Here is a 288,358-nt window from a genome sequence, read left to right as displayed (position 1 = left end):
TCTTGAAAAGGGCTGTTGAACAATAATTTAGAGTGACATTAAAAACGTATGTATTCATATTTTTATCTTACTCCAAAGTACAGAAAAATTTTCTTAGAATAATTTACTAAAGTGAAGCAAACTACCCAGAAATATTGTTTGCATTCAGAAAATTTTAAAAATGTGGCATTACTACATAGTTCCTCAACTTACAATGCTTTGACTTACAAGTTTTCACCTTTACAACGGTGTGAAAGCAATATGCATTCAGTAGAAATGGGTATGATGCTCTTGCACTATTGGACAGCTTGCAGCCAGCTATAATTCCTAGTCAGCTGCATCATCACAAGGGCAAACAACCCATACTCTACAGTGTACTGTGTTGTCAGATGATTTTGCCCAAACATAGGCTAATGTAAGTGTTCTAAACCATTTAAGGCAGGCAAGGCTAAGCTATGATGTTCAGTAAGTTAATTGTATTAAATGCATTTGAACTTATGGTATTATACATATATATGTATATATATATATGGGAGTTTATTAATGTTTATATATATTTTTTATTGCATTTTAGGTTCTGGGGTACATGTAAAGAACTGACGCATAGGTACCTACATGGCAATGTGGTTTGCTGCCTCCATCCCCATCACCTATTTCTGGCATTTCTCCCATGTTATCACTCCCCAACTCCCTAACCACCAATGTCCTTCCCCTAGTTCCCCCCAACAGACCTCAGTGTGTGATGCTCCCCTCCCTGTGTCCATGTGTTCTCATTGTTCAACACCCACCTCTGAGTGAGAACATGCGGTGTTTGATTTTCCATTCTTGTATCAGTTTGTTGAGAATGATGGTTTCCAGGTTTATCCACGTCCCTACAAAGGGCACAAACTCATCATTTTTGATGGCTGCATAGTATTCCATGTTGTATATGTGCCACATTTTCCCTGTCCAGTCTATCACTGATGGGCATTTGGGTTGGTTCCAGGTCTTTGATACTGTAAACAGTGCTGCAATGAACATTTGTGTGTATGTGTCCTTATAGCAGAATGATTTATAATTCTTTGGATATATACCCAGTAATGGAATTAATTGCTGAGTCAAATGGAATTTCTATCTCTAGGTTCTGAAGGAATCGCCACACTGTCTTCCACAATGGTTGAACTAATTTACACTCCCACCAACAGTGTAAAAGTGTTCCTATTGATCCACATCCTCTCTAGCATCTGTTGTCTCCGGTCATTACAGAAATGCAAATCAAAATTACATTGAGATAACATCTCACGCCAGTTAGAATGGTGATCATTAACTTATAGTATTTTTAACTTGTGATGGGTTTATCTGTACATAACCCTATCATAAATTGAGGAATAGCTATATAAATATTGAGAGATGATCTAGAGACTCTCCACCCACCCCACCCCCAGGCATGATGTCTGATGACAACTTAAACTGCCATGTGACAAGGGCTTTAGGTCTAGGGAAATGAAGGATATTACTTATTTTACTGTTAAACCTTTACATTGTGTAAGCCTGGAAAAATATGTACTTTATGCAAGAATGACCTTAGAAGAGGGATAACCTTCCTTGTATCTTCTGAACATTTTACCCAAATGCAAAGATTGGAGGGATAGTGATAGATATAAACTTCTCTGTGTAAGGAATAAATTACATGAGGCAAGTTAAATAATGTATAAATGTGGTTGCTACAAATGAAGGCAAGGTTATGCCTATTCTAACAATTTTCCAATAGATTTATAGGGAAAGAAAACTTTATCCATAAGAAAAATAGAAAAGAACAAAACTGTCATAATATATTTTTAATCTCAGAGAATTGATTGTACTGAAGAAAGTTATCTGAAGAGGTACATAACAGAATTGTTGAAGCTGGGAATTATTCCCACATCTGTCAGTCCCTGACTAAATCATTTAAATTTTCAAGCCAGATTTTATGCCTAAAAAGTGAGCATTAATTAGAAAAACCAACGTTATTGCAAAGCCAGATGAATAACTTATGCCTAGCATAGATCTGCTAAAGTAATTTCAACCATGTGTTGGGGTATCAGTAAATGACTTAAATCAGAAGGCAAAGCAAAGTTGACCTTCATAGCTTCAGAGGGATTTAATGAGTTTAAGATTCTTTCTTTTGAATTAAGAGATGCTACAGGCTTTTTTTCACTGATAGGTAAGAAAGATATTGTCTGTGATAGAATTCTTGTATTAAAGAGGTTAAATAACATCTGAATTACTTGTGTATTGTCTTAAGCATTACCAAAGTTGCTGGTAGTTTTGAATATCAAGTTTCTTGTATGTTTCAGATGCCTTAAAATATATTTGGGTTGCGGAATGGCGAAGGGAAAAGTAGAACCCCTTTAAAGTTAAATAAAAATAAAATCCCTTCAAAGGTACTGGTTAACAGAGGTTAATATACAGTTTAAGCTAGGGGTCCCTAACCCCTAGTCTGCAGACTCATATTGATCGTAGTTGGTTAGGAACCGGGCTGCACAGCAGGAAGGGAGCAGCAAGCCAGCTTTACTGACTGAGCTCCGCCTCCTGTCAGATCAGACACCGCATTAGATTCTCATAGGAGTCCCGACCCTACTGTGAACTGCACATGCCGGGGATCTAGGTTGTGCGCTCCTTATGAATCTAGTGCCTGATGATCTGAGGTGGATCAGTGTCATCCTAAGACCATCCCTCATCCCCCAACCCCTAAATCCATGGAAAACCTGTTTTCCACGAAACTGGTCCCTGGAGCCAAAATGGTTGTGGACCACTGGTTTAAGTCCTCAGATAGTCAAAATAACTGAAAAATATAAAAAATCTACCTTACATACCCAGTGAAGTAATTTTGTAATATTTTTGATCATATAAACAGTCTTTGACCCAGGAATTGGTAATGAGAATTGGTATGAGTGACTGCTTTTAGTCAGTTCTCATGGTTATTATTATGCTTTACAGCTGTACCCAAATACAGTGTGCATTCCTAAGATCTGCAGTTTGAGGAATTTCATTCATCCAGGGATGATTAGATTATATCGGGTTCATGCTAATCAAATTCACAAGATACTGTTTTCATGAACAAGAACATCAACTTCTTCATTTATAACTTTCTCATTTCTAGCCTGAGTGGAGAATACTTACCCCTTAAATGTTGATGTTCTATGATTCTAAATGCTTCTATCAAATAAAAAAAAAAAAAAGATTTTTACTAACCCTTCTTATTCAACATAGTTGAAAAACTTCTAAAGAAAATATGAGGGAAAGAAAGCAACAATATGTATTTTTAATCCACCTGAACCAAACGAATTTTATTCTAGGAATGTAATCAAGATTCCATAATAGGAAATATTTTTCTATTTAGAGAAAATTATTTATATTTCTTAATGTAAATAAGTCACTTAAAACATCACGATCATCTCAATAGATGCCAAAAAGACATTTAATAAAATCAAAGTCATTCCTAATATATTCTCTGCAAGAATAGAAGTAAACAGTCACCTTCTTAACATGGTAAAGGGTACTTATTTTGAATCCCCAGTAAATAACATATTTTAAAGTAAAATCTAAAAGGTATATTTATTAAGAGTAGACATAATACTACCATACCATTATTACTTAATATTGCATAGGAAGTTCTGGTCAGTGCAATAAAGATGAACCAAAAATTAACTTTTATTATTTTCTTTTTTTTTATGTTTGTACATTCATTTATTCATTTCCTACCAAACTTTATGAAGTGACATTTTTTAGAATATAGTCTTCAAAGAGCTTACAATTTAGTTAAATGAATCTTTTTTTAAAAAATTTATTTATTTATTTTTTCAAATTATATTCTTAGATATCAAGAAATCCCATTAGAATCTCCAAAACCCATTAGAATTTCTATGATTTTTATAAAAACACTAAGTCCAGGAAAAATGTATATACAAAGGCTTATGGGAAAAAAATAACCTAAGCTATTAATAATAACTAAAGAGTCATTAAGAGTTAGAGTATTGAAAGGGAGAAAAATGGGGCTGAAGTAGATGTGGAAAATTCCTTAGCAAAGACCTAAGGGCTAGAGGAAGCACTTCCTTGATATTGCCAAGTGAAGGAAATTCAATATGCCTGTTAATTTGTATAAGATTTGATACAATTCCAGACAAAACTTTAGTGGGATATTTTGGAACTGCACTAGTTATTTTAAAGTTTGTTCTGGATAAGGAAATTGCTACTATTATGAAAAGTGAGGTAAAAAATAAGTTTGAGAACTGAGTGTATAATATGATCCAATTTGTGAAAATAGAGGAGGAGAATAAACATTATATGTGTTTTTATTTATAGTGTGTGCATATGTGTGTGTGTTTGTACATATACACATACATACAGTTTCTGGAAAAATACAACAAAATGTTAACAGTGGTCCCCAACAAGCAGAACTGAGAGTTTAAAGGGACATAGGGGAAGCTATTTTCTTTGTGCTTTATCCCCTTTATATTATTTACACTGTTTCTATGACCACGTTATACTGTTATAATTTTTTTAGTTTCTTTATATTGATGTTTTAAGACATAGGCAATCAATGAATAATCCTCACTAGAAATATTTCTATAAGGAAAGCAACAAAATAATATCTTATCAGACGGTATTCAAAAATATTTACTAGATATTAAAGCACATTTTAACAGTGCAGTTATAAATACCTTTATACTTTTTGGTGCATGATAGCCCTGAAATAAACTTGAATATAATATGAATCCAATGTACATAAAAGGCATATAATCAATGGAAAAAGACAGAGTTATTCAATAAATTATGTTAGAGCAATTGTTTAGCAATTTGGGGGTGGAAATCCTGTAGATTCTCACTTCACATCAAGCATCAAAATAAATTTCAGGGCCGGGCGTGGTGGCTCAAGCCTGTAATCCCAGCATTTTGGGAGGCCGAGGCGGGTGGATCACGAGGTCGAGAGATCGAGACCATCCTGGTCAACATGGTGAAACCCCATCTCTACTAAAAATACAAAAAATTAGCTGGGCATGGTGGTGCGTGCCTGTAATCCCAGCTACTCAGGAGGCTGAGGCTGGAGAATTGCCTGAGCCCAGGAGGCGGAGGTTGCGGTGAGCCGAGATCACGCCGTTGCACTCCAGCCTGGGTAACAAGAGCGAAACTCTGTCTCAAAAAAGTAAAACAAAATAAAATAAATAAATAAATAAATACATTTCAGATGGTTTGAGTTAAATGTCTAAAAACAAATCAAAACATAGGAAAAGGAAAAGTTAGTATTTGTCAAATTTTTAGAAGAAGGCAGCCAAAAAGTAATGAAAAAAGTAAATAAATATTTAACCTTGTGAATGTCAAAAACTTCTGTTTACCCTCCCTCCAAAAAAACCCACAGTTAAAATTAAGAGACAAACATAAGCCTGGAAGAAAAAAAAATCACAATTAGTTTGGTAATTTTGATATAAATTTGGTAAAATACTAAGACTTAAATTGATATACAAAGGAATGAATTCACAGAAAAGAAAACGTGTCTCCAGCAAATATGGGGAATGTTCTTCCTCATAGTAATCAGAAAACTTTAAATTAAGACAACTTTCTGTTTTTCACTTATGAATTAGACAGATTTTTAACAATTGATAATGTGGTTTCTAATATTATTAATGAGACTTCATTTATTGCCAGTGGAAATAAATCAATACAAATCTTTTAGAAGACATTTTGGCAATGAGTCAAATGCCCTAAAAATGTTTATGTCTCTTGACCTAGTAATTACACTTCTTTTTTTTTTTCTTTTCTAATGAGAGTCAGGGTCTTGCTATGTGACCCTGGCTGCCATTTGAACTATTGACCTCAAGTGATCGTCTTGCCTCAGCCTCCCACAGTGTTAGGTTACAGGCATGAGCCACAATGCCCATCCTAATTTCCTTGAATATATCCTAAAGAAGTAATCCTAAATATTTTATTAAAACTTTGCTCATAAAACTTAATCAAAACGTTCTTTCAAAGGGTGTTCAGCAATCAGAAACTGGCTAAGTAAACTATGATATTATCTGGAAAGAATATTATATTACCATTTTATCAAGTGTATGTGATCACATGTACAAATGTCTGTGTTATATAATATTAAGTAAAAATAAGGAATATAAATTATATTATTAAATAATAGTATTACTATTATTATTGTATTAAATAAGGAAATATATAGGAATAAGACTGGAAGGAAACATAATTGTTGACTAGTTCTGCAGATGAATCGAACTCATTTCTCTCTCCAAACGTGCCTCTTTACAAGTATTTCCAGTTCTACTTGATGGCCCTACTATCCACTATACATCCTACATTGCTGTAGCTGTTTCGCTTTCTAAATATATCCTATTTTTTCCCCACCTCTATCCTCACTGCCAATGGCTTGACCTTTTTCCCAAGTTCTGATCTTCTCCCACAGGACTTAAGCAGTGCCCGCCTTTGGTCTCTCTGTTTTGACTATTGTTGGTTATTGATTTCCAGCTAATTTTACTGTGGCAAGAAAGTATTCTCTGTATGATTTTAATCATGTTAGATTTGTTGAGACTTGCTCAGTTTTGTATAACATTCTATGTGTGATTGAAAATATTGTGCATATTCAGCAATAATCTTTTATTTAGGTCAAGCTTGCTCATTGTATTCAAGTCTACTGTATATTCATGGATTATTTTGTATTCTTTTATATACATTTTTGAGAAGTGCATTAAAATGTTCCATTTTGCTTTTAGATTTAATGAAATTTTGCTTTACACAGTGTGAGACTATGTTATTGGCATTATATGAATTTAAAGTGCTTGTATCTTCCTGGTCAACTTTCTCATAATGAAATGTTCCCCTTTATCTTTAATAGTGCTTTCTGCCTTTGCATTTATTTCTTTGAGATTAATATAGTTACAGCTACTCACTTTTTGGGGAGGAATTTAATATTTGTATGGTATTTTTAATAATTCTTTTGAGTCTTATTGTTTAAATGTGTTTTATGTAAACACCAAATAGTAGTTACATTTTGTTATTTTACCCAGCCCAAATCTATGTCTTTTACCTACAGCATTGTGTATTAAATCTATTATGTTATTTGTGATTTCTACTTTTTCCATCTTTTCTATGTTTCTTTTTCTCTCCTTTCTTGCCTTCTTTTTGACCACTTAAAAACAATCTTTTTAAGTCATTTCTTTTCTAGTTTGGAAGTTATCCACTAGGTTCCTCTTTTCTTAGTGTCGATACTAGAAATTTAATAATTTATAACTTACTTTTCAAAGTGTAGAGTTAATCAGTACCTTTACATTCCTCCAGAATAACCTAAGTTTCTTAGAACACAAGATAATTTTCTCTTATATGTTATTAAATATTTTAATTCTGTATTATAACTTTCTTTACCTCACATTATTTTATCTCTTTTAAATCATTATTCATTTAAATTTATCCACATATATGCAGTCTTTTTGCTCTTTACGCCTTTTCGTATCTCACACCTTCTGTGAGATTACTTTCCTTTGCCTGCAGTACATCCTCTAAAATTTTCATGAGTGTGGGAGTGCAAGTTGCACTCTTGATTTTCATGTCTCTGATTGTTTTTACTTTACCTTCACTCTCAAAAATGTTTTCTCTTGGTACGAAGAATTCCAGTTTGGCAGTTATTGCCTTTAAGAAAAGGAAAGATGTCTTTTGGCTTCCATAGTTACTCTTGAAAAATCAGTCATAAGCATAACAGTTGTGCTTTTGAATGTGATATTTTACATCTGGCTCCCTTTAAGATGTTATCTTTGGTGTTCTGCATTTTCACTGTGATGTACCTAGATGGTGATTTCTTTTTATTTGTCCAATTTGTTCTATTTAAATCTGGGAATTGTTGTCTTTCATGAGTTACGGAAAATTCTTAGCCATGTTTTTTTCAAATACTGTATTGCCTCTGTTTATTCTTTCTTTTCTTTCCTTCTGGGATTCTGATACATGTATATTAGAATGTTTTTAAAATTTTCTTTCACATTTTATGTCCTTTTTCTTTTTGACACAGAGTCTTGCTTTATCACCCAGTGTGAAGTGCAGTGACATGATCTTGGCTCACTGCAAACTCTGCCTCCCGGGTTCAAGTGATTCTCCTATCTCAGCCTTCCAAGTAGTTGAGATTACAGGGGCCCACAACCATGCCTGGCTAATTTTTGTATTTTTAGTAGAGATGGGGTTTCACCATGTTGATTAGGCTGGTCTTGAACTCCTGACCTCAGGTGATCTGCCTGCCTTGGCCTACTAAACTGCTGGGATTACAGACATAAACCACAGTGCCTGGCCGTCTTTTTGTTTTATATGATGTGTTCTGGATAATTTTGCTTATATTTTTATTTATTCTTTCTTCAGCTGGCTCTAATCTGTCGATAAACATATCCATTACATTTTAAATTGTGGTTATTATGTATTTTATTTTTTAATTCTGTAAGTTTCTAATTGGTCATTTGGGGTCTGATTTTTAACCTTTCTCTGCAGAAAGTTTCTATTTCTCTTGTATTTCTTTTAACATGGTAGGCATAGAGGGTTTTCAGATTTGCATCTGATGATTCTTACTTCTGAATACTTTGTGCATCTATTTCTTCTGTTGTTTCTGCTGGTTTCATTCATTCTGCCTTGTGTTTTTCCACACTTGCAATTTTGGCAGTGTATGGCTCATGTTTGCGGCAATTATTTGTGGGGATTCTTTTAGACCTATAATGTATATGTTTCCTATTGCTGCTGTAACAAATGACCACAAACTTAATGGGTTAAAACAATATATGTATATCCTGCTACAGGCCTGAAGTCTGCAATCACGATTTCTGCCAGGCTACATTCTTTCTGGAGACTCTAGGGGAGAATCTATTTCCTTTTTTCAGCTTCTAGAGGCTGCCTGTATTCTTTGGCCCCTTTCTCACATCATTCAAGCTCTGCTTCCACCATCATGTCTCTTACTTCTGATTCTGATTTTCCCTCTTATAAGGTCCCTTGTGATGACTCTGGGCTCACCTAGGTAATCAGAGATAATCTCTACATCTCAAGATCCTTAACTTGAATTACATCTGGGTACACACCTTAGACCCAAATTACAATTTAATTTGAGAAAATCTTCTATTGAACTCTCTCTTTCCATTTGGGATTTGACTTCTATCTCCACCACCCTGCAAGTTTGCCAAAAGGGAATTCAAGTTGTGCAGAAAGGACAGAGCCTTCAGGCCTAAAGTGGCTTTGGTGTTAATGGCTTTTATTCTTTGAATTTCAGGCTTCCCTTGAATTTTGGCCTGCTAGTTCCTTAAAATCTTTTCAATTCTTCAGTACTCTTAAGGAAATTAAAACATATTTTATTGATTATTTTTTGATGTTTTCAGTATGAGCATTAGTTTAAATAAATTGCCTGCCATGGCACAAAGTAAAATCCCCAAATTCTTTATAATGAATACATATTACTTGGGCACCATAAAAAATTATAGGTGAAACCTCAGTATGCTTGGAGAACAAACTAAGTGACAAGGTAGCACTTGATTATTACCACAAAATGGAAATGGTAGCAATTAGTTTCCATGAGTTCAGAAGGAAATAAAATCACCATGGATTGAAATAGTTAGAAGAATTGAATGGCAGAAGTACAGTTTAAAGTGCAAGATGGGCCTTTGAATTTTTATATAATAGATTAAAAAATATTTGATTAATTTTTATGACTTTGCCTTTATTCAGCTTCTGATGAAATCTGTGTGTCTGAAAACTATTTTGAGATATGAAGCTGTGGAGTTTCCATCTCTGTATTTTCCCTCTCCTGTGATCATTGCCTTGGAGGAGTTGTGCAGATGAACAAAAAGCAGAAATACTCCACAATTCTTGGTTGTTGCATTCCAAAAGGGTAAGCCCTCAGGAAAACTGAAAGGGGAGGTTAAAAGAAAGGGAGACGTTTCCTAGGCATAAATGGCATGTTTCAAAAGAAACATGAAAGTACAAAGATCTACCTCAGACTAAAATAGCAACTTCTTGGACTGAGGATAGGAGATAAAAATGAATTTTGTGGTGTCCAGAGATGAGGCACTGGCACATTAGCTACTGCCACTAGGGTGACAGCAGAGAGAAAGAGAGCAGAGAAAAATGATTCTTGGAGCATTTAGGCAGACAGGACACAGGCAGTCTGAAAAAGATCCCCGGAGCTACTAAACTGGCATAAAAGCAACAGAGCACATCTAGAATTGTAGAGACCATTGGCTATAGGACAACAGACTTCAGTGAGAAATGTTTAAATTCCCTTTCTTACCCTCGTACTGTGTAAAATACTGAAATTATAGTACAACCCAGGAAGAAGGATATCCCCAAGAATGGCAGAGATCAATTTTCCTGTCAGCCCAGTGCAGTGGAGGCTCAGGATTGTAAAGTTGAATTGTAGAAAAATAAAGTGGTATGTCTTAGCCAAACTTGTGACTGATGTTCAAATTACCGTATTTTCAGTTCTCACATTTTCTCCAAGTAGCATCCAAGTGCTTACTAGAAATTTCTAGTTGGGTTTTGCATGTAATTTGTCATATTTATAACTATATTTTAGTAATATTTCTACTGAGGCAGAGGCAGATGAGACAATTATTTCTATATTCTCCTTCCTGTAGTTGGGGGAGAAACTCAGGGATAGGGAAAAACCAATTTGAACAGAGTGGTTTTTATTGCTACTTGATGTCAGAATGCTTTGTAATATAGCATAGGACATGGAGGATGGTCTATATTTGACATAATGGCCCAAGTTTGCAACAAATGAAATCAAAGTTATGTCAATACAAGAAATACAAATCTTTTTATACATAGATTATGTTAAAGAAAGTTAAACTTCAAGTTGGATGGGTGCTGTATAATAATTACTTAAATAGAAGCCATAACTAGAGTAGAAACTTTCTACCATCATTCTTTTCCCTACTTTTCTTTCTTTTCTTTTTTTTGAGACTGAGTTTCCCTCTTGTTACCCAGGCTGGAGTGCAATGGCGCGATCTCGACTCACCGCAACCTCCGCCTCCTGGGTTCAGGTAATTCTCCTGCCTCAGCCTCCTTAGTAGCTGGGATTACAGGCACACACCACCATGCCCAGCTAATTTTTTTTGTATTTTTAGTAGAGATGGGGTTTCGCCATGTTGACCTGGATGGTCTCGATCTCTTGACCTCATGATCCACCCGCCTCGGCCTCCCAAAGTGTTGGGATTACAGGCGTGAGCCATCGTGCCTGGCTCTTTTCCCTACTTTTCATGGGATCTGACATTTAACCCGACTTGCATGCTAACATCTAAGCCTGACGTGGTTTCAGGAATGTTGGCAGAAGACACAAGGCTCCTGGGTGAAAAGCAAAGAACTTAAAAAAAGTTTTAAAATTTATATATTTTAATGAACAAGTGAAATATATGTATATATACTTGTGGTATATAACATGATGTTTTAATATCTGTATATATCATATAATGGCAAATAAAGCTATTTAACATATGTAGTATCTTATATACTTATTTTTTGTGGTGAGTACACTTCAAATATACTCTCTTAGCAATTTTCAATTACACGATATATTGTTATTAACTGTAGTCATCATAATGAACAATAGATATCTTAAACTTATTCTTCCTAACTGAAATTTTTTGTCTTTTGACCAATGTCTCCTCAATCTATATAACCCCCTCAGCCTCAGGTAGTGACTGTTTTCTCTGTTTCTGTAAGTTTGACTTCCAAAAGTTCTACATATAAATGAGATCATATGGTATTTTTTCTTCTGTGCTTGGCTTATTTCACTCGATTATGTCCTCTGGGGCCATCCATGGTGTCACATGTGACAGGGTTTCCTTCCTTTTTAAGACTGAATAGTATTCCATTATGTATGTATATGTTTTCTTTATCTATTCATTCATTGATAAACACAGGTAGATTCAGTATCTTAGCGAGTGTGAATAATGTTGCAGCATGAACATGACAGTGCAAATATCTTTTTGACATGTTGATTTCATATTCTTTGGATATATACACAGTAGTCAGATTGCTGGATTATATGATAGTTGAATTTTTAATTTTTAATTTTTTGAGCACTATTCATACTATTTTCCATAATGGCTATTTTTCATAATCTCACCAACAGTGACAGTGTACAAGGGTTTTCTTTTCTACATGTTCTTGCCCATGCTTATCTTTTGTCTTTTTTTGGTAATAATCATTGTAATAGGTGTGAGGTAATATCTCATTGTGCTTTTAATTTGCGTTTCCTTGATGATTTTTTTTACTAGCTTTCTTTTTACTACTTTTCACAAGAATTTTCTTTACTAACTAGCTTTATACTTTTATATGTTTTTTGTGTTACTAATAAGCAGATTTTTCTTTCAGTTTGAAGAACTCTCTTTAGCATTTCTTAAAAGACAGGTCTGGGGGTGATAAACTCAGGCGTTTTATTTGTCTGGGTAAGTCTTTATCTCTGCTTTATTGTGGAAGGATACCTCTACCAGATGTAGGATTTTTGGTTGGCAGGTTTTTTTTTCCTTCAGCGCTTTGAATATATTATCTCACTCTCTCTTGGCCTGTAAGGTTTCTGCTGAGATACCCATTGCTAGACTTTTCAGAAATCCCTTAAATATAATTTGCTTCTTTTCTCTTGCTGCTTTCAGGATCCTTTCTTTGTCTTCGATTTTTGGCAGTTTGATTATAATGTCTTGGTGTAGTCTTGTTTGTATTGAATCTGATTGGAGACTTTTAACTTTTCTATACCTGCATATGTATATATTCAGCCAGATTTGGAAAGCTTTCCGTTCTTTTTTTTTTCTTTTTTTTAAAATTGTACTTTGGGCTCTGGGGTACATGTTCACATCCTGCATCCTGCAGGACTGTTGCATAGGTATACATGTCACCGTGGTTTGCTGTCTCCATCCCCCCCATCGCCTACATCAGTCATTTCTCCAGGTGTTATCCCTCCTCCACCTCCCACCCCACGCTGTCCCTCCCGTTTCCTTCCCTCCAACCCCCCACTTACCCCAGTGAGTGTTGTTCCCTTCCCTGTGCCCAAGTGTTCTCATTGTTCATCGCCCACCTGTGAGTGAAAACATGTGGTGTTTGGTTTTCTGTTCTTGTGTCAGTTTGCTGAGAATGATGGTTTCCAGGTTCATCCATGTCCCTACAAAGGACGTGAACTTATTCTTTTTTACGGCTGCACAGTATTCCATGGTGTATATGTGCCACATTTTCTTTGTCCAGTCTATCATCGATGGGCATTTGGGTTGGTTCCAGGTCTTTGCTATTGTAAACAGTGCTGCGATAAATATTTGTGTGCATGTGTCCTTGTAATAGAATGATTTATAATCCTTTGGATATATACCCAGTAATGGGATTGCTGGGTTAAATGGAATTTCTATTTCTAGGTACTGGAGGAATCGTCACACTGTCTTCCACAATGGTTGAACTAATTTCCACTCCCACCAACAGTGTAAAAGTGTTCCTTTTCCTCCACATCGTCTCCAGCATCTGTTGTCTTCAGATTTTTTGATGATTGTCATTCTAACTGGTGTGAGATGGTATCTCAATGTGGTTTTGATTTGTGTTTCTCTAATGACCAGTGATGATGAGCATCTTTGTCATATGTTTGTTGGCTGCACGAACGTCTTCTTTTGTAAAGTGTCTTTATGGATTTGCGTATTCTGGATAGTTCATAAAAATGGAATTATATAGAGCCCTTTGTGTCTGGAGTCTTTAACCTAGCTTAATATTTCCAAGTTCATCTGTGTTGCAGTTTGTACTGATACATTTATTTTTATAGCCTAGTAATATTTCATTAACTGGTTATATCACATTTTGTTTAACCATTCATTAGTTGTTGGGCAATTGAGTTGTCTCTACATTTTAGCTATTATGACTAATGCTACTGTGAACATCTGTGCAAGTTTGTCCATGTACATATTTTCAGTTTTCATCAGTATATATCTAGGAGTGAAAATGATGGGTCTTTAGGTAACCACATTTAACTTTTGACGAACTGCCAAACTGTTTTCCAAAGCCGCTGCACTATTTTACATTTCAATAGCAGTGTATGAGGTTTCCAATTTCTTCATATCCTTGCCAATACTCATTATTTCCATCTTATTTATTATAATCATACTATTGGGTGTAAAATGGGTATCTCATTGTCTTCAGTTTGCATTTTCTGATGACTAATGGCGCTGAACATTTTTTCATATGCTTATTGACTATTTGTCTTCTTTGGAGAAATGTCTATTCAAATCCTTTGCCCATTCTTTAATTGAATGATTTGTCTTTTTATTGTTGAGTTGTAAGGGTGCTTTATTCTGGGTATTAGACCTTTATCAGATATATAATTTGCAAATGTTTTTTTTTTTTCATTCTGTGGTTTGTCTTTTCACTTTATTGATGATGTCCTTTGAAACATGAAAGCTTTTAATTTAATTTTGATAATGTCCAGCTTATTTTCTTCTTTTGTTGCATGTACTTTTGATATCATATCTAAGAGATCATTCCTGGAAGATTTTTACTCCTGTTTTATTCTAATTGTTTTATAGTTTTAGCTCTTGCCTTTAGGCTTATGATTCATTTTGAATTAATTTTTGTATAGTGTATGAGGAAAGGGTCCAACTTTATTTTTTGTATAAGGGCATCCAGTGGTCCCAGGACCATTCATTGAAATGATTACCTTTCCCATTGAATTATATTACAGCGTTGCTGAAAATCAGTTGACCATAAATAGAAGAACTTTTTTCCCCTGTATTCCCAATTCTTTACCATTGACCTATATATTTAATCTTATGCCAGTACTGCACTGTCATTAGTGTAGTTTTGTAGTAGGTTTTGAAATCAGAAACTGTAAGTCTTTAAACTTTGTTGTTTTTCAAGATTATTTTGGTTATTCTGAATTCCTTGTATTGCCATGTAAATTTTATGATAAGCTTGTCAATCTATGTAAAACATGCTAGCTGGAATTCCGATAGAAATTGTTTTGAATCTGCAGATCATTTAGGGGAGTATTACCATCCTAACAATATTAGGACTTTCACTATGAAGCATGATATTAGCTGTGGGTTTTTCATGGATGGTCTTTTGTTAGGTTGAGGAAATTCCCTTCTATTCCTAATTTGCTGAGTTTTTATTAAGAAAGGATGTTAGAAATTGTCAATTTGTTTCTGTATTTATTTAGATGATCATGTGGGTTTTGTTTTTTAAAATTCTATTGGTATTATATTAGTTGATTTTCAGATGTTTAACTGAATTTCTGTTCTTAAAATAAATTCCAGCTGGTCATGGTGTAAAACACTGGATATTTTATATGACTGGACGTGGCTTGCTAGTATTTTATTGATGGTTTTAACATCTACATTCATAAGGATATTGGTCTGTAGATTTTTTTCTCTTGTGAAGTCTTTGGTTTTGGTATGATGGTAACGAATGAATTGGGAAGTATTCTATTTTTTAATGGAAGATTGGTGTTAATTCTTCTTTAAAAGTTGAGTGGAATTTATTGATAAATCATCTGGGCCTGGGATTTTTGTAGGAAATGTTTAATTATTATTACAAATTCAATATCTTTAATTGTAATGGATCTATTCAGATTTTCCATTTATTCTCAAGTCAGTTTGACTAGTTTGTCTTTCTAGGAATAACACACATTTCATCTAGACTACCGAGTTCATTGGCAAACAATTACTCATTCCCTTACAGTCCTTTTAGTTTCTGTAAGGTAGGTAGATCCCCACCCCCTGCTTTATTCTTAATGATAGAATTTAAGTCTTCCCTTCTCTTTTCCTTTTCAGTCTAGCTAAAGATTTATCAGTTTTGTGAATCATATCAAAGAACCAACTTCTAGCATTATGGAGTTTCTCTATTGTTTTTCTAGTTTCTGTTTTATTTATTTCTACTTTAATCTTTGTTATTTTCTTTCTCCTACTTGCTTTGAATTTAGTTTACTCTTCTTTTTCTAGTTTATTAAGGCAGACATTTAGGCTTTCTACTTGAGATCTTTCTTCTTTTTAAATATAGGTCTTTAGAGCTAGAAATTCCTTGTGTTCCATATATTGTACTTTCATTGTTATTCATCTTAAAGTATTTCCTAATTTCCCTTGTGATTTCATATTTAACCAATTGATTACTTGGGATTATGTCATTCAATTTCTACATATCTGAGAATTTTCCAGATTTTCTTCTCTTATTGATTTTTAAATTTTATTCCATTTTTGTTGGAGGAAAAAATTATTGAGGCTTGTTTTATGGCCTAACCTATGATGTTTTCTGGAGAATATATCATGGGCACTTGAAAAGAATGTGTACATTGCTCTTTGAGGTGGAGTGTTCACAGATGTCTATTAGGTCTAGCTAGTTTATAGCATTTTTCAAATCTGCTTTTTTGTCGATAGTCTATTGATTTTATCCATTATTAAAACTGGGTTAATGAAATCTCTATTATCGTTGAATTGTCTTAGGCCTTCTTCAATTCTCTCAATTTTTGGTTCATGTATTTTGGAACTCTGTTGTTAAGTGCATATATATTTGTAATAGTTTTGTGTTTGTTGAATAGACCCATTTATTTATGTTCCTAATATGTTGATCATTTTATTATTAGAAAAGTCCTCTGGTAACACTTTTTGTTTTAAAGTCTATTTCATCTGATATCAATATAGCTGTTCCCATTCTCTTTTGTTTACTGTTTGTGTGCTATATGTTTTTCCATCTTTTTCTTTCAACCAATTTGCGCATTTGAATCTAAAGTGCATTATACTGTAGACAGCATATAGTTGGTTCATGTTTTTGTTTATTGTACAGTTATTGGCCTTTTAATTGGAGTGTTTTGTCTACTAAATTTGATTCATGTTTAGTTTATATTTGATAAAATTACTAATGAGGTAGAATTTATGTCTGCTATTTTCTATTTGTTTTCTTTATTATTATTATTATCATACTTTAAGTTCTGGGGTACATGTGCACAATGTGTAGGTTTACATTCACCTAGCCAACAAACATATGAAAAAAAGCTCATCATCACTGGTCATCAGAGAAATGCAAATCAAAACTACATTGAGATACCATCTCATGCCAGTTAGAATGGCCATCATTAAAAAAATCAGGAGACAACAGAGGCTGGAGAGGATGTGGAGAAATAGAAACACTTTTACACTGTTGGTGGGAGGGTAAATTAGTTCAACCATTGTGGAAGACAGTGTGGCGATTCCTCAAGGATCTAGGAATAGAAATTCCATTTGACCCAGCAATCCCATTACTGAGTATATATCCAAAGGATTATAAATCATTGTATTATAAAGACACATGTACACATATGTTTCTATTTGTTTTCTATATGTCTTACATCTTTTTTGTTTATTTATTCCTTTATTACTTCTTTCTTCTGTGTTAAATACGTATTTTTTTCTTTTCTTTTCTTTTCTTTTTTTTTTTTTTTTTGAGCCAGGATCTCACTCTGTCACCCAGGCTGGAGTGCAGTGGCACAATGTCCCTGCAACCTCTGCCTCCTGGGTTCTACCAATTCTTCTGCAACAGCCTCCCGAGTAGCTAGGAATACAGGCATATGCCACCACGCCCTGCTAATTTTTGTATTTTTGGTAGAGATGGGGTTTCACCATATTGGCCAGGCTGGTCTTGAATCTTGACCTCATGATCCATCCACCTTGGCCTCCCAAAGTGCTGGGATTACAGGCATGAGCCACCACATCCAGACAATAAATATTTTCTAGTATATAATTTTAATTCTCTTGTTGTTTCTTTCAATTTATTTTTTTGAGAAATACTCCTAGTGGTTTCCTTGGAGATTGCAATTAACATCTTAACATTAGCAATCAAGTTCAGATTAATCCCATTGTAATTTTAATAATATATAAAAATTTGCTCTGATATAGCTCCATTTCTTCCCCTTCTTTTGTGCTGTTATAGTCACACATGTCAGTATGTTATAAACCCATCAATGCAGTTTTAGAATGAATAATTTATGCAATTGCTGAGAGACTACTCAACAAATGAGATTAAAGAACGCTACACTATTACAACCTTAATAACATAACATGCCCAAATCCATACTGTATTAAAGGCCTTCAATATCTCCGTTTGCCTAGGTTTAGAACATAAAAAGAAAATTATTTAATTGCTTAAAGTAGTATTTAAAAGTCATCGCTCAGAGATGAAATTTTAAAAATGTGTATCATCAATCTGTATCACCCTATTATCACTATAAATTTGAGAATTTCTTAGGTCATAGGGCAGGACCTACCACTTTGTGATGGCCACAATAAACCCTTTCAAAACTTCTTGACCATTTTGAATTTCTAAGATAAAAGTTCTCATTACTAAGATTGTATTACTAAGTGGTTCAGATATCAAAGTAAGGGTTTTTAATAATAATACTTTTCACAATACACAAGCAGAAGACTCTTACCAACTGTGTCAACAAAACAAGAAATACAGCTACGTAAGACAATTCACAGATTATAAGGAACATTTCAACAACTTCTGATGCTCTGATTGCAGATTTCAGAACACAGAGTACAAAGTATGCAAACATTTCAATCACACATTATTCTTCTTTCCATAATAAAAAGGTACTCTTTCAAGATTTTTGGATTTGCTTTTGTTGTTCCTCAGGTTTTAATGTTGATTTCATTTTTAATGTTGAAACCTCTTTTTCTTCCCATTGAACTATTTCCCTTTTTCAAGATCCAACTTGTCTGGGTCCAGCAGAAACCTAGGAAAATGGTAGCACCAAGTAAGAAAGTCAGCAGGGAAGACCAAAGTCAAAATTGATCCTAAGCTCAATTTCCAGCATGAGGAGGCAGAAGCCCAGTTTATGTGAGCCAGTGTTGTGGCCAAGAAAATACTATTGTAAATCCTATCTTTCAGATGGGAGAAGTTAGAAAATAAGTATTAAAGTCAGAGGTCAGAAGACTGGAAAATGGGTAGGTTCAATGCAAACCATAGGTTTGTTGAATATGAGGTAGGCAGTCCATGTCAAAACATGGTGTATAATGTAGAAACAGGATCACCTATTTAAGGAGGTATATCAGGCTGTTTAAGGAGGTATATCAGGCTGAACAGAGCCAAAACTTTTTCTGCTGTGCCCTCGCTAAAACCTTTTGTCATATTCTTGTAATTAACTACTCTCCCCTGAGCCTTCACAGGTATTTTTATTGTAATGCCTTTTTAACTCTAATTTTATTCTGCCTAATATTAGGTAGTATTTAGGTACTCATTTCCACTCCAATGTAATTATTCTCTAAAAAGTAATCAGAGTATATTCTCTCTGAACTGTAAGCTTCTCTAGGGCAATAGTTTTTGCTATACCTCTATATTCACTCCGCTGCTGTAATGAAATACCATAGATGGCATAGCTTAAGCAACAAAAATTAATTTTCTCACAGTTCTGGAGGATGGAAGGTCTAAGATTAAGGTTCTAGTCAATTTAGTTTCTGGTAAGGGCTCTCTTCCTGACTTGCAGAAGGCTTCCTTTTTCCTATGTCCTTACGTGACCTTTCTTCTGTGTGTGTGTGGAGGGAGGGAGGGAGGAGGAGGAGGAGAGAGAGAGAGAGAGAGAGAGAGAGAGAGAGAGCCAGCCTGTTCATGAGAGAGAGTGCTCACCCTAGTGTTGTTTCTCCTAAGGACACTATTCCTGTCAGATCAGGGTCCAATCCTTATGACCTCATTTAATTTCAGTTACCACCTTATAGGCTGTATCTCAGAATATAGCCACACTGAGAGTTAGGGTGTCAACACATGAATTCAGAGGTATGGGACACAAGCATTCAGTCCATAGTAACCCATAACATTTAACACATGGCTTGTACATAGTCCTCAAACAAATTAAAGAAAGACTAAAATTACATGCCATTCAAGAACACCCATAGGACAGCCATCTCAGAACTACCATGGCAATTTGTCTGTTGGCATTGGATATATATTGGTTGTTTTCTTCACAGTGAAAGAGTAAAAGGCAGAGAGAATTCATTCATGGTGAGAGCCAAGAATTCTCATGCTCAGAAAAATATACCTTTGGGAATCACCACTCCGTGAGGTAAGGTCCCATTTTGGTATGCTCATTGTGGTCACCTTAGGACTTCAACCTGTCTGAACTTATCTGGGGAAGCTGTAGAATGAGACTATAAGAGATCTATTTGCTGGGTGAAAGAATGATGCTTCAGAGTCAAAATGAGGGAAAACCTCAAGATGAGAAAATTCCCAACGTTCAGTTTTCCATTGTGCTGGACTCTTTCCATTTGTCCTTTCTCTCCACCCTTCTCTACCCTGTTTTTCCCCTCAACAAGGCTGACTTATCTGGGCTGCATCAATGGGCTTACTTGCTCTTTGGCTTTTACCTGAAGACAGTCACCTAAAGCCAAGCTCTATGAGAGGTAAAGTAGCTAAAAATTGGTCTAATTTCCAAATGGATATAGATAAAGAAAGCCAGAAAGGCCTGAAACTGAATTGAGGTGGAGGCCAAGGAATCTGTCATTGGGCAAAGACCATCAAAATAGAGGAGAGATTCCCAAGCCAACATGCATAAGACTACGGTAGTTTTTCTTCTTGTTTTAAAGACAGGAGTATCACTCTATTGCCCAAGCTGGATTACAGCAGTGTGATCATAGCTCACTGCAGCCTTGAACTCCTGGGCTCAAGTGATCTTCCTGAGTAGCTAGCTAGGACTATAGGCACATGATTTTTTGTAGAGATAGGTCTTGCTATGTTGCTCAGGCTGGTCTTGAACTCCTGGCCTTAAGCAGTCTTTCTGCCTTGGCCTCCCAAAGTGGTAGAATTACAGGCATGACCCACCATTTCTGGCAAGCAGTTTTAAATGTAATTTGCACCTTGATTGGTGTGGGTCTCTAATAACTTTTATAGAAGCAAGAGAAAAGCAGACCCAAAGCTCTGGGTTCTTACCAATAAGAATTCAGATGGCAAAAACATATCCAAGTATTTAAAGAATCACTCTGTTGCAAAGAACAGAAATTGCTGCAGTCCGGCCTAAGCCCTTAGAAATAATTAGATTTCTGTATTAACTCATGAAGACAAAGTCATAGATGTAAGGGAAGAACAATTGTTTTATTTGGATCTGGATGCTGTGTGGTGTGACACATACCAAAATTACTTTTCTGAAGTGAAATACAAAAAATTTTATATTGTGGGGTAAAATATGTTGAATTTTAACTTCTAGTGATATTACTTAAGATATTATAGGAACCATTAAGTAAAGAGTATAATCATTCTTCAGGGCTGTCACAACTGTATAAATGCAGCTCACATGTGATTAAATAGTAAACCTTATAAGTGGCTATTGTTGAGCTGGCCCTGGAGCTCATACTGAAATATCATATCATAATTATTATAATTTTGTCCAATAACAGGACCTGTTTTCAATTCAGACCACAATCATAAAGTGATTCTTTTGGTTTAGGGAAATATTGCATAGAATACGTTGTATAGAAATATTGTATAGAACATGCTGTATATAACTAAGGTAGAGCTGCCAGATATTATATGGTAACCCCATTTGGACCTTCAACCTCACACTAGCATCCCCCAGCCCATGCCATGTTCTGCTATGCTTAATAGGGGCATGTGGCCTACATTTGGATACCAGGATCTTCTCGTGTTCCAGAAAGAGGGATGCCAAAAGGACAGGAGTCCTGTAGGAAGAACTTCAGTGCTCAAGAGAGAGAAGAGGGCAAGAAAGCCAGTGGAACCTAGCTCAGTTTTTCATTTGTTTCTGCATGAGTGAGAAAGATAATACGCAAGAGACAGCTAGGATAAGCCTTGTGGGTATAAGTAGGAAGAATTCATGCTGTACCCATGTACGTGGTATTCAGTGCATCATGATCCCATCCAGGAATGCAAATGGTTCACAGAGACGCCTGGAATGTGAGCAATTAGCCTTTTCTAACAGGAAGGAAGGAGTTGGGAGAAGAGAAGGGAAGCTTCCCTGAAAGGCCTTCTTTCAGGCTGCTCAAAGTATGAAATCAATGTTTTATTTTTTTATTGACTTCTTGTCTTAGGTATTGTCCTGAATGAACATATAGTGTTCCTCCTTCTCAGGAATTTGTCACGTAAACTTAAGTTTCGTAAACACAGATACCTTCCTAGAAATACAAAGTAAAATCATAGAGCTATAAGGAACCGTAGATAGCATCTAATGAAATCCAAAGTTCTGTTTATGTCCTGAGATAAGGAACCTCAGGCCTAGAGAAGTTATATCATGGTCACAGGGGCATTTAAATACTTAATGGCAGGAGCAAGTATGGGGCTTATGGTAGCAAAAACAGAACTGACTACTGTTAGTATTTTATTACTTCTAAGAACCATATAAACCAATCTCATCCTAGCTCACCTGACACACAAATGCAGTACCCAGAAGGAATAAACTAAACCAAAAGTCAAAAGCCACAAGAATGTCCTCAAATGACATTGCAAAACCAGCACCTAGTTTCTTACTCATGACATGTCTCCCTTATCTTTGCCCCAAATGTCATTCTACTTACATGGTGGTAAAACTGCAAAAGTGTCTCTCTGTTATCATAACAAGCATAGAATCACCACAGACTTCTGAAACATACGACATGCCTAGACAGGAATAACCTGTGTTAAGAAAGCATTTTGTTAACAGTGCTGATTATCTGATTTTCTCCACTCTGGGTTTTGGAATTATTATTGTAAAACTCATGTAGGGTCCACCAAACCTGCTTAAGGCTTATTCAACTCAAGATTTTGTGAAACTGATAGATTTGTTGAGAACAACAAAACACACCTTGGAATAAGAACTACTGGCCCATTTAATAAATTTTTTCATGCATGCTAGTACTGAAAAGATAATAATAGTTTTTAACTATTGGTCAGAAGAGAGTTCTTAACTGCTGATCCAATCTGCATGCCTTTCCAGCATCTCCTTCCTGCTTGACAATGTTTCTTTTCTGGGATGTTACCTTCTAGTTTCATATTTGTCCTTAGTCTCTATATTTGTGAAAATTCAAGTTCCATCCTAAGAACCCTCTATATAGGTGTGTTGTTTCCACTCTGAGAAGCATTGCAAAATGCTGGCTGCCAATTTTACTACTCCATGGTATAAATTACTTTGGTTCCTTTCTTTGATGCTCTACCATTCACCTTGTCTGTCTGACTTTTGGTGGTTCCATATTCCCTCCAGAGCTGTAGGGAAAGGGAGACTATGCTTGCTGTATATAATTAGGGTAGCCATATGATATATCATCAAAATGGGTATACTTTGAGAGTGAAAAATGTGCTATGATAATTACACCTTATATCTACCATTGTCCTGGCAAACCTGGCCATACGGTCATACTAGACTAATACTAAAGCGCGTCTTTGTTTTCCTTTGCCCCTTTGGACACACATATCCCTCAGGAATATTGTGAAGAGTGGCTGGAACTAGGAAATAAAGAGACCTCCAAGGTGAATGCAGAGCTAGAATCTGGTATAGTTCCACTACATTATATGAGACAAGGCCTAAGCAAAGTTATGAATCATCAAATGTTGTTGGAGCCACTTTGCAATCATAGCCTGCCAGATTTGTTAACTTGCAGTTTTGATGCTACAGTTGCAGGTACAGGGGCTAACCTGCGAGCTTTCTTGTTATTCCTACTTTTAATTCCTACTGTGGGAAACTCAATGCCACTATGTAATTCGTGGGTCAGAGTTTCTAGCAGACGTGAGTGATTAGTGGGTGTGATATGATACAATAAGGCCACAGTAACCAGGCTGGAAGTTGGACTCTAACTTTTAAACCCTCTTGTCCCGGGTCACACGCAAACCTAGATGTGGCAAACCAAAGAACCAAGGCCAGAGCACGGAACACTCAGGTTAAAAAGCAACCAGTTCCTGAGTCAGGGAGCAGACTCAGAAGGCAGGGTTCAAATGGGAGGAGAGTGGGAGTTGCACGAACTGCATAGAAAAATAGCATTTTGCAGACATCATTATAATAACTTTCAGCAATTCGGTGACAGTTATTCAGGGCTCAAAAGGATCTTTGGACTTTGGTAAGTCCAAAGGAAATACTGCAATTAATATTAAGGCAGTCATACATAAAGGTAATTTATGAGGGACAGGAACAGATATTGGGAAGGGATTTAGCAGAAGCCCGAAGGAACATATAGTGCTCCTCCTTCTCAGGAGAGGAGGAATCTGAGCCAAGCCAGACCAACGTGGAAATTATTCTAACCACTCCAGCTGAGCTTTTGCCCTGGGAATCTATATCACATTCTCAGTAAAGCTTCTATTTTGTTTACTAAATATATCTATGCTCAAGTTAATATTCTTTCAGCCATGCTCAACTAATTGTTTTGCTATCTTCAAGTTCTGATTTGAATGACTCCTGCAGATATTATTAGGACTAGCTAGACTTCAGATAATGGTTAGAGTAAAAATACTAGGGTCTAAAAACAGTAGAGGTGGAGAACACATAAGTAGTTGCCAGGGGTTGGGAGTGGGTGGGGAAGGGATTGACTATAAACTGGCTGCATGAGGGAGTTTTGGGGAGTGATGACACCACTTTATATCTTGATTGTAGGAGTAGATAAATGACTCTAGTCATATGTCAGAATTCATAGAGGTATACGCCACAAACAGTAAATTTTACTGTATGTAAATTTAAAAATAAATCAAAATTTTTTAGAAAAAGCACCCAGGGCCTGAATGGGCAAACTCAGACGAGGATTCTCTTGTCCCTACTCTCCATGCCCTTCTCCTGCTGTTGCCATTCTACGCGGTGTCTTTGCCAAGTTTATATCCTTTCTGATGAATACAAAGATGTATTTATCTTTCCATGTATAAGCCTGTTGGAGGCCCAAGGACACAGCAAGGAATGGAACATGAACGTATGTAACACACAGCATAATAAAGTTCCCTTGTGATGCTGTAAGTAGATCTCAGTACTGACATTTCTCTGTGTTCAGGCTAATAGTACAAGAAAGTGGATTGGTATGTAGGCAGAGGAAGGTGACATATGAACAGAGACCTGAATGAAAGAAGGGAGGGAACCATGTCCAACTCTGAAGAGTGTTCCAGTACAAGGGAAAAGCAAGCACAAAAGGAGTGGGCATGCACTTCAGGTTTGAGGATCAACAAGAATACTAGTGTGGATAGAGAAGAGTAGGGAAGAAGTGGGGAGTGACCATATTGTGTCAGCTTTGATAGGCCTTAGTAAGAAGTGCGTTTTATTTTAAGTGTGGCAGGAGGCCAATGAGAGTAAGCAGGGGAATTATCCAGTCAGCTTTGCATTTTTAAAGACTTACTCTGGCTCTTATATGGGGAAGAGACATTAGGGGGCAATGACGGAATTAAGAAAACCATCCTGGTCTTGCAGAAATGGTCTTGGAAGGGTTTTAGTGGAAGGAGTGTGTGAAAGGGAAGTTTTTTTCTACTGCCCAGCTAGAATCATGTCTCATCATTGCAATAATATTCTTAATATGAACTTAGGATTCCTTACCTCTTGGGTCTTAAGGAGATGTTGTAGTACATGTAGAAATGCTGCTAGGCAACTTGAAGGTGAGCTGAAGTTGGAGACTAGGAATTTTTAGTGGCTCCAAGGCACAGACTATGTGCTTTTTCTCTATCAATGCTCAGGAACCCAGGTGTATGAATGGAGAAAGCAGATGGTTTTATTAATCCAGAGTCAAAGTTTTGCCAGATATGTGTGAGGAGTGAACAGAAGGGCCAAATTATATTACTGTAATTCACACAAAGGAGTTAATATTTTAATATAGTGCATAATCACATTACATTACAAAAAAAATCACATGATGAACAGAAGATGGTGAGAATGATGCTTAGAGGATAGTAAGAAGAATGGTAAAAAGAGAATGGGATGAAGATAGTAAAGAGAGGAGGGGAAGAAGGAGGGGGAAAAGAATATCGCAGAGGACTTCCTAACAAAAACAAAGAATGGAAGCACAGTAATGGCAGTACATTGAGCTCCATAGAGACAGTGCTGGGGCGAGTGAGAGCTGAATGGGCACTGGATGACGCTGCCTCATTGAGAGGAAATAACTAACCATGGGCAAAGGAGGTCCTAAGAAGCAGAGAGTCAAAATGTTCTCGCAGGCAGTCTTTGTGCACACTTGTTGGGAGGAGCACCCAGATTCTTCAGTCAACTTCTCAGAGTTCTCTAAGAAGTGCTCAGAGAAGTGGAAGATCATGTCTACTAAAGAGAAAGGAAAATGTGAAGACATGGCAAAGGTGGATATGAAAAAGTAATGAAAACCTATATTTCCTAAAGGGGAAACAAAAAAGTTCAAGGAACTCATTCTATTAGAGAGGTCTCCTTTGGCTTTTTTCTTGTTCTGTTCTGAATATCGCCCAAGAGTCAAAAGAGAACATCCCAGCCTATCTATTGGTGATAAGGCAAAGAAACTGGGAGAGATGTGGAATAACACTTCTGCAAATGACAAGCAGCCTTATGAAAAAAGGCTGTAAAGCTGAAAGGAAAATATATAAAGGGTATTGCTACATACGGAGCTAAAGGAAAACCCGATGCAGCAAAAAAATTGAGAGATGTCGGCCGGGCGCGGTGGCTCAAGCCTGTAATCCCAGCACTTTGGGAGGCTGAGGCGGGTGGATCACGAGGTCAAGAGATCGAGACCATCCCGGTCAACATAGTGAAACCCCGTCTCTACTAAAAATACAAAAAATTAGCTGGGCATGGTGGCTCATGCCTGTAATCCCAGCTACTCAGGAGGCTGAGGCAGGAGAATTGCCTGAACCCAGGAGGCGGAGGTTGCGGTGAGCCGAGATCGCGCCATTGCACTCCAGCCTGGGTAACAAGAGCGAAACTCCCTCTCAAAAAAAAAAAAAAAAAAAAAATTGAGAGATGTCAAGGCTGAAAAAGTGAGAAAAAGGAGGAAGATGAAGTGTAGGAGGAGGATAAAGCAGGAGGAGGAAAAGGAGGGGACGGAGGAGGAGGAGACAGTAGTAATAGTTGGTTCTAGCGTTTTTTTTTTTCTTGTCTGCAAAGCATTTAACTCTCCTATACACAACTCACTCCTTTTAAAGAAAATAATTGAAAAGTCTCTGTAAGATTTGTTTTTAAACTGTACAATTGTTCTTTTTTTTATAGTTAACTCACTCGTGGATGTGTCTTTAGATAGCACACCCTGGTGGTATTTTCCATAGCCACTAACCTTGCCTGGTACAGTATGGGGGTTGTAAATTGGCATAGAAACCTAAACCAGGTTCTTATTGGCACACAGCACAAATTATTCCTATATGGACATGGTAGTTTTTCCCTCTACAGCTGTCTTGTATACAAAATAATTGTTCTCTTTATTTTTTGGATTATACTTTAAGTTCTGGGGTACATGTGCAGATGGTGCAGTGTTGGCGACCATTGGGACAGGTAGGCACGTCTGCCAGGGGTCTCTTGACCTGCAAGAGGGTCCCAAAACCTGGAAGAGAGCTTGCGCTTGAAGAAATAAAGAGAGACAGAAAGTAAGGGGGTCTGGAGGGCTGGATAGGCCGTACCTAAACAGTGAATTTTATTTTTCAAAGGCCAGGAATAAATACACTCTCTTTGCTCTGGTTTATGTCATTGCAAGAGGAAATGCAAATCTATACCTTACATGGCCTATACAATAGAGAAGTCAGATACACAATCAGGGGTTGCAAGAGGAAATGCAAATTTATACCTTACATGGCCTATACAATAGAGAAGTCAGATACACGATCAGTGGTTGTAAAAAGTAACAGAATTTCCTGTGATCACAAAGCTTGTTTACATCCAGACATTATTCCTCATGGCTGCAGGTATTTCTGGTTTGATCTTGTTTTAGAACTGAGATGTGAAAAGGTTTTCTGATTTTACTTGTCAGAATATCTTTTAACCAGATTCTCCTTTGTCTGCTTCTGACTCAACTTATCTCAACTCCCCCATTCAGGAGTCTCTGAGTCAGGGATCAAAGCCATCCTGTATGGTGGCATTTGCTTTGCAAATATCCCCACAGTTAAACCATCATCTAGGGTACAAGGCAGTCATGCAAGTAAAGAAAAGGTTAAAGGTTAAAGCTATTCTTAAAGAAAGAGTCATAAAGATTAAAAGCAGAAACTGGTTGCTGGTAGGGAGTCACTCGGTCTAGCAGTACTGCATAGTTTTAGGCCCAAACGATATCGTGGTTGATATTAGAAACTGATCATCCATCTTTCAGTCCCTTCTTTCTGATAGCTCTACTGCCTCCAGTAGGAAACTGTGTTTGGGATCAAACTCACCATATAGTGAGACCCACGCCTTTTGGGGGTCTCACACGGGAATGTTTCCCACAGTGCAGGTTTGTTACATAGATATACAGGTGCCATGGTGGTTTGCTGCATCCATCCCCCTGTCATGTACATTAAGTATTTCTCCTAATGTTATCCCTCCCTATTCCCCCATCCCGTTATCCCTCCCGTAGGCACCCTCAGCCCCCAACAAGCCTCAGTGTGTAATGTTCCCCTCCCTGTGTCCATGTGTTCTCATGGTTCGACTCCCACTTATGAGCGAAAACATGCAGTGTTTGGTTTTCTGTTCTTGTGTCAGTTTGCTGATAATGATGGCTTCCAGCTTCATCCATGTCCCTGCAAAGAACGTGAATTCTTTCTTTTTTATGGCTGCATAGTATTCCATGGTATATATGTGCCACATTTTCTTTATCCAGTCTATTTTTGATGGGCATTTGGGTTGGTTCCAAATCTTTGTTATTGTAAACATTGCCAAGATAAACATATGTGTACCTGTGTCATTATAATATAATGTTTTATAATCCTTTGGGTATATACCCAGTAATGGAATTGCTGGGTCAAATGATATTTCTAGTTCTAGATCCTTGAGGAATTGCTACACTGTCTTCCACAATGGTTGAACTAATTTATACTCCCTCCAACAGTGGAAAAGCATTCCTATTTCTCCACATCCTCTCCAGCATCTGTTGTCTCCTGGTTTTTAATGATCGCCATTCTAACTGGCATGAGATGATATCTCAATGTGGCTTTGATTTGCATTTCTCTAATGACCAGTGCGACGAGCTTCTTTTCGTGTTTGTTGGCTGCATGAATGTCTGCTTTTGAGAATTATTTGTTGATATGCTTTGCCCACTTTTTTATGTTTTCTTTTTTTTTTTTTCTTGAAACTTTGTTTAAGTTCTTTGTAGATTCGTGTTTTTAGCCCTTTGTCAGATGGGTAGATTGCAAATTTTTTTCCATTCTGTTGGTTGCTGGTTCACTCTAACAATAGTTTCTTTTGCTATGTAGAAGCTCTTAAGTTTAATTAGATCCTATTTGTCTATTTTAGCTTTTGTTGCCATTGCTTTTTGTGTGTTTGTCATGAAGTCCTTGCCTATGCCTATGTCCTGGATGGTATTGGCTAGGTTTTCCTCTAGGGTGCTACGTCTTAAGTTTAAATCTTTAATCCATTTGGAGCTAATTTTGTATAAGGTGTCAGGATGGGGTCCAGTTTCAGCTTTCTGCATATGGCTAGCCAGTTTTCCCAATACCAGTTATTTCATAGGAAATCTTTCCCCATTGCTTGTTTGTGTTAGCTTTGTCAAAAATCAGATGATTGTAGATGTGTGGTGTGACTTCTGAGGTTTCTGTTCTGTTCCATTGGTCTATATTTCTTTTTTCTTACCAGTACCATGCTGTTTTAATTACTGTAGCCTTGTAGTATAGTTTCAGGTCAGGAAGCATGATGCCTCCAGCTTTTTAAAAATTTTATTTGTTTGATTTTTTGCTTAGGATTTTCTTGGCTATGCAGGCTTTCTTTTGGTTCCATATGAAGTTTAAGGTGGTTTTTGCAATTCTGTGAAGAAAGTCAATGGTAGCTTGATGGGGATAGCTTGAATCTATAAATTACTTTGGCAGTATGGCAATTTTCATGATATTGTTTCTTCCTAACCATGAGCGTGTAATGTTTTTCCATCTGTTTGTGTCCTCTCTGATTTCCTTGAGGAGCAGTTTGTAGTTCTCCTTGAAGAGGCCCTTCACATCCTTTATTACTTGTATTCCTAGGTATTTTATTCTCTTTGTAAGCAATTGTGAATGGGAGTTTGCTCATGATTTGGCTCTCTGTTTGTCTGTTATTGATGTGTAGGAATGCATGTGATTTTTCACATTGATTTTGTATGCTGAGACTTTGCTGAAGTTGCTTATAAGTGTAAGGAGATTTTGGGCTGAGACGATGGGATGATGGGGTCTTCTAAATATACTACAAATAGAGTCAATTTGACTTCCTCTTTTCCTAATTGAATACCCTTTATTTCTTTTTCTTGCCTGATTGCTGTGGCCAGAATTTCCAATACTATGTTGAATAGGAAAGGTGAGAGAGGGCATGCTTGTCTTGTGCCTGATTTCAAAGGGAATGCTTCCAGTTTTTGCCCATTCAGTATGATATTGGCTGTGGGTTTGTCATAAATAGCTTTTATTATTTTGAGATAGGTTCCATCAATACCTAGTTTATTGAGCTTTTTTAGCATAAAGGGCTGTTGAATTTTTTTGAAGGCCGTCTCTGCTTCTATTGAGATGATCATGTGGTTTTTGTCTTTGGTTGTGTTTATGTGGTGGATTACGTTTATAGACTTGTGTATGTTGAACCAGCCTTGCATCCCTGGGTTGAAACTTACTTGATCGTGATGGATAAGCTTTTTGATGTGCTGTTGCAATCAGTTTGCCAGTATTATTATTAAAGATTTTTGCATTTATGCTTATCATGGAGATTGGCCTGAAGTTTTCTTTTTTTGTTGAGTCTCTGCCAGGTTTGGTGTCAGGATAACGTTGGTCTCATAAAATGATTTGGGAAGGATTCCTTCTTTTTGGATTGTTTGGAATAGTTTCAGAATGATTGGTACCATCTCCTCTTGCACATCTGGTAGAATTTGGCTGTGAACCCGTCTGGACCTGGACTTTTTTTGGTTGGTATGCTGTTAATTGCTGCCTCAACTTCAGCCCTTATTATTGGTCTATTCGGGGTTTCAACTTCTTTCTGGTTTAGTTTTGGTAGGGTACAAATGTTCATGAATTTATCCATTTCTTCCAGGTTTACTGGTTTATGTGCATAGAGCTATTTGTAGTAATCTTTGATGTTAGTTTGCATTTCTGTGGGATCAGTGGTGATATCTCCTTTATCATTTTTTATTGCATCTATTTGATTCTTCTCTCTTTTCTTTTTGGCTAGCAGTCTATTTTGCTGATCTTTTTGAAAAACGAGCTTGTGGATTTTTTGATTTTTTGAAGGGATTTTTTGTGTCTCTATCTCCTTCATTTCTGCTCTGATCTTTGTTATTTCTCATCTCCTCCTAGTTTTTGAGTTTTTTTTTTTATTATATTGCTCCTCTAGCTCTTTCAGTTTTGCCAATGGAGTGTCAATTTTAGATCTTTTCTCATTTATCGTGTGGGCATTTATTGCTATAAATTTCCCTCTAGACACTGCTTTAAATGTGTCCCAGAGATTCTGGTATGTTGTGTCCTCATTCTCCTTGGTTTTGAAGAACATCTTTATTTCTGCCTTCGTTTCATTGTTTGTCCAGTGAATATTCAGGAGCCAGTGCAGTTTCCATGAAGTTTTGTGGTTTTGAGTTAGTTTCTTAATCCTGAGTTCTAATTTGATTGCACTGTGGTCTGAGAGACTGTTTGTTATGATTTCCATTTTTTTTTTTTTTTTTTTTTTTTTTTTTTTTTTTTTTTTTTTTTTTGCATTTGCTGAGGAGTGATTTACTTCCAATTATGTGGTCAATTTTAGAGTAGGTGCCATGCAGTGTTGAGAAGAATGTATGTTTTGTGGCTGTGGGATGGAGAGTTCTGTAGATGTCTATTAGGTCTGCTTGTTCCAGTTCTGCATTCAAGTCCTGTGTATCCTTGCTGATTTTCTGTCTCATTGATCTGTCTAATGTTGACAGTGGAGTGTTAAAGTCTCCCACTATTATTGTGCAGGAGTCTAAGCCTCTTTGTAGGTCATTAAGAACTTGCTTTATGTATCTGGGCACTCCTGTATTGGGTGCATATATATTTAGGATAGTTAGCTCTTCTTGTGTTGATCCTTTCACCATTATGTAGTGTTCTTCTTTGTCTCTTCTGATCTTTGTTGGTTTAAAGTTGATTTTATCACATACTAAAATTCCAACCCCTGTTTTTTTTTTTTTTTTTTTTCTTTTTCTTTTGAGACGGAGTTTCACTCTTGTTACCCAGGCTGGAGTGCAATGGCGCGATCTCGGCTCACCGCAACCTCCGCCTCCTGGGCTCAGGCAATTCTCCTGCCTCAGCCTCCTAAGTAGCTGGGATTACAGGCACGCACCACCATGCCCAGCTAGTTTTTTGTATTTTTAGTAGAGACGGGGTTTCACCATGTTGATCAGGATGGTCTCGATCTCTCGACCTCGTGATCCACCCGCCTCGGCCTCCCAAAGTGCTGGGATTACAGGCTTGAGCCACCACGCCCGGCTGTTTTTTTTGTTTGTTTGTTTTTTGTTTTGTTGCTCTCCATTTGCTTGGTAGATCTTCTTCCATCCCTTTATTTTGAGTCTATGTGTGTCTTTGTGTGTCAGATGGGTCTCCTGAATACAGCATACCAATGGGTTTTGACTTTTTATCCAGTTTGCAAGTCTGTATCTTTTGATTGGGGCATTTAGGTCATTTATATTTAATATTAATATTGTTATGTGTGAATTTGATCTTCCCATTTTGTTACTGGTTGTTTGTTTTGCCCATTGGTCAATGATGCAGTTTCTTCATTGCATCATTGGTCTTTACCATTTGGTTCATTTTTGCTGGTACTGGATGTTCTTTTCCTGTGTTTAATGCTTCCTTCAGGAGCTCTTGTAGGGCAGGTCTGGTTGCAACAAAATCAGTAATTGCTTGTCCGTAAAGGATTTTATTTCTCCTTCACTTATGAATCTTAGTTTGGCTGGATATAAGATTCTGGGTTGAAATTTCTTTTCTTTAAGGATGTTGAATATTGGTCCCTGCTCTCTTATGGCTTTGTAGGGTTTCTGCCAAGAGACCCACTGTGAATCTGATGGATTTTCCTTTGTGGGTGACCCAAACTTTCTCTCTGGCTGCCCTTAGCATTTTTTCCTTCATTTCAACCCTGGTGAATCTGATGTTTAAGTGCCTTGGGGTTGCTCGTCTTGAGGAGTATTTCTGTGGTGTTTTTTGTATTTCCTGTATTTGAATGTTGGCCTGCTTTGCTAGGTTGGGGAAGTTCTCCTGGATATTATTTTGAAGAGTGTTTTCCAGCTTGGATTCATTTTCCCCATCCCCTTCAGGCACACCAGATCAAATGTAGATTAGGTCTTTTCACGTAATCTCATATTTCTTGGAGGCTTTGTTCATTTCTTTTCACTTTTTTCTCTTTTTTTGCCTTCTCTTTTTATTTCGTTGAGTTGATCTTTGATCTCTGATAAACTTTCTTCTGCTTGATCGATTTGGCTATTGAAACTCGTGTATGCTTCACGAAGTTCTCATGCTGTGTTTTTCAGTTCCATCAAATTGTTTATGTTCTTCTCTAGGCTGGTTATTCTAGTTAGCATTTCATCTAATCTTTTTCCAAGGTTTTTAGTTTCTTTGCATTGTGTTAAAACATATTCTTTTAGCTCAGAGAAGTTTGTTATTACCAATCTTCTGAAGCCTGCTTCTGTCAGCTCATCAAAATCGTTTTTTGACCTGTTTTGTTGCCATGCTGGTGAGTTGCTGTGATCTCTCTGGGGAGGAGAAGAGTCCTGGACTTTGATGTTTTTATCCTTTTTGTGCTGGTTTCTCCCATCTTCTCTGAGTGGACATCCTTTCTCTTGAAGCTGTGGTTATTTCTACTGCATGAGGCTTTTTTTTTTTTTTTAAATGCAGGTGTCAGTGTGCCACTTAAGAGAGTCTATCTGTTGTCTGCCTGTGGAGGTATTACTGGCCTGCCTTGTTCTCAGCCAGGTTGTTGTTTATTCTTCGCCTGGTTTCCACCCTTGTGGGGTTAGCCTGCCTTCCCAATGGCAGGCTCTTTCCCTCTCCTGAGCCCGCTGTTCCTGGGTGGGGGATGTGTTAACTGTGAAACTCTCCCAAGAGAGGGACTCTGGTTGCTGGATCTTGTTGGGGAGGGGCCTGTCTTGTTGTATCCTCCTTCCTGCTTTCAACTCTCCCATCTGTGGGGTGGAAAGTTCCTTTTTGCGAGCTTTCTTGGTATTAGTCCAAATCTCCACCCTGGTCTCTGCTAACAAGGCACCAGTCTGGCCGCGGCTGCTGGCCTGGGCTGTCACCAGGTCTGCGACTCCAGGAGGTTCTCAGCAAGGTGGAATTTTCCTTGTCTGTGTGCTGCCAAAGTCTCAGAGTGAATTGCTGTATCTGATTCAGAGAACCAAGGAGGTGATGCTCCCCCGATCCTCCATGCGTGATACACTTTCCAGGTGGGCCAGTGCCTCGTCTTGCCTCAGCTGGATGCCTTTGGGCTGCTTTCACTGCCTTTTTTTGGGGTTAATCCTGCTGTTCAACCAGTCACTTTAAAACAAAACCGGTACCTCGCTCAGAGATGCAGATATCACTCTGTTTCTGTCTCACTTGGTGGTAGCTCCATTCTGGAGAAGCTTCCTTTCAGCTATCTTCCTCAGCCTTTTTTCTGTTTTCAAAGGTAAAATATGTATCATCCTCAGTGTACCACTAACTACAATACTCATATTTCTTTACATGCATACTTGAATTATATGGCAAACTTTATTGTTTTATGCCTATAAATGAATTTATATGTGTAGATTTTGTCCAATTCCTACTTACTATAATCTTCACTACTCTCACATATAAAAGACACTACACTAAGAATTACATTACTCGTATTCTGCATGTTTATGCTGCTGTGAAACTAGGAGAAGCCAGCTTCAACCATCATTAGAATGATTGTCTCCAAAGCCTACTTCCAGTTTGTCCTCTCTCCTGATGTGCATATACATGCATTTCATGGCCTGCTAGCAATTTTATCTGATGTCAATTATATGAATCAGATTTAACAGATCCAAAATTAACCTTATTCTTCCTGCCTATAACTTTGTTTTTGTCTCACATTTATTTCCTCTTTTGGTGAATAGCACCAACATCAGTACTGACTTTAAAATTTGAAACCAGGTGTCATTAGATTTAATGGATTCTACTTTTTACCTGTTCTTCATTCTCACCCTTCTCTTTATAATTTTTGTTTTAGCCTTTATTCAGGACTTCAGCATTTCCCCCTAACTAACTCTGTGTGATCCAGTTCATCAGTGTCCATTAGTGCCATCTTTGTTGTTTTTTGTTTTGTTTCTTCCTCTCATCCTTGATACAGAACTCAGAGCCTCTCTCAGATTTTTATCTTTTAACCTACTCCACAAAAATGTTCTATCAAATAAACACTTTCATGATTAGTGTTTATTTTATTTTAGATTTTGGAGTGATGGGGAGGTATCACCTTGTGCAGGTAAGAGCTCAGCAGTTGAAAATGCATGGAGGAGAGAGAGAATGCAGAGTATTTAAGAGTTTTATTTTGTTCTCTGTTCTGAACTTTACTCAGTTTCTTCCCTATAGCCATGTTCTTTTCCAAATTTTGGCCAGTTTGAACTCCTCTTTTTTTTTTTTTTTTTTTTAATTCAAGAGAAGTACATCTATAGTCAACTTTCAGAGTGAAGTGTGGGCTGACTCAATGAGCCCAAAGGCACAGTCTCCCCTCTCAAAAATGGCTTACAGAGTATTTTCTCAACAAAAGCAGGCCTGTCCCAAATGGATTATCGTAACAGCTGCCAGAGTAATAATCTAGCCTCTATCTCCAGTTTGACCTCCTCTCATCCATTTTCTATATTGCCCACAAGGTGTGCTGTCACACCAAACTGATCTTGATCACTAACCTATTTAAAAGTCAATATTACCCATTACTTTCATTACAAAATCTGATTTTGTTACCAGAGCTTACTAAGTTATCGAGCTTCAATACTCACCACTTTTTCTAACCAAACTTGACTTCCAGCAAATATTTATTGAAGATTTACTGTAGACCCTAGGATTCTAGTAACAAATATGAGCCATGCAGTATGCAGTCTAATGGAGGATTCTATTTTTTTAAAAAAATGTTAATGAAGAAAAGAGCAGCATGCAGGACATACAATTCTGGTTGTAAGAAAAGACATCCTAGGGAAGTGACATTTTTCCATGAAGGAGAAGTGGATATGGGTAAAGTGGCATGGTGCCAGAGATGGTTTAGAAACTTGGAACCCTTAGGGGGAAGTGTGACACGTCTCAGGACTTCACAGAAGCCCAACATTTCTTGGCAAAGTAGGGCATCAGTGGCATCAGATGAATGACTTGCATGCACCACATTCTTTCTTATCTATGAAATACCTCAAGTGCTGATTTCTTATCCTGAAATGATCTCTCTTCATTTATAGTTACATCACTATTCAACTAACAAAATAAATCTGAAACTCACTGATTTATTTGAAGAATTAATATCTTTCCATGAGAAAAAAAGTATAATACTAGGCCATGATGATCAGGGCTAAAATAATGTATTCTATTTAAGGGAAAGAAATATTTCCATGGACTACATTAGGTGGGACAGGCCTTAAAAGAGGTTGGGCCCAAGCGGCACGGTAGGTGGGGATCAGACACTAATGCAGGCAGGAGGCAGCTGAGCGACTAGGTTTCCATTATGGAAGAATCTATCCCTAAAGTCTTCAATAGACTAATCTTTTCTTTGCTTGCTGGACTGAATTAGAAATGCAATTTGGGTTCACAGGAATGATTTTGGGGATAGCCTCCAAAATATCTTCTTGCACAGTACAGATGTTCTAAACCTTTTACTTTTGTTCTATGCAACTTGAAGTATTTTATGTGACTCTCAAGGTATTTTCTATTACCATTATTTTTCTTTTCCTGAGCTTATAACCTATGAAGCAATTGATATAGACCCAGCAGTACTGAATTATATCTTCCTAGGAATGTTTTATTATTTTATTTTATTGTTTTAGAGACAAGATCTTTCTTTGTCACCTAGGCTGGGTGGAATATAGTGGCACGATCATAGCTCACTGCAGCCTTGAGCTCCTGAGCTCAAGTAATCAAACCCACCTCAGCCTCCTGAGTAGCTGGAACTACAGTAGCATGCCACTATGCCTGGCTAATTTTTTTGCTTTTTGTAGAGGCAGTGTCTTGGTTTGTTGCCCAGGCTGGTCTTGAACTCCTGGTCTCAAGGAATCCTCCTGTCTCAGCCTCTCAAAATACTGGGGTTACAGGTATGAGCCACTGCTTACAGCCCTTAGGAATATTTTTAATTTCTCTGTAAATATATTTCTATTTTGTCTGTCTACCTAAATAAAAGAGAGAGACTGTCTAAAAGCCAATGATACTTATTTAGGAATGGACACTCATATGGGAAGCATATGCCATAGTAAACTATGTGTGTATTCAGGGAGGCAAAGAAAGGCAATGGCTTTTAAAGGAAAAAACTAGGAGGATTACATAATTGTTTTGAGATAATTATCCTTGGCTACAAGACTCAATAACAAACATGGCTCAAGTCAAAGGCTGGACAGGCAGTTGGTGGGCAAATGTTCTTGTAGAATTTTTTGTGTGTGGGGGTGGGGTAGGTGTTGTACAGGGTTGTGGGTTTTTCATTTTTTTTGGTGATAGCTGTTTTTATTAGCTATTTGTGCATGAGAACCCTTCTGTCATGACTTTCCCCAGCTCAGTTTATCAAGGTTTTTAACACAAGTGACTCATTTTTATTTTGAGTTTAAATATTTTAAATTTCTCCGTGAATCTCTTTCTATTCTTTCTGAGCTTCAAAAAGTCTTAAATATTCACTTTAAGCTTATAACAAGACAAGGGCTTAAAATGTAAGTTTTTAAAAGAAGGCACTTGCCCTATTCTCAGAGCTTTAACTTTAAGAGACAATTTAGCTTTGAGGGTTTTCTTCTGACTAGAAACAAAAATGATAGTAGGGTCGGAAAAGATAACAGTGCAAGGTAATGAATGCACAAGGGATGAGGAAGACAAACGGTGGCATAAAGGACATTAGTTAGATGTAAGTGGTGTTTTGGGAGGATCTGAAGGAGATAGTTTAACATTTTTCAACTTAGCCAAGGAATCCTTTAAGAAAATAATTTTAGAATCACAGTTTCTTTTTGTGGCCTCGTCAACCAAGAAAATCTAGACAGCTGAATACTTGGAATTTTCCTCTCTGTTCTTGTTTTAAGTAACTTTTCACACAAACAATTTTATTCATATCAAAAAATTCCCCAAAGTTGCTTATATTGTCTTTTTTAGCTCAGCTTGCCGTAACAAAATGCATAGACTAAGTGGCTTAAGCAATAAATATTTATTTTCTCACAATTCTGAAGACTAGAATTTTAAGATCAAGGTGCCAGTATGGTCCATTGCTGCTAAAGGCTGTCTTCCCAGGTTGTAGATGACCACCTTTTTTGCTGTGTCTTCATATGGTGGGGGAAAGAAAGAACAATCTCTCTGGTGTCTGTTTTTTAAGGGCACTCATAATTCCATCATGAAAGCCCCACCTTTGTGACTTTGTCTACACCTAATTATCTTCCAAGGGCCCTGTATCTAAATACCATCACATTGGGGGTTAACATTTCAACATAAGAATTCGGGAGTGGTGACACGATTCTGTCTATAATGATGATCTGTGTTGCTACTATGCTATTTAGAATGATAGCACTTGAATTAGACCTATAGAGTGAATGTACTGCATGTAAGACACAAACCTGGGAGGGAGTGCCTCGCATCTGTGCTCCTGAACATAATAGTTGGGTGTGTCTAATAGAAGACACAAGAAATAATCTCTGATGAATAAATGATTATAGATGAGATACATCTAGAATTAAACTGTTCTGAACAAGGCAAGACAAGCTGAGGAAAGTCCTCATAAATTTTGTCCCTGCGTCTTAGTTCTTAAGAGTATTTACATCAGTGATTGTCAGCCTTCATCTATATTTATATTTGATTCAAATATCACTTCCGGGCAGCAAAGCACACTGCCATGTGTGTACCTATGCAACAATCTTGCGTGTTCATCACATGTACCCCAAAACCTAAAATGCAATAAAAAAAAAGAAAGAAAAAAAAGAAAAAAAAAAAAAACAAATATCACTTCCGGCACTATCTGGCAAATTTTTATTGGCAAATTTTTTCCTTACATTGTCTATTTTTATAAAGTGTCATGTAAGTTCATCATGGAGAGACAAGGAATCAATGCAACTGCACACTATGATTTATGTGCTTGAACTAAATAACTAATGCCTAGTTATCAATAATTGGCAGAATTTGAAGGAAGTGTTGTGTACGTGTCACTCATCTTAATGTACCTCTTTTATTTACATAGTGATTTGTGTACTGAAGCTCTAGTAAAGAGGCTTGTACTTTATACAATTACTCACAGTTGATATACCATGCGAACTGAAATTTGAACCCTGTTCTTGGCAAGTGACTGGTGTTATTTAACTAAACCATGTAACTGAAAATTTTGCATATTAGAACCGTGTAAAATGAGGACTGAGTATACATTACATATATTCAATTGCATTCATTATCAGGAATATATAAATTGAAGCTACAATGCTATACCACTATGCAGTTAAAGCAATGGCTTTGGTAGGCAGAATTCTAAGATGGCACATGAATCCAGACCTTAATTCTCTTTACTGGGATGATGATAGGGCATCACTACTATGATTATTATTTGGCAAAAGGGATTTTGCAGGTGTAATTAAGGCTACTAAAAAGTTGACTTTAAGTTGATCAAGAAGGAGATAATCCGGGTAGGCCTAACTTAATCACATGGGCCATTTAAAAGCAGAGAGAGAATTGTTTATTCTACTTAGTAGCAGCAGAAGAAATCAGAGATATTTAATGCATGTGAGGGCTTCAACATGAAGGATGTTCCCCATTGTGTCAATGGATGGGCCATAGGCCATGAACATGTGAGTAGCCCTAGAAGCTCAGAGTGGTCCCTAGACACAACAGCTAGCAAGGTAAAAGGAGACTTGAATCCTGCTACTGGAAAAAAGTAAATTTCATTAACATGAGTAGGTCTGGAAGTGGATTCTTCCCACAGAGACACTAGATAAGAGGCCTGCATGGCTGACACCTTGATTTTGGCTTTGTAAGATGCTAATCAGGGAATCCAGTTGAGCCCATCTGAACTTCTGATCTATAGTACTATGAAATGATAAACGGATGTTGTTATAAGCTGCTAAGTTTGTGTTAGTTTGTTAGCTGCAATAGAAAATTAATGCAATATTTTGAAAATTTTAATTAAAAAACTGACAAAACCAAGTGTTGGTGTGGATGTGAAACAACTGAAACTCTTTCTCCATTGTTGGTAATGCAAATTAATACAGGTAGTTCTGAATCATATTTGGCAGTAGCTATTAAAGCAGAACATAAAACATTGGCTATATCCAAGAAATGATTACAGCTTCTTATTTTTCCAATATAAATATTTTTGAGCACTCTTTTCAAAAAGCACAAGAATGTTCATAGATAATTAAATAGCCCCAAACTGAAAATAACCCATGTTCATTATTAATGAAATGTATAAATAGTGGTATATTCATCTAGTGGAAAGCCACACAGCTATGAGAATGAACCAGCTACTGCTAGACACAGATGAATATTATAAGCACACATTAAATTTAATAAATCCACATAAAAGAATATGCTAGGCCAGGTGTGGTGGCTGAACCCTGCAATCCCAGCACTTTGGGAGGCTGAGGTGGGTGGATCATGAGGTCAAGAGATGAAGACCATCCTGGTCAACATGGTGAAACTCTATCTCCACTAAAAACACAAAAATTAGCTGGGCATGTTGGTGCTCACCTGTAGTCCCAATTACCTGGGAGGCTGAGGCAGGAGAATCACTTGAACCAGGGAGGTGGAGGTTGCTGTGAGCTGAGATTGCGCCATGGCACTCTAGCCTGGGCACCAGAGAGAGACTCTATCTCAGAAAAAAGAAAAAGAAAAAGAATATGCTCACAGAAGAAAATGATCCCATTTGCATAAAGGTCAGAAATAGGCAAAACTTATTTATGGTTATATAAGTGATGATAATGGTTAAGTTCAGAGGCTACAGAAGTGTTTGGGAAGGGGTATCACAGGAGGATTCAGAGTGATGGTGATGTACTGTTTATTGATCTTGCAGTTGACTTAGGTGTGGTCATGTTGCAAAGATCCATGTAACTGTATATGTATAACATGCACTTTTCATTCTTTGACGAAAAACTTTTTTAGAAAAGGACTATAAACTATTGGCAATACCTTTTCCACCCTGGGCTTTAAACAAGAAAAATTTCCCAAGGTTATATAGCTAGTGAGTAAAAAGACTTAGAGCAAAAATATTTAAGGATAATTTAATAATTAATGTTTCAGTAGAATTAGACCTTTTATTAGACTAAATATAGAAAGGGAAAAAAGGATAAGTGAGAATAGTTCATGAATAATTTTGACATTTACAATTCTTTATTTTTTTTGAACAGTTTGCTGGGAGGATTCATACCACTCTGTCACCTCATGAACTGCTGAGGTTCTTACTCCTATGAAACCAACAAGAGAAATGAAGAAAAGAGAAGAACCAAAATTCCCTGAGCCCTCTAAACAGTGAGTTCATTTAATTTTTCAAGGCCTTGTAAAATCAATTAGATAACGAATCAGAAAATGGGATTTATAATAAATGAGTTAATATTAGTGTAAAGAAATAAGAAATTTTGTACGTTAAAAAATGTATTTGATATTGTCTTAATGAATAATTTCTGTGTCTCCTAACTCCATGTGTTTGAACCACGTGTCTTTTGTTGCCTTATCTTAAGGACATGGGCAAGTAGGCTGATTTACTTTATTTCCCTACTTCATGGTTGTGAATATACTGTTCTTTGGATTGCTTACTATACAGCTGTAGTCTTTAATGATATAAAACAAAATCAGGCTGGGCGCGGTGGCTCAAGCCTGTAATCCCAGCATTTTGGGAGGCCGAGGTGAGTGGATCACGAGGTCAAGAGATCGAGACCATCCTGGTCAACATGGTGAAACCCTGTCTCTACTAAAAATACAAAAAATTAGCTGGGCATGGTGGTGCGTGCCTATAATCCCAACTACTCAGGAGGCTGAGGCAGGAGAATTGCCTGAACCCAGGAGGCGGAGGTTGCGGTGAGCCGAGATCGTGCCATTGCACTCCAGCCTGGGTAACAAGAGCGAAACTACGTCTCAAAAAAAAAAAAAAAAAAAAAATCAGTTTTTAATATAAAGTTTTTAGGTTAAAGTTGGTTTGCATTTTTGTAAAGAATGTAAGTTCTTATTTAAAATATTTTTATTAAATTAAAACAAATTTTAACTTTATGCTATTTAGTGTTTCTATACTTTTCCATTTAAACAGTTCAATTTTTAATTTAAATTTGATCTTCTATTACATAAATGATAAACTTGTACCCTTATAATGACCAAAAAGACTTAAGTTCATGATGATAAATGCAACATTATATGGATGTAAAATATTAAATAAATGGGGATTATTTCTACTCATACATTAAATACATGAAAAGGAAAAACCTTCTGAGTACTTTTCAGTGAGAAATAGTATCATGCCTCCTTTAAGGTTTGAGCTTAGTGATTAGGTGATATAAGGTGCTGCCAAGGATTTTAGGCTGACCACCACAGGAGTGAGGAGGAGGGTATCTTGATATACCTACTACTTTTCTCTGTTGGATCGCACTGTGTTATAGTTATTTGCTTCTTGTATGTCTTCCTACTGGTAATAAGCCTTTAAAGCAAAACTGTATTTGATACTGTTTGTGAATAGAGCAGTGTATATTTTTAATTGCATGAAGATGGTATTAATATTCTCATAATTGAGGGAAGAAATACTGACCAATTTAGAAAATGACGATTGTAATTCCATTTTAATATAATCTAAAAGTGAGATAATTTAACTGTTCTTCATGTAGTCTTAATTTTTAAGTTCCAAAAGCTATTTTTATCTAATAGAAAATTGCATCACATGTTTGCCAATTGAATTATATTAGAAAGCTCAAATGTGTTTTCCTGCAAAATACACACACACACTCTCTCTGTCTCTGTCTGTCTCTCTCTGTCTCTCTCTGTCATGCACACACACACACACACACACACACACACACACACTTTTCCTTATCTCTTAATTAAGGTGATATCATCACCCTCATTGTTAGTATTATGTGAAATGATACTGAGAAAGGACCTGAAATCTAATAATCCATAAAGTTCTAGTTTTGCTGCTCCTTTCATAGCTTTAGCTATCAACATTATGGGTGACTTATGGTTATGTATTATTTTCAGGAAGGCTCTTCTGAATTCAAATCTAGTATTGAAAATTGTTGATCAGTTTTGTTTAACTAGGCATTCTACCAAAGTGTCATGCAGGTTGAATATCCCTTATCCAAAATGCTTGGGACTAGGAGTGTTTTAGATTTCAGATTTTTTTCAATTTTGCAATATTTGTATTATATTGGTTAAGCATCCCAAATCCAGAAATCTGAAATTTGAAATGAAACAATGAGCATTTCCTTTGATCATCAAGTTAAGACTCAAAAAGTTTCAGATATTGGAACATTTGGATTTTGGATTTTCAGGTTTGCAATGTTCAATCTGTAGGAAATGTGTCTGAAACCAAATTAATAATCTCCTCTAAATGCTCCTTAAATTCTCAAGTTGTTCCATATTTAATTAAAGCTACCATCGTTTTTCTTTTCTTAAAATCTTGATATGTTTTCTTACATCTCATATTCAATCAGTTATCAGTTACTTGATTAATGTCTCCATTATATTTTCTTCTTATTTCAGCTGACCTAGAAGGTATATATATACTATATTTTAAATTTCTCCTAAAATATGCCTTTAGTTGTGATCTTAATTATGCCACCTATCAAATGGAAATTGTTTATGTCCTATACCTCACACTATTATTTTGAGAATTAAATGATAGGTGTGAATATATGGCAAGAACACAGTATAAACGCAAAGGCAGTGATTAACTCAAGGCTCTTGTTTGCCAGTGAGAGAGGCCAAATGCTAACTTGTTTCAGAAGAAAGAATCAAGAGTGGTGATGGTTACTGGTTCATGTAATTTAAAAAGTACATAGGTAGCAATTTGTTCAAGTACACTTTTGGTTCTCAAATGATATCATCAAAGGTAACTCTATTTACATCTTTTTGCTTGGCTCTTCTGTCTGAGGTTTTTATATTCTTGGAGGTTCCTCTAGTGGTGATATTGTGCCTTTAGCAGCAACTGGGATTGATTTTCATTTTCTTCACAAATCCAGTGGAAGGAGATAATTTCTCATTCTCTTTAATCAAAACAAAAAACTCCACATTTGAGTGTCATTGGATTGGCTTTGACTAGCTTAGCTTGTTTGAGACAGTAATTCTGAGGCAATCGCTATATCCAAAAGCATTTGATGGTGATTAATTAGATGATTTGTTGATGTTGCATGACAAGCCCTGGAACACAGAATGAAATGGAGATGGAAAGATGATTCCACAATTAACATATTGGTGATAGTGATAAAAGAAGGCAGAGATAGATGAGTTGTCAAAATAATGAATGCTCAATATAGGTAATAATATTATCATCATTAATTTTAAAAGTCAGAATTCTTTATTATATTGAAATCATAAACACTGAAATACTAAAATATAATGTATCATTATTTTTTATTTTAAATGATTTTTTATCTACCAAATTTTGTTTTTTGTTGTTTGATCTGGCTGTGCTGTTGTACCCCAGCAAGTCAAGTTGAATGTGCCACACTCTGGCGCATTCAACTTGAATTATGAGTCCTTTATTGAATTATGAGTCCTTTATTAAGCTGGCGACTGAGAGGTGGCTAACACCCAAAATTCTCTTGGCACCTAAGAAAAACTTAGATGACCTTTTATACCCTAGTTTTGAAGGAAAAGGGGAACCTAGCTGAAGCAAATTTTTCAGAAAAGCAGAGTAAGCAAAAAGTTAAAAGACAAACTGGTACATGAGAAATAAAACAGTGCCAGGTGTGAGGGGTAAAGCTGTCATGAAAGACATACCACTTATAGATAATGGGGGCTCTGGGGGCTCGACAGCACCTGCATCCCCAGTCCCTGCTGGTACCACTTAACTTGGCCTCTTATCAACACATGCATTCCTGGAGGTGCCCAGTGTCAGCCTGCCCCAGCTACATACTATAGTTACAAACTTAATGGTGGGAAAATAACTAAAATGAAGAAGCTAAGATGGAGTCTGTCTGGCTCAAGAAGCTAACATAAAGTCTGAACAGCTTTTAGTCTGAAAAAGAGAGTTAGTTTTAGCTGGCAAAAAGCAGGTTATTACATTCTCCGCTTGTGTTTTTGGGGATTCAAATGATTGATTCCTCAGTTATAGTGAGGGAGTTATACTGGGTTCTAAGATACATAAGTTTGACAGAAGCTATGCACCATTTTACAAAATTAATAAACCAATTTAATAGACAGGGCCCAAAAGTTAACCTCAACAAGAGGAGGAGAAGAGGTCCTGCTAATCCAATTATTAAAGTAATTAGCTAGGGATTCCACATGACCAAAAAAGGACAGAAAATCTCATAGCTATCCTGGCAGGCGGTGTCAGGGTTGTCTCCAGGACAAAGGTAGAAATTTACTTGTTGGAGCCCCTTTTCTGCACCCCGTGAGCTGCTGCATCCACTTTCACTTCCGGTGTGTCCGAACCCTGCAGCAAGGTCAACGAGTCCCTCTCCTGCTCACAGGGGCAAACTTCACTGGTCTTTGAGGGAACAGCTGGGCTTGGGAACAAAACACATGAATTGATTGAAAAAGAAACTTCATTGGAGGTACTTTCTTTCCAGATGGTGTTCGCAAGTACTTGGACTGTTGTACAGGAGCGGGCAGAGGGCTGAATGACTGGAAACAGACAAGAAAAGCAGGCAAAAAGAACTAGTCTGATGCCTGCACCTGACTTAGGTGCAGTTTTAAGGGACCTTACTGGGGCTTGGTGGCCAATGTTTCTTGCTGTGTCCTCTTGGCCTTCTTGATGTGGGAGTGACTAATCCAAGCAGGAATACTGTCTACCTTTAGGGCCATGGAGGTAGTAAGGTTGACAGTGTCAGGTCCTTTCCAAGCAGGAATGAGACCTTCCTTCTGGAACTTTTTGACATATGACCCGGATGGAAAGGGTGGCAGGGTCCTGTCAGATCAGGAGTTGGATTAGGGTGTGCTTTCTGGACAGGTGGCTGGATAGTATCTTGAACCTGTTGGAGAGACTGCAAGTACTGTAACAAGTTAGCTTGGCATATCTTTGCTATCTGGGTGTCCCTCAGTTTAGGCAAAACAGATGGAGCTGTCCTATACATGATATCAAAAGGAGAGAATCCTGCCTTGTAAGGGGTGTATTCGACCCTAAGAAGGGCTAACAGAAGGAATCTTATGCAATTTTCACCAGTCTCCAGGATTAATTTGGTTAAGAGTACTTTTTAAGGTATGATTCATGCATTCTACCTGTCCAGAGCTCTGGGGTTGGTAGGCACAATGGAGTTTCCACTGAATACTTAATGCCTTGCTGACTGACTGAGCTATGGATGAGGTGAAGGCTGGCCCATTATCAGACCCTACGGCAACAGGTAATCCATAGCAAGGGATAATTTCATTGAGAAAGAACTTTACTGCCATAGTGGCACATTTCGTTCTTAGTGGCAAAAGCCTCAGTCCATCTGGAAAATGTGTCTACCAACACCAGGAGGTACTTATATACCATGCCAGGGTATGAAGTGTGGCTTCACTTCAGTACAGTCAACTTCCCACCTCTCTCCTGGGCTACATCCTCAGAGACGTTGACCCAATCCAGGCTTTAGGCCTTGCCTGGCATTCACCTGTGCACAAGCCGTGCATCGGGAGGCCACTTGGCTAGTTAAGTCCTGGACGTGTGAGATTTTAAAGTGGTTTCTCAAAAGTTGGGCCAACTTTGTTTCTCCCAAGTGGGTGGAAGAGTGGAGATGTCTGATTAGGGCCTCTTTGAGGGCCCAGGGCAGGAAGATTCTCGAGTCTGGAAGGATCCACCATCCATCCTGATTTTCACAGGCTTGCAGATCTGATACCTGCTTTTCTTCCTCAGAAGAGTATGCTGGGTGATCGGGTAAATCAGATTGTGGAAAAGAGATGGCTGGGAGCAGAGTTAGTGGAGTTAACAGGGAGAGCAGCAGCCTTATTGGTGGCACAGTCTGCCTTTTGATTTCCCCTTGCAAGAGCAGTATTTTCCTTCTGATGTCCTTTGCAATGAATTACAGCCACCTGTAGAGGGAGCCAGACAGCCTTGAGCAGGGCTAAATCTCTTCCTTGTTTTTGACAGTTTTTCCTGCTGAGGTGAGTAGCCCCTGCTCTTGATAGATGGCCCCATGAACATGTAGAGCAGCAAAAGCCTATCTGCTCTCAGTGTATATGTTAACACGTTTGTCCTTACCCCATCGGAGGGCTTGAGTAAGGGCAATTAATTCAGCCTTCTGTGCATAGGTACCAGCTGGCAATGCCTAGGCCCACGGTACATCAGTCTCTGTGGTAATGGGCGCACCAGCTTTTGGTACTCCCTCCTCAAGGAAACTGCTACCCTCTGTAAACACGGTGGCATCTGCCTTTTCCAAAGGAGTGTCCTGGAGGTCAGGTCTACCTGTCTCCAGTTTCTAGTAATTCCTGGCAGTCATGGATAGGGGTGGTGAAGTCTGGATCAGGGAGCAGAGTAGCTGGATTTAAACACCTCATGGGGGAGAAAGTTAAGTGAGGTTGATCTAACAGCAAACTCTGATACTGCAGGATGTGTGCATTAGACATCCATTTGCCTGGAGCACCTCATAGCAGAGTTTCTACGGCATGTGGTGATGTAAGGGTATGGCCCAGAGTGAGCTTATCAGCCTCATGAACTAGGTTTGCTACTGCTGCAACTGCTTGCTGATAATTTGGTCACCCAGAGGCCACAGAGTCCAGTCTTTTAGACAAATATGCCACTGGGTGTTTCCATGGCCTCAAGGTTTGAATGAGCACCCCTTTAGCTACTCCCTGATTTTCATGGACAAACAAGTGAAATGGTTTTGAGAGGTTTGGAAGGGCTAAAGCAGGTGCCTCAGTCAGTGTCTTCTTTAAGTTTTAGAAGGTCTGCTCTTCTATATCAGTACAAACTAAAGGGCCATTTCTTCCTCTAGTGGTGTACAGAGGCTTGGCAATTTCTGCAAACATGGGTATCCACAGGTGACAGTATCCCACAGCCCCCAATAATTCATGTACCTGTTTCTTGATGGTGGGGTGGAGATTTGTAAGATGGCCTTCTTTTGAGCACTGACGAGTACTCTTTTTCTTTGGTTTAGTTCATATCCCAAGTAAGAGACCCTGGAAAGACAAAGCCGGACCTTTTTGGCTGAGACCTGATACCCAAGCTCCTGAAGGAGATAAAGCACATCCTTAGTATGTTGCAGACAGCTTTCAGCAGTTTCAGTAGCCAGTAATAAGTCATGTACGTATTGGAGTGGGGTACAGTTGGGATGGCTGGTGCAGAATGCCACCAGATCCTACTGAAGGGCTTCCCCAAAAAGAGTTGGAGAATTTTTAAAACCCTGGGGCAACTGAGTCCAAGTTGATTGGGTTGTGTCTCCTGAACCAGGGTCTGTCCATTCAAAAGCAAAAATGAGTTGGCTCTTAGGAGCCAAAGGAATGGCAAAGAAAGCATCTATTAAGTCCAGGACAGTGTATATGGTATGTTCTGATGGGAGCAAGCTGAGCAGTGTATAGGGATTAGGGACAGTTGGATGGACTGTGACTGTCCATTTGTTAACTTCCTGAAAGTCCTGTACAGGCTGGTAATCATTTGTTCTGGGTTTCTGAACTGGCAGAAATGGAGTTTTCCAAGCAGACTGACAAGGTGTAAGTATATTGGTTCATAATAGGTGTTGAATGTGGGGGCTGATTCCCTCTCTAGCCTGCCGACTCATAGGAAATTGTTTGACCCAAATAGGCAGAGCATCAGCCAGGAGTTCTACAACCACTAGTGGATAGTGTTTTGCCAGTCCTTGGGGATTTCAATCTGTCCAAACCTGGGAAAAAAGAGCTTGCAGATCCAGTAGGAGAGGGTTAATTTGGTTTTCTCTTGGGGGTGAAGATGAAACTAAAAGATATTCCTCTGACAGAGGAATGGTCAGCAGGAGCTGAGCAGGATGGGGCTCTGTGCCTCCTAACTTGAGATGAGTTTGTTGAGCTGAGAAGGAGATGGATGTCTACAGCTTGTGGAGCAGGTCGTGCCCAAGAAGGGAGAAAGGGCACTCTGGAGCTACTAGAAATGAATGGATTACTCTCTTTTGACTTAAGTTTACTTCATGTGAGTGGGTGACAGGATATTCCTGAATAGCTCCAGTAGCCCCCTGTACAGCCATTCTCTTGATAGAAACACTGCCCAAGGGTGTCTATAATATAGAATGTTCAGCCCCCATGTCGATTAAAAAGCATACAGACTGTCCCCCCACAGTAGCAGTAACCATGGGCTCCCAGGGGCCAAGTGAAAAGGAGCCCTGGTCTCATGAATTATCAGATTCCTCCACTGTGAGGATGGTGAGGACCCTTTTTCATTCTGGTTTCTTTTTTGGCTTTAAAGTGCACTGGTTCTTCCAGTGTCCAGTCTGTCTATAGAAAGCCTACTAGTTCCTTCATGGGGGAGCCTGCTTACCTTTCTGGCTTTTCTGGTGGGAGTCCGGGGTCCTCTGGGTGGTGCTCTTTTGGTTTCCTGGAGGGCAGCCACTGTAATTTTTGCTCGTCTTTTCCCAGCCCTGTTGGCTGCCCTGTCAACGGCTTGAGCTGTCTGCTTTTCTTTTTCAGCTTCTTGATGGTCAAAAACCTTCTGGGCTACTTCTAAAAGTTGAGTAATGTTCATTCCAGCAAAACCCTCCAATGTTTGTAACTTGCTTTGAATGTCAGGAGCTGCCTGGGCCACAAGTGCCAAATTTATGGCACGGCTATTTTCAGGAGCCGCCAGATCAAACGGGGTGTAAATTCAGTAGGGCTCCTGGAGGCACTCTAAGAATGCTCTGGGTGACTTATCAGCCCTATGAACAACTTCAGTGGTTTTAGACAGGTTCATAGGTTTCCTGACAGCTCCTTTAATACCTGAAAGGAGATACCGGTGGAAATCTTCCAAAGCCCTCCCTCTCCCTGAGGTGTTAGGGTCCCACTCAGGTTGGGTAGAAGGAAAAACCTCCTCAAGGAGGGCCAGGGCTTCCTCCTTAAGCTTCCCTTCTGATATAAGGAAATGGTTTCTGGCTTCCCTTCTAATTCTGTCCCTCTCTTCGGAGGTGAAAAGGGTAAGAAGGAGTTGCTGGCAGTGGTCCCAGGTGGGCCTACGAATCCGGAGCACAGATTCCATTAGCGCAGTTAGGACCTGGGGCTTCACAGAAAATGGAGGATTTTGAGCCCTCCAATTACACAGGTCAGAGGCGGAAAATGGAACATAAACTAAAACCGGAGTAGCAGAGTGCTCACTGCCTGATGGAGATGGTGCCTCCCTTAAGGGGAGGAGTGGAGTAGCTTCCTCTGACTGGGGCTGCAGCTGTGAGGCAATGGGCAGAGAAACCGCCAGAGACAATGGCTCAGGGGGATGGGGTAGGGGGGAGTCCCAGCAGGAGATGTCATTGAAGAAATTGTGGGGGACTCATGGGGAACGGGGAGTTATAAGGTGGGAGTAATGGGTGCAGATAGTTTTCCTCTTCCTCAGGGGAAGGCAACACAGGGGGAGCAGAAGGGGCCCTGCCACTCAAGCAATAGGTTGGATTGGGAGGGGACTTAATTCAGAAGAACCTTATAGGTGGGGTCATGAACAGCACAAGATCAGAGCCACGGGGGAGGTTTCTGAACCAAACTAAGCCATTGATCAATATAAGGGAACTGATCAGGATGCCTGGGCTGTATGGTAACAACCTGCCGCATGGCTTGAACTGTTATGAGGTTTAATGACCCTTCTGGGGGCCACCCAGGTTCAAATTTTGGCCATTCCACTTCACAGAGAGCCTGGAGTTTGCCTTTTTTAAGGTGGACCCTTCAGTCCTCTAAGAAGCCTGGAAAGAAATTCTTTAACATATACTGTAGGGGACTCAGTGACTGGGGCTGGGAGGAAATTTCCCATTTCTGAAAGCAATAGTTAACAGGATTTTAAGCTGAGATGTCAGACCCAGCACAGACAAAATTATTCAAGGCCTGAGGGGCATGGAGAATCGGAAAAACAGGATGATTATAACCAGGAAAAACAAGAAAATGGCTACAGCTGCTATTTCTTGCCACGGCATTGAGTATTCTTGGACTCTGAGTTATGGGGAGAAGGCAGAACACTGGGGCTGAAAAGTTTCCAGTCTACAGTATCTGGGTAGCATGCCTATTGATTTGTATCCAAGATACCTCAGATGTCTCTATATCTTAAAGGCAAAGTGTTCAAATTTAGCTCTTTCCTTTAAAGGTTCAAGGAAGGACAACAAAGCCAAATCCTGAAGATGCTGGACTTGCTGAGACACAGAAAAATGAGATGATTGGGGTATAGGATGGGGATGAGGAGGAAAAGGGACACCCGAAGTTTCCTGGAGATTAGAGATCAACCACAGGGGGGCATAATATGAATGCAGAAGAGTTAGAGTGTTACGGCCAGCTGGGCGTGGTGGCTCATGCCTGTAATCCCAGCACTTTGGGAGGCCGAGACGGGCTGATCATGAGGTCAAGAGATCGAGACCATTCTGGCCAACATAGTGAAACCCCGTCTCTACTAAAACACAAAAAAAATTAGCTGGGCGTGGTGGTGCACGCCTGTAGTCCCAGCTACTCGGGAGGCTGAGGCAGGTGAATTGCTTGAATGCGGGAGGTGGAGGTTGCAGTGAGCTGAGACTGCGCCACTGCACTCCAGCCTGGCTGTTGACAGAGCAAGACTCTGTCTCAAAAATAAATAAATAAATAAATAAATAAATAAGAATTAGAGTGTTACATGTATAGGTTTCTCTATTTAACGGTACTGAGAAAGTAGTGGAGTGACAGAAAAGGTGGGCAAGGAGGTCTGCGGGATGGCTATTTTGAATCCACCACAGTTCTGAGAAATAAGAGAGATGCACCCAGCCATTGGGGCATGGGGTGTGACAGTCCAGATGCCAACAATCTTTGTGGTGCCACAATTCAGAGACTGGTGAATGCTTTTCACGACTTTCCCCATAGCACCTTATCTGTATTTGACAGAAAAGGCAGGACTGGGATGGCCCACCACATTGACAAATGAGAGATTTTACCTCCTCAGATAGGAAGTCTGTACTGAGTACCTTAAAGAAGTTTTCTCCTAGCCACCTTGGGCAGTAGCTGCAGCAAGACATACAGACTTAAGCAGATGCCAAACAGAACAATAGACACTGGGACATACAAACAGTTTTGATGGTTTTGACAAACAGAAAGTGTCCCATCTCAGGACCAATCAGATGCTCCCCGGGCCACTCCCCTGACAGGGACATTGGGCTTCTCCTAGCATTGGCAGATCAGTATAAACCCCTAATTAGGACTGAACTGAGCTCACTGTGATTAACCTTAAGAGGTTGCCATGGAAATGCAAGTCAGAGCCCTCTCAAGCTCTGTAGCTTTCACTGTGGAGCTACAAATTGGAATTGCAAGGGCAGATCCTTGAACTCCCCATTCACTCACACATGTGTGCACACAATCATTCGGACAGAACCAAGACACAAGACAAAACAAGAGTGAGGGTCCCGTATTGGGATCAATCAGATGCTCCCCTGGCCGCTCCCCTTATGGGGATGTTGGGATCCTCTTAGCATCAGCAGACCAGTACAAACCCCCGATTAGGACCGAGCTGAGCTCGCTGCCATTAGCCTTATGAGGTAGCCACCAAAATGCAGGTCAGACTCCTCTCAAGCTCTGTAGCTTTTGGCGTACTGGAGTGCTGGCAGAGCTAACAGAAACCAGGGCTCTGTCCTGCAGTGTCCTGAAGTGCTGACAGAGTCCTGAGGGAAGGCCCCCATCAGGACCAGTTCCTTCCCAGAGACAGAGTCAGATCTGACTTACCTCTCTAGGACCAGAAACAGAGGACTCAGGAACCAAATTTGGTGGGCACGCCGGTAGTTGATCCATTCCCTTCTGGACAGTGGTGGGCTACAGGGCCCTGAAACATCTAAGGGGGCACCACCCCTATGGGCCACCATTCATCCAGGGAAGGTCAGAACGAATCCGGTCACACCCAATGGTGACAAACGTAATTCTGACTGGGGCCTCCAAATGTTGTACCTGAGTGAGTCAAGGAAGGCGCCACACTCTGAGATTGAATTATGAGTCCTTTATTAAGCCAGTGACTGAGAGGTGGCTAGCGCCCCAAATTCTCTTGGCACCTAAGAAAAAGTTAGGTGATCTTTTATATCCTAGTTTTGAAGGGAAGGGGGAACCTAGCTGAAGCAAATTTTTCACAAAAGTAGAATAAGCAAAAAGTTAAAAGATAAATGAAATAAAACAGTGCCAGGTATGAGAGGTAACATTGTCATGAAAGATCTACAACTTACAGATAATGGGGACTTTGGGCACTTGATAGCACCTGCATCCCCAGGCCCTGCTGGTACCACTTAACTCAGCCTCTTATCAACAAATGCATTCCTGGAGGTGCCCAGTGTCAGCCTGCCCCAGCTACATACTATAGTTACATACTTAACGGTGGGAAAATAACTAAAATGAAGAAGCTAAGATGGAGTCTGTCTGGCTCAAGAAGCTAACATAGGGCCGGGCGCAGTGGCTCACGCCTATAATCCCAGCACTTTGGGAGGCCAAGGCAGGTGGATCACGAGGTCAAGAGATCAAGACCATCCTGGTCAACATGGTGAAACCCCATCTCTACTAAAAATACAAAAAATTAGCTGGGCATGGTGGCACGTGCCTGTAATCCCAGCTACTCAGGAGGCTGAGGTAGGAGAATTGCCTGAACCCAGGAGGCGGAGGTTGCGGTGAGCCGAGATCGCGCCATTGCACTCCAGCCTGGGTAACAAGAGCCAAACTCCGTCTCAAAAAAAAAAAAGAAGAAGCAGCAGCTAACATAAAGCCTGAACAGCGTTTAGTCTGAGAAAGAGAGAGTTTTAGCTGGAAAAAGCAGGTTATCACAGTGCTAAGGAGGGGCAGTATAACGCAGTAGTTAGGAATCCAGGCCTTGGGCAGATTCCTTTTTTTCCCCAATTTTCTTAACCCCTGGGCACCATGGTTTGCACCTATAGTTCTAGATACTTACAAGGCTGAGGCAGAAGGATCACTTGAGCCCAGGAGTTTGAGGCTGCAGAGAGCTATGACCATGCCGCTCCCTTACTCCAGCCTGGACAAAGCAAGACTCTGTCTCTAAAGGAAATAATAAATAAATAAACCTTTTAAACCTTAGTTTGTTTGTTTCTTTTTAATGTGGGAGATACTTTACCTCATAGTGCAATGCCTAAAACAATAGGGAGGCAAAAACATAAATTTTGTAATTTTTTAAACAACAAATATATTTGTCAAATAGTTACATCAACTTTTTACAAATGGAATTACTAAAGCCCTGTATGATATCAGTTTTGGGTATTTTGGATTTCCCATAAGAAAAAAAAATTGTAGAAAGGGCTTGGTGCAGTGACTCACACCTCTAATCTCAGCACTTTGGGAGGCTGAGACGGGCAGATCACTTGAGGTCAGGAGTTCAGGACCAGCCTGGCCAACATGGTGAAACCCCAACTCTACTAAAAATACAAAAGAATTAGCCAGGTGTGGTGGCAGGCACCTGTAATCCCAGCTCTTTGGGAGGCTGAGGCAGGTGAATCATTTGAACCTGGGAGGCAGAGGTTGCAGTGAGCTGAGATTGTGCCACTGCACTCCAGTCTGGGTGACAAGACTGAAACTCTGTATCAAAAAAAAGTAGACATGAAATAATCACCCACCAATATAAATAATCACTCACCAATATAATACTAATGCTGAAAGTTAAGACATTGTCTTTGGATAACTAATATTTCCTTTTAATTTAGGATGGAATTATTTAAGTAATTTTTCCCCTTGAATTTTATAGTCTTCACATATAAATTCATAAACCATTGAGTCTTTGAAATATAAGATTCATAGAGTCATCTAATTCAGAACCTAGTAAATTTATTGCTATCAGAAATAGTCATCTCAGAATATGTAAGATTGTACATAAGAAAGAATATGTGATATATAATTGCATCATTTTAGAAGGTAAGAAACATTTTATCACTGACATATTTGTATTATATAACTAACTTTTAGTTATATTCTGATGATAAGTATTTTAATTTTGATGATTTGTTATTAAATATTCTCATATATTTATCATTTTTAGACATCTGATAAAGAAAAAGAAGAATTAGGATCTCCTACTGGGAATGAATTATAAATTTTTCAGCATAGCAAGTTATAGGGAGAAACTATCTAAATTATTTAAGAAGGAAAGCTACATTGCACATTACAGCAGGAGAGGACCAGAGCTTTCTACTTGCTGCAATATCTAAAATTCTTCTTAATTCAGGAAAAAAATGTGAGGAATTTTCCTTCACATCTGAGTTTAGTTTGATATGTAACTCAGAATACTGTAGAAAGAATAAACTTGCTAGAAAATAGAATAATCTATGTAATCCAAAAATAGTGCAGACTTTTCAAATATTTAATCATAAGCATGGAATGCTGGAGTCAAAGCTTTGAGTGTGACTGTTCACAATAGCCAAGTCATGGAATCCACCTAAGTGCCCATCAACAGATGGCTGGATAAGGAAAATGTCGTATATATACAACATGAAAGAGTGAGATCATGTCTTTTCAGCAACATGGATGGAGCTGGAGGTCATTATTCTAAGTAAAGTAACTCAGAAACAGAAAATCAAATACCACATATCCATAATTGGGATCTAAATAATAAGCACACATGGACAGACAGAGGGGAATTATAAATTCATAAAAATCCTACTGTTAAAAGTATGCGCAAATATCCAGCTATAATCAGCATGTTGTAGGGAACCAGCTGCCACCTACCACTAGTGGGTACTCAAGTTTGGTGGTGACAAAGGAATAGAAAAAGACAGGTTAAGAACGCATGAAGTGGGAACAGGGGGCCAGTGCATAAAGGAGGGTGCAAAGGCCCTGAGCTCTGATCTTCCACTGTATTTATTGGTTACAATCACTTTGATCTATAGGGCAGGTGGTGGAGTGATGGTGGGGTGAATCAGTGAGCCAGAGCTCCCGTGTCATTCTGAAGATTTATAACAGTGAAAGTTTGGGAGTTTCACAAAACAAGAACATGTGGTTATCTATAGTCTATTATCTAAGGGCAGCTGGTGGAACGCGGGCCTCACAAAGAGCCTGTAACTCTGGTTACGTTTTAGTGCTATGAAGGGGTTTTACATTCATGAGCACAATGTTTATGGTAACAGAGCCTAGCTCACCCTGCATGGGAACATGAGGCATGGAGAAGTTTGTCTCTTGAGAGGCCTCCCGCAGTTTGCTGCAGTTTGTTGTTCCCAGTTTATGTTATTCATAGCCAATTTCTGTAGGCATTCTGTAAGTTCTTTCTCCTTTGCTGCATCCCCTAACACATGTTACTCACAACTCTACATTTCTCAAGTCAATTCCATGTAAATGAGCATTTCGGCCAGTCCCCGTGGCTTTCACTTGTAATCCCACAACTTTGGGAGGCAGAGGCAGGCAGATCACCTGAGGTCAGGAGTTTGAAATCAGTCTGGCTAACATGGTGAAACACCATCTCTACTAAAACTACAAAAATTAGCCACAAGTGGTGGTGGGCACTTGTAACCCCAGTTACTCGGGATGCTGAGGCAGGAAAATCACTTAAACCATGAAGTGGAAAAAACGAGACTCCATCTCAAAAAAAAAAAGAAAAAAGAGCATTTCTTGAAGTGAATATAAAAATCAAACTCTGAAGAGAATGAAAGAATAACCATAATTGGCTTTGGATTATATTTTATATTAATACTTCGCTAGAAATACACTTGTTGAAATGCAAATATTGTGTCCATACCATAGCTCAGTGTCAGAAATGAAGGGATTTTTATGACCATTGTAAAGTTAGAAATGCAGAGGTAAAAGAAAAATTATTCTATTACTTCTTTGTCCACTTCTGTATTTTATATTATTTTATAGAAATAAATCTAACCTTTGGAAGAGATTTTTTAAAAAATTTATTTATTGCATTTTAGGTTTTGGGGTATATGTGAAGAACATGCAGGATTGTTGCATAGGTACACACATGACAGTGTGATTGGCTTCCTTCCTCCCCTTCACCTATATCTGGCATTTCTCCCCATGCTCTCTCTCCTCAACTCCCCACTCCCCACTGTCCCTCCCCTATTTCCCCCCAACAGACCCCAGTGTGTGATGCTCCCCTCCCTGTGTCCATGTGTTCTCATTGTTCGACACCCACCTATGAGTGAGAACATGAGGTGTTTGATTTTCTGTTTTTGTGTCAGTTTGCTGAGAATGATGGTTTCCAGGTTCATCCATGTCCCAACAAAGGACATGAACTCATCGTTTTTGATGGCTGCATAGTATTCTATGGTGCATATGTGCCACATTTTCCCTGTCCAGTCTATCATCGATGGGCATTTGGGTTGGTTCCAGGTCTTTGCTATTGTAAACAGTGCTGCAATAAACATTTGTGTGCCTGTGTCCTTGTAGTAAAACGATTTATAATCCTTTGGATATATACCCAGTAATGGGATTGCTGAGTCAAATGGAATTTCTATTTTGAGGTCCTGGAGGAATTACCACACTGTCTTCCACAATGGCTGAACTAATTTACACTCCCACCAACAGAGTAAAAGTGTTCCTATTTCTCCACATCCTCTCTAGCATCCGTTGTCTCCAGATGTTTTAATGATCACCATTCTAACGGGCATGAGATGGTATCCCAATGTAGTTTTGATTTGCATTTCTCTAATGACCAGTAATGATGAGCATTTTTTCATATGTTTGTTGACCTCATGTATGTCTTCTTTTGTAAAGTGTCTGTTCAAATCCTTCGCCCACTTTTGAATGGGCTTGTTTGCTTTTTTTCTTGTAAATCTGTTTTAGTTCTTTGTAGATTCTGGATATCAGCCCTTTGTCAGATGGGTAGAATGCAAAACTTTTTTCCCATTCTGTTGGTTGCTGATTCACTCTACTGACTGTTTCTTTTGCCGTGCAGAAGCTGTGGAGTTTGATTAGGTCCCATTTGTCTATTTTGGCTTTTGTTGCCAATGCTTTCGGTGTTTCGGTCATGAAGTTCTTGCTTACAACTATGTCCTGAATGGTTTTGCGTAGATTTTTTTCCTGGGTTTTTATAGTGTTAGGTATTATGTTTAAGCATTTTATTCATCGGAGTTAATTTTCATGTAAGGTGTCAGGAAGGGGTCCAGTTTCTACTTTCTGCACAAGGCTAGCCAGTTTTCCCAACACCATTTACTAAACAGGAAATCCTTTCCCCATTGCTTGTTTTTGTCAGGTTTGTCAAAGATCAGATGGTTGTAGATGTGTTGTATTGTCTCCGAGGCCTCTGTTCTGTTCCATTGGTCTATATCTCTGTTTTGGTACCAGTACCATGTTGTTTTGTTTACTGTAGCCTTGTAGTATAGTTCGAAGTCTGGTAGTGTGATGCCTCCTGCTTTGTTATTTTTGCTTAGAGTTGACTTGGCTATGCGGGCTCTCTTTTGGTTCCATAGGAAGTTTAAGGTGTTTTTTTCCTAGTTCTGTGAAGAAGGTCATTGGTAGCTTGATGGGGATAGCGTGAATCTATAGATTACTTTGGGCAGTATGGCCATTTTCACGATATTGATTTTTCCTAACCATGAACATTAAATGTTTCTTTATCTGTTTGTATCCTCTCTTATTTCGTTGAGCAGTGGTTTGTAGTTCTCCTTGAAGAGGTCCTTTACTTTCCTTGTTAGCTGTATTCCTAGGTATTTTTTTTTGTAGCAATTGTGAATGGTATTTCGTTCTTGATTTGGCTCTCTTTAGGTCTGTTATTGGTGTATAAAAATGCATGTGATTTTTGCACATTGATTTTGTATCCTGAGACTTTGCTGAAGTTGCTTATCAGTTTCAGGAGATTTTGGGCTGAGACGATGGGGTCTTCTAGATATACAATCATGTCATCTGCAAATAGAGACAATTTGACTTCCTCCTTTCCCATTTGAATACCCTTTATTTCTTTTTCTTGCCTGATTACTCAGGCTAGAACTTCCAATACTATATTGAATACGAGTGGTGAGAGAGAGCATCCTTGTCTAGTGCTAGATTTCGAAGGGAATGCTTCCAGTTTTTGCCCGTTCAGTATGATATTGGCTGTGTGTTTGTTGTAAATAGCTTTTATTATTTTGAGATATGTTCCATCAATACCTAGTTTATTCAGAGTTTTTAACATAAAGGGCTGTTGAATTATGTTAAAGGCCTTCTCTGCATCAATTGAGATAATCATGTGATTTTGTCTTTGGTTCTGTTTATGTGGTAAATTAGGTTTATAGACTTGCGTATGTTGAACCAGCCTTGCATCCCCAAGGTAAATACTACTTGATCATCGTGGATAAGCTTTTTGATGTGCTGTTGCAATCAGTTTGCCAGTATTTTATTGAAGATTTTTGCATCTATGTTCTTCATGGATATTGGCCTGAGTTTTCTTTCCTTGCTGAGTCTCTGCTGGGTTTTGGTGTAAGGATGATGTCGGTCTCATAAAATGATTTGGGAAGGATTCCCTCTTTTTGGATAGTTTGGAATAGTTTCATAAGGAATGGTATCAGCTCCTCTTTGTATGTCTGATAGAATTCGGCTGTGAATCCATCTGGACCTGGACTCTTTTTGGGTGGTAGGTTGTTAATTGCTGCCTCAACTTCAGACCTTATTATTGGTCTCTTCAGAGTTTCGACTTCTTCCTGGTTTAGTCTTGGGAGGATGCAAGTGTCCAGGAATATATCCGTTTCTTCCAGGTTTACTAGTTTATATGCATAGAATTGTTTCTAATAGTCTCTGATGATGGTTTGTATTTCTGTGAAATCTGTGGTGATAGCTCCTTTATCATTTTTTATTGCATCTATTTGATTATTCTCTGTTTTCTCTTTTATTAATCTGGCTAGTGGTCTGTCTATTTTGTTGATCTTTTTAAAAAACCAGCTCCTGAATTTATTGATTTTTTTTTTGAAGGGCTTTTTGTGTCTCTATCTCCTTTGGTTCTGCTCTGATCTTAGTTACTTCTTATCTTCTGCTAGGTTTTGAGTTTTTTTGATCTTGCTCCTCTAGCTCTTTCAATTTTGACTATAGGGTGTTGATTTTAGATCTGTCCTTGCTTCTCATGTGGGCATTTATTGCTATATATTTTCCTCTAGAGACTGCTTAAATGTGTCAGAGAGATTCTGGTATGTTGTGTCTTCTTTATCATTGGTTTTGAGGAACATCTTTATTTCTGCCTTCATTTCATTGTTTATTCAGCCAACATTCAAGAGCCAGTTGTTCAGTTTCCATAAAGCCGTGCAGTTCTGAGTTAGTTTCTGCATTCTGAGTTCTAACTTGATTGCACTGTGATTTGAGAGACTGTTTGTTATGATTTCCATTCTTTTGCATTTGCTGAGGAGTGATTTACTTCCAATTATGTGGTCAATTTTAGAGTAGGTGTGATGTGGTTCTGAGAAGAATCTACATTCTATGGATTTAGGGTGGAGCATTCTGTCAAGTCCTGTATATCCTTGTTAATTTTCTGTCTCGTTGATCTAATATTGACAATGGGGTGTTAAAGTCTCCCACTATTATTGTGCAGGAGTCTAAGTCTCTTTGTAAGTCATTAAGAACTTGCCTTATGTATTTGGCTGCTCCTGTATTGGGTGCATATATATTTAGGATCATTAGCTCTTCTTGTTTCATTGATCCTTTTACCGTTAAGTAATGTCTTTCTTTATCTCTTTTGATCTTTGTTGCTTTAAAGTCTATTTTATCAGAGATGAGAATTGCAACTCCTGCTTTTTTTGCTCTCCATTTGCTAGGTAAATCTTCATCCATCTTTTTATTTTGAGCCTTTGTGTATCCTTGCATGTGAGATGGGTTTCCTGGATACAGACCACCAACGAGTTTTGGCTTTTTATCCAATTTGCCGGTCTGTGTCTTTTGATTGGGGCATTTAGCCCATTTACATTTAGGGTTAATATTGTTACGTGTGAATTTGATCCTGCCATTTTGATGCTAGCTGGCTGTTTTGCCTATTAGTTGATGCAGTTTCTTCATTGTGTTGATGCTCTTTACTACTTGGTATGTTTTTGGAGTGGCTGGTGCTGGTTGTCTTTTTTCTATGTTTAGTGCCTCTTTCAGGAGCTCTTGTAAAGCCGGCCTGGTGGTGATGAAATCTCTGAGTACTTGCTTGTTCGCAAAGGATTTTATTTTTCCTTCACTGATGAAGCTTAGTTTGGCTGGATATGAAATTCTGGGTTCAAAGTACTTTTCTTTAAGGATGTGGGATATTGGCCCCCACTCTCTTCTGGCTTGTAAGGTTTCTGCTGAGAGATCTGCTGTGAGTCTGATGGGCTTCCCTTTGTGGGTAATATGACCTTTCTCTGTGGCTGCCCTTAGCATTTTCTCCTTCATTTCAAGCCTGGTGAATCTGGTGATTATGTGCCGTGGGGTTGCCCTTCTTGAGGAATATCTTTGTGAAGTTCCTTGTATTTCCTGGACTTGAATATTGGCCTGCCTTGCTAGGTTGGGGAAGTTTTTCTGGATAATATTCTGAAGAGTATTTTCCAGCTTGGATTCATTCTCTCCGTCACATTCAGGTACACCTATCAAACATTGATTAGGTCTTTTCACATAATCCCATATTTCTTGGAGTCTTTGTTCATTCATTTTTACTCTTTTTTCTCTAATCTTGCCTTCTCATTTTATTTCATTGAGTTGATCTTCGACCTCTGATATTCTTTCTTCTGCTTGGTCAACTAGGCTCCTGAAACTTGTGTATGCTTCGCAAAGTTCTCTTGTTGTGTTTTGCAACTCCATCTATTCACTTATGTTCCTCTCTAAGTTGTTTATTCACGTTAGCATTTTGTCAAATCTTTTTTCAAGGTTTTTAGTTTCTTTGCATTGGGTTAGAACATGTTCTTTTAGCTCACAGAAGTTTCTTACTACCCACCTTCTGAAGCCTGATTCTGTCAATTCATCACACTCATTCTCCTCATCCAGCCTTGTTCCCTTGCTGGTGAGAAGTTGTGATCCCTTGTAGGATGAGAGACATTCTGGTTTTGAGTGTTTTCATCTTTTTTGTGCAGGTTTCTTCCCATCTTTGTGGATGTATCCACCTGTCATCTTTGTAGTTGTTGACATTCAGATTGGGTCTCTGAGTGGATGTCCCATTTGTTGATGATGAAGTTATTTCTTTCTGTTTCTTAGTTTTTCTTCTAACATTCTGGCCCCTCTGCTGTAGGACTGCTGAGGGCCACTCCAGGCCCTAATTGCCTGAGGATCACCTATAGTGCCTGCAGAACAATAATGGTTGCTGCCAGTTTCTTTTTCTGCTATCTTTGTCCCAGAAGCATACTTGCCAGATGTCAGTCTGAGCTCTCCTTTATGAGGTGATTCTTTAGATATACGGGGGTCAGGGAGCTGCTTGAGGAGACAGTCTGTCCTTTACAGGAGCTCAAGTGCTGAGCTGTGAGCTCCATTGATCATTCAGAGGTGCTGGGCGGGTACATTTAAGTCTGCTGCAGCAGAACTCAATCCCCCACCCTTTTTTTCCCCTCCAGGTGCTCTGTCCTGAGGAGTTAGGGCTTCATTTATGAGTTTCCATTGTGCTGCTGACTTTTTGCCGGGCTGCCCTACCCAGTGAGGAGGCAGGCTAGTCACTGTCTGCCTGCAGAGGCTTTGCTGAGCTGCTGTGGGTTCTGCCCAGCTGCCGTGTGAACTTCCCAGCAGTCCTGTTTATATGGGTGTAGTTAGAACTGCCTTGGCATTGGTGGCCCACCTCTATAATGGTGGACTCTCTCTGTAATGGCGGAATGCCTCAGCAAAGGCAGACTGCCTCAGGAATGGCAAACTATCTCCGTAGTGGTGGACTGCCTCAGCAATGGCAGTCGCCCCTCCCCCACAGAGCTGGACCTTCCCAGGTTCAGCTGTGCTTGCTGTGAAACTCTCAATCCAGAGTATTTCCGATTGCTTTTTTTTTTTTTGTGGGGTTGGGACCAGCCAAGTCTGATCACTTGGCTCCCTGCCTCAGAGCCCCTTAAAAAAAAAATATTTTTTTTAGTTAACAGTCAACTGTCTGCCAGGTGTTTCAATCACCTATTGAAAAGGTGCTGGGATCTGTGTGATTTCCCATGTGGTGACCCACTGCACTGGCTAAAACAGTGGCGCTGAGATTTGTGGTGTTTTTTGCCTGGGAATCTCTTGGCCTGGCTCCCTTGTTTCAGTCCCCTTTTTAATCAGATGAATGGGTAACTTTGCCTTCCCAGAGCCCCAGTCACCAGCTAAAACAGCACCTGGACCCATGTATTTTGTATGGAGAACTGCCACACTGGGGAGCCAGCAAAACAGCTGCGCTGGTGAAAACAGCTGTGCAGGCCAAACCAGCCATGCTGGCAACATGTGGGGCTCTTCTGCCTGGGAATCTCCTGGTCTGTTGGCAACAAAAATCTGTCTGGAAATGCGGCGTCCACTCACCCTCCATGCTTTCATTGAGTTGCAATCCTAAGCTGCTCCTAATCAGCTATCTTGCATCCCCTCTCCAGTTAACAGTTGGGAAGAGATATGATTGTTTACCCTTGAGTAGATGAAGCATTACTGAAACATACTGTCATTTACTCCAAGTTTCAAAACCTCTTTGTAGTGCTTCAGTTTCTTGTAATGAAGGAGGTTTGATAAGTTTTTAATTAAGAATTAGGTTTGCCGGGCGCGGTGGCTCAAGCCTGTAATCCCAGCACTTTGGGAGGCCAAGGCGGGTGGATCACGAGGTCAAGAGATCGAGACCATCCTGGTCAACATGATGAAACCCCGTCTCTACTAAAAATACAAAAAATTAGCTGGGCATGGTGGCGCGTGCCTGTAATCCCAGCTACTCAGGAGGCTGCGGCAGGAGAATTGCCTGAACCCAGGAGGCGGAGGTTGCGGTGAGCCGAGATCGCGCCATTGCATCCAGCCTGGGTAACAAGAGCGAAACTCCGTCTAAAAAAAAAAAAAAAAGAATTAGGTTTGATGCTGGGTGCAGTGGCTCAAGCCTGTAATCCCAGCACTTTGGGAGGCCGAGGCAGGTGGATCACGAGGTCAAGAGATCGAGACCATCCTGGTCAATATGGTGAAACCCCGTCTCTACTAAAAATACAAGACATTAGCTGGGCATGGTGGCACGTGCCTGTAATCCCAGCTACAAAGGAGGTTAAGGCAGGAGAATTGCCTGAACCCAGGAGGCAGAGGTTGCGGTGAGCTGAGATCGCACCATTGCACACCAGCCTGGGTAACAAGAGTGAAACTCCATCTTAAAAAAAAAAAAAAAAAAAAAAAGAATTAAGTTTGATATGAATAATGCACTAACGCAAAGGTGAGATTTAGCTTTTCCCTTTGAATAAGATTTTCATGTATTATTTTAAAAATGAAAGGTTTTTTTCTGCCCTTTTGAATAAACTGGAACAACAGGAAAGGGAAAAAGTGTATTATTTGGAAACTGAAGACATCCCTCTGTTAATGAGTAAAGGTTTTTCCTTTTAACAATTTTTGAGTTAACACTTTGGTTAATGAGTGAATTATGATAACCTGGGATTTGATATCTGACAAACTTGTAAATATCAAATTATAAATTGTGTATTTTTCTTACATACATATCTTTTAGATATTACATCCCTAAAGTACATAAATGACATTTGGCTTATTTGGTATAAAAACCATACAGGAATAGTTGTCAGAAAGCATTGTCAGTTCAGATGCAGTGGCTCCCATCTGTAATCCCAGCACTTTGGGAGGCCAGGGAGAGTGGATAACCCAATGTCAGGAGTTAGAGATGAGCTTGGCAAATGTGGTGAAACCCCATCTCTACTAAAAATACAAAAAAAATTAGCCAGGTGTTGTGGCAAGCACCTGTAATCCCAGCTACTCAGGAGGCTGAGGCCAGAGAATCACTTGAACCCAGGAGGTGAAGGTTTTAGTGAAGAGAGATTGCAGCCAGCATTGCACTCCAGCTTGGGCAACAAGAACAAAACTCTATCTCAGAAAAAAAAAAAAGGCCGGGCGCGGTGGCTCAAGCCTGTAATCCCAGCACTTTGGGAGGCCGAGGTGGGTGGATCACAAGGTCGAGAAATCGAGACCATCCTGGTCAACATGGTGAAACCCCGTCTCTACTAAAAATACAAAAAAACTAGCTGGGCGTGGTGGCGCATGCCTGTAATCCCAGCTACTCAGGAGGCTGAGGCAGGAGAATTGTCTGAGCCCAGGAGGCGGAGGTTGCGGTGAGCCGAGATCGCGCCATTGCACTCCAGCCTGGGTAACAAGAGCGAAACTCCGTCTCAAAAAAAAAAAAAAAAAAAAAAAAAAAAAAAAAAAAAAAAATTGCCAAATGTGAGATGCTGTTTCATTTTCCTTGGGCTGTATTTGCATAAATACATTATCCTAAGATTTCTTTGTCATCCACAGACATTTTTTGTCTTGTTTTAATCCTCTTTGAAAGGTGATTTATAATCTGCTACAGGACATTGACAGGTGCTCTTAAATGCAGGTTTCTGATAACTTTGGAAATTTTGTCATTAGCATAAAGAAAAAATTTTCAGGACTCTCATGGAGACCTGAAATGTTCAAGAATATTAAGCAAAACAAGAGATAACTGCATGGAGTGAACTAATATAAGACTGAAGTAATCTTTTTGACTTTGCTCAGTAAAATATTACTGATCCCTTATTTTGTTTTTCAGAGTTCAGGAAACATTTTGAGCTATTTACAGCTTTTAGCAATTGAGTAAAATAAACTCCAATTGAGTAAACAAAATTAGGAGCATATTTGTTTCTCTCTACCTGTTTTCTCCAGAATTTAGAGTCTATTTGTGAGTATTCTTAACTTACAACAATAAAATTTACAAAAGTGCAAAAGAATGTTTTCTTCTGCAACAGAACACAATTGGAGACATTAGTTATTTTGTGAAGGCTTTGAATGGAATGGCATGCTTTCCCCCTAAAGAATCAAACTTGACATATAGAGTCAATAAAAGCTCTTTGGGAAAACTGGCTTCATACTTTGTCTACACCTTCCCTGTACAGGGTTCCTAACTAGTGGTAAGTAAATAATGTCACTTCCTGACAGGCTTATGAGACCCAAGCTATTCTGTTATCTCAAAAGAGAAATTTGTGCAACTCATATAGTTATTTGAGGGGACAGACCCATGGCTGGGCTCAGCTTTAAAAAGTCTTATCTGAGATTCACTTTATGAAACAAAGCTTTATGAAATCTGATTTTGAAAACCTATGTAAAAAATAATTATTCTTGCTATACTTTATACAAATATTCAGGCCAAGTATAATAGAGACATTTGGTCATATCATGATTTTTCTTTAGAAAAAATGGGAGACTGGAGAGAGAAAAAAAATTATACTTTAAGAACTAAGGGCTGGGAGCAGAGGCCAAGGTGGGTGGAGCACAAGATCAGGAGACTGAGACCCTCCTGGCCAACATGGGGAAACCCTGTCTCTACTAAAAATACAAAAAAATTAGCTGGCTATGGTGGTGTACACCTGTAGTCCCAGCTACTCTGGAGGCTGAGGCAGGAAAATCACTTGAACCTAGGAGGTGGAGATTTCAGTGAGCCAAGATTGCACCACTGCACTACAGCTTGGGTGACAGTGTGGGACTCCATCTCAAAAAAAAAAGGTCCAGGTTTTACCACCAAGGTGGGGCTGGTGGTTGGCTTCTGTCTGCAGGAAGCCTGGGACCCCCATGTAACAGAGGGGGACCCCCATGTAACAGAGGAGGACCCAGGCTGGGGTGAGGAAGCCATCAGAGTCACCAGGTGAGTTGATCAGAGCTGGAAACATAGAGCAGGTGGGAGCCCTGGGCTCTCCCAGTGAGGGCTGAGAAGCTGGGGTAGGAACACATTCCATGGGCAAATGCATACAAGAGGTCCCTGGGCCCCTCCCCCTGCCCAGTGACTGGCCAGTTCCTAAGGAAATTTTGAGGCCTGAGACCCAGGGACACACCACCTGATCATCACCCCACACCTTTCTGCCAAGAGGAGACAATGCCCAGTGCAGGCAGGTGGTCTGGGATTGGGGTCTGGGGTGGGGTGCATGTTTCTAACTAGCAGGTACCCTTACATAAAGCTGCCTGAGCTGGTTGCACCATCACTTGTTAGTCTGCCTATGTGTGGCCTAGATTCAAAAGTCTAGTTGTCCATTCTGGCTATACCATTCCCTGGCTCCTCTGCCAGGCCCAATTGTGTGTAAGGAGTTTGAATAACTGCTTTTAGATTCTGAATAAGAAGCTTTATTGTTACTATATTTTATCTGTAAAAACATTTTTTGCATTTTCAATGAGATTTGACTTAGTAATTTTGGGTAAAATCCAATTGGTTAATTTTAAAAATTGAAAAATTTTTGTTTTTTGGATAATGATTATCTAAAATGCCCACAAAACTTGGCAAATAGGTTTGCCATGTAACACTATTAATATAGGCTTGCTGTATTTGAATTTTTGTAAGAGGCACTATTATTCTTATGTTATTAAATCCATGCACTTTTACAACTTGAGCCCTCCCCATTCCAATCAAAGTTGCAATTTGGTCCAAATATAGAGTAAGAGTGTGAGTGCTGTTATGAAGTAAAAACAGCCACTCCACTAAGTCCTGATTTTGAATAATAACTCCTAAGAGATTATTATTAAGAGAGTGTAAGAGAGTGTTGAATAGGGAAAATTAATAATGTTAAAGGCTTGTTATGATTAATTTTACCTACTTGAGCCTAATGAATTTTTTTCTTCAATTACTTGCAATTCCATTTTAGCTTTTTAAGTTAACTCTTGAGGATTGTGCAAACTGGAATCTTCTCTTCTCAAAGAATAGAAAACAAATTACTCATAACATAAGTTGGAATGGCTAAAGTAGGTCTTATCTAATTGATATTTCAAAGTAACTTCTGGAAATTATTTTGAGTTTCTAAATTATCTCTTCTGATGGACACCTTTTTTTAGGTGGTATAGTGGTATTTTTTTTTTTAAACCAGTGTGCACAAATACAAACAAGGAGTTGTAGTTTGAATTTTATCTGGAGCTACTATTAACCCAGTACATTGAATGGATTTCTTTTTTTAAATGGTTATAGCATTGTATAAGTAATTCTTTATTTGGTGCAGTACAAAGAATATTATATAATGAATAATATAACACAGGAAATTTTTTTCTGATGAGCTTAATAGCTTTGTCCACGTAAGTTTGACAAATTGTGGGACTGTTTAACATCCCTTGGGGAAGCACTTTTCAATAATACTTTTTGGCAGGTTTTTGATTAGTATAAAAGGAAAAGTGAAGGCAAATTGCTTACAGTTATTTTCTACCAAAGGAATTGTTAAAAAAAAAAATAAAAAAGTCTTTCAAATCAATAATAGTTAGTAGACAATTTTTTTGAATCATACTGGGTGAAAGTAGTGTAGCTGCATTAATTGCTCTAAGATCTGTTAACATTTTTTATTTTTTAGATTTCTTTTTTATTACAAAAATAGATTTTTAGGCTGAAAATGTGGAAACTATATGTTCTTTTTCTAATTGTTTAGCAACTACATTTTTAAAAATCTCCAGTTTTTGTAAGTGCTCATTGTTCTATCAAAATTGGTTTATTATTTAACCATTTTCAAGCTACTGGTTGTGGAGGTTTAACAATGGCTGCCATTAAAAATGACATTCTAAACATTTTGAGAACTTTGTCCCTTAACTTCTAAAGATTCTTTTAGACCCTGCAATTTTTTTTTCTATTCCCATTTCAGGCACATAGCCCACGTCCTCCATTATTTGTTGATTTGGGGAGCTATACGATTGTTCAGGTATTAAGACTTTGGTTCCCCACTGCTGTAATAAGTTTCTTCCCCACAAGTTAATAGGAATCTGAGTTGCAATAAACGGAATAGGCCTAGGTGGTCCTTCAGGCCCTTCACATGGTAAGATAAGACTGCTTTGATAAGCTTCTGAGGCCTGCCCCACTCTATCTATATTAGAGTGAGCATTTTATACAGGCCAAGAAGAGGGTCAGTGCCGAACAGAAATAATTGAGACATTTGTGCTGGTATTAACGAAACCTTTAAATTTTTTTTCTATGAATAGTGACTTTACATGCTGGGTGTTTGTTTGCAATTTGATATACCCAGAATGCAGCTTTGCCCTGCTTATTTGTACTTTCAAATACTCTCATTCTTTTATTTTGGCTTTGACCTAATTTTAGGTAAGGTAAAATTAAGAGTTGTGCTATGCGTTTTTTAGGTTTAGCACTGCAAGTGTTGGAAAATGACATTATAGTTTGCATTTCCCCTGTAAAATGACTATTAATAACTTCTGTATGAAATTTTATCCCTTTAGTATTAAGGCTAGGTTTTCCTAAAAGCAAAACCACTGTTTCGGTAGGTAATGGCTTACAAACTCTTGCTGGTACTTTTTTGTGGAGGCTCCCCAGGTAAAATATTTACTTTTTGAGTGCTACACAAATTTGCTGCTGCGCTTTTATTGGTGGCAGGGGACAAACATTGTACAGAGATGAGAGAGTAACTTGAGCAGGATAGGCCCTGGTTGGAATTGGGTTCCCTTCCTTGTTAAATTTTGAATGACATTGATTAGCCCAATTATTTTTATTTATTTATTTTTTTACACTTAGGGCAAATGCCTGGTTTGGTATTTTTTGTTGTTACCGTCAGCCAAGGTCCTGTTCTTAGATTTTGTCTGCAGTCCTTTTGGTGTGTTCCCTTTTTCCAAAATTAAAACAAGCTCTGAGAAATGCAACAGTCCCGTTGTTTACCCTCAATCCTGCCATAGTTTGCACTAACAATGTAGCCTTATGTAAATTTCCCCCATTGCCATCATGAGCCTTAATATAATCCATTAAACAAGCTATCCCGTTAAAAGGCTGTTTAGCAGTCTACCATTTTGTATTAGCATTATTGATTGCTTGTTTAAGTTTCTTTAGAAATTTAAATGGAAAAGGCTTCAATGTTACCTGAAACTGTTTCTGCTCATTTTGAGGATGCATTATAACAGGAAACTTCTATCCCTCTAAATTTCTGTCTGTATCAGCCTGCTGAATCCCAGCCTGAATAGACTGGATTACTGCTGTGGGAGGCCTGTATAGAGCCACTGGAGCAGCAAGGTTTTCTTTTTGAACAACTTTTAAGTTTTCCAACGGGGGAATATATCAGGCAGGTTTGGCCATTTTACTTTTTGAGAATGGGCTTGACATTTTTAACTTAACTAATATTATTTCCATTTGGTTTAAAGCTTTTCCTTAAAGGGTGTGGTTTTACATGCTTAGCTTCTACTTGCTTTTTAACTAATTCGTGGGCTAGCTGTAATTTCTTTCCCTTTAGAGGCTGCTGCTTTACTTAAATCAGATTTTAAAAGAGTTATCTCAGAGATAACAAAGGAATTATTATTAGAATTTAAATTTTACTTAAACCTTAGCAGATAATTACAATTTTGGATGTTACTTGTTTACAATGAACACACAAAATTTTGCTGTGGAGCACCTGCGGAGAGCAGCACGCAGATATTTGGACCTGGCCCTATAGAGCTGCTGCTTGCTGCGTTCTGCTTGTGTTCTGCTTGTGCTACTCACTACCGAGCCTGGGCCACAGTTGCTGGCCTTGGGCTGAGTCTGTTTGCTTGAACCCTGCTTTCACCTTGCTTTGCTGCTGAGCTTTTTTCACTTATTTTTCTTTTTCTTTCCCTCCACACCCCCAACCTACGTGGCTGCGGGCGATACCTTTTGCTTGCTCTGCTTTCTCCCCTGCCCGGTTCGCAGCTTCCTGGCCTGGGTGGAGCTTCCCACTGGAGGTTTTTTCTTTTTCTTTTCTTTTTTTTCTGAGTCACCTTTGATTCCCTCATTTCAGTTGCAATTTTCTTCTTCCCCAGCTCCTTCTTTATAATGCAGTGAAAGACAAAGAAAGCAACGGAAGAACGGAATAAGAAAACACAGATTCACTGAAAACAACTGACAGAGCAAGCAGCTAGTACTAACTTTAACTCCCCCATTCCTCAAGGGCTGTCTTAGCAGACTCAGAGTAAGCATTACATCTGCTTACTCCTTAGCCCATGTGTCTCTGGCACCTCTGAGCGCTTTAGCTTAGCCGCAAAGCTTCTTAATGTAATCCTCCTATTTGTTCGCTAGAGTGTTCCTTCACCGAGGCTTCTTTGTACCCCACGTTTGGGCACCAAAATGTCGGGGTACCAGCCCAGACACAACCTAGGAAGTAACAGGGTCAGCGGAAACAAAGAAATTAAGAGATGAGTAGGTGCATAAAGGTGGGCTCCCAGGGGACCGAGGCAAGTAGGAGGATGTGAAGGCCCCACGCACTGAGTTACAAACCATCCAATTACACTCAAGTTACTTTGAGGGAATGGACATCCCATTCTCCATGATGTGCTTATTTCCTATTGCATGCCTGTATCAAAACATTTCATCTACCCCATAAATATATACACCTACTATATATGCACACACACACAAAAATAACCAAGCTCTGTTAATATCATACTTTTCTTCTGCAGCTTTATCACCTCTTAACCTTCATAGAATTGAAGACAGGGCTTTGTTCTGGGCAAGGCTTTGGCTTGAAGAAATGTGAGTGGTTTGTTCTATCCAGGGCAGTAGAACTTTCTCCATGTCAGCTATAAGGTTGTTTCAGTTTCTTATCACTTGTGTGTTCACTGGAGTGGCACTTTTAATTTCCTTCAGGAACATTTTCTTTTTGTTCACAACTTGCTGTTCAGTGCAAGAGGCCCAACTTTTGGCCTGTCTCGGCTTTTAATATGCCTTCTTGAGTAAGCTCAATCGTTTTTAGCATTTGGTTCAAAGTGGGAGGCATGCCACTTTTCCTTTCACTTGAACAGTTAGAGGCCTTTGTAGGGTTAGTAACTGGCCTAATTACAATATTGTCGTGTCTCAGGGAATAGGGAGGCTCAAGGAGAAAGAAAAAGATGAGGAGCAGCCAGTTGATGGAGCAGTTAGAATACACCACAGCATTTATTTATTAAGTTTGCTATTTTATATAGGCACAGTTTGTGGTGCCCCAAAATAATTATAATCTTACATCGAAGATCACTGACCACCATAACAGATATAATAAAAGTTTAAAATATTAAATTATTAAAATGTAAACCAGAGACATAAGGTGAGTGCCATGCTGTGAGAAAAATGGTGCCAGTATACTTGTTTGACACAGGGTTGCTTTGCCACAAATCTGCAATTTCTGGGGGAAGAGAACTCACCAAAAATGCAATTATCTGTGAAGCACAGTAAGGTGAAGTACAGGAAAATGAAGTATGTCTTTACACGTGTATTGAAACATCATGTTACACCTGAAATATGTACAAGTTTTGTGTGTCGATCATAAATTTAAACAAATAACAAAGTCAAATAATAGTAGTATGAAAACATTGCAAGAACTGTTTACAATTTGAGACAGCCTTGAATGCCTATGAACCAAATAATGTACTGAATTTCTGTTCTTCTATCTAATTTTCATTCTAATATCTAAGTCAAGTCATAAAAATAATTTTGCCTAATAGAATTATTTGCTGGGCCAATGAACACTTTAAATTATGATTAAGCATTTACAAATTAACTGCCTCCCCAGAAGCCTTACCTTGGGACACATCTCTTATGTATATATCTGTTGTTTGTTGCTATCTAAACAAATTTCATTATTTAAATGCAAGATTAAAAAAATACCGGCCGGGCACGGTGGCTCAAGCCTGTAATCCCAGCACTTTGGGAGGCGGAGGCGGGTGGATCACGAGGTCAAGAGATCGAGACCATCCTGGTCAATATGGTGAAACCCCGTCTCTACTAAAAATACAAAAAATCAGCTGGGCATGGTGGCGCGTGCCTGTAATCCCAGCTATTCAGGAGGCTGAGGCAGGAGAATTGCCTGAACCCAGGAGGCGGAGGTTGCGGTGAGCTGAGATGGCACCATTGCACTTCAGCCTGGGTAACAAGAGCGAAACTCCGTCTCAAAAAAAAAACAAAACAAAAAAAAACAAACCTGTAATGGTATTAAAGTTAGAAATAGAACATATTAAAATCTGTTGATTTTTTAAAATGTATTTTAAATTTCTGGACTTAAATGTGCAGCAACATAAACATTTGACTAATTCTGCTACCATAATTAATTTGGAAGCTTCAGTTTAATACGGTTACACAGATCTGAAAAAACAATTGCTCTAAAGCTAACAACGACAATGAGAAAATTATCAGAATAATTACCATCATGTTAATATCAGCACACAAAATGTTTAGAATAGTAAGCTAGGATTTGAACCTAGGCAATTTGGTCTTGGAGAGAAAAAATATCCTGTTCCTAGTGAGTTCATAGTCAAATAGGTGCTGGGGAGAGGAGGAAAACAAAAATGAAGTCACACAGATGAATGCATGCTGCAATTCTGGAAAATTTTAGCAAGAAGTGGTGTATGTTACTAAAAAAGCTGAGGTTGCAAGATTTGACTTGTCTAGAGGAAGATGAGGGCTTGGCTGTTACCTGACTTGCCAAGAATACATAGGCCTTTTTAACTAGATAAAGCTGTAGGGTGGGGGCCTGGAAGAGCTTTCCCAGCAGAGGACTGAGCCTCTACAAATGGCCTGTGGCAGTCTATTTGCTTAGCCAGTATGAACAGAGGGAAAGAAGGCTATTGTGGCCAGATGACCGGAAGTAAAGGGGAGCTGAGTCCTAAATGAGGTGGGAAAAGGTGGAAGCCAGACCAAGGGTGAAAGTTTTGTACTGTATTTACATAAGAGCTCTGGGCAATATGTTAAGCTCTGGGTGACTTGATAAGATTGATGTTCCAAATGATAAGTCTGGCTCTAATGGAGAAAAACAGGTTGGAGTAAGGCAAGAGTAGAAAGAAGCCAGTGACCTGGTAGGAGAATGAGATATTGGAGTAGGCTGAGGTTTGTTAGGCTCTTAGGCTACAGGGGTGAAGAGGAGTAATGGAGGTAAGTAGAGATATTTCACATGTATTTAGGAGGTAAAAGTTTTAAAAATGATGCTTCATTGAATGTTGGTCTGAGAAGGTAGGAGATTGAAAGACCTCAATGTGTCTTTATATTCTTTATCTTCTCCAACCTCTGGGATTCATTATAATGTCTTTGGAGTCTTGTGAAATAGTGCTTCTCTGAAGCTCTTGATTCTCCTTACTTCTGTGGAACTCCTGACTCAGGAGGTTTTACTTGAGGCTCTGAAATTTGGAAATTCAGAGCCATTTGTTTTGTTTTGGTTTTTTTTTTTTTTTTTTTTTGAGGTATCTTGTTTGAACGTTCTTATGTTCAAGCACATTTGGAAAAATGCTGATATAGACAGTGTGTAAGAGAGTCAGTGATTCTCAATGTTGGCTACACATTAGAATTGCCAGGGATGCTTTTAAAAATATGTATGCCAGGGCCCTACCTGAAACAATTAAATCAGAATCTGTGAGTTGAGCCTGGACGTTGGTATGTTAACAGGTTATTGGGATATGCAGCTAGTATGAACCTCTGAGTTAAATTATAATTCTAGAAAGCATGTGGAAAAAAAACCTGGGATAATATAAAGATAGAAGCATGCCAGACATATGGTAAAAATGATTTGTAAAGCACAACATGGACAAATTACTCAAAATGAAATCAATAAAGTAGTAAAGGTACTGAATTATGCTGTATCCACTGGGATATTTTCAACCTTTTCCAAATGACTGTATAAAATTATTCTTCCACCGGGCGCGGTGGCTCAAGCCTGTAATCCCAGCACTTTGGGAGGCCGAGGCGGGTAGATCACAAGGTCAAGAGATCGAGACCATCTTGGTCAACATGGTGAAACCCCGTCTCTACTAAAAATACAAAAAAAAAAAAAAATAGCTGGGCATGGTGGTGCGTGCCTGTAATCCCAGCTACTCAGGAGGCTGAGGCAGGAGAATTGCCTGAACCCAGGAGGCGGAGGTTGCGGTGAGCCGAGATCGCGCCATTGCACTCCAGCCTGGGTAACAAGAGCGAAACTCCGTCTCAAAAAAAAAAAAAAAAAAAAAAAAAAAAAAAAAAAAAAATTATTCTTCCATCTTCCAGCAGGAATTATTAAATAGTGTATATAATACTTGATATACTTCTCTAAATTGGACATAAAGCAAATGTATTAAATTGGGAGAATCCCTTCATGAAAGGAATCAAAGTATTCAAATGAAGGTAAAGTAATGTTAGCCATTTAGCATGATCCGAGATGATTTATAAAAGAAACCAGGCAGAACTATCATTTCTCTACTCATAAGTTTTGTATTTTTACTTCTCAGTAAATTTTATATTAAAAGACATTAATACTTTTTTTGTTATTGGATACTTATGTCCATTGTTGGGAAAGCTTTGCATTTAAAGCAAAACATTAATAAAAATATAACTACAAAAATGACTTCTATAATAATTAAGTTAAAAAATTAGAATGCCTGAGACCTAAAGGTTATTCTCATTCACAGGTGATATAAAGAGAACAGCTTAGGTGATGATGTTAACTACTGACCCAAGCTTTAGAAATGCAAAGGTCTCTAGAGGGATTCCTGGCTTTCTGTTTCTATCAATCAATCTGGCTATCATCTATCTGTCAAACAATCAAGTTACACTCAATCCTCAAAAACTGTATATTTAAAAATTAAATATATATATTTAAATCATAGAATGTAATGTTTTGACATATTTATAAACTTGTGAACCCCTTGCAACAAAAATAATGAACATATCCTTCAGCTCCCAGAGTTTACTCATGTATCTCTGCAATCCTTTGCTCCCACATTTTCTCATTCCCCATTCTTCATACATACAGAATATACTCCTTTTTTGTCTTGTTTTTTGTTTCATCCAGAAAAAATATTTTGAGATTCATCCATATTGTTGCTTATACTAATAGTTCATTTCTTGTTATTGCTAAGTAGTAGTCCATTACATATAATCACCTCAGATTTTCTATATTTCTTGATGGATATTCAAAGCATTCCTAGTTTTTGGCTGTTACAAAGAAAAGTGCTATGAACATCATATACAACGTTATGAGGTTAAAGGAGAGCAGTTTCAGAAAGGATATTTTCTTTCAGAACTTTGGAGTAGAATGGCTGAATCAAATGGTAAGTGTGTGTTTGACTATTTAAGAAAATGCCAAAATATTTCATGAAGTAGCTGTATCACTGCACATTCCCACCAATGTTTTCTCCATAGACAAACCCTCCGAAGGCCTGGATGGATAAACCTGTCTGTAAATATTTCAGAATTCATGTGAGGGAGGGAGACTGGATCTAGTACTCTCAGTAAACCCTGTTTCTCGCATGGCACCTCACTTCAGCTTTTACTGTGCCTGTGCCTCTATAAGCTGGATTCTAACACTCTTTAACTCAGTTCCTACATAGAATAAATTAATTATCTCCTGAGACATAAAAAAGAGGAAATTACTTGGTTGCATGAAGTCAGAGAAAGAGACACACAGTCCAGTTGTCCTTTTACAGACTTCTAGGCAATGCTTTATTTTCAGTGTCATGATCCCTAACCCCCTATAACTTCAGAAATACCTGGCATCTCCAGTGTCTGAAATTTTCCAGGATTCTAGAAGATGAGTTAGCTTATTTGTCATTGGAATTCTTGCCTAGCTTCCACTTAGGCAACACCTTTCTCCTTTCTGTAAAGTCAGCTATCACCTAGCAATTTTTCATCTTCCAAAAGTTGATTAACATCTCTTGCTCTGTCACTTAATATTGGTATTATATTTCCCTTATTGCTTACCTGACACTTCAGCAATGTTTGGAGAGGGAGCAGACATAGACAACTGTATTGTTACAGCTATGCAAAGTAAAACAGCAAAACCCTTTCATGCATATTGGTTATTAGACTTGGCTACTCCAAGTCTCCTGCCCCTTCTAAGATCTCTGAATGTCTCCCATGATTTAGCAACTAATGAGGTAATGTCTTGTGTAGTAGGGGGACTTCTAGGCCCCTGCTCTACCACTTACCTCTGTTTATTTTGATTGAGTGGCATGTGTTCTGATTCATCTGCAAGTTTCTTGAGTAGTTGGCATCTGGTTCTGATTGATCCTGTCCATAATATACTCTGCTAAATAATTTTCATATCACTCTTGAATAAAGGTACTCTAATCCATATCATCTGAGGAGGAATTGAATGAAATGAAGTATGAGGTTAAGAAAGCAGAGTTAGGAAGGATATTTTAATTATTCTGACGTACAGTAGGACTTAGTGACATGTTCAAAATAAACCATAGATTTAGATCTAGGGCAGAATTAATTTCAATATGAACATGAACCTTCTAAAAGTTAAACCTTATCAAAGTTCAAATGAGCAGTTTTATTTTTTCCCTAACCTTCGGAAGAATAATGTAGCTACAATTATATCTATCTCTAATATGTTATATACAATATAATGCATGATTTTAAAATATAACAGATATTCTATGTTTAGACTATAAAAGCAATGCAGCTTTTTTTTTTTTTTTTTTTTTTTAAAGACAGGGTTTCACCATGTTGGTCAGGCTGGTTTTGAACTCCCAACCTCAGGTGATCAACCCGCCTTGGCCTCCAAAGTGCTTGGATTACAGGCTTGAGCCACCACACCTGGCCGCAATGCAGCCTTTTACAGCAGCGCCTGCTGAAAAACTTAGCATAGGAAAGTCTGAATAAGAGGCTGGGCATGGTGGCTTATGCCTGTAATTCCAGCACTTTGGGAAGCCGAGATGGTTAGATTACTTTAGCCCATGATTTCGAGTGGGCAACAACATGGTGAATCCCCGTCTCTACTAAAATACAAAATAATAATAACAATAATAATAACAATTAGCTGGGTGTGGCAGCCTGTGCCTGTAATCGGAGCTATTCAGGAGGCTGAGACACAAGAATCGCTTGAGCCTGGGAGGTGGAGGTTGCAGTGAGTTGATATCATGCCACTGCACTCCAGCCTGGGCGACAGAGCGAGACTGTCTCTCAAACAATGACAAAAAAGAAAGAAAGAAAGAGAAAAAAGTAGGAATAAGAAAACAGAAAACTCTGTCATTTTACAACTGAGAAATGATGATGATATATTATTTCCATGTAATTATTTTTCTTAGTAAAATAAATAAATTTGTACTTTGAGGTTTTCCTATCTTATGTATTTGACATTTGAGACCATATTTAAAATATCTACATTATAATGATTTAGATCCCATCCTTTAGATCACAGGAGGCAGTCCATTCTTTGATCCGAGAAAATTCTGGAAATCCCTAAAATGTGTGTATACAAAACACATAACATGTACTGCAAATTGACCCATTGGCTGTATTTGGGAATTGTTTTGTTGCATTGTATTCTGCTTTTGTTTTAAATCTGTGGAATTCTTAGAGTACTTCACTAAATCCAATGGTTTCTCTGGGTCATACTCTTCCTCCATCAGTTTACTTACAGGATGATTATAAACCCCTCATTTAATTTCCCCAAATTATATATCAGGCGAGGCTATGCTGTGTCATAGAACTTGAGTAAATGCAGATACATAGAGCACAATAGAGGAAGTATATTGTACTGCTATTAGAAATAGTTTCTCTTAGTGTGTAGATACTAAACAAACCAGAGAGTTCACGCCTTCCTCCTGGTAGGTTGCTGCTCAGTCAGGGACATCTCAGCTCCATCAGCAAGTAACTTCTGCCATCTAGTACCACGTATACCAGGAGACAACCTTCCTGGATGCCAGAAAGAATAGCAGGTCCCCCACCCTGTTGTCCAAGGAAGTCTTGCTTATTTAATGATCTTGTATGTTTGACAGTGATAGTAGCCATTCCTTCATAAAAACCCCATACCCTACCTACAACGATGTGGCTAGGCTTTCCTGACCCAAGAAACACATTCACGATAGTTGCTGTACATTTCTAAAAGATAGAACTATTTAGTCTTAACTTCATATATAATACCAACATATGACTAAACATAGTTCATATTATGTTTAGTTTGGACTAAATATGTTTATGTGGGGATGGGGGAAGAGGATCTAACTTTCCAAAGGCAAGTGATCCTAAAAGCAAATATACTTAATTTACACTCACATACAGGATATATAATATTTCAACCTGCAGCTTCTGCACTGAAAATTGTTGAGATTCCATAGTTTTTCAAAGTCAAGAGATGTATACTTGCTTTATATTTGTGTAACTAAAGAATCTAGTGCTGTGAGTTTTTTTTTCTAAAACAGTCTGATACTTATGCAAATTAAAGTTGTTTCCATGGAAAAGAAAGCTGCTAGAAATGTGTTGTTTCCTTTTTTTCTAATCTTTATTAGTTATAATTTATATATCATGCAATTAATTTATTTAAAGCATACAGTAATAGCTTATAGTATATTAATAGATGTGTACAACTATCACTACAGTCAACTGTAGTTTTTATCATCTCAAAAAAATTTCCCTGCCCTTTATTTGTACACTCCCATTGCCCAATGCCCCCATCTCTAAGCAATCCCTGATATATTCTCTGTCTCTGTAGAATTGCCTATGCTAAATATTTCAGTAAAAATATTGTATAGTGATGTATATTAGTTCATTCTCACATCTCTATAAAGAACTGCCCAAGACTGGGTAATTTAAAAAGGAAAGATTTATTTGACTCACAGTTCTACATGGCGGGAGAGGCCTCAGGACACTTAGAGTCATGGTTGAAGAGGAAGCAAACATGTGCTTCTTCACATAATAGCAGGAAAAAGACTTGTCAAGCAAAAGGTGGAAAAGCTCCTTATAAAACCTTCAGATCTCATAAGAATTCACTCACTGTCACTAGAACAGCATGAGGGTAACCACCCCCATGATTAAATTACCTCCCACCAGATTCCTCCCACCACACATAGGGATTATAAGAACTAGAATTTAAAATGAGATTTGGGTGGGGACGTAGCCAAACCATATCACAATGTAAGGTCTACTTGAGTGACTCCTTTCACTTGACATTATGTTTTCAAGGTTAAATAATTTAGTGGTGTGTATCACTACTTTTTTATGGCTGATAGCCATTGTATGGCTACCACATTTTAAAATTCATGAAGTTGACATGTGGATTGTTTCTACCTTTTGACTACTGTTGATCACAGATTTTTATTCTTTTGGGTACATACATAGGAGTAAAATTTCTGGGTCATATATAAGTGGTAACATAAGTTTCATTTTTCTTAAAAGTAAAATCATGATATGTACTTTGGTACAAATTTTATACATATGGTTATATACACACATGTATCTCACATGAGAGATATACTATTTATAGTTAAAGAGAAAAGAGAGAAAAGGATAGAGATAAAAAGCACTGATAAGCCTACCATTTTGTGAAATACACTTTTAGCTCTTTGGTGTACATATCAATAAATACATCCAAGTTTCTGTCATAATGTAGATAGTTTTAGATGCTTCGTTTGATGCTTAACATGATCGTGGCCATTGGATTCATTATTACATCATACAAATGTATCATAACTTATTTAACCAATTTTCTATTACTGGACATTGTGGTCATTTAAAAACCTGGTATTATTAATACTTATTTTAATATATAGAGTTGGTTTATACATTTTGGTCCTTGTAATAAATTCCCAAGAGTGCAATTGATGGGTCAAAGATTAATATATGGCTACATATTACCAATTTGAATCACATAATTTTATTTTATTTTATTTTATTTATTTATTTTTTTTGAGACGGAGTTTCGCTCTTGTTACCCAGGCTGGAGTGCAATGGCGCAATCTTGGCTCACTGCAACCTCCGCCTCCTGGGTTCAGGCAATTCTTCTGCCTCAGCCTCCTGAGTAGCTGGGACTACAGGCACACCCCACCATGCCCAGCTAATTTTTTGTATTTTTAGTAGAGACGGGGTTTCACCATGTTGACCAGGATGGTCTCGATCTCTTGACCTCGTGATCCACCCACCTTGGCCTCCCAAAGTGCTGGGATTACAGGCGTGAGCCACCGCGCCCGGCCTGAATCACATAATTTTAAAGTCTTGTAAAATGAGTTTTTATAAAACTTGAATGAGAAAATATATGAAGGGGCACTATCTAAACCAGGGCAGTCCTCATTTAATTATTTGAGCAATTCTAGTTGTGGGGAGAGAGTGGTACTGTGATAGAAATTAAGAAAAAAAAAAAAAAAAAAAAAAAGGAAAGAAAAGAAAGAAAAGAAATGACATGAAGCACCAAAGAGAAATGCTGAATAATGGGAAGCAAACAGATGTTCAATGCTGATAGTTTGACTCAAAGAATGGTAGAAACTAAATGACAAGAGAGATGATGTGGAATTGGCTGTAGTAACCCTTTCTTTTCTAATCTTGGTTTTCTAACAAAACATCTATGCTATTTTTAATATAAACCACATTTAATTGAGTACATGTGAACACAGAAACATATAGCAACAGTTCTTTAGCAAATGATGGTGGCTCTGTGGGGTTGTCCACAGAGAAAATATTTCTACCCTTGCAGTTTATGGAGAAAATACAGCTAAACCCTATCCTAATGCACCATGTTAATTGGAAAGGAAGTCAAACAAAAAGTAACAAAGCCTTTATTTATTGATTTATTTTTGGGGAAGATGCGTGTGAAACAAGAGAAAATGCTCATACAAAAGACAATAATTTAAAAACCAGTAAGCATTGCTTCAAGTCCTTTCTAAGAAGCAAAACCTAAAATATGGAGGAGAACATAGATCTTATATCTGTGTTCTAGATCCTAGACCTATGTTATTATAGATCTATGTTCTCCTTAGATCTCAATACTATTGCTATATTTCTTAAAGATCTGAAGAAGCTGGTTCAACAGAAGGAATATAGCAAAAACATTAAAGTTCATCAATGTTTTGTTTTAAAAGTGGGTAGCCTTCACAACTTTTATTTGCATTATCTATGTTTGTCTCACATGTGAATGCATATATTCAATCACATTTTTATTGCTTACTTTTTCTTAACTCCTATGTTATTAGAAATGAAATTTACCAGACATGGCTTTTCCACACCTTTTTTAAGAAATATAATTTCTGTATTTGAAGAAGTCTGTGTTGGAGAAGACTTCCCAGAGACAGGACGGACATAAGTTGGTTTTTAGGATGCATTTCCTTCCCTAGCCTAAAAATCAAACAATACATGAAGTAAACCAAAGTTCTGTTTTCAAATTTGTAACACAGCACTTCTGGGACTGTTTCTTGGCAGCCTCTATAAATACATTTAAACTCACATTACAGTGTGATGTAGCAGGAAATTCTAGCAGTCAGTGGTCAGAATTAAGAGAAAGAGCCAGATGCAGTGTCATGAGCCTGTAGTCCCAGCTACTCAGGAGGCTTGGGACAGGAGAATGGCTTTAGCCCTGGAAGTTGAAGGCAAGCCTGAGAATTTGAGGCAATCCTGGACAATACAGTGAGACCCTATCTCTTAAAAAAAAAAAAAATGAATGAAATGAAACAAGAGGAGAATCTGATGTAGCTGAATATTGAGAAAGTGCAGAATACAAAGAGCCTGAAACGGGAGATATTTTACATAGGCAAGTGACTCGAGGCATTTTCTGATTGGTCTTCTCCATGCTCCTTGCCCAGCAATCTCCATGGCATTCACCTGAAAACCACCATGTCAGTGAATAGTTATGGGTGAAGGGTGTTCTGGGGGTCTTGGGGAACATGGCTAAAATGAGCCTATGACCTTCCCCCAATTCATGTCACTTTTCCTAAATCCATTTTCTGTGTTTGATACCACTTATATTACTTCTTCACTAAGTATCTACATTCATAAAGTTCCTACCGTAAAAATAGGAATCTGTTTTCTTTAGAAGATTACAGATTCTCAAAGAACAAAACAGTGTAACAGTGATTAGAAGGTTCATATTCAAAAGGCAGTTAATGGATATTTTTTTTCTCAGCTAAATGTAGTGTTCACTTATCTTGACTTTTAAGTAGCAAAGAGTAGGGATCCTTAACATAAATCTCAGTGTCTAATCTCTAAATTAAAGGTATATAACAAGATTGTCAATAACATTAATTTTAGCTGTAAATTCTGATGATCTTTTGTGATTTCCTAAAACAAGCACAGGATTATTCAAGTATTGGACTCTGATAAAAAATGTGCAATGGCTTCCAATTGCCCTGGGTTTTAGACTGGCATTTAAATCTATTTGACTGATTTGCCCTCAGTCTCCTATTATAGCTTGCTTCCTACCATTTCTCAATACAAATCCTCCACTGACTCAGTCCGTCCCCTAGTTATAGGAGACAAACATAACTTGTTTTCTTCTCTTTTCATCCTGTGTGCTTTCTCCTTCTTGTAATGCTCATTTTCTTATCCAAATACTAGAGAGTATTTTTATTCTAGAGCCACATTAATCTCTTCTTTGCTCTTTGAGAAGACTGGGACTTTGCAGTGAGAGGATCCTTAGTAGCTCAGCCACTTTGGACCAGTTATTTACAACTTCTGTAGGCTTTAGTTTCTTCATTTGAAAAAAGGGGTTCATAAAAGTAAATAAATAAAAGTACTTAAATAAATAAAAGTACCTGGCTCATAGGGGTTTTGTGAGGTTGCGTTGAAAGCACTTAACTTGTTGGCACACAGTAAACATTCAGTGGATGATGATGTTGAGAAAGATGATGAATATTGGCTTATATAATTGTGTATTTGGGCTTTGTCAAGATAGATATTCCTTATGTTTTTATTCATATCAATGTGAAAGATCTGGAGGTCTCACTGTATTGTTAAATTTTTCTTCCTATAAACCAGTGTGTGATTAAAAAAAAAATTTCAAATGTCCCCTTCCACCTTTGTGAGAAAAATAAGCAAATTTCTTTTTTTTTCTTTTCTTTCTTTCTTTTTTTTTTTTTATTGCATTTTAGGTTTTGGGGTACATGTGAAGAACATGCAAGATTGTTGTATAGGTACACACATGGCAGTGTGATTTGCTGCCTTCCTTCCCATCAGCTATATCTGTCATTTCTCCCCATGCTATCTCTCCCCACCTCCCCACCCCCATCTCTCCCCCATTTCCCCCCAACGGACCCCAGTGTGTAGTGCTCTCCTCCCTGTGTCCATGTGTTCTCATTGTTCAACACCCACCTATGAGTGAGAACATGAGGTGTTTGATTTTCTGTTCTTGTGTCAGTTTGCTGAGAATGATGGTTTCCAGTTTCATCCATGTCCCTACAAAGACATGAACTCATCGTTTTTGATGGCTGCGTAATATTCCATGGTGTATATGTACCACATTGTCCCTGTCCAGTCTATCATTGATGGGCATTTGGGTTGGTTCCAGGTCTTTGCTATTGTAAACAGTGCTGCAATGAACATTCGTGTGCATGTGTCCTTATAGCAGAATGGTTTATAATCCTTTGGATATATACCCAGTAATGAGATTCCTGGGTCAAATGGGATTTCTATTTTTAGGTCATTGAGGAATCGCCACACTGTCTTCCACAATGTGACCCCATCGTCTCAGCCCAAAATCTCCTGAAACTGATAAACAAATTCAGCAAAGTCTCAGGATACAAAATCAACGTGCAAAAATCACAAGCATTCCTATACACCAGTAACAGACTTAAAGAGAGCCAAATCAAGAGCAAACTGCCATTCACAATTGCTACAAAAAAAAAAATAAAATACCTAGGAATACAACTAACAAGGAACATAAAGGACCTCTTCAAGGAGAACTACAAGCCACTGCTCAACGAAATAAGAGAGGACACAAAACAGATGGAGAAACATTTCATGTTTATGGTTAGGAAGAATCAACATCGTGAAAATGGCCATACTGCCCAAAGTAATTTACAGATTCAACGCTATTCCCATCAAGCTACCAATGACCTTCCTCACAGAACTGGAAAAAAGCACGTTAAACTTCATATGGAACCAAAAGAGAGTCCGCGTAGCCAAGTCAATTCTAAGCAAAAAGAACAAAGCAGGAGGCATCACATTACCGAACTTCCAACTATACTACAAGGCTATAGTAATCAAAACAGCATGTTACTGGTACCAAAACAGAGATATAGATCAATGGAACAGAACAGAGGCCTCAGAGGAAACACAACATATCTACAACCATCCGATCTTTGACAAACCTGACAAAAACAAGCAATGGGGAAAGGATTCCCTGTTTAATAAATGGTGTTGGGAAAACTGGCTAGCCATGTGCAGAAAGCAGAAACTGGACCCCTTCCTGACATTTTACACTAAAATTAACTCCAGACAGATTAAAGACTTAAACATCAGACCTAACACCATAAAAACCCTAGCAGAAAATCTAGGCAAAACCATTCAGGACATAGTTGTAGGCAAGGACTTCATGACCAAAACGCCAAAAGCATTGGCAACAAAAGCCAAAATAGACAAATGGGACCTAATGAAACTCCACAGCTTCTGCACGGCAAAAGAAACAGTCAGTAGAGTGAATCGGCAACCAACAGAATGGGAAAAATTTTTTGCAGTCTACCCATCTGATAAGGGTCTGATATCCAGAATTTACAAAGAACTAAAATAGATCTACAAGAGAAAAACAAACAAGCCCATTCAAAAGTGGGCGAAGGATATGAACAAACACTTTACAAAAGAAGACAAACAGGAGGCCAACAAACATATGAAAAAATGCTCATCATCACTGGTCATTAGAGAAATGCAAATCAAAACTACATTGAGATACCATCTCACACCAGTTAGAATGGTGATCATTAAAAAATCTGGAGACAACAGATGCTGGAGAGGGTGTGGAGAAATAGGAACACTTTTACACTGTTGGTGGGAGTGTAAATTAATAAGCAAATTTCTATGAGAAAGAAAGTCTCTTAGTGTTTGAGAGAAAGCAGCCAATTTCGGAACTACAACTTCTCTGGCTGTCTCCTCAGCTGTGCTTTATTTCTCAGAGTTTTTAGTCCATTCCACTTTCTCTTCAATCCTCCCTGGCTCACAGTAGTAAACTGAAGCATGACTTATTAAAGTAAAATGAAATAATTATATCATGCTTCTTACCTGCAAGCACATAAGTTTTGATGCCTTTCACAAGGAATATACTAGACGGGCAGGTGGTTGGTAATCATCTGACTCTGCCTCATTGGGTGACATTTAAATAATCACACTCAAATCTGCAGTAACTACAGAGGAGCATTTCAAGTGAATTATTGAGTATTTACTTCATACTACAGTTGAATGATTAGGCATACAGATAAATAAGGGAACATTTTCATGATATCCATACTATTGAATGTAGTGAACATCGAGAATGCAACTTGATTTCTAAAAATTCCTAAAATTACCAGTGAACAAAAAGAATATATCTGAATGGAGAAATTTTCAATTCTTTTCCAGGTTCAGGTTGTCTGGCAGCTTATTTTTAGAGATGCCTAGGACACTGAAATAACCAATGATTCATAGGCAAATTCTTTTTTGACTTGGTAATTCTGTCCACGAAAACTATAGAGTTAAAAAAAAATTAACCTGGACTACTAGAATTATTTTCCCTGAAGATCTCTCAGTAGAATGGGGCAGACATTTTTATTTTTTAGTAATTATTTATGTGGGTTCTATTAATATTCACCATGTTAAAAATTAACACTGAGAAATGCTTATAATATGTATACAGTTATCTTATAATTTGTATTTTAAGTTTCTATGAAAAACAATTTTATTTTTCAGTAATAATGATGAGTAATATTTTTATTGTATAAATGTAAGGTGTACAACATATTTCCATATACATCTGCAAGGTGAAGTGCTTATAACAGTCAAATACTTCAATAAATTACTACATTATCTTCCATAGTCACCGTTCCTTTTGACGTGTGTGTGTGTGTGTGTGTGTGTGTGTGTGTGTGTGTGTGTGGTAAGAGTATCTAAAATTTATTGTTTTAACAAATTTCCAGTGTATACAATACAATATCATCAACTACGGTGCTTATGCTGTATGCCAGTTCTCTACACGTATTCATCCTGTGTAAATTAAAAATTCCTACCCTTTGAGGCCGGGCGCGGTGGCTCAAGCCTGTAATCCCAGCACTTTGGGAGGCCGAGGCGGGTGGATCACGAGGTCAAGAGATCGAGACCATCCTGGTCAACATGGTGAAACCCCGTCTCTACCAAAAATACAAAAAATTAGCTGGGCATGATGGCACGTGCCTGTAATCCCAGCTACTCAGGAGGCTGAGGCTGGAGAATTGCCTGAACCCAGGAGGCGGAGGTTGCGGTGAGCCGAGATCACACCATTGCACTCCAGCCTGGGTAACAAGAGCGAAACTCCATCTCAAAAAAAAAAAAAAAAAAAAAAAAATTCCTACCCTTTGGCCTACATCTCCCATTTCTCCTGTACCTTTCCCAACTACCATTCTACTCTGCTGCTTTGTGTTTATTATTATGTTTTTATGATTCCACATATAAGTGAGTTTTTGTAGTATTTATCTTCCAATATCTAGCTTATTTTACTGAAAATAATTCATCCATGTTGCTGAAAATGTCAGATTCTCCTTGCGTAAGGCCAGATAGTATTCTGTTGTATATGTATATCATGGTTTCTTTATCCATTCCTCTATCAGTAGATGCTGAGGTCGTTTCCCTACCTTGGCTATTGAGAATAATTCTACAATAAGCATGGACACACAGATATCCTTATAAGGTGGTGATTTCATTTCCTTTGGGGATATATCCAGAAAAGGGATTACTATTGTAATTCTACATGAATTACTATATGGTAGTTCTACATTGAATTTCTTTTAGGAAGCTCTATGAAGTTTTCCAAAGTGGCTACCTAAATCTGCATTCCTACCAACAGTTTAGAAGTGTTTCCTTTTCTCTACACCCTCAATACCACTTATCTCTTGCCTTTTTCATAATAAGCATCCCAACAGATGTTAGGGGATAAATCATTGTGGTTTTGATTTGTATTTCCCTGATGACTAGTGACGTTGAGCACCTTTTCATATACTTCTTGGCCATTTTTATGTCTTCTCTGGAGATAAGTCAGTTGAAGTTATTTACCTATTATTTAATCAGGTTATTATTTTGTTTTGCTATTGGGTTGTTTGAATTCCTTACATATTTTAGGTATTAACATTTTAAGAGAGACAATGGTTGGTAAATCTATTCTCCCAGTATTTAAGTTGTCTCTTTAGCCTCTTTACCATTGTTTCATGATAAAAATAGTGTTGAGACAGGGATAAATCCAACTTGGTCTTTATGTGTAATTTTTTTTTTTTTTTTTTTTTGGAGACGGAGTTTCGCTCTTGTTACCCAGGCTGGAGTGCAATGGTGAGATCTTGGCTCACCGCAACCTCCGCCTCCTGGGTTCAAGCAATTCTCCTGCCTCAGCCTCCTGAGTAGCTGGGATTACAGGCACACACCACCATGCCCAGCTAATTTTTTGTATTTTTAGTAGAGACGGGGTTTCACCATATTGACCAGGATGGTCTCGATCTCTCGACCTCGTGATCCACCCGCCTCGGCCTCCCGAAGTGCTGGGATTACAGGCTTGAGCCACCGCGCCCGGCCCCCTTATGTGTAATTTTTTTGATGTGTTCTTGAGTTCATTTTGCTGGTGTTCTCTTGATGATTTTTCCATCTATGTTCATCTTAGTGGCCTGTAGTTTTCTAATTGTATCTGGCTTTGACATAGGAATGATGCTGGCTCCAAAATGAGTTTGACAGTATTCCTTCTCGTTCTAAGCTTTAGAAAAGTTTAAGAAGAATTTGAGATATGTTCCTTGAATATCTAGTTCATTGCGCGTTTTTAACATGAAGGGATATTAAATTTTGTCAAAGACTTTTTCTGCATGTATTGAGATAATCGTGTGGTTTTTCTCCTTGGTTCTGTTTATATGGTATGTTTATTGATTTGTATATGTTGAACCAGCCTTGCATCCCAAGGATGAAGCCAACTTGCTCATGGTGGATAAGCTTTTTGATGTGTTGCTGGATTCAGTTTGCCAATATTTTATTAAGGATTTTCACCTTGATCATCAGGGATATTGTCCTGAAGTTTTGTATTTTTTGTTGTGTGTCTGCTATGTTTTTGTATGAAGATGATGTTGGCCTCATAGAATAAGTTAGAAAGAAGTCTCTCCTTTTCAGTTGTTCGGAATAGTTTCAGAAGGAATGGTATAGGCTCCTCTTTGTACCTCTGGTAGAATTGGTCTGTGAATCTGTCTGGTCCTGGGTTTTTTTTTTTTTTTTTTTTTTTTTTTTTTTTTTGGTTGGTAGGCTGTTAATTACTGCCTCAATTTCGGAACTTGTTATTAGTCTATTCAGCAATTTGACTTTTTCCTGGTTTATTCTTGGAAGGTGTATGTGTCCAGAAATGTATCCATTTCTTCTAGATTTTCTGGTTTATTGGCATAGACGTAATAGAGTATTCTCTGAGTTTGTATTTCTGTGGGGTCAGTGGTGATATCTCCTTTCATAACTTTTTTTTTTTTTTGAGACGGAGTTTCGCTCTTGTTGCCCACGCTGGAGTGCAACGGTGCGATCTCGGCTCATCGCAACCTTCACCTCCTGAGTTCAGGCAATTCTCCTGCCTCAACCTCCTGAGTAGCTGGGATTACAGGCACGTGCCACCATGCCCAGTTAATTTTTTGTATTTTTAGTAGAGACGGGGTTTCACCATGTTGACCAGGATGGTCTTGATCTCTCGACCTTGTGATCCACCCTCCTCGGCCTCCCAAAGTGCTGGGATTACAGGCTTGAGCCACCGCACCGGGCCTTTCTTTTCTTCTTTATTAGTGTAGCTACTGTTTATCTATTTTGTTAATTTTTTCAAAAAACTAGCTCCTGGATTCATTGATTTTTTTGGGAGTGTTTTTATGTCTCTGTCTCCTTCAATTCTTGTCTGACCTTAGTTATTTCTTGTCTCCTGCTAGCTTTTGGATTAGTTTGCTCTTGCCTCTCTCGTTCTTTTAGTTGTGATGTTAGGTTGTTGATTTGAGATCTTTCTAACTTTCTTATGTGGGCATTTAGTGCTATAAATTTCCCTCTTAACACTACTTTAGCTGTATCCCAGAGATTCTGGTATGTTGTCTCTTTGTTCTTGTTGGTTTCAAAGAACTTCTTTATTTCTGCCTTAATTTCATCATTTACCCAGGACTCATTCTAGAACAAGTTCTTCAATTTCCATGAAATTGTGTGGTTTTGAGTGAGTTTCTTAATCCTAAATTCTAATTTGATGGCACTGTGGTCTGAGAGACTGTTATGATTTCAGTTCTTTTGTATTTGCTGAGGAGTGGTTTAATTCAATTATGTGGTTGATCTTAGAATAAGTGTCATGTGGCACTGAGAAGAATGTATATTCTGTTGATTTGGGATAGAGAGTTCTGTAGACATCTACTAGGTCCACGTGATCCAGAGCAGAGTTTAGTCCTGAATATCCTTGTTAATTTTCTGTCTCATTGATCTGCCTAATCTTGACAGTGGGGTGTTGAAGTCTCCCACTGTTATTGCATGGGAGCCTGTGTCTGTGTAGGTCTTAGTCTCAAGAACTTGTTTTATGAAACTAGGTGCTTCTGTTTTGGGTGCATATATATTCAGAATACTTAGCTATTCTTGTTGAATTGTTTACTTTAGCATTATGTAATGCCCTTCGTTGTCTTTTTGATCAGTGTTTAAAGTCTGTTTTGTCAGAGACTAGGAATTGCAACCCCTACTTTTTTTTTTTTTATTTTTTTGGCTTTCTATTTGCTTTGTAAATTTTCCTCCATCCTTTGGTTTAGAGCCTTTGTGTGTCTTTGCATGGAACATATCTCAAAATACTAAGAGCTATTTATGACAAACCTACAGCCAAAATCATATTAAATGGGCAAAAGCTGGAAGCATTTCCTTTGAAAATTGGTACAAGACAAGGATGCCCTCTCTTACCACTCCTATTCAACATAGTATTGGAAGTTCTGGCCAGGGCAATCAGGGAAGAGAAAGACATAAAGTGTATTTAAATAGGAAGAGAGGAAGTTAAGTTGTCTCTGTTTGCAGATGACATAATTTTATATTTAGAAAACTCCATTGTCTCAACCCAAAACTTCTTGAACTGATAAACAACTTCAGCAAAGTCTCAGGATACAAAATCAGTGTACAAAAAATCACAAGCCTTCCTTTATACCAAAGATAGGCAAGCAGAGAGCCAAATCTTGAATGAATGCCCATTCATAATTGCTACAAAGAGAATACCTAGGAATACAGCTCACTAGGGATGTGAAGGACCTCTTCAAGGACAACTACAAATGGCTGCTCAAGGAAATAAGAGAGGACACCAACAAAGAAACATTCCATCCTCATCGATAGGAGAAATCAATATTATGATAATGCCATACTGCCCGAAGTAATTTTTGGATTCAATGCTATTCCCATCAAGCTACTATAGACATTTTTCACAGAATTAGAAAAAAATACTATTTTAAATTTCATATAGAATCAAAGAAGATTCTGTATAGTCAAGATAATCTTAAGCAAAAAGAACAAAGCTGGAGGCATTATCCTACCTGACTTCACACTGTACTGCAAGTCTACAGTAACCAAAACAGCATGGTACTCTTGCCAGAGTAGACCCACCGACTAATGGAGAAGAGAGGCCTCAGAAATAACACCACACATCAACAACCACATGATCTTTGACAACCCTGACTAAAACAAGCAATGGGGAAAGGATCTCCTAATCAGTAAATGGTTGCTACTTCAACTTTGTTTGTTAATGCTTTGTTGAACCTTTTTGTTTCTTTTTGATTTGATCTTACTAGGTAGTATGCTGCTGGAAACTTATGTGTTTTCTCTAGGTTATTCAATGTTGGCATACGACTGTTTATAATAGTCCCTTATGATCCTTTTCATTTCTGAGGCATCTGTTGTAAAGTCTCCTGTCTAATCTGTGATTTCTTCTTCTTCTTTTTTTCTGAGACAGAGTCTCGCTTTGTTGCCCAAGTTGAAGTGCAGTGGTGCCATCTCGGCTCACTGCAACCTCCACCTCCCAGGTTCAGGCAATTCTCCTGCCTCACCATCCTGAGTAGCTGGGACTACAGGGGTGCATCACTACATATGGCTATTTTTTTTTTTTATTTTTAGTAGAGGTGGGGTTTTTGCCATGTTAGCCAAGATGGTCTTGATCTCCTGACCTCATTATCGCCCACCTCTGCCTCCCAAACTGTTGGGATTACAGGCGTGAGCCACAGCACCTGGCCTGTGATTTGATTTATTTGAATCTTCTGTCTGCCTTAGTCGGTGTAGCTAAGGATGTTTCACTTTTGTTTATTTTTGGAAAAAACAAAAAAACAAAAAAACAAAAAACCCACTTCTTTGTTTTATTGATATTTTTCCTATACTTTTTCTATTCTTATTTGATATATTTCTGCAATAATTCTTATTGTTTCCTTCCTTATGCTACATTTGGGCTTAGTTTGTTCTTCTTTTTCTAGTTCCTTTTGGTGTAATGTTGAGGTGTTTATTTGGATCTTTGTTCTTTTAGACGCACACGTTTATTGCTATAAACTGCTTTTATAGTTGTGTCTGCTGTGTCCCATAAGTTTTGGTATGCTTTGTTTCCATTTTTATCTCTATATATTTATAAATTTTTCTTATAAGTTCTTATTTCTTTTTGGCACATTGGCTGTTCAGATGCATGGTTTTTGATTTCTTATATTTGAGAATATTCCAGGTCTTTTTGTCCTGTTATTAAGTTCTACTTTTATACCATTATAGTCAGAAAATATTTTGATATATTTTTAATCTTAAATTTGTTAATATTGTTTTGTGATCTAACATATGATCTATGCTGGGGAATGTTTCCTGTGGGCTTGAGGAGAATGTGTATCCTGTGAATGTTCTACATATGTCTCTTATGTCCATTTGATTGAAAGCATAGGTGAACAAAAAAGTATAGGTTAAGTCCAACATTTTCTTATTAATTTTCTCCTGGATCATCTTCCTGTTACTGAAAGTGTGATATTGAAATCTCCTTCAATTATTGTATTGCTGTCTATCTCTCCCTTCATATCTGCTAATATTTGCTTTATACATTTAGGTGCTCTGATGTTGGGTGGTGCATATGTATTTATAATTGCTTTATTTTCATTTTTACAGTTTTGAATATAAAGGCTATTTTATCTAATAAATAGTGACTCCTGCTCTATTTTGATTTCCATTTGTATGGGAATTGTTATATTTTCTTTTTACACGGTTTTGAATATAAAGGGTATTTTATCTGGTAAACAGCTACTCCTCTATTTTGATTTCCATTTGTGTGGGATATCTATTTTCATCATTTCATTTTCAGTTGACGTGTTTCTTTACAAGTGAAATGAGTCTCTTTTAGGCAGCATGTAGTTGGGTCTGTTTTAAATTTATGTAGCTGCTCTGTGTATTTTATTAGTTTTAGGCCATTTACATTTATTGATTGGTAAAGATTTCCAATAGATATTTTATTTATTGTTGTCTGGATATTTTATAGATTATTTCTTTCTTTCCTTCTTGCAGTCTTTCTTTGTAATTATGTAATTTTCTGTAGTAGTATGCTTTGATTATTTTTCTTCTCTATTTTGCATCTACTATAGATGTTTATCTTGGGGTTACCATGAGGCTTATGTGAAACATCTCATAGTTATATCCAACTTAACTTGACTCACATAGAAGAGGTGGAAATATTTAAATGAAGCTTACAACTGGGAGTTCAGGTGTTTCTACCTCCATAACGAGCTGCAAGGATTCATTTCCTGCCAAAGGGTAGCTAAATCCTCTCTCTTACAGAACCCAACAGTGACTCAGACATTCAATCATTTCTCTGGTCGTTCATTTACAAAAGATTCATTAAACTACTGGGTATGAGACACTGCTCCATGGCTTAGTGATACCAGTGTAAACAAAGCACATTTGCTCCAACTGTAGCGGTCATATGGTGGTATAAAAGCTAAACATAATATTGGAAGCTTTTCAGAATTAAAACTGTGTGACCTTGGGCAAATCCAAACCTCTCTGATATTAGTATCTTCAACTATAAATTGGGATAATATCTGTCCCAAATAAATTGTCTTTAGATGGTCAGATATGCTAATGCATGCTAATTCATGTTGGAGTACTTTTTAATGGGCATTTCTTAAAATTTGCTTTTTTTTTTTTTAAACATAGACAACTGGTTAAATAGCATTTCTACTCAAGTGTCCGACTTGGTAAAGAAACATGATGATCAGAATGTCAAAGTGTTGAGCATATCTTATGTGTTTTAAAACTAGATTCATCACTAGAACTGTTGCCAAAAGAAAGCACATTGACAATAATGAATTTAAGATCTGTCAAAACACAAGTGATAGAAATTCATCTTCACATTTTTAATGCTCTTATTAGGAACTTTTATTTTTCCCCAGTGAAACATGGTTTTACATCTTTATAGCTGTTCCAACTTTTAAAATTATCCAGCATGTTCCTGAATTTAACAGGTTTTAATTTATAAGTTATTCTCTACCTTTCCATGTATTGCAACCTGGAAGCAAATATGAAATCCATGAACACACAGTAATATTTTCAGCTATTTATTTATTTACTGACTAACTTGCTCTCTCATTGGTAACATATTAAAGTAATATATTTAAAAATACTTGTACAGCTTGGTAAATTAATGAGTATCAATATATCTGACCCCAGGGATATTCTTACAAATGTCCAGTAGTCTAGGAAGAAATATGCTGAGAGAAAAGTATTCTGGTATAATGTATCTGGTTATGATTTATTACAACCTTCTTGTCTGGATTAATTACTGTGTGGACAAAATTTAAAATGTCACGGAAGTAATGTGTCCTGATGAACCTGTATAATTAAAATGTGGTTTACCAGTTCCTTTTCTCAGATTATAAATTATTGACGTTGTGATTGTATTAGTGTAGCTTTGTTAATTTCTCTCATGTTTAATATCTGCCCAGAGGAATAGATTTGCTTATAATATTAATGAACCAAAAGATGGATGGTGAGAGTTCATTGCCATGGTTGATCTGATTTGTAAAAGGCTAATACAGTTATATGAATTCAATGCTATGTTTATTTCTCTATTCTGTATCATCATCTAGTAGCTAAACAGATTGGAAGTCCTTTTTGGGGTCAGTGCTCACATAAAATAGCAAAGCTGAAAATCAGTCATGCACTGAGATTAAAATGGAGTGGTTGGGAACATGAAAGTGGGGGGAAATATGTAAACAGAAAGAGTATGAAAGAGTGGAAACAGAGTTAGTCACATGAAAGTAGTTCTGGAGGAAGGGTTCGGGAAGATACAGCATTTGCATAGGTCAGGTCCTGCCGCTTCCCAGGGTTAGTCGATCTCATAGTTACATATCCATGCCTAACTGACTGGGTTATATTGTATGCGTGTTTTTAATTCATAAGAATTAAAGTATAAATGGCCAACAGGTCTATGAAAAAAATGCTCAGCATCACTAATAATCAGGGTTGTCATCTTCCCCAGTTAGGAGAGCTATTATTAAAAAGACAATAAATGCTTGCAAGGATGCTGAGAAAAGGGAACTCTTACGTACTGTTGATTGGACTGTAATTTAGTACAGCTATGAAGGTAAACTGTATGGAGATTTCTCAAACAACTAAAAATGGAACTACCATATGGTCCAGAAATCCCACTCCTGGGTATTTCTCCATAGAAAAGGGAATCAGTATATCAAAGGGAGACCTGCAACGCCATGTTTATTGCAGCACCGTTCACAATAGCTAGAACATCGAGTCAACCTGAGTGTCCATCAACAGATGAATGATAAAGAAAATATGGTATATATACACAAGGGAATTTCATTCAGCCATAAGAGAGAATAAAAATCTTTTCATTTGCAGCAACATGAATGAAACCGGAGGCCATTAAAGTAAGAGAAATAAGGCAGACCCTGACAAGTAACACATGTTACTTGTAACATATGCTGGAGCTAAAAAATGCTGACCACATGAAGGTAGAGTGTAGAATGATGGTTACTAGAGACTGGGATAGGTTCATGTGTGTTGGAGGGGATAAAGAGAGGTTAGTCAATGGTTGCAAACATTAGTTAGAAGAAATAAATACCTGTGTTCGATAGCACAGTATGGTGACTACAATTAACAATATATATTTCAAAATAGCTAGAAAATTTGAAATGTTCCCAACACAAATAAATGATAAATATTTGAGGTGATGAATATCCTAAACACCTGATTAATAACCTGATTTTATCATTATATATTCCATGAATTTATCAAAGTATTACATGTATGCCATAAAAATATACAAATATTATTGGTAAATAAATTACAAAGAATTATGTATAATAACCAACAAAAATAAAAGATCAAGGAAAAGTAATCCTTTAAATCATGCAGGGTAATCTTCCAGTGAGTTCCTTCAATGAACAGGAAAGGCCTTTCCCTCATGCCTTTTAAAGTGTCAGCATCTTGCTAAGCTAAGTGGAACTTTTGTATTTAAACACAGCACTGATTTGAATAATGTATTACCTTAAATGAAAACCAAACATTTCATAGTGATTGATTCGAATGCAGGAAAAAAAACAGCAATGAGGCATTTTTGAGATACATTTGCTTTTTTTTTTTAATCTGATAAGATTTGCAAGAGTAGTATTAGTGATCTACATTTTTTTTTTCACCTAATAGACTAATGTTAGAACCTAACCCAGGAGTACGCTGTGACTCCATTGCATTCTCCATTAAGAAGAAATAAAATTTACCCAGGCCAAGGAGTCTAAGGTAGATACTGGACACTGCTAGATACTTCAGGACTAGGCAGCAGCTGCCTCGAGTCAGCAGATAGCTAATAAAGAGGCAGGCACATCCAGGATGGTAGACAGGTTTCAGAGATAAATAACAGTGAGTAGGAAAGTGCAGCTACTTGGATTTCAGCCTTAAAAACAGATTCCAGAGATGAAGAGATGAGCAAATAAAAGGAGAAGAAAACAAGAAAGAAAAGCTAGTAAATGGTATTACAATCTGATCTGAGTGTAGAAGTCACTTGATTTCTGATATATTGGATCAGTCTCAGGTTATATGCCAATTAAGTACAATTAACATTTTAGACATTTCTTTGCTTCATATACCCAAATATTTTATTCCATAATCAAATTTTCTTTGTTTCTGTTTGTCTTAACATTGTTTGGCCATGTTAAACATGTAATTATATTGGAGGAATCAAAGATGTCTTATATATTTGAAAATAATTTTGTATAGTACAGATTTTGTACATAATTTTGTATAGTACAGTAATTTTTTATATACAGGGTATAAACACATTTGATTGAAGAATTTTCTTTGTTCTTAGATGGCACTAAGAGAAAAAATACTGCAAAACTATAAAAATATTATGGCACAAGTAAAATAGCAATATTAACTTTTTGCTGTTAGTATGCCAGGGATACTTAAAATTTGTTGTAGATTGACTACCGCAGAAAACAGACCCAGATGGAATTGAGTGTGAAGGATGTTTCTTAGGGATTGGACTTGAGCTCAGCACTTGGGGTGTGGGGAAAGGAAAGAATTGGGGTTGGGTATAGGAAGAATTGGGGCTGTGAAGCATCACAACAGGGACGCAGCTGACTCCAAAGGGAGCCCTGAAGCTTGGGTAGCCTCGCAGAGTTGTTCCTCTTTGGGGGAGAGGAGCTGGTTGTTTATCCCCAGTACTTGGGTAAGGATTCACTGGAGAAGAGGTAATCTCTTTCAGTGAGGTCATATCCAACTCGGGGTATGTCATTGAGTATTGAAGGGAATAGGGCAGAGAGATCTGGGCACTGCGGTATTCATGACAATTCCTCCATATTTTTGTGGCTGTTTGTCTCATATATTTTCTCAGGTTGGCTCCTTTAGGACTCTGGTGGGACTTTCTCTTTGGAGTAACTTATAAGGTTATAAGGGAAAAAGGTTAGCAGGACAAATTGTAGCCCCAGCTGCTACTGGGGAGGCAGAGCTCTAGGCTAAACTCTCTGATTCATTCTAGAGCCCCCTTTACCTTAGTTCTTATAATGGTAGAAGGATGCTAACTTTGTGGGTAGCCCACAACTTCCTTCCTGTGGGGACCAAGTTCATGTTTACTTTTCTTAGGCTGTGGCTATAGCAATTATGGATTTATGATTAAAATTAGATGATGGAATACTAACGTGTGCCAGCCACCTTGGTGTTAAGCTGATTGCTCACTTCTCAAACGTGTAATAGCAGCTTTCCTCCTGATGACTAGGCCATGTACATTTTCCAGGATGGCAATTATCCCTATTCTGTTTGTTGTTGTTGTTGTTGTTGTTGGCTCTGGACACAAGGTGCCCAAAATGTTGAAGTGGCAGCTGTATTTTCTATCTGCTGGTGGAAGAGTTCTCTACACCTGTGGTGTAGAGAAATGGGAAGCACGCATTCCTGAAATGGGTTACTGGAGGTGATAGTAACAGGAGCCATTGTGGCTTCCATGCCTTAATTCTGAGACTCATGTATTTTTTCTTTGGGTGATAGTGCATCAAATAATGGTCACTGATTTAGCATGCACATTGTATACTGGAGGATGGTGCCCCATTGTTAATTTCTAATAATGTTTAGAAATTTTACAAATGTTTCTAAGCATTATTAGAAATTAATGTCAATGCCACTCAGAGTTTGTGAACACTGCTCTGTCTACCTATCGTCTAATGGAAGAACGCTAGAAAAAACTCCCAGGAGCATAAACATCTCAAACAGAACTTGCCATTGTGTATCAAAGACTCTAATGGTGCAGCTTCGCAGTACAAACAACACATATGACTTGTCCTCAGCTTTTCAATCTGGGTTTACTCTATAGTAGAATTAGAATTTAAAACACTGTGTCAGCCAACTCAGTGAAGTTCAATTGTGAGTAGAATTTCTGCTTCTGAATTCTTATAGTTTAAATAATGGCCTGTGTGTTTCAAGCTCCAGAAACTTCTTTGAAAATGTGTGGGCAAAAAAATGTTTCTCTGTAATCCCAGCACTTTGGGAGGCTGAGGCAGATGGATCACAAGGTCAAGAGATCGAGACCATCCTGGTCAACATGGTAAAACCCCGTCTCTACTAAAAATACAAAAAATTAGCTGAGCATGGTGGTGCGTGCCTACAATCCCAGCTACTCAGGAGGCTGAGGCAGGAGAATTGCCTGAACCCAGGAGGCGGAGGTTGCGGTGAGCCGAGATGGCGCCATTGCACTCCAGCCTGGGTAACGAGAGCGAAACTCCGTCTCAAAAAAAAAAAAAAAAAAGTTTCTCTAATAGCTGTTGAAAGAATGCAGTCTCACTAAAGGAAATTAGACTAGGGGATCTAGATTTAATTTCATTCACTTTGATTTAAAGCAAAATATGGTAAGAATTTGATAAATTTATGAACCCAAACTAACCAGAATCCTCAACTTAGTTTTTGTTGTTGTTGCTGCTGTACTCATATTTCATGAGAAGGAGACAAAGAGTAGAAACTAGTTCACACTCGAGATTTATGTTCCTCCAAAAATTACCTTCCAGGGATGCATGAATCCTGTACAGATTCAATACAGTGTTCACATCCCTTATTTACAATCCCTATGCAGAGGTAATGATGTTTCAAATAATGACTCAGAAATATTATAAAATGTAAAATGATCAAAGGAAGATTTGATAATGTTCTGGAGACTGTGCCTATTTAGGAAAGAAAATTTGCCTATGTACTTAAAAAATCACACACACACAACTGAATAGACTGACAAGTGTTCCAGATTAACTCAGAGTTAATCCAATAATCAATTTCCAAAGCATTCTGCTCACCTATGGTCTTACTCTGCTTGATTTAACCCATACCTCACTTGGTGGCATCTATGTCCTCAGTAGTTTAGGCAATTTTTTCTCAACACCCCATGTCATCAGCAGTGCAAGGTTAGAGGTGTCCTGGTTCACACGTGTGTGTCTTTCCACATGTCAGACTTCTGTTGAAGAACTCATCCTAATTCTCTCAGTTCTTCAGAGAATATCTAATCGCAAAAGCCATGAGCTACATGGAGTTCCCAAGGAGACAGTTCTCCTTAGCACTTCCCACTCACTCCATAGTCAGAGCCATGGACAACACGGACTCAATCCATTCGACAAATCAGTCTATACTGCATACCATACATAATAGTTTTTTAACCAATATATAAATATTATAGGTTAAATATTCCACAACAAACAAGGTAGCACTTAACATCAAGAGGAGAAAGAGATAGGAGAAAGTGTAAATGAGCAAGTCCCAGTGGGAGCGAAGAAGACAAAAGGATTTCTGGTCTGGCCCATTGATCTCCTATGGAGGAGTCTTTGATGTGGAAGAGCCTTTAGAGGTGCATGCCAAGTGCTTATCATGGCTGACTGCAAGACTGGGTTAATTAAGGCAGCTGTTTGGAGAGGCCGAAGGTCTGCCTTTATATATATATGTATATATAGTCACAAAGTCCTCTGGTGAGAACCTACAGTGGAAGAGTGTGCTTGTTACATCCTTACCTGGTTGAATGCAGTCTTCACATTTTTATTTGTTTGTTAAGAAAAATAGCCCTGTTGGCAAAGTCCCATATGAAATATAAAATGCAGTATTTTTCTAAGATGGAGTTTAATGAAGGGTTGCCCTCTACACCACAATTTCTTAGTTTTGAGCTATTTCTGGATTTACTTCCTCAGAGTTTCCTCTCCGAGTTCTGGGCGACATTGCAATTTTTGTTGCTACCTGGTTGCCAAATATTACTTCTTTCTAGAATTCGTTAAAAAAGTATAATCCAGCAAAAATATAAAGATTTTTGTGGGTTTAGAAAGAAAAGTCGTCTCACACAAGGCGTCAATGGAAATCTTCTTGGCCCAGTGTAATTTTCACCCTTCCTCTGGTGGCCATTCTTCACAAACGTTCTGGGCCTCTGGTGAAGTGTCTCTCCCCACCAAGTGCAGTCCCTAGGTCTTAGAAGGGAGTGATTCCCTGCAGCTGATGATAATTTTTAGCTATCTTTTCACCTCCTCTCCCTGTGTCCTGTGAATTCTAATGAATAATATTCACATCACATTAAATTTTTATTTCTTATGAAATTGTTCTAAATTGCCATCTTGTCTCCCAGTCCTTGAAGAACAAATAGCCCTTGATCTTGCAGATCCAACAATCTTAATTCAGTTCAGCTGCCACATTTGATAGATGAGGAAACTAAAGCTCAGAGAAGGGAAGTGATTTACCAAAAAACACTGGGGCTATTTGGAAGCAGAGCTGAAGCTGTAACTCTGGTCTTCTTCCTCTTAGGCCAATGCCCCTACCTACTTGTGTGATTTTTTGCTTCATTCCGGATTGGCAAGATTGTATAACGAAAGATGACAGCGTTGCTTATGTACCTTGTATTCTTGTCTATTATAACTATAAATGAAATGTATGTTCCCCAGAATAGTTAATCATCTAGTAGAAGATAGTGTGATTTATTGTCCTGTAAGTCATGAAAAAACACCTCCTGTACCTTCTCTTAATGTTTGCCATATTGTTTTTCAGGCTATAAGAAATTGGTCTCAGTGTAATTGTGTATAAATACTGCCCATTGGTCTCTCCTTATTAGTAGATGCTGACTAACATTACAAGGTAATAATTGGTTATACTGTATTAGGAGAATAACAGTTTATAACAAGATTACTTGCAATAAACTTCATACTTTCTTTTCCTAGTCAGTGAAGCAATTCTTTGGCTTTATGGCTACACAGACAGTTTTTCTTTCATAGCTGAGTTTATTTTGTCATAAGGCAATCAGGTGGCACAAAAGTATTAACAAACTACAGGAAACCAACATCTAGCAAAGAAATGTGAAGATCATGTTCACCCTGAATAAACAAGTGCCTTTAAAAAAAATTCTTCCAACCTTTAACTTCCAACAAAAAAGTTGAAAAAGAAGTACTGTAAAGACACATGTGCCCTTTATTTAGATTCACAAATTAACATTTTCTGGGATTGGCTTTGTGTGTCTCTATGTCTCTTTTCCTCTTCACATACACACTCATTTTCACTCTTACACATACGTACATATACATTCACACACTCACATTTTGGGGAGCTCTGAACTGCTTGAAAGCAAATTGCAGACATCAAGATTATACAAAAATACTTAAGGAATTTTTCCCAAAATTAGCACATTCTTTTATATTACTACAGTAACAATCACAAGACATTTGCTACCGATAGTTAATATTATGTAGTATACAGTCTAAATTTAAATGTCTCAACTTGCTCTCAAATATTCTTTATATTAGTCAGGGATCTTATATTGGATTTTTTTGGTCATGTTTCTTATTTTCATCAGTCTGGAATATTGCTTCCCCTCCACCCTTTTCCCTCATCTTTTACAACCTTGACATTTTTGAAGAGTCCAGACTAAATGTCTCATGGAATGTTTCTCAAACTGGATTCATCTGACTGTTCTTCCGGATTAGATAAAATGTTTAGGCAAATATAATGTTTCCTATTGCATTGCATAGGGAAGTTTATAATGTCACTTTATCTCAATATTTGTGAAGCTAAGTTTCATCTCTTCATTTTAAATTCCATACTTAATAAACATTTGATGGATAATAGAGATATATGACTGTCCTTTTCCTAACAATATGTTAGTGTATAGTGTTAGGGGTAATTTCATGCCAGAATCTCATATTACCTTGGTGGTATTTGCAAAATGGTGATTTTAAAATTCAGGCATTTTTCTAGATCAGTAGATTTTTCCAGTAAAGAGCCACATTCTAAGTCTTTTAGGCTTTGTGGGCCACATATGGTCTCTGTTACATGTTCTATTTCTTCTTTAGCTGTGTAAAAATTATTAGCTCATGGACTGCAGGAAAGTGGTCTGTGGCAGGATTTAGGCCATGAGTAGTAGTTTGTCAAAGTCCTGTTCTGTGTTATAAAGAAGAGCTTTCCTTTTCCTTGTAACACCTGTGTGTGTGTGTGTGTGTGTGTGTGTGTGTGTGTGTGTGTGTGTCTGTCTGTCTCTGTGTATGTGTCCATGTGTGTGTGTGTGTGTGTCTCAGCGAGAGAGAATGTGATTCTTTAATAATACTATTTCTTTTATAGAGTTGGTCTCTTTAAGCTTTTTGTTTTTTTAAATAAATACTCTTGGATTTAACTTTGGTAAATAACACTGTCTTAAGAAAATTTCAATTTCATCTTCTTCTATGCTTTCTGATACAATAGCCACTAGCTGCATGAGACCATTCAAATTTAAACTAATTCTAATAAAATTATTATTAGAAATTAATAATTTAAAAAAATTTAGTTTCTCCGTCACATGAGCCACATTTAAGTGTACAAGTATTCACTTAACACATGTAGCTAGTGGCTACATATTGAATAGTGAAGATGTAGGCCATTTTCATGATTTAGAAGTTGTATTGGATAGTAATAAATGCAGATTTCAAATGTATTTGCACAGAGTTTTGCAAAATAGTCCCTTATAATTAGAGATAACTTATAATTTTTTTCTTGTCTTTTTTTGCTTGTATGCTTATTTCCCTTCTAATTTGTCTATTTCCTTTTTTGTAAGGTACCAAAGTACTTATTATATCTACTGTTTTTCTGTTTTTATCTCACATTTTCCTTTCCTTATGCTTTCTTTTGATTTAGTTTATCAGTTTTTTAAAAAACTTTTATTTTAGGTTCAGAGGTACCTGTGCAGGTTCATTATATAAGTGTCACTGGAGATTGTTGTACAGATTATTTAGTCACCTATGTGGTAGGCACTGTACCTCATAGGTAGTTTTTCAGTCCTGACCCTCCTCTTTCCTTCATCCTCAATAAAGTCCCAGTGTCTGTTGTTCCATGTGTACTCAATGTTGAGCGTCTACTTGTGAGAACCTGTAGTATGTGGTTTTCTGTTCCTCTGTTAGTTTTTGTAAGATAATGGCTTTTACTTTCATCGATGTTGCTGCAAAGGATATGACCTCACTCTGTTTTATGGCTCCATCATATTCCGTGGTGTGTATGTACCACATTTTCTTTATCAGTCTACCATTGATGGCCATTTAAGTTGGTTTCATGTCTTTGCTGTTGGGATTCATGCTGCAATGAGCATGTGCGTGCATGTATCTTTTTCTTTTCTCCCTTATCTTCCCTCCCTCCCTCCCTCCCTTCTTTTCTTCCTTCCTCCTTTCCTTCCTTCCTTCCTTCCTTTTTTCCTTCCTTCCTTTCTCTCTTCTTTCTCTTCCTTTCTTTTCCTTTCTTTCTCTTTCTTTCTCTCTTATCTTCCTTCCCTCCCTCCCTGTCTCCTTCCGTCTCTTCTTTTCTTCCTTCTTTCCTCTTTTCTCTCTCTCTTCCTTTTTTCTTTCTTCTTCTTTCTTTTTTCTTTCTTCCTCCCTCCCTTTTCCCCTCCTTCCTTCCTTCTCTTTTTCCCTCCCTCCCTCCTTCTCTCTGCTTCTGTCACCCCAGCTGGAGTGCAGTGGCACCATCTTGCCTCATTGCAAGCTCCACATCCCAGGTTCAAATATTTCTCCTTCCTTAGCCTCCCAAGTAGCTGGGACCACAAGTGCCCGCCACCAGGTCTAGCTAATTTTTGTATTTTTTATTAGAGGCTGGGTTTCTCCATGTTGCTCAGGTTATCAGGCTGGTCTTGAACTCCTGACCTAAGGTTATCTGCCCACCTCAGCCTCCCAAAGTGCTGAAATTACAGGTGTGAGCCACAGCACCCAGCCCTCACCACTCCCTTTTGTATCCCCCAACTCACACCTTGCCCATGCCACTCATGCATACCCCCTGCCTTTCCCCACAGTCATTTGTGAGTCCTGCACTAAATGGCCTTCAGTCCAGGGACCAGACATCAGACAGTAATCTGGACCTCTTCCTTGATGGGAGGTGACACCTCCAGAAGAGGGAAATGTCTGCTATGGAGGTTGCAGGCTGAACACAGTGATTCTCCGGGCAAACAGCTAGAACCAAACTGAGTAAAATCTCCAGCCAGAAAGAAAACTTCCCAGTGAACTCTTCCCTAACCCCATTTTACAGATTGAAACACTAAGGCTCAGAGGAGAGGAGACAGAGCAGGCATTGGAACCATAGACTCCTGGCTCCAAAGCCAAGTTCTGTCCACCCAGCCAGGCTCCATCCTTCCTTCTATAAATGTTTATAAGAGTATGTGCTGGGCACTCTTGTTAGGCCCTTTTACACATATCACTCAGTCTGCTTTTCCCATTCATTTGACAAGTATTTATTGAGCTCCTACTGTGTGCATGAGCTGGACTCAATACTAGGGACATCTTGGTAAAAAATTCAGGCAAAGTCTACCCACCTGGGGTTCTAACAAGCCAAAGAGAGGGCTGGCACCATGAGCATGGCTGTGAAGGCAATGAATGAAATGGTTAGGTCAGACAGGAAGGGTGGTCAGGAATGCTCTCTGCTTGGAAGGGGCATCTTCTTGGCTTTGAGACACAAATGCCAAAATACCTGTGAGCAGCAGGCCATGCCCACTCAGTAACAGAGCTGAGCCACAACCCTCTATAGATGCCAGACCAAACACCAGATCAGGCCAGCAATGAGGGACAAAGACCGTGGCCTGGAAGTGTCTTGCCACCTGAGCTCACAAGGAGAATTTTTTATGCTTCTTTTATTATTATTATTATTATTATTGTGGGGTTGGGGGTCCTTAGTGCACAAGAAACACTCTGGGAACCATAAGTCAAGATCGAGGCTGCAATCCCTGCTCTGCCCTTGCTGTATGACCTCAGGCTGCTATCGCCACCTCTCAGAGCCTCAGCTTCCTTCCCCTTCTGTAAAATGGAGAGTCTAATAATACCCACCTGGCAAGGGGGTCCAGGGAAGTCAGTGAGCTCCTTCATGTAAAGAGCTGATCTCTGCCCGTGGCCCCAGGTCAGAGATTTGTAATGGGGATTGAAATTACTGATAAGTGGCCAGGCATGTTGGCTCACACCCATAATCCCAGCACTTTGGGAGGCAGAGGCAGGTGGACCACCTGAGGTCAGGAGTTTAAGACTAGCCTGGGTAACATGGTGAAACCCCATCACTACAAAAAACACAAAAATTAGTCGGGCCTGGGGGTGTGTCCCAGCTACTTGGGAGGCTGAGACAGGAGAATCCCTGGAACCTGGGAGGTGGAGGTTGCAGTGAGCTGAGATCATGCCACTGCACTCCAGCCTGGGCAACAAGAGTGAAACTTTGTCTCAAAAGAGCGAGCAAGCAAGCAATTACTGATAACCTTACAGATGTCAGAGGCACACAAGGGACTCAGAGAGGGGACAACACCCATACTCTCACACATAGAGAGGGGAGCAGTCTACCTACCCTAGACCACACAGTGACTGGCTGTCAGCAGCTGCATAGCCCCAGCCTCTCCATTATGGCCCAGGGCTTCTGACCTGCCCTGGAGGAGCCCTTGGGCCTCCCCTTACCACCTCCCTTCCCTTCCTCACTTTAGCTCTTCTCTGTGCCCATGTTTATGGCCAAAGGCTGGGGATCTTATGAGTTTGAGGCAGCCTGAGCCTCTGTCTGTGCTTTCACCCAGAGCCAGAGCAGCAGGCCCCATGCACATCAGCTGTAATTCTCCACTGGTTCAAAACCACCTAAGGGCTGGCTGGTTGTGTGTGTGGAAGAGGGGGTGATGTTCTTCCTCCAGGTTGACAACATGATAGGTTGAAAAATATAAGGGAGGCTGGGTGCAGTGGCTCAGGCTTGTAATTTCAGCACTTTGGGAGGCTGAGGCCAGTGGATCACCTGAGGTAGGAGTTCAAAACCAGCCTGGCCAACATGGTGAAACCCCATCTCCTAAACATACAAAAATTAGCTGGGCGTGGTGGCATTTGCCTGTAATGCCAGCTACTCAGGAGGCCGAGGTGGGAGAATCACTTGAATCCAGGAAGCAGAGGTTTCAGTAAGCCGAGATCTCATCACTGCACTGCAGCCTGGGTGACAGAGTAAGACTCCGTCCCAAAAAGAAAAAAAAAAAAAAAAAAGAAAAGAAAAATGCATGGGCTCTGGAGGCAGAGAGATGTAATTGAATCCCAGCTTTTACTTCTCAGCTGTGTGCCCTTGGACAAGTTCGCTTCTCTGAGCTTCAGTTTTCTCATCTGTGAAATGGGAACAACATTTGGCTTGCCGGGGGTCTTAGGAGGACTGAGGAGTGTCTGGCATGTAGTAGGTGCTCAAGGTGTGTGCTTTCCCATGGCCATCTAAGAGTCCTCAGGGCTGCCCTCCTGCCCTTCCCCCACAACTCCTGTGACTGCCTCTTAAATGGGTACTCAGGGTGAGAAGGAGGCACAGGTGAGGGAGCCAGACTGGATCCACACCCACCCATGCCCATTGTTAGGAAAACAAGTTTTTAATGCCTGGCCCTGCTGCTGGTGGCTGAGAGTATAAAATGGGACCCAGAGCCAGCCTCTCCCTTTCTCTAAAGCACACCAAGGCAATAGCGTTTAAAAGGAAAGGAGGCTGTGGCATGGAGGTTCCAGAGACTGAGCCATTCCTACTGCAAAAAGGGAGGCAGTGGGGCCCACTGCTCAGGACCATCTGGCAAGTGTTCCATTCTACCTTCTTCATGGGACCCACAGCCTCTTTATCAGTGATGTCTTCAGGTTTGCTGTCCCCAAGCTGCTTAGGTGAGTGCAGACTTTAGGAGTTCTGCTAAGGCTGGTGGTCTCTTAATGGCATCCCTCCAGGGTCTGGAGTCTTCAGCTTTCATGCCTCTGTCTATGATCTGGTGTTTGGGATACTGGAGGGTGGGTGAGGATACTGAAAAAGGGAAATGATTAATGATAAAGTGACTGTCCCCACAAGGGCAAATAAGCACACTCTTACCTGACTATAAATTAGCTTTTGTTGTAAAATGCCCCAAAAGTGAGTGGCTTTAAATTATAAGCATTCATTTATTTAGCTTATGGTAATGTGGGTCAGTAATGTGGACTGGGCTCAGTTGGGTGGTTCTTCTTTTCTTGGCTGGGTTTTCTCATGTGCCTGCAGTTGTGTGTCTGAAGCTGGGATGGCTTTCTGTTCCATGTGGGTTCCCGTCCTCCAAAAAGCTAGCTCAGACTTGTTCATGTGGCTGCTTGGGCGGGTTCTAAGCAATAGGCTAAAGGCCACATTTTCTCTTGAGGCTCACAGCCAGCATAGCTTTACCTCCACTCTACTCTGTAGGTCAAAGGTGGTTTTGTGTCCAGCCCAGATTCAAGTGGTGACACTTCAGCTGCCATAACAGAGCATCACAGACTGAGTAGCTTCCATGACAGAAATGTATTTTCCTCATGATTCTGGTGGCTGGAAGTTCCAGATCAGGTATCTGCAAGTTGGTTCCATCTGAGGCCTCTGCCTTTGGCGTGCAGTTGGCCACCTCCTCCCTGTGTCCTCATGTGGTCTTTACTCTGTGTCTACCCTGGTGTCTCTCTGTGTGTCTACATTTTCTCCTCTTATCAGGACTCCAGACTGGATGCGGGCCCAGCCTAATGACCTCATTTTAACTTTATTGCCTCTTTAAAGGTCCTATTTCCAAATACAGTCACATTCAGAGGTACCGGGGGTTGGGGCTTCAACATATAAATTTTGTGAGGACACAATTTAGCCCATAACAAGCGGGGAGAAAAACCCCATCTCTTGATCTTGAGGAGCTGCAGTAAGATTGAAAAGAAGCATGGGGGCCGGGCATGATGGCTCACGCCTGTAATCCCAGCACTTTGGGAGGTCGAGGCGGGTGGATCATGAGGTCAAGAGATCAAGACCATTCTGGTCAATATGGTGAAACCCTGTCTCTACTAAAAATACAAAAAATTAGCTGGGCATGGTGGTGCATGCCAGTAATCCCAGATACTCAGGAGGCTGAGGCACGAGAATTGCCTGAACCCAGGAGACCAAGGTTGCAGTGAGCCAAGCTCGGGCCATTGCACTCCAGTCTGGGTAACAAGAGCAAAACTCCTTCTCAAAAAAGAAAAGAAAAGAAAAGAAGCATAGACAGTGGGGGAAAAACTGAGATCATGATTGAGGAAAAAGTCAACCAGGTTGACTGATTCTCCACACCTGGCCTGGTTTGGGCAAAGGCAACACACATGGGCACCTCCTCTCACCAGCTGTACCTTCTTCCTCCTTCCCCTGCAAGCCTCTTCCTGGAGTTTATTGGTAATCCCAAGTCTCCGGCCTGGAAGGGCTACCTCCTCACGGTGCTAATGTTCCTCTTGACCTGCCTGCAAATGCTGTTTAAGCAGCAGAACACGTACCAGCTCAAGGTGCTGCAGATGAGGCTGCAGTCGGCCATCACTGGCCTGGTGTACAGAACGGTGAGCCCTGGGGGACACATGCAGGTCTTCCCAGCCAGGAAAAGCAATATAACTGAACTGGTTGGTAGTAATGCTATCAGCAGCTGAGAACACTTTCAGTCCTTACTTATTAGAGTCACTCACAATTTTTTCTCACTTCATTATTTCTCTTTATTTGTATGTTTTTGGTTTTTTTTTTTTTTTTGAGACAGTGTCTCCACCCACCGTGACATCCTAGAGTGCTGGGATTACAGGCGTGAGCCATCTCACCCGGCCTCCCTTCCTTCTTAAGTCTGAGTCACATTCTGCTGTGCAGATGGATCACACTCTGTTTCTTTTCATCTGATGCCTTTTCGGTGCTGTGAATCACTCTGCTGTGAGCACAGGTATGCAAATACCTTTCTGAGTTCCTGCTTTCTATTCTTTTGGGATGGATGGCAGTGGTTTTGTTAGAGCAAATGGTAATGCTGTGTGAGTTTTGAGGGACCACCGTTTGTAAAGTGTTTTGTTGTTGTTGAGATGGAGTCTCACTGTGTCACCCAGGCTGGAGTGTGGTGGCATGATCTGGCCTCACTGCAACCTCCTCCTCCCAGATTGAAGCCATTCTCATGCCTCAGCCTCCTGAGTAGCTGAGATTACAGGCATCTGCCACCACACCTGGCTCATTTTTGTATTTTTAGTAGAGAGAGGGTTTCACAATATTGGCCAGGCTGGTCTCGAACTTCTGGCCTCAGATGATCTGCCCACCTCGGCCTCCCAGAGTTCTGGGATTACAGGTGTGAGCCACCTCACCTGGCTCTTGTAAAGGGTTTTAATCATCCTTTTACTGTTCTTCAGCTGGGGTTATGATCTCAGCCCTGCTTCTCTCTGCTCCTACTAAGGGACTCCCCATAGACAGCCCAGTCCCTGCCTCTGTCCAGAAGACAGCATACCTGGGAGTGAGGTTGGGTCGGTCCTGTTGCTTCTGTTGTAGGTAAATATCCTGTGGGGTCAGGAGAGAAAATCCCAAGTGCACCTGTGGAACACCATGGGCATCCTCCAACTCAGGACTGTGGGAGAGATGGGGTGTTGGAAAAGAGGTAAACCTGGAAGCTGCTTAGCCCCACTCTGTCCCCTGCCCCGACTTTTTTTTTTTTTTTTTTAAATTGAGTCTTGCTCTGTCACTCCGGCCTGGAGTGCAGTGATGCAATCTTGGCTCACTGCGACCTTTGCCTCCCAGGTTCAAGAGATTCTCCTGCCTCATCCGCCTGAGTAGCTGGGACTACAGGTGAGTGCTACCACACCTGGATATTCTTTGCATTTTTAGTAGAGCTGGGGCTTGACCACGTTGGCCAGGCTGGTCTCCAACTTCTGACCCTAGGCGATCCACCCACCTCAGCCTCCCAAAGTGCTGGGATTCCAGGCGTGAGCCACTGCGCTCAGCCAAGCCCTGCTCCGTTCTAATCCCACCGCCTGTGAAAGGCTTCTGAGAGCTCACAGAAACAATGGCCCCAGTATGACGGCTCCCACTCCCTTGCTCCTGGAGTTCTAGGGACCCACAGTGAGGAGTGATTGTTTTCCTCACTCATCTAGATGTGATGAGCCTGGTCGAAGAAGTCTGCTGTTGCTGACTTGCAGCTGGTCAGGCCCCTTCCCTGTGGAAATTGCCCCCACTAAATCTTTATGCCTCAGTTTACTCAGCTAACTCAGACCTCCAGCCTGCCCAGGCTGGGTTAGGCTCCTCTGTGTCATGCCATGTGGGAATCTCTGTGATACTTTATTTATTTATTGAGATGGGATCTTACTCTGTCACCCAGGCTGGAGTGCAGTGGTACAATCTCAGCTCACTGCAACCTCTGCGTCCCAGTCCAAGTGATTCTCCTACCTCAGCCTACTGAGTAGCTGGGATTATAGGCACACGCCACCGCCACCATGGCCTGCTGATTTTTGTATTTTTAGTAGAGATGGGGTTTCTCCATGTTGGTCAGGTGGGTCTCAAACTCTCGACATTGTGATCCCCCCACATTAGCCTCCCAAAGTGCTGGGATTACAAGCTCCCACCACACCTGACCCATGTGACACTTCAGTGAAGTCAGGTGTGTAGGTGATGGCTTTGTGATCATCTTCCCACCAGGGGGCAGGGCTAGGGGCTGTGTTGTCTGGAAATTCCTCAGCTCTTTATGCTGGTAAGGGAAGAGGGCGCCCTCGGGGGACATGTGTTGAGGTTTGGTGGGGACATAGCTCACCAGATTGTACTTGGTGTTCCCATGTAACTTGTAACTGCACTCATACAAAGTGGCCTAGAACCCAAGGGAGTGGGGGTTGCTCTCTATCACCTAGGGGTAGGGGGAAGAGAAGCTGAGGCTGTACAGAGCAAGCAGGCAGGACAGGGCAACCAGGGCCAGGTGCAGTGGCTCATGCCTGTAATTCCAGCAGTTTGGGATGCTGAGGCAGGTGGACCATTTAAGGTCAGGAGTTTGAGACCAGCTGGCCAACATGGTGAAACCCTGTCTCTACTAAGAATACAAAATTAGCCATGCATGCTACTGCATGCCTGTAATCCTGGCTACTCAGGAGGGTGATGGAGGAAAATTGCTTGAATATGGGACGCTGAGCTTGCAATGAGCCGAGATCATGCCATTGCACTCCAGCCTGGGCAACAAGAAATAAACTCCATCTCAAAAAAAAAAAAGAAAAGAAAAAAGAAAACGAACTTGCTCTGCCAATGTGGCTGCAGGTGCAACCCCTGATGTGTCCCCCCTGCCCCGATCCTGCTCCAACATCACCCACAACCCCCAGCTGTGGATTCGAAGTCCTGCAGGGCAGACAGCGTGGATTTGCAGAGCTGTGAGCCTGGGGTCTGTACTGCAGCAGGAGACACAGAGGAGGGAGCCCTGGGTTTGAGCCAGAGGCAGCCTGTGGTGCCCCTTGCAGGTTCTTGTCCCCTTGTATTTTCTGACACTCACCCATACCCTCACAAAAGCCACCCTCATTTTCAGCGTGATTACAGATGTTCCTTGACTCATGATGGGGTCATGTCCCCATAGATCTATCATAAATTGATAATAGCATCCAGGTGCAGTAGCTCAAGTCTGTAATCCCAGCACTTCCGGAGGTCAATGTGGGAAGATGGCTTGATCCTAGGAGTTTAAGACCAGCCTGGGCAACACAGAGAGATCCTTTCTCCATAGGAAAAAAAAAAAAGAAAGTGAAAATATACCAAGTTGAAAATGCATTTATTTATTTTTTGAGACAGAGTCTCACACTGTCAACCAGGCTGGAGTGCAGTGGTGCAATCTTGGCTCACTGCAACCTCTGCCTATCAGGTTCCAGTGATTCTCCTGCCTCAGCCTCCAGAGTGGCTGGCATTACAGGCATAAGCACTGGGTAAATTTTGTGTTTTTAGTAGAGATTGGGTTTCACCATGTTGGCCAGGCTGGTAGTGAACTTTTGACCTCAGGTGGTCTGCCTCTATCAGTCTCCTAAAGTGCTGGGATTACAGGCGTGAGCCACTGTACCTGGCCTATTTATTTTTATTTTTGGAGGTGGAGTCTGGCTCTGTTGCCCGGGCTGCAGTGCAGTGATCCCCTCTTGGCTCACTGCCTGCAACCTCTGCTTCCCAGGTTCAAGCGATTCTCCTGCCTCAGCCTACCAGGTAGCTTGGACTACAAGCACCCTACCACACCCAGCTAATTTTTGCATTTTTAGTAGAGACAGGGTTTCACCATGTTGCCCAGTCTGGTCTTGAGCTCCTAAGCTTAGGCAGTCTGCCCACCTAAGCCTCCCAAAGTGCAGGGATTACATGTGTGAGCCACCATACCCGGCCCACAAATGCATGTAATACAGCTACCCTACCAAGCATTGGAGGTTAGCCCAGCCGACTTTAGGTTGAAAACAAACCAAGCAGTACTAAAAGGAGAACAAAACCCACGCAACCTTCCCCACCTTGGATCATGATTTTGACATTTCAGGGGTCCAGCCTTCGTGAATGTTTGTAGAAAAAGATAATAAACTTGGATAAATGTACCCACGCTTAAGTGTACAATGCAGTGGCATTTAGTAGATTAACAATATTGTGCAACCATCGCCACCATCTCTTTCTAAACTTTCTCATCATCCCAAACAGAAATGCTGTCCTCGTGAAGGAAGAGTTTACCTACTTTTAAATTTTAGTTTACTTATTTATTTATCTTGAGACTGAGTCTTGCTCTGTCTCCCAGGCTAGAGTACAATGGTGCAATCTCGGCTCACTGCTACTTCCACCTCCCAGATTCTAAGCAATTCTCCGGCCTCAGACTCCGGAGATGGGATTACAGGTGCATGACACCACACCCAGCTAATTTTTGTATTTTTAGTAGAGATGCGGTTTCACCATGTTGGTCATGCTGGACTTCAACTTCTGACCTGGTCGTGATACACCCACCTCAGCCTCTGAAAGTACTGGGATTACAGGCGTAAGCCACCATGCCTGGCCTGATTTTTTTATTTTTTAAGAGATGAGGTCCTGCTCTGTTACCTAGGCTGGAGTGCAGTGGCATGATTATAGCTCACTGCAGCTTCAATCTCCTTGGCTCCGGAGACCCCTCCTGCCTCGGCCTTTCAAATAGATGGGACTACAGGTGCATGCAATTGCCCTTGGCTAATTTTTATCTCTTTTATAGAGACAGGGTGTCACTATGTTCCCAGGCTGGTCTCAAACTCCTGGGTTCCAGCAATCTTCTCACTTCAGCCTCCTGAAGTATTGGAATTAAGGGCATGAGCCACTGCACCTGGCCCTCATGCAATTTATTGAATACTATACTAACAGTGAAAAATGGAGAGGTCCTATCGGTACTGGAAGCACAGTTTCTACTGAATGTGATCATTTTTGTGCCAGTGTAAAGTCAAAAAATTGTGTGACCATCTGCACTTGCAACTACTGGTAGGCTTAGACACTTGGATTTTAGATCCAGAAACATCCAAACACTTCCTGCTGGGTGGGAGAAGGCCGGAGGGGTCAGAGCTCTTAGCTGCTAGCAAGAGAAGCCCACTCAGGCTGAGTTTAAAAACTGAGGCTGGCACTATGGCTTATGCCTGTAATCCCAGCACTTTGGGAGATCGAGGTGGGTGGATCATCTGAGGTCAGGAGTTTGAGACCAGCCTGACCAACATGATGAAACCCTATGTTATTAAAAATACAAAAATTAACCAGGCATGGTGGCACATGTCTGTAGTCCCAGCTACTTGGGTGGCTGAGGCAGGAAAATTGCTCAAACATGGGAGGCAGAGGTTGCAATGAGCCAAGATCATGCCACTGCACTCCAGCCTGGGTGACAGAGCAAAACTCCATCTCAAGAAAAAAAAAGAAAAGAAAAGAAAATGAATTTATGGGCAGCTGAGAAGGATCGAGGAGACACAGAGACTAAAGATGACAGGCAGCCAGCTGGACAGCCACAGCGTCACCAAGCCCAAACATGCAGAGGCTGGCCTGGGGGGGGTGACACAGAAATGGCCAGGGATGGTGGCTCATGCCTGTAATTCCAGCATTTTAGGAGGCCTAGGTGAGTGGATCACTTGAGACTAGGAGTAAAGACCAGCCTGACCAATATGGTGAAACCCCATCTCCACTAAAAGTACAAAATTAGCCAGGCGTGGCTGCAGGTACCTCTAACTCCAGCTGCTTGGGAAGCTGAGGCAGGAGAACTGCTTGAGCCTGGGAGATGGAGGTTACAGTGAGCTGAGATCACACCATTGGACTATAGTCTGATCAACAGAGTGACTCTGTCTCAAAAAAGAAATAGACACATAGAGACAAATTCTATGCAGAATTTTGAGTGTCTCTCCTTTTGGGGGCAACGTCGGGATTTCGAGAATCTGGGAGTGGGCACCGAGCATGTGGCTGAGAATCCCGGACAGCAGCAACATCCAGATGTACTTAGCAGAGGAATCAGGGATGTGCCTGGCTGGGGTATGAACAAAGCCATCAATTCCAGCTGGCTGTTCATGTTGATGCTATACATCCTGTAAACTCGATCTAGTTAGAAAGGCAAAGTAGAAAGAAAATCATGCTCTCCTTCCCCAAAGGAGAGGGCAAGGAGGCGGGAAGGTGGAAGGGAGCTTCCTGGTGCTGCGGCCTGAATCTCCACTTGTGCTGCCGTCTTCCCCACTAGACTCTGTACTTCCAGAAAGGGCTGGAGATGGGCACAATGCCAGCCCCTCTCCTCTCTCCAGAAGTATTCCCCAACCCTGACATTCACAGTAATTGCTTCTTTCTCTTCCTCTCTTTTTTCTGAGGCAGGTTCTTGCTCAGTCACCCAGGCTGGAGTGCGGTGGTGCTATCATGGCTCACTGCAGCCTTGACCTCTTGGGCTCAAGTGATCGTCTCCCCTCAGCCTCCTGAGTAGCCAGGACTATAGGTGTGCACCACCATTCCTGGCTAATTAAAAAAAAAATTTTTTTTTTCTTTAGAGACAGGGTCTTACTATGCTGCCTGGCTGGTCCCAAACTCCTGGGCACAAGCGATCCTCCCTTCTCGGCCTCCCAAACTGTTTGGTATTACAGGTGTGAGCCACCACGCCTGACCTCTTTCTGTTTCCCTAGAGTACAGCCACCCTAGTATGCATCTCTAGCCCATAACTGTTCCCCAGCATTGTTATGTCTTTTAAACCTCTTTCAATCTCCAAGTTTGTAGGCTGGGTGAATGCTCTCACCTGTAATCCTGATGGTTAGGATTATTTAAGTTCAGAGGTTTGAGAACAACCTGGACAACACAGGGAGACTGCTCTCTCTACAAAACCTAATTTTCTTTTTTTTTTATCACTCCACCTAGACTGCAGTGCAGTGGTGTGATCTCAGCTTACTGCAACCTTCACCTCCTGGGTTCAAGCCATTTTTCTGCTTCCTGCTCCCAAGTAGCTGAGATTACAGGCACATGAGACCATGCCCAGCTAATTTCTGTACTTTTAATAGAGCCAGGGATTCACCATGTTGGCCTGGCTGTCCTCAAACTCCTGACCTCAGGTGATCTGCCCACCTCGATCTGCAAGTTTCTCATCTATCCCTTTTCCTTTTTTTTTTTTGAGACAGAGTCTAGTTCTGTCACCCAGGCTGGATGTGCAATGGCACAATCTCAGCCCACTGCAACGTCTGACTCCTTGGTTCAGGTGATTCTCTTGCTTCAGCCTCCTGAATAGCTGGAATTACAGGCATGTGTTACCACATCTTGCTCATTTTTGTATTTTTGGTAGAGATGGGGTTTCTCCATGTTGGTCAGGCTGGTCTCAAACTCCTGACCTTGTGATCTGCCCACCTTGGCCTCCAAGTGTGCTGGGATTACAGGCCTGAGCCACCTTGCCTGGCCTATCTCTTTTCCTTTCTATGGATTTTGGAAGACTCCACACTGTTGGGCCTGTAGCATTTGTCAAGTCTGGATTTCCCTGGTGCAGGTGAACCCATTCTCTGTGTTTTGTATTTGTGGCATATTTGCAGCTGGATTCATGCTCACCCCATTAGATTAGAGTTTGATCATGTTGGCAAGATTCCGTGAGTGATGTGACTGATACCTTATTGGTGATGAATACTATTCTGTTGTCTCTCTTATATTGTTAATATTTGAAATTAGGTTTTTAGAAACGGGAGTCTCATTTTGTCACCCAGGCTGGAGTGCAGTGACTCCACCATAGCCCCATGAAGGCTCAAATTCCTGGGCTCAAGCAATCCACACCCTTCGGCCTCCTGAAGGAGGCTGAGATCACACACCACAACACCCAATTTTTTTTCTTTTTTGAGATGAAGTCTCGCTCTGTTGCCCAGGCTGGGGTACAGTGGTGTGATCTCAGCTCATTGCAAACTCCGCCTCCCAGGTTAATGCAATTCTCCTGCCTCAGCACTCTGAGTAGGTGGAATTATAGGCACCCACCACCACACCCAGCTAATTTTCATATTTTTACTAGAGACCGGCTTTCACCATGTCGGTCAGGCTGGTCTGGAACTCCTGACCTCCACAGCCTCCCCAAGTGCTGGGATTACAGATGTGTGCCACCGCACTGCCCCTGGCCAACGCCCAGCATTTTCTTTCTTTAGACTGAGTGTCATTTTGTCACCCAGGCTGGAGTGCAATGGCATTATCTCAGCTCGCTGCAATCTCCACCTCCTAGGTTCAAGGGATTCTGCTGCCTCAGCCTCCTGAGTAGCTGGAAATACAGGCACCTGCCACCAAGCCCAGCTAATTTTTGTATTTTTAGTAGAGATGGGGTTTCACCATATTGGCCAGGCTGGTCTTGAACTGACCTAGTGATCCACCCACCTCAGCCTCCCAAAGTGCTGGGATTCCGGGCGTGAGCCACCATGCCTGGTACCTAATTCCTATGCACTGGTCATGGATGGGAGCTATGGAACCTTTCCCCAGAGTACATGCTGGCCCCATCAGAACATCAGGGTTCAGTCTCCTAAAAGACGTACTTCTCTTTCTGCTACACACCCAAATAATCCATCTCAGTCCACTGTTAGACAATTTCCAGGAATGACAGTGGCTGTAGTCTAGCTGGAAAAACACTGAAGTAGGAGTCAGCAGACCCCGGGAATCTTTTGAATCGGCCACTAACAACTTAATATGGCCTTGAGGGAAAAAAAAGCTGGAGTGACCACGCCTGTAATCCCAAGACTTTGGGAGGTCGATGTGGGTGGATTGCTTGAGCTCAGGAGTTTGAGAGCAGCCTGGGCAACATAGCAAGACCCCATCTCTACAAAAAATTTCAAACAATGTTCCAGGTGTGGCAGTGTCCCCCTGAAGTCCCAGCTACTCGGGAGGCTAAAGTGGGAGGATAACTTGAGTCGCGGAGCTCAAGACTACAGTGAGCCAAGATCATGCCACTGCGCTCCAACTTGGGCTTCAAAGTCAGACACTGTCTCAGGGGAAAAAAAAAATGCTGGAGCTTTTGTTTTTGCATTTGTAAAAGGTAAATACTATGATCTACTTCATGGAGTTACTGTGAGGATAAAAACACAATTATTTCTTTTCCCACTCCTTTTAGAAATACAATGAGATAGGCATAGTGGCCAGGTGAGGTAGCTGATGCCTGTAATCCCAGCACTTTGGGAAGCTGAGGTGGGTGGATCACTTGAGATCAGGAGTTCAAGACCAGGCCGGCCAACATTGGGAAACCCTGACTCCACTAAAACTACAAAAATTAGCCCAGCGTAGTGGCACGTGCCTACAATCTCAGCTACTCGGGAAGCTGAGGCAGGAGAATTGCTTGAACCCGGGAGTTGGAGGTTGTAGTGAGCTGAGATCATCCCACTCCACTCCAGCCTGGGTGACACAGCAAGACTCTATCTCTAAATAAATAAATAAATAAATAAAACCCAGTGTGGTGGCTCATGCTTGTTATCTCAGCACTTTGGGAGGCCAAGGTGAATGGATCACCTGAGGTCAGGAGTTCAAGACCAGCCTGACCAACATGCAGAAACCCAGTCTCTACTGAAAGTACAAAATTAGCCAAGCATGGTGGCGCATACCTGTAATCCCAGCTACTTGGGGGGCTGAGGCAGGAGAATTGCTTCAACCTGGGAGGTGGAGGTTGCAGTGAGCCAAGATGGCATTCCAGCATGGAAAACGAGAAGGAAACTCCGTCTCAAAAATAATAATAATAACGTAGAGAGGCATAGTGCACAAGACAATGTCAGGTAACAGCTGTGCCACAACTTAATAAAACTTTGAGTCCGGACAGACGACGTAGGTCTCTGTGCTTCAGTTTTTCCACCTGTCAGATAGGAATCATATGAGGATGCTCTCCTAAGATGATGCTTAAGGCTAAATAATGTTACCCACGAACCTGCCTAGACCAGCACCTCCTGCATCTTCAATACTCTTCCCTTTTGGCTGCTGTTGTTACTGTTGATATTTTACTAACTGGAGTGATTTTTAGCCTGCAAAAAAAGGATCTGAAGTTGTTTTTTTTTTTTTTTTTTGAGACGGAGTTTCGCTCTTGTTACCCAGGCTGGAGTGCAATGGCACGATCTCGGCTCACCGCAACCTCCGCCTCCTGGGTTCAGGCAATTCTCCTGCCTCAGCCTCCTGAGTAGCTGGGATTACAGGCACGTGCCACCACGCCCAGCTAATTTTTTGTATTTTTAGTAGAGACGGGGTTTCACCATGTTAACCAGGATGGTCTCAATCTCTTGACCTCGTGATCCACCCGCCTCGGCCTCCCAAAGTGCTGGGATTACAGGCTTGAGCCACCGCGCCCGGCGGATCTGAAGTTTTTGAACAAGACCATTATTCCTTACCAACTGATTAATAACCCCAAATTTTCTGTTTCTTTTCTTTCTTTCTTTTGTTATTTGTTTGGGAGAAAGAGGTGGAAAGGGAACTTTGCATACACATTTGTGTGTGTGTGTGTGTGTCTGTGTGTGTGTATACATATATATAATTGCATTTTAGGTTTTGGGGTACATGTGAAGGACATGGAAGATTGTTGCATAGGTACATATGTGGCAATGTGGTTTTCTGCCTTCCTCTCCATCACCTATATCTGACATTTCTTCCCATGTTATCCCTCCCCAACTCCCCACCCCCTGCCGTCTCTCCCTTAGTTCCCCCCCCAGCAGACCCCAGAGTGTGATGCTTCCCTCCCTGTGCCCATGTGTTCTCATCATTCGACACCCACCTATGAGGGAGAACATTCGGTTTATGATTTCCTATTCCTGTGTCAGTTTGCTGAGAATGATGGTTTCTAGGTTCATCCATGTCCCTACAAAGGACACAAACTCCATTTTTTATGGCTGCATAGTATTCCATGGTGTGTATGTGCCACATTTTCCCTGCCAAGTCTACCATCGATGGGCATTTGCGTTGGTTCCAAGTCTTTACTATAGTAAACAGTGCCAAAAAGAACATTCATGCGCATGTTTCTTTATAATAGGAGGATTTATAATCCTTTGGATATGTACCCAGTAATGGGATTGCTGGGTCAAGTGGAATTTCTATTTCTAGGTCCTGGAGGTACTGCCACACTGTCTTCCACAATGGTTGAACTAATTTACACTCCCACCAACAGTGTAAAAGTGTTCCTAATTCTCCACATCCCCACATCCTCTCCAGCATCTGTTGTCTCCAGATTTTTTAATGATCACCATTCTAATTGGCGTGAGATGGTATTTTTTTTTTTTTGGAGACGGAGTTTCGCTCTTGTTACCCAGGCTGGAGTGCAATGGCGCGATCTCGGCTCACTGCAACCTCCGCCTCCTGGGTTCAGGCAATTCTCCTGCCTCAGCCTCCTGAGTAGCTGGGATTACAGGCACACACCACCATGCCCAGCTAATTTTTTGTATTTTTAGTAGAGACGGGGTTTCACCATGTTGACCAGGTTGGTCTCGATCACTTGACCTCGTGATCCACCCGCCTCGGCCTCCCAAAGTGCTGGGATTACAGGCTTGAGCCACCGCGCCCGGCTGAGATGGTATCTTAATGTAGTTTTGATTTGCATTTCTCTAATGACCAGTGATGATGAGGATTTTTTCATATGTTTGTTGGCCTCATGTATGTCTTCTTTCGTAAAGTGTCTGTTCATATCCTTTGCTCACTTTTGAATGGGCTTGTTTTTTTCTTGTAAATCTGCTTTCGTTCTTTGTAGATTCTGGTTATTAGCCCTTTGTCAGATGGGTAGATTGCAAAAATTTTTTCCCATTCTGTTGGTTGACGATTCACTCTAACGATTGTTTCTTTTGCTGTGCAGAAGCTCTGGAGTTTAATTAGGTCCAATTTGCCGATTTTGGCCTTTGTTGTCAATGCTTTTGGTGTGTTAGTCATGAAGTCCTTGCCTATTCCTATGTCCTGAATGGTTTTGCCTAGGTTTTCTTCTAGGGTTTTTATGGTGTTAGGTCTTATGCTTAAGTCTTTAATCCATCTGGTGTTAATTTCAGTGTAAGGTGTCAGGAAGGGGTCTAGTTTCTGCTTTCTGCACAGGACTAGCCAGTTTTCTCAACACTGTTCATTAAACAGGGAATCCTTTTCCCATTGCTTGTTTTTGTGAGGGTTGTCAAAGATCAGATGGTCGTAGATGTGTGGCATTGCCTCTGAAGCCCCTGTTCTGTTCCATTGGTCTATATCTCTGTTTTGATACCAGAACCATGCTGTTTTGATTACTGTAGCCTTGTGTAGTTTGAAGTCAGGTAGTGTGATGCCTCCAGCTTTGTTCTTTTTGCCTAGAATTGACTTGGCTATGCGGGCTCTCTTTTTGGTCCATATGAAGCTTAAGGTGACTTTTTCTAGTTCTGTGAAGAAGGCCATTGGTAGCTTGATGGGAATATCATTGAATCTATAAATTATTTTGGGCAGTATGGCAATTTTCACGATACTGATTCTTCCTGACCAAGAGCATGGAATGTTTTTCCATCTGTATGTGTCCTCTCTTATTTCGTTGAGCAGTGGTTTGTAGTTCTCCTTGAAGAGGTCCTTTACATTCCTTGTTAGTTGTATTCCTAGGTATTTTATTCTCTTGGTAGCAATTGCGAATGACAGTTTGTTCTTGATGTGGCTCTTTCAGTCTGTTATTGGGGTATAGGAATGCTTGTGATTTTTGCACATTGATTTTGTATCCTGAGACTTTGCTGAGTTTGCTTATCAGTTTCAGGAGATTTTGGGCTGAGACGATGGGGTCTTCTAAATACACAATGATGTAATCTGCAAATAGAGACAATTTGATATCCCTTTTTCCTAATTGAATACACTTTCTTTCTTTCTTTTTTTTGCCTGATTGCTCTGGCTAGAACTTCCAATACTATATTGAATAGAAGTGGTGAGAGAGGACATTCTTGTCTAGTGCCAGATTTCGAAGGAAATGCTTCCAGTTTTTGTCCGTTCATTATGATACTGGCTGTTGGTTTGTCATAAATAGCTTTTGTTATTTTGAGATACTTTCTGTCAATTCCTAGTTTATTGAGAGTTTTTCCATCTATGGAGATAATCATGTGGTTCTTGTGTTTGGTTCTGTTTATGTGGTGAATTACGTTTATAGACTTCTGTATGTTGAACCAGCCTTGCATCCCAGGATCAATTTTTTCTTTCTTTCTTTTTTTTTTTTTTTTTTGACACAGAATGTCACTCCCCTACCCAGGCTCAAGAGATTCTCCTGCTCATTCTCAAGAGTAACTGAGATTACAGGCACCCACCACTAGGCCTGGCTAATTTTTGTATTTTTAGTAGAGACGGGTTTCACCATGTTGTCCAGGCTGGTCTCAAACTCCTGACCTCAGGTGATCCACCCACCTCGGCCTCCCAAAGTGCTGGGATTACAGTCGTGTGCCACCGCCCCGACCCCATAACCCCGGTTTCTTTTAACCAACTTTGATTACAGAACTTGGCATGACTCCTAGTTTCCCATAGTGCAAATTGTCCTCCCCAATTATAACTGCCAGTTCGTTTTCATCTAAGAAAAACAAAAGACAAACAAATATTGAAATGCTGGTCATTTCTGTGGGCAAAAAGATATGTATGTCCGGGTGCGGTGGCTGATGCCTGCAATTCCAGCACTTTGAGAGGCTGAGGCGAGCAGATCTCTTGAAGCCAGGAGTTCAAGACCAGCCTGACCAGCATAGACAATCCCACTCTCTACTAAAAATACAAAAATGAGCGAGGCCGGGTGGCATGCGCCGGTAGTCCCATCTACTTAGGAGGCTGAGGCAAGAGAATCGCTTAACCCAGGAGGCAGAGGTTGCAGTAACCAGAGATCATGCCACTGCACTCCAGCTGGGCAACAAGATTGGAACTCCATCTCAAAAAAACAAAAAAAAAGTAATGTGACTGCTATTTTCTGGTTATAATCACAGGGTTCATGTGGAAAAGCTAAGCAGTATGAAAAAAATAGAGTTAAAGTTTTAAAAAATTACCCCACATTGGATCAGCAAACCCTTTTTTTTTTCTCTTGAGACAAACTAGGTCTTGCTGTTGCCCAGCTGGTGTGCAGTGACACAATCACAGATGACTGCAGCCTCGACATCCTGGGCTTGCTCTGTGCACCTGCCTCCCAAGGAGCTGGGATTACAGGTACACACCCCTACACCCAGCTAATTTGTTTGTTTGTTTGTTTTTGTAGAGGTGAAGTCTCACTATGTTGCTCAGGCTGGTTTGGAACTCCTGGCCTCAAGTGATCCTTCCACCTCAGCCCTCCAAAGTGCTGGAATTACAGGCATGACCTTATCTGGAGACTGGGTAGTTACAGAGGTCATCAAGTTAAAATGAGTTGTAAAGGTAGAGCCCTGATCCCATATAACTGGGATCATTCTTACTAAAAGGGAAATTTGTTGCCAGTAAAAGAAAGAGAAAGAATAAAATATTTTTCTCTTGAGACAGTCTTGTTCTGTCACCCAGGCTGGAGTGTAGTGGTGTGATCATAGCTTAATGCAGCCTCAAAGTTCTGGGTTCAAGTGATCCTCCCACCTCAGCTTCCTGAGTAACTGGGACTACAGGTGTGTTCCACCATGCCCAGCTAATTTTCTGTATTTTATGTAGAGACGGTATCTCACTATGTTTCCCAGGCTGGTCTTGAACTTCCGGGCTTAAGCAATCCTGCCTCGGCCTCCCAAAGTGCTGGGATGATAGGTGTGAGCCACTGTGCCTGCCCAAAGGTAAATCTGCACACAGAGACAGACGTGCATAGAAGGACAATGGCCACTATAAGTCAAGGGATGCCTGAGTCAGGAGAGAGGCTGTGACAGATTTTTCCCCAGAGCCTCCAGAGAGAGCCCAGCCTGCAGACACCTGACTTTCCACTTCCGGCCCCCCAACAGGGAGACAACAACTTTTTATTTTATTTATTGATTTATTGAGACAGGGTCTCACTCTGTCGCCCAGGCTGGAGTGCAGTGGCGTGATCTCAGCTCACTGCAGCCTCATTCTCCCTGGTTCAAGCAAACCTCCCACCTCAGCCTCCTGAGTAGCTTGGAAACACAGGCACATGCAACCACACCTGCATATTTTTTTTTTTTCTGAGATGGAGTCCTGCTCTGTCCCTTAGTCTGGAGTAAAGTGGTGCAATCTCAGCTTACTGCAACCTCCACCTTCTGGGTTCAGGCAGTTCTCCTTCCTCAGCCTCCTGAGTAGCTAGGATTGCAGACGCACGCCACCACATGCAGCTAATTTTTGTATTTTAGTAGAGATGCGGTTTCACCATGTTGGCCACGCTGGTTTTGAAGTCCTGACCTCATGATTTGCCTACCTCAGCCTCCCAAAATGCTAGAAGTGCATGTGTGAGCCACCACTCCCGGCCTTGTATTTTTTCAGTAGAGACGGGGCTTCAGCCTATTGGCCTGGCTGGTCTTGAACTCCTGACCTCAAGAGATTCTCTCATGCTCCCAAAGTACAGGGCTTACAGACATGAGCCATGGCATCTGGCCTGAGACAACAAATTTGTCTTGTTCTAAGCCACTTCGTTTGTGGAACTTTATTAGAGCATTCCCAGCAAAGTTATAACCAAGGAATAATCCATTTCATTGTTAAAGGACAGAGAAACTCATGCCCTTGGTCATTCATGAATGTGTAATTAGGTTTTGGCCAGGAACAGAGGCTCATGCCTGTAATCCCAGCACTTTGGAAGGCTGAGATGGGAGGATCACTTGAAGCCCAGAGTTTGAGGCCAGCCTGGCCACCATGTTGAGACCCCATCTCTACACACACACAAATATTAGTTGGGCATGGTAGCATGCACCTGTAATCCCAGCTCCTCGGGAGTCCGAGGTGTGAGGATTGCTTCAGCCTGGGAGTAAGTGGCTGCAGTGAGGTATGATTGTACCACTGCACTGTAGCCTGGATAACACGGGAAGTCCCTATGTATCTCTTATAAAAAGGGGAAAAAAAAGGGTGGTGTTTGATTTTGTGTTTTGTGGTTGTTACTGTTGTTTTTTGAGATGGAGTCTCATGCTCTGCCCAGGCTGGAGTGCAGTGGTTCAATCTCAGCTCACTGCAACCTCCACCTCCTGTGTTGAAGTGATTCTCCCACCTCAGCCTCCCGAGTAGCTGGGATTACAGGTGTGCACCACCACACCCGGCTTATTTTTATATTTTTAGTAGGGATGGGATTTCACCATGTTGGCCAGGCTGGTCTCAAACTCCTGACCTCAGGAGATCCACCTGCCTTGACCTCCCAAAGTGCCGGGATTACAGATGCAGGTCACTGCTCCCGGTCGATTTCATGTTTTGGCTGGGTTGGGTCTGGCAGATGTATGGTTAATAAACCAGGTCAAAATATTTCTAGGCTACTGGTGGCTCAGGCACACGCTGACAGCAATGTTGCGGGTGGTGATATTGGCTTTGAAAATGGATTAAAACAAGATCTGGTCTCCTTTTCTCACCCAGATGGTGTCGATGAGCTGACCTAGGAGATAACAGGACAGGTACATGAGGCCATTTGTACATCCTGAAAAAGGGGATGCCAACTGCTGGGACCCCAGCCCTCCTGGAACCACCCAGCCCACCTGGCCAGTGGCTCTTCCATGTTCATTACAGCTTTTGAGAGGTTCGCTATTCAAAGGAGGATGAATCAAGGAAAGCACAGGGCTGGTGCACAATTCTGTTAAACATAACAAAGAATATGCTTTGGTTCAAGAAAACCCATGGCCAGGCACAGTGGTTCATGTCTGTAATCCCAGCAATTCAGGAGGCCAAGGTGGGAGGATCACCAGAGGTCAGGAGTTCGAGGCCATCATGGCCAAAATAGTGAAACCCCATCTCTACTAAAAATACAAAAATCAGCTAGGTGTGGTGGCACATGCCTGTAGTCCCAGCTACTGGAGAGGCTGAGGCCAGAGAATCCCGGGAGGTGGAGGTTGCAGTGAGCCAAGACCACACCATTGTATTACAGCCTGAGTGACAGAGTGAGACTCCGTCTAAAAAATAAAAATAAAAATAAAATGAGAAAACCTGATCCTTCTGCCAGGCATGAGGGTGCATGCCTGTAATCCCAGCGCTTTGGGAGGTTGAGGTGGACAGATCACTTGAGGTCAGGAGATGACGATCAGCCTGGCTAACATGGCGAAACCTTGTCTCTGCTAAAAATACAAAAATGAACCGGGCATGATTGCATGTGCCTGTAATCTCAGCTACTAAGGAGGCTGAGGTAGGAGAATCCTTGAACCCGGGAGGCATAAATTGCAGTTAGACGAGATTACACCACTGTACTCCAGCCTGAGAGACAGAGCAGGGCTCCCCCTCAAAAAAAAAAAAAAAAAAAAAAAATTCAGAGAAGACCAAGATATCCGCAGAAAACGTACCATGTCACTTTGCCTGTGCACTTTTCCTGCCTCTTGGTAGACCGCTCCTAACATCGCCATGAGATCCTGGTGAAGGAGGGGTGAATACTGAGTTGCTACAGTTTAATGAACCATTTTTCCTCCAGAGAGATATGCTCATCTTCTGTCAGATTCCTTTGAGTGTTTTTCCAACCCCTGCTGTGGGTGGTTTACCCTCAGAGCACTTCTCCATGAAGCCACCAGGTGACGCCATTGCTGCATAAATGAAACAAACTGACCCAAGATTAGAGAATAGTGTTCTAATTTTCTTTGAGCTAGGTGGGGTGGGTCAAACCTGTAATCCCAGCACTTAGGGAGGCTGAGGTGGGTAGATCACTTGAGGTCAGGAGTTCGAGACCAGCCTGGCAACATGGTGAAACCCTGTCTGTACTAAAAATACAAAAATTAGCCAGGCATAGTGATGCACACCTGTCATCCTAGCTACTTGGGAGGCTGAGACAGGAGAATTGGTTGGGAAGCAGCGGTTGCAGTGAGCCAAGATCACGACTCTGCACTCCAGCCTGGGTAACAAAGTGAGACTCCATCTCAAAAATACATATATAGTATTCCTAAGGACTGAGAGGGGAAACTGAGGCATGCAGACTGGAGTTGGGGTGGGGCTTGGTGAGAGAATGGGTTCAAGTAACCTGTGAAGGACTCTCAGAAAGTCACAGCAACTTAAAAATCATTTATTCTACCTCCCAATTCCACGTTTTCCAGATATAGAAACCAAAGCTGAGAGCAGGGAGATAACTATCCCAAAAGCACCACATTGATAGGGACGGGGGTTGCCAGAGAAAACACAGGACATCCAGTGAAGTGTGAGTTTTGGACTCTTAGTGTATGTCTCAAATAATGCACGAGACAAACTAAAACCTTATTCACTCTTTGTCTTTGAAGGTAACAGGGCATCTGTATGATGATTTGCTAAGTCTGACAACCCTCATGAGGGTAAAATCAAGGACAACTCTGTTCCCATTTTGCAGACAAGGGAATTGCACGTTAGGGAGGTGACTTGTCCCAAGGCCACACTCCCAAGCATCAGAGTCAGGATTTGAAACCAGTCCTAATTCCAGAGGTTTCAACTTCACTGTTGTGGCCAGGAACACCTTGCAGCCTTACTCCGGTGTGTGCATGTTCTGTCTTGAATATAACCCTCTCCCCATTGTGTAAGTGGGCCATTCCCCTCCCTGACATTGAAGGACCCCAACCCCGTCTTCAGCAGGCGCCTCCTGACCCAACAGATGCCCATGAGCCCAGATCCCTGGGACCTGGTTGCTGCCCTTATCACATTCCCTGACTCCCCATTTTGGACCCAAGTCTGACCCTCTTCAGGATCTGCAGCTGTGTTACAGGAAAGGGAACCCGATCCAGACCCCAAGGGAGGGTTCTTGGATCTTGTGCAAGAAGCAATTCAGGATGAGTCCGTAAAGTGAAAGCACATTTTTTTTTTTTGGTTTGTTTGTTTGTTTTAGTTTTAGTTTTTTTGTTTGTTTTTTTGAGATGGAGACTTACTCTGTTGCCCAGGCTAGATAGAGAGTAGCGGTGTAATCTTGGCTCACTACAACCTACGCCTCTCGCGTTCAAGTGATTTTCCTGCTTCAGCCTCCTGAGTAGCTGGGATAAAAGGTGCATGTGGCTGGCTAATGTTTATATTTCTAGTAGAGACGGGGTTTCACCATGTTGGTCAGGCTGATCTTGAACTCTTGACCTCAGGTGATCCGCCTCCCTCAGCCTCCCAAAGTGCTGGAATTACGGGTGTGAGCCACAGAGCAAGTTTATTCTTTCCTAAAAAAGCAAGTTTTTTAGGAAAGTAAAGATAGAATGGCTACCCCATAGAGCAGCCCAGAGGGTGCTGGTGCCCATCTTTAGGGTTCTTTCTTCATGACATGCTGAATGAGGGATAGATGATTCATGACTCCCCTTTTTTGATCACATAGGGAAACTTTCTGATGTTGCCATGGCATCTGTAAACTGTCATGGCACTGGTGGTAATGTAGCAGTGAGGACGACCAGAGGTCACTCTGGTCACCATCTTGGTTTTGGTGAGTTTTAGATTGGCTTCTTTACTGCAGCCTGTTTTACTGGCAAGGTCTCTGTGACCTGTATCCTGTGCTGCCCTCCTGTCTCATCCTGTGACTTAGAATGCCTTCACTGCCTGGAAATGCAGCCCAGTAGGTCTCAGCCTCCTTTTACCCAGCTCCTATTCAAGATGGAGTTGCTGTGCTTCACACACCTCTGGCAGCTGGGCTCCTTGGGGTCTCCTGACATTCTGTGCCCTCTGTGCCCTCCTCCCTCACTGCTAGCGCTGTCTTCCTGAGCCACCTCCTCCTGAATTTCTTCATCACCAAGAAGAGGAATCACTGTCAGGTTTGGCTTTTGGGAAAGAGACAGACCAGGCAGGCAGTAGTGAGGAAGCCACAGGCTCTGGCGTGGGCGATGGGGAGGGGAGAGCTGAGTGGGAGCCGGTGGGTCTGGCTTTGTTCTTGCCTTTGTGAGTTGCCCATTGTGCAGATCTGCCCCGCTCCTTCCCCATCGCAGTGGATGGAGGCTCCTCCCTCTAGTGTTCAGGCCCCAGGCCCTGGGTCAAATCAATGCCTTTTTCTTCTGCACCCCATTAGTCAGCAGATTTGCTTGGCATCACCTTGAAAATGCATCCAGCAGCAAGGCCCTGGCTCATTCCCTACTTCTGCCCCAGCCTCTCTCCACTTCCAGCCACAGGAGACCTGTGTGAGCTGAATCCATTGCACCCCCCTCTGCTCAGACCCACAGCGGCCCCATTTTCCTCGATCAGAGCCAAAGGCCCCACAGTGGCCCACCAGGCCCGCCCTGGGCTGCCTCATTGCCTCCAGCCTCACCTTCCACCAGTCTCCCTCCCTTTCCCATGTACCACACTTCCCCATCCTCACATCTGCCTGATGTTCACACATCTCTGCAGCCATCTGCCTGGATCACCCTCCTTCCAGAAGACCCTTGTCCCCCCCAGCACCCCCTGCAGTCAGGGCCGCCTCCCTCACCACCGTCCAGCAAGGACACAGCCCGCCCATCCCTGTCCTCCCAGCAGCTCCCTTCCTTGGTCTGTCCTGGGTTTGGTTTTGCTTTTCCCCAGCACTTCCCACTTCCTCAAGGGCCCTGCAGGAGGCTCCTGGCAGGGGCCCATGGCCTCGCTCTCCTTAGACCGGAAGCTCCACAGCAGCACGGGCCACTCCCTGTGGCAAACTCAGTATCTAGTTAGTGCTCCGCATGCAGAAGGTGCTGGATCAGTGTTTGAGAACCACAGAAGGAAGGAGGGTGGGGAGAAGGGGAGGAGAGAGGAAGGGAAGAAGGGAGGGAGGGGAGGAGTGAAAAGGAGGGAGGGAAGGAAAGATAGGAAAGGGGAGGACAGACGGAGGGAAGGAAAGAGTTGAAAGAGAAACAGAAGGAATGAGGGAGGGAAGGAAGGGAGGAGGGAGGGGAAAACAGGGCAGAAAGGGCAGGAGAGCAGAAGAAAGGAGTAGGGAAGAAAAGAAAGAAAGGTGGGAGAGAGGGAGGGAGGGAAGGGGGATGGAGGGAAGGAACTTATTTCCTCTCTAGGCCCAGCTGTCCCAAAGTCCATCTGTCACTTGGACTGTTTCTCGAGCCTCCTGTGTGGCCTCCTTCAGGCACGGTGGCTCATGCCTGTAATCCCAGCACTTTGGGAGGTCGAGGCAGGTGGATCACCTGCGTTCAGGAGTTCCAAACCAGACTGGTCAATATGACAAAATGCCATCTCTATTAAAAAATACAAAGATTAGGCCGGGCGCGGTGGCTCAAGCCTGTAATCCCAGCACTTTGGGAGGCCGAGGCGGGTGGATCACGAGGTCAAGAGATCGAGACCATCCTGGTCAACATGGTGAAACCCCGTCTCTACTAAAGGTGCAAAAAATTAGCTGGACATGGTGGCACATGCCTGTAATCCCAGCTACTCAGGAGGCTGAGGCAAGAGAATTGCCTGAACCCAGGAGGCGGAGGTTGCAGTGAGCCGAGATCGTGCCATTGCACTCCAGCCTGGGTAACAAGAGCGAAACTCTGTCTCAAAAAAAAAAAAAAAAAACAAAAAACAAAGATTAGCTGAGCATCATGGCAGGCATCTATAATCCCAGCTACTCTAGAATCTCAGGCAGAAGAATCACTTGAACATGGGAGGCAGAGGTTCCAGTGAGCTGAGATCACACCACTGCACTCCAGCCTGGTAACAGAGCAAGACTCCATCTGAAAAAATAACAAAAAACCTTCTCCAGGCACCTGCCTTCTGATAATGCCCCCTCCCCTGGTGAAGCACGGGAGACCCTAGACTCCTGCCTGACCCTAAAGTGCCAATGACCCTGCCCACGCACTCCTCTGGCCACACTGAGTGTCCTCTGAGCCATGCTGCTCCCTGTGCCTGGCTTTTTGCTGCCCCCTGTCTCAAAGCCTCCCCTCCCTCTTCCTGGCTCCATTCCCTCATCCTCTGCCTGCTCAGCACTCACCTCGTGTTCATTTAAGGTGTAGCTCAGGCTGTAATCCCAGGACTTGAGGAGGCCAGGGGCAGAGGATCACTAGCCCAAGAGCTTGAGGCCAACCTGGGCAGCATAGTGAGAACCGCCCCCAACTCCACCAAAAATGTGAAAGAAAAAAAAAAGATGTAACTCAGGCATTACTCACCTCCAGGTAGCCTTCCTGATGGTGCCATTTCCAGGTGGGCTGAGGGGCAGCCTCTGTTCTCTGGGCATCAGAGGCTGCCTTCCTGGGGCAGTGGTCCCGAGTCAGCTCCTGCAGGAGTCCAGGCACAGGATGATGGTGGATGCATCAGGACTGAGGTCAGAGATGCAAAGAGGCAGACAGCTTTGGGATGCAGTTAGTGAGATCAGTCAGATTTGCTGAAACGTGGCTGTCGGTGCAGGGGAGAATTCTGGACCAGCCGTGTCTTCATCTCTCTCTTCCCTCCAATCCCAGGAGAGCAAATGAGGCTGAAGGACTTGCGGGCCTGGCTCACCAGCTCCATCCTCAGGAACTTGAGGACCATCAAGTTCCATGGCTGGGAGGGACCCTTTCTGGACAGAGTCCTGGGCATCTGAGGCCAGGGGCTGGGCACCTTGTGGACCTCTGGCCTCCTCTTCTCCATGTCACTTGTGTCCTTCTAAGAGTCTACCTTTCTGGTGATGTCACTCTAGTCTCTATGTCGAGCAGAAAGGGGAAGGTGTGTGGGGGTCATGAGGTGAGGTAGGTGGAGCCTCCCAGATCCTACCACCCTGTCCATCAAAACCCACACATTCTGGATCCTGTTCTCTCAGTGTTCCTGCTGTCTTCTGTGTGAACGAATTAACCACATTATTCTGGTGAAGGTGGCAGTGGCTGGTGAGGTCTGCTGTTGTGAGAGTTCCAGGCTTTTACCGATGTGGGGAGGAGGGTTCAGGTGCAGGTGGGCTGCAGAGGTAGAATCCAGGGTATGAGTGGCTTTCCTGCTGCTGGCCAGCAGTCGTCCACAGCCACCCTGTCACTGACGTGATCCTTATCCTGCCATTCTGTCATTTATTTCCGATGGCTGTCAGAACGCTCTTCCTAAAGCACAGCTTTCAGAAGTATTTGAACATGTTGATGCATAGGCCAGGTGCAGTGACTCATGCCTGCCATTCCAGCTCTTTAGGAGGCTGAGGTGGCTTGAACACGGGTGGTGGAGATCGCAGTGAGCCGATATTGTGCCACTTCACTCCAGCCTGGGTGCCACAGCAAGACTTTGTCTCAAAAACAAAACAAAGCTAAACAAAAGGACCAGAAATGGGACCAACACCTAGAGCCCTCCCATGCTGCTCTCCCCAGGAGTCCCCAGGCTCAGCCCTCATGTCTATCACCGTCACAGAGAGGCCTTTCCTGACCACTTTCTCCACCGTCATCACAGTCCCCTGTTTGTGCTGGTGCACTCTACACCTGCACCTGATTTCTCCATCCGTGAGCACAGACAAGTGGAAGCATCTTCTCTGGAGAGACTGGCAAGGGTGCTGGGTCAGTTTCTGTGGGGTCAGAGAAGGCAGAGACCATGATGGTGTGTTGCAGGGACAGGTAGGGCCTTGTGAGCTCACTGTGGGGCACGGCCATTAACGGCAATATAAAACGGAGGGTACTTGCTGACGTCTCTTATTTACAGCTCTTATTTTTCTTCTAATGTCTAGCCGTGTCATACACAAGAATTATCATTTAGTAAAACAGTGACTATGTATTTTACAAATACAAGATTGAAAAGGCTGCATATTTTCCTCTTTCTACATTTGTCATTCTTATTCAGCTTACTTGTATCTGTAGAGTATGTGTAATTTTTCCATGTGCAAAAATGCTGTTTGTGTGTAACAGACTACTGACTGTATCATATGTTTGAGCAAAACTGAAGAAATAATAAGCAACATTGATATTTGTGCAAAAATATGATAAATGTGTAACTATGGTGCTTATTATGTTAAAAGCTCATTTTGCTCCTGCTTTGGAAGAATTGGCCTAATGCGTTTGACATTTGAAATATAAATAACCCCAACACTTTGTGGGGGCTGAGGCAGATGGATCACCCGAGGCCGGTAGTTTGAGACTAGCCTGACCTACGTGAAGAAACCCTGCCTCTACTAAAAATATAAAATTAGCCAGGCATGGTGGCACATGCCTGGAATTCCAGCTACTTGGAAGGCTAAGGCAGGAGAATCGCTTAAACCTGGGAGGCAGAGGTTGTGGTGAGCCGAGATCGTGCCATTGCCCTCTAGCCTGGGCAAGAAGAGTGAAACACCATCTCAAAAGAAAAGAAAAAAAAAAAGGCTTTGCAGACGCCGACGCCGCGTGGAGCCTTCTAGTATCAGCCATGGTCAACCCCACCGTGTTCTTCGACATTGCCGTAGATGGCCAGCCATCGGGCCGCGTTTCTTTCGAGCTGTTTGCAGACAAGGTTCCAAAGACGGCAGAAAACTTTTGTGCTCTGAGCACTGGAGAGAAAGGATTTGGATATAAGGGTTCCTGCTCTCACAGAATTATTCCAGGGTTTATGTGTCAGGGTGGTGACTTCACATGCCATAATGGCGCTGGTGGCAAGTCAATCTACGGGGAGAAATTTGATGATGAGAACTTCATCCTAAAGCATACAGGTCCTGGCATCTTGTCCATGGCAAATGCTGGACCCAACACAAACGGTTCCCAGTTTTTCATCTGCACTGTCAAGACTGAGTGGTTGGATGGTAAGCATGTGGTCTTTGGCAAGGTGAAAGAAGGCATGAATATTGTGGAGCCCATGGAGCGCTTTGGGTCCAGGAATGGCAAGACCAGCAAGAAGATCACCATTGCCGACTGTGGACAACTTTAATAAGTTTGACTTGTGTTTTATCTTAACCACCAGACCATTCCTTCTGTAGCTCAGGAGAGCACCCCTCCACCCCATTTGCTCGCAGTATCCTAAAATCTGTACTCTCACTGCAGTTCCCTTTGGGTTCCATGTTTTCCTTGTTCCCTTCCATGCTTAGCTGGATTGCAGAGTTAAGTTTATGATTATGAAATAAAGACTAAATATTAGCTGGGCATGGTGGCGCGTGCCTGTAATCCCAGCTACTTAGGAGGCCGAGGCAGGAGAATTGCCTGAACCCAGGAGGCGGAGGTTGCGGTGAGCTGAGATGGCGCCATTGCACTCCAGCCTGGGTAATAAGAGCGAAACTCCGTCTCAAAAAAAAAAAAAAAAAAAAAGAAAAGAAAAGAAAGAAAAAAGAAAAAGAAAAAGAAAAGCCTCTGCTGCATATTTTCCAGGCACCAAATAGCATAAAAGGGCAGTATGATACTACAAACTTTGGCTAATAAAACAAACTGACACAATTAAATGACTATCGAAAATAAACATTGTGGTTTCAAAGATTCATTGATGATTTAGGGTGAAGTTTTTATATTATGCACTGTCTTAATGTGGGACGATTCCCTTTCTTTTTGTTTAATAAATATTTGTGAAGCACCTGTATCCACTAGGCACTATTTTAGGTGCTGGTGCTTCAGTGGTAGACAGAGCCCCTGCACTCATACAGTTCTCACTTTGTGGGTCAGGTTGCAGACAGCAAATCAGTAAACACACACAAATACATGACACAATTTCAAATGCCAGGTGTTTAAAGCATTCCACCTGATTTTTCTGAAGGAGGGGGCAAAGAACTTTCTGCTGGCTTAGATCTGTGCTGACTAGGACACAGACCTACACAGATCTTACAAACTATGATGTGTAAGAAACTATGGTTACTCAGAAATATACAGGAGTATTTATATCTTTATGACACATATGCAATCAATAAGGGCCCTGGGCATTTGATTCTTTATTTCAATGATACAATGGGTCTAGTAATGTTAGTTGTCATAGTTACTAGTGCTGATTTAATGTTAGTGAATTTACTTCACATTTAGCATAGGAAAAGTATGGGTTTATTATTTGTAAATTAGAAACAATAAAACCTGATTAAATTACTTGTTCTGGTATAAGTATCAGCATATGTGAATTATTTTTGCATTTGCTGAATCATAATGAAGTTCTTAACAAAATGAGAGGTATTAAAGGCCCACGGCAATGGTTCTTAGGGACTACCCATGAACACTGATAAAAGGCAGATTGTAGGGCTCTGACATAGCACATTCTGATTATTTTATGAGTTGACTATTGCCTAGAAATCTGAGTTTTCTTTTTTTTTTTTTTTTTTTTTTGAGACGGGGTTTTGCTCTTGTTACCCAGGCTGGAGTGCAATGGCGCAATCTTGACTCACCACAACCTCTGCCTCCTGGGTTCAGGCAATTCTCCTGCCTCAGCTTCCTGAGTAGCTGGGATTACAGGCACGCGCCACCATGCCCAGCTAATTTTTTTTTTTTTTTTTTTTGAGACGGAGTTTCGCTCTTGTTACCCAGGCTGGAGTGCAATGGCGCGATCTCCGCTCACCGCAACCTCCGCCTCCTGGGCTCAGGCAATTCTCCTGCCTCAGCCTCCTGAGTAGCTGGGATTACAGGCACGCGCCACCACGCCCAGCTAGTTTTTTGTATTTTTAGTAGAGACGGGGTTTCACCATGTTGACCAGGATGGTCTCGATCTCTCGACCTCGTGATCCACCCGCCTCGGCCTCCCAAAGTGCTGGGATTACAGGCTTGAGCCACCGCGCCCAGTTGAAATCTGGGTTTTCAATAAGCATCCTGAGTGATTCTAATAAAGATGGTCCTGGAACCCCACGGAGACCCACTCTCTTGTTGAGTTGTATCAGATATACATGACTTGATTTTTTTTTTTTTTCAATGACACTCAAGCAACGGCAAAGGGAACAATTTTAAGTACTCTCCGACATAAGTATCTAGGAATCAGTAGTGGGATATATTTTACACAAAGAGTAATAGAGTAGTTTTATGCCGTAAGACCAAAGTTCCTGGCTCCCATCCTAGAATAATGTAGTATTGGTTTTTATTTATTTATTTTTTTATTTTTTAAAGGTGGGGTTTCACCATGTTGGTCAGGCTGGTCTTGAATTCCTGACCTCAGGTGATCCACCTGCCTTGGTCTCCAAAGTGCTTGGATTACAGACATGAGCCACCACGCCCAGCCTGAAGTATTGTTTAATTAAAAGGTGGCCACTAACCAAAAAACATAAATATGTACGAAATTAAAGAAATACTGTCCAGAAGGATGGAGTCTAACGGTGCCTAGAATTTTCAAAGTCATCAGAGTAATAATTTTAAATGTGCCACAAAGTAATACCGTAATCCAAATAAGTTATACATTTATTTGCTTAACTTTCATCCATGAAAATCTTTATATAATTGCTGCTTGTTTTTTTGAAATCTTTTCCTACTGTGTAGTTTGTAAAAGCTCAAAATAGAGCAAAACTAGTTGTTACCGTATTTACTTCTGTAAACACAAAACTGTTAAGGCTTTTAGATGAAGTAAGCCTACAGGCTATGTTCTGTCATGTATGACTAAAATAAAAATTCAGCCTAAGGAAACTCCTTTTGTAGACATTATTGGTACTACAATACCAGTATGCCCAGTTAGCTGGGTGTGGTGGCACACAGAGACTGTATCTCCATGCTGCCTACTCTAGGTTGCTGTATGTTCCCAACACACATCTTTAATGGTTTAAAATTGTATTTTAATTTTTCCTTCTGTTTGTATGCTCTGCCAGCTGTTATGCTTCCTCTGCACATTTCCAAAGTGAAGAAAATGAAAACATCTTTTTTTCTAATACTGTATTAATAGAGAAATCTATATTTTTGGATTAATATTCTTTAATAAGAACCTAACTTAATAGGTTGCTCTCTAATTGATTACAATTCCCACTGGAACACTTCCCCAGGTTGACTGAAGGTCCAGGTTTTTTTCTTATTCTTCCTTCCTTCCTCTATTCAGTTTCAGTTGAGAATCTACCAAACTAAGATTACATTGACCACTCAGTTTTAGGCAGAAAGGGGCTGCATTGATTAGTTCAACTGTCTCCTTTTCAAAGAAACTAAAGCCCACGGACCGATTTACCAAAGTGGGTGTATTCTTCTTATCTGTGTTGTCCTATTATTAAAGATCCTGGACTAGTCATAAAGCAAATGGTGTAACTGCTAGCTGATGGGAATTTCTGGAATGGGTTTAGGTTCGAGGAAGACAAAAGTCTAGTGGCAATGTCAGCTCTGGAGGTAGGTTACTTGAATTTCAACCTACTTTGTTGTGTGTTCTTGGGCAAATTACATAACGTTTCTGTGCCTCAATTTATTTGAAAGACGGTGTATAATAGTATCTATCTCACAGTGTAATTGTCAGGATTATTGAGCTATTCTACGAAAAGTATTAAAACACGCCGGGCGCGGTGGCTCAAGCCTGTAATCCCAGCACTTTGGGAGGCCGAGGCGGGTGAATCACGAGGTCGAGAGATCGAGACCATCCTGGTCAACATGGTGAAACCCCGTCTCTACCAAAAATACAAAAAACTAGCTGGGCGTGGTGGCACGTGCCTGTAATCCCAGCTACTCAGGAGGCTGAGGCAGGAGAATTGCCTGAACCCAGGAGGCGGAGGTTGCGGTGAGCCGAGATCGCGCCATTGCACTCCAACCTGGGTAACAAGAGCAAAACTCCGTCTCAAAAAAAAAAAAAAAAAAAAAAGAAAAGTATTAAAACATGCGGTTAAACTCCCAGTAAACACTATTTTTACCCAAATTACAAACTGCCAAACCCTTAAGTCTTGAGCTCCCAAGGGGAATTAGGAACCCTCCTGTGCCATTCCTCTTCTAAAAGTCTGCTGAACAAAAGTCGATGTTGCATTTTCTCTCTCTCTCTCTTTTTTTTGAGACGGAGTTTCGCTCTTGTTACCCAGGCTGGAGTGCAATGGCGCGATTTCGGCTCACCGCAACCTCCGCCTCCTGGGTTCAGGCAATTCTCCTGCCTCAGCCTTCTGAGTAGCTGGGATTACAGGCACGCGCCACCATGCCCAGCTAATTTTTTTGTATTTTTGGTAGAGACGGGGTTTCACCATGTTGACCAGGATGGTCTCGATCTCTTGACCTCGTGATCCACCCGCCTAGGCCTCCCAAAGTGCTGGGATTACAGGCTTGAACCACCCAGTCCGGCCGATGTTGCATTTTCAAAGAGCTCAAGTGAATTACTTTTATGAAGTTTGGGGCAAATGAATTACACGTATATATCACCCTCCCTCAACACCCAGAAGGTATGTGGACATGCAGAATTCAAATGTCTGAGCGTGACTGTGCTCAGGGGGTGAAGGGAGGCTTAGAAACTGACCCTTTGAGAAAGGCAGGACCTTCAATAAGAACGGCTGGCGACCAAAGAACTAAACTTTAACATAACAAAGGTGACTTGGTCTCCCTGCGACCACAGGCGTCCAACCCAGGAACACCTTCCACCTGGAAGGCCCAGGTGAGGCTGGAGGGGAACTGAAAGGGTCAGACCACGGGATTGTTCTCAACTTCGGGCTTTTACACAGCAGTTTCGAAGACAAAGGGGCTTTTCAGCTAGGTTTGGTTCACTATCCCCCTCGTCCCAGGCCCAAGCTTGGTCCCCAATGTCCGCAGCAATGCTTGGGACGTCCCTCACTTCGCTCCTTTTTCTTGGGGCCACTGCCCGCCCCTAGGTTGCCTGCTGTCCCTCCTAGACAGAGGTGGATGGCCGTAACATTCCAGGGAGGACAAAGGGAGGGCCGAGGGGGCAAAGACGCCCTTCTAAAGCCCCACCCCGGAAAGGCATCTCCCCCACACCGGCGAGGCGCCCTCAGGCTACAGCCTCCTCCTGAACCTCCTCCCTTCGCCCCGCCCCTCGGCACGGGGCCCGGGCGCTGTGCGGCCGGCGCTCTCTGATTGGCTGCCGCGTCAGGGTCCCACGCGGGGATTGTGCCGTGGGCGGTGTCGGCGCCTGAGTGCACAAGGTGGGGAAGCTGCGCTGGGAGTTGCTGGAAGTCGGAGGCGGGGAAGCGGTCACTGGCAGCGAGCGCAGGCAGCGGCAGGGCGCAAAGTTGAGAGCAGTCCCTAGTCTAAGCCTTTCTGTCGCCCTCCAGCACCGCCGGGACCACGGACTCCACCCTGCCGCGGCCCCTCAGCGACGCGGTGCAGCGGCCACTTGACCAGGTGGGTTCAGGTACCGCAAGGCACCCAGGCGTCGGGCACACGCCTTCGCCGCCCAATGCGGCCGTGGTGCCGCCAGACCGGGGCCCTGGGAGAGGGGTGGGGGCTGGGACCCGCTGCCCCTGGAAGGGAGGGGAAGGCAAGCCTGTCCCGGTGACCTCTGCTCCCACCATCCTCCTCCCTGCCTCTCCGGTGTGCACCCCAGACCCCTATCCGCCGCCCAGGGCGGTGGTGGTCCCAGCGTTGGTGCCGGCGACAGCCCCAGGGAGGGTCTTTATGTAGACTTGAGGGTGTGCGTGCTGGTCCCTGCCCTCCGCTGCAGCGGGTGCTGGACTCAGAAATTGGGTTTCTCCGGAGGCTGGCGTGGTGGTGCCTGCCCGGCAGGTGGCTCTGAACGACCCCGGGAAAGGCTGATGCGTGGGTCTAGGTGTGAACGGTGCATTAGAGATGGCGCTGATGAGTGCGAGGGGCACAGAGAAGCTTAAGTGCTGCTGCACTTTGGGGACAGTTTGCATTGGAGTGTGGTTTAAGGGAGACAAAGGCAACAGTTTTGGGGAAGGCAGAGGTTATGAAGAAAAGTGAGAGGGAGTTATCCCCAGGATTCTAGCTGAGAAAGTTGCAGCCTTGTAGATAGAAGCGGCCACCCTTACCTCCTGGCCCAACCCTCAAAAAAGCACTTGGCAGTGTTCAGGGAAGGGTGGCATTTAAATGAGGCCAATTGCGTTTGATGATTAAAGGCTCTAAGGATGACTGAGAAATCAACAATATTGTGATGGGAAAAGCAGCGCCATTTTTATTCAGCAAAGAAAGCTTGGAAGTAGCATAAGATTTAAGGAACTTGTTGATGCCAGCTGTGGGAGGTAGAGTTAAGTGATTGCTCTAGCCCCAAGCTAAAGGTAGATGACTTTGGAAATTTTGCTTACAATTGTTTGTAGCATACTTAACGTCGAAGTAAGTGTTTGCACTTTGCAGGGGATACTGGTTCACTGTCCTTAGCTGGAATGTGCGCATGTTTAGTCTTAGGGGATTTCATTTATACTACAGATTCTCTCTTACCCAGACTGCTTTTCCTAGCAGCAAGCTGGAAACATGACATTAGGGTACAGGCTGCCTTGCACTTTACTCTTTTAAATAAACTTGTGTGGAAAGAGTGTCAAAAAAAAAATACAGAAAAAATAAATAATTCTGCCTTCTCTTAAAATCTGTTATTGCGGTCATCCCCACCTATCTTTAACAGCAGTTATAATGTGTATCCTGCGAATAAAGTATTGGTAGTGAAATTCATCGTGTATTTGAAGAAAACACTATTCTCTGTTTATTAATCAATTGATCAGAATTTAGTGTTTTTCGTGCCGGGCACGGTGGCTCAAGCCTGTAATCCCAGCACTTTGGGAGGCCGAGGCGGGTGGATCACAAGGTCGAGAGATCGAGACCAACCTGGTCAACATGGTGAAACCCCGTCTCTACTAAAAATACAAAAAATTAGCTGGGCATGGTGGCGCGTGCCTGTAATCCCAGCTACTCAGGAGGCTGAGGCAGGAGAATTGCCTGAACCCAGGAGGCGGAGGTTGCGGTGAGCCGAGATCGCGCCATTGCACTCCAGCCTGGGTAGCAAGAGCGAAACTCCGTCTCAAAAAAAAAAAAAAAAAAAAAGAATTTAGTGTTTTTCATCTTCTCAGCCGTGTGGAAGATCATCGCTGTTTACCACCCTGACATGCAGTGTAACATGTCACACTCTGATTTAAACAGGCTGCTGCCAGTGTATCAGCAAATGCAGGGTAGGTGTCTGTAAAAAAACAAAACAAAAACAAAAACAAAAACAAAAAAAACATACTGCTGATGAGGAGCAGGGGAGATACCCATATACATTTACATTTCTTTTTTTTTTTCTTTTTTCTTTCTTTCTTTTTTTTTTTTTTGAGACGGAGTTTCAATCTTGTTATCCAGGCTGGAGTGCAATGGCGTGATCTCGGCTTGAGGCAACCTCCTCCTCCTGGGTTCAGGCAATTCTCCTGCCTCAGTCTCCTGAGTAGCTGGGATTACAGGCATGCGCCACCATGCCCAGCTAATTTTTTTGTATTTTTAGTAGAGACGGGGTTTCACCATGTTGACCAGGATGGTTTCGATCTCTTGACCTCGTGATCCACCCGCCTCGGCCTCCCAAAGTGCTGGGATTACAGGCTTGAGCCACGGCGCCCGGCCCATTTACATTTCTTTTAGGGAGACCAGCATGTGTTCACATTCTCTTTCTCTTCCCTCTTTCTTTCCTTTCTCTGAACCCCGCATCTGCTATAGGCTTACCCTTCCCTCTCATGCCAAAATATTTTCTTTGTTATGCTAATAATACCTGTTAATTTACATAATGCTTATAACTTTTTAAAAGTGATTTCATAGTAATGAACTCATTTAAACATCTCAGCAACCAGAGAAAGTTCTTTTCAGTACTGAAATAATCAGGAGAACCATGGGAAGGAGACAGGACTTCAAACTTTTTGACATGTCTTTTTTTGTTTAGCTGAAGGTCTTGAGTTTGTAGCTTGGGACTACTATAAATGTGTACAGCCATGTATATACTACACCTAATTTGTGTAGTACAGTTATGTACTGCATAGTGCCAGTGAGGTCATCAGAGCTCATATATGATTTTGGTCCCACAGATTATAAGGGAGCTGAAAAAGTCCCATTGCCTAGTGAAGCTGTAGTATTCATAATTTCTTAGTGACTCATGTTTTTGTGGTGATGCTGGTGTAAAAAAACTCACTGTGCAGCCAGTCCCTGTAAAAGTGTAGCATATGCAATTATGTACAGTACATAATACTTGATAACGTTAAATACATTATTGGTTTGTGTATTTTCTACCCATTTTATCATTGTTTTAATGTGTGCTGCTTTTTTTTTTTTCTTTTTTGAGAAGGAGTTTCGCTCTTGTTACCCAGGCTGGAGTGCAATGGCGCGATCTTGGCTCACCGCAACCTCCGCCTCCTGGGCTCGGGCAATTCTCCTGCCTCAGCCTCCTGAGTAGCTGGAATTACAGGCACGCGCCACCATGCCCAGCTAATTTTTTGTGTTTTTAGTAGAGACGGTGTTTCACCATACTGACCAGGGTGATCTCGATCTCTTGACCTCGTGATCCACCCGCCTTGGCCTCCCAAAGTGCTGGGATTACAGGCATGAGCCACTGCACCCGGCTTAGTGTGTACTTCTGTTGATTAAAAAGAAAAGTTAACTATAGAACAGCCTGAGGTGGGTCTTTATTCCAGAAGAAGGCACTGTCATAATAGCAGGTGACAGCTACATGTGTGTTATTGCCCCTGAAAACCTTTCAGTGGGACAAGATTGGAGGTGGGGGACAGTGATGTGCAGGATCTGGACCCTGTGTAGGCCTAGGCTAGAGGGTGTTTGTGTCTTAGTTTTTTTTTTTTTTTTTTTTTTTTTTTGTTTTTTTTTTGAGACGGAGTTTCGCTCTTGTTGCCCAGGCTGGAGTGCAATGGCGCGATCTCGGCTCACCGCAACCTCCACCTCCTGGGTTCAGGCAATTCTCCTGCCTCAGCCTCCTGAGTAGCTGGGATTATAGGCATGTGCCACCATGCCCAGCTAATTTTTTTTTTTTGTATTTTTAGTGGAGACGGGGTTCCACCATGTTGATGAGGTTGGTCTCGATCTCTCCACCTCTTGATCCCCCTGCCTCGGCCTCCCAAAGTGCTGGGATTACAGGCTTGAGCCGCCGCGCCCGGCCCTAGCCTCCTATATTTTTAAGAAATATTTTTTCTTTGTTTTAAAACAAGATTAAATTTACAGGAAGGTTATCACTACAATTCAGATAACATTTGCTTTTCCCTGAACCATTTGCTAATAAGTTGCTTCCAAATATTTTCGTGGCATTTCCTAAGGACATTCTTCTGTGTAATATCAAAATGACCATCAAAATTAGAAAATTAATATGTTTCTGTTATCACGTCTTCAACTTTATTCAAGTTTTACTGGTTATCTCATCAAATTCTGTTTAACAACAGGATCTAGTTTGGAATTACAGGTTGCATTTGGTTCTAAACTCTCCTTAGTCTCCTTACATCTAGGTCACTCCCTTTATTGAATTGAAACGTATTCCTTCCTCTTCTATTTTCTGGGAGGGATTGTATAAAACTAGTGTTAATTCTTTCTGAAAAGTTTGATAGAATTCTTCAGTAAAACCATCTGGGCCAAGTATTTTTTTTTTTTTTTTTTTTGTGGGAGTCTTGCTGCCCAGGCTGGAGTGCAATGGCATGACCTTGGCTCATTGCAGCCTCCACCTCCTGGGTTCAAGGATTCTTCTGCCTCAGCCTCCTGAGTAGCTGGGATTACAGACACCGCTACCACGCCCAGCTAATATTTTGTATTTTGAGGTAGAGAAGGGTTTCACCAGGTTTGCCAGAGTGGTCTTGAATTCCTGACCTCAGGTGATCCGCCCACCTCGGCCTCCTAAAGTGCTAGAATTACAAGTGTGAGCCACCACACCTCACTGGCCTAGATATGTTTATGGGATTTTAAATTACAAAGCCAGTTTTCTTAACAGTTATAGGGCTATTTAAATTCATATCGGATGAGTTTTTGTAGTTTGTGTTTTTTCTGGAATTGGTGCATTTCTTCTAAAAAATTCAATTTTAGCTAATCTATGTGCAGTTTTATTCTTTACCTTGTATAGACATATTTTCAATGAAAAGGTAATCTAAGACATATATTTATAAAAATAAACGTATCTTTTGTATTTCTATCATATAATTTTATATCTGTATCATATACTTTGGATCAAGCTCTAGATGTAGCCAAGATCTCAGGGGCAGGCTATATTTAGCACTGATGGGAGACTCAGTGACCTGTAAAGTCTGTGTCTCTACACACTTCAGAGTTTGCTCTGCATGAGTCTCTGACCATACAAATACCTATACTGTGGCTATATTGTGCTGACACCTCATTCTATTTCAATTTTTTTCATGACGTATTATTCAAAATAATGTGATACCGTGCAAATCAGATTTGCTATGGTCCCTGACCTCAGGTTGCTTAGAGTCTCTGTAGGGGTTGCAGAGAAGTAATTAGGAAATCAGTAATCAGTGTGGTCGGTGTTGTGATGAGGAGGCAACAGGTCCTCATGAGAACACAGAGAAGAGGTATCTCTTTTATTCTCTTCATCTCTGGTACCTAGTATAGTACCTTGCACATAGTAGGTTCTCATTAAGTCTTTGTTGAATGAATGAATAAACTCAGAACTGGGTGATCACAAGGTCACTTTTGGAGAGGACTTGTGTCTGAGCCAAGTTAGTGATATCTATGGGCAGTAGATGAGTGGAGGGAACTCTCTCATGTGGATGCAATAATATGCAGTGTTATAGAAGGACAGAAAGCTTAGCAATCTAAATAGTTGTCTAAAGCTGTCTATTTGCAAGTGGGGAGTGGCTTCCAAAAGTGATTGCAGACTGAAGGCTAAGAAGAAATAACTGACCAAAGTCTGTATTGGGCAAGGTTAGCTAAGAACCAGAATTGATTTTTATGAATTAGCATTTTTGGTTCTGGCTGCTGTTTACCATTACTAGGTTTAGTTTCTAACATGTCTTAAAAATAATGCTCTCCAAATGAATAAGAAGTATTTTTTTGTGAAGCATGGTACAGTTTTCTCTGGCTCTTACCTACTGGTCTTATTCATGCTATCTTTGCTTTCAAACAATACTTTTTTATGCTCTAAATATATCTGTGATAAATCATGAGTGTACCACTAATAACGGTGGGTCATATTGTTGTGTTTTCATATGCCAGGTACTGTATTGAGACCCTGCCATGAGTTATTTCATTATAATGTGGACAGTGGCCTGTGTGTAAGAAAACCAAACCTAAGGCTCCCATTTTACACAAGTAACTGAAGTTTGGGGAAGTTAAATTGTGTGTACCCAAGGTCACTTAGGTAAACCTGGGACTCACATTTGAATCTAAGTCTGTCTGAGTTCATTTAACCACTGAGCTATGTGTGCTCTTTCCAATGTTTCATATGTCTTTTTATTAAACAAAAAAGGCCCAGGATTTAGTTTTACTTGTGTATATATCCTTAGAAAGTTTATCAGTTAAGTAAGGAAATAGTTTGTAGTAAAGTAACATATTAAGACTCTCCTAAAAGCAAATTACAGAAACCCACTTTAAACTAGCCAGCATGGCTGGATGCAGATGCTCCAACAATAATTACTGTGCTCTTCCTCTCTGTGTCTACTCCTTTCTCACTTTCCTCTTCCCCCTCCTTCTTTATCCCACTGCCCCAATCTCTCTCTCATTCTGCTTTTCTTAGAGTGTTGGCCCATTCTCTCTTGTCACAGAAGCAGCCCCAGTGAAACCAGCTCCACCTGTGATCCTAGGAAGAGAAAGCATCTTCTCTGGGAGCTCTGGCAGTAATGCCCTGGGGAATACTCTTGGTCTTGGGGACTGGGGGCTGTGAGAGGACTTTGTGAACTCTATGGAATGTAGCTGTTGGGGTGACAACATGTCCATACTTCATCTTGATATGACATGTCATTTGATGGTTTAAACTATAATTATTTAAAGATAATGCACAATATGTTTTAATAGCTTTATCAAGATATAGTTCACATACCATAGGACTCACTCATTTAAAGTATACAGTTCAATGGTTTTAATATATTCACAGTTGTACAGCTATCACCACTGTCTATCTGTAACATTTTCATCACAAAAAGAAATCTTGTACCCATTCACAGTCACTCTCTATTTTTCCCAAACCTCTCAGCCTGAAGCAACCACTCATCTACTTTGTCACTATAGATTTGCCTATACTAGACATTTTATGTAAGTGCATTCAGACGACTTGTGGTCTTTTGCGTCTGAGTTCTTTCATTAGCATGTTTTCAAGGTTTATCTATCTTTGCATATCATCATGCATTTTTTATTAGTTGCCAAATATTCTGTTATATGGATATACCACATTTTATTTGTCTGTTGTTGATGGACATTTGGGTTGTTTTCATGTTTTCGCAATTATGAATAATGCTGCTGTGAACATTTGTGTAGATTTTACTTCTTCTGTGTGTATACCTAGCAGTGGAATTGCTGGCTCATATGATAACTGTACCTAACATTTTGAGGGACTGTCTTCTAAAGTGACTGTATCATTTTACATTCTCACCAGCAATGTATGAGGGTTCCAGTTTTTTTACATTCTTGTCAACCGTTACTATCTTTTTGATTTTAGGCATCTTGGTGGGTGTGAAGTGTTATAATGCATTTTTTTTTTTTTTTTTTTTGAGACGGAGTTTCACTCCTGTTACCCAGGCTGGAGTGCAATGGCGCGATCTCGGCTCACCGCAACCTCCGCCTCCTGGGTTCAGGCAATTCTCCTGCCTCAGCCTCCTGAGTAGCTGGGATTACAGGCACGCGCCACCATGCCCAGCTAATTTTTTGTATTTTTAGTAGAGACGGGGTTTCACCATGTTGACCAGGATGGTCTCGATCTTTTGACCTTGTGATCCACCGGCCTCGGCCTCCCAAAGTGCTGGGATTACAGGCTTGAGCCACCGCGCCCGGCCTTATAATGCATATTTTATAAAAGTGGTATAATGCGTATTTGTTTGTTAAATAATGGCCTGTTTACTTGTTGTCTTACCTTGTATTGGAGCTTTCCCAGTGGGTTCTGAACCTGCTCCTCCTCAGTCCAGCCAGCCAGGTAGGCAGACCATGCTGATCAAAGGATCAGAAGTATATCTTTACTTTTCTTTTTCTATTTTTTTTTTTTTTTTTTTTTTTTTTGAGACAGTTTTGCTCTTATTACCCAGGCTGGAGTGCAAAGGCACGATCTCGGCTCACCACAACCTCCGCCTCCTGGGTTCAAGCAATTCTCCTGCCTCAGCCTCCAGAGAAGCTGGGACTACAGGTGTGTGCCACCATGCCCAGCTAATTTTTGTATTTTTAGTAGAGACGGGGTTTCACCATGTTGACCAGGATGGTCTCGATCTCTTGACCTCGTGATCCACCCCGCTCGGCCTCCGAAAGTGCTGGGATTACAGGCTTGAGCCACCGTGCCCGGCAACTTTGGGCTTTTACACAGCAGTTTCGAAGACAAAGGGGCTTTTCAGCTAGGTTTGGTTCACTGTCCCCCTCGTCCCAGGCCCAAGCTTGGTCCCCAATGTCCGCAGCAATGCTTGGGACGTCCCTCACTTCGCTCCTTTTTCTTGGGGCCACTGCCCGCCCCTAGGTTGCCTGCTGTCCCTCCTAGAGAGAGGTGGATGGCCGTAACATTCCAGGGAGGACAAAGGGAGGGCCGAGGGGGCAAAGACGCCCTTCTAAAGCCCCACCCCGGAAAGGCATCTCCCCCACACCGGCGAGGCGCCCTCAGGCTACAGCCTCCTCCTGAACCTCCTCCCTTCGCCCCGCCCCTCGGCACGGGGCCCGGGCGCTGTGCGGCCGGCGCTCTCTGATTGGCTGCCGCGTCAGGGTCCCACGCGGGGATTGTGCCGTGGGCGGTGTCGGCGCCTGAGTGCACAAGGTGGGGAAGCTGCGCTGGGAGTTGCTGGAAGTCGGAGGCGGGGAAGCGGTCACTGGCAGCGAGCGCAGGCAGCGGCAGGGCGCAAAGTTGAGAGCAGTCCCTAGTCTGAGCCTTTCTGTCGCCCTCCAGCACCGCCAGGACCACGGACTCCACCCAGCCGCGGTCCGTCAGCGACGCGGTGCAGCGGCCACTTGACCAGGTGGGTTCAGGTACCGCAAGGCACCCAGGCGTCGGGCACACGCCTTCGCCGCCCAAAGCGGCCGTGGTGCCGCCAGACCGGGGCCCTGCGGGGGGGAGGGGGGACTGGGACCCGCTGTTTCTGGAAGGGAGGGGAAGGCAAGCCTGTCCCGGTGACCTCTGCTCCCACCGGCCTCCTCCCTGCCTCTCCGGTGTGCCCCCCAGACCCCTATCCGCCGCCCAGGGCGGTGGTGGTCCCAGCGTTGGTGCCGGCGACAGCCCCGGGGAGGGTCTTTATATAGACTTGAGGGTGTGCGTGCTGGTCCCTGCCCTCCGCTGCAGCGGGGCTGGACTCAGCGGTTGGGTTCCTCCGGGTGCACAGGCTGGGATGTAGACGGAGCGAAAGGCTGTGTTTCGGAGAGGCTGGCGTGGTGGTGCCTGCCCGGCAGGTGGCTCTGAACGACCCCGGGAAAGGCTGATGCGTGGTTCTAGGTGTGAACGGTGCATTAGAGATGGCGCTGATGGGTGCGAGGGGCACAGAGAAGCTTAAGTGCTGCTGCACTTTGGGGACAGTTTGCATTGGAGTGTGGTTTAAGGGAGACAAAGACAACAGTTTTGGGGAAGGCAGAGGTTATGAAGAAAAGTGAGAGGGAGTTATCCCCAGGATTCTAGCTGAGAAAGTTGCAGCCTTGTACATAGAAGCGGCCACCCTTACCTCCTGGCCCAACCCTCAAAAAAGGCACTTGGCAGTGTTCAGGGAAGGGTGGCATTTAAATGAGGCCAATTGCGTTTCATGATTAAAGGCTCTAAGGATGACTGAGAAATCAACAATATTGTAATGGGAAAAGCAGCGCCATTTTTATTCAGCAAAGAAAGCTTGGAAGTAGCATAAGATTTAAGGAACTTGTTGATGCCAGCTGTGGGAGGTAAAGTTAAGTAATTGCTCTTGCCCAAAGCTGAAGGTAGTTGACTTTGGAAATTTTGCTTACAATTGTTTTAACTTAGAAGTAAGTGTTTGCACTTTGCAGGGGATACTGGTTCACTGTCCTTAGCTGGAATGTGCGCATGTTTAGCCTTAGGGGATTTCATTTATACTACAGATTCTCTCTTACCCAGATTGCTTTTCCTAGCAGCAAGCTGGAAACATGACATTAGGGTACAGGCTGCCTTGCACTTTACTCTTTTAAATAAACTTATGTGGAATGAGTGTCAAAAAAAAAAAAATAAAAAATAAATAAATAATTCTGCCTTCTCTTAAAATCTCTTATTGCGGTCATCCCCACGTATCTTTAACAGCAATTATACTGTGTATCCTGCGAATAAAGTATTGGTAGTGAAATTAATCGTGTATTTGAAGAAAACACTATTCTCTGTTTATTAATCAATTGATCAGAATTTAGTGTTTTTCATCTTCTCAGCTGTGTGGAAGATCATCGCTGTTTACCACCCTGACATGCAGTGTAACATGTCACACTCTGATTTAAACAGGCTGCTGCCAGTGTATCAGCAAATGCAGGGTAGATGTCTGTAAAAAAAAAAAAAAAAAAAAAAAAAATACTGCTGATGAGGATCAAGGGAGATACCCATATACATTTACATTTCTTTTAGGGATACCGGGATGTGTTCACATTCTCTTTCTCTTCCCTCTTTCTTTCCTTTCTCTGAACCCCGCATCTGCTGTACGCTTACCCTTCCCTCTCATGCCAAAATATTTTCTTTGTTATGCTAATAATACCTTTTAATTTACATAATGCTCATAACTTTTTAAAAGTGATTTCATAGTAATGAACTCATTTAAACATCTCAGCAACCAGAGGAAGTTCTTTTCAGTACTGAAATAATCAGGAGAACCATGGGAAGGAGACAGGACTTCAAACTTTTTGACATGTCTTTTTTTGTTTAGCTGAAGGTCTTGAGTTTGTAGCTTGGGACTACTGTAAATTTGCACAGCCACGTATATACTACACCTAATTTGTGTAGTACACTTATGTACTGCATAGTGCCAGTGAGGTCATCAGAGCTCATATATGATTTTGGTCCCACGGATTATAAGGGAGCTGAAAAAGTCCCATTGCCTAGTGAAGGTGTAGTATTCATAATTTCTTAGTGACTCATGTTTTTGTGGTGATGCTGGTGTAAAAAAAACTCACTGTGCAGCCAGTCCCTGTAAAAGTGTAGCAACTTTTAGTCCTGCAGTCTCCATTCCGGGTGAGTGCCCTATATATGTATACCATTTTTTATCTTTTATGCTGTATTTTTACAGTATCTTTTCTATGTTTAGATACACACATACTATAGTATTCATTACAGTAAGCTGTTATATAGGCCTGTAACCTAGGAGTAATAGACTGTACCTTCTAGGCACATGTGTAGTAGGCTAGACTGTCTAGGTTTGTATAAGTCCACTGTGATGTCCACAGTGAATTGCCTAATGATGCATTTTTAAGAATGTACCCCCATTATTAAGCAACACATGAGTATATATTTACAGTTGTTTTCTATTTGAGCAAGTCTGGAGAATATTTAATTAATACAATGTAAGCCTTAATTTTTCTTTCTTTTTCTTTTCTTTTTTTAGAGACGGAATATCGTTCTTGTTACCCAGGCTGGAGTGCAATGGCACGATCTCAGCTCACCGCAACCTCTGCCTCCTGGGTTTAGGCAATTCTCCTGCCTCAGCCTCCTGAGTAGCTGGGATTATAGGCACGCGCCACCATGCCCAGCTAATTTTTTGTTTTTCTAGTAGAGACGGGGTTTCACCATGTTGACCAGGGTGGTGTCGATCTCTTGACCTCGTGATCCACCCGCCTCGGCCTCCCAAAGTGCTGGGATTACAGGCTTGAGTCACCGCACCCGGTCTTTAAATTTACTTTTAAACATCAGACAGGTAGTGTACTGATGTAAAAAGGTTTAAGGAAAAAGATTGGGAATCTTGTAAAATTGACAGGACAGTTGAAATTGACGTTTATTTTTATTTTTATTTTATTTTATTTTTTTTTTTTTATGAGACGGAGTTTCGCTCTTGTTGCCCAGGCTGGAGTGCAATGGCGCGATCTCGGCTCACCGCAACCTCCGCCTCCTGGGCTCAGGCAATTCTCCTGCCTCAGCCTCCTAAGGACCTTTATTTTTAAATGTCAGACTGGTAATGTGCTGATGTTGTAGAACGGTTCACATGCAGGTTTGAGTGTGGAAAGCCAATTGTCACACTTGGGAATTAAGAAAGAACTAAAATAGACTTCCTTAAATTGAGAAAGTTAGACACGATGGTGTTTAAGGTCCCGTCTTTTCCAAAAAGTTAAATGTTTGTTGAATTTCAGAGTCTCTCTAAGAAACTTGAAGTGATGGGAATTTTTTTTTTTTTTTGAGACGGAGTTTCGCTCTTGTTACCCAGGCTGGAGTGCAGTGGCGCGATCTTGGCTCACCGCAACCTCCGCCTCCTGGGCTCAGGCAATTCTCCTCCCTCAGCCTCCTAAGTAGCTGGGATTACAGGCACGCACCACCACGCCCAGCTAGTTTTTTGTATTTTTAGTAGAGACGGGGTTTCACCATGTTGACCAGGATGGTCTCGATCTCTCGACCTCGTGATCCACCCGCCTCGGCCTCCCAAAGTGCTGGGGTTACAGGCTTGAGCCACCGCGCCCGGCTTGATGGGAATTTTTTATTAAATGCTTTAGCTCCTTTTAAATCGTGAAAAGGATGAATGGGAAGAAATAGAGACATTTAAGTATTTGACATCTGTATTTCTTCTGAAATTGCTTGTCCACAAAGCATGATTTGTAACTGCGATCAGATATCCTTCTGAAAGTGAAAATAATCTTCATTTTGTAAGGTTTCAGTTAATCCCGATTGGTGGTCAATGTGAACTTATTTTTATCAAGAAATTTTAGACAGCTTCATTGAGGAGTCAAGTGACACCCAAGCTGCACATATTAGAAGTGTAAAGTTAGATGTTTTCACACAGGTATTCAGCCATAGAGCTGTCACTACTAGAGATAGTAGACGTACTTGTCATCCCAACGGTTTCCTTGTACGCTTCAGTACTGTCTCCCTCCTGCCTCTGATCCACAGGCAACCACTGATAAGCTTTTTGTAACTGTAGATTAGTTTTCATTTTCTAACATATAAATAGAATCATACAGGAGGTATCCTTTTTTTCTGGCTTTTTTCATTCAATGTGATTATTTCGAGATTCATCTGTGGCGTTTTATGTGTCAGTAGTTCTTTTCCTTTTATTTGCTAAGTAATATCCTATTGTATGGATATACCAGATTCATTTTTGTAGTCATAATGAAGTTAGACTACCTTCTTTTTCCCTTCAGCGGGTCTACTGATTTGCTGGTATTATTTGTAACCCTGAAAATTTGAGACAAGTTTCAGTTAATTTGGAAAGTTTATTTTGCCAAGTTTGAAGATGCGCGCTCTTGAGACAGCCTCAGGAAGTCCTGATGACATGTGCCCAGGGTGATCGGGACACAGCTTAGTTTTACACATTTTAGGGAGACGTGAGACATCAGCCAACATATGTAAGAAGTACAATGGTTGTGCCTGGAAAGGCAGAATAACTTGAAGGAGACTTGAAGCTGGAAGGAGCTTCTGGGTCACAGATAGGTGAGAGAGGGGAATGCTTGCATTCTTTGAGTTTTTGATTAGCCTTTCCAAAGGAGGCAATCAGCTATGCATCTATCTCAGTGACAGGCAGGTTGTCCCTAAGCAGTTCCCAGCTTGGTTTTTCCCTTTAGCTTAGTGATTTAGGGGCCCCAAGATTTATTTTCCTTCACACACCTAGGAGACTAAAAATGTGAGTACATATACACACAGAGACACACTCCAAACTCTCTTCATGGAAGGGCTTCCTTGTTCTCGTATTCATCCCCCTTCATCCTGTTCAGGGATGAGCTTCCTGGCTTTCATTTACCAGAGCAAGCTTGACAGTGTTATGGATAGGAAGCAGGCCCACCTTTCTATGTGTTGGTGTTCTGTGTAATTTTCTGGGGATGTGTGTATGTTGTTGAGCTTTATTTTTTATCTAGATTGTGTTTGTATCAGGAGGTTGCCTGATATAAAACTGAAGCTTCATAATTTAGCCTTTAGTTGTGTTTCATAGTTTAGCAGTTATGGATTCAGTTAATCTAATACCTCAGATTTCACAAGGGAGTATAATAAATCTTTTTTCAGTTCATAGGAATTTTGTATAGTTGGTTAAGACAGAGATCAAAATGAGACAAACACTCATTCACGTGGTAAGTAGATGCTTACCTTGAATCTCTGTGGTGTCTTGATTAAATCACTTGCTTTCTGCTTCTGTTTCTGTGCACTTGGAAAAGTTCACTGCTTTTTGGTTCCTGTGGATGATCTGAGAACACACTTGGGGATTCATGAGTTAATCACCCTCTGGCTGTTTTTTAACATCATGAGCTTACAGGGAGTTTAAGGATGTCTGAGCTCTCTGGGGTTGTCTGAGGAGGAAAAGAAGCAGATTTGGTAGGATGATGAGACAGGTTAGCATGCAAGTGCAGTAAAGAATTCCATTTTGGATGTTTTTAGTTTGAGGTTTCTGCAGGATGTTCTGTTTTCTAGGTAATTTGTAGATTTTAACACTGCTTTATTAAAAAGCTCTCTCCCCAGTAGGTAGCTTTGAATTCTTCGGTATTTATGGGAGGTCATATTCTTGGATTAGATGTTCTGCATTACCTTACCAAAGATGATTCTACCAGCAGTGAAGCCAACAAGGAAAAAGATCTGCTGCTCTGGGTATCTAAAAGATCGCTTCATCTTGGTACTGAGAGGACTGCCTCATTCTTTGCAATGGCTGTAGAGCATTCATTCCAGCCACTGAATGTAACATGCTTTAGTAGTGCCCACCACTCTTCCTGTTATATCAGTGCTGAAGTACATAATACTTACATGTACATACATCATCTCCCACATTTCCAAATTGTTATCCATTAACATTTTATCGATATGTACTTCCACAAACAAGGTTTTAGTGTGTCTGTTTCCTTATACACTCAACAGTACAGAGTGCTACTAGAGTTTATCTGATTGGTGAAAATGTTATTTTATTCTGATTTTTAACTTATATATCTCTTATTACAGACTTTGGGTATCTTTTCATGTGAACGAGTCATTTGTAATTCTTTCTCTGAGAGCTCACTGTTCCTATATGTTACCTATTTTTCTATTATATGGTTACTGTTTTATTATTGATATGTAGGAGCTTTAGCTGTATTAAGCAAATTAGCTCTTGGCGATATGACGTATACTGTTGCTTTTAAGTTTGTTGTTTGTCCTTTGACTTTGCTTACCGTGTTTTGCCATGAGGGAATTTTTTATATTGACGGAATGGAATTACATCTAATTTTAAAATTTGCTTTCAAATTTTGTGTTACACTCGAAACATTTCAGATATTATGTTTATCATATTCTGAATACCCACCTCAGCCTCTCAAAGTGCTAGGATTACAGATCCAACAGTGGCTGGAGCCACTGCGCCCAGCTACTCAAGGCAAATATTGAGCCAATGTACTTGGCCATCCAAGGTTCCATCCTAGGTAGGGGAGCTCTGAGCACTGGCGTCGGAGGCAGCACAGCTTCTCGGCTGAACTCTGGGATAGACACATTTCCTGATGGGCAGAGCATTCCAAGGCTTCTCACTCACATCTTCTACAACTCCAAGTCTTGGGATGCCGCAAACCCATACTCTACATGGGCCAGCCTTCATTGAGCAGCTAGTGTGGGACAGACAGGCCAGGGTGGGCACACAATAGGAAGGAGACCCAGACTTTGCCTCAAGGAGATCACATTCAAGCAGGGACAGAATTATTCCAGAGTGTGGCAGACTAAGGGACCAAAGCCTCTGATTTTCTTCCTTCCTTCCTTCCTTTCTTTCCTTCTTTCCTTCTTTCCTTCCTTCCTTCCTTCCTTCCTTCCTTCCTTCCTTTCTTTCTTTCTTTCTTTCTTCTCTTTCGCTCACTTCCTCTCTTCTTTCTTCCTTCATCTCTTTCCTTCTCCTTTTTTTTTTTCAAGACAGAGTTTTACTCTTGTTGTCCAGGCTGGAGTGCAATAGCCTCAGGTGATCCACCCACCTAGGCCTCTCAAATGCTGTTATATGTGGGAGCCACTGTATCTTGCCACCTCCAATTTTCACAGAAGGTGGCACAGAGAAGTTTGGCACCCAAGAGAAATGAGTTCAAATATCAGTTTCCCTGGTTCTTGGCTCAAGCTTTTCTGGTGGTCAGTGACTTCCTATGAAAGGGAATGAGAGGGGTCTGTGGTGACAAAATGATGCCAGGCAAGGTGACACTCACCTGTAATCTCAGCAACTCAGTAGGCTGAGGTGGGAGGATCACTTGAGGTCCTACCTGGGAAACATACGGAGATCCCAAATTAAAAAAACAACGGGCATGGTGGTTCATGCTTGGAATCCTAGCACTTTGGGAGGCAGGGCGGGTGGATCACTGGAGGTCAGGAGTTCGAGACTATCCTGACCAATATGGTGAAACCCCATCCCTACTAAAAATACAAAAATTAGGCAGGCATGGTGATGCATGCCTGTAGTCCCAGCTACTTGGGAGGTTGAGGCAGAAGAATGGCTTAAACCCAGGAGGTGAAGGTTACAATGAGCCAAGATCACACCACGGCACTTCCAGCCTGGGAAACTTCAGAGAGCGAGACTCCATCTCCAAAACAAACAGAGAGAGAGAGAGGAAGAGACATCAACAAACATTGGTGATGAATGGGATAACTGTGGCACTGCCTGGCTAAAATATATATATATATATATATACACACACACACACACACACACATATATATATACACACATATATATATATACACACATATATATGTATGTATATGTATATATGCATATATTTGTATATGTATATATTTGTATTTTTAGGAGAAACTAGGTTTCTTCATGTTGACTAGGCTGGTCTCAAACTCCTGACCTCAGGTGATCCACCCACTTAGGGCTCCCAAAGTACTGAGATTACAGGTGTGAGTCACCACACCTCGCCCTATTTTTTTTTTTTTTTTTTTTTTTTTGAGAGGGAGTTTCACTGTGTCTCCCAGGCTAGAGGGCAGTGGAAAAATCTCAGCTCACTTCAACCTCCCCCTCCCAAGTTCAGACATTTCTCCAGCTCAGCCTTTCTTCGAAAGAGTAGCTGGGATTACAGGAGTGTGCCACCACGCCAGGCTGTTTGTATTTTTCATAGAAATGGGGTTTTGCCATGTTGACCAGGCTGGTCTCAGACCCCTGATCTTAGGTAATCCACCGGCATTGGCCTCCCAAAGTGCTGGAATTACACACGGGAGCCCACCCCACCCCCATCCAAGTAAATTTTTTTTTTTTTTTTTTTTTTTTTTTTTTTGAGATGGAGTTTCTCTCTTGTTACCCAGGCTGAAGTGCAGTGGCGCGATCTCGGCTCACTGCAACCTCCGCCCCCTGGGTTCAGGCAATTCTCCTGCCTCAGCCTCCCGAGTAGCTGAGATTACAAGCACGCGCCACCATGCCCAGCTAATTTTTTGTGTTTTTAGTAGAGACGGGGTTTCACCATATTGACCAGGATGGTCTCCATCTTTTGACCTCGTGATCCACCCGCCTCGGCCTCCCAAAGTGCTGGGATTACAGGCTTGAGCCACCGCGCCCGGCTGTTTGTTTTTTTGAGACAGAATCTCACTCTGTTGCCAGGCTGGAGTGCAATGGCATGATCTTGTCTCACTGCAACCTCCACCTCCCAGGATCAAGTGATTCTCCTGCCTCAACCTCCTGAGTAGCTGGGACTACAGGCCCATGCCACCATGCCCAGCTAATTTTTTAAAAAAGTATTTTTAGTAGAGATGGGGTTTCACTATGTTGGCCAGGATAGTGTCAATCTTTTGACCTCATGATCCAACTGCCTTGGCCTCCCAAAGTGCTGGAATTACAGGCATGAGCCACTGTGCCTGGCATGTGCTCTGCTTTTAAACTCTTTTCTTTTTCATGTGGGGCAGATTGGAAAGTGTGCCTTGTTTTCATGGCCCTCATGCAGCTTGTTTTGAACTGTTTTATGTTCACAGTCTGGGATATTTGAGGCAATATTGCTGAGCTGTCCTGTCAACCTGAATTTGAGCCCTTTATCTGCCACTAACTTTGCCATGTGACTATGAGCAAGGTACCTAGTATCTCTGTTTTTCAGTTTCTTTATCTGTAAAATGCAGATTATGCCCAGCTCATAGCACTAGTGCGAGGAATAAATGAAGATATGTGTTGATCATTTTTACATGGTATGTGACACTTGGTAGGCACCAAATCATTATTGCTGGGAGTATCAGTACATTCTTGCTTGTCTACACACACACACACACACACACACACACGAGAGAGAGAGAGAGAGAGAGAGAGAGAGAGAGAGAGAGAAATTGCAGAGATCATACAAAGAGTTCCCATGTACCTGTACCCAGCTTCCCCTATTATTAACATCTTACATTGGTATGGTGTATTTGTTAAAATTAATGAACAAATATTGAGATGCTTTTATTAACCCAAGTCTGTACTTCATTCAGTATTCTTGGGGTTATTCCTAATGTCCTTTCCTGTTCTAGGGTCCCGTCTGAGACATGGCATTCCATTTCATCATCATTTCTCCTTAGGCACTCTCCCTGGCTGGGTCACTCGATGAGTTTTTTTTGATTACATTGAAATTAAATTTTGGTGCAGACAATGAGATCTCTGCTACATAATTCTTAGGTTAAAATTTAGTCACAATGGCTGGGTGCAGTGGCTCCTATCTGTAATCCTAACACTTTGGGGGGTCAGGCAGACTAATCACTGGAGGCCAGGAGTTTGAGACCAGCTTAGGCAACATACTGAAACCCTATCTCTACTACAAATAGAAAAATGTTTGCCAGGCATGATGGCACACATCTGTAATCTCAGCTACTCTGAAGGCTGAGGCATGAGAATTTCTTGAACTCAGGAGGCGGAGGTTTCCGTGAGCTGAGATTGTGTGACCGTACCCCTGCCTGGAAGATGAAGCCAGATTCTGTCTCAGTATAAATAATAATAATAAAAGGCAAACCTTATTCACAAAATTATTATAGGGCACCTGGTAGTATATGAGCTGGATGTGTAGTAGACTCCTGAGATCTTAACCTGAAGTCTGCCCTACTGTGGTAAAACCTGCTTGTATGCCAGAAAGCAGACCCAAGCTGCCAAAAACCACCTGTACCGTATCCTGCCCCATTCGTCCTCCTCCAACGTCTGGTAAATAATGTCCACTGAAAATGCTGGTTGGGCTGCATCTCAGGAATGTGGGGTGGGGGGTAGGAAAAGGGGGCCACTGTGTTTTTTTCTGACAGTCACCTCAAAACTGCTGGTGGCTTGGTGCTGGAAGGGTGTCACCCCAGCATGTTAGCTGAGCTGTGTGGTTTCTCTGAATGTTAATAACTTTCACTGCTTTGGCTTGTGTTTCCTCCTTGATATCACCAACTGAAAATATAAGTCAGAAGTTTTTGGTTTCTGGTGCCAAATCCAAGGTGGTTTATCAGCAAACACCCCCCGCCAGACCATGGAGTCTGTGTGCTGGGGCAGAGCCGCTTTCCCTTCGACACTGGCTCTTTTCTAAGAACTGAAAATAAGCTGTAGAGGATGTGACTTCACTTTTCTTGGAACTGCTTTACATTACCTCCCAAACTGCAGAAAACCCTCATTTAGCAGCTTTTGGATGACTGAGTTCTCTAATTCTTAGCAGCTTTTGGATTACTGAGTTCTCTAATTCTTTCTGTTGCATATTCTTGTAATGCTTAAGTTTGGCTGACAAATTATTCCACATCAGGCGAAGCGAGAGGGGGAAGGAATGACCGTGTGAAGGAACTGGGTGCTTTGTCACTCGGCCTGTTTGTGGTTTAATGGTTGATGAGAAACAGCACCTAGAAGAGACACTGTGTAGAATGGCTTCCAATTCCAAGGGTCACAACCCTGTGATCTGTTTGCCAGCAGTTGGCTAGGACTGGGGTAATGAACATCAGGCCACAGCCCAAGCTTACAGAGCAGCTGCAAGGACAAGGGGAAAAAATGCATTTTCAGCCATAATGACCCACATTTAGTAGATACTTTGGAGCTTGTGCAAAAGGACATCTTCAAGGGGCCTCTGCCTCCTTGCGTTAAGGGAGATAGTGATGTCAGCCGAACCTGGGGTCCAGTCCTTGTCCTGCTGGTTTCTGTTTGACTTTGGCCTTGAAAGTAAGTCTGTGAAGTGGGGACCACTCTTCCTTTGAAGGGTGGTATCTGGTAGGTTCTTGGGAACTGAATTAGGTTTCCCCTCCTGAGAGTGGGTGTCTGTGGACAGGCACATACGCTGTTCTGAAATCATCTGTTGCTATCTCTGTCTCTGTTGGAGGTGCTTCCAGGTGATGTGTGATTGTGTCTTACTTATCTCAGTATCCCTGCCCAGCATGGGGTCTTATGTAACATACATGGGCAGTCAGTCAATGTTAGGACTGGCTGGGTTTTAGGCTGGAAGACAGTGGAAATATACAAGCAAAGGCAGTGTCTTGAATTTACACGTGGCCTGCAGCAGTTTTCAAATGAAAGGAGCACTCTGCTTAGGAGGGCCTCTTGAATTGGGCCCCCGTATAGTTTCTAGTAAACCTGAGAGTGATGGCTAGGCTGTTGGGGAGTGCTCTTTAAGTACAGAGGGAAGACTTGGTAAAGACATAAAAGTGTGGAGAAAAAGGAGATAGCCAGCTGAGTCCAAAAAATGATTCATGTGGTTTGGGCAGAATCTGAAATGAGAGTCCTTTGAGATTGACTCTTGATAAAGAATGCAAATTCAGCTGGGCTCAGTGGCTAACAACTGTAACCCCAGCACTTTGGCTGAGGTGTGCAGATCAACTGGAGTCAGGAATTCAAGACTAGACTGGCCAATATGGCAAAACCGTGTCTCTCATAAAAGTGCAAAAATTAACCAGGCATGGTGTGTGTGTGTGTGTGTGTGGGTTGGGGTGGTGCCTGTAATCCCACCTACTCAGGAGGCTGACACAGAAGAATCAATTGAACCCAGGAGGCAGAGGTTGCAATGAGCTGAGATTGTGCCACTGCACTCCAGCCTTTGCAACAGAACAAGGCTCCGTCTCAAAAAAACAAAACAAAACAAAAAGAATGGAGGTTTAACAAAGATTAAGTGCCAGAGACTGTGCTAGAAGCCGTCCGTGAGTTGCTTAATTTTACTGTCCCAGTACCCCTGGGAGGTCTGTTTCCCCTGTCCCCTTTCACAGCTGTGAAAACTGCAGCCATGGAGATGAAGTCCTTTGTCTAGGGGCTCTGTCTAGCCACAGAGCCAGGTTATGAACCAGTAGGTGCCCCTCATTATTAAGGACACTTGTGGGTGGTCAGGAGCAGGCCCTTCCCTACAGCAGCTCTTCTGCAGGGCAGCTCTGGGAGCTGAAGGTCTCTGCATGGGCACTGGCACCCTCTGCTGGTCTGTGCTCAGGAAATGGGATGACAACCAGTCCGGTCACCAGAAGACAAAGGCACAGAATGAAGCAAAGGAACAAAATGGGGCCATGAGAAGCTTCACTTCTGTTTACCCGGGAGTTCTGCCCATTGTAGCCAGGCCGAGGTGGGGGTCGGGGGCGGCTGGATTTGTCAACCAGAAGGGTTCCGAAGGGCTTGCAGTGGGGCCAGCCTCACTGTTCATTCATTGGATAACATTGGGTGGTTTATTTCACTGCCCTTACTTCTGATATCCATAGAAATGGGATGACAGGGGGTCAGAGAGGTTAAATAATTCACCCACATGGCTGCTAGCTGGAATCCAGTGCTTAAAGGTTCACTTTAGTGGCTCACACCTGTAATCCCAGCACTTTGGGAGGCTGAGGTGGGTGGATCATCTGAGGTCAGGAGTTCGAGACCAGCCTGGCTAAAATGGTGAAACCCCATGTCTATTAAAAATACGAAAAAATTATCCAGGTGTGGTGGCACATGCTACTGGAGAGGCTTAGGAGAATTGCCTGAATCTAGGAGGCAGAGGTTGCAGTGAGCCAAGACTGCACCATTGCACTACAGCTTGGGCCACAAGAGCAAAACTCCATGTCAGAAACAAAAAGAAACCACAAAAGTTCACTTTGTTTGGGCTTTCTGTGGCCAAACACCTGCTTGGTTCCAGGCTCTGGGGATACACGAGGTGAACAAAACTTATGGTTGCTCCCTGTGTGGCGTGGTGACTTCTCGGACTTCCCATTCCTCCTTATCATTCCTGTTTAAGCCCAAGAAAGTCCTGTGCTTTTAAGAACATATGTAGTTAGATTGGGCTCACCTGGGTATCCAGGCCAATCTCCTCATCTCAAACCCATTGCTAATTTCACGTGCAAAATCCCTTTGGCTACATAAGGTGACATATTCAGAGGTTCTTGGGGATTAGGGCATGGACATGATTGTGTGGGGAGAGACAGTCTGCCTATCTAGTCAGCTCTCTAGACCCCAAAGATGTATGTTCAGTCCAAATACAAAATACATTCATTCACCCTCCCCCAAGGCCTCATCCCATTATAACATCAACTCAGGAGTCCAAAATCTGCTCTAAATCTGGTCACCTGAATCACCTCAATCTGGCATGGGGGAGGCTCTGGGAATAACCTATCCTGAGCAGTTCCTCTCCCTCTGTGAACCTGGAACTCCCTAAACCAGTTACCTGGCCCTAAAGTGTAGTGAGCGGCCACCCAGAGGGGATACAATCTAGTTCTGTCCCTGATCCAAGGGACCTGATATGTGATATGGGCAAGAAAGATAAGGAAGAAACAAGGAGGCTGCACACCCAGAAATACCAGACCACTAAGCCTCCTTTCCTCCTGGTCACAGAGGACAGGGAAAGGAGTTTCTCTGAAGGGTCTGTCGGCACCTCATTCCATGTCCTGTGAGCTTGGGAGAAGGCTGAGCTAGACACTCCTTCTGCGGGTACTGCTCATTTTAGAAAGTGAGTCAAGCTGGGTGCGGTGGCTCACATCTGTTACCCCAACACTTTGGGTGGCCAAGGCGGGCAGATATGTTGAAGCCAGGAGTTCATGACCAGCCTGCCCAACATGGCAAAACCCTGTCTCTACTACAAATGCAAAAATTAGCCAGGTGTGGTGGTACACGCCTGTGGCTCCAGCTATTCAGGAGGCTGAAGCAGGAGAATCACTTGAACCCAGGAAGCGGAGGCTGCAGTGAGCTGAGATTGTCAACCTGCACTCCAGCTTAGGCCACAGAGTGAGATTCTGTCTCAAGAAAAAAGAAAGAGAGGGACCGGGCACGGTGGCTCAAGCCTGTAATCCCAGCACTTTGGGAGGCCGAGGCGGGTGGATCACAAGGTCAAGAGATCGAGACCATCCTGGTCAACATGGTGAAACCCCGTCTCTACTAAAAATACAAAAAATTAGCTGGGCATGGTGGCGCGTGCCTGTAATCCCAGCTACTTAGGAGGCTGAGGCAGGAGAATTGCCTGAGCCCAGGAGGCGGAGGTTGCGGTGAGCCGAGATCGCGCCATTGCACTCCAGCCTGGGTAACAAGAGCAAAAACTCCGTCTCAAAAAAAAAAAAAAAGAAAAGAAAAGAAAAAAAAGAAAGAAAAAAGAGAGTTGTAGTCAGGGCCTGCCCTGGGGTCTTCCATCAGACAGCTGTGTATTACTTGCAGGTGAAAATTTTGCCAGAGCACAGCTAAGCCTGGTTGTCCTGCTGGTAGGACTCCGGCAGATAGCTAATTATCAGCTTCACCTGGGCTGTCTTTACCTGGTCCCTATCCATACCTTCAGTTAGGATCCACGTGCTGGGCGCTCAAGAAAGTCTAAGCTTTTAGAAACCTCTCCGGTGAGTCTCATCATCAACCAGGTTTGGCAGACATGGATCTACAGCTTTCTGGCCCAGAGACACCTGGGGCGCAGGAGGGGTCAGAGCTGCCCGTGATGCTGGTTGTGAACTGGTGAAGGCTCCCTCGAGTGGGGACCCTGGAGCTCAGGGGACCAGAACCAGGGGGTCCCTGCCTGCCCCAGGCTTCTGAGGAGGAGAGAAAAGGAAGGCTGGAAAAGCCCATGTGGAGGAATAGAGCTTCTCTACCTCCTGGATGTCCAGGGCCATCCTTGATACTGGGCCGTTGCAAGGTAGTGATATCAAGTTCCATTTTGAAAAAGCTCTGTGACTGGGTGCAGTGGCTCACACTTGTGATCTCAGCACTTTGGGAGGCCAAAGCGGGCAGATCACCTGAGGTCAGGTGTTCGAGACCAGCCTGGCCAACATGGTGAAACCCTGTCTCTACTAAAAATAGAAAAATTAGCTGGATGTGGTGGTGTGTGCCTATATTCCCGGCTACTTGGGAGGCGGAGGCAGAAGAGTCGCTTGAACCCAGAAGGCATAGGTTGCAGTGAGCTGAGATCACTCCATTGCATTCCAGCCTGAGTGTCACAGTGAGATTCCGTCTCAAAAAAAAGTGAGCCCTTTTACAGAAAACTATCAAGTAAACAATAGTACAGTGGTACCTGAGAGACTGATGTGTGGCTACTTGCGTTCCCTTGATGTTCTAGAGTAGAGCTGCACTGTCTAATGTGATTGTCAGCAGCTTCATGGATATATGGAGTACTTGGAATGTGCTGGTGTGACAGGCAGAGTTGCCAAACTCAGTAAATAAAAATTGAGGGTGTCTCCTCCATCAGTGTGGGCTGTGCACAGTGACTTTCTTCCAGAACGGAAAGGGGGATAAAAGGGTAACTTTACAGTGGCAAAACCTGACAGACTGCCCCAGCCAGCCAGCCAAGGTTAATGTCAAGTGATACACCACGTTAACAGCACACCTGGGTAAGACACCTGAGGCCCTGGGGGGCCAGGACTTGGAAGCTTCAAATTCGACAGCCACTCCTCTCCTCACTGCTCTCACGTGGCTCCTGCAGAGAGTAGTGACAGTGCCCTAAGGGGCCTTTAGGAGGATAATGGGACCAAAGGAAGTCTCTTGGAGGCCTGGAGAGGCATATGAGGACTTGGCATTTTCAACAGGTAGGACCGCTGGGGTTGGTGCTTGAGACCTCTGGTCAGAGCTGGTAATGCTTCCTAATGAATTGCCACAAACTTAGGAGCTTAAAAACACAAATGTATTGGCCGGGTGCAGTGGCTCACAACTGTAATCCCAGCACTTTGGGAGGCCAAGGCAGGCGTATCACCTGAGGTCGGGAGTTCAAGACTAGCCTGACCAACATGGAGAAATCTTGTCTCTACTAAAAATACAAAAACTTAGCCAGGCATGGTGGTGCATGCCTGTAATCCCAGCAATTTAGGAGGCTGAGCAAGGAGAATCGCTTGAACCTAGGAGGCAGAAGTTGCAGTAAGCCAATATTGCACTACTGCCCTTCAGCCTGGGTGACAAAGCAAGACTCCATCACAAAAAAAGAACAGCTTTGTTAAATTCCTCCCATGTGTGGATGTACTTGCTGTAATATTTATTCCTGCTATTATGAGTCATGTGCTCCCAGGGCGGCCCTGACCATTGCGAGACCTCTTCCGTCTTCTTAAGTGTGAGACAGTGTTTTCCGTGACTTTACCACATCGTCCGCGTCTCTGGCTGGTGTCACATCCCTTTAAGGAGAATGAGCACATTGGCTCTGGGATCTTGGTCTCCCCAGTTTGCCAGCAGGCCCCGACTTGGCATGAGAAATAAATGTCAGTGGAAAAAAATCTATTTTTTGAGATGAAGTCTTCCTCTGTTGCCAGGCTGGAGTGCAATGACACAATCCCGGCTCACTGCAACTTCTGCCTTCCAGGTTGAAGTGATTCTCCTGCCTCTGCTTCCTGAGTAGCTGGGACTACAGGCACGTGCCACCACACCCAGCTAATTTTTGTATTTTTTAGTAGAGATGGGCTTTCACCATGTTGGCCAGGATGGTATTGATCTCTCGAGCTTGTGATCTGCCCACCTCAGCCCCCCAAAGTGCTGGGATTGCAGGTGTGAGCCACCGGGTCCGGCTAGAAAAGTCTTTTTAAAGATGCACGTATATAGTAAAATGCATATCCCAAGACAAAAGGTGTTGCACCTGTTGATGTGTGTCTTAAGAAGCCTGAGGAGCCGGGCCCGGTGGCTCAAGCCTGTAATCCCAGCAGTTTGGGAGGCCGAGGCGGGTGGATCACGGGGTCAAGAGATCGAGACCATCCTGGTCAACATGGTGAAATCCCATCTCTACTAAAAATACAAAACATTAGCTGGGCATGGTGGTGGGTGCCTGTAATCCCAGCTTCTAAGGAGGCTGAGGCAGGAGGATTGCTTGAACCCGGAAGGTGGAGGTTACAGTGAGCCGAGATCACGCCATTGCACTCTAGCCTAGGTGACAGTGAGAAACTATGTCTCAAAAGAAAGAAAGAAAGAAAGAAAAAAGATTAAAGCAGCAGAGCATTCAAGCAAGCGTTAGGGACCCTTTTGAGCACAGGGCCCTGGCTGTGTACTTTGTACACTGGCCCAGGTCTGGAGACAGTGCAAGGCAGGCAGCTGGCCTGCACCATGTGGGTGAACTGAGTCACCCTGCCCTTTGTGGGGGCTGATGGGGATCTTTTCTAGGCCATTGGCCTAGGCAAGGCTGATGATATGAGTGGGGCTTACCCTGGTCTGGGCTGAATATGATACACTGGGACAAGTTGAAGGGAGGGGGATTGGAACGGGGTGCTCCAGAGAGCATCATCTGTGTACAACGGGAAGCCCCTGAGCTTGGACACATGACTTAATCATCTATCACAAAGTTCAGAGCAAAACCCAGAAGACCAGGCAATGATGCATTGAAACTGTCACTACCCAAGTGAGCATTTTCCTGTATCATTAAAAAAATGTTTTATAGACAAGAGGTCTCACTGTGTTGACCAGGATGGTCTCAAACCCTTGGTCTCAAGTGATCCTCCTGCCTTGGCTTCCCAAGGTGTTGGGATTATACTCATGAGCCACTGCCCCTGGCCTCCAACACTGTTTTAAAGTTTTTGATATATCTGTGATTTTTTGGTCATACCTATTTTTTTACTTCCATTAGAGAAAATTGACCTGGCCAGGTGAGGTGGCTCACACCTGTAATCCCAGTATTTTGGGAGGTTGAGGTGGGCAGATGACATGATGTTTCTCCTGTGAGCGTTTGAGACCAGTTTGGACAACATGGTGAAACTCTGCCTGTACTAAAAACACACAAATTAGCCAGGCATGGTGATGGGTGTTTGTAATCCCAGCTCCTCAGGAGGCTGAAGCAGGAGAATCTCTTGAACCCATGAGATGGAGATTGCAGTGAGCTGAGATTGTGCCACTGCCCTTCTGCCTGGGCTACAGAACAAGACTGTCTCCTAAAAATAAAAATAAAAAAACTGCAAAAGCAGATTTTTGTCACTGCACTAATCACTAACCATGGGCATATAAGGACAAATGAAATAAGAGCAAAATAATTTATGCCTTGTTTTCTTTGCCTTTGACCTTCAGCCCCATGCATTCCCGCAAATGCTTTGCCCACAGCAAACCTTTGAAAACCTTAACTTTTCTGTTTTAAGTGAGATTTCCAAGTGAATTGATGTTGTCTGGAAAGACAATCCCTTTACTGGAGAGCAATTGGTATTTGAAGAGAATGAGATCGGGTTGCTAAGGACACCCTTGTTTGCAATTTGGTTTATATAAATTATTGGTGAGTAAGAAAAATAAGTTTATTCTTTCTTTCAGATGGTAAACCAGAGCAGAGGCATGTTATGGGGTAAAGTGAGTCATGGGGCGTGGGAGGCTCAGATGGAACAGGGTTCTGGAACGCCTCTCTTTCTTGACTTGGGACTTCTAATTTACCTAGCAGGCCTCAAATTAAAGGACAAACAAAGGCTTCTAATCTGGTTGGGTGGGAACAGATAAAAGTTCCTCTGGGTGGATGGATAGGGGAGGGAAGGAGAAAGTTTGCAGAAACTGAAAGGGGACATTTTGGGGGGAGAAAGGAAGAAACCTGTTGTTTAATTATGAAACCAGAATATAATTTTCAGTGCCTTCCTTCTCCTACCAGTCGTTTAAGAAATTGACATGTAATTCACATACCACAAAATGCAGAAGTTTAAAGTGTACCATTCTCTGATATTTGTTTTTGAGATGGCGTCTTGCTCTGTCACCCAGGCTGGAGTATGTGGTATAATCTTGGTTCACTGCAACTTGTGCCTCCCAGATTCAAGCCATTCCCCCATGGCAGGCTCTCAAGTATCTGGGGTTAAAGACACCTGCCATCGTGCCTGGCTAATTTCTGTACTTTATAGTAGAGACAAGGTTTCACCATGCTGGCCGGGCTGGTCTTGAACTCCTGACCTCAGGTGATCTGCCCACCTTAGCCTCCCAAAGTGCTGGGATTACAGGCCTGAGCCACTGCACCAACCTCATATTCTGTTTTTAATTGTTCCGTGAAAGAAGTAGGAAGCCCACATATTACTTATCTATTTATCTAATATTAATAGAGCTTTCTTATAACTAATGTTTACATAGATATCCTTTTTCATCCTGTTTGCATCTTAACTGTGTTTTTTTTTTTTCTTTTTCTTTTTCTTTTTTTTTTTTTTTTTTTTTTTGAGACGGAGTTTCGCTCTTGTTACCCAGGCTGGAGTGCAATGGCGCGATCTCGGCTCACCGCAACCTCCGCCTCCTGGGTTGAAGTAATTCTCCTGCCCCAGCCTCCTGAGTAGCTGGGATTACAGGCACGCACCACCATGCCCAGCTAATGTTTTGTATTTTTAGTAGAGACGGGGTTTCACCATGTTGACCAGGATGGTCTCGATCTTTTGACCTCGTGATCTACCCGCCTCGGCCTCCCAAAGTGCTGGGATTATAGGCTTGAGCCACCACGCCCGGCTAGCTGTGTGTTTGTATTTAAAGGGTGCCTCTTCTACACATTTGATAGATGTTTTTGTTTGTGTTTCTTAAAATTCAATCTCACTATCTCACTTTAGTTTGGAGTGTTTAGTTCACTTACAGTTCAATAAAATTTCTAACTTACACCATTTTTGTTCTTTTTTTTTTCCTTTTGAGGCAGTCTTGCTCTGTTGCCCAGGCTGGAGCACAGTGAAGTGATCTCAGCTGAGTGCAATCTTTGCCTCCCAGATTCAGGCAATTCTCTTGCCTCAGCCTCCCAAGTAGCTGGGATTACAGGTGTGCGCCACTGTGCCTGGCTAATTTTTTATTTTTTATTTTTTTTTATTTTTTATTTTTATTTTATTTATTTATTTTTTTTGAGACGGAGTTTTGCTCTTGTTGCCCAGGCTGGAGTGCAATGGCGCGATCTCGGCTCACCGCAACCTCCGCCTCCTGGGTTCAGGCAATTCTCCTGCCTCAGCCTCCTGAGTAGCTGGGATTACAGGCACGTGCCGCCATGCCCAGCTCATTTTTAGTATTTTTAGTAGAGACGGGGTTTCACCATGTTGACCAGAATGGTCTCGATCTCTTGACCTTGTGATCCACCCGCCTCGGTCTCCCAAAGTGCTGGGATTACAGGCTTGAGCCACCGCGCCCGGCCCTATTTTTTATTTTTTTATTTTTTGTATTTTTAGTAGTGAGCCAGTGTGCCTGGCCTATTTCTCTTTTGTTTTTTGTTCCACCTTTCCTCACACAAGCCACCCCCATTTTCAGCATGATTACAGATGCTCCTTGACTCATGACGGGGTCATATCCCCATAAATCTATCATAAATTGGTAATAGCAGCCAAGTGGAGTATCTCAGGTCCATAATCCCAATACTTTGGGAGGTCAAGGTGGGAAGATTGCTTGATCCCAGGAGTTCAAGACCAGTTTGGGCAACACAGCAAGATCCTGTGTCTCCAAAAAAAAAAAAAAAAAAAAAAGTTGAAAATATACTAAGTTGAAAATGCATTTATTATTTTTTGAGACAGTCTCACAGTGTCATCCAGGTTGGAGTGCGGTGGGGCAATCTTGGCTCACTGCAACCTCTGCCTATCATGTTCCAGTGATTCTCCTGCCTCAGCCTCCCGAGTAGCTGGGATTACAGGCGTGAGCACTGGCTAAATTTTGTATTTTTAGTAGAAACAGGGTTTCACCATGTTGGTCATGCTGGTCTTGAACTCCTGACCTTGTCATGATCCACCCATCTCAGCCTCCCAAAGTTCTGGGATTACAGGTGTAAGCCACTACATCTGGCCAAAATTTTTTCGTTTTTGAGAGATGAGGTCCTGCTCTGTTACCCAGGCTGGAGTGCAGTGGCATGATTATAGTTCACTGCAGCTTCAGCCTCCTGGGCTTAAGTGATCCCTCCTGCCTCAGCCTCCCAAGTAGATGGGATTACAAGTGCACACGACTGCACGTGGCTAATTTTTATCTTCTTTATAGAGACAGTGTCTCACTATGTTTCCCAGGCTGGTCTCTAACTCCTGGGTTCAAGTGATCCTCTCACCTGAGCCTCCTGAAGTACTGGGATTAAAGGCATGAGCCACTGCACCTGGCCATCATGCAATTTATTGAATATTATACTAACAGTAAAAATGGAAAGGTTGTATTAGTACTGGAAGCACAGTTTCTACTGAATGTGATCATTTTTGTGCCATTGTAAAGTCAAAAAATTGTGTAACCATCTGTACTTGCGACTAATGCCAGGCTTAGACGCTTGGATTTTAGAACTGGAAACGTCCAAACACTTCCTACTGCATGGAGGAAGGTCATAGGGGTCAGAGCTCTTAGCTGCTAGCAAGAAAAGCCCACTTAAGCTGAGTTTAAAATCTGAGGCTGGGCACTATGGTTTATACCTGTAATCCCAGCACTTTGGGAGGTCGAAGTGGGGTGGATCACTTGAGATCAGGACTTCTAGACCAGGCTGACCAACATGGTGAAACCCTATCTTACTAAAAATACAAAAATTAGCCAGGTGTGGTGGTACATGTCTGTAATTCCAGCTAGTTGGGAGGCTGAGGCAAGAGAACTGCTTGCACCTGGGAGGTGGAGGTTGCAGTGAGCTGAGATCACACTATTGAACTACAGTCTGATTGACAGAGTGACTGTCTCAAAAAAAAAAAAAAAGAAAAAGACACATAGAGACAATTTCTACGCAGAATTGTGAGTGAGCGTCTCTCCTTTTGGGGGGGATGCCAGGGGATTTCCAGGATCTGGGAGTGGACACCGAGCATGTGGCTGAGAATCCTGGACAGCAGAAACATCCAGATATACTTAGCAGAGGAATCAGGGATGCGCCTGGCTGGGGTATCAACAAAGCCGTCAATTCCAGCTGGCTGTTCATGTTGATGCTATACATCCTGTATATGAATTCTCTCATCAGAAACTCGATCTAGTTAGGAAGGCAAAGGAGAAAGAAAATCATGCTCTCCTTCCCCAAAGGAGAGGGCAAGGAGGCGGGAAGGTGGAAGGGAACTTCCTGGTGCTGCGGCCTGAATCTCCACTTGTGCTGCGGTCTTCCCCACTAGACTCTGTACTTCCAGAAAGGGCTGGAGACGGGCACAATGCCAGCCCCTCTCTTCTCTCCAGAAGTATTCCCCAACCCTGACATTCACAGTAATTGCTTCTTTCTGTTCTTTTCTCTTTTTTTGAGGCAGGTTCTTTCTCAGTCACTCAGGCTGGAGAGCAGTGGTGCAATCACGGCTCACTGTAGCCTTGACTTCTTGAGTTCAAGTGATCTCCCCTCAGCCTGCTGAGTAGGCAGGACAATAGGTGTGCACCACCATTCACAACTAATTAAAAAAAAAAAAAAACTCCCCCCCCACCCCACCCCCCCGAGACAGGGTCTTACTATGTTGCCTGGCTGGTCTCAAACTCCTGGGCACAAGCAGTCTCCCTTCTCAGCCTCCCAAAGTGTTGGGTCTTAGAGGTGTGAGCCACCACACCTGGCCTCTTTCTGTTTCTTTAGAGTAGAGCTGCCCTAGTATGCATCTCTAACGTATAACTGTTACCCAGCATTGTTTTGTCTTTTAAGCCTCTTTCAATCTCCAAGTTTGTTGGCTGGGTGAGTGCTCACTCCTGTAATCCTGATGTGAGAGGATCATTTAAGTTCAGAGGTTTTAGACCAACCTGGACAACACAGGAGACTCTTGTCTCTATAAAAACTAATTTTTTTTTTTTTTACTCCACTCAGGCTGCAATGCAGTGGTGCGATCTCGGCTCACTGCAACCTTCGCCTCCTGGGTTCAAGCCATTCTTCTGCCTCATCCTCCCAAGTAGCTGGGATTACAGGCACATGGGACGATGCCCAGCTAATTTTTGTAATTTTAGTAGAGCCGGGGTTTTGCCATGTTGGCCAGGCTGGTCTCAGACTCCTCACTTCAGGTGATCTGCCCACGTCGGTCTCCCAAAGTGCAAATACTGGGATCACAGGTGTGAACAACTGTGCCCGGCCAAAAACTAAAATCTTAAAAAAGACACAATCTACAAGTTTCTCCTCTATCCCTTTTCCTTTTTATTTATTTGTTTGTTTGTTTATTTATTTATTTATTTAGAGACAGTCTTGCTCTGTCACCCAGGCTGGAGTGCAATGTCACAATCTCAGCCCACTGCAACCTCTGTCTCCCAGGTTCAAGTGATTCTCTTGTTTTAGCCTCCTGAGTAGCTGGAATTACAGGCACGTGCTACCACACCTGGCTGATTTTTGTATTTTTGGTAGAGACGGGATTTCTCCATGTTGGTCAGGTTGATCTCAAACTTCTGACCTCGTGATCCACCCTCCTTAGCCTCCCAATGTGTTGGGATTACAGGCGTGAGCCTCCTTGCCTGGCCTATCCCTTTTCCTTTCTATGGATTTTGGAAGACTCCACACTGTTGGGCCTCTAGCATTTCTTTATTTATTTTTTTTTTTTTGAGACGGAGTTTCACTCTTGTTACCCAGGCTGGAGTGCAATGGCGCAATCTCGGCTCACTGCAACCTCCGCCTCCTGGGTTCAAGCAATTCTCCTGCTTCAGCCTCCTGAGTAGCTGGGATTACAGGCACGCGACAACATGCCCAGCTAATTTTTTGTATTTTTAGTAGAGACGGTTTCACCATGTTGACCAGGATGGTCTCAATCTCTCGACCTCGTGATCCACCCGCCTCGGCCTCCCAAAGTGCTGGGATTACAGGCTTGAGCCACCGCGCCCGGCCTCTAGCATTTCTTAAATTCTGGATTTCCCTGGTGCAGGTGAAGCCATTCTCTGTCTTTTGTATTTGTGGCATTTTTGCAGCTGGATTAATGCTCACTCCATCAGATTAGAGTTTGAGCATGTTGGCAAGATTCAGTGGGTGATGTGATTGATCTCTTATTGGTGATGGATACTATCCTATTGTCTCTCTTATTTTGTTAATTTTTAAAATTCGTTTTTTAGAAATAGGGGTCTCATTTTGTCACCCAGGCTGGAGTGCAGTGACTCCATCATAGCTCCCTAAAGCCTCAAACTCCTGGGCTCTTCAGCCTCCTGAGTAGCTAAGACCATACACCACCACACCGAACTTTTTTTTTCTTTTTTGAGATGAAGTCTCACTCTGTCACCCAGGCTGGAGTGCCTTGGCATGATCTCAGCTCCTTGCAATCTCCGCCTCCCAGGTTAATGCAATTCTCTTGCCTCAGCACTCCAAGTAGGTGGAATTATAGGCACCCGCCACCACACCCAGCTAATTTTCATATTTTTAGTAGAAATGGGCTTTCACCATGTTGGTTAGGCTGGTCTGAAACTCCTGACCTCTAGTAATCTGCCTGCCATAGCCTCCCCAAGTGCTGGGATTACAATTGTGAGCCATGGCACCACACCTGGCCAATGCTAGCATTTTTTTTTTTTTTTAGACTAACTTGTTTTGTCACCCAGGCTAGAGTGCAGTGGTGTGATCTGCAACCGCTACGTCCTGAGTTCAAGTGATTCTGCTGCCTCAGCCTCCTGAGTAGCTGGAATTACAAGCACCCGCCAACATGCCTGGCTAATTTTTGTATTTTTTTTTTTTTTTTTTTTTGAGACGGAGTTTCGCTCTTGTTACCCAGGCTGGAGTGCAATGGCGCGACCTCGGCTCACTGCAACCTCCGCCTCCTGGGCTCAGGCAATTCTCCTGTCTCAGCCTCCTGAGTAGCTGGGATTACAGGCACGCGCCACCATGCCCAGCTAGTTTTTCGTATTTTTAGTAGAGACGGGGTTTCACCATGTTGACCAGGATGGTCTCGATCTCTCGACCTCGTGATCCACCCGCCTTAGCCTCCCAAAGTGCTGGGATTACAGGCTTGAGCCACCGCGCCCGGCCTAATTTTTTATTTTTTTTAGTAGAGACGGGGTTTCACCATGTTGACCAGGCTAGACTTGAATTCCTCACCTCAGGTGATTTGCCCACCTCAGCCTCACAAAGTACTGGGATTGCAGGCATGAGCCACCGCAGCCAGCCAGTCAGCATTTTTTTTTTTTTTTAATTTTAGAAATGGGTCTATGTTGCCAGGCTGGTCTCGAACTCTTGGCCTCAAGCAACCCTCTAGCCTTAGCCTCCTGAGAGAGAAGCCTTAGCCTCCTGAGGGTGGTACCATGCCCAGCTTGAATTTGTCTTTTTTAAAAAAGAGTGCATTGAACATTGGTGTAAACAGTTAGGATCACATACATTGCACCTCCCAATGTGGAATTCAGGATGCATGAGAAGTGCCTGGATATTCACAAGGCACTTCTGGAATCAAAAGCTGAAAGGCTGCTCCCTGCAATGGGTATTTCCACAATCCCGGGCTCCTGAGCATCAGGGCCACCTCCCACCACATGGGTTGGTCTGCAAACTAACTGATTTCTGAGATCCAGTCATTCTAATTGTTTTTTTGGAGATTTAAATTTTATTTCATGATGCAGACTTAAAGGTAGAGAGAAGAAAGAAAGAAAGAGAAAGGGCCAGGTGCCTGCCTCACGCCTGTAATCTCAACACTTTGGGAGGCCAAGGTGGGTGAAATCATGAGGCCAGGAGTTTGAGACCAGCCTGGTCAACATGGTAAAACCTTATCTCTATTAAAAATAGGAAAGTTAGCTGCATGTAGTGGTGGGTGCCTGTAATCCCAGCTACTCAGGAGGCTGAGGCAGGAGAACCTGGGAGGTGAAGGTTGCAGTGAGCCAAGATTGTGCCACTGCACTCCAGCCTGGGTGACAGAGCAAGACTTCAACTTGGGGTGGGGGGGAGGAAGGGATTAAGGGAAGGAGAGAGGGCTGGGGGAAGGAGGAAACACAGTCATAAGGACAACAACTTGTGATCTAACTACTCTTCAGCTTCATTCATCCTTTGGTAATTATTATTATTTTCTGTTTTTGAGATGGAGTCTCTGTGGCCCAGGCTGGAGTGTAGTGTCTCAATCTCAGCACACTGCAACCTCTGCCTCCCAGGTTCAAGCCATTCTCCTGCCTCACAAGTAGCTGCGATTACAGGTGCACACCACCATGCCCAGCTAATTTTCACATTTTTAGTAGAGCTGGGGTCTTATTATGTTGCCCAGGCTGGTGATAGTCTCCTGGAACCAAAGTGCTGGGATTTGCAGGAAGGAGCCACTGTGCCTGGCCAAAATAATTCTTTTTTTTTTTTTTTTGAGACGGAGTTTCGCTCTTGTTACCCAGGCTGGAGTGCAATGGCGCGATCTCGGCTCACCGCAACCTCCGCCTCCTGGGTTCAGGAAATTCTCCTGCCTTAGCCTCCGGAGTAGCTGGGATTACAGGCACGCGCCACCATGCCCAGCTAATTTTTTGCACCTTTAGTAGAGACGGGGTTTCACCATGTTGACCAGGATGGTCTCGATCTCTTGACCTCGTGATCCACCCGCCTCGGCCTCCCAAAGTGCTGGGATTACAGGCTTGAGCCACCGCGCCCGGCCAAAATAATTCTTTTATTAACATTTTTGTTAGTTTTTAAAATTATGATTATTTTAAGAAACAGAGTTTCATGCTGTCACCCAGGCTGGAGCACAGTGCTGCAACCATAGCTCATTGAAACCTCAACCTCTGGGGCTCAAGTGATCCTCCTGCCTCAGCCTCTCAAGTAGGTGGAACTACAGGTATGCACCACTGCACCCAGCTAATTGTTTTGTTGTTGTTGTTGTTGTTGTTGTTGTTGTTTTAGACAGAGTCTTGCTCTGATGTCCAGGCTGGAGTGCAGTGGCTCAATCTGGGCTCATTGCAACCTCTGCCTCCTGGGCTCAAGCAATTCTTCTGCCTCAGCCTCCCAAGTAGATGGGATTACAGAAGCCCACCACCATGTCTGGCTAATCTTTATATTTTAGTAAAAATGGGGTTTCACCATGTTGGTCAGGCTAGTCTTAAAATCCTGACCTCAGGTGATTGGCCTGCCTTGGCCTTCCAAAGTGCTGGGATTATAGGCATGAGCCACTGTGCCCAGTCAAAATTTTAAATTATTTTTCTAGAGACTCGGTCTCCCTGTCTTACCCAGTCTGGTCTTGAACTCCTGGCCTCAAATAGTCCTCCTGCCTTGGCCTCCCAAAGCTCTGGGATCACAGGCAGGTGCCACTACATGTAGCCTAATTTTTTTTTTTTTTTTTTTTTTTTTGAGACCAAATCTTGCTCTGTCACCCAGGCTAGAGTGCAGTGGCATGATCTCAGCTCACTGCAACCTCTGCCTCCCGGGTTCAAGGGATTCTCCTACCTCAGCCTCCCAAGTATCTGGGATTACAGGCACCTGCCACCACACCCAGCTAATTTTTGTATTTTTAGTAGAGATGGGGTTTCTTTTTTTTCTTTTTTCTTTTTTTTTTTGAGACGGAGTTTCTCTCTTGTTACCCAGGCTGGAGTGCAATGGCACGATCTCGGCTCACCACAACCTCTGCCTCCTGGGTTCAGGCAATTCTGCCTCAGCCTCTTGAGTAGCTGGGATTACAGGCACACGCCACCATGCCCAGCTAATGTTTTGTATTTTTAGTAGAGATGGGGTTTCACCATGTTGACTAGGATGGTCTCGATCTCTTGACTTTGTGATCCACCCACCTCGGCCTCCCAAAGTGCTGGGATTACAGGCTTGAGCCACCGCGCCCAGCCCAGAGATGGGGTTTCACCATGTTGGCCAGGCTGGTCTTGAACTGACCTGGTGATCCACCCACCTTGGCCTCTGATAGTGCTGGGATTACAGGCATGAGCCCCCATGCCTTGTACCTAATTCCTATTCACTGGTTGTGAATGGGAGCTATGGAATCTCTTCCTAGAAAACATCCTAGCCCCATCAGAACGTCAGGGTTAAGGTTTCTAAGAGATGGTTCTTTGTTTGTGCTCCATACCCAAATAATCCGTCTTAGTTCACTGACAGATAACTTCCAGGTATTACAGTGGCTGTAGTCTAGCTGGAAAAACGCTGAAGTAGACTCCCGGGACTCTCTTGACTCAGCCACTAACAACTTAGTGTGGCCTTGGGAAAGAAAGAAGCTGGAGCAACCACGCCTGCAATCCCAGCACTTTGGGAGGTCGAGGTGGGAGGATTGCTTGAGCCCAGGAGTTTGAGAGTAGCCTGGGCAACATAGCAAGACCGCATCTACAAAAAAATCAAAAAATTCTCCAGGTGTGGTGGTGTCATCCTGTAGTCCCAGCTATTCAGGAGGCTGAAGTGGGAGGATCACTTGAGTCCCAGAGGTCAAGACTGCAGTGAGCCAAGATCATGTCACTGCCCTCAAGCTTGGGCTTCAAAGTGAGATACTGTCTCAGGAAAAAAAAAAAAAAAGTTGGAGCTTTTGTTTTCTCATTTGTAAAAGGTGGATGATATTATCTCCTTCATGGAGTTACTGTGAGGATGGAAATACAATTTTTTCCCTCTCTCCTTTTAGAAATACTATTAGATAGGCATAGTGGCCAGGTGAGGTGGCTCATGCCTGTAATCCCAGCACTTTGGGAGCCTGAGGCAGGTGGATTACCTGAGGTCAGGAGTTCAAGACCATCCCGGCCACCATGGTGAAACCCTGACTCCACTAAAACTGCAACAATTAGCCTAGCATGGTGGCACATGCCTACAATTGCAGCTACTCAGGAAGCTGAGGCAGGAGAATTGCTTGAACCTGGGAGGTGGAGGTTGTAGTGAGCAGAGATCATCCCACGGCACTCCAGTCTGGACGACAGAGCGAGACTCCATCTCAAAAAAAAAAATGCCAGATGTGGTGGCTCACGCCTGTAAACCCAGCACTTTGGGAGGCCAAGGAAGGTGGATCACCTGAGGTCAGGAGTTCAAGACCAGCCTGACCAACATGCAGAAACCCCGTCTCTAATAAAAATATAAAATTAGCCAAGCATGGTGGCACATGTCTGTAATCCCAGCTACTTGGGAGGCTGAGGCAGGAGAATCACTTGAACCTGGGAAGCAGAGGTTGCAGTGAGCCAAGATTGCACTCCAGCATGGACAATAAGAAGGAAACTCTGGGGCCGGGCGTGGTGGCTCAAGCCTGTAATCCCAGCACTTTGGGAGGCCGAGGCGGGTGGATCATGAGGTCGAGGGATCGAGACCATCCTGGTCAACATGGTGAAACCCCGTTTCTACTAAAAATACAAAAAACTAGCTGGGCGTGGTGGCGCGTACCTGTAATCCCAGCTACTCAGGAGGCTGAGGCAGGAGAATTGCCTGAACCCAGGAGGCGGAGGTTGTGGTGAGCTGAGTTCGCGCCATTGCACTCCAGCCTGGGTAACAAGAGCGAAACCCCGTCTCAAAAAAAAAAAAAAAAAAAGAAGGGAACTCTGTCTCAAAAACAGTAATTAGATAGGCATAGTGCACAAGATAATGTCAGGTGACACCTGCGCTACCACTTAGTACCACTTTGAGTCCGGACAGATGACGTAGGTCTCCGTGCCTCAGTTTTTCCACCTGTCAAATAGGAACCATATGAGGATGTGCTCGTAAGATGATGCTCAAGGCTAAATAATGTAACCCATGAATGTGCCTAGACCAGCACCTCCTGCATTTTAAATACTCTTCCCTTTTGGCTGCTGTTGCTACTATTTTACTAATGAGTGATTTCTAGCCTGCAAAAAAAGGATCATAAGTTTGTGAACAAGACCATTATTCCTTACCAACTGATTCATAATCCCAATTTTTCTTTTTCTTTCTTTTTCTTTTTGTTTTATTTTATTTTTTTTTGAAACAGAGTCTCACTCCCACTCCCAGGCTCAAGTGATTCTCCTGCTCAGTCTCATGAGTAACTGGGATTACAGGTACCCACAACTAGGCCCAGCTAATTTTTGTATTTTTAGTAGAGATGGGGTTTCACCATATTGGCCAGGCTGATCTCAAACTCCTGACCTCACATAATCCCAAAGTGCTGGGATTATAGGCGTGTGCCACCCCACCAGCCCATAACCCCAGTTTCTTTTTAGCAACTTGGATTATGGAACTTGGCACGATGCCCAGATTCCCATAATGCAAATTGTCCTCCCCAATTATAACTGCCAGTTTTTTTACATCTAAGAAAATCAAAACAAGACAAAACAAAAATTGAAATGCTGGTCATTTCTGTGGACAAAAAGATAAGTATAGCCAGGTATAGTGGCTCATACCTGTAATTCCAGCACTTTGAGAGGCTGAGGCAGGAAGATCACTTGAGGCCAGGAGTTCGAGACCAGCCTGACCAACATGGTGAATCCCCCTGTCTACTAAAACTACAAAAATGAGCCAGGCGGGCTGGCGTGTGCCTGCAGTCCCAGCTACTCAGGAGGCTGAGGCAGGAGAATTGTTTAACCCAGGAGGCAGAGGTTGCAGTGAGCAGAGATCATGCCACTGCACTCCAGCTTAGGCAACAAGATCAGAACTCCATCTCAAAAAATAAAAAAAAAGTAATGTGACTGCTATTTTCTGGTTATAATCACAGAGTTCATGTAGAAAAGCTAAGCAATATGAAAAAATACAGAGTTAAAGTTTTTAAAAATTATCCCAAATTGGATCAGCAAAGTTTTTTTTTTTTTTTTTTTTTTCCCTCTTGAGACAGACTAGGTCTTCCTGTTGCCCAAGCTGGTGTGCAGTGACACAATCACAGATGACTGCAGCCTCGACCTCCTGGACTGGCTCTGTGCTCCTGCCTCCCAAGGAGCTGGGACTACAGGTGCATATTCCTACACCCAGCTAATTTTTTTTGTTTGTTTTTGTAGAGGTGAAGTCTCACTATGTTGCCCAGGCTGGTCTCAAACTCTGGCCTCAAGTAATCCTCCCACTTCAGCCTTCCAAAGTGCTGGGATTACAGGCATGACCTTATTTGGAGACTGGGTCATTACAGAGGTCGTCAAGTTAAAATGGGTCATGAAGGTGAGGCCCTGATACTGTATAACTGCTGTCCTTACTAAAAGGAAAATTTGTTGCCTGTAAAAGAAAAAGAATAAAATATTTTTTCCTTGAGACAGGGTCTTGTTCTGTCACCCAGGCTGGAGTGCAGTGGTGTGATAGCTCACTGCAGCCTCATCCTCCCTGACTCAAGCAATCCTCCCACCTCAGCCTCCTGAGTAGCTTGGGAATACAGGTACATGTAACCATACCTGGCTTTTTTTTTTTTCTTTCTGAGATGGATTCTTGCTCTTTCCTCCAGTCTGGAGTGCGGTGGTGCAATCTCAGCTCACTGCAACCTCCACCTCTGGGTTCAAGCAGTTCTCCTGCCTCAGCCTCCTGAGTAGCTAGGATTACAGGTGTATGCCACCACAGCCAGCTAATTTTTATATTTTGAGTAGAGATGGGGTTTCACCGTGTTGGCTATGCTGGTCTCAAACTCCTGACCTCTTGATCTGCCTACCTCAGCCTCCCAAAGTGCTAGGATTACACGTGTGAGCCGCCACTCCCGGCTGTATTTTTTTTTAGTAGAGGTGGGGTTTCATCCTTTTGGCCTGGCTGGTATTGAACTCCTGACCTGAAGTTATCCTCTCACTCATGCTCCCAAAGTACAGGGATTACAGACATGAGCCACGGCATCTGGCCTGAGACAACAAATTTGTCTTATTCTAAGCCACTTAGTTTGTGGCACTTCGTTACAGCATCCCCAGCAAAGTTATATCCAAGGAATAATCCATTTCATTGTTGTTGTTGTTGTTTTTAAGAAAGAAAGAAAAAGAAAAAATAATAATAATAAAAAAAGAATGAAGGAGAGGAAGAAAGAGGAAGAGGAAGAGAGAGAGAGAAGGGGAGTGTTGCTTTATTGCCCAGGCTAGAATGCAGTCTAAAAACAGGTATTGAAAACCTCTTTTATGCCAGTAATTGTGCTTAATAATGGAGACAGGAAAAAAATGAGGAAAGAAAATAACAAGCAGCCAACCAACATTTCATTTAAACCTGTACGTAGGTATGATGTGGTCCTGATAAGAGTGTATATTTTGTGTATTTAAAATGGAGAGTTCTATAAATATTTATTAAGTTTACTTGTTCCGGATCTGAGTTCAAGTCCTGGATATCCTTGTTAATTTTCTGTCTCGTTGATCTGTCTAATATTGATGTTGAAGTCTCCCCCTACTCTTGTGTGGGAGTCTTTAAGTCTCTTAATAAGTCTTGTGTAATCTGGGTGTTCCTCTATTGGGTGCGTATATATTTAGGATCGTTAGCTCTTCTTGTTGCATTCATCTTTTTACCATTATGTAATGTCCTTCTTTGCCTCTTTTGATCTTTGTTGCTTTAAAGTCTATTTTATCAGAGGCGAGAATTGCAACTCCTGCTTTTTATTAATTAATTAATTTTTGCTCTCAATTTGGTTGGTAAATCTTTCTCCATCCCTTTATTTTGAGTCTTTGTGTATCCTTGCATGTGAGATGGGTCTGGATGCAGCATACCGATGGGTTTTGCATTTCATTGTTAAAGGACACAGAAGCTCAGCTCTCTGTCATTCACGAATGCGTAATTAGGTTTTGGCCAGGAGCAGAGGCTCATACCTGTAATCCCAGCACTTTGGAAGGCTGAGATGGGAGGATCACTTGAAGCTCAGAGTTCGAGGCCAGCCTGGCCAACATGGTGAGACCCCATCTCCACACACACACAAATATTAGTTGGGCATGGTAGCATGCACCTGTAATCCCAGCTACTCAGGAGGCCGAGGTGGCAGGACTGCTTGAGCCTGGGAGTAAGAGGCTGCAGTGAGCTATGATTATACTCCTGCACTGTAGCCTGAACAACTCAGGAAGTCCCTATCTATCTCTTAAAAAAAAACAAAAACAAAAACAAAAAAAGGGCTGGAGTTTGATTTTGTGTTTTTGTTGTTGTTACTGTTTTTTTTTTTTTTTTGAGGCGGAGTTTCGCTCTTGTTACCCAGGCTGGAGTACAATGGCACGATCTCGGCTCACTGCAACCTCTGCCTCCTGGGTTCAGGCAATTCTCCTGCCTCAGCCTCCTGAGTAGCTGGGATTACAGGCACGTGCCACCAGGCCCAGCTAATTTTTTGTAATTTTAAGTAGAGACGGGGTTTCACCATGTTGACCAGGATGGTCTCAGTCTCTTGACCTCGTGATCCACCCGCCTTGGCCTCCCAAAGTGCTGGGATTACAGGCGTGAGCCACCACGCCCAGCCTCATTACTGTTGTTTTTTGAGATGGAGTCTCATGCTCTGCCCAGGCTGGAGTGCAGTGGTTCAATCTCAGCTCACTGCAACCTCTACCTCCTGTGTTCAAGTGATTCTCCCACCTCAGCCTCCCAAGTAGCTGGGATTACAGGTGTGTACCACCACACCCGGCTCATTTTTATATTTTTGGTAGAGATGGGGTTTCACCATGTTGTCCAGGCTGGTCTCAAACTCCTGACCTCAGGAGATCCACCCGCCTCGGCCTCCCAAAGTGATGGGATTACAGGTGTGGGTCACTGCGTTCGGTCAATTTCATGTTTTGGCTGGGTTGGGTCTGGCAGGTGTATGGTTAATAAACCAGGTCTAAATATTTCCAGGCTACTGGTGGGTCAGGCACTCACTGACAGCAATGTTGTGGATGGTGATACTGGCTTTGAACATGGAAGAAAACAAGGTCTGGTCTCCTTTTTTCATCCAGACGGTGTCGACGAGCTGACCTAGGAGATAACAGGACAGGTACATGAGGCCCCGTGTACATCCTGGGAAAGGGGGTGCCAACTGCTGGGACCCCAGCCCCCTCACCCGCCACCACCCAGCCCACCTGGCCAGTGGCTCTTCCATGTTCCTTACAGCTTTTGAGAGGTTCACTATTCAAAGGAGGATGAATCAAGGAAAGTACAGGGCTGGGGCACAATTTTGTTAAACATGACAAGGAATATGCTTTAGTTCAAGAAAACCCATGGCTAAGCATGGTGGCGTACGCCTGTAATCCCAGCACTTTAGGAGGCCGAGGTGGGAAGATCACCAGAGGTCAGGAGTTTGAGGCCATCACGGCCAACATAGTGAAACCCCATCTCTACTAAAAATACAAAAATTAGCCAGGTGTGGTGGCACATGCCTGTAGGCCCAGCTACTCAAGAGGCTGAGGCCAGAGAATCCCGGGAGGTGGAGGTTGCAGTGAGCCGAGACCACACCATTGTATTCCAGCCTGGGTGATAGAGTGAGACTCCATCTAAAAAATAAAATGAGAAAATCTGATCCTTCTGCCAGGCATGAGGGTGCATGCCTGTAATCCCAGCACTTTGGGAGGCTGAGGTGGGCAGATCACTTGAGGTCAGGAGTTCAAGATCAGCCTGGCTAACATGGCAAAACCTTGGCTCTACTAAAAATACAAAAATGAACCAGGCATGGCTGCATGTGCCTGTAATCCCAGCTACTTGGGAGACCGAGGCAGGAGAATCACTTGAACCCCAAAGGTGGAGGTAGCAGTGAGCTTAGATCACGCCACTGCACTTAAGCCTGGGGGACAGAGCAAGACTCCATCTCAAAAGAAAAAAGAAAAGGCAATGCAACCCCTACTAGTCTTCTCTGTAAGCAGGCTCAGAGTGATGGCTGTGGAGTTTTTGGTCAGCCAGGGGCTTGAACACAAAAGAATGTCTTCTAATACAGGTAACTACTATAAGCAATAAAACAGGTTGGGTTTGGCAGCTCTCATCTGTAATCCCAGCACTTAGGGAGGCTGAGGCTGGAGGATCACTTGAGCCCAGCTGTTTGAGATCAGCCCAGGCAGCAGGGTGAAAGCCCATCTCTACAAAAAATAAGTTAGTCTTGCATGGTGGTGCACCTGTGGTCCCAGCTTCTGGGAGGCTGAAGCAGGACGACTGCTTGAGCCTGAGAGGTGGAGGCTGCAGTGAGCCACAATTGCACCTGGATGCAGTGAGCCTGGATGACAGACTGAGACCCTGTCTTCAAAAAAGAAAAAAAAAATCCATTTGTAAGGATAAAACAGACTGGGTACAGTGGCTCACAGCTGTAATATTCGGACTTCCGGACTTTGGGAGGCTAAGGCAGGGGGACTGCTTGAAGCCAGGTGCTTGAGACCAGCGTGCATAACATAGAGGGACCCAGTCTCTACAAAAAACACAAAAAAATTAGCCAGGCACGGTGGCATGTTCTTGTAGCCAGCTACTCGGGAGGCTGAGGGGGGAGGACTGTTTGAATCCAGGGAAGGCGGAGGCTGCAGTGAGCCATGATGTCACCTTTGCACTCCAGCCTGGGTGCAGTAGTACAGTCAGAACTCAGCACAGCCTGCACCTCCACAGAGTGAGACCCTCTATAAAAAAAAAAAAAAAAAAGGCTGCGGCTCATGCCTGTAATCCCATCACTTTGGGAGGCTGAGGTGGGCGGATCATGAGGTCAGGAGATAGAGACCATCCTTGCCAACATGGTGAAACTCCATCTCTACTAAAAATGCAAAAAAAAAAAAAAAAAAAAAAAAAAAAAAGTGGGCATGGTGGTACACGCCTGTAGTCCTAGCTACTTGGGAGGCTGAGGCAGGAGAACTACTTGAACCCAGGAGGCAGAGATTGCAGTGAGCCAAGATTGAACCACTGCACTATAGCCTGAGATTACAGGTATGTGCCACCAGGCCTGGCTAATTTTTGTATTTTAGTAGAGATGGGGTTTCACCATGTTAGCCAGGCTGGTCTCCAACTCCTAATCTCAGGTGATCCTCCCACTTCGGCCTCCCTAAGTGCTGGGATTGCAGGTGTGAGCCACTGTGCCCAGTCTGATTTTTTTCAAGTATTTAAAAATGTAAAACCAATAAACATTCTTGGGCAGCTCATGAGCTGTATAAAAACAGATGGTGGGATCTCTATGTCTCCTGTGTAGATACTATATGCCATGGTTTCCAGAGCCCTGGCTAGATGTTTGTTTGTTTGAGACAGAGTCTCCCTCTGTTGGCCAGGCTGATACAATGGTGTGATCTCAGCTCACTGCAACCTCCACCCAGCATGTTCAAGCAATTCTTGTGCCTCAGCCTCCCTAGTAGCTGGGATTACAGGCACTACCACACCCAGATAATTTTTTTGTATTTTTAGTAGAGATGTGGTTTCAGTACATTGGGCAGGTGCTTTCAAGCTCCTGGCCTCAAGTGATCAGCCTACCTTGGCTTCCCAAAGTACTGGGATCACAGGTAGAGGTGATCCTGGCTAAGTACATTTAAATACTAAGTACATTTAAGTACTAAGCCCTGGCTAGGTACATTTAAGGTATAATGGCATATGGAGGCTGAGGTGGGAGGATCACTGGAGGCCAGGAAATCAAGGCTAGTCTGAGTAACATACCAACCAGAGAGATCCTATCTTTACAAAAAAAATTTTTTTATATTAACTGGGCATGTTGGTAGTGTGCACCTATAGTACTAAGTACTTGGGAGGCTGAGGCAGGAGGATCCCTTGAGCCCAGGAGTTCAAGGTTTCAGTGAGCTGTGATCACGCCACTGAATTCCAGCTCTGAGACAGAGCAAGACACTCTTTCTAAAAATAGTAAAAAGTGTTTTATTTTCTTGAGACAGAGTCTTGCTACATCACCCAGGCTGGAGTGCAGTGGTACAATCTCAGTTCACTGCAACCTCTGCCTCCTGGGTTCAAACAGTTCTCCAGTCTCAGCCTCCTGAGGAGCTGGGATTATAGGCGTGTGCCACTGGGTTTGGCTCATTTTTGTATTTTTAGTAGACACTGGGTTTCACCATGTTGGCCAGACTGGCCTCCAACTCCTGACGTCAAATGATACACCCATCTTGGCCTCTCAAAGTGCTGAGATTACAGGTGTGAGCCACTGTGCCTGGCCTTGTGAAAATGTTAGTGGCATTTTGATTATAATTGAATACTTGAAAAAAAATCAAATGCACATACATATGATTGTTTTTGCCAGGACTAGGGGCCAGGACTTTTTTCTAATTCCTTCACCTTGTATTCTAGGGCCTTGCAAACAATAGGTGCTTAGCAAATGCAATAGAAGGCACCCAGACAGTGCTTGATGTGCAGTGCATACATGTCATCATTAGGAAGAAAGAAACAGAGAGGAAGAACAAGGGAAATTTCAGGGCAATTGATCAGGTTGACACTATCATTGCTAAAATCAGAGGAGACCAGGCTGTGTGTGGTGGCTCATGCCTGTAATTTCAGCACTTTAGGAGGCTGAGGCAGGTGGATCACTTGAGGTCAGGAGTTCAAGACCAGCCTGGACAACATGGCAAAACCTCATCTCTACTGAAAATACAAAAATTAGCCAGGCATGGTGTGGTAGGTCCCTGTAATCACAGCTACTAAGGAGGCTGAGGCAGGAGAATCACTTGAACCCGGGAGGTGTAAGTTGCAGTTAGATGAGATTACACCACTGCACTCCAGCTTGAGGGACATTGCAAGACTCCACCTCAAACAAAACAAAACAAAACAAAACAAACAAAAAACAGAGAAGACCAGGGTATCCGCAGATAATGCACTGTGTCACTTTCCCTGTGCATTTTTCCTGCCTCTTGGTAGACAGCCCCTAACATCACCATGAGATCCTGGTGAAGGAGGTGTGGATACTGGGGTTGCTACAGTTTATTGAACCATTTTTTTCTCCCAGAGAGAGATGCTAATCTTGTGTCAGATTCCTTTGAGTGTTTTTCTGATCCCTGCTGTGGTTGGTTTACTCTCAGAGCACTTCTCCATGTAGCCACCAGGTGGCGCCATTGCTGCATAAGTGAAACAGACTGACTCAAGATTAGAAAATAGTGTTCTATTTTCTTTGAGCTGGGTCGGGTGGGTCAAACCTGTAATCCCAGTACTTAGGGAGGCTGAGATGGGTAGTTCACTTGAGGCCAGTAGTTTGAGACCAGCCTGGCAACATGGTGAAACCCTAATTTTTGTACTAAAAATACAAAAATTAGCCAGGCATGATGATGCACGCCTATAATCCCAGCTACTCGGGAGGCTGATACAGAATTGGTTGGGAAGCAGAGGTTGCAGTGAGCCAAGATCGTGACACTGCCCTCCAGCCTGGGTAACAAAGCGAGACTCCATTTTTTTAAAAAATAGTATTCCTAAGGACTGAGAGGGGAAACTGAGGCATGCAGACTGGAGTTGGGGTGGGGCTTGGGCTTGGCAAGAGAATGGGTTCAAGTAACCTGTGAAGGACTCTCAGAAAGTCACAGCAACTTAAAAATCATTTATTCTACCTCCCACTTCCACATTTTCCAGATAATAGAAACCAAAGCTGAGAGGGGGAGATAACTATCCCCAAAGCACCACGTCGGTGGGGAGCAGGGTTGCCAGAGAAAACACAGGACATCCAGTGAAGGGTGAGTTTTGGACTCTTAGTGTATGTCTCAAATAATGCACGAGACTTAAACTAAAACCTTATTCACTCTGTCTTCAAAGCTAACTGTGCATCTGTATGATGCTTTGCTAAGTCTGACAGCCCTCATGAGGGTAAAATGAAGATGAGGGAAATAATTAAATGTAATAAGCAAACATGCAAAATAAAGACAACTCTGTTCCCATTGTGCAGACAAGAGAATTGCACATTAGGGAGGTGGCTTGCCCCAAGGCCACACTCACAAGCGTAGAGTCAGGATTTGAACCCGGTCCTGATTCCAGAGGTCTCAATTTCACTGTTGTGGCCAGGAACATCTCATAGTCCGCCATGTGCGTGCATGTTCTGTCTTGAATATAACCCTCTCCCCATCGTGTAAGTGGACCATTCCCCTCCCTGACACTGAAGGACCCCGTATTCAGCAGGCGCCTCCTGACCCAGCAGACCCCCATGAGTCCAGATCCCTGAGACCTGGTGGCTGCCCTTATGACATTCCCCGACTGCATCTTAGGACCCAAGTCTGACCCCCTGCAGGATCTGCAGCTGTGTTACAGGAAAGGGGACCCGATCCGGACCCCAAGGGAGGGTTCTTGGATCTCGTGCAAGAAACAACTCGGGGTGAGTACGTAAAGTGAAAACACATTTTTTTTGTTTGGTTTTTTTTTTTTTTTTTTTGAGATGGAGTCTCACTCTCTGTTGCCCAGGCTAGATAGAGGGCAGTGGTGTGATCTTGGCTCACTACGACCTACACCTCTGGGGTGCAAGTGATTTTTCTGCTTCAGTCTCCTAAGTAGCTGGGATCACAGGTGCTTGCCACCACACCTGGCTAATTTTTATATTTTTAGTAGAGATGGGGTTTCACCATGTTGGCCAGGCTGCTCTCAAACTCTTGACCTCAGGTGATCCGCGTCCCTCAGCCTCCCAAAGTGCTGGGGTTACAGGTGTGAGCCACAGAGCAAGTTTATGCTTTCCTAGACAAGCAAGTTTTTTAGGAAAGTAAAGATAGAATGGTTACTCCATAGAGCAGCCCAGAGGGCACTGGTGCCCATCTTTAGGGTTATTTCTTCATGACATGCTGAATGGGGGGGGTAGATTATTCATGACTCCCCTTTTTTAGATCATAAAGGGCAACTTTCTGATGTTGCCGTGGCATTTGTAAACTGTCATGGCACTGCTGGCAATGTGGCAGTGAGGACGACCAGAGGTCACTCTCCTGGCCATCTTGGTTTTGATGGGTTTTGAATTGGTTTCTTTACTGCAGCCTGTTTTACTGGCAAGGTCTCTGTGACCTGTATCCTGTGCTGACCTCCTGTGTCATCCTGTGACTTAGAATGCCTTCACCGCCTGGAAATGCAGCCCAGTAGGTCTCAGCCTCCTTTTACCCAGCTCCTATTCAAGATGGAGTTGCTGTGGTTCACACACCTCTGGCAGCTGGGCTCCTTGGGGTCTCCTGACATTCTGTGCCCTCTGTCCCCTCCTCCCTCACTGCTATCGCTGTCTTCCTGAGCCACCTCCTCCTGAATTTCTTCATCACCAAGAAGAGGAATCACTGTTAGGTTTGGCTTTTGGGAAACGGATGGACCAGGCAGGCAGTAGGGAGGGAGACACAGGCCCTGGCATGGGCGATGGGGAGGGGAGAGCTGAGTGGGAGCCGGTGGGTCTGGTTTTGTTCTTGTCTCTGTGAGTTGCCCATTGTGCAGATCTGCCCCGCTCCTTCCCCATCGCAATGGATGGGGACTCCTCCCTCTAGTGTTCAGGCCGCAGGACCTGGGTCAGATCAATGCCTTTTTCTCCTGCACCCCATTAGTCAGCAGATTTGCTTGGCATCACCTTGAAAATGCATCCAGCAGCAAGGCCCTGGCACACTCCCTACTTCTGTCCCAGCCTCTCTGCACTTCCAGCCACAGGAGACCTGTGTGAGCTGAATCCATTGCACCCTCCTCTGCTCAGACCCACAGCGGCCCCACAGTGGCCCACCAGGCTTGCCCTGGGCTGCCTCATTGCCTCCAGCCTCACCTTCCACCAGTCTCCCTCCCTTTCCCACGTACCACACTTCCCCATCCTCACATCTGCCTGATGTTCACACATCTCTGCAGCCATCTGCCTGGACCACCCTCCTTCCAGAAGACCCTTGTCCCCCCCAGCACCCCCTGCAGTCAGGGCCGCCTCCCTCACCACCGTCCAGCAAGGACACAGCCCGCCCATCCTTCTCCTCCCAGGAACTCTCTTCCTTGGTCTGTCCTGGGTTAGGTTTTGCTTTTCCCCAGCACTTCCCACTTCCTCAAGGGCCCTGCAGGAGGCTCCTGGCAGGGGCCCATGGCCTCGCTCTCCTTAGACCGGAAGCCCCACAGCAGCACGGGCCACTCCCTGTGGCAAACTCAGTATCTAGTTAGTGCTCCGCATGCAGAAGGTGCTGGATCAGTGTTTGAGAACCACAGAAGGAAGGAGGGAGGGGAGAAGGGGCGGGGGAGGAGTGAAGAGGAAGGAGGCAAGGACACATAGGAAAGGGGAGGACAGATGGAGGGAAGGAAAGAGTTGAAAGAGGAAGAGAAGGAATGAGGGAGGGAAGGGGGGAGGGAGGAAAGGAAAAAAGGGAAGAAAGAAAGGGTGCGAGAGCAGAAGAAAGGATTAGGGAAGAAAGGAAAGAAAGGCGGGGTCACTTGGACTGTTTCTCCAACCTCCTGAGTGGCCTCCTTCAGGCATGGTGGCTCACACCTGTAATCCCAGCACTTTGGGAGGTGGAGGCAGGCGGATCACCTGAGATCAGGAGTTCAAAAGCAGCCTGGCCAACATGGCAAAATGCTATTTCTATTAAAAACTACAGCCAGAGGCCGGGCGCGGTGGCTCAAGCCTGTAATCCCAGCACTTTGGGAGGCCGAGGCGGGTGGATCACGAGGTCAAGAGATCGAGACCATCCTGGTCAACATGGTGAAACCCCGTCTCTACTAAAAATACAAAAAATTAGCTGGGCATGGTGGCGCGTGCCTGTAATCCCAGCTACTCAGGAGGCTGAGGCAGGAGAATTGCCTGAGCCCAGGAGGCGGAGGTTGCGGTGAGCCGAGATCGTGCCATTGCACTCCAGCCTGGGTAACAAGGGCGAAACTCCGTCTCAAAAAAAAAAAAAAAAGAAAAAGAAAAACTACAAAGATTAGCTGAGCATGGTGGCAGGCACCGATAATCCCAGCTACTCCAGAATCTCAGGCAGGAGAACCACTTGAACACAGGAGGCGGAGGTTGCAGTGAGCCGAGATTGCATCACTACACTCCAGCCTGGTAAGAGCAAGACTCCATCTCAAAAAATAAAAAAACCTTCTCCAGGTAGCTGCTTTCTGATGATGCCCCCCTCACCCAGTGAAACACAGGAGACCCCAAATTCCTGCCTGACCCTAAAGTGCCAAGTGACCCTGCCCACGAACTCCTCTGGCCGCACTGTGTCCTCTGAGTCATGCTGTTCCCTGTCTCAAAGCCTCCCCTCCTTCTTCCCAGCCCCATCCTCTGCCTGCCCGGCACCCACCTCCTGGTCATTTAATGTGTAGCTCAGGCTGTAATCCCAGCACTTTAGGAGGCCTAGGGCAGAGGATCACTTAAGCTCAAGAGCTTGAGGCCAGCCGGGGAAACATAGTGAGACCCCCACAAACCCCACCAAAAATGTGAAAGGAAGAAAAAAAGATGTAGCTCAGGCATTACTCACCTCCAGGTAGCTTTTTTTTTTTTTTTTGGAGACGGAGTTTTGCTCTTGTTACCCAGGCTGGAGTGCGATGGCGCGATCTCGGCTCACCGCAACCTCCGCCTCCTGGGTTCAGGCAATTCTCCTGCCTCAGCCTCCTGAGTAGCTGGGATTACAGGCATGCGCCACCACGCCCAGCTAGTTTTTTGTATTTTTAGTAGAGACGGGGTTTCACTATGTTGACCAGGATGGTCTCGATCTCTCGACCTCGTGATCCACCCGCCTTGGCCTCCCAAAGTGCTAGGATTACAGGCTTGAGCCACCGCGCCCGGCCCAGGTAGCCTTTCTGATAGTGCCATCCACAGGTGGGCTCAGGGGGAGCCTCTGTTCTCTGGGCATCAGAAGCTGCCTCCCCGGGGAAATGCTCCTGGGTCAGCTCCTGCAGGAGTCCAGACACAGGATGATGGTGGATGGATCAGGACTGAGGGTCAGAGATGCGGAGAGGCAGGCAGCTTTGGGACACACTTGGTGAGATCAGTGGGATTTGCTGCAGGGTGACTGTCAGGGTGCAGGGGAGAATTCTGGACCAGCTGTGTCTTCATCTCTCTCTTCCCTCTAATCCCAGGAGAGCAAATGAGGCAGAAGGACTTGAGGGCCTGGCTCACCAGCTCCATCCTCAGGAACTTGAGGACTATCAAGTTCCATGGCTGGTGAGGTCTGCTGTTCTGAGAGTTCCAGGCTTTTACTGATGTGGGGAGGAGGGTTCAGGTGCAGGTGGGCTGCAGAGGTAGAATCCAGGGTCTGAATGGCTTTCCTGCTGCTGGCCAGCAGTTGTCCACAGCCACCCTGTCACTGACGTGATCCTTGTCCTGCCATTCTGTCATTTATTTCCGATGGCTGTCAGAACACTCTTCCTAAAGCACAACTTTCAGAAGAATTTGAACATGTTGATGCATAGGCCAGGTGCAGTGACTCATGACTGCCATCCCAGCTATTTGGGAGGCTGAGGTGGCTTGAACCTGGGTGGTGGAGATCGCAGTGAGCCGAGATTGTGCCACTTCACTCCAGCCTGGGTGACACAGCAAGACTTTGTCTCAAAAACAAAACAAAACTAAACAAAAGGACCATAAATGGGACCAACACATAGAGCCCTCCCTTGCTGCTCTCCCCAGGAGTCCCAGGCTCAGCCCTCATGTCTATCACCGTCACAGAGAGGCCTTTCCTGACCACCTTCTCCACCGTCACAGTACCCCTGTTTGTGCTAGTGCACTCTACACCTGCACCTGATTTCTCTTTACTTTTTTATTTTGGAAGACAGAGTCTTGTTCTGTTCCCCAGGCTGGAGTGCAGTGACGCAATGTCAGCTGACTGCAGCCTCCACCTCCCAAATTCAAGCAATCCTCTCACCTCAGCCTCCTGAGTAGTTAGGATTACAGGCAGGTACCACCACGCCTGGGTCATTTTTTTTTTTTTTTTTTTGTACTTTTAGTAGAGATGGCATTTCACCATGTTGGCCAGGCTGGTCTTGAACTCCTAACCTCAAGGGATCCATCCACCTCAGCCTCCCAAAGTGCTGGAATTACAGGTGTGAGCCACCGCACCTGGCTGCACCTGCTTTAGTATTTATTCTTTTTTTTTTTTTTTTTTTTTTTTGAGACGGAGTGTCGCTCTTGTTACCCAGGCTGGAGTGCAATGGCGCGATCTCGGCTCACCGCAACCTCCGCCTCCTGGGCTCAGGCAATTCTCCTGCCTCAGCCTCCTGAGTAGCTGGGATTACAGGCACGCGCCACCACGCCCAGCTAGTTTTTTGTATTTTTAGTAGAGACGGGGTTTCACCATGTTGACCAGGATGGTCTCGATCTCTCAACCTCGTGATCCACCCGCCTCGGCCTCCCAAAGTGCTGGTATTACAGGCTTGAGCCACCGTGCCCGGCTAGTATTTATTCTTCATAGTACTCTCCACTTGATGTGCTGTTGGTGCTAATGGTTTGTTTATGGATCGCCTGTCTCTTTCCCCCTCATTAGAATGATGGACCCATTAAGAGAGCAGGAACTTTGTTTTTCTCATTACTGTTTCCCCAGAGCCTGGAACCCTGCCGGGTATATGACAACCATGCAGTAGTTATTCATAGAATAAATGAATGTTTAATAAATGGCCAGGTGCTGTGGCTCATCTCAACACTTTGGGAGGCCGAGGTGGGCTGATTGCTTTAGGTCAGGAGTTCGAGACCTGCCTGTACAACATGGTGAAACTGCATCTCTAGTAAACATAAAAAAGTTAGCTAGGAATGGTGATGCATGCCTGTAATCCCAGCTACTTGGGAGGCTGAGGCAGGAGAATTGCCTGCACCCGGGAGGTGGAGGTTGCAGTGAGTCAAGATCATGTCACTGCACTGCAGCCTGGCAGAAAGAGAGAGACTATCACAGAAATAAATAAAAATAATTTTTTTTTTTGAGACGGAGTTTTGCTCTTGTTACCGCTAGTTTTTTGTATTTTTAGTAGAGACGGGGTTTCACTATGTTGACCAGGATGGTCTCGATCTCTCGACCTCGTGATCCACCCGCCTCGGCCTCCCAAAGTGCTGGGATTACAGGCTTGAGCCACCGCGCCCGGCCAAATAAAAATAATTTTAAAAAAGAATGAATGTAAGACAAGAAGGCCTAGATAGAAGGAATAAGTTACAGTAATCGATAGTGCACAAGGGAAATTACAGTGAATGAGAATTTATTTGAATATTTCAAGATAGCTTGAAGAGAAGAATTTTTGTGTTCCCAAACACTAGATAAACATTTGAGGTGATGACTGCATCAGTTACCCTGATTTCATCATCATATATTGTGTACAGCTGGAGTCCCCAACCCTCCTGGCCACAGATCAGTACCAGTCTGTAGCCTGTTTTTGTTTTTGTTTTGGTTCGTGTTTCTGTTTTTGAGACAGAGACTCACTGTGTGCAGCGGTGTGATCTCAGGTAAATCTAGCCTCCACCTCTGAGGTTCAAGCAATTCTCCTGCCTCAGCCTCCTGAGTAGCTGGGATTACAGACATGTACCACCACACCTGGCTAATTTTTGTATTTTTAGTAGAGACAGGGTTTCACCATGTTGGCCAGGCTGGTCCCAAACTCCTTACTTCAGGTGATTTGCCCTCCTGATTCTCCCAAAGTGCTGGGATTACAAGTGTGAGCCTTTGTACCTGGCCTTTTTTTTTCTTTTTTGATACGGAGTTTTGCTCTTGTTGCCCAGGCTGGAATGCAATGGCGTGATCTTGGCTCTCTGAAACCTCTGTCTCCCAGATTCAAGCGACTTTCCTTCCTCAGACTCCCAAGTAGCTGGGGTTACAGGTATGAGCCACCATGCCAGGCTAATTTTTGTATTTCTAATAGGGACAGGGTATCTCTGTGTTGGTCAGGTTGGTCTCGAACTTCCGACCTCAGGTGATCCACCTGCCTCAGTCTCCCAAAGTTCTGGGATTACAGGCATGAGCCATTGTGCCCAGCCCACCTGTTAGGAACTGGGCAGGCAGCACAGCACGTGAGCAGTGGGTGGGTGAGGGAGGTTTCATCTGTGTTCACAGCACTCCTTATGCTGGCATCACCACTTGAGCTCCACCTCCAGTCAGATCGGTGGCGTTGTTAGAGTCTCATAAGAGCGCAAACCCTACTGTAAACAGCACATTAGAAGGAGCTGGACTGCGTGCTCCTTATGAGAATCCAATGCCTGTTGATCTGTCACTGTCTCCCATCACCCCCAGAAGGGACCATCTAGTTTCAGAAAAACAAACTCAGGGCTCCCACTGATTCTACGTTACGGTGAGTTGTGTATTTCATTATATATTACAATGTAATAATAATAGAAGTAGGCCGGGCACAGTGGCTCATGCCTGTTATCCTAGCACTTTGAGAGGCTGAGGCAGGTGGATCACCTGAGGTCGGGAGTGCAAGACCAGCCTGGCCAACACGGTGAAACACTGTCTCTACTAAAGGTACAAAAACTGGCCGGACATGGTGGCAGGACATGTAATCCCAGCTACTTGGGAGGCTGAGGCAGGAGAATTGCTTGAACCCAGGAGCCAGAGGTTGTAGTGAGCCACGATCGTAGCATTTTGGGAGGCTGAAGTGGGCGAATCACCTGAAGTCAGCAGTTCAAGACCAGCCTGGCCCACTGGTGTAACCCCACCTGTAATATAAATACAAACAGCTGGGTGTGGTGGTAGGAGACTATAAGCTGAGCTACTCGGGAGGCTGAGGCAAAAGAATTACTTGAACCCAGGAGGTGGAGGTTGCAGTGAGCTGAGATCATGTCCCTGCACTCCAGCCTGGGCAATAGAGCAAGATTCTGTCTTTAAAAAAAAAAAAAAAAAGGCCGGGCGTGGTGGCTCAAGCCTGTAATCCCAGCACTTTGGGAGGCCGAGGCGGGTGGATCACGAGGTCAAGAGATCGAGACCATCCTGGTCAACATGGTGAAACCCCGTCTCTACTAAAAATACAAAAAATTAGCTGGGCATGGTGGCGGGTGCCTGTAATCCCAGCTACTCAGGAGGCTGAGGCAGGAGAATTGCCTGAACCCAGGAGGCGGAGGTTGCGGTGAGCCGAGATTGCGCCATTGCACTCCAGCCTGGGTAACAAGAGCAAAACTCCGTCTCAAAAAAAAAAAAAAAAAAAAAAAAAGCAAGCCAGTTACAATGGCTTATACCTATAATCCCAGAACTTTGGGAGGCCAAGGGGAGGCCAAGGTGGAAAGATCACTCGAGGCTACGAGTTCCAGGTGTAAACCTGGGCAACATAGCAAGACCCCATCTCTACAAAACATTTTTTTTTTTTTTTTTTTTTTTTTTTTTTTTTTTTTTGAGACGGAGTTTCGCTCTTGTTACCCAGGCTGGAGTGCAATGGCACGATCTCGGCTCACCGCAGCCTCCGCCTCCTGGGTTCAGGCAATTCTCCTGCCTCAGCCTCCTGAGTAGCTGGGATTACAGGCACGCGCCACCATGCCCAGCTAATTTTTTGTATTTTTAGTAGAGACGGGGTTTCACCATGTTGACCAGGATGGTCTCGATCTCTTGACCTCGTGATCCACCCGCCTCAGCCTCCCAAAGTGCTGGGATTACAGGCTTGAGCCACCGCGCCCGGCTACAAAACATTTTTTAAAAATTAGGCACGGTGGCATGTGCCTGTAGTCTCAGCTACACAGGAGGCTGAGGCAAGAGGATTGCTGGAGCCCAAAAGGTGGAGCCTGCAGTGAGCCATGCTTGTGCCACTGCACTCCAGCCTGGGTGACAGAGTGAGACCCTGTCTCTCAAAAAAAAAGAATTCAGAGTAGAGAAAGGTATGAATTGTAAGTTCAAGCATGCCATGTCCCAAATTTCCTTCACAAGTGTTGATGCACGCCCCAAGAAATCTGTATTCATTTTCCAGTGCTGCCTTAACAAAGTACCCTAAACTGTGTGGCTTCAACCACAGAGGTTTATTCTCACAGTTCTGCAGGCCAGGAGTCTGAAATCAAGGGATTTTTATTGTTTGTTTTTCCTGTGAAGGCTGTGAGGGAGGGTCTGTCCCAGGTCTCGCTCCTGGATTCTCAGAGCTTCCAGAGTTCCTTGGCTTGTAGGTGGTCTTCTGTCTCTGTCTTGACATTGTCTTCCCTTGGTAGGTGTCTTTGTCCACACATCCCCTTTTTATAAGGACACCAGGCACACGGGATTAGGATTTACCCTCATTACCTCAGCTTAGCTTGATCACATGTGAAGAGCCTACTTCCAAATAAGGTCGCATCTACAGACCCTGCGGTGCAGGGCTTCAGCGTCTTTCGGGGAGACACAGGACAATGCATAACGCTATAGATTTGCAGATATTTTTAGTTTGAGTTTCTGGGTTTTATTTTTCATTTTTCGCATCAGATGGGTGATATGATGATACCATAACAAGTTTTGAGGAGGGCGCATATCATAAAATAGCATGAAAACCCAATGGTCATACTTAGGTGTTGATTTTTTAATTTTACTTTTAGTTTTTCTTGAGGCATGGTCTTGCTCCATTACTCCGGCTGGAGGGCAATGGTGCAAACATGGCTCTGCATCCTCAACCTCCTGGGCTCCAGCCATCTTCCCACCTCAGCCTCCCAAAGTGCTAGGATTATTGGAATGAGACACTACCCTCAGCTGTTCTCTATTTTTTGTTTGTACGTTGTTCTTTTTACTCAAAAATACACCTTTGCAGCTGGGCATGCTGGCTCATTCCTGTACTCCTCAGCACTTTGGGAGGCCGAGGCAGGTGGATCACTTGAGGTCAGGAGTTCAAGACCAGCCTGGCCAACATGGTGTAATGCCTTCTCTACTAAAAATCAAAAATCAGCTGGATGTGGTGGTACGTGCCTGTAATCCCAGTGACTCGGGAAGCTTAGGCAGGAGAACCACTTGAACCTTGGAGGCGGAGGTTGCAGTGAGCCAAGTTCATAATACTGCACTCTAGACTGGGTGTCCGAGCGAGACTCTGACTCAAAAAAAAAAAAAAAAGAAAATACACATACATATATGTACACATACACACTTAATACACACACACACATACACCTCGGCAATCTTTTTATATATCAGCATTTGCTGGAACAATTTAAATTCTATAGTAGATTTCATTTAGATTAATACAATCTAAATACTATGCTATTAAGTTCTACAACTAAAGAAAATAGGCAATGCATTTAAAAGATTCAAAGTTCGAAACCTATGAAAGAGTATAGAACTGAGTCTCCCATATGGCAGCAGTGGTATCTGTGTTTCTTGAAATTAAAGTGAGGGCAGATATGGTGGCTCATGCCTGTAATCCCAGCACTTTGGGAGGCAGTCAGGTGGCTCTCCTGAGGTCAGGAGTTTGAGAGCAGCCTGACCAACATGGTGAAACCCCATCTCTACTAAAAACACAAAAAGAAGCCAGATGTGGTGGTGAGCCCCTGTAACCCTATCTACTTGGGAAGCTGAGGCAGGAGACCTGCTTGAACCTGGGGGCAGAGGTTGCAGTTAGCCAAGATCATGCAGCCTCACTCCAGCCTGGGCAACAGAGCTAGACTCCATCTCAAAAAAGAAAAAAAATATATAAATGAATTAACATTAAAGAAAATGAAGGATTTGGGTCTTTGGCTGCGTGGGCCACATTTCAGGTGTTCCACAGCTGCAGATGGTCCTCAAACATGGTCCTCATTGCAAAAAGTTCTATTGGTTGGTGCTGGTGCCGCCTTAAAGCTGCTCTCCCTCCTCTCCTGAGAGCCAACCGCTGTTAGGGTTTTTTTGGTGATTCCTTTCCGAGATGATCTATGCACACAATCAGCACGTGGAGTTAATATATCTACCTAAAAAAAAAAATCGGTGTACCCCGTGTAGTGCAAATGACCATGTAAAATTCCATGGAATGGAATGTATTCAGCTAGTTTCATAATGAAGTGCTCTTGAGTTTTTACCAGATTTCCTCTCTTAGAATTATTCTGTGGTGAACACCATTCTCTCTGCAGAGTACATTCTTAACAGTGGAATTCCCTGGCCACAAGGTTTATATGTTTTTCTCTTTTCTTTTCTTTACTTTCTCTCCCTCCATCTATTCCCTTTTTTTCTTTCCCTATCTCTTTTCTTCCCTTTCCCCATCTCTTTTCTTCCCTTTCCCCTCTCTCTTCCCCCCCTTTTTTTCTCACCCACTTTCTTTTCTTTCACAAGTTCTTCTATGCAATTGGATGATTCTAGATGACTGCAGCCTTGAACCCCTGAGCCCAAGTGATCCTCTTGCTTCAGCCTCCCAAGTAGCTGGGGCTAAGGCCTGTGCCATCATGCCCTTCCATGTTTTTCTTTTATTTTTGTGGAGATGCATCTTACTGTGTTGTGCAGGCTCATTTTCATCTTAGTACGTGCTTTTCAAGGGTTCTTACCCAAGGGTACCTGGATAGGACTTAGTCACTTGAAGCCCTTGTCGTTGTGTTAAAGTTTTGTGTCTGTTTCCTCCATCCTGGGGAGAAGATTTAAAACTTCTATCCCCTTTTCAAGCAGAACAGTGACTTCAAAAAGTGAACAAATGTTGGGAGGTGAGGTGGGAGGATCACATGAAGTCAGGAACTTGGGAGCAGGCTGGCCAAGAAGGTGTAACCCTGTCTCTACCAAAAATACAAAACTTAGCTGGGCGTGGTTGTGCACGTCTGTGGGCCCAGCTTCTCAGGAGGCTGAGGCAGGCGGATTGCTTGAATCTGGAAGGTACAGGTTGCAGTGAGTCAAGATCGCAGCACTGCACTCCGGCCAGTGTACAAATAGCACCTTTAGCCTTGATCCCGCTAGGCATGACCACTGGGCACGTTCAGCAGTGGTTCACCCGATTCTGCCTCAATTTGCAGTGTCTTCTCAGAAGGCTGGAGTGGAGCATCTGAAGCCAGGGCTGGATATCTTGCTTCATAAATACTCTCTCCATTTCCGCCTGGGTGGGGAGAAGATCTGTGTCAGGGGAGAGCTCGGGTTCAACTTAAAATCCCTGGGCCCAGGGGTTTGAGGCTTGGGTTCAGCCTTAAAGTTTGAGGGATTTATGGTTGATGTGGGAAGTGTTCTGTTTGGCACTTCCTACCCCGGTGTGTGGGGGTTGGTCCTGGGTTGCCTGGAGAGCCCCAGTTTTCACCCACTGACCTGACGCATTTGTGACTAGTGTTCTCTTTAACTGCAAAGTGTGGTTTGGGAGGGAAATTCTGTGCTCACCCTGTTCACCTGCACCCTGAGGAAGCTCTGAGAGCACCACACAGCCTCTGATACACACCGGAGAAAGCCGGCACTACGATGTGCCTGCCAGCAAGAAGAGCTGCGAGCATCTACATCCACATGTAGACATATTTGTACACATACATTCAGATACACACATCCATATATATACACGTCTTTACACACAGCTGCACACACGTCTGTATACACACATACACATGCCTACATATAGACACATCCATGTACGTCACTGTACACACATCCATATCCACACATTCATACACACATATCTGTATTTCCATATATCTGTATACATAAAAATCTACACACATTCATGTACAGATACATCTGTATACAGATGCATACACATTCATACACACATCTGCACACGTCAGTGGGGATCAGGGAAACATAGTATTAAGTAGTGACGGTCTGGCAATAGCGAGTATTGTTTTGACATCTTTTGGGTGAACTGACCAGCTAGTGGCTATCAGAGGGGTGTGTATGCAGGTTGGTGGGGTCATCAAACATGGTATTTATAGTTGCTCATGGCTTTTCTAGAGGATCTCCCATGTGGGGCCTTGGAGTGTAGTGAGCTGTCCCCGTGGCCCACCTGCCAGTGTCTGCACCAGTGACCAACAAAGTTCTGGCTTCACAGGCCTCAAGGACTTTGGATTGTACTGTAAGAAATGCTAGTGTGCCATCATTGGATGTGTCTGGTCACCATGTGGAGATCCGTTGCCAGCGGCAGGTTGGGAGCGGGGAGAGCCGGCAGGATGTTGCAGTCAGACAGCCTCGATGACCAGGGCTGGAGCTGGTGCGCAGCAGAGATGGCAGATGGGGTTGACTAAACACACTCCATAGTGATGGTCGACAGAGTTCCTGATAGATCCAACGAGGGGGTTGTCAATGAGAGGAGAGGAGTCCTTTGTGTTTATGTCTGAGTTTATAACACAGGTTTCTAATTTTGAGAAATCCAGAGTTTACAAAATTGGGGAAGGGCTGGGCATAGTGGTTCACCCCTGTAATCTCAGCACTTTGGGAGGCCAAGGCGGGCGGATCACTTGGGCTCAGGAGTTTGAGACCAGCCTCGCCAACAAGGTGAAATCCTGTCTCTACTAAAAATACAAAAATTAGCTGGGCACTGTGGTGTGCATCTGTCATCCCAGCTACTTGGGAGGCTGAGGCAGGAGAATCACTTGAACCCAGGAGACGAAGGTTGCATTGAACCAGGATCTCTCCACTGCACTCCAGCCTGGGTGACAGAGTGAGACTCTATCTCAAGAAAAATAAAAAACCGGGGAAGGATCGGCATACAAAGCCATTAGTTGGGCTGTCTCCTGCCCTCTCTCCAGTCCCAGCTTGTGTGATCGTGGCTGGGCTTGCTGGCCAAGCCTGTCATTCCAGGTGACACCAAGGCCTTTACAGGACTAGAGACCTGCAGCCACCCATGGTCGGCAAGGCTGAGTGTTTCCAGGACCAGCTGGAGATGAAACTGGTCATGGGGTCAGCCCTGTCATCTTTACAGGGAAACTCACGCAGCAGGTGGGCAGCAAGCTGGCCTCTCTGCATCGCTAAGCCATCTGCTGAGTGACCAAGCCCATCTGACAGGTAGGCTATGAAACCCCTTGTGCCCCATCTCCCCTGTGGCCAGGCTAGGGTGTGGGCCAAATGCCTCCTGATGGTCCTCATCAGCCCAGCCTCTCAGTATCAACAACCCATCTAAGGACAGATGTAGGCTCAGTGTGAGCCCCCAGAACCTCCCCAACCTCCAACTGCCCCCACAAACCTTAAAATAGCAGTTTTAGGGAAGTTTTTATTCTCACTCACGGTCAGAAACACATGTAACATTTTGACCTAAAATACACAGGGCATTTAAAACACACACCCAGGCTGAGCAGGTGCTGGCCCTGTGCCAGCGCCAGGGTGGTGGTGCCTGGGTGTGCCGCTTATGTGTTCTGAAAGATTCCAAGGTAAGGACAGGAGCTGAGGCTGGGGGCACTTGGAGCAGTGGCTGTTGACCACCTCATGTGGGTGTTTGGGAGTCATAACAGCTGGCCCATTTCCACCTGTGTGGTCTGGATGACCTTTAGTGTTGCAGAAGCAGAAGCTTCAGAAGGTGAAATTTACCCAACAACCCATGATGTGTGGTTAATTCTTTTGTCATCTGTCCTATTTGATTTTGTTTCATTCTCTTTTTTTTGAGACAGTCTCACAGTGTTGCTGGGACTGGATGCAATGGTGCAATCTTGGCTCACCACAGCCTCTGTCTCCTGGGTTCAAGTGATTTTCCTGCCTCAGCCTCCTGAGTAGCTGAGATTACAGGTGCCCACCACCACACCTGGTTATTTATTTTGTATTTTTGTAGAGACAGGCTTTCACTGTGTGGCCAGGCTGGTTTCGAACTTCTGACCTCAGGAAATCTGCCTGCCTTGGCAACCCAAAGTGCTGGGATTACAGGCATGAGCCACTCTGCCCAGCCTCATTCTACTTTATTCTTGGGCCAAGCACAGTGTCCCACGTCTATAATCCCAGAACTTTGGGAAGCCAAGGCAGGAGGATTACTCGAGTCCAGGAGTTCAAGACCAGCCTGGACAACATAGTGAGACCCGTTTCTAAAATATATGTACACACACGCACATTAGTCAAGGTGGTGGCACAAGTCTGTAGTTCCAGCTACTTGGGAGGCTGAGGTGGGAGGATCAACTGAGCCTCGGAGGTCAAGGCTGCAGTGAGCCTTAATCAGGTCTGTCTGTGGGCTGTTGTGCAGGGCACAGGTGTTGACTCTAAAATGAGCCCCCCAACCCCAAGGCCCCTGGTGTATCCCAAGTCCCCTCTTTGCCTGGGGCTGGGGGTGTTCGTCCCTGGGGGCTGACCCTTTCTCCTGCCTGCTCTCTGTCTCAGCAGCCCTGCTGGAAAGGAAGGAGGATGGACGCTGGGCGGCCACACTGGGTGCCAAGCTCTTCGTTCCAGGACTGACGGGGCTGTGTCCCTTAGCCTGCTGCAGCAGCGAGGCCGGCTCTGGACCAACTCCCTGAGGATCCAGTGCAGCCTCCTGGGTAAGGCACTGCATGCCTGGCTGTGGGGCAGGTGGAGGTGGCAGGGCCTGCCCTGTTTCTTGAGGCTGTGGCTCTGCAGGCTAAGATATGCTGTCACCACAGGATTTTCCATTAGTCATTCTGTGAGCTCTGAGTAGGACTTAGTACCTGCTCATTTAAAAAAAAAAGGTGTGTCTGCTGAGGGGACATTCATCCATCTCTTAAGACCTCCCCAAGAACAGGTTCTAATGGAGTGACAGGTGAAGCAGACCACAGGGCTGGGAGGACACGGCTGAGTCCAGGCTGGACTGGGCCCTCCTCCTCTTGGAGCCCTGGTGGAGGGCTGCCTGGCAGAGGAGGGCAGGGGTCCGTTGATCGATCTTCACAGCTCAGGCAAAGCAGCCAGCACACCAGTGCAGCACCGGTCAGAGGCTGCCGACAGACAGTGGCTTAGATGGCGCCTACCAGCTGGAGCTGGGCCACAAGCTCCACAGCACACAGATCCCGGCCTTCAGCCACAAGGTGGGTGCCCAGGCCAGGTGGGACATCCAGAGAGAGCGCCAGAGTCTGGCAAGGTGATCTGAGTACCCTGAGCTCATTCCTAAAGCGATGAACTTGCTCCCAATAGCATAGCCACATAGGAGTGGATCCAGGGCTGGCACTTCAGCCTCAGTCTTATGTCTATTCATCCAGGGTTGCTTCAGCTCAGGAGGCAGAGGTTGCAATGAGCCAAGTTGGTGCCACTGTACTCTAGCCTGGGCAACAGAGTGAGATCTTATCTCTAAAAAAAAAAAAGGCCAGGCGCAGTGGCTCATGCTTGTTGTTACAGCACTTTGGGATGCTGAGGTGGATAGATCATGAGGTCAGGAGTTCAAGGCCAGCCTGGCCAAGATGGTGAAACCCTATCTGTCTCTACTAAAAATACAAAAATTAGCCAGGCATAGTGGCGGGCATCTGTAATCCCACTTCTCCGGAGGCTGAGGCAGGAGAATCGCTTGAACTGGAGGTGAGTTATGGGAAGCACTGGGATGAGAGCAGCAACAAGAGGCATCTCTGTGTCAGCCAGACCTTCAAGAATGACTCGGGACCCACCCTGAGCAATTACTTCATGGAGGTAAGCCCGGCCACTGCAGCAGAGCCGTGCCGTGTGATTCCAGCGTGGACGGCGGGATCTAAGGGACCCCTCATGGCCCTCTGGCCCTGGCTGCAAGGATGCAGGCAGGTAGAACTCAGCCTTGGTGACTTTCCCTTTTGCATCTCCAACCCCACGTCCCCAGAAGTAAGAAACGCTTGTCACAGTGCCAAGGACTGGAAGGAGGGCTTGGGAAAGATTTTCAACTGTAAAAATGCATTTTGGAAACAGCAGTTCACTTAATTTTTCCCAGAGCAGGGGTTCTTTTGCTGAGTTAGGAATCACGGTGTGCTCAGCAGCTGAACAGGTGGTAGTTCTTCTATAGCACACATTTAACCTTATACATACTTTTTTTTCTTTTCACATCCAGTCCTGCAAATGGTGGTGGCTTTTTTTTTTTTTTTTTTTTTCTCTCGCTGTGTCACCAGGCTGGAGTGCAGTGGCATGATCTCAGCTCACTGCAACCTCTGCCTCCCGTATTCAAGTGATTCTCCTGCCTCAGCCTCCCAAGTAGCTGGGACCACAGGCATGCACCACAATGCTTGGCTCATTTTTGTATTTTAGAAGAGATAGGGTTTCACCATTTTGGCCAGATGGTCTTGATCTCTTGACCTTGTGATCCACTGGCCTCAGCCTCCAAAAGTGCTGGGATTATAAGTGTGAGCCACGGTGCCTGACCTAACCTTTTTTTCATGGGCTTCTGTCTTATTCTTACAAGGTCTCCAAGCTAATATTCCTTATGCTTGCTGCCTCAGTTTCTTAAGTCTTCTGCCTGCTTTCTTTTAGTGTACAGCCTTGTTTCTGTGACGCTTACTGCCACAGGGTCTCTTTCTGGTTCCACGATGAGCTCTTTGTGGCCATGTGGTCATTAAATGCTCACAACGGCTGCCTCGACTGTCCTCCTGGCAGGACTAGGAACTTCTGGCCTCTCCACCATCTGGGGCTAAGACCTTGCCCCATGCCAGGGTAGGTGTCCCTCTGACTGGCTATTGAATGTCACCTCTATATCCTCTCTGCTGTGCCAGAGTCCCATGGCCACCCACAGGGCAGTGAATTTGAAGGGGAGTGCTCCATGACTCGGCCCACTGTGCTGTTCACAGCTGTCATTGACTCCAGTGAGAGAAAGCAGGAGTGTCGGCACAGGGAAGGAGGCCAGGGCGGAGTCCAGGGGGAACCAGGGCCAGCACCCAGTGTCCTCTCCCAGTCCAGCGCCTTCACATGGGAGGCACTTGGCTGTCCCAGCACTATGTCACCCAGGGTGTTTAGTGGGGCTGCCTAATTGGCAGGTGCCGCTTGGCTCAGAGCACACTGTCAGACTCCCAGGAGGCAAGCAGGGGTTCAGCATAAACCCCGTTTGTGCAAACAGTTCAGGTACAGAGAGCCTCGTATCACTTCTAGGAGTGGTGGAAACCCTCCCCCAATCCAAGTTCCCAGACAACTTATGAGCAGGCCATGCAGAGGCGGCCTGGGTTTGCTCTAACAACTCGCCTGCAATCTTCAGTGTTTTCTACTCTATTTCTTTTCCCCCACTTCCCCCACCAATTTAATCCCAGGAATAGGCCCTATCTCCTCAAGGCCTGGGCTGGGCCTCTGAGCTCCCCAGCGGCCTCATGTTGGGTGGTGGCTGCCTGTTGCAGGGCCCCTGGCCACAATGAAGAACGCCTTCCTGAAAGTGATGCTGCGGCCCCTGGAGGAGGTGTGGCGGGAGTAGGCAGAGGAGGCCATGTGGTGGCTACAGGCCTGGGTGTCTGGGATGCCAGGCAACTGGGGTCCCAGGCCCGTTAGGGTGGCCCAGGGGGCCGTGAAAGGCACCCTGGAGCTGGAAAGTGAGGGCAAGGATGGGGCGTGGCTGGCAGTTGAGACAGCTCTCTGTCCCCTCCCTCTCCAGGTGGCTCACCAGATGCTGTCCAGGGCTGAGGCCACATTCTCATGGGCACTGAAGAGGCTCTGAAAACCCCTGCTGGACCTATATGACCTCGTAACCAGGTAATGCAGGGTTGGGAGTGGCGCATCCGGCATTCCTGCCACATATCAGGCACAATGCTGAATGCTTCGACACGCTCTGACTCACTGACTCCTCTGACCGCCCTGCACAGAGGCTGCTTCACTCCCCATTTCACAGGAGAGAAAGCTGGGGTTTCTTCCTTACTCCACAGAGACCTCATGAGCATGGTCCCAGTGCAGGCAGGACTTTAGGAGCTGCTGCAGAGGGCCACAGTGGGCCAGGCTGACCCCTGCCTTCAGGAAGCTCAGTTTTACTCAGAGACAGACACGAAGCATGAAAAATCTACAGCAGGGTGTGCACCGCTCCCTGCAGAGAGCCTGAGAGTCACCTCTTAAGCAGGCCATTCTTCTGTCATATTTCCTTTTGTTTTGTAATCTTTTTTTTTTTTTTTTTTTTTTAGATGGAGTCTCACTCTGTCTCAGTGGTGTGATCTCAGCTCCATTGCAGCCTCTGCCTCCATGTTCAACTGATTCTCCTGCCTCAACCCTGTGAGTTGCTGGGATTACAGGTGTGTGCACTACTATACCTGGCTAATTTTTTGCATTTTTAGTAGAGACAGGGTTTTGCCACTCCAGGCTGGTGTCAAACTCCTGACCTTTAGTGATGCAACTCCTTTGGTATTCCAAAGTGTTGGGACTATACGCATGAGCCACCACTCCTGGCCTGTTTTGTAATCTTTTAAACACATAAAAGCCCTTCTTTCTTGCAGGCTGTGCAGAAGAGGACCACAGGCTGGGTGTGGCCCACTGCCCATCATTTAACACTACTGAGCCATACATTAGGTGGCAAATGCTAGAGAAGGAACATTGTTGAGATGGTGGGCAGAGGAACTTATGGTGTGGCCATGCCAGCATTGAGAAGGTACAGGTTAAGCAAGAGCCATGGGGCCAGTGTGGGAACAGAGCTGCAGGTGGGGGCACCACTGCACAGAGGCCTGGGAGAGAGATGTGCCTGGCCTGTTTTTGAGAGGGAGTCTCGTGCTCCGTCACCATGACTGGAGTGCTGGGGTGTGATCTCAGCTCACTGCAACCTCTGTCAAATTCAAGTGATTCTCCTGCCTCAGTCTCCCAAGTAGCTGGGATTACAAGCATTCATCACCATACCTGGCTAATTTTTGTGTTTTTAGTAGAGACGGGGTTTCATTATATTTGCCAGGCTGGTCTCAGAATCCTGGGCTCCAGAGACTCGGTGCTGGGATTACAGGCATGAGCCACCTTGCCTGGCCTGTATGAATAGCAAGGTGGTGGGGCTGATGTAACTGGGAGGGACTGGGAGGTCCCAAGGCTGGGGTGGTGAAGGGAGGACTCTGGCTTCTGCTCTGACCTAGGAAGGATGTGATCACCCTTTCACTTCAAAAGTCCCCTTTGGTCCCTGTTTTGAGAACAGTGGGGTGGTGGATAGAAGTGGGAACCCAGTCTAGAGCAGGAGCCTGGGGACCAAACATGCTTTTCCCTCACAGCCATGAGGCCCACCGGGAACCAGGCTCCAGGCAAGGGGGCCACCCCTTCTTCCATGCTGGTGGCCTTGCAGAGGATCTGGACTCCAGCTCTGCCTCTTACTGGGATTCCTCTGCATCAGCTCTGTGTGCCTCAGTTTCCCCAGCTGCAGAATAGGGGCCAAATCCGCATCATGGGGAAAAGGCTCCATGTAACACAAATTTCTGCTCCTGCCATCTTGCAGTCAGAATGTAGGCTGAGGAGGGGAAGAGCTCCCAGGGCGGGGCTTTGGCTTGGTTGAAGAATCACCTGTCTGGTTATTCGCCTACCTGGTGAGAGGGATCTGGTGGGAATGCCAAAAAAAAAAAAAAAAATGGATTCAACTGGCAGTGAGGGTGTTGAAGCTGCTTCATGCCCCCAGCTGCAGGGCCTCTGAGCTCCCTAAAAGTTAAGTGAGGCTACCTGTCCCTCCCTCTCACTGGCCCATCAACAACAGAGTGTGCAATGTTCCTCTTCCCACTCCGCCCCCACCTGAGCCAAGATCTTCCTAATGATTCGGATCTCACAGGCTTGACCCTACTCTACATATTGAGAAAGTTCCAGTCCTCCCCTCAACTGTAGAAACTTCCTAGACTTGGTTGGGCACACTGGCTCATGCCTGTAATCTCAGCACTTGGGGCAGATCACTTGAGGTTGGGAGTTCGAGCCAGCCTGGCCAACATGGTGAAACCCTGACTCTACTAAAAATTCAAAAATTAGCCAGGCATGGCAGTGAGTGCACATAGTTCCAGCTACTCTGGAGGCTGAGACAGGGGAATCACTTAAACCCAGGGGGCAGAGGTCGCAGGTAGTGGAGATCGTACCACTATACCCGAGTTTGGGAAACAGAATGAGATTCTGTCTCAAAAACCAAAGCAATTTCCTACACCTTCCAGCTCCTGTCCTTGGCATCCCCACACACAGGCCCTATGCTGCCCAAGACCCGGGGGGCAGATCAGACATGACATCAGACATCTGTGTCCTCAAAATAGGGCAGCTTGTTTCTGTCCAAGCCTCAGCCATCACCTCTACTGTCATTCGAGCCTCTGTCATTCATTTTCCTAGAACAAGGACAGCCCCTCCCCGCGAGGCAACCCAATGCTCTCTATGGTAGGCCTCTTCCTGTGGACCTGTGAGCTCCCCCTCTGCAGCCAAAAGCAGCAAGGCTCGGCTAGGCATAGCGACTTGTCGTGTGTGTTCCCTCTAGGAACTACTTAGTGGTGGTGACACTGCCACTGCTGCCTCGGGGGGATGAGCCCCTGGACATGGCCTGGGTGACCAGCTACCTGGTGGTGTAGAAGCTGCTGCGGCCACTCTCAGAGGTGTCCAAGTCCAACATGCTCTCGTGTTCTACCAGCTCAGATGCCGCCTGCTGCATGGTCTCTGAGAGTTTGAGTCCTGCCCCAAGCTGTGCCACCCTCCTCCCTGGGAGCCCCCTGCTCCATGGGCACAGCAGCAGACCATGCAGGGGCAGGTACTGTGGGAGCACATGGAAGCCTAGAGGCTTGTGGCATCACAGTGCCAGGCCCAGAGCTTATTGGACTTCCCAAGGTCTTATGGGACTAGAGCTGAGGCTTTACATCCTGCTTTTCTCCAGATTATGAGGCCTGGCCCAGCAGTGCAGCCAAGGGTGGTGCTGGGATGACCGGCTCTGGGCTCCTGGGGAGCTTGCATGTGGCTCAGGTGAGTCTGCTAACCTCTGTGAACTCGGCTTCCTCCGCTGTGAAATGCAGGTAATCACGTGGCTCACTCACATGGGTAATGGGCATGTACAGTTCTTAATGCACGAGGGAGCCCCTCATGTCCATGGGGAGCCACGGTACCCAAGCTTGGCAAGGAGCAGTTTATCTGTGTGGGACTCACAGGGAGGCCTACGGCTCCCTAGAAGCAGGGGTGTAGTCAGGTCTAAGCAGCACGCTGATCTTTTAGAAAACAGCCTGGTCTTCAAGTTCTGTGTGTGTCACCATGGGCTGCTCTGTGACCTCAGTTCTGACAGCTGACCACGGTGCTGGTAGTGCCTCCCTTGGCATGCTGTCACTGGCCAACAGGTGTCTGGCTGTGCACGATGGATGGTGCTTTCCCGCCATGGTCACGAGCACCCCCAAGGCACCGCTCAGGGGCCGCGCTGGCTGGACTGGTCACACTTGCTCTCTTCCCTACCCTGAAGAGGGCAGGTCTGCAGGACACCACTGTCATGTTTGAGGGAGCCATGGGCCATCCACTTAAACAGTCAATGCTTTTTTCTCCGCTGCCCAGTAGCTTCCTTGAGATTAAATGGATGACTGGTATGATTTTTGAGACTAGATCTCACTCTGTTGTCATGGTTGGAGTGCAGTGGTTCGATCTCGGCTCCCTGCACCCTTGACCACCTGGGTTCAAGTAATCCTCCTGCGTCAGCCCCGCCAAGTGTTGGGATGGCTTAGCGCCACCATGCCTGGCCGATGTGTGAAATTTAAGTGCTCCATTCAGTGGCTTCTAGTTTATTCAGAGCGGTGCATGCCTCACCACAATCGATTTTATAATGTTTTTATCATCCTCAGCTGAAACCCTGCAGCTGCCAGCCTGCCTGCTGTGTCCAAGGCTGTGCCTGCTGTGGACATCTGATGTAAACAGAGGTATGACTGTGGCCTCTGAGCCAGGCTTTGTTACTTAGCACAGCAGTTTTGTAGCGGTTCTGGGGACTCCATTCCTTGTTAGGGCTGAATTGGTCCATAGCCCTTCAGCTCATGTCATCCTGAAGCAGGTGAGGGATCGCTAGGCCGCTGGCTGCTGGCCTCAGGGCAGGTTAAGCCGGGGCTCTAGGCATTGGGGTGCCCAGCAGGCATTGGGCTCCCACTGTGGTGGGTGGAGCTGGCTCCACTCACCCTGCCTTTGTGGCTGCTTCTCCCCAGACCATGCCCTGGTTGCCCGGGCCCAGCATATGGTGACTTTCGACAGCCAGGTGTGGGACCTCAGCACCCAGTGTGGCAGCATCCTGCTGGTCCAAGACTTTGCTCACAACACATTCTCCCTGCTGCTGAGTTGGACGGATTCGGGGCTCACGGCCCTGATTGTGGAGCTGAACCACGTGACCGTCATCTTCTACCCCAGCTTGCAGGTGAGGAGGAGAGACCCGAGCTTCCCCCAGAGACCTGTGCCTGTGGCAGGTTGCCTGGGGAGATGGCCCTTTCAAACTTGTCCCCTGGCTGTGGGTCAGCCCTCCTGCCTACCCCATCTGGTCCGCAGGCCTACAGCCTGTACAACTCTTCCCTGCCAGGGGAGAGCTGTCCAGACCTCCAGCTGCTTCTTGCCATGAAAAGGAGGGACGTCCCCAGGATTGAGCTGGCCAGTGAGGATGGGTTCTCCATCTCCTGTGACATGCCCACTGGCCTCTGCAGCCTGACTCTAGGCCTCTGGCACCACGGTGAGTCTGGGCCCTGGCAGAGTTGGCCCCACCACCAAGATCGTTTTCGGGATGCACCATTCTCAGCTTCCAGTGTGACAGGTCCCTGGGCTGTGGTTGAGATGATGGCACTGAGGTCCAGGGCTTTCTGCCCCCATCCCTGGGATATGTGGCTCCAAGGTGGATTGGCCTTTCTGTGGTCCCTCTGCCAAGGAACATAAAGGGTGGGCCTGGATTCTGGCCACACAAGCTGGGGACGGGGTGGGGGGGACACATGCTGTCCTTAGACCCTGTGCTTTCTCTCCCGCCTTTGATGAGTGTATGGAGCAGAGCCCATACAGGTGGCAGGATTCTACCGCTTCTAATGTGCCTCAGGTTTGTCTCTCATACAGGTCCCCAGGCTCTCAGGACCTTCTCAGCTTCCCTCCTCCCCACAGGCATATCCACTGGCCTTCTGGGCACCAAAGACTATAAAGCAGGCAATGAGCTGATGTTGCCAGATGGCTCTGTGGCCTGCAGCCTGGAGGAGCTCAGCCTGGCAGGTGAGCAGGTGCACCTGCCCTTCCTCTCTCTGGGTGAGGCTCTTGAGGGCTGCTGGCTCTGCAGAGGTCTTTACAGACCCAGGGTTGGGGGAGTCTACTGCTGAGGCCTAAGTCTTGTGTCTGTCCTACCAGGTGGATGGTGACTATAGGGCCACTGAGAAGACTCAGCAGACCTGCCCAGCCTTCTTCCAGGACCCGGGCTCCAGCTTGGGGAACTGCTTCTGGGTGGCAAGTATGAGCCTGGGCCCTGGGACACAGAAAGCCCCTTCCCCAGTCTACCCTGGGGAGTGGGATGCAGGAGGGGCCTAAGCTAGAGAGAGTGGGTGGCCCTGATTTCAGGTGGACCCTGCACCATTCCTCAGCCTTTGTTTGCCAGACCCCTGTGGCACTGGAGAGCTCCAGCTTGCCTGCACTCTGGCGGCTGCCTACATTCACCTGTGTGCCCACGGCTTCATGTCCCTGGCCCCTCCTCCACAGGGCTGTAGGCTGCCCAGCTGGCTGGCACTCTGCCCCCTGTCTGGTATCTGCCTTCCAGCCGGAGGGAAAACCCATCTCTCTCTCTTGCCAGGGAGGACAAATAATTGGCATTCAAGGAGCTAAGAGTCAAAACAAAACATTACAGTCCCCTCCAAATCTCCTGTTTGTTAGAGGGAATATCTCCCTCATGGATGGCTTAGCACCCTCTGTTTGGTGAAGCATGACTTCTTGCTCTATTAGTTCACATAAGAGCAGTTTATTTATAAAGAGCCTGGCCCCTCCTCTCTCTCTTTGCACCCCCTACTATTTCTGCCATGATCGTAAGCTTCCCGAGGTATCACCAGAAGCTTTGCTTCTACAGCCTGTGGAACGGTGAGTTAATTATATCTTTTATTTATGAACTGTCCAGGCTGGAGTGTAGAGGCACAATTTTGCCTCATTTCAACTTCCACCTCCCAGGTTCAAGCAATACTCCTACATCAGCCTCCCAAAAATACAGTCAGGTATTTTTGTAGAGATGGTGTTTTGCCATGTTGGCCAGGCTGGTCATGAATTCCTGACCTCTGGTGATCCACCTGCCTCGGCCTCCCAAAGTGCTGGGATGACAGGCATGAGCCACCATGCTCAGCCTCACTAGGGATTTGGATGTACACTCCCATTTAGAGAAAATGCTCAGCCCCTGTTTTTCCTCTGCTCTCATAGTGCAAAAATCATCTGCCTTCTGTGAGCAAATGTGTGGGGGTTTGTCCCCACTACCAGTGTGGACCTCTATTTCAGTTCTAACAGTAGCTACCTTGAGATTCTTTAGCCCATGCTGCATATGATTGCTACAGCCAAAGCCCCACTAAAAGGGCATACAGGTCAGTATCAACAACAGGAGTGGACTTCCAAGAGCTACAGATGCCAGAATTCATGGCTGCCATTCATAGACATTTAAAACTTAATCAGTTGGAAAATATGACAAAGGGAGGATCCAACATGTCTCAAAGAAATTCCAGGCTAACTGTGGTGGCTCATCCCTGTAATCCTAGCACTTGGGAGGCCAAGATGAGTGGATCACCTAAGGTCAGGAGTTTGAGACCAATCTGGCCAACGTGGTGAAAACCCATCTCTACTAAAAATACAAAAATTAGCCAGGAATGGTGATATGTGCCTTTAATTCCAGCTACTTGGGAGGCTGAGGCAGGAGAAATGCTTGAAACCAGAAGGTAGAGGTGGCTGTGAGCCAAGATCTTGCCACTGCACTCCAGGCTGGTGACAGAATGAGAGTCTCAATAAAAATTCCAGAATAAAAATAGAGACAGCACCCAGGACCCTTTAGAGTCAGGAGGCACACTCCCCAATACAATAAATCCATCCAAACACAATTGCAAAAAAGACAAAGAACAGGTCCTAAAAGCTACTGAGAAGGGTGGAAAGAAGGAAGAACATGTTGACAATTGCTTTCCCACCCGCAGCAACAGAAGACAGTGGAGTAAGAGAAAGTAAGCATGAGGTTACAGATGATCACCAGCTCAACTATTACTGAATGAAATAACCTCTCAGCACCGATCTGTCTAGAGATGTCTTTACCACAAATGGACACTTACTGTCTGTGTCTGCTCTCCTGCTACAGTGGCAGAGTATCTGCAAGGGAGACCACATATTTGCTCTCCGAAAGACTCAACTGAGCTCAAAAGTAGGCCAGGTACAGTGGCTTACGCTTGTATTTCTAGCACTCTTGGAGGCTGAGGTGAGATGGCTTGAACCCGGGAGGTCAAGGCTACAGTGAGCCATGATCACACTCCTGGCTGCATGACAGAGTGAGGCCTTGTCTCACAAAACAAAACCTCCAAAGTAAAAAATGGGAAATAATGCATGAACAATGTTTTCACTCCCAATCATAGAGAAACAAGGTAGTGCTACACACCTGAGCTCCGGTGAGTTCCGGCACGGGTTGGTGAGTTGCAAGGATTCCGCAGCATAAAGCATTAGTTGAACATCCAAATGGCCAGGTTGTAATTTCAGCATCCACTGATGAGTGCATTATAAAAAGCACTGTCCTAGTGCCAAAAAGGTGGTGGCTGATGAGAAAAAAGTGAGGCTCAGGGGCAGGAATCAAGGTCACGGCCTACCAACCAGATCCTCTTGGGAAGCAGCATTCGACTCATAAAGTGCCAAGACAGGAGATGGTGTCGCTCCGGTGGAAGCTTGGACAATCTGGAATCAAGCAGAAGCACTCATTGTTCTGACCGTGTAAATACAAAACCGTCAGCTACTACAGCGATTAACAGAACATCTGGGATGACAGGCAACTCAGAAGATTTACAGCCACAGGGTAACTCTGTTTTTTGAGACAGAGTCTTGCTCTCTCACTCAGGCTGAAGTGCAGTGGAGCAATCTCAGCTCACTGCAACCTTCTCCTCCCGGGTTCCAGCAATTCTCCTACCTCAGCCTCCTGAGGAGCTGGGATTACAGCCATGTGCCACCACGTCCCGCTAATTTTTTTGTGTTTTTAGTGGAGACGGGGTTGCACCATGTTGGCCAGGATGGTCTCAAACGTCGGACCTCATGATCCATCTGCCTTGGCCTCCCAATGTGCTGGGATTACAGGTGGGAGCCACCGTGTCTGGCCAGCTTTACCTGTTTTAAATCAAGGGCTAAATTCTTCCCCTCTCTTGGATACCAGTGAAGTATTTAAGAAAAGCACTCACCAATTACAGTTAACATTTGAAGGACAAATTTAAAGGTGGTTATAAGTTACAAAATAAAGGCGTCTTATGAACTCTCATAAGAAAAAAAGAATATTAAGACACTTTTTGCTATCTTTGCTTATCTTGCTCCATCCTCCAGGCTGGAGTACAGTGTTGCAGCCTCCCAAGTAGTTGGGATTACAGGCGTCCACCACCATGTTTTTGTCTTTTTAGTAGAGACGGGCTTTCACCATGTTGGCCAGGCTGGTCTCAAACTTCTGAGCTCATGTGATCCTTCCACCTATCACCTGACCAGAGAAATTAAGACATTCTCAGATAAACAAAAGCTGAGACAGTTCATTACATTGGGACCTGTCGTGCAAGAAATGCTAAAGGGAGTTCTTCAAGTCAAACAAAAAGATGCTAGGTGGACATTTGAAGCCACATATAAAGACCTGTATTATTGAAATTTTGATTCACATCTCTGATTTTAATTATTTTACTGGATTTAAAAGAGGCGTAACCATAAGCCTATGTTAAATATGTAATTTATTTTAAAAAATTAGGCATGGTGGCGTGCACCTGTAGTCTCGGCTATGGAGGATCACTTCAGTCCAGGGGCTTCAGGTTACAATGAGCTATGACAGTGATACTGCACTCCAGCCTGGGTGACAGAGTGAGACCCTCTCTCTAAAATATAGATATACTTTGTAATGAAAACATAGGACGGGGTAGAGGTGTCGAGGAGTTGAATATTTGGTATGTGATTGAACTTACTAGTTTAAAATCAATTGCCATATCTTCAGGATGTATTACGTAATCCTCATGGTAATTACAAAGAAAATATCTATAGAATGTACACAAAAGGAAGTAAGAAGGGATTCTAAGTGTATCACGCAAAAAAAAAAAATATATATATATATATATATATATATATATATATATTAAACACAAAGGCAGGCAGAAGGAAGGAAATGAGAAAGAAAATAAACCATAAGCCATGCAGAAAACAATCCACAGAGTGGCACCTAAAAGCCCCGTAAATGGTGTCCTGGAGTCCTCCCAGAACAACTGCTCACCTTAGTCCCTGGCTGTGGGCCTCATGGCACAGTCACCCACCAGGCTATTGAGTTTCATCAGATGATAATCTTTAAAAGTGCAAATTATTTCCACAATCTAAAGACAGTAAGAGACTTACACATAGGATGACAAAAAAGATACTCCAAGGAAATGGTAACTGAGAAAAGGAGGGAGGAGCTAGATTAATCTCAGACTAAGTAGACTTAAGGTCAGAAGCTGTTGTGAGAGATAACAACAGTCCATTCACCAAAAAGATGCAACAGTTATAAAGGTATGTGCAACGCACCTCAGAGCTCCTAAATATACGACTCAAACGCTGACAGAATGAAAGAAGAAACAGTTCTATGAAACTTGTAGGAAACTTCAACATCTCGCTTCCCCCCCCACCCCCAGACAGAATCTTGATTTCCCAGGCTAGAGTGCAGCTGCAACCTCCTGAATTCAAGTGATTCTCGTGCCTCAGCCTCAGAGTAGCTGGGATTACAGGTGTATGCTACCATGCCCAGCTATTTTTAGTAGAGACAGGGATTCACCACATTGGCCAGGCTGATCTTGAACTCCTGACCTCAAGCGATCCACCCACCTTGGCCTCCCAAAGTGCTGGGATTACAGGCATGAGCCTCTGTGCCTGGCCCAATAATTGACTTTCAATAATGGATACAACACCCAGACAGACGATAAAGAAGGAAACAGAGAGCTTGAATGATACTACAGACAAATTGGACCTACCAGACACACACAGATGAGTTCACCCAAGAGCAGAATACACATTCTTCAAAGTACGTGTGGAACGTTCTCTGGGAAAGGTCATACATTAGGCCTGAAAGCAAGATTTAATACATTTTAAAGGACTGAATTCATAACGGCAGAATGAAAACTGGAATATTCACAAATCTATGGGAACTCGACAACAACTATGAATCAAAGAAAAATAAGGAAAATTATAAAGTATTTTGAGACAAAATAATGTATCAAATCTGTGGGATGCAGCAAAAGCAGTGCTATGAGGGAAATTTATAGCTGTACATGCTTACATTAAAAAAAAAAAAAAAAACTGGCTCTAGGTAGTGGCTCACATCTGTAATCCCAGCACTCTGGGAGGCCGAGACAGTCAGATAACCTGATGTCAGGAGTTCAAGACCAGCCTGGCTAACATGGGCACCCCATCTTTACTAAAATCATAAAATTAGCCAGGGGTGGTGGCAAGCACCTGTAATCTCAGCTACTTGGGAGGCTGAGGCAGGAGAATCATTTGAACCCATGAGGAGGAGGTTGCAGTGAGCCAAGATTGTACCACTACACTCCGGCTTGGGAGAAACAGCTAGACTCCATTTCCCCCCACCCCCCCACACACAAAAGCAGCAGTAGCCAGGCATAGTGACACTGTTCTATAATCCCATCTACTTGGAAGGCTGAGGCCAGGAGATTGCTTGAACCCAGGAGTTTGAGACTAACTCAGCAAGTAGCAAGACCCTCTCTCAAATAAAAGAAAAAGGAAAAAGCTCTCAAACCGCAATCCTAACTTTGTACCTTAAGTTTTTAGGAAGAGAAGAACAGCCTAAACCCAAAGTAGGACAAGGAAGGCAATACTTAAGGTTATAACAGAAATAAATGAAATAGAAGATGAATCAGTGACCAAAAACTTGACAAGAAAGTACAAGAACAGATGGCTTCATGGGTGACTTGTACCAAACATTTACAGAATCAATACCAATCCTACTCATCTTCTTCCAAATTACGGAGGCAAGAATACCTCCAAACTCATTCTGTGAGGCCAGCATTACTGATACCAAAGACAGACAAAGCAGAAGAAGAAAACACACCACAATTCCTGATCAATACAGATGCAAAAGTGCTCAAGAAATTACTAATGAGAATTCAACAGCATCATAGAAAGATTACATAACATGATCAAATAAGAATGTATTCCTGGAATGGAAAGGTGGTTACCATGTAAACATTAGGGTAAGATACCACATTAACAGAATGAAGGAAAGAAAACACATGATAATTTGTTTCAATTAGTACAGGAAAAGCGGTTAATGAAGTTGAATATCCTTTCATGATTAAAAACATACTGACTAGAAATTAAAACAACCTCAACCTAATAAAAGTCATATGAACAACCTCCAGCTAGTATCATTCTCAATGATGAGACACAAAGTTTTCCAAGAGGAGGAATAAAAATAGTGATGCCTGCTTTCATAATACTGGAAATCCTAGCCAGAGCTACTAAGAAAGAAAGAAAAAAGAAAAGGCATCAAAACTGGAAAGGAAGAAGTGAAATTTTCTCTGTTAACAAATGACATGAACTTCTTTGTAGAAAATCCTGAAGGCTGCACAAAATAAACTGTTAGAACTAATAATTTGTTCAAGATTCAGAATTATGAAATCAACACACAGGAGTCAGTTGCATTTCTACACACTAACAGTCGATGATCCAAGAAGGAAATTAAGAAAACAGTTCCTGCTGGCTTGGTTGTGGAAGCCTAGTCCCAGCTACTTGGGAGGCTGAGGTAGGAAAATCCCTTGAGCCTGGGAGGTCAATTCTGTCAGTTTTTATAACGATTATGCCTGTGAATAGCCAACGTACCCTAGCCTGGGCAATATAGTGAGATACTATCTTAAAAAAAAAAAAAAAAAAAAAAGTCAGTTTACAATAGCATCAAAAAGAATAAAACAGGAATAAACTCAAGCAGGAGGCAAAGACTTTGGAAGGATTTTGAGTTCCAGAGACTGGTTGTGTAACAAATGCAAAGGCATCTCGTACTTATGTATTATAAGGCTTAGTTTCCTTAAGATGTCAATATGACTCAAAGTGATCTACAGGTTTAGTTTAATTGCTCTCAATATCTCAGTGACTTTTTTTCTTCAATTATAGAAAAATCCATCCTTATAAATTGTGTGAAGTTTATATACAATTTCAAGAGATCCCAAATGGCCAAAGCAATCTTGAAAAAGTAACAAAGTTGGAAGTCTTTTATTTCTCAATTTCAAAATGTATTATTAAAAGCTACAGTGGGCTGGGCATGGTGGCTCAAGCCTGTAATCCCAGCACTTTGGGAGGCCAAGGTGGGCAGATCACAAGATCAAGCGATCAAGACCATCCTGGCCAAGATGATGAAACCTCATCTCTACTAAAAATACAAAAATTAGCCAGGTGTGGTGGCACACGCCTGTGGTCCCAGCTACTCAGGAGGCTGAGGCAGAAGAATCCCTTGAACCCAGGAGGCAGAGGTTGCAGTGAGCCGAGATTGCGCCACTGCACTCCAGCCTGGTGACAGAGCAAGACTCTCTCTCAGAAAAAGAAAAAAAAAAGAAAGCAAGTTACAGTGGTCAAAAGTGTGGTATGACGGTAAAGACAGAGAGAGAGACCGGTGGAATGGAATACAGAGTGCAAAAGAAAACCCTTACACATATGGTCAAATGAGTTCAATAAAGATGCCAAGATTTTTCAATCAGGGAAGGAATAGTCTTTCAACAAATGGTGTGGGAAAACTAGATATCCACATGCAAAAGAATGAAGTTAAAGCCTTACCTTATATCATGTTAAAAACAAACAAACAAACAAAAAACACCTCAATAATGAATCAAAGACCCAAGTGTAAGATCTGAAGCTGTACAATTCTTGCTTTTTTGAGACAGAGTCTCACTCTGACACTGAGGCTGGAGTGCAGTGGCGTGATCTTGGCTAACTGCAACCTCCGGCTCCCGGGTTCAAGCAGTTCTCTGCCTCAGCCTGCCAAGTAGCTGGGATTACAGGTGCCCATCACCACACCTAGATAATTTTTGTATTTTTAGTAGAGACAGGGCATCTTGGTCAGGCTGGTCTTGAACACCTGACCTCATGATTCACCCCCTTTGGCCTCCCAATGTGCTGGGATTATAGGTGGGAGCCACTGTTCCCAGCTGATGACTCTTAAAACATAGAAGGAGAGCTTCCTTTGGCAATGATTTCTTGCATATGACACCAAAGGCCCAAACAACAAAAGGAAAAGTAGACAAATTGGATTGCTTCAAAGAATACTATTAACAGAGTAAAAAGGCAACCTGCAGAATGATAGGACAGAGGTGCAAATTACGTGTGACTGAGTTCCCATCTAGAATAGATAAATCACTCTCACAATGCAACAACAAAACCCAACTAAGGCAGTTCAAAGATGCGCAAAGGATGTGAATAGACAGTCCACCAAATAAGAGATGCAAATGGCCGTTCGGCACATAAAAAGATGCTCACCATTACTATTAGGGAAACAAACCAAAACCATGGGGAGAGGCTGGGCATGGTGGCTCACGCCTGTAATCCCAGCACTCTGAAAGGCTGAGGTGGGCAGATCACTTGAGGTCAGGAGTTTGAGACAAGCCTGGCAGACATAGTAACACCATGTCTCTACTAAAAATAGAAAAATTAGCTGGGTGTGGTGCTATGTGCCTGAAGTCCCAGATGCTCAGGAGGCTGAGGCAGGAGAATTTCTTGAACCTGGGAGGTGGAGGTTGCAGTGAGCCAAGATTGCACCACTGCACTGCAGCCTGGGTGACAGAGCGAGACTCCACCTCAAAAAAAGAAACATAAGAAGACCTACATGGAGAGGCCACCTCAGACTCATTAAGATTACCGTAATCCATACAGAAAATAAAGTGTTATCGAGGATGCTGAGTGGTTGGCAGCCTTGCGTACTCTTACTGGGAGTTTAAAATGGAGCTGTAGCTATGGAAAAGTGTTTAAACTTTTCATCAAAAAGTTAAAAACAGGCCAGGCGTGGTGGCACACACTTGTAATCCCAGCACGTTGCGAGGCCGGGGCAGGAGGCTAGGAGTTGAGGCCAGGAGCCCAAGACCAGTCTGGCCAACATGGTGAAACGCATCTCTACTAAAAACACGAAAACTCACCAGGCGTGGTGGTGTAGGCCTGTAATCCCAGCTACTCGGGAGGCTGAGGGGTAAGAATCACTTGAACCCAGGAGGCAGAGGTTGCAGAGAGCCAAGATTGCACCACTGCATTCCACCCTGGGTGACAGAGTGAGAGACTGTCTCAAAACAGAGGATTACCATGTAATCCAGCATTTCCACTTCTGGGTATGTACCCCCTGCAATTCAAAGGGCTGCACACATTTATACACTGATGTTCATAGCAGCGTTGTTGAGAGCAAATTCTGACATGTGTGAGAAATCATATTGTTTGCTGAGAAATCCTATTGAGGTCAGCAGCAAGAAATATCAAGTCAGCCCCCCAAAGCGGAAAACTGCCCCCAAAGCAGCAAACTGCTCAAAGCATTATAAAACAGCATCCAATATAATTATGTCTCATGCCAGATGAATGAGTTCTTTGAACACAGGATGTGTGACCCTTTCCTTTGTTCCCTCGTAAAAAGCATTTTCTAGTTCATCTTTAACCTATAGTAAACACACACTAGCTGCCTGGTTAGTTTACCTTTAACCAGTGAAAGAACACAGAGCATCTGCTTGTAAAACTTGTCACTGGAAAGTCAAGAATAAATACATAGGTCAGAGTCTGGTCTGGACTCTCAGCTGGAAATGCTGTGAAACCCCTGGTGCTCCACTCTGAACCCACCTTTTGCTATCTCTGTGTCTGTTTCTTAATTCCTTCAGTGCCGCATGACTGGGGTTCTCCAAGGCTGAGCTGGCCTCAGCACAGCGTTATTCATAGGAGCTGCAAGATAGCAGCAACGCAAGTGCCCACCAATGGATAAACAAATGTGCTCTCTCCATACAGTCAAACATTATTCAGCCTTAAAAAGGAAGGAAATTCTGATGCATGCTAGCACACAGATGAACCTTGAGGATGTTATGCAAAGTGAAATAAGCCAGTCACAAAAAGAGAAATACTGTATGATTCCACTTATGGGAAGGATCTAGAGTAATCAGATTCACAGAGACAGAAAGTAGAGTGGTGGCAGCCAGAAGCTGGGAGAGCCAGTAATGGCTTATTGAATGGGGACAGAGTTTCAGTTCAGCAGGATTTAGTGAGTTTCAGAGTTTGGATGCACAAAAATATGAATGTACTTACACTGGTGTACTTTAAATGGTTGTGGTAGATTTTTTGTGTTTTACCACATTGAAAATTTTTGGCATTGGAAATGTGTGTTTATTGAGCACCTCCATGCTGGGCATGATGATAGGATTATGGACACTGTAGTTATAAAAAACACTCTTAGGGAGGTACAATTCTAAGTGTAAACACTAGCACAGACAGACAATAATAGATACAGACCTACAGGACTCAGATAGTAGACAGAGATCATAGATTTCAGCAGGGAACCAGAAATTATTAAAATTACTAATCACTAAATTTATAGTGTAGTAATTTAGGCAATCAGCTAATTTACTAATTACTGAAAATTACATACTGAAAAAGAACCAGAATGTAGTAGAAAGAGATGGCAGAAAAGGCCACCTAAAGCTCATCTTTTAGATATTGTTCTTAGCAAATGAGGGATAGAAGGGCACTTCCTGGCTAGGCATGGTGGCTCATGCCTGTAGTCTCAGCCACTTAGGAGGCTGAGGCAGGGAAGCCAGTTGAATCCAGCAGGCAGAGGTTGCAGGGAGCTGATACTGTGCCACTGCACTCCAGCCTGGGCAACAGAGCAAGACTCCATCTCAAAAAAAAAAAAAAATAGCAGGATGCGATGGCTCACACCCATAATCTCAGCACTTTGGGAAGCCAAGGCGGGTGGATCACTAGAGGACAAGAGTTGGAAACCAGCCTGGCCATACCCTGTCTCTAATAAAGATAGAAAAATTAGCTGGGTGTGGTGGCAGGCATCTGTAATCTCAGCTGCTCAGGAGGCTGAGGCAGAATTGCCTGATCCTGGAGACAGAGGTTGCAGTGAGCCACTGCACTCCAGCCTGGGTGACAGGGTGAGACTCCATCTCAAAAAAATTAAATTAATCCCATCTTTTAAACAGTTCTCCTAGCAGATGAGGGATACAAGAGCGCTTCCTTACCGTGGTAGCTCTGAGTGTCCAGTCTGTGCCCTTGACCACCACACCTAATGGGGAAACCGTAGAGCAGCCTCCACTGCAAGCTGTACTGAAGATCTCACCCACACAGTGAGAGTTCCCTTTAGCCTGCACTTTGGGTTGCACGCATCCCGAGCTCTCAATGCATCATGTGCTAAGCTTCCACCCTCCCCTGGGCTGGGAAGTATGTCTTGGTCTTCTTTCTCCAGGGTGCTGGTGGCAGAGGCTGACATGGAGTGAGTGCTCCATAGACGCTTGTTCAGTTTCCTAGGAACTCAGCAAGCTGGGCCTAACACCACTGCCTGCAAAGGCCTGGCAGGTGTAGGGACTCATCGACCCCTGCCTGCTGCTCTTACAGAAAGAGGAGAGAAAAATGGGTGGGAGTGGATGGAGAGTTGTCCTTTTAGTAATGAGGGCCAGGAGCTGTAACAGGGGCCCCAACATAATTGATCTCAGGAAACAGCAGGGGCCCCTCTCCTCTGGGGCCCATCACCTGGCCTTACTTCTCTTCTCACTTCTTTTCAGATTGAGATTTCATCTAAGCCAGCACTAGGCTGCCAAAGACTTCAAACTCCTTCACCTTCTACTCTAATTCCAGCTCCTTGACAAGGGCAAGATTCTTGCCTGGGACAGAATAACCAGCATGGAATGCCAGGAAACTCAAAATCACACATTCCTCAAATGCGGGGAAGAAGGGCTGTTTGCCATTGTGCTCAAAATACTTCTGAGGACATGAAACTCTCCCACCGGCCTGGGTAATTCTCCCCTTTCCACTGTAATCCAAGAGACAGCATGGCCAGCGAGTCTCAGCGCTGCAGAGAGAGCTCTACCGGCTCCTGTTCATGCCCAAGGTATTTATTAACTTATTCAACAGCCATGTGGGAAGCACTGCTTCAGAACGCTGACTGTGCTCAGGGGGACACAAAGTCAGGTTCTCAGCTGCCTGGTCCTGGCTTTCCCTGCCTGACCCAGGGGTCTCCTGAGGCAGGAGCTTTTATGAGGGGAACTGATAGCTCTTCAGAAGCCTGATAGAGAACTGCAATCTGGGGTAGACACACAAGGACTGAAGGCTTTCAAGGGCCTCTGTTTCGGTAGGGGCACCTGTGAACTAAGGCTCCCATGCTAGAGCATTCAAAGTTTTTCTACTTTCTTTTGGAACATAACTTTTCCTTTGAGTTTTCAACTGAAGAATAAACCTACCAGAATCCAAGAATGTGTATCTGGATTGCTGGGGCTGATCAACTCAGGAGATGGGGAGATGTGGGCATTTATGTAATCTTCTCACCGATAGGGGGAGCCCTCTTTAGGCTGAGCATTTGGTAGTAGATTGCAGGGTCCAGATTCCAGAGCAAAGGGCCAGGTGTCAGCCACAGGGACTGAGGCAAGCTGAAGGCCAGATGCCACACTTGGCTGTCCCTGGCCTCCACACCCATGAATCCCTGGTGCACAGCAGGTGCTAGATGAAGTTCAGAAGAAAGAACTCCAGGGTAAATGGGAATGAGCAGGTTGGTCCTTCACATTCCCATTCTGGAGGAAAGAGAAGGGAGGGTGGCTGGGATCTGAGTGTTTGCTATGGTTACAGCCTGAAGACCCCGGAGCCCAGGCACTGCTCCAAGTGCCTGGAAAGATGTTTGATCTTAAGCCTTACAATAGTCCAAGGAGGAATGGATGATCTCCTTAATGAGGGAAGAAACAAAGGCTCAGAGAGTTGAGGGGAATCCCCAAAGTTAATATAACCTACAAATGGCCAGGACGGTGCTGATGCAGGCCTGTCTGCCTCCCAATGCTGTCCAAGCTCAATCACACCCCCACCACTTCTATGCCACATATTCTACCAGTTACTTTATGAAAGAAAGTCAAGTAAACTTTAGCCATATCCCAAGCCATAATAGGTAGCTCCTGTTCAAAATACCCTGTAAATTAGGTCATGCAAGATCAGAAATGCATTCACAACTGTCACAGGTGCTGTGCTGGCCACTGTTTTGGGGAACTCAGCCTAGGAATATGAGTGAAGAGATAACTCAAAAAGAAAAGCAAATCACTGGCGTGCAGGGGGCCCTGAGCAATTCAGAGTCAGATACAACTAGGGTGTGCAGCCACCTGACCTGCTGGTTTCCCAATATGCTTAGTGGATCCATGATGTGAGGTCCACAAAGGAAATGCAGAAGCCTTCCCTTCCTGCCTCCCACACTCTGTGGGTCAAGTATTTACCAAAAACACAGCAGTGGACTGGACACCAGCAGAGATACAAAGAGGGAAAAGCAGTTTTCCCTTCACAAGGCAGGTTGGACAACATCAATATTTTGCAGTTAGGAGGTACGGGCGGAGTGTGTGTGCATGCCCAGAATTTAAAGACAAACAGATGGGAGAGGGAATGATTCCAGCAGAAAGACAAATAAATATTCATATCGACAATGTACACTGAATTGCAGCCTAGACAACATAGCAAGTCTCTGTCTCTACAAAAATATTTAAAAATTAGCCAGGCATGGTGGGACATGCCTGTAGAGTCAGCTACCCAGGAGGCTGAGGTGGGAGGATCACTTCAGCCCAGGAGTTTAAAATTACAATAATGTGTGGTCACATCGCTGCACCAGCTGGGGCATCAGAGCAAGGCCGTATCTCTAAAACAAAACAAGACAAGACATTTACATAAAAATCAATGTATGAAAATCCCAAATAATATATTAGCAAATAAACCCCATTGGGGCTTTTTAAAAAACTTAAATAAAACAAGAGAAACTTGTACAGTGTGAAAAGGATGGCTCAAAATTAAAACATCTTCCCATTTCATTTATATTAGTATGTTGAAAATCATAATCACCATAGATGTTCAAAAGGCATTTGACTACAAAATTTATAAAAGAAACTTATCAGATTAGAAAGAAGGATACTTCCTTAAATTACACACAATAAAAAAAATTACACCCAGATACACACCCATCGAGGCAAAGCCCAGCATCATTTGTAAGGGATGGAAGCAATAGAAGCTTCCATCAACCTTTGGAACGAAGGAATGTTCTCTGTTACCACTATTATTTTGGAGGCCCGAGCTGATGCAACCAGGCAAGGAGCAAAGTAAGACATTAAAGAAAAAAGCAGAAGGTGAAATAGTTATATTTACTCTGAAAAGTAAATATAACTACTTAAGAAAATAAGAGAGGACAGAAACAGATATAAAAACATTTCATGCTCATGGTCAGGAGGAATCGATATTGTGAAAATGGCCATACTGCCCAAAATAATTTACATAGTCAATGCTATCCCCATAAGCTACCAATGACTTTCTTCACAGAATTGGAAAATAAACACCTTAAGCTTTATACGGAACCAAAAGAGAACCTACATAGCCAAGACAATCCTAAGCACACAATTATGGAGACATCATACTACCTGACTTCAAACTGTACTACAAGACCACAGTAATAAAAACACCGCGGTACTGGTACCAAAACAGATATGTAGACCAACGGGACAGAACAGAGGCCTCGAAAGTAACACCACACAGCTACAACTGTCTGATCTTTGACAAACCTGACAAAAACAAGCCATGGGGAAAGGATACCCTAGGTAACAAATGGTGTTGGAAAACTGGCTAGCCACATGCAGAAAGCTGAAACTGGATCCCTTCCTTGCACCTTATAAAAATCAACTCCTCAATTCCGGATGGATTCAAGATTTAAACATAAGACCTAACACAGTAAAAAACCTAGGCAGTACCATTCTGGACATAAGCATAGGCAAGGACTTCATGACTAAAACAGCAAAAGCAATGGCAACAGAAGCCAAAACAGACAAATGAGATCTAAACTTAAGAACTTCTGCACAGCAAAAGAAATTAGCATTCGCCGGGCGCGGTGGCTCAAGCCTGTAATCCCAGCACTTTGGGAGGCCGAGGCAGGTGGATCACGAGGTCGAGAGATCGAGACCATCCTGGTCAACATGGTGAAACCCCGTCTCTACTAAAAGTGCAAAAAATTAGCTGGGCATGGTGGCACGTGCCTGTAATCCCAGCTACTCAGGAGGCTGAGGCAGGAGAATTGCCTGAGCCCAGGAGGCGGAGGTTGCAGTGAGCCGAGATCGTGCCATTGCACTCCAGCCTGGGTAACAAGGGCGAAACTCCGTCTCAAAAAAAAAAAGAAATTAGCATTAGAGTGAACTGGCAACCAAAAGAATGGGCAAAAAATTTTGTGACAGAGATGAAGAGACACTTTTCAAAAGAAGACATTCATGCAGCCAACAAACATGAAAAAAAAGCTCATCTTCACTGATAACTAGAGAAATGCATATCAAAACCACTTTGAGGTACCATCTCATGCCAATTAGAATGGCAATCATTAAAAAATCTGGAGACAACAGATGCTGGAGACAATGTGGAGAAACAGGAATGCTTTTACACTGCTGTTGAGAGTGTAAATTGTTCAACCATTGTGGAAGACAGTGTGGTGATTCCTTCAGGATCTAGAAATAGAAATATTGTTGGACCCAGGAATCCCATTATTAGATATGTACCCAAAGGATTATAACACTTTCAATTATAAAGACACGTGTACACTATGTTTATTGTGGCACTGTTTACCATAGCAAAGACTTTGAACTAACCCAAATGCCCATCATAGATAGACTGAACAAGGAAAATATGTCACATATACACCATGGAATACTGTGCAGCCATAAAAAATAACTTCATGTCCTTTACTGGAACATGGATGAAGCTGAAAACCATCATTCTCAGCAAACTGACACAAGAACAGAAAACCCAACATTGCATGTTCTCACTCATAAGTGGGTGCTGAATAATGAGAACACACAGACACAGGTGGGGGAACATCACACACTGGGGCCCAGGGGCTGAGGGGCTAGGGGAGGAATAGCAGGGTGTGGGCGAATTGGGGAGGGATAGCATTAGGAGAAACACCTAATGTAGATGACGGGGCAATGGATGAAGTAACAACCACCATGGCATGTGTATACCTATTGAACAAGCCTACATGATCTCCACATGTATTGCAGAACTTAAAACAATATTTTTTTCTAAAATATAAGTGGATGGTGAACAATGAGACCACATGGACACAGGGAGGGGAACATCACACACTGGGGCTTGTGGGTGGTGGGGGAGGGGTGGGGAGGAACAGGCAGGGGTGGGGGGATTGGGAAGGGATAACACGAGAAATACCTAGTGTAGTTGATAGAAGGATCAGATGCAGCAAAGCACCAAGACGTGTGGATACCTATGTAACAAAAATGCACGTTCTGCACATGTACCCCGGAAATTAAAGTGTAATAATAGTATTTCTTTCTCTTCTACCTTCGTGGAGAAGTTTTCTTGGTTGGGGGGAGATTTCGTTTTCAATTATGTGTCTCTAACACCTCCCAGTCTCAGTGAGAATGTTAAACATATATACATATATACATATATATGCATATGTATATGTATATCTATATATTTTTATATATATATGTATATAAACATCTTCTAAATTAATACTTTATCTCTTCATCTGTATTAGTCCAATTTGCATTGCTGTAATAAAGGGATACCTGAGGCTGGGTAATTTATAGGGAAATGAGGGTGATTAGACTCATGGTTGTGCAGACTGTCCAAGAAGCATGGCACCAGCATCTGCTTCTTGTGAGACCTCACGGAGCTTACAACCATGGCAGAAGGCAAAGGGGAGCTGGCACCTAACATAGTGAGAGAGGAAGCAAGAGAGACGGGGGCAGTATCACACTTTAACAACCAGATCTCAGTGAGTGAAGAGAGCAGGAATTCAGCCATTACTGTGAGGAGGGCACCAAGCCATTCATGAAGGATCTGCCCGATGAGCCAACACCTCCCTCCCAGCAGGCCCTACCTCCAACACTGGGGATCACATTTCAACATGAGACTTGAAGGGCCCAAACATTCAAACGATGGTGTCACCATCTCTGTTACTACTGTATCTACACAGATAATGAGGGGTTCTGTTAGACTTCATTACATCTTAATTCTGCTGCCCATATCAGATAAACAATGGTAGGCTGGTAATGAGGAATCAGAAGTATAGGCCAAAAGTGGTTTTACTCAGATGGCCATAGCATCATTTTAAATGTTTGGAAAAATTAGATTTCTTGGGTTAGTGCACTGATTAGTGGAAAATGCCCTGTGCTTGCAGTTGGAAGAATGTGGATCTGAACTCCGTTCCACCACTGACTCTCTCTGTGAGTCTTACCAGTCTCCTAATTTCACCCTGAAGCCCAATCTCCTCATCTGAAAACATCTCTTGTTTCTTCTAGGGTCACTGAGAGACCAGATGAAATATTACAGGTGTGCTTTGCGTGATGAACACTTGTACCCTAGTGTTTTCTTAGTATTCACTAACCTTGCCATCTAAAGGGACTGTGACATTTACCAGCTAGTTTCCAAAGGGGCTTCCTCCTAAAGCAAAGGAAAACTGATCTTTCCATTTCCAGTTCATCTGTCCATTCTTCTACTCCTTTAAACTTCTTCATAAAGACTTTCTTGTCTTTCAGCATTATATTCTATCTTTAATAACATAGGACATGGTGCTCACAGTTTTGCACATTTAATTTGTTCTGCATTGGGGGTTATGGTTCCTAAGGGGGATGCCCTATCAAGTTACCCTGTCTTTTCAGCTAAAGAATTCAAGGTGTTTATAAACTGAGGAAATACAATGACTTCAAGTGGAAAATAAAATGAGGAATAACTGCATACTACAAGATAGCAGTGCAATTTAGAGCTAGAACAGGCCTAGTGTGTTCTAAATCTAGCATAAACACATTTTATGTTATAAATATGGATTTTAAGTAAAAAACCAAGCTTTCTGTTGTGATTTATTTATTTAGGTTTCTCTCTAATTTGGTTGAGGTCTCTCTTTAAAGGAGGCCGGAAGCCAGCCCATCTCCAGGAGAGCCCTGGCCAGGAGGAAAGGCAGGCTCTGGGGTGTCAGTCAGGTAAGGCACAAGGAGGAGGCAACACCAAAACACAGGAACAGAAGAAATCTCTAACTTACACATCCTGGAGAAGGTCGGGGAGCGTCTGGAGCCCGAGGGGCAGTCTGAAGGCCGTGAGGAACCAGAGAGCAGAGGGAGGGCCTGAAGCTTTGTTCTCGGGCTTTCCCGTGAGGGTGTGGCTTTGCTGATTTAAGAGAACACGTGGAGCTGGGCTTATTTACAGGGCTCTGGTGTCGACCATTAGGTTTTATCATGACCAGCAGCTGTGTGATGGGTGGGTTCTGACTCAGCGGGATGAAGAACAAATGGGCCACATCACGATCGCTCAGGGAGGGGGAGGGTTACCCAGATCGGAGGGGATACAGTGAGACTGGGCTTCAGACAACTTAGGTCAGGTCTGAAAATGGATGCTGAGGCAGCAACTATTAAACACATTTATGGCAGCTTTCCCCCGAAACCTGGCTTTTAAATCATTTATATTACACATGAACAAAAACTAAACTGAAAATATTTGGAAATAACCCCTTTGGTTTGCACTAATAAGCAGGAATCAAGTCTCTAGGTTGTCCTATTTTAAGTCAAATGACAATGTTAGTTAAGTTCTCCTATTCGTAGGTTCTCCTATTATAAGTAAAATGACAATGTCATTTCATCTTAAAGCTAAGATATGAAAATAGAGAGGGAAATATGTAGCCCTCTACCTGAGGTGTCAAAGTGTTTCTGTTCATAAAGGCCGTTTTAAGTTTTAGTTTCAGATTTATCTTGTTACTTTAGTGCAGTCTAGGTGAAAATATTCTTTTGAGGCTGTAAGACACATGTTCCCATTTGGAAAAAAGATATTTCATTGACCATGTATGTTTCTACTATGATTGTCGAGTGTTTCTTTTATCTAGAGGTTTATATTGCTAAAGAAGTTGCCTATGGTTACAGTTTGCAGCCAACAAGTTACCCTGAATTAGCAAAGGTGGCTCTTGCTATAGGAATGCTGTGGCGTGAGGCTTAACCATAGTTCTCATATTGTGGTTCCCGAACCAGCAGCATCAGTTGTGTCTGAGAACTTATTAGAAATGCAAATTCTCAGAACCCACCCAGACCTACTGAATAAGAAACTCTGAGTGGAAACCAGCAATCTGTGGCCCAACAAGCCCTACAGGTGATTCTGGACTGCACTAGAGAGCCATCAATTTAATGTTACAGAAACCCCTTTAGGGTTTCTGTAGCACATTGCTTCAGTAATATAAATGTTGACTTTATTTTACTTAATGGCATATGTGATATAAATGGTATATTAATGTCATATAAATGACTATAAATGGCAGCACATTACTTAAATAATATAAATGGTCAACATTTTAAAATTCTTTTAGCTGGTACTGAAAACCACTATCCTGTTTAACAAGGGTTCAGCCTAACAACAGTGGTGGTCATCACAATTCACAGTTTTGGCCAGTTGGTCCTGTTCATAGGCACAGTCAGTGATTCACCCAGAGGACTCACAATGAGTTGCAAACACGTCCCTTCTGCAGAGCTCAGACCGGGATGCCTTTTGAGGTGCTAACTGGCAAAAAATTTGAAATGTCGTTGCGATTTACCCTGCCCTCATCTTCACCCTCATTCTGGGTCTTTGCTTTCCTTGAAACAGTCGCTTTCTCTCTGACCTTATTTATCCTCTCTCACTGTGTGCCCTTCCTCAAACTTGCAGAGAATCCACAAGATTCAGTAATCACCTTCTGAAGGTAGTTTCAGAACTGACTGCTCTCTTAACTATATCTCTATCTTAGTAAACACAGTCACTTAGATGTCCTCCTGTTAACATCAGCACAAATAAATAAAACTGAATGTGTGCCTCACATCAGCTTCCTATCTGAGCGTCCACATTTTTATCAGTGGGAGGTTGCACAGATCTACAAGTTACCCCGATTCCCCTTTCTCCTTTGCTGGCTTGACCCTGGAATGAGCTATAGATTTTCATAATATATATCATATTTATCCATTTCTCCATTACTGTATTTAGAATGTAAACACCGGAAATGGGAAACTGTTTTCCAAAAGGCCTTCTTCTGTCCCTTTCTTATTCCCTCCCTCTCTCTCTCCTTTCTTCCCTTTCTCTTAATTCCGTCCTTTTTTCCTTCTCTCCTCCTTTCTTTCCTCCCCTTCCTTCCACAAACAGACGGCAAAATAAACGATTTAGCTCCTCTCCTTCTAGGTGTCCCACTGACTAAGAGCAGCCTTTGCATTCTTGAGCCTCAAAGTTCTCCACGTTCTGCTGACAATCTACTTCTTTCATCTCCCCTCCATCCACTTCCTGTATTGACTCTTATTGGGTCTCAAACTCAGACACACCGAAAAGCCTGATTGAAAGAGATATTTGAGCCCAAATCCTAGGGTTTCTGACACAGTAGTTTCATGGTAAATCCCAAGATTTAACATTTCTGAAAAGTTTTCATGTGCTACAGATAGAATGTTGGTATCTCCCACAAATTCATATGTCCAAGTCCTAACCCCTAAATACAGTGTGTCTGTATTTAGAGATGGGGTCTCTAAGGAAGTCAGTCAAGTTAAATGAAGTCATTGGGTGGGGCCCTGACCCGATGAGATTAGTGTCCTTATAAAATAAGGTGTTCTTATAAAATAAAACACCAGAGAAAGGAAAGGAAAGGAAAGGAGAAAGAAAATGAAAGGAAAGGAAAGGAAAGCAAAATCAGATGTGGGTATAATGCACACTAGCATGAGCAGGGGTGCGGTGGTGGTGGCGGATAAGATAATCAGGGAAGCCTTCTCCGTGAATGTGATAGAAGTGAGGGATGAGCCCTGGGAACTAATTTGAAGTTTCTTCAAACGGTTGCAAGTAGATTTACCGTATGACTCAGTGATTCCATTCCTAGCTATATGCCCCAAAGACCAGAAAACAGGTGTTCAAACAAAAACTTGTATGCTCTTTAAATGTTTCAAGATCATAAATATGCAGGAAAGTCTTAGAAATAGTGTCAGGAAAACTGGATCAGAATGAAAAAACATATTATGCTCCCAAGCGGGGCAAGAGGTAAAAGTTAAATGAGTTTGTGAACTGAATTATCATGTAGGAACCATGCTGATTTCTTGATCTAGGGATTATGCGGTGGTAACCTAGGAGAGTTTCCACACTTTGGATAAAATATACCGGAGTATTTTGTGGGATATTGCAAATCTGGTACAGCAATAACTGGTGGGGACTCTAAGAAAAGAAACACGTTATATTTTGCACTGCTACTGGAAGTTTCCTAGAAGTATGACATTATTAAAAAGTAAATTACTTTTTAAAACAACCATATCAATACTATGCCAGAAAAGCAGAGACGTCACCAAAATCCACTATAGAGGCTACTCTTCATCCAAAGCTGTGAACCCTCATAAAAGCCTCAATGTCAACCAACTCCACTTAGTAGATATTATTATACTTATTAGTATTAGAGGCTGCTGTGTGGACACATTAGTTTTACTGCAAAGTGTGGGTATTAGTGTTAGGGCATGGTGTACATATTATATTGGTGTTGGAGAACAGTGCAGATATTACATTAACATCAGGGAACCATACGGATAGTATTACATTAGCATTAGAAGCAACAGTGTGGATATCAGATTAGCGTTAGAATATTATATTGGTGTGGATATTATGTTGGTGTTAGGGTACGGTATGGATATCATAGTAATGTTAGGGCACAGTGTGATTATTGTATTAGAGGCCACTGTGAGAACACATCTTAGCAGCCACTGTGTCTGGATATTGACAATGATATCAGGATGTAGTCGTAATGATGGGATTTGGGGATTTCATTTTTCTAGATGAATTTCTTCCTTTGCAGAGTACTCTAAAGACTCTCTTCTCTGCACTCAGGGCCATGGAAAGGAAGCTTTTTACTCACCAATGAACAAGACTTAGTTGACACCACCGTCGTCCTGCCCCGAGGAAGTCTTCGGGCACCTCAGAGGGAAGTTGGTCAGGGGTGGGTTCGTGCGCCCTCTGGTGGCGGCAGAGCTCAGCACAGATACTTTTGCTCAGTTTCTCAGCAGACGTGCACCCCCGCCTGGCTGTCCTGAAATACCTATAAAATTCAATATTGAGTTTACTCAATGTAATAATTTTAGAAATTCAAACCAAAATGAAGCCCACTGTAGCCATTCCTTCCCAAAGACAGTGATGGAAGACTTTGGAAGCCATATAGAATCAAATGAATATATACACAAATTAAGAAAAACAAAAACCTACTCAAAATAATCCAGAGACTGTAATTTTAAATGCAAAACTATAAAAAATCTAAAAGAAAATCTATATGACGTTGAGTTTGGTGTTGACTTGTAACACAAAACATCAAATGCCAATTCATGAAAATATTGATAACGGACTTCATAAAACTAAGTATTCTACTGTGCAAAACTGTATGCAGAGAACAAAAAGAGAGATGCGAGAAGATAATGACAAAACACATACGTGATTTTAAAACTGGGTAAATATCTGAACAGATACCTAACCGAAGCAAATATACTGATAGCAGGCAGGACATGGTGGCTCATGCCTGTCACCCCACATCTTTCGAAGGCTTAGACGGGTAAATATTCTGACGTCAGAGTTCCAGACCAGCCTGGCCAACATGGCGAAACCCGTCTCTACTAAAAATACAAAAAATTAGCCACGCGTGCTGGTGGGCACCTGTAATCCCAGCTGCTTGGGAGGCTGAAGCAGGAGAATCGCTTAAACATGGGAAGTAGAGGGTGCAATGAGCCAGTATCATGCCATTGCACTCCAACCTGGGTTACAGAGCAAGAAAGACTCCATCTCTCTCTCTCTCTCTCTCTCTCTCTCTCTCTCTCTCTCTATATATATATATATATATATATATATATATATATATATGTTGTTAACAAAATATCTCATACATGTTGATATGTTAATCTTCGGACCAGCAATTCCACAGGGTGCACCGCCTCCCCCAGGCTCAATGTGACACTTCAATGGCTTAACGAGAGCTTGACTGGATTGATGTCAACATGAAAAGACATTAGATTCCATCGGACCTGTCTTTGGCCCCTTGTCTAGTTTTCAAAGCACGGACAGTTTTAGCTGTGTATTTTCAAAAAGTTGTCTCTACGTGCCATAGCTCATGAAGTCAAAACGAGTGATCTGTGTCCCCTTGAGTTGAGCATTCTTTTAGTAAGAAAGGATTAAGTTCTATTTGAATTCTGGAAAACTGCTTCTCATCTTGTCAATCAACTGTCAATTTTGTGTGTTCATTTCTAGGAGAGGTAATAGAGTCAATCCAAAACCAAAGGTGTATTCAAGTCCAGATTGACAAGTAAAATCAAGAAAGCAGGCACTGAGCTGGCAGAGGGATCTTTTCCCAGTGGGCCTTATGGCCCACATAAATCCCTGTGAAGAAATCGGGAAACAGAGACAGAAAGGGACTCGCCTAAGGCTTGTCACTTGAAAGTGCCTGGCAGACTGACTGGCAGAGGGCTGGAAATGAAATCCAAATCTTCGGACCTGTAATTGCACAGGGTGCACCGCCTCCCCCAGGCCCAATGTGACACTTCAATGGCTTAACGAGAGCTTGACTGGATTGATGTCAATATGAAAAGACATTAGATTCCATCGGACCTGTCTTTGGCAGGTGGGGCCACCGCAAGCCCCTCTTGCAGTAAGAACCCCGCCCCAAGGTGTGTGCTGAGGAGGACGCAGTTCCACCCTCACAATGCCCCCCAGTTCTATAAGGAGGAGAATGCAACTCTGCAGACCGCTGTGACTCAATGCATGCTGGTGGTGTGACAGGATGCACACCGGTGGAGGAGCCTTAAGAATCTGAAAGGTGGGTGTGGGGGCCCCTACTCGGGGCCTGCACTGCAGGGCCCTCTTGCTCACGATGCTGTGCCCACGCCCCCTTCTGGCTAGGTCCACTGCAGGGCCCTCTGACAGTGTGGTGACCGGCATCACCTGCTGGCAGCTGGAGCACTGCAGGGCCCTCTTGCTCAGTGTAGTGGCAATATGCCCGCTGCTGGCAAACAGGGCGGTGCTACCTCCTCTTGCTCACAGTGTGGTGCCTGTGCTGCTGGGCACTCTTACTCTCGGTGTAGTGGGGTCACACCCCCTGCTGGCCGCTGGGGCACTGCAAGACCCTCTTGCCCATAGCGTCCTGGCAACACTCCCGTGATGGCAACTAGAGCACTGCAGGGTTCTCTTGCTCATGGTGTGGTATTCGCTGGGATTACAAGCGTGTGCCACCATGCCTGGCTAATTTTGTATTTTTAGTAGAGACAGGGTTTCTCCATGTTCACCAGGCTGGTCTCGAACTCCCAACCTCAGGTAATCTGCCCGCCTCAGCCTCCCAAAGTGCGGGGATTATAGCATGAGCCACCTAGCTCCGCCTAATTTTTTGATTTGTCATAGAGACGGGGTTTTGCCATGTTACCTATGTTGCGGGGTTTCCTTCTGATGAGATGAAAAGATTCTGGAATTAGGTAGAGGAAATGGCTGTACAGCATTGTGAATGTACTAAAAATGAACTGTACACGTTAAAATGGAAGAAATAGTGACTTATACAAATTTTATTTTGATTGATTGATTGATTGATTGATTTTGGTCTGACATTACCCTAGGCTTGTCAGTCAACATTTTGATTTTTTTAAAAAGGACAACGATGAGTTGAAACGTTTAAGGACCTATCAGTAGAAATGGTAAGAAGACAGCGCATGGCTGGGCGTGGTGGCTCACGCCTGTAATCCTAGCACTTTGGGAGGCCAAGGTGGGTGGATCACCTGTGGTCAGGAATTCAAGACCAGCCTGGCCACCATGGTGAAAACCCATCTTTATTAAAAAAAAAAAAAAAAAAAAGACGACGACGACGACAGCGCAGAAGAGGGCAGTGCTGAGACTCAACGGAGACAGCACGCTCCCCGCGGCCTCCCGCTGTCTGCGGGGCATCTGGAGCCCTGAGGCCCCACTCCTGCCTGACCCCCTGCCTGCTGGCTCCTAATCATCTGGCTTCTGCGGCTTCTTCAGTTCCCACTGCCCCCAGAGTGAAGGCTGCTCGTCCACACTCACCTGGCCTCGATGACGCCAGCAGCGTTTCCCCTGCACACGCTCTGCAGCTGCACGTAGACCGAGCAGTTGACCCAGCTCCACTCGGGGTCACAGATGGCCAGGAAGTTGGGGTGCAGGTGGCCGATCGTGTACTTGGCCAGGTACGTCAGAGACTGGCTCACAGCCGCCCCGAAGAGGAAGGTCCCCAGCACCTTGTACACGACAGCCATGTAATTATTGAAGTCAGAGCAGGAATAGATCCAGTCTGTGGGCACCAGGTAGGCTTCTCCCGCCGAGACCTGCGTGTGGGGCAGCCACGGTGACCAGAGGGGGTCCTGGTCAGCCCATGGGCCCTTAGTGGGCCTCAATCCTCCCCACGGGCCTCCCCAAGGCTGCTGTAGAGCTGGGGACTCTAAAGGTGTCCTAGCTGGGCTCGGTGGCTCACGTCTGCCAGCCCAGCACTGTGGGAGGCTGAGGCGGGAGTATCACCTGAGGTCGGGCGTTCAAGACCAGCCTGAGCAACAGGGAGAAACCTGTCTCTACTAAAAATACAAAAATTAGCACGCCTGTAGTCCCAGCTACTGGGAGACTGAGGCAAGAGAATCACTTGAATCCAGGAGGCGGAGGTTACAGTGAATGGAGATCCTGCCATTGCACTCCAAACTGGGCAACAAGAGCAAAACTCCATCTCAAAATACAAAACGGGGTTCCTATTACCCACAAGTACCACTCGGGGCAAGGCTGTGTCCCCCAGCTCCCCACAGACCTCCAGGCCACCCCCATCAGGAACCAGGGTTAGGCTGTGCCCCATCCTGCCCACTACCTGTCCCTCTGAACCCCTCCTGCCTTACAAGGACGACGGTGGCCGTGGTGGTGACCCCGGCCAGAACCCAAGGGTGATGGTGTCTGGACGATAGGGGTACCGGATGGAGTCATCCCCACAGTCAAATCCTCGGTTATACAGGGTGTTCACCAGCGACAGGACAGCAAAGGACAGGGAGGCTGGAGGGGGAGAAGGGCCTGGGAGCTGTGAGGTTCTCCAACCAGCTGGGCCATGGGGCCCCCACACCCGCCTTGGCCTCGAGGCCTCCCACCAACAAGGAAGAGCTTTTCTCACAGCCCGTGGGAGGCCCAAGTGACACTCCTTTCCCATCACCCTCAGATGAGCGGGAACTCTCCAGACCCTCTCCCCCTCACACCCTCCCTCTGCTCCTTGAAAAACTGGGCAAGGCCGGGCGCGGTGGCTCAAGCCTGTAATCCCAGCACTTTGGGAGGCCGAGGCGGGTGGATCACGAGGTCAAGAGATCGAGACCATCCTGGTCAACATGGTGAAACCCCATCTCTACTAAAAATACAAAAAAATCAGCTGGGCATGGTGGTGCGTGCCTGTAATCCCAGCTACTCAGCAGGCTGAGGCAGGAGAATTGCCTGAACCCAGGAGGTGGAGGTTACAGTGAGCGGAGACCCTGCCATTGCACTCCAGCCTGGGTACCAAGAGCAAAACTCCATCTCAAAAAAAAAAAAGAAAAAAAAAGAAAAAGAAAAAACCGGGCAAACACTCACCTCTGGGCCTTTGCACAGGTACTTCTCTCTGCCCAAAATATCTTATTTTTATTTTTAAAAGTAGAGACAGGGGTCTGATGCTGACCAGGCCAGTCACAAACTCCCAGGCTAGAGTGACCCCCCCAGCCTCAGCCTCCCAAAGTGCCGAGATTACAGGTGTGAGACAACGTGCCGGGCACCAAAGTGACTCTCACTTCTGCTCAGTTTCATCTCTCCTCCCGGCTGACCCCACCGGCGTCCGTCTCACAAAAGGAAAGGTCTGTTTAGCCGTGCGTGGTGGCGTGTGCCTGTAATCCAGCTACTTGGGAGGCTAAGGCAGAAAAACTGCTTGAAACCGGAAAATGGAAGTTGAAGTGAGCCGGGATCGTGCCACTACACTCCAGCCTGGCAACAGGGCGAGACTCTGTCTCAATTTATTAAAATAAATAAATAAATAAAAATAAAAGGGAAGGTCTGCTCTTTCTCCCCATTGCCCCATGTGGAATTATGCAGTCACCTGTGGGACACTGGACTTAATCTCCCCGCCTCCACCCGCCAGCACCAGCAGTCTATAGTGTTCAGGACAGAGACCCTGGAGGCTGCTCAGAGCCTGGCCAGCGCAGATGTTTAATAAACATCTGTTAAAACAGGCAGGACTTATTTCAACCTAAGAGCTGGCCAGAGAAGTCAGGAAAAGGCAAAAGCAGGGGCACAGCGGAGGTGCCTTCCTGCTCGCCCCTGCCCGCCACTGACCCTCGTGCCAGGGCACATGCCAGCCACACGGTAACTCAGGGACGAAAAGCACATTCTTGTCAATTCCACACTTGCGGAAGGTGTCACATAGCACTAGGGCTCCCGAGGCCCTGCTGGGCTCAGGGTGGCCAGGGAAGCCGGAGTCAGCTACAGAGGGCAGGGCCCGGGGCAGCTCCCTGTTCCACTCAGCAGGTGCACAACAAAAGCGCAGGGTGCCTACCCCAGAGAATAACGAAGGCAGGGCGTCTTTGGCCCAGCAGGGCAAGGACGAAAAAGCGTGGCTTTTCTGAATTCTGAGAGTCTGAGGAGGGACAGGGAGCCTCACACTCCTCCCTGCATGCCAGCTGCAAGGGTCCTAGGACACGGCACGCCTTCGATGCTGGCTGAGTCTGGGGAAATAAAGTGAACTGAGATTGTGCCATTGCACTCTGGCCTGGGTGACAGAGCAAGACTCTCCAAAAGAAAAAAAAAAAAAAAAATGGAAAAGGAATAGAGGAGAAACTTGTAGGTTTTGTCTTTTTTAAAATTTTAGTTTTTGGCCAAGCACGGTTGTTCACACCTGTGATCCCAATCTTTGCACTTTGAGAGACTGAGGTCGGCGGATCACCTGAGGTCGGGAGTTTGAGGACAGCCAGGCCAACATGGTGAAACCCCAACTCTATTAAAAGTACAAAAATTAGCTGGGCATGGTCCCATGTGCCTGTAATCTCAGCTACTTGGGAGGATGAAACAGAAGAATGACTTGAACCCAGGAGGCGAAGGTTGCGGTGAGATGAGATCACACCACTGCACTGCAGCCTGGGTAGAGTTTTAAAAAAAGAAAAAAATTGGGTTTTGTAGAGACAGAAGTCTCCCTGTGTTGTCCAGGTTGGTTTCAAACCTCTGAACTTAAATGATCCTCTCACATCAGGATTACAGGTGTGAGCATTCACCCAGCCAACAAACTTGGGAGATTGAAAGAGGCTTAAAAGACATAACAATGCTGGGGAACAGTTATGGGCTAGAGATGCATACTAGGATGGCTCTACTCTAAAGAAACACAAAGAGGCCAGGTGTAGTGGCTCACACCTGTAACACCAAACACTTTGGGAGGCCGAGAAGGGAGGATCGCTTGTGCCCAGGGGTTTGGGACCAGCCTGGCAACATAGTAAGACCCTGTCTCTACAGGAAAAAAAAAAAAAGTTTTTTAAAAATTAACCAGGAATGGTGGTGCACGCCTATAGTCCCGGCTACTCAGGAGGCTGAGGAGAGACAATCACTTGAGCCCAAGAGGTCAAGACTGCAGTGAGCCATGATCACACCACTGCACTCCATCCTGGGTTACTGAGCAAGAACCTGCCTCAAAAAGAAGATGAACAGAAAGAAGCAATCACTGTGAATGTCAGGGTTGCAGAACACTTCTGGAGAGAAGGGAGGGGCTGGCATTGTCCCAACTCCAGCCCCTTCTGTAAGTACAGAGTCTAGTGGGGAAGACAGCAGCACAAGTGGAGATTCAGGCCACAGCACCAGGAAGTTCCCTTCCACCTTCCCGCCTCCTTGCCCTTTCCTTTGGGGAACGGGACCATGATTTTCTTTCTTCTTTGCCTTTCTAACTAGATAGAGCTTCTGATGGGAGAATTCAGATACAGGATGTATAGCATCAACATCCACAGCCAGCTGGAATTGACAGCTTTTTTGATACCCCAGTCAGGCACATCCTGGATTCCTCTGCTAAGTACATCTGGATGCTGCAGCTGTCCAGGATTCTCAGCCACATGCTCAGTGCCCACTCCCAGATCCTGGAAATCCCCTGACATTGCCCCCAAAGGAGAGACACTCACTCACAATTCTGCATAGAAATTGTCTCTATGTGTTTTTTCTTTTTTTTCTTTTTTTGAGAAAGAGCCACTGTGTTGATCAGACTGTAGTCCAATGGTGTGATCTCAGCTCACTGCAACCTCCACCTCCCAGATTCAAGCAGTTCTCCTGCCTCAACCTCCCAAGTAGCTGAAGTTACAGGCACCTGCAACCATGCCTGGCTAATTTTGTGTATTTTTTGTTTGTTTGTTTGAGAGGGAGTTTCGCTCTTGTTACCCAGGCAATGGCACGATCTCGGCTCACAGCAACCTCCGCCTCCTGGGCTCAGGCAATTCTCCTGCCTCAGCCTCCTGAGTAGCTGGGATTGCAGGCACGCACAACCATGCCCAGCTAATTTTTTGTATTTTTAGTAGAGACGGGGTTTCACTCTGTTGACCAGAATGGTCTCGATCTCTTGATCTCGTGATCCACCCGCGTCGGCCTCCCAAAGTGCTGGGATTACAGGCTTGAGCCACCGCGCCCGGCCTCAATTTTGTGTTTTTCGTGGAAATGGTTTCACCATATTGGTCAGGCTGGTCTTGAACTCCTGGTCTCAAGTAATCTGCTCTCCTAGGTCTCCTAAAATGCTGGAATTACAGGCATGAGCCACCATGCCCGGCCATTTCTGTGTCACCCACCAAGGCCAGCCTCTGTATGTTTGGGCTTGATGAGGCTGTGGCTGTCCACCTGGCTGCCTGTCATCTTTAGTCTCTGTGTCTCCCCGATTTTACTCAGCTGCCCACAAATTCGTTTTCTTTGCTTTCTTCTGTTTTTTTCTTGAGATGGAGTTTTGCTCTGTCACCCAGGCTGGAGTGCAATGGCATGATCTTGGCTCACTGCAACCTCTGCCTCCCACGTTCGAGCAATTTTCCTGCCTCAGCCTCCCAAGTAGCTGGGACTACAGACACGTGCCACCATGCCGGGCTAAGTTTTGTATTTTTAGTAAGATAGGGTTTCATCATGTTGGTCAGGCTGGTCTCAAACTCCTGACCTCAGGTGATCCACCCACCTTGACCTCCCAAAGTGCTGGGATTACAGGCATAAGCCACAGTGCCCAGCCTCAGTTTTTAAACTCAGCCTGAGTGGGCTTCTCTCACTAGCAGCTAAGAGTCCTGACCCCTACAGCCTTCTGCCACCCAGCAGGAGGTGTTTGGATGTTTCTGGATCTAAAATCCAAGTGTCTAAGCCTACCAGTAGTTGCAAGTGCAGATGGTCACACAACTTTTTGACTTTACAGTGGCACAAAAATGATCACATTCAGTAGAAACTCTGCTTCCAGTACCGATACAATCTGTCTGTTTTTCACTGTTAGCATAGTATTCAATACATTGCATGAGGGCCAGGCACAGTGGCTCATGCCCTTAATCCCAGTACTTCAGGAGGCTGAGGTGGGAGGATCACTGGAACCCAGGAGTTTGAGACCAGCCTGGGAACATACTGACACCCGTTCTCTATAGAAAAGATAAAAATTAGCCACATGAAATTGTGTGTACCTGTCGTCCCATCTACTTGGGAGGCTGAGGCAGGAGGGATCACTTGAGCCCAGGACATTGAGGCTGCAGTGAACTATAGTTATGCCACTGCACTCCAGCCTGGGTAACAGAGCAGGACCTCATCTCTTAAAAAATAAAATATTTTGGCTTATGCCTGTAATCCCAGCACTTTGGGAGGCTGAGGTGGCTGGATCGCGACGAGGTCAGGAGTTCAAGACCAGCATGACCAACAGGGTGAAACCCCATCTCTACTCAAAATACAAAAATTAGCTGGGTGTGGTGGCATGCACCTGTAATCCCAACTCCGGAGGCTGAGGCAGAAGAATTGCTTAGAATGTGGGAGGCAGAAGTAGCAGTGAGCCAAGATTGCACCATTGTACTCTAGCCTAGGAGACAGAGAAAGACTCAGTCACATAATAAATAAAGAAGTAAATAAAAATTTAAAAGCAGGTAAACTATTGCTTCACGAGGACAGCATTTGTGTTTGGGATGATGAGAAAGTTTAGAAACAGATGGTGGCGATGGTTGCAAAATATTGTGAATCTACCAAATGCCACTGAATTGTACACTTAAAGGTGGTACATTTATCCAAGTTTATTATCTATTTCTACAAACATTCACGAAGGCTGGACCCCTGAAATGTCAAAGTCATGATCCAAGGTGGGGAAGGGTGAGTGGGTTTTGTTCTCCTTTTAGTACTGCTCGGTTTGTTCTCAACCTGAAGTCGGCTGGGCTAACATCCAATGCTTGGCAGGGTAGGTGTATTACATGCATTTGCGGGCCAGGTATGGTGGCTCACACATATAATCCCTGCACTTTGGGAGGCTGAGGTGGGCAGATTGCCTAAGCTCAGGAGCTCAAGACCAGCCTGGGCAACATGGTGAAACCCTGTCTCTACTAAAAATACAAAAATTAGCTAGGTGTGGTAGGGTGCTTGTAGTCCCAACTACCCTGTAGGCTGAGGCAGGAGAATCACTTGAACCAGGGAGGCAGAGGTTGCAGGCAGTGAGCCAAGATGGGATCACTGCACTGCAGCCCAGACAACAGAGCCAGACTCCACCTCCAAAAATAAAAATAAAAATAAATAGGACAGGTACAGTGGCTCACGCCTGTAATCCCAGCACTTTAGGAGACTGATATAGGCAGACTACCTGAGGTCAAAAGGTCGTGACCAGCCTGGCCAACATGGTGAAACCCAATCTCTACTAAAAATACAAAATTTACCCAGTGCTCACGCCTGTAATGCCAGCCACTCGGGAGGCTGAGGCAGGAGAATCACTGGAACCTGATAGGCAGAGGTTGCAGTGAGCCAAGACTGCCCCACTGCACTCCAGCCTGGATGACAGTGTAAGACTCTGTCTCAAAAAATAAATAAATGCATTTTCAACTTAGTATGTTTTCACTTTTTTTTTTTTTTTTCCTTCAGAGACAGGATCTCTCTGTGTTGCCCAGGCTGGTCTTGAACTCCTGGGATCAAGCAATCTTCCCACGTTGACCTCCCAAACTGCTGGGATTATAGACGTGAGCTACTGCACTTGGCTGCTATTACCAATTTATGATAGATTTATGGGGACATGACCCCGTCATGAGTTAAGTAACATCTGTAATCATGCTGAAAATGGGGATGGCTTCTGTGAGGATATGGGGGAGTGTCACAAAACATAAGGGGACCAGGGCCTGCAGGGGGACACCACAGGCTGCCTCTGGCTCAAACCCAAGGCTCCCTCCTCTGTGTCTCCTGCTGCAAGACAGACCCCAGGCCCGCAGCTCTGCAAATTCAGGCTGTCTGCACTGCAGGACTTCAAATCCACAGCTGGGGGTTGTGGGTGATGTTGGAGCAGGAGCAGGGCAGGGGGGACACATCAGGGGTTGCACCTGCAGACACATTGGCAGAGTAAGTTCGTTTTCTTTTTTCTTTTTTTTGAGACGGAGTTTCATTCTTGTTGCCCAGGATGGAGTGCAATGGCATGACTTCGGCTTACCGCAATCTCAGCGTCCCATATTCAAGTGATTCTCCTGCATCACCCTCCTGAGTAGCCAGGATTACAGGCATGCACTAGCAAGCCTGGCTAATTTTGTATTTTTAGTAGAGATGGTTTCACCATGCTGGCCAGCTGGTCTCAAACTCCTGACCTCAAATGGTCCACCTGCCTCTGCCTCCCAAACTGCTGGAATTACAGGCATGAACCACCGCACCTGGCCCTGGTTTCCCTGTTCTGCCTGCTGGCTCTGTACAGCCTCAGCTTCTCTTCCCCTCACCCCTAGGTGATAGTGAGCAACCCCCACTTCCTGAGGTTCTAGGCCACCTTCCATGAGAGCGATTACAAGTTACATGGGAACACCAAATACAATCTGGTGACCTATGTCCCCACCAAACCTCGCCGCATGTCTCCCGAGGGATTTCTCTTCCTTCTTCCCTTACCAGCATAAAGAGCTGAGGAATTTCCAGACAACACAGCCCCTATCCCTGCCCCGTGGTGGGAAGATCATCAGGCAGCCATCACCTACACACCTTACTTCATTAAAGTGTCACACGGGTCAGGCGTGTGTGAGCCTGTAACCCTAGCACTTTGGGAGGCTGAGGCAGGTGGATCACAAGGTCAAGAGTTTGGGACCCACCTGACCAACATGGAGAAACCCCGTCTCTACTAAAAATAAAAAAATCAGCAGGCCGTGGTGGCATGTGCCTATAATCCCAGCTACTCAAAAGGCTGAGGTAGGAGAATCAGTTGAACCCGGGAGGCAGAGGTTGCAGTGAGCTGGGATTGTACCACTGCACTCCAGCCTGGGTGATAGAGTAAGATCCCATCTCAATCAATCAATCAATCAATCAATCAAATAAGTAAGTATCACATGGGAGATTCCCGCATGGTGTGACAGGGAGGAGCCTAACCCAGCCTGAGGCAGGAATGGAGATCTGAGTTAGCTGAGTAAACTGAGGCATAAGGATTTAGTGGGGGCAATTTCCATGGGGCAGGGGCCTGACCAGCTGCAAGTCAGCAACAGCAAGCTTCTTTGACCAGGCTCATCACCTCTAGATGAGTGAGAAAAACAATCACTCCTCACTGTGTGTCCCCAGAACTCTGGGAGCAAGTGAGTGGCAGCCATCATACTGGGGCCATTGCTTCTGTGAGCTTCCAGAAGCCTTTCACAGGCGGTGGGATTAGAATGGAGCAGGGATTGGCTGAGCGTGGTGGCTCACGCCTGGAATCCCAGTACTTTGGGAGGCCGAGGTGGGTGGATGGCCTAGGGTCAGGAGTTGGAGACCAGCATGGCCAACATGGTGAAACCCCAGCTCTACTAAAAATACAAAAATGAGCCAGGTGTGGTAGCACTCACCTGTGGTCCCTGCTACTCAGGCGGATGTGGCAGAAGAGTCTCTTGAACCTGGGAGGCGGAGGTTGCAATGAGCCAAGATTGCATCACTGCACTCCAGGCCTGGGTGACAGAGCAAGACTCCATCTCAAAAAAAAAAAAAAAAAAAAAAAAAAAGTCGGGGCAAGGGACGGAGTGGGTCTAAGTGGCTCCCAGGTTTACCTCTCCTCCAACACCCCATCTCTCCCACAGTCCTGAGTTGGGGGATGCCCATGGTGTTCCCCAGGTGCACTTGGGATTTTCTCTCCTGACCCCACAGGATGTTTACCTAAAACAGAAGCAGCACTGAGGAAGGACAGACCCAGGTTCCCTTCCAGCTATGCTGTCTCCTAGACAGAGGTGGGGACTGGGCTGCCTACGGGAAGTTCCTTAGCAGGAGCAGAGAGAAACAGGGCTGCGATCACAACCCCAGCTGAAGAACAGTAAAACAGGATGATTAAAACACTTTACAAGAGCCAGGTGAGGTGGCTCACACCCGTAATCCCAGCACTCTGGGAGGCCAAGGTGGGTGGATCACCTGAGGCCAGGAGTTCCAGACCTGCCTGGGAAACAAGGTGAAACCCTGTCTATCCTAAAAATACGTAAATGAGCCAGGTGTGGTAGCAGCTGCCTGTAATCTCAGCTACTCAGGAGGCCGAGGCATGAGAATGGCTTGAATGTGGGAGGAGGAGGTTGCAGTGAGGCCAGATCATGCCACTGCACTCCAGCCTGGGCAACACAGTGAGAGTCCATATCAACAACAGTGACAAAACACTTTACAAATGGTGGTCCCTCAAAACACTTACACACAGCATTGCCATTTGCTCTAACAAAGCCACTGCCATCCATCCCAAAAGAATAGAAAGCAGGAACTCAGGGAGGTATGTGCACACCTGTGCTCACAGCAGTGTGATTCACAGCAGCCAAAAGGCAAAAATCCACCGAGGGGTCCACCATCAGATGAAAAGATAAACACTGTGTGATCCATCCGCACAGCAGAATAGGACTCAGACTTAAGAAGGGAGGGAGGCTGGGCGACGTGGCTCACGCCTGTAATCCCAACACTCTAGGAGGTCACGGTGGGTGGAGACTCTGTCTCGAAAAAATAAATACATGCAAATAAAGAGAAATCACAAAGGAAGTGGGACTATATCGTGAGTGACTCTAATAACTAAGAACTGAAAGCGTTCTCAGCTGCTGATAGCATTACTACCAACCAGTTCAGTGATGTTCCTTTTCCCGGCTGGGAAGACCTGCACTTGTTCCCCGGGGCTCACCTTTCTGTACACCAGACAAGCGACGGCCGACTGCAGCCTCATCTGCAGCACCGTGAGCCGGTACGTGTTCTGCTGCTTAAACAGCGTTTGCAGGCAGGCCGAGAGGAACATCAGCACCGCGAAGAGGTAGCCCTTCCAGGCCGGAGACTTGGGATTACCAATAAACTCCAGGAAGAGGCTTGCAGGGGAAGGAGGAAGAAGGTACAGCTGGTGAGAGGAGGTGCCCTCTGGGCTTCAAGTGGTCCTCCCATCTCAGCCTTCCAAAGCACTGGGATTACAGGCATGAGCCTCTGTTTCTGGCCAAAACCTAATTACACATTCATGAATGACCGAGGGCATGAGCTTCTGTGTCCTTTAACAATGAAATGGATTATTCCTTGGGTATAACTTTGCTGGGGATGCTGTAACAAAGTGCCACAAACTAAGTGGCTTAGATCAACACAAATTTGTTGTCTCAGACCAGATGCCTTGGCTCATATCTGTAATCCCTGTACTTTGGGAGCATGAGAGAATCTCTTGAGGTCAGCAGTTCGAGACCAGCCAGGCCAATAGGATGAAACCCCATCTCTACTGAAAAAATACAAGGCTGGGAATGGCGGCTCACACCTGTAATCCGAGCACTTTGGGAGGCTGAGGTAGGCAAATCATGAGGTCAGGAGTTCGAGACCAGTGTGGCCAATATGGAGAAACTCTGTCTCTACTAAAAATACAAAAATTAGCTGGATGTGGTGGTGCATGCCTGTAATCCTAGCTGCTCAGGAGAATGACGCAGGAGAACGGCTTGAACCCAGAAGGTGGAGGTTGCAGTAAGCTGAGATCACACCACTTTACTCCAGACTGGGGGACAGAGCAATAATGCATCTCAGAAAAAAAACAAAACAAAACAAAACAAAAAAACCCAGGCATGGTTGCATGTGCCTGTGTTCCCAAGCTACTCAGGAGGCTGAGGTGGGAGGTTTGCTTGAGCCAGGGAGAATGAGGCTGCAGTGAGCTGAGATCATGCCACTGCACTCCAGCCTGGGTGACAGAGTGAGACTCTGTCTCAATAAATCAATAAATAAAATAAAAAGTTGTTGTCTCCCAGTTGGGAGGTTGGAAGTGTAAAGTCAGGTATCTGCAGGCCGGGCTCTCTCTGGGGGCTCTGGGGAAAAATCTGTCCCAGCCTCTCTCCTGGCTCAGGCATCCCTTGACTTATACTGGCCATTGTCCCTCTATGCATGTCTGTCTCTGTGTGCAAACTGACCTTTGGACAGGCACAGTGGCTCACACCTATCATCCCAGCACTTTGGGAGGCTGAGGCAGGATTGCTTGAGCCCAGAAGTTCAAGACCAGCCTGGGAAACATAGTGAGATACCGTATCTACATAAAATACAGAAAATTAGCTGGACACGGTGGAACTCATCTGTAGTCCCAGCTACTCAGGAAGCTGAGGTGGGAGGATCACTTGAGGCCAGGAGTTCGAGACCAGCCTGGGCAACATAATGAGACTTCACCTCTACAAAAACAATTTTTAAAGAAGTAGCTGGGTGTAGGGGTGTATACCTGTAGTCCCAGCTCCTTGGGAGGCAGCAGCACAGAGCGAGCTCAGAAGGTTGAGGCTGCAGTCATCTGTGATGGTGCCACTGAACACCAGCTGGGCAACAGCAAGACCTAGAAGGTTTGCTGATCCAATGTGGGGTAATTTTTTAAAACTTTAACTCTGTATTTTTTCATATTGCTTAGCTTTTCCACATGAACTCTGTGATTATAACCAGAAAATTGCAGTCACATTACTTTTTTTTTGTTGTTTTTTGAGATGGAGTTCTGATCTTGTTGCCAAAGCTGGAGTGCATTGGCATGATCTCTGCTCACTGCAACCTCTGCCTCCCGGGTTAAGCCATTCTCCTGCCTCAGCCTCCTGAGTAGATGGGACTACAGGCGCAAGCCACCCCGCCTCACTCATTTTTGTATTTTTAGTAGAGAGGGCGATTCACCTTGTTGGTCAAACTGGTCTCGAACTCCTGGCTTCAAGTGATCTGCCCACCTCAGCCTCTCAAAGTGCTAGAATTGCAGGCATCAATCACAGCACCCGGCCATACTTATCTTTTTGTCCGCAGAAATGACCAGCATTTCCATTTTTGTATGTCTTGTTTTGTTTTTCTTTTTTGTTTTTCTTTTTTTTTTTTTTTTTGATACGGAGTTTCGCTCTTGTTACCCAGGCTGGAGTGCAATGGCGCGATCTCGGCTCACCGCAACCTCTGCCTCCTGGATTCAGGCAATTCTCCTGCCTCAGCCTCCTGAGTAGCTCGGATTACAGGCACGTGCCACCATGCCCAGCTAATTTTTTGTATTTTTAGTAGAGACGGGGTTTCACCATGTTGACCAGGATGGTGTCGATCTCTCGACCTCGTGATCCACCCGCCTTGGCCTCCCAAAGTGCTGGGATTACAAGCTTGAGCCACCGCGCCCGTCTTTTTTGTTTTTCTTAGATGAAAACAAACTGGCAGTTATAATTAGGGAGGACAATTTGCATTATGGGAACCTGGGAGTCGTGCCAAGTTCCATAATAAAAGTTGGTAAAAAGAGGGCCGGGCGCGGTGGCTCAAGCCTGTAATCCCAGCACTTTGGGAGGCCAAGGCGGGTGGATCACAAGGTCGAGAGATCGAGACCATCCTGGTCAACATGGTGAAACCCCGTCTCTACTCAAAATACAAAAAATTAGCAGGACATGGTGGCGTGTGCCTGTAATCCCAGCTACTCAGGAGGCTGAGGCAGGAGAATTGCCTGAACCCAGGAGGCGGAGGTTGTGGTGAGCCGAGATCGCGCCATTGCACTCCAGCCTGGGTAACAAGAGCGAAACTCCGTCTCAAAAAAAAAAAAAAAAAAAAAAAGTTGGTAAAAAGAAACTGGGGTTATAGGGTGGGAGTGGTGGCACACACGCCTGTAATCCCAGCACTTTTGGGAGGCCGAGGTAGGTGGATCACCTGAGGTCAGGAGTTTGAGACCAGCCTGGCTAACATGGTAAAACCCCATCTCTACTAAAAATACAAGAATTAGCCAGCCCTAGTGGTGGATGCCTGTAATCCCAGTTACTCATGACACTGAGCAGGAGAATCGCTTGAGTCTGGGAGGGGGAGTGCGACTCTGTTTCAAAAAAGAAAATTCATCCTGGGATGCAAGGCTGGTTCGACATACACAAATATATACACATAATTCACCACATAAACAGAACCAAAGACGAAAACCACATGATTATCTCCATAGATGCAGAGAAGGCAAAACTCTCAATAAACTAGGTACTGATGGAACATATCTCAAAATAATAAAAGCTATGTATGACAAACCCACAGCCAATATCACACTGAATGGGCAAAAACTGGAAGCATTCCCTTCAAAATCTGGCACTAGACAAGGATGCTCTCTCTCACCACCCCTACTCAATATAGTATTGGAAGTTCTAGCCAGAGCAATCAGGCAAGAAAAAGAAATAAAGCATATTCAATTAGGAAAGGGGGAAGTCAAATTGTCTCTATTTGCAGGCGACATGATTATTTAGGAGACCCCGTCGTCTCAGCCCAAAATCTCCTGAAACTGATAAGCAACTTCAGCAAAGTCTCAGGATACAAAATCAATGTGCAAAAATCACAAGCATTCCTATACACCAGTAACAGACTTAAAAAGAGCCAAATCAAGAACGAACTGCCATTTGCAATTGCTACAAAGAGAATAAAATACCTAGGAATACAACTAACAAGGAACGTAAAGGACCTCTTCAAGGAGAACTACAAGCCACTGCTCAACGAAATAAGAGAGGACACATACAGATGGAGAAACATTCCATGTTCATGGTTAGGAAGAATCAGTATCGTGAAAATGGCCATACTCACCAGAGTAATTTACAGATTCAATGCTATCCCCATCAAGCTACCAATGACCTTCTTCACAGAACTGGAAAAAACCACCTTAAACTTCATATGGAACCAAAAGAGAGCCCGCATAGCCAAGTCAATTCTAAGCAAAAAGAACAAAGCAGGAGGCATCACACTACCTGACTTCAAACTACACTACAAGACTACAGTAATCAAAACAGCATGGTACTGGTACCAAAACAGAGATATAGACCAATGGAACAGAACAGAGGCTTCAGAGGCAATGCCACACATCTACAACCATCTGGTCTTTGACAAACCTTACAAAAACAAGCAATGGGAAAAGGAGTCCCTGTTTAATGAATTGTGCTGAGAAAACTGGCTAGTCCTGTGCATAAAGCAGAAACTGGACCCCTTCCTGACACTTGACACTGAAATTCACTCCAGATGGATTAAAGATTTAAACCTAAGACCTAACACCATAAAATCCCTAGAAGAAAACCTAGGCAAAACCATCCAGGACACAGGCGTAGGCAAGGACTTCATGACTAAAACACCAAAAGCTTTGGCAACAAAGGCCAAAATAGACAAGTGGGACGTAATCAAACTCCACAGCTTCTGCACAGCAAAAGAAACAATCATTAGAATGAACTGGCAACCAACAGAATGGGAAAAAAATTTTGCAATCTACCCATCTGACAAAGGGCTAATAACCAGAATCTATGAAGAACTAAAACAGATTTACAAGAAAAAAACAAAGAAGCCCATTCCAAAGTGAGCAAAGGATATGAACAGACACTTTACAAAAGAAGACACACAGGAGGCCAACAAACGCATGAAAATGTCCTCATCATCACCGCTCATTAAATAAATGCAAATCAAAACCACATTGAGATACCATCTCACACCAGTTAGAATGGCAATTATTTAAAAACCTGGAGACAACAGATGCTGGAGAGGATGTGGAGAATTAGGAACACTTTTACACTGTTGGTGGGAGTGTAAATTAATTCAACCATTTCAGAAGACAGAGTGGCGATTCCTCCAGGACCTAGAAATAGAAATCCCATTTGTGCTCTTTTTTTTTTTTTTTTTTTTTTTTTTGAGACGGAGTTTCGCTCTTGTTACCCAGGCTGGAGTGCAATGGTGCGATCTCGGCTCACCGCAACCTCCGTCTCCTGGGTTGAAGCAATTCTCTTGCCTCAGCCTCCTGAGTAGCTGGGATTACAGGCACGTGCCACCACGCCCGGCTAATTTTTTGTATTTTTAGTAGAGACGGGGTTTCACCATGTTGATCAGGATGGTCTCGATCTCTCGACCTCGTGATCCACCCACCTCGGCCTCACAAAGTGCTGGGATTACAGGCTTGAGCCCCCGCGCCTGGCAGAAATCCCATTTGACCCAGCAATCCCATGACTGGGTATATATCCAAAGGATTATAAATCCTTCTGTTATAAGAACACATGCACACGAATGTTCACGTTGGCACCGTTTACAATAGCAAACACTTGGAACCAACCCAAATGCCCATCGATGATAGACGGGACAGGAAAAATGTGGCACATACACACCATGGAATAGTATGCAGCCATAAAAAACGATGAGTCCGTGTCCTTTGTAGGGACGTGGATGAACCTGGAAACCATCATTCTCAGCAAACTGACAGAAGAGCATAAAATCAAACATCTCACGTTCTCTGTCATAGGTAGGTGTTGAACAATGAAAACACATGTGCACAGGTAGGGAAGCATCACACTCTGGGGTCTGTCGGAGGGAACTAGGGGAGGGACAGCAGGGGGTGGGGAGTTGGGGAGAGATAACATGGGGAGAAATGTCAGATATAGGTGATGGGGAGGAAGGCAGCAAACCACACTGCCACGTGTGTCCCTATGCAACAATCTTGCATGTTCTTCACATGTACCCCAAATCCTACAAGGCAATTTTATATATATATATATATATATATATATATATTTTATATATTTATATTTATATTTATATCCATATATAAATGGATATAAATATATATATCCATATATATATATATATATATAGAAACTTCCCTTTCTACCTCTTTCTCCAAAAAAAGAAAAAAGAAAAGAAAAAGAAAAACGGGTTATTAATCAGTTGGTAAGGAATAATGGTCTTGTTCACAAACTTCAGATCCTTTTATTGCAGCCTAGTAATTGCTCCAGTTGGTAAAATAATAACGGTAACAACAACAGCCAAAAGGGAAGAGTATTTAAAATGCAGGTGGTTCTGGTCTAAGCATGTTCGTGGGTAACATTACTTAGCCTTGAGCATCATCTTAGGAGAACATCCTCATATGATTCCTATCTGACAGGCAGAAAAAATGAGGCACAGAGACCTATGTCGTCTGTCCGGACTCAAAGTGGTATTAAGTTGTCTTGTGGACTATGCCTATCTAATTATTATTATTATTATTTTTGAGACGGAGTTTCCTTCTCGTTGTCCCTGCTGGAGGGCAATCTCAGCTCACTGCAACCTCTGCTTCCCAGGTTGAAGCAATTCTCCTGCCTCAGCCTCCCAAGTAGCTGCGATTACAGGCACATGCTTGGCTAATTTTGTATTTTTAGTAGAGGTGGGGTTTCTGCATGTTGGTCAGGCTGGTCTTGAACGCCTGACCTCAGGTGATCCATTCAACTCGGCCTCCCAAAGTGCTGAGATTACAGGGATGAGCCACCACACCGGGTTTTGGTTTTTGTTTGTTTTTTGAGATGGAGTCTTGCTCTGTCTCCCAGGCTGGAGTGCAGTGGGATGATCTCGGCTCACTACAACCTCCACCTCCCGGGTTCAAGCAATTCTCCTGCCTCAGCTTCCCGAGTAGCTGAGATTGTAGGCAAGTGCTACCACACTGGGCTAATTTTTGTAGTTTTAGTGGAGTCAGGGTTTCACCATGTTGGCCAGGCTTGTATTGGAACTCCTGACCTCAGGTGATCCACCCGCCTCAGCCTCCCAAAGTGCTGGGATTCCAGGCATGAGCCACCTCACCTGGCCACTATGCCTATCTCATTGTATTTCTAAAAGGAGAGGGAAGAAAAATAATTTTATTTCCATCCTCACAGTAACTCCATGAAGGAGATATCATTTACCTTTTACAAATGTGAAACAAAAGCTCCAGCTTTTTTTTTCTGAGACAGTGTCTCACTTTGAAGCCCAAGTTTGAGTGCAGTAGCATGACCTTGGCTCACTGCAGTCTTCAATGCAGTGGCATGACCTGGCTCACTGACCTCTGGGACTCAAGTGATCCTCACACTTTAACCTCCCGAGTAGCTGGGACTACAAGGGACACTGCCACACCTGGAAAATTTATTGACATTTTTGGTAGAGGTGGGGTCTTGCTATGTTGCCCAGGTTGCTCTCAAACTGGGCTCAAGCAATCCTCCCACATCGACCTCCCAAAATGTTGAGATTACAGGCATGGTTGCTCTAGCTTTTTTTTTTCCCAAGGCCACAGTCAGTAGTTAGTGGCTGAGTCCAAAGAGTCCCGGGGTCTGCTGACTCTTACTTCAGTGTTTTTCCAGCTAGACTACAGCCACTGTCATTCCTGGAAGCTGTGTGACAGTGGACTGAGATGGACTATTTGAGTGTGTAGCACAGACAGAGGAACATCTCTTAGGAGACTGAACCCTGATGTTCTGATGGGGCCAGCATGTATTCTGGGGGAAGGTTCCATAGCTCCCATCCATGACCAGTGAATAGGAATTAGGTACCAGGTGTGGTGGCTCAAGCCTGGAATCCCAGCACTTTGGGAGGCTGAGGTGGGTGGATCACTAGGTCAGTTCAAGACCAGCCTGGCCAATATGGCGAAACCCCATCTCTGCTAAAAAAAAAATATACCTGGGCGTGGTGGCAGGTGCCTGTAATTCCAGCTACTCAGGAGGCTGAGGCAGCAGAATCGCTGGAACCCAGGAGGCAGAGATTGCAGCAAGCTGAGATTGTGCCTTCATGACAAAACAACACTCAGTCTATAAAAAGAAAATGCTGGGCATTGGCCGGGTGCGGGGCGATGGCACACATCTGTAATCCCAGCACTTGGGGAGGCTGTCGCAGGCAGATCACTTGAGGTCAGGAGTTCTAGACCAGCCTGACCGACATGGAGAAAGCCCATCTCTACTAAAAATATGAAAATTAGCTGGGGGTGGTGGCGGATGCCTATAATTCCACCTACACAGAGTGCTGAGCCAGGAGAATTGCATTAACCTGGGAGGCGGAGTTTGCAATGAGCTTAGATCATGCCAACTGTATTCCAGCCTGGGCGACAAAGCGAGACTTCATCTCAAAAAAGAAAAAAAGTTGGGTGTGGTGGTGTGTGGTCTCAGCTACTCAGGAGGCTGAGGTGTGTGGATTACTTGGGCTCAGGAATTTGAGGCTTCAGGGAGCTATGGTGGAGCCACTGCACTCCAGCCTGGGTGACAAAATGAGACCCCTATTTCTAAAAAACTTATTTTAAAAATTAACAAAATAAGAGACACAATAGGATAGTATCCATCACCAATAAGAGATCAATCACATCACCCACTGAATCTTGCCAACACGATCAAACTCTAATCTGATGGGGTGAGCATAAATCCAGCTGCAACTATGCCACAAATACAAAAGACAGAGAATGGGTTCACCTGCACCAGGGAAATCCAGACTTTGAAAAATGCTACAGGCCCAACAGTGTGGAGTCTTCCAAAATCCACAGAAAAGAAAAGGGATAGGCCAGGCAAGGTGGCTCAGGCCTGTAATCCCAGCACACTGGGAGGCCAAGGTGAGCAGATCACAAGGTCAGGAGTTTGAGACCAGCCTGACCAACATGGAGAAACCCCATCTCTACCAAAAATACAAAAATCAGCCAGGTGTGGTAGCACATGCCTGTAATTCCAGCTATGCGGGAGGCTGACGCAAGAGAATCACTTAAACCTGGGAGTCGGAGGTTGCAGTGAACTGAGATTGTGCCATTGCACTCTGGCCTGGGTGACAGAGCAAGACTCTGTCACCCCCCTCCCCAAAAAAAGGAAAAGAAATAGAGGAGAAACGTGTAAATTGTGTCTTTTTTTAAATTTTAGTTTTTGGCCAAGCATGGTTGTTCACACCTGTGATCCCAATCTTTGCACTTTGAGAGACTGAGGCGGGCAGATCACCTGAGGTCGGGAGTTTGAGGACAGCCAGGCCAACATGGTGAAACCCCAGCTCTATTAAAAGTACAAAAATTAGCTGGGCATGGTCCCATGTGCCTGTAATCTCAGCTACTTGGGAGGATGAGACAGAAGAATGACTTGAACCCAGGAGGCGAAGGTTGCAGTGAGCTGAGATCACACCACTGCACTGCAGCCTGGGTGGAGTTAAAAAAAAAAAAAAAAGAAAATTAGGTTTTGTAAACACAGGAGTCTCCCTGTGTTATCCAGCTTGGTCTCAAACCTCTGAACTTAAATGATCCTATCACATCAGGATTACAGGTGTGAAGACTCACCCGGTCAACAAATTTGGGAGATTGAAAGAGGCTTAAAAGACATAACAATGCTGGGGAACAGTTATGGGCTAGAGATGCGTACTAGGATGGCTCTACTCTAAAGAAACACAAAGAGGCCAGGTGTGGTGGCTCACACCTGTAACACCAAACACTTTGGGAGGCCGAGAAGGGAGGATCGCTTGTGCCCAGGAGTTTGGGACCAGCCTGGCAACATAGTAAGACCCTGTCTCTACAGGGGGGGGAAAAAATTTTTTTTTTAATTAGCCCAGAATGGTGGTGCATGCCCATAGTCCCGGCTACTCAGGAGGCTGAGGGGAGACAATCACTTGAGCCCAAGAGGTCAAGGCTGCAGTGAGCCATGATCACACCACTGCACTCCAGCCTGGGTGACTGAGCAAGAACTTGCCTCAAAAAAAAAGAGGAAGAGAAAGAAGCACTTACTGTGAACGTCAGGGTTGCGGAACACTTCTGGAGAGAAGGGAGAGGCTGGCATTGTGCCCATCTCCAGCCCCTTCTGGAAGTCCAGAGTCTAGTGGGGAAGACAGCAGCACAAGTGGAGATTCAGGCCGCAGCACCAGGAAGTTCCCTTCCACCTTCCCGCCTCCTTGCCCTCTCCTTTGGGAAACATGATTTTATTTCTTCTTTGCCTTTCTAACCAGATCGAGTTTCTGATGGGAGAATTCATATACAGGATGTATAGCATCAACATGAACAGCCAGCTGGAATTGACGGCTTTGTTGATACCGCAGCCAGGCACATCCTTGATTCCTCTGCTAAGTACATCTGGATGTTTCTGCTGTCCAGGATTCTCAGCCACGTGCGCGGTGTCTACTCCCAGATTCTGGAAATCCCCTGGCATCCCCCCCAAAAGGAGAGACGCTCACTCACAATTCTGCGTAGAAATTGTCTCTATGTGTCTTTTTCTTTCTTTCTTTCTTTTTTTTGAGACAGTCACTGTCGATCAGACTGTAGTTCAATGGTGTGATCTCAGCTCACTGCAACCTCCACCTCCCAGGTGCAAGCAGTTCTCTTGCCTCAGCCTCCGAAATAGCTGGAGTTACAGGCACCTGCAACCATGCCTGGCTAATTTTGTATTTTTAGTGGAGACAGGGTTACGCCATATTGGTCAGGCTGGTCTTGAACTCTTGGTCTCACCTAGGCCTTCTAAATTGCTGGGATTACAGGTGTGAGCCACCGCACCTGGCCATTTCTGTGTCATCCCCCAGGCCAGCCTCTGCATGTTTGGGCTCGATGAGGCTGTGACTGTCCAGCTGGCTGCCTGTCATCTTTAGTGCTGTCTCTGCACCTCCTCCGTCCTTCCCAGCTGCCCATAAATTCATTTTCTTTTCTTTTTATTTCTTTGAGATGGAATTTTGCTCTGTCACCCAGGCGGGAGTGCAGTGGTATGATTTTGCCTCATTGCAACCTCTGCCTGCCATGTTCCAGCAATTTTCCTGCCTCAGCCTCCCAACTAGCTGGGATTGCAGACACATGCCACCACACCTGGCTGATTTTTGTATTTTTAGTAAGATAGGGCTTCACCATGTTGGTCAGCCAGGTCTCAAAGTCCTGATCTCCAGTGATCCATCCCACTTCGACCTCCCAAAGTGCTGGGATTACAGGTATAAACCATAGTGCCCAGCCTCAGATTTTAAACTCAGCTTAAGTGGGCTTTTCTTGCTAGCAGCTAAGAGCTCTGACCCCTATGACCTTCCTCCACACAGTAGGAATTGTTTGGATGTTTACCGATCTAAAATCCAAGTGTCTAAGCCTAGCATTAGTCGCAAGTACAGATGGTCACACAATTTTTTGACTTTACAATGGCACAAAAATGATCACATTCAGTAGAAACTGTGCTTCCAGTACTAATACAACCTTTCCATTTTTACTGTTAGTATAATATTCAATAAATTGCATGATGGCCAGGTGCAGTGGCTCATGCCTTTAATCCCAGTACTTCAGGAGGCTCAGGTGAGAGGATCACTCGAACCCAGGAGTTAGAGACCAGCCTGGGAAACATAGTCTGACCCTGTCTCTATAAAGAAGATAAAAATTAGCCACGTGCAGTCGTGTGCACTTGTAATCCCATCTACTTGGGAGGCTGAGGCAGGAGGGATCACTTAAGCCCAGGAGGCTGAAGCTGCAGTGAACTATAATCATGACACTGCACTCCAGCCTGGGTAACAGAGCAGGACCTCATCTCTCAAAAAATAAAAAATTTTGACCAGATGTAGTGGCTTACACCTGTAATCCCAGAACTTTGGGAGGCTGAGATGGGTGGATCATGACAAGGTCAGGAGTTCAAGACCAGCATGACCAACATGATGAAACCCTGTTTCTACTAAAAACACAAAATTTAGCCAGTGCTCACGCCTGTAATCCCAGCTACTCGGGAGGCTGACGCAGGAGAATCACTGGAACCTGATAGGCAGAGGTTGCAATGAGCCAAGATTGCCCCACTGCACTCCAACCTGGATGACACTGTGAGACTGACTCAAAAAATAATAAATGCATTTTCAACTTAGTATGATTTCAACTTTTTTTTTTTTTTTTTGAGAGACAGGATCTTGCTGTGTTGCCCAGACTGGTCTTGAACTCCTGAGATCAAGCAATCTTCCCACCTTGACCTCCCAAAGCATTGGGATTATGGACCTGAGATACTCCGCTTGGCTGCTATTACCAATTTATGATAGATTTATGGGGATATGACCCCATCATGATTCAAGGAGCATCTGTAATCATGCTGAAAATGGGGGTGGCTTGTGTGAGGAAAGGTGGAACAAAAAACAAAAGAGAAATAGGCCAGGCACACTGGCTCACTACTAAAAATACAAAAAAAAAAGAAAAGAAAAATTAGCCAGACACAGTAGCACACACCTGTAATCCCAGCTACTTGGGAAGCTGAGGCAAGAGAATCGCCTGAATCTGGGAGACAGAGATTGCAGTGAGCCGAGATCACATCACTGCACTCCAGCCTGGGCAACAGAGCAAGACTGCCTCAAAAGGAAAAAAAAAAAAAACAAAAAACAAAAATGGTGTAAGTTAGAAATTTTATTGAACTGTAAGTGAACTAAACACTCCAAACTAAAGTGAGATAGTGAGATTGAATTTTAAGAAACACAAACAAAAACATCTATCAAATGTGTAGAAGAGGCACCCTTTAAATACAAACACACAGCTAGCCGGGCGTGGTGGCTCAAGCCTATAATCCCAGCACTTTGGGAGGCCGAGGCGGGTAGATCACGAGGTCAAAAGATCGAGACCATCCTGGTCAACATGGTGAAACCCCGTCTCTACTAAAAATACAAAACATTAGCTGGGCATGGTGGTGCGTGCCTGTAATCCCAGCTACTCAGGAGGCTGGGGCAGGAGAATTACTTCAACCCAGGAGGCGGAGGTTGCGGTGAGCCGAGATCGCGCCATTGCACTCCACCCTGGGTAACAAGAGCGAAACTCCGTCTCAAAAAAAAAAAAAAAAAAAAAAAAAAAAAGAAAAAAAAAAAACACAGTTAAGATGCAAACAGGATGAAAAAGGATATCTATGTAAACATTAGTTATAAGAAAGCTCTATTAATATTAGATAAATAGATAAGTAATATGTGGGCTTCCTACTTCTTTCACGGAACAATTAAAAACAGAATATGAGGTTGGTGCAGTGGCTCAGGCCTGTAATCCCAGCACTTTGGGAGGCTAAGGTGGGCAGATCACCTGAGGTCAGGAGTTCAAGACCAGCCCGGCCAGCATGGTGAAACCTTGTCTCTACTATAAAGTACAGAAATTAGCCAGGCACGATGGCAGGTGTCTTTAACCCCAGATACTTGAGAGCCTGCCATGGGGGAATGGCTTGAATCTGGGAGGCACAAGTTGCAGTGAACCAAGATTATACCACATACTCCAGCCTGGGTGACAGAGCAAGACGCCATCTCAAAAACAAATATCAGAGAATGGTACACTTTAAACTTCTGCATTTTGTGGTATGTGAATTACATGTCAATTTCTTAAACGACTGGTAGGAGAAGGAAGGCACTGAAAATTATATTCTGGTTTCATAATTAAACAACAGGTTTCTTCCTTTCTCCCCCCAAAATGTCCCCTTTCAGTTTCTGCAAACTTTCTCCTTCCCTCCCCTATCCATCCACCCAGAGGAACTTTTATCTGTTCCCACCCAACCAGATTAGAAGCCTTTGTTTGTCCTTTAATTTGAGGCCTGCTAGGTAAATTAGAAGTCCCAAGTCAAGAAAGAGAGGCGTTCCAGAACCCTGTTCCATCTGAGCCTCCCACGCCCCATGACTCACTTTACCCCATAACATGCCTCTGCTCTGGTTTACCATCTGAAAGAAAGAATAAACTTATTTTTCTTACTCACCAATAATTTATATAAACCAAATTGCAAACAAGGGTGTCCTTAGCAACCCGATCTCATTCTCTTCAAATACCAATTGCTCTCCAGTAAAGGGATTGTCTTTCCAGACAACATCAATTCACTTGGAAATCTCACTTAAAACAGAAAAGTTAAGGTTTTCAAAGGTTTGCTGTGGGCAAAGCATTTGCGGGAATGCATGGGGCTGAAGGTCAAAGGCAAAGAAAACAAGGCATAAATTATTTTGCTCTTATTTCATTTGTCCTTATATGCGCATGGTTAGTGATTAGTGCAGTGACAAAAATCTGCTTTTGCAGTTTTTTTATTTTTATTTTTAGGAGACAGTCTTGTTCTGTAGCCCAGGCAGAAGGGCAGTGGCACAATCTCAGCTCACTGCAATCTCCATCTCATGGGTTCAAGAGATTCTCCTGCTTCAGCCTCCTGAGGAGCTGGGATTACAAACACCCATCACCATGCCTGGCTAATTTGTGTGTTTTTAGTACAGGCAGAGTTTCACCATGTTGTCCAAACTGGTCTCAAACGCTCACAGGAGAAACATCATGTCATCTGCCCACCTCAACCTCCCAAAATACTGGGATTACAGGTGTGAGCCACCTCACCTGGCCAGGTCAATTTTCTCTAATGGAAGTAAAAAAATAGGTATGACCAAAAAATCACAGATATATCAAAAACTTTAAAACAGTGTTGGAGGCCAGGGGCAGTGGCTCATGAGTATAATCCCAACACCTTGGGAAGCCAAGGCAGGAGGATCACTTGAGACCAAGGGTTTGAGACCATCCTGGTCAACACAGTGAGACCTCTTGTCTATAAAACATTTTTTTAATGATACAGGAAAATGCTCACTTGGGTAGTGACAGTTTCAATGCATCATTGCCTGGTCTTCTGGGTTTTGCTCTGAACTTTGTGATAGATGATTAAGTCATGTGTCCAAGCTCAGGGGCTTCCCGTTGTACACAGATGATGCTCTCTGGAGCACCCCGTTCCAATCCCCCTCCCTTCAACTTGTCCCAGTGTATCATATTCAGCCCAGACCAGGGTAAGCCCCACTCATATCATCAGCCTTGCCTAGGCCAATGGCCTAGAAAAGATCCCCATCAGCCCCCACAAAGGGCAGGGTGACTCAGTTCACCCACATGGTGCAGGCCAGCTGCCTGCCTTGCACTGTCTCCAGACCTGGGCCAGTGTACAAAGTACACAGCCAGGGCCCTGTGCTCAAAAGGGTCCCTAACGCTTGCTTGAATGCTCTGCTGCTTTAATCTTTTTTCTTTCTTTCTTTCTTTCTTTTGAGACATAGTTTCTCACTGTCACCTAGGCTAGAGTGCAATGGCGTGATCTCGGCTCACTGTAACCTCCACCTTCCGGGTTCAAGCAATCCTCCTGCCTCAGCCTCCTTAGAAGCTGGGATTACAGGCACCCACCACCATGCCCAGCTAATGTTTTGTATTTTTAGTAGAGATGGGATTTCACCATGTTGACCAGGATGGTCTCGATCTCTTGACCCCGTGATCCACCCGCCTCGGCCTCCCAAACTGCTGGGATTACAGGCTTGAGCCACCGGGCCCGGCTCCTCAGGCTTCTTAAGACACACATCAACAGGTGCAACACCTTTTGTCTTGGGATATGCATTTTACTATATACGTGCATCTTTAAAAAGACTTTTCTAGCCGGACCCGGTGGCTCACACCTGCAATCCCAGCACTTTGGGGGGCTGAGGTGGGCAGATCACAAGCTCGAGAGATCAATACCATCCTGGCCAACATGGTGAAAGCCCATCTCTACTAAAAAATACAAAAATTAGCTGGGTGTGGTGGCACGTGCCTGTAGTCCCAGCTACTCAGGAAGCTGAGGCAGGAGAATCACTTCAACCTGGAAGGCAGAAGTTGCAGTGAGCCGGGATTGTGTCATTGCACTCCAGCCTGGCAACAGAGGAAGACTTCATCTCAAAAAATAGATTTTTTTCCACTGACATTTATTTCTCATGCCAAGTCGGGGCCTGCTGGCAAACTGGGGAGACCAAGATCCCAGAGCCAATGTGCTCATTCTCCTTAAAGGGATGTGACACCAGCCAGAGACGCGGACGATGTGGTAAAGTCACGGAAAACACTGTCTCACACTTAAGAAGACGGAAGAGGTCTCGCAATGGTCAGGGCCGCCCTGGGAGCACATGACTCATAATAGCAGGAATAAATATTACAGCAAGTACATCCACACATGGGAGGAATTTAACAAAGCTGTTCTTTTTTTGTGATGGAGTCTTGCTTTGTCACCCAGGCTGAAGGGCAGTAGTGCAATATTGGCTTACTGCAACTTCTGCCTCCTAGGTTCAAGCGATTCTCCTTGCTCAGCCTCCTAAATTGCTGGGATTACAGGCATGCACCACCATGCCTGGCTAAGTTTTTGTATTTTTAGTAGAGACAAGATTTCTCCATGTTGGTCAGGCTAGTCTTGAACTCCCGACCTCAGGTGATACGCCTGCCTTGGCCTCCCAAAGTGCTGGGATTACAGTTGTGAGCCACTGCACCCGGCCAATACATTTGTGTTTTTAAGCTCCTAAGTTTGTGGCAATTCATTAGGAAGCATTACCAGCTCTGACCAGAGGTCTCAAGCACCAACCCCAGCGGTCCTACCTGTTGAAAATGCCAAGTCCTCATATGCCTCTCCAGGCCTCCAAGAGACTTCCTTTGGTCCCATTATCCTCCTAAAGGCCCCTTAGGGCACTGTCACTACTCTCTGCAGGAGCCACGTGAGAGCAGTGAGGAGAGGAGTGGCTGTCGAATTTGAAGCTTCCAAGTCCTGGCCCCCCAGGGCCTCAGGTGTCTTACCCAGGTGTGCTGTTAACGTGGTGTATCACTTGACATTAACCTTGGCTGGCTGGCTGGGGCAGTCTGTCAGGTTTTGCCACTGTAAAGTTACCCTTTTATCCCCCTTTCCGTTCTGGAAGAAAGTCACTGTGCACAGCCCACACTGATGGAGGAGACACCCTCAATTTTTATTTACTGAGTTTGGCAACTCTGCCTGTCACACCAGCACATTCCAAGTACTCCATATATCCATGAGGCTGCTGACAATCACATTAGACAGTGCAGCTCTACTCTAGAACATCAAGGGAACGCAAGTAGCCACACATCAGTCTCTCAGGTACCACTGTACTATTGTTTACTTGATAGTTTTCTGTAAAAGGGCTCACTTTTTTTTGAGACGGAATCTCACTGTGACACTCAGGCTGGAATGCAATGGAGTGATCTCAGCTCACTGCAACCTATGCCTTCTGGGTTCAAGCGACTCTTCTGCCTCCGCCTCCCAAGTAGCTGGGAATATAGGCACACACCACCACATCCAGCTAATTTTTCTATTTTTAGTAGAGACAGGGTTTCACCATGTTGGCCAGGCTGGTCTCGAACACCTGACCTCAGGTGATCTGCCCGCTTTGGCCTCCCAAAGTGCTGAGATCACAAGTGTGAGCCACTGCACCCAGTCACAGAGCTTTTTCAAAATGGAACTTGATATCACTACCTTGCAACGGCCCAGTATCAAGGATGGCCCTGGACATCCAGGAGGTAGAGAAGCTCTATTCCTCCACATGGGCTTTTCCAGCCTTCCTTTTCTCTCCTCCTCAGAAGCCTGGGGCAGGCAGGGACCCCCTGGTTCTGGTCCCCTGAGCTCCAGGGTCCCCACTCGAGGGAGCCTTCACCAGTTCACAACCAGCATCACGGGCAGCTCTGACCCCTCCTGCGCCCCAGGTGTCTCTGGGCCAGAAAGCTGTAGATCCATGTCTGCCAAACCTGGTTGATGATGAGACTCACCGGAGAGGTTTCTAAAAGCTTAGACTTTCTTGAGCGCCCAGCACGTGGATCCTAATTGAAGGTATGGATAGGGACCAGTTAAAGACAGCCCAGGTGAAGCTGATAATTAGCTATCTGCCGGAGTCCTACCAGCAGGACAACCAGGCTTAGCTGTGCTCTGGCAAAATTTTCACCTGCAAGTAATACACAGCTGTCTGATGGAAGACCCCAGGGCAGGCCCTGACTACAACTCTCTTTTTTCTTTCTTTTTTTTCTTTTCTTTTCTTTTTTTTTTTTTTTTTGAGACGGAGTTTTTGCTCTTGTTACCCAGGCTGGAGTGCAATGGCGCGATCTCGGCTCACCGCAACCTCCGCCTCCTGGGCTCAGGCAATTCTCCTGCCTCAGCCTCCTAAGTAGCTGGGATTACAGGCACGCGCCACCATGCCCAGCTAATTTTTTGTATTTTTAGTAGAGACGGGGTTTTACCATGTTGACCAGGATGGTCTCGATCTCTTGACCTTGTGATCCACCCGCCTCGGCCTCCCAAAGTGCTGGGATTACAGGCTTGAGCCACCGTGCCCGGTCCCTCTCTTTCTTTTTTCTTGAGACAGAATCTCACTCTGTGGCCTAAGCTGGAGTGCAGGTTGACAATCTCAGCTCACTGCAACCTCCGCTTCCTGGGTTCAAGTGATTCTCCTGCTTCAGCCTCCTGAATAGCTGGAGCCACAGGCGTGTACCACCACACCTGGCTAATTTTTGCATTTGTAGTAGAGACAGGGTTTTGCCATGTTGGGCAGGCTGGTCATGAACTCCTGGCTTCAACATATCTGCCCGCCTTGGCCACCCAAAGTGTTGGGGTAACAGATGTGAGCCACCGCACCCAGCTTGACTCACTTTCTAAAATGAGCAGTACCCGCAGAAGGAGTGTCTAGCTCAGCCTTCTCCCAAGCTCACAGGACATGGAATGAGGTGCCGACAGACCCTTCAGAGAAACTCCTTTCCCTGTCCTCTGTGACCAGGAGGAAAGGAGGCTTAGTGGTCTGGTATTTCTGGGTGTGCAGCCTCCTTGTTTCTTCCTTATCTTTCTTGCCCATATCACATATCAGGTCCCTTGGATCAGGGACAGAACTAGATTGTACCCCCTCTGGGTGGCCGCTCACTACACTTTAGGGCCAGGTAACTGGTTTAGGGAGTTCCAGGTTCACAGAGGGAGAGGAACTGCTCAGGATAGGTTATTCCCAGAGCCTCCCCCATGCCAGATTGAGGTGATTCAGGTGACCAGATTTAGAGCAGATTTTGGACTCCTGAGTTGATGTTATAATGGGATGAGGCCTTGGGGGAGGGTGAATGAATGTATTTTGTATTTGGACTGAACATACATCTTTGGGGTCTAGAGAGCTGACTAGATAGGCAGACTGTCTCTCCCCACACAATCATGTCCATGCCCTAATCCCCAAGAACCTCTGAATATGTCACCTTATGTAGCCAAAGGGATTTTGCACGTGAAATTAGCAATGGGTTTGAGATGAGGAGATTGGCCTGGATACCCAGGTGAGCCCAATCTAACTACATATGTTCTTAAAAGCACAGGACTTTCTTGGGCTTAAACAGGAATGGTAAGGAGGAATGGGAAGTCCTAGAAGTCACCACGCCACACAGGGAGCAACCATAAGTTTTGTTCACCTCGTGTATCCCCAGAGCCTGGAACCAAGCAGGTGTTTGGCCACAGAAAGCCCAAACAAAGTGAACTTTTGTGGTTTCTTTTTGTTTCTGACATGGAGTTTTGCTCTTGTGGCCCAAGCTGTAGTGCAATGGTGCAGTCTTGGCTCACTGCAACCTCTGCCTCCTAGATTCAGGCAATTCTCCTAAGCCTCTCCAGTAGCATGTGCCACCACACCTGGATAATTTTTTCGTATTTTTAATAGACATGGGGTTTCACCATTTTAGCCAGGCTGGTCTCGAACTCCTGACCTCAGATGATCCACCCACCTCAGCCTCCCAAAGTGCTGGGATTACAGGTGTGAGCCACTAAAGTGAACCTTTAAGCACTGGATTCCAGCTAGCAGCCATGTGGGTGAATTATTTAACCTCTCTGACCCCCTGTCATCCCATTTCTATGGATATCAGAAGTAAGGGCAGTGAAATAAACCACCCAATGTTATCCAATGAATGAACAGTGAGGCTGGCCCCACTGCAAGCCCTTCGGAACCCTTCTGGTTGACAAATCCAGCCGCCCCCGACCCCCACCTCGGCCTGGCTACAATGGGCAGAACTCCCGGGTAAACAGAAGTGAAGCTTCTCATGGCCCCATTTTGTTCCTTTGCTTCATTCTGTGCCTTTGTCTTCTGGTGACCGGACTGGTTGTCATCCCATTTCCTGAGCACAGACCAGCAGAGGGTGCCAGTGCCCATGCAGAGACCTTCAGCTCCCAGAGCTGCCCTGCAGAAGAGCTGCTGTAGGGAAGGGCCTGCTCCTGACCACCCACAAGTGTCCTTAATAATGAGGGGCACCTACTGGTTCATAACCTGGCTCTGTGGCTAGACAGAGCCCCTAGACAAAGGACTTCATCTCCATGGCTGCAGTTTTCACAGCTGTGAAAGGGGACAGGGGAAACAGACCTCCCAGGGGTACTGGGACAGTAAAATTAAGCAACTCACGGACGGCTTCTAGCACAGTCCCTGGCACTTAATCTTTGTTAAACCTCCATTCTTTTTGTTTTGTTTTGTTTTTTTGAGACGGAGCCTTGTTCTGTTGCAAAGGCTGGAGTGCAGTGGCACAATCTCAGCTCATTGCAACCTCTGCCTCCTGGGTTCAATTGATTCTTCTGTGTCAGCCTCCTGAGTAGGTGGGATTACAGGCACCACCCCAACCCACACACACACACACACACACCATGCCTGGTTAATTTTTGCACTTTTATGAGAGACACGGTTTTGCCATATTGGCCAGTCTAGTCTTGAATTCCTGACTCCAGTTGATCTGCACACCTCAGTCAAAGTGCTGGGGTTACAGTTGTTAGCCACTGAGCCCAGCTGAATTTGCATTCTTTATCAAGAGTCAATCTCAAAGGACTCTCATTTCAGATTCTGCCCAAACCACATGAATCATTTTTTGGACTCAGGTGGCTATCTCCTTTTTCTCCACACTTTTATGTCTTTACCAAGTCTTCCCTCTGTACTTAAAGAGCACTCCCCAACAGCCTAGCCATCACTCTCAGGTTTACTAGAAACTATACAGGGGGCCCAATTCAAGAGGCCCTCCTAAGCAGAGTGCTCCTTTCATTTGAAAACTGCTGCAGGCCACGTATAAATTCAAGACACTGCCTTTGCTTGTATATTTCCACTGTCTTCCAGCCTAAAACCCAGCCAGTCCTAACATTGACTGACTGCCCATGTATGTTACATAAGACCCCATGCTGGGCAGGGATACTGAGATAAGTAAGACACAATCACACATCACCTGGAAGCACCTCCAACAGAGACAGAGATAGCAACAGATGATTTCAGAACAGCATATGTGCCTGTCCACAGACACCCACTCTCAGGAGGGGAAACCTAATTCAGTTCCCAAGAACCTACCAGATACCACCCTTCAAAGGAAGAGTGGTCCCCACTTCACAGACTTACTTTCAAGGCCAAAGTCAAACAGAAACCAGCAGGACAAGGACTGGACCCCAGGTTCGGCTGACATCACTATCTCCCTTAACGCAAGGAGGCAGAGGCCCCTTGAAGATGTCCTTTTGCACAAGCTCCAAAGTATCTACTAAATGTGGGTCATTATGGCTGAAAATGCATTTTTTCCCCTTGTCCTTGCAGCTGCTCTGTAAGCTTGGGCTGTGGCCTGATGTTCATTACCCCAGTCCTAGCCAACTGCTGGCAAACAGATCACAGGGTTGTGACCCTTGGAATTGGAAGCCATTCTACACAGTGTCTCTTCTAGGTGCTGTTTCTCATCAACCATTAAACCACAAACAGGCCAAGTGACAAAGCACCCAGTTCCTTCACACGGTCATTCCTTCCCCCACTCGCTTCGCCTGATGTGGAATAATTTGTCAGCCAAACTTAAGCATTACAAGAATATGCAACAGAAAGAATTAGAGAACTCAGTAATCCAAAAGCTGCTAAGAATTAGAGAACTCAGTCATCCAAAAGCTGCTAAATGAGGGTTTTCTGCAGTTTGGGAGGTAATGTAAAGCAGTTCCAAGAAAAGTGAAGTCACATCCTCTACAGCTTATTTTCAGTTCTTAGAAAAGAGCCAGTGTCGAAGGGAAAGCGGCTCTGCCCCAGCACACAGACTCCATGGTCTGGCGGGGGATGTTTGCTGATAAACCACCTTGGATTTGGCACCAGAAACCAAAAACTTCTGACTTATATTTTCAGTTGGTGATATCAAGGAGGAAACACAAGCCAAAGCAGTGAAAGTTATTAACATTCAGAGAAACCACACAGCTCAGCTAACATGCTGGGGTGACACCCTTCCAGCACCAAGCCACCAGCAGTTTTGAGGTGACTGTCAGAAAAAAACACAGTGGCCCCCTTTTCCTACCCCCCACCCCACATTCCTGAGATGCAGCCCAACCAGCATTTTTCAATGGACATTATTTACCAGACGTTGGGGGAGGACGAATGGGGCAGGATATGGTGCAGGTGGTTTTTGGCAGCTTGGGTCTGCTTTCTGGCATACAAGCAGGTTTCACCACAGTAGGGCAGACTTCAGGTTAAGATCTCAGGAGTCTACTACACATCCAGCTCATATACTACCAGGTGCCCTATAATAATTTTGTGAATAAGGTTTGCCTTTTATTATTATTATTTATACTGAGACAGAATCTGGCTTCATCTTCCAGGCAGGGGTACGGTCACACAATCTCAGCTCACGGAAACCTCCGCCTCCTGAGTTCAAGAAATTCTCATGCCTCAGCCTTCAGAGTAGCTGAGATTACAGATGTGTGCCATCATGCCTGGCAAACATTTTTCTATTTGTAGTAGAGATAGGGTTTCAGTATGTTGCCTAAGCTGGTCTCAAACTCCTGGCCTCCAGTGATTAGTCTGCCTGACCTCCCAAAGTGTTAGGATTACAGATAGGAGCCACTGCACCCAGCCATTGTGACTAAATTTTAACCTAAGAAGTATGTAGCAGAGATCTCATTGTCTGCACCAAAATTTAATTTCAATGTAATCAAAAGAAACTCATCGAGTGACCCAGCCAGGGAGAGTGCCTAAGGAGAAATGATGATGAAATGGAATGCCGTGTCTCAGAGGGGACCCTAGAACAGGAAAGGACATTAGGAATAACCCCAAGAAATCTGAATGAAGTACAGACTTGGGTTAATAAAAGCATCTCAATATTTGTTCATTAATTTTAACAAATACACCATACCAATGTAAGATGTTAATAATAGGGGAAGCTGGGTACAGGTACATGGGAACTCTTTGTATGATCTCTGCAATTTCTCTCTCTCTCTCTCTCTCTCTCTCTCTCGTGTGTGTGTGTGTGTGTGTGTGTAGACAAGCAAGAATGTACTGATACTCCCAGCAATAATGATTTGGTGCCTACCAAGTGTCACATACCATGTAAAAATGATCAACACATATCTTCATTTATTCCTCGCACTAGTGCTATGAGCTGGGCATAATCTGCATTTTACAGATAAAGAAACTGAAAAACAGAGATACTAGGTACCTTGCTCATAGTCACATGGCAAAGTTAGTGGCAGATAAAGGGCTCAAATTCAGGTTGACAGGACAGCTCAGCAATATTGCCTCAAATATCCCAGACTGTGAACATAAAACAGTTCAAAACAAGCTGCATGAGGGCCATGAAAACAAGGCACACTTTCCAATCTGCCCCACATGAAAAAGAAAAGAGTTTAAAAGCAGAGCACATGCCAGGCACAGTGGCTCATGCCTGTAATTCCAGCACTTTGGGAGGCCAAGGCAGTTGGATCATGAGGTCAAAAGATTGACACTATTCTGGCCAACATGGTGAAACCCCATCTCTACTAAAAATACTTTTTAAAAAAATTAGCTGGGCATGGTGGCATGGGCCTGTAGTCCCAGCTACTCAGGAGGTTGAGGCAGGAGAATCACTTGATCCTGGGAGGTGGAGGTTGCAGTGAGACAAGATCATGCCATTGCACTCCAGCCTGGCAACAGAGTGAGATTCTGTCTCAAAAAAACAAACAAACATAAAGCACAGCACACCCAAAACACAACACTCAATGCTGGAGAGGATGTCCATAAGTCCACCAATATCACCATACATTCTGTGCAATCAAGAAATTTATTTGGATGGGGGTGGGGTGGGCTCCCGTGTGTAATTCCAGCACTTTGGGAGGCCAACGCCAGTGGATTACCTGAGGTCAGGGGTCTGAGACCAGTCTGGTCAACATGGCAAAACCCCATTTCTATCAAAAATACAAACAGCCTGGCGTGGTGGCACACTCCTGTAATCCCAGCTACTCTTTCGAGGAAAGGCTGAGCTGGAGAAATGTCTGAACTTGGGAGGGGGAGGTTGAAGTGAGCTGAGATTTTTCCACTGCCCTCTAGCCTGGGAGACACAGTGTAACTCCCTTTCAAAAAAAAGAGGGGCAAAGTGTGGTGACTCACACGTGTAATCTCAGTACTTTGGGAGCCCTAAGTGGGTGGATCACCTGAGGTCAGGAGTTTGAGACCAGCCTAGTCAACATGAAGAAACCTAGTTTCTCCTAATACAAATATATACATATACAAATATATGCATATATAGATATATACATATACATATATATATATATATATTTATTTATTTATTTATTTTAGCCAGGCAGTGCCACAGCTATCCCATTCATCACCAATGTTTGTTGATGTCTCTTCCTCTCTCTCTCTCTCTCTCTCTCTGTTTCTTTTGGAGATGGAGTCTCACTCTCTGAAGCTGCCCAGGCTGGAAGTGCCGTGGTGTGATCTTGGCTCACTGCAACCTTCACCTCCTGGGTTTAAGCAATTTGTCTGCCTCAACCTCCCAAGTAGCTGGGACTACAGGTATGCATCACCATGCCTGCCTAATTTTTGTATTTTTAGTAGGGATGGGGTTTCACCATATTGGTCAGGATAGTCCCGAACTCCTGACCTCCAGTGATCTACATGCCCTGCCTCCCAAAGTGCTAGGATTCCAAGCATGAACCACCATGCCCGTTGTTTTTTGTTTGTTTGTTTAAATTTGGGATCTCTGTATGTTTCCCAGGTAGGACCTCAAGTGATCCTCCCACCTCAGCCTACTGAGTTGCTGAGATTACAGGTGAGTGCCACCTTGCCTGGCATCATTTTGTCACCACAGACCCCTCTCATTCTCTTTCATAGGAAGTCACTGACCACCAGAAAAGCTTGAGCCAAGAACCAGGGAAACTGATATTTGAACTCATTTCTGTTGGGTGCCAAACTTCTCTGTGCCACCTTTTGTGAAAATTGGAGGTGGCAAGATACAGTGGCTCACGCATATAACAGCATTTGAGAGGCCTAGGTGGGTGGATCACCTGAGGCTATTGCACTCCAGCCTGGACAACAAGAGTAAAACTCTGTCTTGAAAAAAAGAAAGAAGGAGAAGGAAAGAGATAAAGGAAGGAAGAAAGAAGAGAGGAAGTGAGCAAAAGAGAGAAGAAAGAAAGAAAGAAAGAAAGAGATAGAAAGAAAGAAAGAAAGAAAGAAAGAAAGAAAGAAAGAAAGAAAGAAAGAAAGAAAGAAGGAAAGAAAGAAAGAAAGGAAGAAAATCAGAGGCTTTGGTCCCTTAGTCTGCCACACTCTGGAGTAATTCTGTCCCTGCTTGAATGTGATCTCCTTGAGGCAAAGTCTGGGTCTCCTTCCTATTGTGTGCCCACCCTGGCCTGTCTGTCCCACACTAGCTGCTCAACGAAGGCTGGCCCATGTAGAGTATGGGTTTGCGGCATCCCAAGACTTGGAGTTGTAGAAGATGTGAGTGAGAAGCCTTGGAATGCTCTGCCCATCAGGAAATGTGTCTATCCCAGAGTTCAGCCGAGAAGCTGTGCTGCCTCCGACGCCAGTGCTCAGAGCTCCCCTACCTAGGATGGAACCTGGGATGGCCAAGTACATTGGCTCAATATTTGCCTTGAGTAGCTGGGCACAGTGGCTCCAGCCACTGTTGGATCTGTAATCCTAGCACTTTGAGAGGCTGAGGTGGGTATTCAGAATATGATAAACATAATATCTGAAATGTTTCGAGTGTAACACAAAATTTGAAAGCAAATTTTAAAATTAGATGTAATTCCATTCCGTCAATATAAAAAATTCCCTCATGGCAAAACACGGTAAGCAAAGTCAAAGGACAAACAACAAACTTAAAAGCAACAGTATACGTCATATCTCCAAGAGCTAATTTGCTTAATACAGCTAAAGCTCCTACATATCAATAATAAAACAGTAACCATATAATAGAAAAATAGGTAGCATATAGGAACAGTGAGCTCTCAGAGAAAGAATTACAAATGACTCGTTCACATGAAAAGATACCCAAAGTCTGTAATAAGAGATACATAAGTTAAAAATCAGAATAAAATAACATTTTCACCAATCAGATAAACTCTAGTAGCACTCTGTACTGTTGAGTGTATAAGGAAACAGACACACTAAAACCTTGTTTGTGGAAGTACATATCGATAAAATGTTAATGGAGAACAATTTGGAAATGTGGGAGATGATGTATGTACATGTAAGTATTATGTACTTCAGCACTGATATAACAGGAAGAGTGGTGGGGACTACTAAAGCATGTTACATTCAGTGGCTGGAATGAATGCTCTACAGCCATTGCAAAGAATGAGGCAGTCCTGTCAGTACCAAGATGAAGCGATCTTTTAGATACCCAGAGCAGCAGATCTTTTTCCTTGTTGGCTTCACTGCTGGTAGAATCATCTTTGGTAAGGTAATGCAGAACATCTAATCCAAGAATATGACCTCCCATAAATACCGAAGAATTCAAAGCTACCGATTGGGGAGAGAGCTTTTTAATAAAGCAGTGTTAAAATCTACAAATTACCTAGAAAACAGAACATCCTGCAGAAAACTCAAACTAAAAACATCCAAAATGGAATTCTTTACTGCACTTGCATGCTAACCTGTCTCATCATCCTACCAAATCTGCTTCTTTTCCTCCTCAGACAACCCCAGAGAGCTCAGACACCCTTAAACTCCCTGTAAGCTCATGATGTTAAAAAACAGCCAGAGGGTGATTAACTCATGAATCCCCAAGTGTGTTCTCAGATCATCCACAGGAACCAAAAAGCAGTGAACTTTTCCAAGTGCACAGAAACAGAAGCAGAAAGCAAGTGATTTAATCAAGACACCACAGAGATTCAAGGTAAGCATCTACTTACCACGTGAATGAGTGTTTGTCTCATTTTGATCTCTGTCTTAACCAACTATACAAAATTCCTATGAACTGAAAAAAGATTTATTATACTCCCTTGTGAAATCTGAGGTATTAGATTAACTGAATCCATAACTGCTAAACTATGAAACACAACTAAAGGCTAAATTATGAAGCTTCAGTTTTATATCAGGCAACCTCCTGATACAAACACAATCTAGATAAAAAATAAAGCTCAACAACATACACACATCCCCAGAAAATTACACAGAACACCAACACATAGAAAGGTGGGCCTGCTTCCTATCCACTACACTGTCAAGCTTGCTCTGGTAAATGAAAGCCAGGAAGCTCATCCCTGAACAGGATGAAGGGGGATGAATACGAGAACAAGGAAGCCCTTCCATGAAGAGAGTTTGGAGTGCGTCTCTGTGTGTTTATGTACTCACATTTTTAGTCTCCCAGGTGTGTGAAGGAAAATAAATCTTGGGGCCCCTAAATCACTAAGCTAAAGGGAAAAACCAAGCTGGGAACTGCTTAGGGACAACCTGCCTGTCACTGAGATAGATGCATAGCTGATTGCCTCCTTTGGAAAGGCTAATCAAAAACTCAAAGAATGCAAGCATTCCCCTCTCTCACCTATCTGTGACCCAGAAGCTCCTTCCAGCTTCAAGTCTCCTTCAAGTTGTTCTGCCTTTCCAGACACAACCATTGTACTTCTTACATATGTTGGCTGATGTCTCACGTCTCCCTAAAATGTGTAACACTAAGCTGTGTCCCGATCACCCTGGGCACATGTCATCAGGACTTCCTGAGGCTGTCTCAAGAGCGCGCATCTTCAAACTTGGCAAAATAAACTTTCCAAATTAACTGAAACTTGTCTCAAATTTTCAGGGTTACATATAATACCAGCAAATCAGTAGACCCGCTGAAGGGAAAAAGAAGGTAGTCTAACTTCATTATGACTACAAAAATGAATCTGGTATATCCATATAATAGGACATTACTTAGCAAATAAAAGGAAAAGAACTACTGACACATAAAACACCACAGATGAATCTCGAAATAATCACATTGAATGAAAAAAGCCAGAAAAAAAAGGATACCTCCTGTATGATTCTATTTATATGTTAGAAAATGAAAACTAATCTACAGTTACAAAAAGCTTATCAGTGGTTGCCTGTGGATCAGAGGCAGGAGGGAGACAGTACTGAAGCGTACAAGGAAACCGTTGGGATGACAAGTACGTCTACTATCTCTAGTAGTGACAGCTCTATGGCTGAATACCTGTGTGAGAACATCTAACTTTACACTTCTAATATGTGCAGCTTGGGTGTCACTTGACTCCTCAATGAAGCTGTCTAAAATTTCTTGATAAAAATAAGTTCACATTGACCACCAATCGGGATTAACTGAAACCTTACAAAATGAAGATTATTTTCACTTTCAGAAGGATATCTGATCGCAGTTACAAATCATGCTTTGTGGACAAGCAATTTCAGAAGAAATACAGATGTCAAATACTTAAATGTCTCTATTTCTTCCCATTCATCCTTTTCACGATTTAAAAGGAGCTAAAGCATTTAATAAAAAATTCCCATCAAGCCGGGCGCGGTGGCTCAAGCCTGTAATCCCAGCACTTTGGGAGGCCGAGGCGGGTGGATCACGAGGTCGAGAGATCGAGACCATCCTGGTCAACATGGTGAAACCCCGTCTCTACTAAAAATACAAAAAACTAGCTGGGCGTGGTGGTGCGTGCCTGTAATCCCAGCTACTTAGGAGGCTGAGGGAGGAGAATTGCCTGAGCCCAGGAGGCGGAGGTTGCGGTGAGCCAAGATCGCGCCACTGCACTCCAGCCTGGGTAACAAGAGCGAAACTCCGTCTCAAAAAAAAAAAAAAAATTCCCATCACTTCAAGTTTCTTAGAGAGACTCTGAAATTCAACAAACATTTAACTTTTTGGAAAAGACGGGACCTTAAACACCATCGTGTCTAACTTTCTCAATTTAAGGAAGTCTATTTTAGTTCTTTCTTAATTCCCAAGTGTGACAATTGGCTTTCCACACTCAAACCTGCATGTGAACCGTTCTACAACATCAGCACATTACCAGTCTGACATTTAAAAATAAAGGTCAATTTCAACTGTCCTGTCAATTTTACAAGATTCCCAATCTTTTTCCTTAAACCTTTTTACATCAGTACACTACCTGTCTGATGTTTAAAAGTAAATTTAAAGACCGGGTGCGGTGACTCAAGCCTGTAATCCCAGCACTTTGGGAGGCCGAGGCGGGTGGATCACGAGGTCAAGAGATCGACACCACCCTGGTCAACATGGTGAAACCCCGTCTCTACTAGAAAAACAAAAAATTAGCTGGGCATGGTGGCGCGTGCCTATAATCCCAGCTACTCAGGAGGCTGAGGCAGGAGAATTGCCTAAACCCAGGAGGCAGAGGTTGCGGTGAGCTGAGATCGTGCCATTGCACTCCAGCCTGGGTAACAAGAACGATATTCCGTCTCTAAAAAAAGAAAAGAAAAAGAAAGAAAAATTAAGGCTTACATTGTATTAATTAAATATTCTCCAGACTTGCTCAAATAGAAAACAACTGTAAATATATACTCATGTGTTGCTTAATAATGGGGGTACATTCTTAAAAATGCATGATTAGGCAATTCACTGTGGACATCACAGTGGACTTATACAAACCTAGACAGTCTAGCCTACTACACATGTGCCTAGATGGTACTGTCTATTACTCCTAGGTTACAGACCTATATAACAGCTTACTGTAATGAATACTACAGTATGTGTGTATCTAAACATAGAAAAGATACTGTAAAAATACAGCATAAAAGATAAAAAATGGTATACACATATAGGGCACTCACCCGGAATGGAGACTGCAGGACTAAAAGTTGCCACACTTTTACAGGGACTGGCTGCACAGTGAGTTTTTTTACACCAGCATCACCACAAAAACATGAGTCACTAAGAAATTATGAATACTACAGCTTCACTAGGCAATGGGACTTTTTCAGCTCCCTTATAATCCGTGGGACCAAAATCATATATGAGCTCTGATGACCTCACTGGCACTATGCAGTACATAAGTGTACTACACAAATTAGGTGTAGTATATACGTGGCTGTGCAAATTTATAGTAGTCCCAAGCTACAAACTCAAGACCTTCAGCTAAACAAAAAAAGACATGTCAAAAAGTTTGAAGTCCTGTCTCCTTCCCATGGTTCTCCTGATTATTTCAGTACTGAAAAGAACTTTCTCTGGTTGCTGAGATGTTTAAATGAGTTCATTACTATGAAATCACTTTTTAAAAGTTAGGAGCATTATGTAAATTAAAAGGTATTATTAGCATAACAAAGAAAATATTTTGGCATGAGAGGGAAGGGTAAGCCTATAGCAGATGCGGGGTTCAGAGAAAGGAAAGAAAGAGGGAAGAGAAAGAGAATGTGAACACATCCCGGTCTCCCTAAAAGAAATGTAAATGTATATGGGTATCTCCCTTGATCCTCATCAGCAGTATTTTTTTTTTTTTTTTACAGACATCTACCCTGCATTTGCTGATACACTGGCAGCAGCCTGTTTAAATCAGTGTGACATGTTACACTGCATGTCAGGGTGGTAAACAGCGATGATCTTCCACACGGCTGAGAAGATGAAAAACACTAAATTCTGATCAATTGATTAATAAACAGAGAATAGTGTTTTCTTCAAATACACGATGAATTTCACTACCAATACTTTATTCGCAGGATACACATTATAACTGCTGTTAAAGATAGGTGGGGATGACCGCAATAAGAGATTTTAAGAGAAGGCAGAATTATTTATTTTTTTCTATTTTTTTTTTGACACTCGTTCCACATAAGTTTATTTAAAAGAGTAAAGTGCAAGGCAGCCTGTACCCTAATGTCATGTTTCCAGCTTGCTGCTAGGAAAAGCAATCTGGGTAAGAGAGAATCTGTAGTATAAATGAAATCCCCGGCCGGGCGCGGTGGCTCAAGCCTGTAATCCCAGCACTTTGGGAGGCCGAGGCGGGTGGATCACGAGGTCGAGAGATCGAGACCATCCCGGTCAACATAGTGAAACCCCGTCTCTACTAAAAATACAAAAAATTAGCTGGGCATGGTGGCACGTGCCTGTAATCCCAGATACTCAGGAGGCTGAGGCAGGAGAATTGCCTGAACCCAGGAGGCGGAGGTTGTGGTGAGCCGAGATCGCGCCATTGCACTCCAGCCTGGGTAACAAGAGCGAAACTCTGTCTCAAAAAAAAAAAAAAAAAAAAAAAAAAAAAAAAAAAAAATGAAATCCCCTAAGACTAAACATGCGCACATTCCAGCTAAGGACAGTGAACCAGTATCCCCTGCAAAGTGCAAACACTTACTTCTAAGTTAAAACAATTGTAAGCCGGGCGCGGTGTAATCCCAGCACTTTGGGAGGCCGAGGCGGGTGGATCACGAGGTCGAGAGATCGAGACCATCCTGGTCAACATAGTGAAACCCCGTCTCTACTAAAAATACAAAAAACTAGCTGGGCGTGGTGGCGCATGCCTGTAATCCCAGCTACTTAGGAGGCTGAGGCAGGAGAATTGCCTGAGCCCAGGAGGCGGAGGTTGCGGTGAGCCGAGATCGCGCCACTGCACTCTAGCCTGGGTAACAAGAGTGAAACTCCGTCTCAAAAAAAAAAAAAACAATTGTAAGCAAAATTTCCAAAGTCAACTACCTTCAGCTTTGGGCAAGAGCGATTACTTAACTTTACCTCCCACAGCTGGCATCAACAAGTTCCTTAAATCTTATGCTACTTCCAAGCTTTCTTTGCTGAATAAAAATGGCGCTGCTTTTCCCATCACAATATTGTTGATTTCTCAGTCATCCTTAGAGCCTTTAATCATGAAACGCAATTGGCCTCATTTAAATGCCACCCTTCCCTGAACACTGCCAAGTGCCTTTTTTGAGGGTTGGGCCAGGAGGTAAGGGTGGCCGCTTCTATTTACAAGGCTGCAACTTTCTCAGCTAGAATCCTGGGGATAACTCCCTCTCACTTTTCTTCATAACCTCTGCCTTCCCCAAAACTGTTGCCTTTGTCTCCCTTAAACCGCACTCCAATTGCAAACTGTCCCCAAAGTGCAGCAGCACTTAAGCTTCTCTGTGCCCCTCGCACCCATCAGCGCCATCTCTAATGCACCGTTCACACCTAGAACCACGCATCAGCCTTTCCCGGGGTCGTTCAGAGCCACCTGCCGGGCAGGCACCACCACGCCAGCCTCTCCGAAACACACAGCCTTTCGCTCCGTCTGCATCCCAGCCTGTGCACCCGGAGAAACCCAACCGCTGAGTCCAGCCTCGCTGCAGCGGAGGGCAGGGACCAGCACGCACACCCTCAAGTCTATATAAAGACCCTCCCCGGGGCTGTCGCCGGCACCAACGCTGGGACCACCACCGCCCTGGGCGGCGGATGGGGGTCTGGGGGGCACACCGGAGAGGCAGGGAGGAGGCCGGTGGGAGCAGAGGTCAGCGGGACAGGCTTGCCTTCCCCTCCCTTCCAGAAACAGCGGGTCCCAGTCCCCCCCCCTCCTCAGGGCCCCGGTCTGGCGGCACCACGGCCGCATTGGGCGGCGAAGGCGTGTGCCCGACGCCTGGGTGCCTTGCGGTACCTGAACCCACCTGGTCAAGTGGCCGCTGCACCGCGTCGCTGACGGACCGCGGCAGGGTGGAGTCCGTGGTCCCGGCGGTGCTGGAGGGCGACAGAAAGGCTCAGACTAGGGACTGCTCTCAACTTTGCGCCCTGCCGCTGCCTGCGCTCGCTGCCAGTGACCGCTTCCCCGCCTCCGACTTCCAGCAACTCCCAGCGCAGCTTCCCCACCTTGTGCACTCAGGCGCCGACACCGCCCACCGCACAATCCCCGCGTGGGACCCTGACGCGGCAGCCAATCAGAGAGCGCCGGCCGCACAGCGCCCGGGCCCCGTGCCGAGGGGCGGGGCGAAGGGAGGAGGTTCAGGAGGAGGCTGTAGCCTGAGGGCGCCTCGCCGGTGTGGGGGGGATGCCTTTCCGGGGTGGGGCTTTAGAAGGGCGTCTTTGCCCCCTCAGCCCTCCCTTTGTCCTCCCTGGAATGTTACGGCCATCCACCTCTCTCTAGGAGGGACAGCAGGCAACCTAGGGGCGGGCAGTGGCCCCAAGAAAAAGGAGCGAAGTGAGGGACGTCCCAAGCATTGCTGGAGACATTGGGGAACAAGCTTGGGCCTGGGACGAGGGGGACAGTGAACCAAACCTAGCTGAAAAGCCCCTTTGTCTTCGAAACTGCTGTGTAAAAGCCCAAAGTTGCCGGGCACGGTGGCTCAAGCCTGTAATCCCAGCACTTTCGGAGGCCAAGCGGGGTGGATCACGAGGTCAAGAGATCGAGACCATCCTGGTCAACATGGTGAAACCCCGTCTCTACTAAAAATACAAAAATTAGCTGGGCATGGTGGCACACACCTGTAGTTCCAGCTTCTCGGGAGGCTGAGGCAGGAGAATTGCTTGAACCCAGGAGGCGGAGGTTGTGGTGAGCCGAGATCGCGCCATTGCACTCCAGCCTGGGTAACAGGAGCGAAACTCCGTCTCAAAAAAAAAAAAAAAAAAATGCATTATAACACTTCACACCCACCAAGATGCCTAAAATCAAAAAGATAGTAACGGTTGACAAGAATGTAAAACAAGTGGAACCCTCATACATTGCTGGTGAGAATGTAAAATGATACAGTCACTTTAGAAGACAGTTCCTCAAAATGTTAGGTACAGTTATCATATGAGCCAGCAATTCCACTGCTAGGTATACACACAGAAGAAGTAAAATCTACACAAATGTTCACAGCAGCATTATTCATAATTGCGAAAACATGAAAACAACCCAAATGTCCATCAACAACAGACAAATAAAAAGTGGTATATCCATATAACAGAATATTTGGCAACTAATAAAAAATGCATGATGATATGCAAAGATAGATAAACCTTGAAAACATGCTAATGAAAGAACTCAGACGCAAAAGACCACAAGTCGTCTGAATGCACTTACATAAAATGTCTAGTATAGGCAAATCTATAGTGACAAAGTAGATGAGTGGTTGCTTCAGGCTGAGAGGTTTGGGAAAAATAGAGAGTGACTGTGAATGGGTACAAGATTTCTTTTTTTTTTTTTTTTTTTTTTTTTGAGACGGAGTTTCGCTCTTGTTACCCAGGCTGGAGTGCAATGGCGCGATCTCGGCTCACCGCAACCTCCGCCTCCTGGGTTCAGGCAATTCTCCTGCCTCAGCCTCCTGAGTAGCTGGGATTACAGGCACGCGCCACCATGTCCAGCTAATTTTTTTGTATTTTTAGTAGAGACGGGGTTTCACCATGTTGGCTTGGATGGTCTCGATCTCTTGACCTCGTGATCCACCCGCCTCGGCCTCCCAAAGTGCTGGGATTACAGGCTTGAGCCACCACGCCCGGCACAAGATTTCTTTTTGTGATGAAAATGTTACAGATAGACAGTGGTGATAGCTGTACAACTGTGAATATATTAAAACCATTGAACTGTATACTTTAAATGAGTGAGTCCTATGGTATGTGAACTATATCTTGATAAAGCTATTAAAACATATTGTGCATTATCTTTAAATAATTATAGTTTAAACCATCAAATGACATGTCTTATCAAGATGAAGTATGGACATGTTGTCACCCCAACAGCTACATTCCATAGAGTTCACAAAGTCCTCTCACAGCCCCCAGTCCCCAAGACCAAGAGTATTCCCCAGGGCATTACTGCCAGAGCTCCCAGAGAAGATGCTTTCTCTTCCTAGGATCACAGGTGGAGCTGGTTTCACTGGGGCTGCTTCTGTGACAAGAGAGAATGGGCCAACACTCTAAGAAAAGCAGAATGAGAGAGGGAGTGGGGCAGTGGGATAAAGAAGGAGGGGGAAGAGGAAAGTGAGAAAGGAGGAGACACAGAGAGGAAGAGCACAGTAATTATTGTTGGAGCATCTGCATCCAGCCATGCTGGCTAGTTTAAAGTGGGTTTCTGTAATTTGCTTTTAGGAGAGTCTTTTAATATGTTACTTTACTACAAACTATTTCCTTACTTAACTGATAAACTTTCTAAGGATATATACACAAGTAAAACTAAATCCTGGGCCTTTTTTGTTTAATAAAAAGACATATGAGGCCGGGCGCGGTGGCTCAAGCCTGTAATCCCAGCACTTTGGGAGGCCGAGGTGGGTGGATCACGAGGTCAAGAGATCGAGACCATCCTGGTCAACATTGTGAAACCCCGTCTCTACTAAAAATACTAAAAATTAGCTGGGCATGGTGGCGTGTGCCTGTAATCCCAGCCACTCAGGAGGCTGAGGCAGGAGAATTGCCTGAACCCAGGAGGCGGAGGTTGTGGTGAGCCGAGATCGCGCCATTGCACTCCAGCCTGGGTAACAAGAGCGAAACTCCGTCTCAAAAAAAAAAAAAAAAAAAAAAAAAAAAGACATATGAAACATTGGAAAGAGCACACATAGCTCAGTGGTTAAATGAACTCAGACAAACTTAGATTCAAATGTGAGTCCCAGGCTTACCTAAGTGACCTTGGGTACACACAATTTAACTTCCCCAAACTTCAGTTGCCACTTGTGTAAAATGGGAGCCTTAAGTTTGGTTTTCTTACACACAGGCCACTGTCCACATTATAATGAAATAACTCATGGCAGGGTCTCAATACAGCACCTGGCATATGAAAACACAACAATATGACCCACCATTATTAGTGGTACACTCATGATTTATCACAGATATATTTAGAGCATAAAAAAGTATTGTTTGAAAGCAAAGATAGCATGAATAAGACCAGTAGGTAAGAGCCAGAGAAAACTGTACCATGCTTCACAAAAAAATACTTCTTATTCATTTGGAGAGCATTATTTTTAAGACATGTTAGAAACTAAACCTAGTAATGGTAAACAGCAGCCAGAACCAAAAATGCTAATTCATAAAAATCAATTCTGGTTCTTAGCTAACCTTGCCCAATACATACTTTGGTCAGTTATTTCTTCTTAGCCTTCAGTCTGCAATCACTTTTGGAAGCCACTCCCCACTTGCAAATAGACAGCTTTAGACAACTATTTAGATTGCTAAGCTTTCTGTCCTTCTATAACACTGCATATTATTGCATCCACATGAGAGAGTTCCCTCCACTCATCTACTGCCCATAGATATCACTAACTTGGCTCAGACACAAGTCCTCTCCAAAAGTGACCTTGTGATCACCCAGTTCTGAGTTTATTCATTCATTCAACAAAGACTTAATGAGAACCTACTATGTGCAAGGTACTATACTAGGTACCAGAGATGAAGAGAATAAAAGAGATACCTCTTCTCTGTGTTCTCATGAGGACCTGTTGCCTCCTCATCACAACACCGACCACACTGATCACTGATTTCCTAATTACTTCTCTGCAACCCCTACAGAGACTCTAAGCAACCTGAGGTCAGGGACCATAGCAAATCTGATTTGCACGGTATCACATTATTTTGAATAATACGTCATGAAAAAAATTGAAATAGAATGAGGTGTCAGCACAATATAGCCACAGTATAGCTATTTGTATGGTCAGAGACTCATGCAGAGCAAACTCTGAAGTGTGTAGAGACACAGACTTTACAGGTCACTGAGTCTCCCATCAGTGCTGAATATAGCCTGCCCCTGAGATCTTGGCTACATCTAGAGCTTGATCCAAAGTATATGATACAGATATAAAATTATATGATAGAAATACAAAAGATACGTTTATTTTTATAAATATATGTCTTAGATTACCTTTTCATTGAAAATATGTCTATACAAGGTAAAGAATAAAACTGCACATAGATTAGCTAAAATTGAATTTTTTAGAAGAAATGCACCAATTCCAGAAAAAACACAAACTACAAAAACTCATCCGATATGAATTTAAATAGCCCTACAACTGTTAAGAAAACTGGCTTTGTAATTTAAAATCCCATAAACATATCTAGGCCAGTGAGGTGTGGTGGCTCACACTTGTAATTCTAGCACTTTAGGAGGCCGAGGTGGGCGGATCACCTGAGGTCAGGAATTCAAGACCACTCTGGCAAACCTGGTGAAACCCTTCTCTACCTCAAAATACAAAATATTAGCTGGGCGTGGTAGCGGTGTCTGTAATCCCAGCTACTCAGGAGGCTGAGGCAGAAGAATCCTTGAACCCAGGAGGTGGAGGCTGCAATGAGCCAAGGTCATGCCATTGCACTCCAGCCTGGGCAACAAGACTCCCACAAAAAAAAAAAAAAAAAAAATACTTGGCCCAGATGGTTTTATTGAAGAATTCTATCAAACTTTTCAGAAAGAATTAACACTAGTTTTATACAATCCCTCCCAGAAAATAGAAGAGGAAGGAATACGTTTCAATTCAATAAAGGGAGTGATCTAGATGTAAGGAGACTAAGGAGAGTTTAGAACCAAATGCAACCTGTAATTCCAAACTAGATCCTGTTGTTAAACAGAATTTGATGAGATAACCAGTAAAGCTTGAATAAAGTTGAAGACGTGATAACAGAAACATATTAATTTTCTAATTTTGATGGTCATTTTGATATTACACAGAAGAATGTCCTTAGGAAATGCCACGAAAATATTTGGAAGCAACTTATTAGCAAATGGTTCAGGGAAAAGCAAATGTTACCTGAATTGTACTGATAACCTTCCTGTAAATTTAATCTTGTTTTAAAACAAAGAAAAAATATTTCTTAAAAATATAGGAGGCTATCTTTATGATCTCAGGATACAGAAGAATTTCCTAAACTAGGTATAAAAACACTGCAAATATGAATGTTATAAATTCAGTCACATGAAGATTAAGAACTTTATAAATGGAACATCATTCAGCTTTTCAACAGAAAAGAAATTCTGGCTTTTATGAGTCATATAACATATATCATATGTGACAACATGGATGAACCCTGAAGACGTGCTAACTCAGATATGCCACTCACAAAAAGACAAACTAAGTTTCCACTTATATGAAGTATCTAGAATAGTCAAATTCACAGAAACAAAAGGCCAGCTGCCGGGCCTGGGGGAAATAGAGAGCTGATTAATTAATATACAGTTTCAGTTCTGTAAGATGAAAAAGTGGAGATCTAGTACTCAATGTTGTGAATACACTCATCACTACGGAACTACCCACTTAAAGATGGTTAAGATGGCAAATTTCATGCTTATTACCACATACATTTATACATTTGTTAATAACACTTGAAGAAAGAAAGGGCATGGTCGGCCGGGCGCGGTGACTCAAGCCTGTAATCCCAGCACTTTGGGAGGCCAAGGCAGGTGGATCACAAGGTCGAGAGATCGAGAACAACCTCAGCAACATGGTGGAACCCCGTCTCCACTAAAAATACAAAAAAAAATTAGCTGGGCATGGTGGCACATGCCTATAATCCCAGCTACTCAGGAGGCTGAGGCAGGAGAATTGCCTGAACCCAGGAGGTGGAGGTTGTGGTGAGCCGAGATTGCGCCATTGCACTCCAGCCTGGGTAACGAGCGAAACTCTGTCTCAAAAAAAAGAAAAAAAACAGCATAAAAGATAAAAAGTGGTATACCTATATAGGGCACTCACCGTGAATGGAGACTGCAGGACTAAAAGTTGTTTTGGGTAAGTGGGTGGTGAAAAAACGTTAAGGTCTAAGACATTGCTGTATACCACTATTGACTTTATAAAGACTTTACACTTAGGCTACACTGAAAAATTCTTGTTTCTTCTGTTAACCTTAGCTTATTGTACCTTTTTTTATTTTACAAACTATTAAACTCTTCTATAATTGCACTTAGCTTAAAACACACACTGTGCATCTGTACAAAATATTCTTTCCTTATATTCTAATTCTATAAGCTTTGTTCTATTTTTAATTTTAAAACTTTTTTGTTAACAACTAAGACACAAACACCCACTAGCCTAGGCCTACACAGGGTCCAGATCCTGCACATCACTGTCCCCCACCTCCAATCTTGTCCCACTGAAAGGTTTTCAGGGGCAATAACACACATGTAGCTGTCACCTGCTATTATGACAGTGCCTTCTTCTGGAATAAAGACCCACCTCAGGCTGTTCTATAGTTAACTTTTCTTTTTAATCAACAGAAGTACACACTAAGCCGGGTGCAGTGGCTCACGCCTGTAATCCCAGCACTTTGGGAGGCCAAGGCGGGTGGATCACGAGGTCAAGAGATCGAGATCACCCTGGTCAGTATGGTGAAACACCGTCTCTACTAAAAACACAAAAAATTAGCTGGGCATGGTGGCGCATGCCTGTAATCCCAGCTACTCAGGAGGCTGAGGCAGGAGAATTGCCTGAACCCAGAAGGCGGAGGTTGCGGTGAGCCGAGATCGCGCCATTGCACTCCAGCCTGGGTAACAAGAGTGAAACTCCTTCTCAAAAAAAAAAAGAAAAAAAAAGCAGCACACATTAAAACAATGATAAAATGGGTAGAAAATACACAAACCAATAATGTATTTAACGTTATCAAGTATTATGTACTGTATATAATTGCATATGCTACACTTTTACAGGGACTGGCTGCACAGTAAGTTTTTTTTTACACCAGCATCACCACAAAAACATGAGTCACTAAGAAATTATGAATACTACAGCTTCACTAGGCAATGGGACTTTTTCAGCTCCCTTATAATCCGTGGGACCAAAATCATATATGAGCTCTGATGACCTCACTGGCACTATGCAGTACATAAATGTACTACACAAATTAGGTGTAGTATATACGTGGCTGTACAAATTTATAGTAGTCCCAAGCTACAAACTCAAGACCTTCAGCTAAACAAAAAAAGACATGTCAAAAAGTTTGAAGTCCCGTCTCCTTCCCATGGTTCTCCTGATTATTTGAGTACTGAAAAGCACTTTCTCTGGTTGCTGAGATGTTTAAATAAGTGCATTACTATGAAATCACTTTTAAAAAGTTATAAGCATTATGTAAATTAAAAGGTATTATTAGCATAACAAAGAAAGTATTTTGGCATGGGAGGGAGGGGTAAGCCTATAGCAGACGCGGGGTTCGGAGAAAGGAAAGAAAGAGGGAAGAGAAAGAGAATGTGAACACATGCTGGTCTCCCTAAAAGAAATGTAAGGGCCGGGTGCGGTGGCTCAAGCCTGTAATCCCAGCACTTTGGGAGGCCGAGGCGAGTGAATCACGAGGTCAAGAGATCGAGACCATGCTGGTCAACATGGTGAAACCCCGTCTCTACTAAAAAATATAAAAAATTAGCTGGGCATGGTGGCGCGTGCCTGTAATCCCAGCTACTCAGGAGGCTGAGGCAGGAGAATTGCCTGAACCCAGGAGGCGGAGGATGCGGTGAGCCGAGATCGCGCCATTGCATTCCAGCCTGGGTAACAAGAGCGAAACTCCGTTTCCAAAAACAAAAAAAAAAAAAAGAAAAGAAATGTAAATGGACCGGGCGCGGTGGCTCAAGCCTGTAATCCCAGCACTTTGGGAGGCCGAGGCGGGTGGATCACGAGGTCAAGAGATGGAGACCATCCTGCTCAACATGGTGAAACCCCGTCTCTACTAAAAATACAAAAAAATTAGCTGGGCATGGTGGCGCGTGCCTGTAATCCCAGCTACTCAGGAGGCTGAGGCAGGAGAATTGCCTGAGCCCAGGAGGCGGAGGTTGCGGTGAGCCGAGATCGTGCCATTGCACTCCAGCTTGGGTAACAAGACTGAAACTCCATCTCAAAAAAAAAAAAAAAAAAAAAAAAAAAAAGAAATGTAAATGTATATGGGTATCTCCCCTGCTCCTCATCAGCAGTATTTTTTTTTTTTTTTTTACAGACACCTACCCTGCATTTGCTGATACACTGGCAGCAGCCTGTTTAAATCAGAGTGTGACATGTTACACTGCATGTCAGGGTGGTAAACAGCGATGATCTTCCACACGGCTGAGAAGATGAAAAACACTAAATTCTGATCAATTGATTAATAAACAGAGAATAGTGTTTTCTTCAAATACACGATGAATTTCACTACCAATACTTTATTCGCAGGATACACATTATAACTGCTGTTAAAGATAGGTGGGGATGACCGCAATAAGAGATTTTAAGAGAAGGCAGAATTATTTATTTTTTTCTATTTTTTTTTTTGACACTCGTTCCACATAAGTTTATTTAAAAGAGTAAAGTGCAAGGCAGCCTGTACCCTAATGTCATGTTTCCAGCTTGCTGCTAGGAAAAGCAATCTGGGTAAGAGAGAATCTGTAGTATAAATGAAATCCCCTAAGACTAAACATGCGCACATTCCAGCTAAGGACAGTGAACCAGTATCCCCTGCAAAGTGCAAACACTTACTTCTAGTTTAAGTATGCTACAAACAGGCCGGGCGCGGTGGCTCAAGCCTGTAATCCCAGCACTTTAGGAGGCCGAGGCGGGTGGATCACGAGGTTGAGAGATCGAGACCATCCTGGTCAACATGGTGAAACCCCGTCTCTACTAAAAATACAAAAAGTTAGCTGGGCATGGTGGCACGTGCCTGTAATCCTAGCTACTCAGGAGGCTGAGGCAGGAGAATTGCCTGAACCCAGGAGGCGGAGGTTGCGGTGAGCCGAGATCGCGCCATTGCACTCCAGCCTGGGTAACAAGAGCGAAACTCCGTCTCAAAAAAAAAAAAAAAAAAAAAAAAAAAGTATGCTACAAACAATTGGAAGCAAAATTTCCAAAGTCATCTACTTTTAGCTTGGGGCTAGAGCAATCACTTAACTCTACCTCCCACAGCTGGCATCAACAAGTTCCTTAAATCTTATGCTACTTCCAAGCTTTCCTTGCTGAATAAAAATGGCGCTGCTTTTCCCATTACAATATTGTTGATTTCTCAGTAATCCTTAGAGCCTTTAACCATCAAACCCAATTGGCCTCATTTAAATGCCACCTTCCCTGAACACTGCCAAGTGCCTTTTTGAGGATTGGGCCAGGAAGTAAGTAAGGATGGCCGCTTCTATCTACAAGGCTGCAACTTTCTCAGCTAGAATCCTGGGGATAACTCCCTCTCACTTTTCTTCATAACCTCTGCCTTCCCCAAAACTGTTGCCTTTGTCTCCCTTAAACCGCACTCCAATTGCAAACTGTCCCCAAAGTGCAGCAGCACTTAAGCTTCTCTGTGCCCCTCGCACCCATCAGCGCCATCTCTAATGCACCGTTCACACCTAGAACCACGCATCAGCCTTTCCCGGGGTCGTTCAGAGCCACCTGCCGGGCAGGCACCACCACGCCAGCCTCTCCGAAACACAGCCTTTCGCTCCGTCTACATCCCAGCCTGTGCACCCGGAGGAACCCAACCGCTGAGTCCAGCCCCGCTGCAGCGGAGGGCAGGGACCAGCACGCACACCCTCAAGTCTATATAAAGACCCTCCCCGGGGCTGTCGCCGGCACCAACGCTGGGACCACCACCGCCCTGGGCGGCGGATGGGGGTCTGGGGGGCACACCGGAGAGGCAGGGAGGAGGCCGGTGGGAGCAGAGGTCAGCGGGACAGGCTTGCCTTCCCCTCCCTTCCAGGGGCAGCGGGTCCCAGTCCCCACCCCTCTCCCAGGGCCCCGGTCTGGCGGCA

At 43.7% G+C, this 288,358-nt stretch overlaps 3 protein-coding genes and 1 pseudogene across 29 annotated transcripts; 2 read left to right on the top strand and 2 right to left on the bottom strand.

Annotated features, from left to right (window-relative positions):
- Nucleotides 1-132,421: 132,421 nt before the first annotated feature.
- Nucleotides 132,422-134,133, top strand: LOC120363168 (peptidyl-prolyl cis-trans isomerase A-like). 2 transcript variants are annotated; one of them, XM_039467359.1, is made up of 2 exons: nt 132,422-132,437; nt 133,434-134,133. In XM_039467359.1, the coding sequence occupies exon 2, from the start codon at nt 133,436-133,438 to the stop codon at nt 133,928-133,930; it is 495 nt and encodes a 164-aa protein (XP_039323293.1). In that variant the 5' UTR covers nt 132,422-132,437; nt 133,434-133,435; the 3' UTR covers nt 133,931-134,133. The 2 variants fall into 2 exon arrangements, with proteins under 2 accessions (XP_039323293.1, XP_039323291.1); XM_039467357.2 differs by lacking the exon at nt 132,422-132,437 and having other exon boundaries at nt 133,416-134,133.
- Nucleotides 134,134-147,082: 12,949 nt separating this feature from the next.
- LOC104650444 (uncharacterized) lies at nt 147,083-235,632 on the top strand. Of its 22 annotated transcripts, none has more exons than XM_074394186.1 (7): nt 147,083-147,908; nt 186,328-186,428; nt 201,723-204,974; nt 205,394-205,501; nt 208,066-209,083; nt 209,360-209,565; nt 209,694-210,235. In XM_074394186.1, exons 5-7 carry the CDS (start codon nt 208,990-208,992, stop codon nt 210,069-210,071), a joined length of 678 nt encoding a protein of 225 aa, XP_074250287.1. In that variant the 5' UTR covers nt 147,083-147,908; nt 186,328-186,428; nt 201,723-204,974; nt 205,394-205,501; nt 208,066-208,989; the 3' UTR covers nt 210,072-210,235. The 22 variants fall into 22 exon arrangements, with proteins under 22 accessions (XP_074250287.1, XP_074250280.1, XP_074250288.1 ...); XM_074394179.1 differs by having other exon boundaries at nt 181,675-186,428; XM_074394180.1 differs by lacking the exon at nt 147,083-147,908 and adding an exon at nt 174,371-180,753 and having other exon boundaries at nt 181,675-186,428.
- On the bottom strand, nt 195,321-235,870 carry LOC141583666 (phospholipid phosphatase 2-like). 5 transcript variants are annotated; one of them, XM_074394200.1, is made up of 5 exons: nt 235,632-235,870; nt 232,462-232,641; nt 215,351-215,441; nt 212,779-213,849; nt 195,321-198,546 (listed from the first exon to the last, which is right to left on the bottom strand). In XM_074394200.1, the coding sequence occupies exons 1-3, from the start codon at nt 235,838-235,840 to the stop codon at nt 215,429-215,431; spliced, it is 402 nt and encodes a 133-aa protein (XP_074250301.1). In that variant the 5' UTR covers nt 235,841-235,870; the 3' UTR covers nt 195,321-198,546; nt 212,779-213,849; nt 215,351-215,428. The 5 variants fall into 5 exon arrangements, 4 of the variants coding, with proteins under 4 accessions (XP_074250301.1, XP_074250299.1, XP_074250300.1 ...); XM_074394198.1 differs by lacking the exon at nt 195,321-198,546 and having other exon boundaries at nt 205,368-213,849; XM_074394199.1 differs by lacking the exon at nt 195,321-198,546 and having other exon boundaries at nt 205,368-213,068.
- On the bottom strand, nt 195,993-196,089 carry LOC141583827 (small nucleolar RNA U13; annotated as a pseudogene).
- Nucleotides 235,871-288,358: the final 52,488 nt, after the last annotated feature.

This window comes from Saimiri boliviensis, chromosome 2 (assembly GCF_048565385.1).
Source record: "Saimiri boliviensis isolate mSaiBol1 chromosome 2, mSaiBol1.pri, whole genome shotgun sequence".
Classification (NCBI taxonomy): domain Eukaryota; kingdom Metazoa; phylum Chordata; class Mammalia; order Primates; family Cebidae; genus Saimiri; species Saimiri boliviensis.
The sequence above is the reverse complement of the archived record's forward strand: the minus strand, read 5'-3'. Positions and strand labels throughout refer to the sequence as shown.

What these genes read in the sequence shown, in the direction of transcription:
- LOC120363168 (XM_039467359.1), top strand. Translation starts at nt 133,436, where the DNA reads ATGGTCAACCCCACCGTGTTCTTCGACATTGCCGTAGATGGCCAGCCA.
- LOC104650444 (XM_074394187.1), top strand. Translation starts at nt 208,990, where the DNA reads ATGTTTTTATCATCCTCAGCTGAAACCCTGCAGCTGCCAGCCTGCCTG. An exon ending in GACATCTGATGTAAACAGAG is followed by an intron (nt 209,084 to 209,359) that starts GTATGACTGTGG and finishes GCTTCTCCCCAG; the next exon opens with ACCATGCCCTGGTTGCCCGG. An exon ending in TCTTCTACCCCAGCTTGCAG is followed by an intron (nt 209,566 to 209,693) that starts GTGAGGAGGAGA and finishes TCTGGTCCGCAG; the next exon opens with GCCTACAGCCTGTACAACTC.
- LOC141583666 (XM_074394200.1), bottom strand. Translation starts at nt 235,840, where the DNA reads ATGGCTGTCGTGTACAAGGTGCTGGGGACCTTCCTCTTCGGGGCGGCT. An exon ending in GCTGGCGTCATCGAGGCCAG is followed by an intron (nt 232,642 to 235,631) that starts GTGAGTGTGGAC and finishes TGAATTTTATAG; the next exon opens with GTATTTCAGGACAGCCAGGC.